Raw genomic sequence first — 288,358 nt, forward strand, 5'->3', positions numbered from 1 at the left:
GCAGCCGTCCACCTTCCACTCTTTGCTAAACTCACACGGGGGACCCAGCGAGGAGGAGGAGGAAAAAAACCCACTGGGCCGGGCATTTCCAAAAACCACTGGGATCAGATGCTTTGCCAGGCGGACAAGTAACCTTCCTTCTAGTTCTTCTTCGTGTCTAGATAAACTTTGAGCTGTCAAGGCGAGACCACCCCGGGTCCTCTCCACTGAACTTCCCGTCCTTTGCCCTCTGGCTGTGGCTGTGTGGACCTCCTGAATCCAGCCAACTGCTTCTCAAGGTCAGTGAGAGAGAACGGCGTGCTATCGGCGGTGTGTGGGTGTGTGGGTGTGAAGGGAGTGAGGAGGAATCAGGTACAAATGCACAGGTACAAGAGTTAAGTTGCCAGCAATTTCTCTCTCCAGCAGCCCTCCCGACGGCTTGGACTACAGTCCCCATCATCCCCAGCCGGCAGGCTGGGGATGATGGGGGGTGTAGTCCAAGCCGTCGGGAGGGCCCCGGTTCGAGGAAGGCTGGGGATAAGCGACTGGTGTAGCCAGCCGCAGAAAGAGCCAATTGGCCTCTGTGCTCAGCCGGCAGGAGAAAATGATTTTCTGCTTTCAGAGAGCGCAAGGGCTGTTCCATGCCTCCGGCACTGGCATCCGTCCTCGCCGCAGACTCATGTACCGGCGGTGCAACTCTGGCGCACCATGTGCAGGTGTGCTGCCGGGGGTGGGGTGGGGGGAAGTTGAGGAGATGCAGGCGAAGAAAGCTTGTGTGAAAGCGCTGGATCCCTTTCACGAGGGCGCTCTCTCTCTCTCTGCGTCTGCTGCATCGCCTCCTGTACGGAGAAGGACACTGTCCCAGGAAACGGGATCCCCTGGCCCCGCGATCGCATTGCAATGCGGGCTGCAGACAGAGCAATTACTAAGCTAAAATTGGAAAGGACGGCTGCTTTGCAGTTGATCTGGCTTCTCCCTCCCCTCCCCTCCCCCCCTCCCCTCCCCTCCCCTCCCCTCCCTCGCACCAGCTACAGCAGCACTGCTGCCCTATGCTATTTAAGTCCATCACTCCATTAACTGTCTCCCTCCCTCCCCGTGATCAATAGCAAACTTACCCTTACAAACACTCAGTACAATAAATGCAGGCTGGTGTGAACTCGAGCTCAAAGCACACCGCCTGATCGTTTCTCCCGGGACCGAAGAAGGCTCCTTTTTTACTGATGCAGAGGCAGAAAGGAACGACAAACCCTAAGACTGATAACCATGTGTAGGCTTTTAGTTTTAACCCCCACACCCTCTGGGTGCCACAATGCAGCTGTGACGGCGTGACGGGGGGACAACGACGAAGACAAAAACTTGGTTGCACTTGATTGCATAAGGTAGGCACGGCAGGGCAGATACCAAGGGCCCATGCACCAGCAGGGGCCCACTGAAAAAAGCTCCCTGGAGTTGCAACCTGCTTCTTCACCGGCCTCTTGCTCTGGCTTAAGCGGGAATGCCGTGGCCCTACTTGCTCCCTGGCTCTCTGCCTGCCAAGCAAGCAAGTGGGAGAAAAAAATGAGAAAGAGGGGGAGGAGCAAGAGTAGGGTGGCCCTATGGAAAGGAGGACTGTGCTCCTGTATCTTTAACAATTGTATTGAAAGGGTAATTTCAGCAGGTGTCCTTTGTCTGCATGCAGCACCTGGTGAAATGCCCTCTTCATCCAAACAGTTAAAGCTGCGCTAGCTATACTAGACTGACCAGATCCAAAAGAGGGCAGGGCTCCTGCAGCTTTAACTGTGGTGTGGAAGAAGGAATTTCACCAGGTGCTGCCTGCATACAAATGACATCTGTTGAAGTTCCCCTTTCTATATGACTCTTAAAGGCTTGGGAGCCCTGTCCTCCTTTTCATATGGTCACCCTGAGCAAAAGTAGCGGGTGATAATGGAAGTGAAAAGGTGGACTCACTGCAAAAGGGAACTATTGAGGATGTCTTGCCCAAGGAGGAGTCCCAGAAGCCTGGAGCCAGCACTGAGTAGGGTGACCCTATGGAAAGGAGGACCAGGCTCCTGTACCTTTAACTGTTGTATTGGAACGGGAATTACAGTAAGTGTCATTTGTATGCATGCCGCTCCTGATGAGGTTCCCTCTTCGTCACCACAGTTAAAGCTGCAGGAGCCCTGCCCTCTTTTGTACCTGGTCACTCTAGTATAGCTGTCCTGGGCCCCAGTTATGTCACTACTGTCATAAACGGTTTTAAAGCAGCATGGTAGATCCTGCCATGGTTCTCCAAGGTTTCAGGCAGGGTTTTTTCTTGCTTTACCTGGAAATGCCAGGAATCGAACCTGGGACCTTCTGCATGTGCCATGCCAAGCATGTACTGTACTGCTGAGCTATGCCCACCCTGCCCCCAAATATGGAGAGAACAGGCAGGAGAAGGCTACCTTTTTCTCCTGCCTCATCAGAAGAATTAGGTATAGGACTATTCTCCAACATTGAATCTGGCAACCTCACTCATGATGAATGTGGGAGACCATATGGAAAAGAGGACTGGGCTCCTGCATCTTTAACAGTTGGGTATTTCAGCAGGCAACATTTGTATGCATGCAGCACCTGGGGAAATGCCCTCTTCATCACAACAGTTAAAGCTGCCCTCTTTTGTATCTGGTCACTCTGGTATAGCTCCTGCAGCTTGAACTGTTGCGATGAAGATGGAATTTCACCAGGTGCTACATACAAATGACACCTGCTGAAATTCCCTTTTCTACACCACTGTTAAAGATACAGGAGCCCCGTCCTCCTTTTCATATGGTCACCCTAACCAAAAGAGCATTCAGAGCAGAAGGAGCATCAGCTCATGGTGACGCCTAGCATATTCCCTGACTTGCTACTTTTCTGCATGCGGGGATTGCTTGTATCATTCAATCATAACCCCTCCCACAGCCTGTGGCACAACCCAGCCCCAGGCTTCCCACTTCTGTGAGAACTAGGCCGAAGCAAAACCGGTTGGTTTTCCTGCACGAGGGAACTCAGAGGTTTAAATGAGAGGCATCCGCTCAGTTGCGTCTCGGTCAGTCCCCAGTCTCCGCAGGACTTTTTGGGCTCCAGAAGTTACTCGCTCTGTAGAAATGTGTCCAAGGGAAAGATAAGAGCCATGTGACCTGCGGGCAGCTGATAGTAAAGAGCCAGTCAAAGAGACCATTGCAAAAAGGCCGTGACTGATAAGAGGAAGGCACAATATCAGAGACTGTTGAGGGAGGATGGGAATTACCCAAAAATGAACCATTCTGAGTGTGCCCAGCTGGGAGTTCATAGAGTACTATGGGTACGAGGCTCACTGTTGTCTGTATTAGGATTCCCAACTCCACCCCTCCTCCCAAACAGAAATCTGGAAGGAAACACATTACAATATTATATAGTTACTAGTGTAAAGCCTGTGGACGCAAGTAATCCTGCTCTTTATCTACTTTTTGCCCCTCAGTCCCCTCAGCACAGAGGGGCTCATGAATAATGTAATTATGGCTCATGCATAGTGAATCCCTACTCCAAAATTCGCAACCCCCTCCCTGCCATGCCCTGATTGGCCGTCTCTGCTGCCTTTCACCTCCTTGCTGGTGGCGACAGCCTAACTGAGTGGCTATGCCTGAGGCCCGGCTTTGTGCCTTGCTGATTGGCTGCCATCCCGTTGGTGGAGGGGCTGCCTGGCCTGCTTGATGTGGGGGACATTCATTGCTACTAAAGCTCGAGCTTTGGACTTTTTCAAATTTTCCAAATTTTCTACATGTCTATACTAGGGCTGTGCTCCGCTTCGCTTTGGTTCTTAGAACTGATAGCGGAGCGGCCTGATTCGCCTCCTACAAAGGCGGAGGCGGATCGGGTCGGGGGAGCTGCGGATCGAGATGAAGCGGATCGAGACCAAGCGGATCCTTCGCCTCGATCCGGAGCTCTGAAAAGAAGGTACGTTCTTTGTGGTGGTGGTGGGGGCTTACCTGGCGGCGGCGCAGTCTGTGCGGCAACGGCGACAGAGCCAGGTAAGGGGGCAGGGGGGAGGGGGGCTTACCTGCTTCCATCGCGGTCCAGCAGCAGCTTCCTGTTTGAGGCCTGGGCCTCAGTTGAAGCCGCCACCGGACCGCGACGGAGGCAGGTAAGTGGTGAGGGGGGCCTTACCTGGCTCCGGATACTCAAATTTGCTTCAAACTGGGCGTGAATGTGGCTACATGGGGGAATCCGCATGTCGTTCTGAGATCGCTACTAAGCGACCCCAGTGCGATGTGAAAGCGATCGTGTAACTGGCCTTTGGAAGAGCCGACGAAGAGACGTCCTTCCCGCCGCCGCCGCCACCACCCGCAGACCTCCTCGCTGGCTGGGACGGAGAGCTCGGGGGAAGAAGGCGGGGTGGAGAGCTTCTTCCGCTCTCAACCCCACCTTCTTCAGCAGAGCTCTCCTCGCTGCTCGGTGAGGAGGTCTGCGGGTGGCGGCGGCGGCGGGAAGGATGTCTCTTCGTCAGCTCTTCCAAAGGCCAGTTACATGATCGCTTTCACACTGCACTGGGGTCACTTAGAAGCGATCTCAGAATGACGTGCAGATTCCCCCCTGGTATAAGCTCTCATGGTGCCGATTTCGAGGTTTCTAACATTAAAAGTAAAAAAGTTATAGGCGTTTGATTTTCAATGCAAGTCTATGGGGGGGAAACATGGAGCTCCGATCTGGATCAGAGCGGAGCATAGGCGGATCAACGCGAGGCGGAGCGGACCTGATCCAGAAGTTGCGGATTGGGGAGTCCGTGCACAGCCCTAGTCTATACTGCTCAAGCTTCAGTTTAACGCAAAAATGAGCAAAATCAGTCTGGTAGATCCCAAGTAATAAGCCTTACACCACTATATTCTTATATAGATTCTAGGACAAACCAAATTGAGTGACACCTCGCTTTTATAATAATTCATGGTCAATTAGCTAAAATGCTGGCCTATTTCTCCTTTCTTCCCCTTCACAGATCTGGATTCCCTTGGAATTAGCTCCAGTGGTGACCTTCCAACATGGGCATCAAAGCGGCCTTGCCTACTTATGAGCTGGGACTCTACGCCTTGGTCGTGTCATGCGCCATCGCTTACAGCGGGCAGGAGATCTTCGAGAACTCTAGAGGTAACTGTTCTAATCCCATGGAGGCAGAATAGAATCATTCTTTGAGCAGATTGGACCAGAAGCAAAGACATCTCTTTCCTAGGGTGGCCATATGGAAAGGAGGACAGGGCTCCTGTATCTTTAACAGTTGCATAGAAAAGGGAATTTCAGCAGGTGTCCTTTGTATGCATGCAGCACCTGGTGAACCTCTTCATCACAACAGTGAAAGCTGCAGGAGTTATACTAGAGTGGCCAGATACAAAAGAGGGCAGGGCTCCTGCAGCTTTAATTGATCTTAACAAATCAGAGATGTGTATCTTTTCCCCTGATAACCAACAAGGGAATCCACTACTCCTTGATGTGGCCATAGTTCTTCTGACGTAATGCATGTTCTTTTTTCAGAGAGCATGAACCGAAAGGCCTTCCGAGGGAACATAAAACCAGGATGGCATTACTTTGGCAGGAAAATGGTAAGCCACACAATTTGCCAGAAACTCTCCTGCCAACCATCGTTTCAAGGAGCGGAGTTAAAGACAGAGCTGAAATTAAGATTCTCACGAGGGCTGCAGAGAAACAGTGAATCGACTCAAAATTCATAAAATGGGCCCAGTAATTTGAGGAGAAACGGTTTCATGAAAGTAGGGGTGTGCACAGACCCCCCCACTCCGCTTCACTTTCAGATCCGCCATTTTCGGATCGGCCCGCTCCGCCCCGCCCCCACTCCGCCTGTGCCCACTCCGCTCCGCTCGGAGCTCCGGATCCGGATCAGAGCTCCGGTCCCCCCCCATAGGGGGGGTTACCGGGCCCTGCCGCCATCACCGCCCATGCGGCGACAGTGGCAGAGCCTGGTAAGGAGGAGGGGGCCTTACCTGCCTCTGTCCGTGGTCCGTCGCCGACTTCAATTGAGCCCGTGGTTCCACCAGGAAGTCTAGGCCGCAAGTGCGGCCCAGACTTCCTGCTGGAACCATGGGCTCAATTGGAGACGCTGACGGACCGCGGACGGAGGCAGGTAAGGGAGAGGAGGGCGGGGGGCGTTACCGGGCCCTGCTGCCGTCGCCGCATGGGTGACAGCGACAGCGGCAGGGCCCGGTAAACCCCACTTACCTTTCCGGCGGAGCTCCGGATCGAGGCGAAGGATCCGCCTTCACCTCGATCCTCTTCGCCACGCTCCGCCGGCCCCCCAATCCTCTTCGCCTCCGCCTTAAGGGCAGGCGAAGCCCCCCGCTCCGCTACTGCTTCTCCGGTCCGATTAGAAGCGGAGCACATCCCTACACGAAAGGGCTGCTTCCTCCCACTTTGATTTGCCAAATTATTGAGGTGAATCGTCTGAACATTTCCTTTGGAGTATGTGCCATTGAACTCAATGGGTGTAAGACATGCACTGTCAATCTCTGATTCTGTGTCCGCTCCACCCCCCACCCTGCAAAGTCAAAAATGAAACATGGGATGGGATGTCTTTTAAATCTTTTGGCCCATCTTTGGGGTTTTGCAAGACATTTAAAGGAATCCCAAGCACAACAAAAGTTTTCTGTAGTATTACAGATTTAAAAATAGGTTTGCTTGCAGTGGCAGGCTGTGACTGTACATTTTTTTAAACAAGCCTGCTTCCATCAATGCCCTTTGTTTGGAGAAGCATTATTTAATTGCATCACACCTCTTTAATAAGGGTATTCAGGGGCAGGGTTTTTTTAAAGCAAATTTTCCAACTGCACAAATGCCCTGTCGGAACTCAGAAACCCCCACCCACCCATCCAAGCCAAACACATTATCACAAAGGGACAGATTATCACCAACACTAGTAGCACGTTAAACTTAAAGACAGATCGACAGGGCCATCTGGAAGGACGAGAGACCAAGAGAAGTATACCACTGGTTAAGCTTCATCCCACATACCTGTTTCCCTCGAATTATCCCCTACAGCGTTAAGCTGGCATCGTTGTTGTTGTAGCTAAATCACACCCCGGGCGGCAGCGCTCCTAAGATCCTTTGCAAAGGGTTTAAGAGGGAAATCATTAAAAAATCAACAGATGACCCAATCTGATTCAAATTTGGTATGCTTAAAGCTCTCCTTAATATGTATTACCATGCCAATTTTGATGTCTTTATCTTTAAAGCTTACTCAGATGTAAGCATTTGTTTAATTTTCTTTAAACATATCAAATCCTGCTCCTGCGCCCCCCAGTGGCCGCTCGGGGAACAACAAATGTTTCGCTCGAAAACTACTAGCAAAATACCTCGATTCTTTTCCCTTTATAGCACACTTAAAGCAGGATGCACGGGAGTACTGCACAGTCAAAGCAGATTATAAACTGGAAAACTTCGGAGTCCTTTGCACGCAGTTTGCAGTGATTGCACAGTATAACGCTGGTGTGATAACGCTCATTGTCACCTACAGCCCCCAATTGAAACCACTGCAACGGATCATCCGTGAACTTCAACCCATCGTCAGCACAGACACTTCTCTCTCACAAGCCTTGGGAGGCAGAGCGGTCCTGGCCTCCAGACCACCTCCCAACCTGAAGCGGATGCTAACCAGAAACAGTACGCAGGACAGAGACACAGACAGAGGGACCAGACCATGCAATAGACCCAAGTGCCAACTCTGCCCCCACATCTATCCAGGCAACACTGTCACAAGACGCAATAACATCAGTCACACCACCAAGGGCTCTTTCCCCTGCATCCTTATATAATTTGTGTAACATGCCATCCCTTTGTCTATTATTAAGTTCTTAATAAACACAGACACATAACACATGTCTTATTTTTTTCACCACTTTTTTCAGCTGCACATTATCAGATTTCCAACTGCACATTTTTCCTCCCTGACTGCACATTTTGTGTTCAACTGCACACTAAAAAAAAAAAAACCCTGTTGTGTGGCAGGATGAGAAATAAACAGGCAACTATGACTTTGGACAAATGTTTGAGTCCAGGAACATGACTGAAGGCTGTGAAAGGTGGACACATAGTCACGCAATGCTCTGCAACTTTGCCTGCCATTTGAACCCTTTTCTGGACGATTTTGCACCATTTTGCACATATGGCCCATGTATTCCCCACAAGAACCAAGGATAGAAGTAATTGCTTCTTTCTCTGTCACTGTGAGAATTTAAAGTTTGATCAACTGCTGTTCAAGCAAGCAGGAGTAAGGGAGGGAGGGTGGAAATTGTGAGCACTTTTAAAGAAGCGATATTATTATTATTATTATTATTATTATTATTATTATTATTATTATTTTATATAGCACCATCAATGTACATGGTGCTGTACAGAGTAAAACTCACAGAAGTTCTCGGGTCATTTTGACAACATCATGAGCGTCCTGCACTTCTCCCACTCCTTTTCTCAGTTAATCTTTTAAAAAAATAAACCTCAGAAAACATGATTCTTCTGAAATACGTTGGGATTTCCTGCCATGTGCAGTCAAAGTTGCACAATAAAACACCCACTAGAGGGCACTGTCCCATTGAACTGAATGGGCTGGGAGGTTTTAAATTACAGCCCACGTAGTCGCTTCTCTCTTCCTGTGTAATTCAACTCATTCCAAATGCAGAAGAGAAACGGGAAGCAGAGCCACGGTAAGGAAACACGATTTCGCCCTGTATGAAAACACTCTTCTTTTCAGTGTACTAAAATTCTCAATGCTTTTGACATTCAGGACAAAAAGAATTTGAGATGATGATGATGATGATGATTTTAAAAAATCAAATGTGGAAGAAACCATAATTGTGAGATTCATCCACCCAGCCCCAGGGCTTTGAGTGTTTTTGCTCTGAAAAGTCATGGTTTGAATACTTGGGTATTCAGCCACATTTGTGCAGAATTAGGGTTGCCACTGATTTTTTTTTTTTAATTATTTATTTATTTATTGCATTTTTATATCGCCCCATTGCTGAAGCTCTCTGGGCGGTTCACAAAAATTAAAACCATTCAAAGTATAAAACAAACAGTATAAAAACATGATATATAAAAGCACAACCAGGATAAAATCAGCAGCAGGGCAGAAATACAAATTTAAAATACAAATTTAAAACAGCCAAGTTAAAATTTAATTTATAGACTGTTAAAATGCTGAGAGAATCAAAAGGTCTTCCCCTGGCGTCTGAAAGAATATAGTGTGGGTGCCAGGTGAACCTCCTTAGGGAGCTCATTCCACAGCCGGGGTGCCACAGCAGAGAAGGCCTTCCTCCTGGTAGCCAGCTCCCTGCCTCACTGACAGTCTCCTCATCTTTAACAGCTATACGCCAGGCAGGTATATCATAGTTCTCTCTATGGTGGGAATAGCTGTGCTTGTTGAATTTTGTTTCAGTTCATTTTCGGTAGGAATTTACCCAAATTCGCAAGTGGAGGCTGGTGGATCCGAGGTCAGTGGGCCAGTGAGTCTGCTCTGAGTTTCAGTGGAAACCAGTCAGAACTCAAAAGGAGTAATGCAAGGTGCTGACCCATTACCCCCCCCCCCCCAAAATGAATTCAGCACCTTGGATCACTCCTTTATTAGAGTTCTGACTGGGCCTGACAGAGCGGCATCACCACCCTATCGAAATAGGAGACACCAGCCTCCTCGATTATTTAGGAGAGAAAGAACTTGAGACTTTAAAAAAAAACAATGAATACGGGAGGAAATGAAACTGGCATGTCTGACCATTTTTAGTGTAGGATCCGTACATGGTGGCTGACTTCTTTTGTGGCAGGCACAGCCGTGAGCAGTAAATCTAATATTGTGCGCTCTTACTGCCATATATTTCTGTCCTTGTAGGACGCAGCTGACTTTGAATGGGCCATGTGGTTCACTTCGTTCAGAAACTTCATCATTTTTGCCCTTTCTGGACATGTTCTCTTTGCCAAGATCTGCTCCATGACAGCTCCTCAGGTAAGCGATTCCTCTGTTCTTCTAACCACCACCTTCCTTTAACCATAAATAAAGCAAATAGTGCCACCTGCTGACGGGTGTGTGTTTTTTATTCTACCAAGAATTCGGAAAAACGAATCCCAAATATTGCACAGAACATGTATCAGAGGCAGCCCAGACAAAGCTGAGCACTATAGCGTTCCATTGCTTTCCATGGGAGAGCTAAGCATGTGCATCAGTCTCTCCTGTTTCAAATCCATGGGGATGAAAAGCATTTATCAGTAGTGGAATTGAGACCAAGTATCTAGCCATAAATTATATAACTGCAAATGTCCACAAAGGAAAAATCATCAAGGAAAATTGTCAGGAGAAGAAGAAGGGCTTGTGGGAAAATATTGTGCAAGCAATGCACAATTACATTAACGTAAATATAATAAATGTGTAATGGGATCAGTCTATATCCGCTGACTGTATATGCACTTGACTGCTCTTGTTATAGCTATCTAGACATAGACACAAGCAAACTTCAAAGCTGCCCAGTGAACGAATTTTGAACAGCCAAAATATATTTGCTTACACGATATCAAACAAACACGACATCAAACAAATAATGAGATCCATTGCAAAATGGAGCTGACAACCGTGCATGAAAAGGTCTGCAGGTTCAAGATACAGCGAACGATAAGGACGAGTGAAAAAATATATACGAAAGAAACAAGCAGTCGCTAATAGAGCAACATTTGGTTGCAATGAACGAGGGCTGTGCACCGCCTCGGTTACGAACCCCGAATCCAAAGCGGATCGGGGTGATTCGGAGCTCCGGATCACGGATCCGAGGCGGTTCAGCCGAAGGCTGAGGTGATCCGAACCCGAACCCAATTGGCTCCAAAGCTTCGGGCTGCCTTGGTGCTTCAGAGCCACCCCACCCCCACCAGTCTCCTTACCTGCTTCCTCTGTCACCGCCGCCATCTTTCTTCTGGCAGCTTCCGGTGCTGCTGCCGGAAATGAAAGGTAGTCGACTGCGCGATTTTAAGATACAGCACAGGCTATTCCCTTTCATTTCCGGTGGCGACACCGGAAGCCGCCAGAAGAAAGATGGCGGCGGTGACAGAGGCAGCAGGTAAGCCCTCTCCCCCCCTTCCCCACTTACCTGGGTCCGCCGCCAGCTTGCGTCCGGCGGCTTCCACTCTGATGACACTGAAGCCCGGAAGTAGGCCGCAGCCTACTTCTGGGCTTCAGCATTGTCGGAGTGGAAGCCACCGGACACAAGCCGGTGGTAGCAGCAGACTCAGGTAAGGGTGGGAGGGGGGCTTACCTGCTGCCTCCGCCGTCCGCAGCGGCGGACAGCAGAGGCACCAGGTAAGTGGGGAGAGTTTTCCGGGTGCCAACTCTGCAGCCCAGAGAACTCCGAGTCACCTCGTAGGGTCTGAATTTCACCTCAGCTTCGGCCCCGAGGCAGCTCCGAGGCAGACCGTGGCTGCTTCTGGGGGTCCAGATTGGCCTCTGAGGCGGATTTGGGGTCCCTGCAGAGCCCTTCAATGAACTATTGCCGATTCTCCTTTAGTACTGTTTTTCATACTGCAAAAGAAAGAAAGAAAAGAAAAGAAAAGGAAAAAGCAATGACTCATAGATACAGTAGTGTGGATTATACTGAGCCAGGATGTTTTAAGGGTAGCTGCAACAGAAGGTGGGCATGGTGGAAGAAAGACAGTTTTGTCTTGTGACTGGCTGTGTCCACCATGGCAGCCATTTTAAGAATGGGCAAGCCCCCCTCCCCGCAAGGCAGACATTTTGTGAGAGCACACACAACACTCCCTCAAAATTCCAAATGTTCACGCTGACCCAAAGAGAGTAGGGACCCCTCGGTTCAGCCAACCTGCCTCCTGTCAAGCGTGCAGGGTTCTGGAAATGTTTAAATCTCTTATTCAGGCTCACAAAAGGGATTTTGTAGCATCCAGCGGTACAGAAAATACCGTCCATTTTGTAGAATCATGCCTATTCTATGTACTTCTTCATGTTAGCTAGCAAGGGTGCACAAAAGCATACAGCAAGGCCGGGGAAGGTGTGGCCCTCCAGTTGTTGTTGAATTCCAACTCCCATTAGCCCTAGCTCACAGTGGGGGAAGATGGGAGTTGTAGTCCAAAACATCAGCAAGACCACACATTCCTCATCCCTGCTACAGAGTCATAGTTTATCCTTGCATTTTAATATACAGGGCTTAAACACTGTGCATTTTCCACCCCTGAAGTATATATATTGCACACATTTCGGTGTGCTCTTTCTTTTTGTTTTGGAACAAAATTCTTGTTTATGCATTGTGTTTTGTTTTGTTTTTCTCCCATGGAAATCTGTTGTAGGTGGGAAAAGTGGAAGGAGGCCGTTAGGCGTTCCCATAGCCAAGGTTGTGAGATTTATTTATTTATTTTATTTTATTTGTAATATTTGTTTACTGCTCTGTATCCAAGGATTTCAGAGCAGCGAACAGCAGAATAAAAACAACCATTTAAAATAATCAATATTTTCAAAAACAAACAGAACAGAGTTTTGATAAAACTGAGTTCTGAAAAACCGCAGCCAGTCCCTTGAGGAAGGCGTCCTGAAATAACAATGTTTTCAGAAGGCACCAGAAGTAGCGCAACGTTGGTGCCTGCCTGACCTCCAAAGTCAGGGAATTCCACAGGAAGGGGGCCACCACACTGAAGGCTCTTCTCCTGGTGAACTCCAGTCGGGCTGTAGGTCCATGTGGAACCACCAGGAGCACGAGGTCTGAAAAGTGAGGCTGTCTGTGGGCTGAGACAAGAGGCTATTCCAGCCACATGGAATTGAGGGAACTGCAAAGGCCTGTTCACAGACAGACAGACGGCTCCTCTGTTTCCTCACAGCACAGGTCCATCGTTTACATGTTGTATGGGATCCTGGCCGTGCTAGGCACCATGGGCGGCACCTACCTGATGGTCATCCTGTCTCACTGTCTGGTGCTCTACACCGTCTCGCTGGCTAAGCAGAAGTGGCTGTGCTTCGTCGCCGGCCTCTGCAGCCTGGCGTCCTTCAAAGTGGAGCCCTTCAGCACTTGGCAGGTATGTGTGGAGGTGTGTGAGAAAATCCCGACAAATCCCGACATATTTCAGAAGAATCGGGTTTTCTGAGGGTTATTTTTTAACGCTAAAACTGGGAAATGGAGCGGGAGACATGCAGAGTGACCCATGAGTGGCCAGTCACGAGCGTGCTATAAATCGCTTGTTTGAAGAAGTCCCTTGTGTAGCATTTTCAGGAAGATGGAGGGGTTGCCATGGGAAGGAAAGGGTGGGGAAGTCCACTTCTGATTCGAATTTGATCCGGCGTAAACCTTCCCAGTAGCTAACCAACACAGTTGTGCCCAGGATAAGAACAGCTGACAAGCAACAGGACTTTGCAAGGTTAACAAGGACTATTGAATCTATACAGACTGCTTTTAAAGCTGATGGTAGATGATAGATAGATAGATTTATTTATTTATTTATTTATTTATTACAATTCTATACCGCTCCCATAGCCAGGGCTCTCTGGGCGATTTACAGAAATTCTAAAATTGAGGTAAAAACAAGTATACAAAATTTAAAACTCTAAAACACAGAACATACACACATAAAGCATTAAAAACCGATTAAAAACTAAACATGTGGGTAATTAGGATGTGCCGCCATATGCCTGGGCAAAGAGGAAAGTCTTAACCTGGCGCCGGAAAGATAGCAGCGTTGGTGCCAGGCGAGCCTCATCAGGGAGATCATTCCACAGTCTGGGGGCCACCACCGAAAAGGCCCTATCCCTTGTTGCCACACTCCGAGCCTCCCTCGGAGTAGGCACCCGGAGGAGGACCCGGAGGAGGACCTTAGATGTTGAACGTAGTGACCAGGTATATTCACGTCGGGAGAGGCGTTCCGTCAGGTATTGTGGTCCCAAGCCATGTATTATTATTATTATTATTATTATTATTATTATTATTATTATTTATATAGCACCATCAATGTACATGGTGCTGTACAGATTATACACAGTAAATAGCAAGACCCTGCCGCATAGGCTTACAATCTAATAAAGTTGTAGTAAACAATAAGGAGGGAAAGAGAATGCAAACAGGCACAGGGAAGTGTAAACAGGCACCGGGTAGGGTGAGGCTAACAGTATAGAGTCAGAACAAACTCAATATTTAAAAGCTATAGGGAAAAGAAAAGTTTTTAGCTGAGTTTTAAAAGCTGTGATTGAGTTGGTAGTTCTCAAGTGTTCTGGAAGAGCGTTCCAGGCGTAAGGGGCAGCAGAAGAAAAAAGACGGAGCCGAGTAAGGGAAGTGGAGGTCCTTGGGCAGGCGAGAAGCATGGCATCAGAGGAGCGGAGAGCACGAGTGGGGCAATAGTGTGAGATGAGAGAGGAGAGATAGGCAGGAGCTAGACCGTGAAAAGCTTTGAAGGTCAGCAGGAGAAGTTTATATTGGATTCTGGAGTGAATTGGAAGCCAATGAAGAGATTTCAGAAGTGGAGTGACATGGTCGGAGCGGCGGGCCAAGAAGATGATCTTAGCGGCAGAGTGGTGGACAGAGACCAGCGGACTGATGTGAGACGAGGGAAGGCCAGAGAGAAGAAGGTTGCAGTAGTCCAACCGAGAGATAACCAGTGCGTGAACGAGAGTCTTGGCAGAAGAGACAGACAAAAATGGTCGAATCCTGGCAATATTATACAGGAAGAAACGACAGGATTTAGCTACTGCCTCGATATGAGGAATAAAGGAGAGCGAGGAATCAAATATAAAGCCAAGACTACGAGCTTCCTTGACCGGAGTAAGCATGACATCGTTGACAGTAAGAGAGAATGAGAGGTGAGGAGAAGGTTTAGGAGGAAAAACAAGCAGTTCAGTTTTTGCCATATTAAGTTTCAAACGACGATGAAGCAGCCAGGCTGAGCTTACCTGTCTCTCTGATTGGATCGAGGCAGGGAACAACAGCAAGCATAAAATAAATACTATTTAAAAACATAGTACAAAATAAAAATCCTTAAAACATCCTCAAAGCATCCTCAAAGCATCCTAAAATTCCACCGGATAGGCCTGCCGGAAGAGATCAGTCTTGATAGCTTTCTTGAATGCTAAAGGACTGTCAAGCTGAGGAGTCTCCTTCTCCTCGGTCCATGTGATAACTGTTCTCTTTTGTCCAGAATGGCTTTGTAACAGGAACTTTTGATCTTCAAGATGTTCTGTTTTACGGAGGCAGCGGCTTCAGCATCATGCGCTGCATGAGCTTCGCCCTGGAGAACTGTGAGAGGAAGGAAGGAAACTACTCCATCTTCGCCCTGTTGAAATACAATTTCTACCTCCCTTTCTTCTTCTTTGGACCTGTCATGACCTTTGACCGATTCCATGACCAGGTGAGTAGCAGCGTACCTGCCCCTTCCTGGACCGCTTCATGTATCACCCTCCTCACCCCCAGCACGGACGTTAATACCCATATCATTTTTTTTTTTAATAAGCCTGTGTAATTGAATGGAAAATATCACATGATCAATGCATCTGGGCATTGTAGTATTATTATTATCATCTCTTTTCTGGCTCATGGCGGTTTTTCTAGACGGACATGACGGGTTTTGCCAAGTCATGCTGTCTTTTACTGATTCAGGAATTTCCTGCCGATTGAGCATGTTTTAAGTATGACTGCTATCTGGATGCTAGTGTGGATGTATTTTGGTAGGCCCGGTTTCTGGAGGTTTTCTGTATAGTTTTTTGATGAGATGCCAGTGACTGATGTGACTAATGGAATAATTGTGAGCTTTTACTGTTGCCATAGTTCTTTAACTTCCATAGCCAGTGGTATATATTTTTCTCTCTTTTCCTCTTCCTTTTCTACAACATTTTTGTCATTAGGTATTGCTATGTCAATGAGGTAAGTGTGTTTTTCTTTTTTGTCTTTAAATGCTATGTCTGATCAGTTGCAAGGTATTGTCTTGTCTGTATGAATTGTTCTGTCCCAGCAGTGGATTGAGACATAGGCAAAACCATAGAGTGCTGAATAACTCACTTTGAAAAACGCCACGTTTGATATTTATTGTTTCTATTTATTTTCTGATTCATTATTATTATTATTATTATTATTATTATTATTATTATTATTCTACTCAATAGCAAAAGCTCTCTGAGTCACCAAATTGGGTTCAATGCCTTGGATAGCTTCTTTAAAGTTCTGGCGGTTTCTGACTAAAACCCAGAATGGAATCACAGCCCCCCACTGAAATCGGAGGCACCAGCCTCCACTACAGTCGCAGATGAAATGCTCTTATCTAGCTAAGAATCACACCTCAACTCAGTGCTTTATTTACTTACTGATTTATTTTCTGAAGTTATTTATTTTTTGTACTCCTCTCAAGTTTATAAATTGCCAGGGCAGATTACATTTCAAATAAATAACTAAACCCATCTGAAAAGTACAAAACAATGCATCCTCAGAGTCAGAAACTTTAAAAGGCCTGGATAATATTTTGTTCAAAAGTACTTTTTCCAAGCACCTCAAAGCCAACAGATTTTGGGGGAAACCTGAGGCTTTCCTGGCAAATGCCAGCTGAATCGGGGTTGCCTTTGATTTCCCAGGGGCTGTCCTAACGTCAGCTTTGCCCCAGGATGGCTCCAAATCTGTGCTGCGTCAGTTATATGACGCAGCTGTCGATTCTGAGCCATCCTGGGGCAAAGAGCTGAACACCAGTAGCAGAAAAGTTGGGCACTTACCCTGACTTTTCCTGGCCCCGCCTGTCCTCGCTCAGGCGCTGTGCTGGGGGGCATTCCTGGGTGGAAGGCAACCTCTCATTGGTTGACAGAAGCTGCAGGAAGGGGCAGGCCTGGTGACCCTAATGGCCGCCAGAAAGCAAATGACGTACCGCCACCCCGCAGCCGCAATACCGTGGCATTTGGTGGCAGAACGGCGCCTACCTGGCCCCATGAAGACAGACCCTGGGTGACATCCTTACTCCCCGTGTGCCTTGCATTGCAGGACAGCAGCACATGCAGAGCGGGGGAAACTGTCACGGGGAAACTGTTATGCAGCCACAATGCTCTTTTGCCACCCATGCGCCCTGGTGTGTCTTCTGGACCCACAACAGGCCCCATTGATCTCCGTGTGTTTCCTTGGCCACAGGTCCACGTGAGTGAGCTACGGCGTAAAGACTACGAGATGTGGCACATCCGTGTCCATGCCCTCGTCCATCTCGTGGCCATTGTGGTCGTGGATGTCTTTTTCCACTACTTCTACATCCTGACCATTCCTTCAGACATAAAGTTTGTGAACCGCCTCTCAGACTGGGCATTGGGTGAGTGAGTGAGTGAGTGAGTGAGTGAGTGGTCCCCTGGGAACGTGGCAAGCCCTTTGGACTCGTTTTACTTAATTTGTTCTCCTAGATGATTTTCACAAGCGATACTGACCCCTTATACCGCGTGGCTTTGTGCACTATCACATAGCTGGACAGGAGGCAGCTGTTAAGTGAGAAGCCCATCTTGCTTTTACTCATCAAGCCTGTGTTTCTAGTCCTTATGGTCAATGTGTGAAACAGACAGGGCATGTTAAACTGATGTGTACATCCTAGAAATGCATACGAATTTTTCTTTTCTCAGTTAGTTGCTTATGACAACAAAAGGTCAAGTTCCCTGTTCTTGTGGTTAACCTGTCTGGGTTATTTCACTGGTCTTAGGTACAACCTCACCTGTCCTTTACCCTAGTTACAGCTAGTACTTGTCACAAGTTCTTATGACTAATGTCTTTTGAGCAATACCAAGTTGCAAGTTCTCATGAGTAACGTCTTTGAGCAATATCAAATCAAATTTCCAAATCATTTTCTATCAGGCCTTATCCAAACTAAGGTAGGGTGACCCTATGAAAAGGAGGATAGGGCTCCTGTGTCTTTAACAGTTGCATAAAAAAGGGAATTTCAGCAGGTGTCATTTGTATGCATACAGCATCTGGTGAAATGCCTTCATAGCAATAGTTAAAGCTGCAGGTGCCCTCCTCTCTTTCGTATCTGGTCAAAAGGGCATGACTCCTGCAGCTTTAACTAGGGTGACCATATGAAAAGGAGGACAGGGCTCCTGTATCTTTAACAGGTGCATAGAAAAGGGGATTTCAGCAGGTGTCATTTGTATATATGGGGAACCTGGTGAAATTTCCTCTTTATCACAACAGTTAAAGCTGCAGGAGCTATACTAGAGTGACCAGATTTAAAAGAGGGCAGGGCACCTGCAGCTTTAACTGCTGTAATGAAGAGGGAATTTCACCAGGTTCTCCATATATACAAATGACACCTGCTGAAATTCCATTTTCAATACAGCTGTTAAAGTTACAGGAGCCCTGTTCTCCTTTTCATAGAGTCACCCTAGCTTTAACTGTTATGATGAAGACAAAATTTCACCACGTACTACATGCATTCAAATGACACCTGCTGAAATTCCCTTTTCTATACAACTTTAAAGATACAGGAGCCCTGTCATATGGTCACCCTACTTCTTATATTCTTATGCCTACTTGCCCATTTAATACTAAAACATACCCTAGCACTTGTACACACATTTCAAGCCATTCTATGCCCCCAAAGCTCTATGCTCTCTATGCTATGCCAACAAACTTTTATAACCCCAACCTTACACATATTTAGTAAAAATTTCAAATGGAAAAATAACCTTACAATGCTACACCCGGACTTCTGAAGCTGTTCCTTTGGACCTCAACATTCTGCTCCTCTTCCTTCCACAGCTGGCCTGGCTTACTCCAACCTGGTGTACGATTGGGTCAAGGCCGCCGTGATGTTTGGAGTCATCAACACCATCGCCCGGCTGGATCACCTGGACCCTCCCCAGCCCCCCAAATGCATCACCATGCTCTACGTCTTTGCGGAAACGTGAGTCCCCGTTGATAGGTTGGTGGGAAAAGGTGGGAGAGTGGACCAGAGGTTTCCTCCCAAAATCCAACTGCTTGAGGATAACGGTCACATGGGTTCTGACACAGCAGTTGATGGGACTGCTTGTGTGTGAACTTCAAAACAGCCCTCTGCAACCTGGGCTCTACCGTAGCCAACGCAGCCAGTAAGCCCTGTAGTCCTAATCTCCCCGACCTGGTGCCCTCCATATATTTTGGACTATGACCCCTGGGATTCCTGACCATTGGTCATCCAGGCTGAGGCTGATGGGAATCGAAGTCCAAAACATCTGGAAGGCACCAAAGTTGGGGAAGGCAGCTGTAGACAATGGAGATTGTAAGCTATGGGGTATTTAGGTTTTATTCTTTTATATGGGTGCAATCCTATGCATGTTTAGATAGAAAACTGTCCTAGAACTCCCAGCGTTGCCCAACCAGCCATGCTGGATGGGGAATGCTGGAGTTCTAGGGCTATGGAACTGTGGAAAAAGCTACCACCAGAGAAACAATTTGGTAAGGCGTCTGAAAGAGCCGTGCAAAGAGTAATGTTGCATGTTTTTGTGGTTTTATTTTTTGTATATTGTTTTTAAATGTTTTATCTTATGTGAACTGCCCAGAGAGCTTCGGCTATGGGGCAGTATATAAATGCAATAAATAAATAAATAAATAAATAAATAAATAAATAAATAAATAAGAGGACTGATGGCTCCAGCCACGGAGGCATGGAAGGTTTCATGCATCTGTCAAGCTCTTTTATGCAGAGATCTACATCCTTTGTGGAGGGCTCTGCAGCAGCCATGTGCAAAGGTGAATGCAGGACTTAATTAAAGGAACAAGGATTGAATTAAAAGCCTATGATTTTTCTAATGATTTTGTTTGTCCCACAGTCACTTCGACAGAGGGATTAATGACTGGCTATGCAAGTAAGTCCCCTTACCGGTGCTACTTAGCTCTCTCAGGGTCTGGGGGGGGGGGGGCTTCCAATACTTGGAATATTAACATCCTATGATAGAGAAATAAGCTAAAATTCAGGATCCGTCTTGGAGGAATGGAAATCCATCCCCACGTTTTGGTTTTGACCCCCAGGTACGTCTACGATTATATCGGGCAGAACCATGACAACATCTTGAAGGAGTTGGTGGCCACCATCTCCACCTTTGCCGTCACCACCCTCTGGCTGGGTCCTTGTGAGCTGGTCTACATCTGGTCCATTTGCAACTGCTTCGGACTCAATTTTGAGCTGTGGGTGCAACAGTTCTTCCAGTTGAAGTCGTTCGCCACGATGGAGGTAAGAGGCTCATGCTGTACACTAGGGGTGGGGAACCCGTGGCCCACGAGCTGGATTCGGCCCACGCGGGCCCCTACCTGAAGCCCAATGTGGGGATGGCTGAAAAGGTCCCCTGCCTGTGCTTTACACAGCCTTGTAAGACCCTCTTAGCCAGCCTTTCCCAAGCTGGTGGCCTAGCCAGCATGACCAATGGTTAAGGATGATGGGAGCTATAGTCCAAAACAGCTGGAGGGCACAAGGTTGAGGGAGGCTGCTGCATAAGAGCTAACTGTGATTTGGGCATATTTCCCCCCAGTCTTTAATCAGCTTCATTACACCACAACTCTGGGGTGATTATTCACATTTTTCATCAGGGTGGGCGAAAGGTAGATCTCCAAATGTTTTGGACTTCAGCTCCCAGGATTCCTTACTATTGGCCATGCTGGTGGGGGCTTATGGGAGTTGAAGTGTCAAACATCTGGACATTGATCTTCCACCCAGCTTTGCTTTACTTTACCTCGTGCATTAAAAAACACCCAGAGATAATCCAGTATTTAAAATAATTGCAGAATTAATTCTGCCACTAGATGGTGATGTTTCATTGTGCTTTGTGGAACATTGCCCAAAGGGGAAGGTTTCAATTACAAATCACATAGTCACGTCTGAAGTAGCCTGTAGTGAATGCATAAAGGCCCAAGGGAGGAAAAAACTGGTAAGGAGGCGGGGGGTTTCTTTCATGTAGAGATGCTCTGTGTCTCACTTTATCAGTGATGCCTGTTTTGCCAAAATACATTTGGTCTAGTGGGGGGATGGTGGCCAAAGGCCATTGGTTGCAGTGAGGCCATTATCTTTTTATTTTGATCCTTGATCCAATCCAATGAGCCTATTCAGAAAATATGCTAAGCCGTGGTTAGGTCACTAACTCTTTTGCAGCACATGGTGAATGTGCATGCTTAAATTGTGGTTATGTAGCCTCCATAGCTAGGAATGGTTCACACAACACGTTAAGCTATAATGTTTAGCTCAAAATGCTTAACCACCATGGCTTAACGTGTCTTCTGAACAGGGTCAGTGCCATTTACTTCTAAGTAGACATGCATACTTTATTTATTTATTTATTTATTTATTTATTTATTTATTGCATTTGTATACCGCCCCATAGCTAAAGCTCTCTGGGCAGTTTACACAAGATAAAAATACTGAAAAACAATATACAACAATTAAAAACCACAAAAACATACAATATATTGTACACATACATTTAAAACCACTATAACAACTTAAAAAAACCTATGAGCCTAAAAAGCAGACCCAGGTTCATTACATGTTGCTAAATGCCTGGTAGAAGAGAAAACTCTTGACCTGGCGCCGAAAAGATAACAATGTCGGCACCAGGCGGGCCTCGTCAGGGAGATTGTTCCACAGTTGGGGGGTCACCACAGAGAAGGCTCTCTCTCTTGTTGCCGTCCTCCAAGCTTCCCTCAGAGTAGGCGCCTGGAGGAGGACCTTAGATGTTGAACGTAGTGTTCGGGTAGGTTTATGTCGGGAGAGCAATTGTGTTCCCAAGCCGTGTAAGGCTTTATAGGTTACAACCAGCACCTTGAATTGGGCTTGGAAACATACAGGCAGCCAAGGCAAGTGGGCCTGAGTGGGTTTTACATGCTCGAACAACGTTGCTGTTGTTAGTAGCTTATAACAGCACTCACTCATTGCATAGACCATGCAGACAAATTTTAGAGAAGGTAGATTTAATAATATACCCAGAGATCAAAGAATTTGCTGTTGTGGAGAACAAGAGGTGGAGGACTCTGTTCACTATATATTATACTGCAGATTATACAATAGCCCTAGGAATAAATATTTAGCTAGGTATTTGGCCCCTATGGTGCATTTAACAGACCAAGCGAAATTAGGCTACCTACTAACGGCAGAGAAATCGACCCTACTGAATTTGGCCTATTTTGCAGTAAGAGCTGCAAAAATTAGGAAGGAACACATTCAGGTGGATGATTGTAAACAATAGATATACTATAGGTATACAGAGTACAATGAGAAATTAGGATGTGTTTACTGTAGAAGATGTGTGCTGATGGGAGTAATTGCTGTACAGAGTTCGGCTCATTTTAATTTTTTATGTAATAATGTGTGATAATATGTGTTCGGCTAAAACCCATTCAGGGTAGCCATGAATAAAATTTGTAATTTGTAATAGAACCAGTTTTGGAACGTCAGTGGGTTGAAACCACGACAAGCCAAGCGCCTTCAGTATAAGTGAGATGAGAGCCATGTCCTCTCCTTCCTCGCTCATTCTCTGATCTTGGGTGCCCTCCCTTTGGCAGGCCAACATGTCGGAGGCAATGTCCCGACGCATCAGAGCCTTCTTTGGGGCAGCCAATTTCTGGGCCATCGTCCTCTACAACATCCTCGCCCTCAACAGCCTGGACTTCGCCCTTCACGTTGCCAAGAGAATTCTCCAAACAGGTAAAAGCTCCTCCAGTTCAGTAGCCCAACCCCCTTTCAATGGTGGGGGAAAATGGTTTTCACGATGGATACGCCCATTCGCCTCCTACAACGTCAATCCCGCTAGAGAGCTGCTGTTAAAGGCGGGACTATTTATTTATTTATTTGCCGTTAAAATCAATGGGATGTAAAGTTTGTTGTTGTTTATTCGTTCAGTCGCTTCCGACTCTTTGTGACTTCATGGAACAGCCCATGCCAGAGCTTTCTGTCGGCCGTTGCCACCCCTAGCTCCCCCAAGGTCAAGTCTGTCACCTCCAGAATCTCATCCATCCATCTTGCCCTTGGTTGGCCCCTCTTCCTTTTGCCTTCCACTTTCCCTAGCATCAGCCTCTTCTCCAGGGTGTCCTGTCTTCTCATTATGTGGCCAAAGTACTTCAGTTTTGCCTTTAATATCATTCCCTCAAGTGAACAGTCTGGCTTTATTTCCTGGAGTATGGACTGGTTTGATCTTCTTGCAGTCCACGGCACTCTCAGAATTTCCCTCCAACACCACAGTTCAAAAGCATCTATCTTCCTTCGCTCAGCCTTCCTTATGGTCCAGCTCTCGCAGCCAGAGGTTACTACGGGGAATACCATTGCTTTAACGATGCGGACCTTTGTTGTCAGTGTGGTGTCTCTGCTCTTAACTATTTTATCGAGATTTGTCATTGCTCTCCTCCCAAGAAGTAAACGTCTTCTGATTTCCTGGCTGCAGTCAGCGTCTGCAATAATCGTTGCGCCCAGAAATACAAAGTCTGCCACTGCCTCCACGTTTTCTCCCTCTATTTGCCAGTTATCAATCAAGCTGGTTGCCATAATCTTGGTTTTTTTGAGGTTTAACTGCAACCCAGCTTTTGCACTTTCTTCTTTCAGTAAAAGTCAATTTCAATGGGTCTCCTCTAAGTATGACCAAATTGGGATCTGAGCTGTGATCTCAGTAGTCACAATGCAACAACCTGTGAGGAAGGACAGTGTTCTGAAGTTCATATTATATGAAGTTCATACGCCACCTAGAGTATTAGGTATAAAGGCGGGATATAAATTGAAATAAGAATAAGATGATAGATAGATAAATAGATGGAGCTTGAAAGATAGTGCCTAAAGCTACCCAGAGGTGAAATTAAAACTGGGAACTCCCAGGATTATATTCTTAGCCACCATACTACATCTACTAAATTAAGATTTGTGGATTTTAAGATGAATGGGTTTAAGAAATTAAGAATTTTCTTTAAGAACCACACCTGTAGTTCAGGTGGGTGTTTTGAATGCATGTCCACATGTTTAAAAGAACAAGAAAAAATGTGTCACGTTTATTCCGGTTTAATTGCCATGGTACCTCCCATAGGACCCTGGGAATTGTAGTCTGATGTGGGTCACTGAGACTTCTTTTTAATAGGAAGCCCGCTGGCCTTTCTCCCAGGACTGGAGCTCCCAGGGTTCCTCAGGGAGAGGGCATGGCTGTCCCACTACTGCTTTAATTCTGTGGATCGGTCTCTCTTGAGGGATGTGATCTGACCAGGGCCAGCGCCGAAATATCTACCCCGAGACCAGGCTGATCGTGTCTCTTTCTCTTTTGTTCTCAGGGTTCCCCCTCAGCACTCTGTCCATCTGGTTCATCACTTACTGCGGGGTGCAGCTGATCAAAGAGAGGGAGCGGTTCCTGGCCGTGCGAGAAGAGGAGAAAGGAGAGAAGGAAAAGGCACAGTAAAATGGGAGGGGAAGGAGGCCGGCCGGCAAAAAGGCAGATGTTGCTCAGCATCCTCCCAAAGGTGCTAAGCCCTGAGGTACCTGAGCTTTCAGCCCCTGTGGAAACTGGCAGCTCCTAGGTCAGTGGGGCGGTGGAATCCGCTCCGGGTTTCAGTCAGAACCGGTCGACTGGTTCTGACTGAAACCCGGAGCGGATTCCACCGCCCCACTGACCTGGGAGCCACCAGCTTCCACTGCTCAGCCCCCAGCAATGTACACAAAGCTGCACTTTCGCCATGTACAAAGTCACCTGTGTAATAAAGCCCTTTTCCTGTTTAAATAAAGAATATTTTCTATAACACAACTGCTGCCAAAGTTCTTACTGGAATAGAGTCCTCACTGTGTGTGTGTGTGTGTGAGAGAGAGAGAGATTAGGATGGCCACATCTGAATCACCCTAACACCAATTTGTGAAGTCTGCATAGGCTAATTTATATGAATACATGCACATTTAGAACTAGTTGCAATAATTTAAATAGCAATACACTACAACCCATGATAGTGTGGTAGACTGTGAACAGGTGAGCTCAATTTGCTGTCCAGGTCTCACGGTGGTTCTTTATTTTAAAAGCAGATGCTGGACTGAATAGCCCTTGAAGTACACTGTGCATTCAAAACTGGGGTGAACAATATGGAAAAGGCAGACAGGGTTCCTGGATCATTAACAGTTGTATAGAGAAGGGAATTTCAGCAGGTGTCATTTGTAGGCATGCAGCACCTGGTGAAATTCCCTCTTCATCCCAACAGCTAAAGCTGCAGGAGCCCTGCCTTCTTTTGTACCTGGTCAGTCCACAAAAGAGGGCAGGGCTACTGCAGCTTTAACTGTGGTGATAAAGAAGGAATTTCACCAGGTGCTTCATGCATAGAAATGACACCTGCTGAAATTCGCTTTTCTGTACAACTGTTAAAGATACAGGAGCCCTGTCTTCCTTTCCATATGGTCACCTTAACCATGTTAAAGAAGGTTGTATTAGTGAAGTAATACTCTGATAATAACATTCCTTGATCTTGCTTTTAGCAATCAGTTGATGCTATTACTAAAGAGCTCTCCTACTAAACTACACAGGACTCGTTATGTCACTAGGGTGACCCTATGAAAAGGAGGACAGGGCTCCTGCATCTTTTATTTATTTATTTATTTATTTATTTATTTATTTATTACATTTCTATACCGCCCAATAGCCGGAGCTCTCTGGGCGGTTCACAATTTAACAGTTGTATCGAGTGACCAGATACAAAAGAGGGCAGGGACCCTGCAACTTTAACTGTTGTGAAGAAGAGGGAATTTCACCAGGTGCTGCATGCATACAAAGGAAGCAAAAGGAAAGGACTGACTCTTGGAGGGACACCAGCTTTCGCAGACGTTTTCTTGGCAGGCCTTATAGCGGGGTGGTTCGCCGTTGCCTTCCCCGGCCGTGATTACCTTTCCCCCAGCTAACTGGGTACTCATTTTACCGACCTCGGGAGGATGGAAGGCTGAGTCGACCCAAGCCGGCTGCCTGAAACCAGCTTCCGCTGGGATCGAACTCAGGCCGTGGGGAGAGTTTCAGCTGCAGAAACTGCTGCTTTACCGCTCTGCGCCACACGAGGCTCTTGCATACATAGGACACCTGCTGAAATTCCCTTTTCTATACAACTGTTAAAGATACAGGAGCCCAGTCCTCCTTTGGATGTGGTCACCATATTCAAAACAGAGGACTGCCCTCTGTAAAAGAGGGCACCTGGCCACCAGTGTGTGAGTAAGTAAGAGAGAGAGAGAGTCCTCAGACAAAAAACTATTATTTCTGGCCACTGCTGGTTCTATATAATGAGTGAGTGTTGTTACAAGCTACAAACAGCAGCATCATATGCAGGTCTGCTTAGAAGTAAGTCCCATTGGCTTGGATCCAGGATCTGCCTTCTGTGAAAGAAAGAGACCTTCCAATTTGGGGGTATCCCCTTCCCCCAACATACACCACAGCTCCTGCCATTCAGCGGAGTGTCCCATTCTCTCTGTGTAGTAGTTTCAGGAGGATGGAGGGGTTGCCCTAAGAAGGAGGGGTTGTGGGGAAGCCGACTTCCATCAGTGTAATTTCTGGATACAACCCAGTCAGGTCAATGGGATTGATTTCCCTGTACTTGGGTATAGGATTGCAAACAAAGGCATAAATCTATGTGCTTTAAAGAGCATCTCTCCATTAAGACGAAATTGCATTGCTTACTGGGGCTTTGTGCCTCCTGCTTCTTTGGTGTTATTGTTATGGGTTGCATTACATAGTGTCGTGTTTCTCAGAAAACTCCTGCTTTCGGTGGGAGGCAAATGACGAGGCTTGCTAAGTAATCCACAAAGCTTTTATTAAGCAACAAACGTGTCTTCTACCTGAAGAGAGTCTAACCTCTTGGAAACGTCCGCCTAGGCAAAACTGTGCAAACTAAGCGAGACAAAAGTCCGTTCAAGAAGAATAGGAAGCTACTTCTCAAACACCCGTAACATCAGAGAGCCTGGTGCGGAGGCAAGTTCTGGCATAATCTAACAGACTTTCTCACGCCTTCCTTCCACCCGGTGTGTTTGAGCTTCCGGCAGACCCTAGCATCAGCTAGCTTGTCGGGACGCTCACCTCCGGAAGAAGGCTCACTTCCCACCGAGTGTGTATGATTTGGCCTTGAGGAGATAAGCTCTGGAGAGGGCTGACTCATAGCTAGGGAATCTCCTGTGAAAGCTTCCTCCCCCACTGGTACAGGTTGGCTGGTGTCTGGCTCTGCGTCTTCTAGTTCTGAATCTGATTCTGATTGCTTACCTGAAACATCTTCTCCCAAAACAGGGGCAGTAGGGTTAGACATGACACATGGTCAGAGAGGGGCAACCACATGGTTTGAATGAATTCAATACTTCCCCTCTTAAGTGTGCTCTGTTCACTTCTATTGATGCAGTGCCATCTAGTGGTAGAAGATCCTGCTTTTTTTCTGGATATTACTACATTAAAAGTGGTTCTTTTAATAGCGGGACTGCTAGGGAAATAGCTCCGGAGACATCCTGGTTGTTACGATGTCATGTAATAGACCTGCAAATGTCTGTGAGTGATGAATCACGACCCTGCAATAAACTGTTCATTTAGAGGAGCCCAGAAAGTAAGTGAACTAATTAAGCACTGTTTGGCCTGTGCGGATAGTGGGGTACCAAATGTATTGGGGTGGGAGGGGTCACGGGCATGCTGCAAACTGCAACAAGGGACCCTTTGCCAATGCAGATGCATGTATGATCATAGAGCAGAACATAGAGCGAATTCTTTCTATGTTGACCTGTCAGCCCCAGAAGCTGTGCCCAGCCCTCCGTTGCAGGATCCTGGAACACATTCCCTGTTGCACACAATTCAAACAATGGTCAGGCCTGCCAGACTCCAACCCTGTCTTGCTTGAGCTGTCAGCATGCTCTAAATTGGCTTTTTAAAATAAATAAATAAATTTGAACTGCCCCAAAATAGGGTGACCATATGAAAAAGAGGACAGGGCTCCTGTATTGAAAAGGGAATTTCAGCAGGTGTCATTTGTATATATGGACAACATGGTAAAATTTCCTCTTCATCACAACAGTTAAAGCTGCAGGTGCCCTGCCCTCTTTTAAATCTGGTCACAGTATAGCTCCTGCAGCTTTAACTGGTGTGACAAAGAGGGAATTTCACCAGGTTCTCCATATCTACAAATGACACCTGCTGAAATTCTGTTTTCAATATAACTGTTAAAGATACAGGAGTCCTGTCCTCCTTTTCATATGGTCACCCTACCCAAAAACCTTTGGCTATGAGCAGGTATAGATAGGGTGACCATATGAAAAGGAGGACAGGGCTCCTGTATCTTTAACAGTTGCATAGAAAAGGGGATTTCAGCAGGTGTCATTTGTATAGATGGAGAACCTGGTGAAATTCACTCTTCATCACAACAGTTAAAGCTGCAGGAGCTATACTAGAGAGACCATTTTACAAGAGGGCAGGGCACCTGCAGCTTTAACCGCTGTGATGAAGAGGGAATTTCACCAGGTTTTCCATATATACAAAGGACACCTACTGAAATTCCCTTTTCTATGCAACTTTTAAAGATACAGGAGGTCTGTCCTCCTTTCCATATGGTCACCCTAGGTATAGAAATGTAATAAATAAAATAATAATAAAACAAGGATGGTAGATCAGGATTTTTTGCCTGACCTCTAGGTTAGGGTGACCATATTTGGGAAACCAAAAAAGAGGACACCTAGTGTGTGTGTGGGGAAGCAGCTTTCTGAGTCCTGCAGAAAGTACGTTATTCCCCCGCCACCTTAAAGAACCCGATTGGAGTGGAGGAGGGGAAAGGATTTCATTCTGCACCACCACCATCCACTCCAACTGGGGCCTTTTCTATAATGTCCACGAATGACCCACTTTCCCCTTCAAGACCTCAATTGGAGCTCGGGGTGGGGGAATGATGTGCCTCAAGAAAGCATGTCATTCCCTCCTACCATGCTAATGGCAGCCTTAAAGGGGAAGGTGTGTCATTCCAGGACATTATTGAAAATTATAGAAAATCCCCCCTGACACCATGGAAAGAACAAAAAACAGGACAAATCCGGGGAAATCCTGACAGTTGGTCACCCTACTCTAGGTCATCTGCAACAGATTGGCAAGAATTCCTGATTCCCACCAGTTTATCAGCATTGAGAAAAAGGACCCCCCCCACACACACACTTCTAAATTAGGCTGCAGAGATAGAAGAGACGGTGGGTGAAAAGAAACCAGGAGGGGAGTTTTGTGCAACTGATCCTGAAAACACATTCCTGAGTTGAGCGTGTGCTCAGAGACGCCTTTGTCCCTTACTGCTAAGAGCAGCCACTATTTTGCACCTGGAACGGATTGGTGGACTTCAGAGTTCTAGTAAAAAAAAAAAAAAGGAGTGATGACACCGAATTTCGTAATTAGTGGGCTCATGGGTCGAAACCAGCGGAGGCTGGTGGCTCTGGTGTCAGTGGGGCAGTGAATCCGCTCCGGTTTTCAGTCAGAAGCAGCCAGAATTCTAAATGAGTTCTTCAAAGAATCAAAAGCAAACTCATCAATCCGTTTCCAGACAATGATGAGGATGATATTGAAGGCTGTTGACAGTTGCCCCTTCTGGTGACTCAGGTGATGGCCCATCCCTGACAGCTAAATCAGCTCACCCAGTCCTGGCTTCGAAAGGTCCATGTCGTCAGCTCCATGACGCATCAAGGACAGCCCAGCAATTTAATTCCATGCCCTGTTCCAGGAGATCTAACAGTCCGTTCACAATGAGCCTAAATTTAAACAGGCAACTGGACCTGCTGGAATGTTACAGAAGGATCTAAAGTTAGATGCCAATGGAGTGATGGACAGTTTGCTGAGGGTACTAAATGGGAGACTGGACAGGCCCAGGTTTCCATTCCAGAAGCTTAATGCTTCTTCCAGAAGGAGGAGATGGAGGGTTGGATCTGCCTTCTGCGAGAGGAAGGGTTTGGGGGGGATCCCCTCCTCCCCACACACACTACAGCTCACCCCATTCAACAGGGTCTCAGGACTCTCTGTGTAGCATTTTCAGGGGTCCGGAGGGACTGCTGTGGGAAGGAGGGGCCAAAGAAGTCCACTACCACACCAGAGCAGTTGGTCCGGTGTAAATCTGGATCCAACCCAAAGGCTTCACTGGGGCTAGTGCAGTCAAATGTTGGAGCAATCTTAGCTAGGGTGACCATATGAAAAGGAGGACCGGGCTCCTGTATCTTTAAAGTTGTATAGAAAAGGGAATTTCAGCAAGTGTCATTTGAATGCATGTAGTACCCGGGGAAATCTCCTCTTCATAACACCAGTTAAAGCTGCAGGAGCCCTGCCTAGCGTGACCAGATACAAAAGAGGGCAGGGCTCCTGCAGCTTTAACTATTGCGAAAAGCCAAAGGTTTTTGGGTACGGTGACCATATGAAAAGGAGGACAGGGCTCCTGTATCTTTAACAGTTGTATTGAAAAGGGAATTTCAGCAGGTGTCATTTGTATATATGGGGGACCTGGTGATTTCCTCTTCATCACAACTGTTGAAGCGGCAGGTGCCTTGCCCTCTTTTAAATCTGGTCACTCTAGTATAGCTCCTGCAGCTTTCACTGTTGTGATGAAGAGGGAATTTCACCAGGTTCTCCATATATACAAATGACACCTGCTGAAATTCCGTTTTCTCTACAACTGTTAAAGATACAGGAGCCCGGTCCTCCTTTTCATATGGTCACCCTATGTTAGCACTAAGTGAAGTCAAACACAGGTTCGATTCAGGATTTGCGGGGGCGGGGGGAAAAGGCATTCAACCTGAGTTATATGCATGTGTGTATCTGCATATGTGTGAATCTTGGTGGCAAGTTAAATCCTAATTTTAAAAGCATTTTATCAATGTAGAAGGTGCCGCTAAGCAGTGCAATCCTGTGCATGTTTTTCTCAGAAATAGGTCCCGTTGCGTTCACTGTCTTCTCAGAACTAAGAGTAATTGAGTTCAGCTTGAATTACTCCCAGGTAAGTGTGCATAGGATTGCAGCCTTAAGATTCCTACAGAGCATGCTTGTGATTCTTTATTCAGAAGTAAGACCCACTGTGCTGTGTTTATTTCCTAGTAAATGTGTTTAGGATAGCAACCTTACTGGGTAACCCTGTATATGTTTCCTCAGAAGTAAGCCCCGTGGCATTCAGTGGCACAGACTTAACTGGGAGAAAGTCCAATTGGACTCAAGTCAGGATGAGCTTTGATTAGATCTGCATAGGATTGTGCTGTTAATTCCAAGTAAATATATGTATTATTGTAGCCTTAAACTACATGATTGTAGTAGCACAGGGAGCTTATTGGAAGATGCCAACAGCCCATCTGTGGCCTGAATGGGATGAGATGTTTTATGTTGAAACTTACAAGCCGAGTTCACCCTTAACAGGGAGTTATGAATTGTGGAGGCGAGCAGGCCGGCCGCAAAGAGAGAAAGGCTGGTAAAGAGCAGCTGTACAGCCTCAGCTGCAGGAAACTCTTCCCAGGAGGGGATTGCTGAGCCAATCGACATGGTGATGGGGTGAGGCCAAAAAAGCAGACCCAGCAGAGTGAGATCTGTCCTTTGTTCCACCTCCAGCTCAACCTGGTGCTCCCAAAGGCAGGCCTTTGGATTTGTTCTCGTCCCTTTGCCAACTGGAGCCAATTAAGCACTGCCCACACAAGTTACATTCAAATAAGAGAAGGAAAACCGTGCCAAATGGGGTGAACTGTAGAGTTGGGGCAGAGCAACCTTCTGGGAGTGGAGCCTTTTTTTGTTCTGGAAGCAAATCCTGGAACCAAAACACTTTAGACTAGCTGGAGTGTGTTCAGAGGAGGGCAACTAGGATGATCAGAGGTCTGGAAACAAAGCCCTATAAAGAGAGACTGAAAGAACTGGGCATGTTTAGCCTGGAGAAGAGAAGATTGAGGGGAGACATGATAGCACTCTTCAAATACTTGAAAAGTTGTCACACAGAGGAGGGCCAGGATCTCTTCTCGATCCTCCCAGAGTGCAGGACACGGAATAACGGGCTCAAGTTAAAGGAAGCCAGATTCCAGCTGGATATCAGGAAAAACTTCCTGACTGTTAGAGCAGTACGACAATGGAACCAGTTACCTAGGGAGGTTGTGGGCTCACCCACACTAGAGTCATTCAAAAGGCATCTGGACAACCATCTGTTAGGGATGCTTTAGTGTGGATTCCTGCATGGAGCAGGGGGTTGGACTCGATGGCCTTGTAGGCCCCTTCCAACTCTGCTATTCTATGATTCTATGAGAGCCACAAATCTCCATTTGCAGCTTTGCCTCTAGGGTCTGATGGCTGTATAAAATCACCCCTAAAAGAGAACAAAGGATGTAATATTTGCTGTGGCGAACTTTGTATAAGGATGCTACAGGAGATGGCCATGTGGAACACAAGCATTATTTCCTAACAATGTACCATTCTTACTGCAGCTCAGCTCAAAATGGCTGCCACCCAAAGTTTCCATTCCATACTGATGGTCCCCTGAACAGCTTCCCTTGATGCACTCAAGTTCCTGAATAGATTGGTTCCATCTCTCAGTCTGCGTTCGAAACTAACAATAAACCGTGGTTTATCCATACAGCATGGATGAGGAAATCTCCCACCTGCAGGCAAAATTTGGCTCACCAGGCCTCCTCATCTGGCCTGTGGTAGTGTGTCCCTATGAAAAGGAGGACAGGGCTCCTGTATCTTTAACAGTTGTATAGCAAAGGAGATTTCAGCAGGTGTCATTTGTATATATAGAGAACCTGATGAAATCCCCTCTTCATCACAACAGTTAAAGGTGCAGGAGCTATACTAGAGTGACCAGATTTAAAAGAGGGCAGGGCACCTGCAGCTATAATTGTTGTGATGGAGAGGAAATTTCACCAGGTTCCCCATATATACAAATGACACCTGCTGAAATTCCCTTGTCTACACAACTGTTAAAGATACAGGAGCCCTGTCCTCCTTTTCATATGGTCACCCTATTCAGTGAAGGCCTTTAAATAGGGTGGCCATATGAAAGGGAGGACAGGGCTCTTGAAACTTTTACAGTTGTATTGAAAAGGGAATTTCAGCAGGTGTCATTTGTATGCATGCAGCACCTAGTGAAATGCCCTCTTCATCACAACAGTTAAAGCTGCAGGAGCCCTGCCCTCTGTTGTATCTGGTCACTATAGTATAGCTAGAACAGCTTTAACTGTTGCAATGAAGGCCCACAAAGCCTGTTCCATCAGCCATCTTGGATTGGTTCAGAATGCCAGCATAGTGCCACAGGTCAAGCTGACTTGATTCAGCAGTTGTGCACGAGTGTCACACATGCTTTTTCCTTTTTAGCAACTCCCAGGATGACTGGGCCTTTTGGGAGATTAAAGAGACAGTCAAATGTTAAGTCCCTTTGGAAAGGGGCAAATTAATACGGATGGGAAAATATAATCCACAGGAGCAGAGAGGATTAAGAACACAGGCTCATTGCCAGGAGAATGCACTGCATTCAAGAGCTATTCTAAACCCTTTGATTGCTGCAAAAGACATGTCAAATCCAGACTGGATAATGAATTGCAGCTGATATCCACCCAAGACTTTACCTTGGGTGGAATATCAGCAGACTGTATCAACAAAACTCAAATCCACCTGGATTCTGCAATCATAGTAGGACTGCGTAATTTGAGAAGAAAAAAGGTGCATACATTTGTTTGCCTTGCCACATTTGTTCTCCCCCAAGAGCCAGGCTCTGTGTGTGTGTGTGCGTCGGCTACAGGGCCGTATACAAATACAATCAATCAATCAATCATTCAATCAATCTTCAGACTTCTTTCACCTGGGTACCCTCCAGATGTGTGGGGCTACAGCCCCTCTGATTCCCAGCCACTGCAGTCTGAGTTTAGATGCTCACTGAAAAAGATTGCTAGGAGGGTTTCAAGGCCTGGCAAAAGTAGGGTGACCCTATGAAAAGGAGGGCAGGGCTCCTGAATCGTTAACAGTTGTATTGAAAGGGAAATTGCAGCAGGTGTCATTTGTAGGCATGCAGCACCTGGTGAAATGCCCTCTTCATCACAACTGTTAAAGCTGCAAGAGCCCTGCCCTCTTTTATATCTGGTTGTGATAGAGGGAATTTTACCGGGTGCTGCGTGCATACAAAGGACACCTGCTGAAATTCCCTTTTCAATACAACTGTTAAAGATACAGGAGCCCTGTCCTCCTTTTCATAGGGTCACCCTAGGCAAAAGTAGCTCTTGGGCTATCGTGGTACATGCTGTGTTGATGTTGCTTAGTGATGGGTTTATTAATGATTGTTTCCTGTCTGCTCATCCAGTACAATTGCAAATGGCAGGTGGGTTACAAAAGGCACCCTAACCCCAACATACCTCACAAGGCCACCGGTCCTATTAACGCCTGCCCCTGCAACATCGTAGCACCTGACAAAGTGGGGAGCGCAAAACCATATACGCCTGGATATATCGAATCAGGTAAACGACCTTTGGGGACAGTGAGGCTCAGGGGGCATCCAGGATTTGGACACGTTTCCTTCCATCACAAACCAACGTCAGATGCATTTCTTTGCTGTTGATCCAACTCTGACTTTGCAGTATATTTTTAGCATGTTAAGCTTTGCTCTGGATTTAGAAGAGGAGAGTGAGGATGTGGCGTGTGTGTGTGTGTGTTTTGCCAGGGGGGTGGGATGGGGGGGGTTCAAAGGAGTCCCCGCAGCTCCTGAGGTTGATTTCAGGGGCTTTATCGGTTTGATTCCCTCCAAAGCGTAATCCGTTTCACACACGCCATTACTAAGGCAGCCGGTCACGAGTCGTTCTGCTGAAAGCCCTTCTAGAAAAGATCCCTCGGTAGTGAATCATAAAAGCTTCTGCCGTAGATCTAGAATTACACTTACAGCTGTTACTTGGACGCCTTGTGTCATTTCCAAGCCCCCCCCCCCGCCCCCTGGCCCACAACAGCCAGCCCTCCCCGACGGGCCGGTTTGTCATATTAAAAGGTGATCGGCTTACACATGCTCCCGAATGGATTCCCTAAGCTTCGTAACGCTGTAGCTATATATAAAAACCCCTCTTGCTGTGGAAACCGAACCACACAGCCAACTGCCCGGGCAGCAAGAGGCTCTTATTCTCAGCGCTTCATCTGGAAGCAAAAGAGGCCTCCGACATTGACCGGTGGAAAAGAGTTGGAAGAGCTGATCAAAGAAGAAGAAGAAGAAGAAGAAGAAGAAGAAGAAGAAGAAGAGAGCCTCCTCAGCCATGGCGTCGCCCTTAGAACAAGCTGAAGAATTGCGCCTCTACCAGCAAACTCTTCTCCAGGATGGGCTCAAGGACTTGTTGGACCACAGCAAGTTCCTCGACTGCGTCTTGAAGGCGAAAGGGAAGGAGTTCCCATGTCACCGCCTGGTCCTCGCGGCCTGCAGCCCTTATTTCAGGGCCATGTTCCTCTCGGACATGGAAGAGAGCAAGAAGAAGGAGATCAGCTTAGAGGAGGTCGACCCGGAAGTCCTGGGTAAGATTCTCCATTACATCTACACCTCGGAGCTGGAGATCACCGAGCAGAACGTCCAGGACATTTTCTCCGTGGCCAACATGTTCCAGATCCCTTCTATTTTCACGGTCTGCGTTTCCTTCCTCCAGAAGAGGCTTTGTCTCAGCAACTGCCTGGCCATTTTCAGGCTGGGTTTGATGTTGGATTGCGCCCGCTTGGCGGTAGCCGCCAGGGACTTCATTTGCGACCGCTTTGCCCTGATCTCCCGTGACGAGGAGTTCTGCCAGCTCTCCCCCGACGAGCTCATTGCCATCATCTCCAGCGACTCCCTGAACGTTGAGAAGGAAGAGTCCGTCTTCGAGGCGGTGATGAAATGGGCTACAGCCAAGGAGCGCGAGAGCCGGGTGCAGGCCCTCCCGGTGGTGTTTGAGAGCATCCGTTTCCGCCTCATGGACAAGGGTTACTTCAGGGACCAGGTGGAGAAGCATGCTGTCATCAAGTCCAGCCCGGAGCTCCTCAAGAAGATCCAGATGGTGAAGGATGCCCACGAGGGGAAATTCACGGTGGTGAAGAAGACGGCGGGGAAGAAAAAGGTGGAGAAGAAAAGCGGGGACAGTGTGATAAACGGAGGGGTAGAGGAAGAAGAGGCTGAGAAAGAGGAAGAAGATGTCCTTCCGGGGATCTTAAATGATACCATGCGCTTTGGGATGTTCCTTCATGACCTCATTTTCATGGTCAGTGACTCAGGGGCGGTGGCCTACGACCCGGGCGCCAACGAGTGCTACTTTGCCTCCCTTTCCGCTCAGATCCCAAAGAATCACGTCAGCCTGGTCACCCGCGAGAATCAGGTCTTCATAGCAGGTGGACTTTACTACAATGAGGACAATAAAGAGGATCCCATGAACTCCTATTTCTTGCAGGTACTGGGCCTCTTTTTCCCTTGGATTGGAAATGATACGCTACGTATTGCTCCTAGGCCGAGAGTCAGGCTAGCCTCTGTTTGGAGAGGGGAGTCAACCCAGTTTTTACTTTGGGGTGGTTTAGGTCTTGGTTCAAACTGGTTTGACTCTCTATAACAAGTGTATGTATCATATGGGGTAGTGACGAGTCCTGAACAGTTATACCACAAGCTGTCCACAACTTACGGTATGGGTGCGTTTGTTTTGTTAAAATCATAACAAATGCATTGCTGAATCAGGCAGAAGGCCTTCCTTGTGGCTAGGCCCCAGCATCCTGTTTCCAACAGGGGACAGCCAAGGCCTCTGGAAGCTGACATGCAGGGGGTAAAGGAGAGGGCCCTGTTCCCATCATTTCTCCTCAGCATCTTGCAGTCAGGGTGATCTAACTTTGTTAGACTCAAGAGATTAAGAAATACGAATTGGGTAGAACTCAGTTGAGATACAAACGTAAGAGGATCTCTGCTGGATCTGACCAAGGCGGCCACCTTGCCTAGCACCCTGATTCCCCTGGCTACCTACTGTGGCTGGCTCTCCTTCCCTGGAGGTACAGGAGCAGAGGCTGGACGGCCACCTAGCTGAGATGCTGTCATTGCATCCTACATCAAAGAGGGGTTTGGACTAGATCAGCGTTCCCCAACCTGATGCCCTCCAGAAGTTTTGGACTACAATACCCATCAGCCCCAGCCAGCCAATAGTCAAGGGACACAGGAATCATAGTCTAAAACTGGAGGGTACCAAGTTGGGGAAGGCTGGACTGTATGATCTCCAAGGTACCTTTCAATTCTACAGCTCTATGTTTCTGGAAAGCTTATAACCAGCCATTTCTATCTTTTTTTACACTGACATCATATGATAATCCTTGAGGCATCTCACTGGCTGCCACCAGACATCAGCTTGATGGACCCATTGGTCTAACCTAGCATAGCAATCCTCCAAGTGCTCTTATCTTTGTTAATTGTTGAAGGATCTGCCCATAGGATTGCACACTTCAACGATAAACAAAAATAGCTTGGAGGATTTCTATGGCAGGTCAGACCATGCTGACCATTCTCACATCTGGTGGCAGCCAGGGACATCCAGGGTTATGATGATGAAGCTGGCAGGGTGGGTGGGGATCTTTGCCTTCCAATCCTCTGATCATTGCATTATTTGCTAGATGGGCTTCTTCTTCTTTTTGCCCATCTAGCGACTGCATTTCAAACATTCCAAAGCAACACTTTAAATATTAATAATCACACTTTAGAACAGAGGCACAGATCTTCTGGCCCAAAGGCTAAATCTGTCCCTCCAGAGGACCCCAGAAAACCATACCTCTTTCCACTGGCCCCACCTCATCTCCCCCAACCACTAATCATTTGGGCGGGGTGGTGGTGGTGTTCCTCGCTTTTGTGTTTGTTTTCCCGTTTTAAAAGGTTGTGAAATGCCTCTTCTGGGGCTTTGGTTACTGGCAGGAAGCTTTAAATTAGAATATGTTGGTATGTTGGCCTCACCCCCTTTGCCCCTGCCTGCCGCTGGAATCCAGCCTCTGAGCACGTCTCCAAAACTGAATCTTGCTCTTGGGCTTCAAAGGACATTTTTGTAACTCTGGTGACATGAATCCTGTAAGATAAGCCTTTATGTTTGACTTGTTTGGGGTGTGGAATGGCGTAGAGGGTGATCTGGAGCATTAGATGGTGATCTAGAGTTGAGATTATTTTGAATGGTGCTTAGCAGCATTAGAAGCAGTCCCATACTGAGTCCAGCCATGGGCCCACCTAGCCTTATATTGTCAACACTGACTGGCAGCCACACTCTAAAGTTCCAGGCAGGAATTTTTCATAGCTTTCCCTGGAGATACTGGGGTTGGAACCTTCTGCGTGCAAGCATACTGGCTGAGGATAATGGGAGTTGCAGTCCAACACATCTGGAGTTCACTGGGTGGGGAAGGCTTCTCTATACCCATGCGCAAAGTGTTTATTGACCCTCAGCATGCTACTCCATCTTTCATGTCCATTCTGGAAATGGCTTGGAAAACATAGAGTTGTAGTCGATGTTAGCCGAACTTCAACCATATTTATTTCAATGGGTCTACTCTAAGTAGGACTAACATTGGCTACAATCCATAGGGCATACCAAGCCATTCCAGTATCTTCTGCTTTTCCTTCTGCAGCTGTTCACCAGGTTCACCTGACTTTGTCACGCATTCTGCTTTTAAGAGCATGCCCTGGAGAAGGAGAACTCCTACGATACTTCATGGGGGGGGCCTTCTCATGGCAGAAGCATGCTCTGCTTATAGCGGGGCTGCCTCCCCACCACCCTTTTCTGAACCACCAGAGATGGTGGTTCCACAATCACCATTCACACAGTGGCCAACCACAAGCAGGACATGAATGCAACAGCACCCTTTTGCTTGTGTTCCCCAGCAACTGGTGTATGTAGGTTTCCTGCCTCTGATACTGGAGTCTTATACAGGCGTCAGGACTAGTAGCCATTGATAGCCTTCTCCTCCAGGAATTTGTCTAGCCCCCTTTAATAGTCACCTTCGGTGGCCATCACTACGGTAGCGAATTCCTTAATTTAACAATGCGCTGCGTGAAGAAGGCCTTCTTCTGCTTGCTCCATTGATGATAGATCTACGCTCATGGAAGACTGATATCTCTCTGTGGCTACTAGTCAAGATGGCTGTGTAGAGCCAGCATATTCAGAGGCCGCACGTCCCTGAATATAATTTGCTAGGGTGGAACACCAGGAGGAGTAAACAGGAGACTAACTAGGTGGAGTTTTGGTCTGAAGCTCTAGTAAAGTTTATGTATGACTGTCCATTAATAACTACAGTGGCCTTCCTCAACATTATTATTATTATTTATTTATTTATATAGTGCCATCAATGTACATGGTGCTGTACAGAGTAAAACAATAAAAAAGCAAGACCCTGCCGCATAGGCTTACATTAGCCCTCCAGGTGGTTTTGGACTCCATTTCCCTCCACCCCGTCATGCTGGCCGGTGCTGACAGGTGTTGTCATCCAAACACATCTGGAGAGCACCATGTTGGAGGCAGACGAACTGGAGTCAGGCTGCCATCTGAGGGGCTACGCCCCACTGAAGTAATCAAGTCTAGGGTTGTGTTGGTAGGACTTCTTTCTTGACCTCCCCTCACGGGGTGGGTTGTGCTTTCTGTTTCTCCATAGTACGATCACTTGGACTCGGACTGGCTGGGAATGCCCCCGCTCCCCTCCCCACGCTGTCTGTTTGGACTCGGCGAGGCAGAAAATTCCATCTTCGTGGTCGGCGGGAAAGAGCTGAAGGAAGGGGAGGAGACCTTGGACTCGGTCATGTGCTACGATCGGCTGTGAGTGTAAAAGGCCCTTGAGTAGAGTGGATCAGTTAAGGGACTTCAGGCAGAAGGCTTCCTAAAGGCCTAAAATGGCATCTTGTGCATGCTCCAAATAGGCAGCAGTTCTCAACCTGTGGGTCGCGATCCCTTTGGGGGTCAAACGATCCTTTCACAGGGGTCGCCTAAGACCATCAGAAAACACATATTTCCGATGGTCTTAGGAACCGAGCTACATAATTTTGCTACATAACAGTAGCAAAATTATAGTTATAAAGTAGCAACGAAAATAATTTTATGGTTGGGGGTCACCACAACATGAGGAACTGTATTAAAGGGTTGTGGCATTAGGAAGGTTGAGAACCACTGAAATAGGGCAACTATGAGGGACGGTTACAATTGTTCAGCTTGGAAAAAAGGAGGCTGAGGGGAGACCTGATAGAAGTGCACAAAACCATGCCTGGTGTGGAGAAGGTGAGCAGGGAGAACTTTTTCTCCCTCTCCTATAATACTAGAACCCAGAAGGGTCATTCCATGAAGGTAGGGTGACCATATGAAAAGGAGGACAGGGCTCCTGTATCTTTAACAGTTGCATAAAAAAGGGAATTTCAGCAGCTGTCATTTGTATATATGGGGAACCTGGTGAAATTCCCTCTTCATCACAACAGTTCAAGCTGCAGGAGCCCTGCCCTCTTTTAAATCTGGTCACAGTATAGCTGTATAGCTCCTGCAGCTTTAACTGTTGTGATGAAGAGGACATTTCACCAGGTGCGACATGCCTACGAATGACACCGGCTGAAATTCCCTTTTCTATGCAACTGTTGAAGATACAGGAGCCCGGTCCTCCTTTTCATTTGGTCACCCTACATGAAGCTGATTGGTGGGAGATTCAGGGCAGGTAAGAGGAAGCCCTCCTTCACATGCCACAGAGTGAAACTACGGAATTTATTCACTACCACATCCTGTGACACTCTTGGGGCGGGGTGCGTTGTAAGGATACAGAATAAGCTACAGGCCTGCTGGATTGCCCCCCCAAAAGGTGGGGGGCTGAATGTGTATGGGATCTACCGAAATCTTATGGCTCTTCTCTTTATCAGGTCCTTTAAATGGGGTGAAGCCGATACCCTCCCTTACGCAGTCTATGGGCACAGTGTGGTCTCCTGCAAAGATCTCATATATGTCATAGGAGGCAAAGGAGAAAATAAGTAAGTGAGACAAAATGTGTGTGTTCGAGATGAATATTAATATCTTAATTTTTAACATCACCCTCCACAGGACACATAACACTAGGGGCCTGTCTACACAGAGTCTTCGGGGCGCCTGGAGTGCACCTGCAGTGCGCCCCGAAATCGATGATGTAGACAGTACCTTAAGCATTCCAAGAAGAGGCGGAGGAGAAGGAGGAGGAGGAGGAGTCCCCGCATCGCCCTTCGCGGGGACGGGGTGAAGAGCTGCCGGGCCCGGCGGCTTAGCCAGGGAATTGGCTGCGTCCTTGGTGCTGCCCACCTGCCCGCCGGCCTGCTGTTGCCGGCGAAAGAGCCACTTCACCGGCAACAGCAGGCTGGCGGGCAGGTGGGCAGCACCAAGGACACAGCAGATTCCCCGGCTAAGCCGCTGGGCCCGGCAGCTCTTCATCCCGTCCCTGCGAGGGGCGATGCAGGGCCTCCTCCTCCTCCACTTCCTCCGCCTCTTCTTGGAACGCTTAAGGTACTGTCTACATCATCGATTTCGGGGCGCACTGCAGACGCACTCCAGGCGCCCCGAAGACACTGTGTAGACAGGCCATATATATCAGTCTAAAATGGCAACCATTAAGAAATAACATGGTTTACTCTTGAGTAAATGCTACGTGCTGTCGAGGAAAAGCAACATTTTAATTTGCCTGGAACAAGCGGGGGAGGTTAGGTCCAGTTCCTAAGGCTCTCCAAGGTTTTCTGGATGGCCACGCCCCTTTCTTTGGCCCTGAGCCCTTCCCCCACCCCAACCACTGATCATTTAGTGGTTTCCTGGCATTTGTGCAGGTCCCCCCCCCATTGTAAAATGTTGAAATGCCCCTCCTAAGTCATAGTTACTGTCAGTAAGAGCTTTAAACCAAAATGAGCTAGGTGGATGTTGTTGTATTTTTGGCGCCACCCTTTTTTTACATTTGGCCCCGCCCACCACTGGCTGCCGAGAACTTCTCTGAAATTGAATTTGGCCCTCAGCATGAAGGAGATTCCTGGCCTAAGGGGGAAGGTAGCACACACATTCTGAATCTGGCCATCAGAAAATAGCGTCTTGGTTTACTCTTGAGAAAATGCTACGCCAAAGCTCAGCATATATGGTAAGACACAGGGTGGTACAGGAAAAGCAAAATTTAATTTGTGTAAAGCAGGGGTGGGCAGTAAGCCTATATACACCAGTTGCTGGGGAACATGGGTGGGAGGGTGCTGTTGCACCATGTCCTGCTTTGTTGGTTGGCCCCTGTGTGAACAGAATGCTGGACTAGATGGACCCTTGGTCTGATCCAGCATGGCTCTTATGTTCTCCAGATGTTTTGGCCTACAACTCCTATCAACCCAAGCCAGCATAGCCAAAGATGAAGGATCATGGAAGTTGTAGGCCAAAACATCTGGGGGGCCAGATGTTGCCAACCCCCTGGCCTAGAGGGAAGCTAGAAGTTTCAGGTGTACAGAACTTAGCATGTCCGTGTTTTCTCCTGCAGAAAGTGCCTGAACAACCTGATTGTCTACAACCCAAAGAAGTTTGAGTGGAAGGAGCTGGCTCCTCTGAAATCGGCCCGTTCGCTCTTCGGGGCAACCATGCACCACGACAAAATTTATGTGGCGGCAGGAGTGACCGACTCCGGTTTGACCAACTCGGTGGAAGTTTACGACATTGCAGCTGATAAGTACGTGGCCGGTCGACTGCGTATTGTGTAAAGGGGCATCGGTGGGCACATAGAAAGACCACCTGCTCCTACTGATGTAATCCATATCCCACACATCCTCCAAGTCACTCGAGGTGGCACACACATGGCTCTCCTCCCCACCCAAACCCCATTTATCCTCACAACAACCTTGCAAGGTAGGTGAGGCTGAAAGAGTGACTGGGCCCAAATCAACCGGAGTGCTTCCTGGCCAAGTGAGGATTTGAACCTGGGTCTCCCCAGTCCTAGTCCAATACTCTAACACAGCCGACCCAAACCTAGAGCCTGCCAGCTGTTGGCTGGGAATGATGGGAATTGTAGTTATGATTGGCAACAAGGGAGAGGGCCTTTTTAGTGGTGGCCCCTCAATTATGGAATGATCTCCCCAACGAGGCTCGCCTGGCGCCAACATTGTTATCTTTTCGGCACCAGGTCAAGATTTTTCTCTTCTCCCAGACATTTAACAGCATATGCTGAATTTCTTAACTGACCCCAGAATAGTTGTTTTAAATGGATCTTGTCTGTCTTTGTTTGTATTTTATACTTTTTATGGTTTTAAATTTTGTATATTTCTTTTAATGTTCACTGTTTTTAACATTTGTAAACCGCCCAGAGCACTTCAGCTGTAGGGTGGTATATAAATGTAAAAAATATAATAATAATAATAATAATAATAATAATAATAATAATAATAATAATAATAATAATAATGATGATGATGATGATGATGTAATATCTGGAGGAGACCCAACCCGTTTGCTGCAAGATATTTTTTGGTTTAACAGTTTTATATACTGCTGAATGCATCTGAAAAATCTCAAAGCGTAAGAGTTTTTCAAAAAAATCTTTTAGACTTTAAAGATGCTTCCACTGGCACCAACAGAGGCTTAATAAGTGCCATAATGCAAGGGACCAGGCTCATCCCTGGCCGGTGATCGCAGAGAAGCCAAGGAATGGGGCCTCCCAGGGTCTAAGTTAGGCCCACAGGTTTGAGGGTCCCCATCTGTACACTACATCATGTTAACTCTCCCTGGGTGAGAAACTAACATGTCTCAATTCCGTTCCTTCCATTATTCCCAGCAAGGCTTGCTAGGCTGGGTACCACTTTGCACAGGGTTGGAAGATACTGTCATTTTCCTCCATGTGGATCATGGCAGGCAGCGTCCCTGGCCACGGATGTGTGTTCTTCCACTAAACTGTGGCCCGTGTCCTCCAAACACTTATCTGTGATGATGCAGACCAGTGTTTCCAAACCATTGACGGTGGAGCATGCATTCGCCTGCCCCCTTGAACTAATTATTTTATACCCACATCCTTAAAGGTTATCTATAAAGTGTAGAAATGGATCAGAATAATGACACATGTGTCCTAGAAGAGGCTCCCTGTCTCATCTCTTTGTGAGTCACTGATCAGCCTGGGCCACCCGAGTGGAGGCCCCAGACCCACTCAAACACACACGCCAGGCAGCCATTCTTTTGAGCAGGGGACTGCTGTGTTTTTCCATCAGGACTGGACTGGATCATTCAATCCTGTCCAGTCCAGAGGGGAACAGAGAATTCCCCACCATCAGCAGAGGCTGACTGGGAGGAGACAAAATCAGAGCACAGCATCACACAGAACGGCAGCAGGAACTCTGTGTCTTTCACCCCGTTTTTGCCCGCACAGGGGCACCACCACAGAATTCATGCCGTCCTGACCGTATCAAGAGCGCCTCTGTGTACCGAGAGATGTCCGCCTTGCGACAAGGTCCAGGGAGCGCCCCGTTTTCTAAAATGTCTGGTCTTCTGTGTCTTGCTAGGTGGGAAGACTTCACCGAATTTCCCCAGGAACGCAGCTCCGTCAGCCTCGTCAGCCTGGGCGGAACCCTTTACCTGATTGGAGGGTTTGCCACCGTAGAGGCGGAGTCAGGAGACCTGGTTCCGACGGAACTCAATGACGTCTGGAGGTAAGGTGTGCGGAGGTAAAACCCCTCCTGTCAACGTTTTCTGGATTGTCAGGTGCCTTTCGTTCTATCGTCCTCTCATTAAATTGTTTTTTTCCCCAATTCCCCAAATGTGCGCAAATTCGCACTTGTGAAAATGTGCGAATTCCACCTCCACTTCCCACAATACACAAATCCCCTTCCAAATCTGCATTTTCATGTGTGTGTTTTTGCCCATGGGAGAAATGCACATTTACAGCCGGTTTTATTTTTTTTTAAGTTTACCTATTTTTCTACGGCTAAATGTGCGAAAAATTCTGGCGAGTAACGGTCCACAAGTCCATGTGACCTGGGAAAAGCCGCTGTGGAATCCATGGGTTGGATTTGCAGAAATCCAAATTCATTTGATTCCAATGAGGATTCCTCTGACGTCGTCTTTCCATCCAGTGTCATCGGTGTTTGTGGGAGGGAAGGAAAAGCAGCCAAGCAGGGGTCGGAGTTTCCCCACCAGACAACACGTTTCTCAACGGTGGTGTGAAAACTGCACCATGGAGTTTTAAAACCACCATTGAGAAATGTGCTGTCCGAACTGAGCCAGTGTCAGCCCAAGTCATCTAGAGGGCACCAGGTTGGGCAAGGCTCTACTAAGATCTCAAGATCTTCAGAGCGATGGATGTAGTAATTGGTAGTCCATTCAGATTTCATCCCGTTATTTTTCGAACTTTTCCAGGTATGACGAGGAAGGGAAGAAATGGGAAGGCGTGCTCCGAGAGATCCAGTATGCGTCAGGTGCCACTTTTCTGCCGGTGCGGCTCAACATCTTACGACTAACCAAGATGTGATCATGAGGAGGCGTCTCTCGTCTTCCTCTCTCCGCTTTCTTTTGTCCGCCTGCGTTGAAAGATTTGACGACGAAGTGCCGTTTTTCTTTTTTGTTAGATAAAACAAAACCAAAAAAAGAGAGGCTACCGTTTGTGGTTCCTGGACTGATTACACAACCCCAAAGAAAATTAATTGATAAATGGGCTGGTATTCGTGAAGTGAACACTATAAAAAAATAAATGGTGGGGGCAGTTACTTTTGACAAGCAAGCTACCAGTCAAATTCGTGGTGAGCTGCACCCACACTGGTGCACTCTTAGCACCCACGAAGCTCTCTGAATCTTAGCCTAGCTTCAACATTTAACCTGAGCTTAGAACACAAGAATATACGAAGAGTTGTGCTGAATAAAACTGAGGTCCATCTAGGCCAGCATTCTGTTCACAGTGGCCAACCAGCTGTCGACCAGGGACCAACAAAGCAGGACGTGGTGTAACAGCACCCACCCATGTTCCCCAGGAACTGGTGCATATGGGCATATATCCAACCCCCTTTTAAGGCCATCCAAATTGGTGGCCACCACTACATCTTGTGGAAGTGAATTCCACAGTTTAACTACGTGCTGAGTGAAGACGTCCTTCCTTTTACCTGTCCTGAATTTGCCAACAATCAGCTTCATGGGGTGACCCCATAGGCTTCTAGTAGTGCAATTCTGGGAGTGCAACTCTCAGCAGTGTAACGTGGCAGAGCCAGTTAGGACTACAGGTATGCCTCTACCAGAGACAGGCACACAGGCTGTCCTGCTCCTGGTATGCAACACACCCACCCCAATACTGCTTGGGACAAATATGGCAACCATGTTTGAAGTTGGCCACCCATGCATAGGGAGATGAGAATTCCACCCAAGGCTGAAATAGGGTTGCCAGATGCACCACGGCTCTGAACCTGTGATTTCGAAGTCAGAGCCTGGGATGTACTGGGCAGGGCCTTAAGGGCAAGAGGTAGGATTTAATTGAGAAGGGTCAGAGTCCTGTAGCAGGGGTGTGGGAATAGGTCTTGGCAGGGCAGAGGGAAGAGCTTGGCTATGGCTGGTGGTGGACCCAACAGAAAAGTTCTCAAGCCAAGCAGAAAAGCAATTGTCCTCTCGAGTCTCTGTCCCCTCTTCCAGACATTTCCTGCTGAAAGCTTGGAACTTTGAATCAAATCCTGTGATCCAGTCAATCCTAGTTGATCATAGATTAGAGCTTTTCCCTGCTTAGTGTTGAGAAAAGGAGCCTTATTCAACTTTCAGCAGGAACTGATTTGGGAGAAGACCAGACTTGGAAAGAAGCTGGAGGGCTGGATGGGGACCTTGCACCCACCACGCAACGCCCGTTGGGCCATATCTGTGGGCTGGAAGTTCCCTGCCCCAGATTCAAATTTGGACATTCCCCTTCCAGATTTTCCTGAACGACTAAGAGCAAGAGATTCCGGGGCTCACGACTAGAGTCGGAAGTCCTTCTGGAAAAGCAAGACATGCCACACGCTCAGTTCAAGAAAGTTCAGTTTTATTTAGGCATATGACTTGAAACAGTTCTCTAATTCCTTAAAAAAAGAATCCCTAACAAAACAGAAGATTTGCGGGACTGTTAAGCAAAGGGGTCCTCCCCCTTCAAAGTGTTTGATATTAATTGGAAGAAGAAGGACTCAAATAATAATGGGTGTTTTTTTTAAGCACTAGGAATGTTCATGGTTGACAGAGATAAGAGATCCTTAATATGGTATTTCAATTTTTCTTTAAAGAAAAAGGAATTCTTTACCAAGGAGCCTTTTATTACAACACCCAAAAGAGGTTTAAGAGGTGCGTAAGATACTGGATCATTTCACATGTCGGAAAGATGGGTCCTGGTGCACAGGGCACAACTCTGGAGCATGTTTTGCACGCTTCTATGCACATCTTTTACGTAACACTGCAGGAGAGATGGAGTTAACCCACCACCGCACACAGATACCCTGTGGAAACAACTTTTCCTGTAGCAAGCAAAACAGTTCTAAGAAACTTCAAATCATCTCTTAATAGGAAGTTTGGATTATTTATCATCACCATCACCACTTCCATCATCATCATCATCATGGGTTCTGTAGTGTGGTGTTCGGATACATACTTATGAGATCTCCAACTCATGGTGCCCTCCAAGCTCCCTGACCTTCCAGGAATTTTATTCCTTAAGAGGTTTAAAATTGATGTTTTTTTAGCTTAGGGGGACGGCATGATGGAAAGCAAGGTGCCGTTTTCCAGCACCTTCTTTATTTCGGTTCAAAAGAGTGGTTTTGGAGCTAAGGTCCCCATCCCCTTCCTCGCAATAAGGTTCTTCGGCAAGTTACTTTGCTTTTAATCCCACCAATTGGCCTTCTGGGAAACGGGTGTTTGTGACCGGCCATGGCAGCCATTTTATGAATGGGCGAGCCTTACCCCCCAGAACAGCCATTTTGTGAGAGCGCCCACAACACACCCTCCAAATTTCAGACCCAAAACTGTTAGGGACTTTTGATGCTTTCATTGACCGGTGTAGCCCAGCCACGAAAGAAACAAGTCATGAACTTGTCGGTTCAAAATTGCACATCAGCTGCTATTTACCTAGCCTTCCTCCCTGCCAACCAGGTGTCCTCCAGATGAATTGGGACTTCAACTCCCAACATTCCATAATGGGCATTGTAGTCCAACACATCTGGAGAATGCAGGGCTAGGGAAATTACTCTCACCCTATCTCTGCCCCCCTCCATCTTTAAAGTGAGACAATACTGGTCTACTGTGCAGGGCAGGCATCACGGTTACAGAGATATTTATTTATATTTATTTATTTATTGCATTTGTATCCCGCCTTTTTTCCTCCAAGGAACCCAAGGAGGCATACATAACCCTCCTCCTCTCCATTTTATCCTCACGACAACAACCCTGTGAGGTTGACTGGGCTGAGAGTCCGTGACTGGCCCAAAGTCACCCAGTGGGTTTCCATGGCTGAGTGGGGACTAGAACCCAGATCTCCCGACTCCCAGTCCGACACTTTAGCCATTACACCACACTGGATTCTCTCTCTCTCTCTCTCTCTCTCTCTCTCTCTCTCTCTCTCTCTCTCTCTCTCTCTCTCTCTCACACACACACACACACACACACACACACACACACTAAGTGATCTCATCCTTTCAGTATAATAGTAATACAAAGATGTTACCTAGAGTTTTCCCTTAGTGCTCAAAATTAGAACAAGCCTCCCTAAATCAGGTGTGCGTATGTGTAGTATGCTAGCTTCCTCTCCATGCAAAAGGATGCAACAAAATCTCTCCTGCCCCCAAGGCAGATTCACACCTGAAATATTGAGGCATGCACGTCACAGGAAATGAGGCCATGTTTTTGGAAACGCACCACACGAAGCCCCACCCCCACCCCGGGCACCTCTTATTCAGCGACGTCTCTGGATTCTGAGATTTCAGCATGCTCCACTGACACCCTTCCAAGCATGAGCTTCTCTACATTAAAAACAAAACAAAAAAACCCTGCTTTCTGCTTCCGCTCCCCCCCCCCCCCCCGGGATTGCAATTGGCTCATTACCCGGGTTTGAAAGAAATATTTCCTATCTCTGCTGTGAGTTTGAACTTCCATTCCAAATCAATAAAACAGCACCATCTAGTGGCGGAATGATAGCGCAACCCCGCCAACACATGGGGTTGTTTGGCGGACTTCTTTTTTTAAAAGCTGATTATCTCAGTGTTTTTAGTCAGCGGGATAAGCGAGGGAAAGCGCAGGAGACGTCCTGCCTGATGATGTCATGAAATCGACCCGCAAACTTCCATGAAGGGCCAGTCATGAGCGTGCTATAAATCGCTCTTTAGAGAAGCCCCATGTCTCCACAAGGGGAAAGGACTTAGGGGAGGGACCCAGTGGAGGCTGGTGGCTCCGATGTCAGTGGAGCTGTAAATCCGTTCTGGGTTTCACACTTTCCAAGGTGCTGAACCTATTATGAGGTACTGAGTTCAGCACTTTCGCTCCTTTAGAGTTCTGAGTGGGAGATTCATAGAGCAAATTCACAGCCCCACCAAAATTGGAGCCACCAGCCTCCACTGGAGGGACAAGAAAGGAAACTGTTCTCTAGCACTGGGAATGGAAACCCCACCTTTCAGCGCCTGGAGGGCTGTCCTTTCTCCCTGCAGGGAGAGGCATGAATGAGCACTGTGTACCTCTCTCTGCACAGGGAAAGGGACTCCTATGAAGTCAAGGGGCGGGGCTTTGGGCAAAAGGCCCCCACCCCTTGACAGCATCTGGGTCCCTGCTCCTACCTTATAGGAACCAAAGCAATTGTTGAAAACCTCCCTCTAAAAAGAGAACGGTAGGAGACCAAAAAATGCGTTCCAAAGGGGAGATCATTGGAAAAGAAGGCGCACGCATTTGGAAATATTAACTGATGCATCCCTTGCTGTTTTGTGCAAGAAGAAAAAGCACGAGCATAGAGAAACATAAATGTATTCAGGTAGAATCTCTCGGATTATAGTTGTATTGGTTCCTAAACACAACCTTCATTTGTGACCAAAGCTGATGCCTCTAATGAATATATTTATGCTTCTCTATTTGGGGGACTCCTTTTTTTTTTTTTTAACTTGGCCCCCTTCTTTCTCCATTCTTCTATCAGCATCTTTGACAAGAGTCAGTCTGCAACTGGACCGTTTGCTTTTAAGGAAGCCCAGCACGTGTGCGCCACTGTTGATGTCACACTCCTGGGAGCTGCCACTTTGGCCTGCCATAAAATGCATTGGGAGTGAGCCGAGGAAGCTGATTCAAATTTAACAAGACGCTTTGCCCTGATAGAACGCCTTTGGGCACGCAAAGCATTCCAGCTTATCGTAATCCTTACGAACAACCCCGTAAGGTAGGTCAGAATTATCATCTCTGTATTGCACACAGGAAGGGGTGTGTGCGTGGCTGAAGCCGAAAGAGCGTGGCTTGAACAAGGACAAACTACTAATTTCATGGCAGAGGCGAGATTTGAACTAGGAACTTTCTGTTTCATAGTTCTGGCTCTTCTCTGCTACGTTACCCCAGCTCCCAAAAATTTAGTTCCAAAATGGCAGGAAGCTGCTCCAGAGATGGCAAAATTTAAAGGCCGGCGACTCACACTAGAGATACTTTTCAAAGCTGGGGAAACCAGCACACCACCTCTATAACATTATTATTAGTGCAAAAGGGTCTGTGTGTACATGTAAAGTCTTCCATTGGGGAAGGGAAGCCATCTACCACGCGGAATGAGCGTAGCCATGACTTTTGTGAAAGGAGGGCCGTACGAATACCCTAAACGTGTCGTCATACATCAATGCAAATGCAACAGAAATAAAGTAGTCTAATGGGTTTGAAGTTATCTAAACCAATTATTATTATTATTATTATTATTATTATTATTTATTTCATCACCACTTTTGAGAAGGGCTGACCTTTTATCAGTGGAGGCTGGTGGCTCCGATGTCAATGGGGCGGTGAATCTGCTCTGGTTTCCGTCAGAACTCTAAAGGAGCTCTCCAAGGTTCTAACTGGTTCTGAATGAAACCCGGAGCGGATTTCCTGCCCCACCGACATTGGAACCGTCAGCCTCTGCTGCCTTTTGCTGCCCAAATGGGCCGCAGGCAGAGGTGGGGTAGGGGAAATGAAGGAAAGGGGTCTGGAATATCTCCGAGGGGGCCCAAACTCTTCCTGGTGGTTACAGCCCTGCCTCTCAATCAATGGGACACAGCAATTTCCAGAAGATTCCGGGAAAGGACTACGCATCACCCCAGTGAACACGTTTTTCTGGTTAATGGCAATATGCAGGTGGGGTTGATTTCAAGGGGGAAATTCAAGGGGGGCTGAAGGGGACAGACTTACTGTTGGGGGAGAAAAAGCAAATCGGGGAAGGGTTAAGCACACCCTCACCCACGGATTCTGATGCCCACCGCTTCTCCTCAGCAAATCCCCCCGTCATAGACAAAGCAGGACATGGCGTAGTCGACGACCTCAGGGGATGCGGTCACTCCCCCTGACGTCATCCAGCTGGCAGAAGGTTGTGTAGGCATGGTGAACCCGCCCCGCCACTCCGGAATCAGTTCCCCACCCCTGCACTAGCATTATGGGGCCAAAAGGGGAGAGAGGAGGCGCCTCCTAGTGGTAGGAAATATAACAGCACATGTGGTGCTAATGCCACCCCACCGCTGGAGAAAAAAACAAAGGTGGCCATGCTAATTTTCGCCGGAGTGCTGGTTCCCTTGCGGGTTAGAAATAAAAAAACATATGCAGATTATACGCGTGATTGTTAAAACAAAAAATCGCGATATATTTTCTAGAACATTTCTTAAGATGCTTCTTTAAAAAAAAAAAAAAAAAAAGGTCTCAGAGCTCAGGCTCTCCCTCCCGCCCCTGTCCCAAACCCTCGAGATCTATACAGAATAAAGTGCTTCGTTGTAAATATTTTTTTCCACACTAAAAGAGAGCCACCGATACACGCTTCCCAACCCCCCTTCTTGGCATATCTGAGCGACAGAGAATAAATGCCGGAAAAGTCACACGCGGCCAGGTATCGGGCATTCGGAAAATTTAGTTTGAGGCATGTGAAGAATTTTGTTTTTGTTTGTCGTCCTCCTTCCGAGCTGTTACATGCTACTGACATTTTGGGGCAGGAAATGTGTTTCCCTCTTCTCAGTATCAGCCACCAGTCTATAATCTCTTGGAGAGGTCTCTCATGGAGGATCATACCGGGCAGCCTGCCTTCCAGCAAGCAAAAGGCTTAAAAAGGTCAATGCTTCTTTCCCAAAGAGTTCAGTCCCGTGCCGTTTTGCCCCCAACAACACCCTGCCGCTCAGCAATTATTGCACCGTCTCGACCTTTCTATTTGAGCCACAACTTCCTCGTCACGTCTTTCCTTGTCCATTCGCGTGTTATGGCTGTCGTTCCAGGGGCCAGCCCTGCATCAGTTCACAGAAACGCAACAAAACATACGTAGAGAGGCAAAGTGGTCTGGACGTCTTAGATGAAGAGGATATGCCGGGTTTCAGGGTAGAGGCAGGAAAGAGGAACACCCACCCCATTCCACCACCCCCACCCCGCCAGCCCAAGCAGATATCTAAATGAAACTCCTACGATGTCCGTAGTGCGCACACCGCTTCCATACGCCGACCTGGCAAATACACCCGCGCGCCGCCGTTGTTCAAGCTCTGCCCATCTCCGTCGGGTGTGGACGGACCCGTGCCTGTGAAATGAATGGAGCAAGCTCAACAGCGGCGCGTTGGGACATGGGCTTGCGCGCAGGCGTTTACATTAGCCTGCAGAAGAGTCTGGAATAACTTACAAGTACCCTACTGAGGAAGAGTTATTATGGTGGATTAATAAAGTGCAAAAAAGGTTAAAGTAATAGTTTCTTAACGTTTGCTTTTTTAAAAAAAAAAAAAATTAAAAGGCGAGATATCTTTCCCCAAGACAGATCAAAAGCATCCAATGGCGGAAAATGTAGGCAAGGCATGAGTCTGGAGGTGCTGGCCGTAGTGCATTTGCCCATGAAGGACAGCGTCTCTTCGCTGGAATTTAAAAAGGGTGTAGACCAAGTGTTGGCATTCCTTGTACGAGTGGATGTGTGTTCCCCAACCCTGTCTGTTTCTGCCCCGTCTAAACTCTTTCCCGATACTGTATTTGCATACTCCACGACTTTTCCATAAAGCCATCATTTCCTGAAACCTTTGCAAAGAGGGTGATTAAGACAAAGCCTCTACTGTTCTGATGTGAGTTCATTGGCCGTCAAAATAATAATAATAATAATAAAAACAACAACAGTTACCCAGAGGACCTTCTCTTCTGCTGCTCCCAGGCTGTGGAACGGCCTGCCGGAGGAGATCCGTCAACTTAACAGTCTACTAGCATTCAAGAAAGCGATCAAGACTGATCTCTTCCGGCAGGCCTATCCGGTGGAATTTTAGGATGCTTTTAGTATGTTTTTAGGATGTTTTTAACAATGTATATTATGTTTTAATTGAGTATTATGTATTTTATCCTTTATTGTTGTTCCCCGCCTCGATCAAAATGGAGAGGCGGGTAAGAAATAAATTTATTATTATTATTATTATTATTATTGATGATGATGATGAAGAAGAAGAAGAAGAAGAAGAAGAAGAAGAAGAAGAAGAAGAAGAAGAAAAGGCTAAACCCCATTTCTCAAGATGCTGAACTTTTAATTTTTTTGTATTAAGTTGAAAAGCCCGATGCGTTTCGGCCTGTATTTTTTTCTAGGCCTTCCTCAGGTTTTTTTAGAAAGTAGTATGCAGAGTTCTTCTTTACAACAAAATGTCTTTCACAGGTTTAGAAAAAATACAGTCCGAAACGCGTTGGGTTTCTCGACCAAAGATAATATAATAAAAAGTTCAGCATCTTGAGAACTCGTTTCTCCCCTTTTTGGCACCTTTCTGGGACGCTTCTATCCTCCCGTTTTTGCTTTATGCTCCGTTTCTACCCAGGGGCAGGAAGGAAGAGGCCACGTGAGGGACAGAAGCTGAGGAAACGCATGGCGATAATGAGGGCGTCACAGCAGCCGTGCTGGATCAGGCTAAAGGCCCATCTTAGGAGCACGCGGCCAATTTGGGGGCTGTGGGCACCACTGGCAATTTGAGAGAGTGTCGTGGGCACGACCACAAAATGGCTGCGATGGGAGGCGGGGCAAAGGACAAGTCACCTGCCCAAAAGACTGCAGAGGGGGAGGCTAGGTCCCAACAAACTAAACCATGCCTTTGAACTCAGCTGCTGGTGAGATGGTCGAGGGGGCCATATAGCTCAGTGGTTGCTCCCAGCTTTGCATGCAGAAGGTCTCGGGTTCGATCCCTGGCTCCTCCAGATGGAGCTAGGAAGATTCTTGTCTGCAGTACTGGGTGGGAGAGACCAATGGTCTCACTCTGCCTGAAGCTGCTTCCTATGCTGCTATCAGTGGAGGCTGGCGGCTGCGATGTCGGTGGAGCGGTGGATCCGCTCCGGGTTTCAGTCAGAACTCTTCTGACTGAAACCCGGAGCGGACTCACCGCCCCACTGACTTCGGAGCCACCAGCCTCCGCTCTTCCTATGGAAAATGTGTTAATTAATAAAAGTAAAAGTGGGAGATATAGACCACTTTGGTGGGAACCAAGGAAGGCATCCAGGTATGCATCGGTGCCCACAGGCTCCACATTCCCTGCTCCTGGCCTATCTCGTCACCCACAGGACATGAGGACAACAGCACACTCCTGCTCTCGTTCCCCAGCGTACTGCCTCTGTTAGTGGAGGGAATATATGGCCACCCGGACTAGTGACCACTTCTAGCTTTATCCGCCATGAATCTGTCTAGTAATGGAGAGATGGAGAAAAGGAAGACGCGAAAGGCTGGTCTTGCAAGGACACGCGAGACGCACATTCGAACATCCAGCCGCCCCACGACTTCCCGTTTCCTCTCTGCTCCGTGGGGAGACGTTTGTGCTGCTCCCTCCCCGCTTCTCCCAAGAGGAAAAGGTGAAGCCACAATGGCCTCTCTGCCTAGAGATGTCGGAGGAATCCATCCGTGTGTGTGAAGTTTGCCCACTTTTCACGTGCAATTTGTGCAAAATTAAGCATATTACAACCGCAATTTGCTCAAATGAAGCAATTTGTGCAAACGGCAATTTAAGAGGGGTGTGTGTGTAAAGGAACAGCCTGAGAAAGTTCCTGGATTTCGGGGGAAATGCCAGACCAGGGGCTGGATTTCCAGGGCTGGATTTCCAGGGCTGGATTTCCCCCACAAGGGCCATCCCTCTCTCTCTCTCTCTGCCAAGCCTTTTGGCTCGGGCAAAAGCTTGCGCCCACAAGCGCCACAAGAAACACACACCCCGCCACCTTCCACACCGCCATGCACAGCCGGTAGGACAAATTCGGAAGAGAACGGTCTGCCAAGCAACATTGGCTCTTCCCCAACAGAACAGTGGCAGCACTTGGTCTACATCCTTACATGCGCGAACGAACGTGGCAGAACGGTCGCCTTCGGAGTCCTATGCAATCTGGGCAGCAAAGATGGCTTGCAGGCTCTCGATCCTCCAGCTCAGGGCCGGGAACCTCGAGCCCTTCAAGCCGGAGACGAACGGTCAAGCCTGTTCATCCGAAGTTAAAAGAAAACGAAAATCACGAACACCCGTGCCAAGCTCTTTCCCCCCGACCGCCAGTGATGCTGGCGGCGGAGACGCCTGGTGGGCACTTACTGAATGAGAGACCAGTTTTATGCGCCGCGGGGCCTAGTTGCTCAAGTTCACCCTGCTGCCGGAGAAGAGAGGAGGCGGAGGCGGCAAGAGAGGAGGAGGGGGGAGGCTCGGGGCGTGCGCGTGCATGAGCGGCAAAGGGAGGGCGTGGGGATGAGGCGCCGTCGAGTGGAGCGGGACCCCGGCCGTCAAGTGAGGCGAGCAGGCACTCTGCGAAGCGGGCAGGCCGAGGGAGTTCGCTTCGCCGATGCCGTGGGGCTCCGAGGCCGCGGGGTTGCTGACCCGGAAGCACTTCTCCTTGTGGGCCTTGAGCATGTTGGAGAAGCGGAAGCGCTGGCCGCAGACGTCGCACGGGTAGGGCTTCTCGCCCGTGTGCGTCCGGCGGTGGCGCTTCATGTTGGGGCGGCTGGTGAAGCTCTTCCCGCAGATCTCGCAGATGTATGGCTTTTCGCCTGGGGAAAGGGGGAGAAAAACAGGGTGTGTGTGTCAGAGATGATCGCCAAAACTGTGCGGCTTCTTTAACTCTGCGCAGTGTGAAGAAGCCCTTCCTTTGATCTCTCCTTTATCTGCCACCAACCGGCTTCATGGGATGACCCCTGGTGCTAGTGTTTTGAGAGAAAAATGTCTCCCTCGCCACATTCTCCGCACCAGGCATCATTTTGTACACCTCTATGATGTCTCCCCTCAGCCTCCTTTTTTCCAAGCTGAACAATCCAAGCTGTTGTAACCTTCCCTCATAAGGGAGATGCTCCAGCCCCTTGATCGTTTGAGTTGCCCTTTTCTGCCGTTTCCTTGAACCCTTTCCCCAGGGTGAGGGTGTGTGTGTTTTTCTCCATTGGGGGAGAGTGTCAAGGTAGCAAGCAGCGGAATGAATCAGGGCCCTTTAAAGGAAGAGAGGATTGAGGGGAGACATGAGAGCACTCTTCAAATACTTCAAAGGTTGTCACACAGAGGAAGGCCAGGATCTCTTCTCGATCCTCCCAGAGTGCAGGACACGGAATAACGGGCTCAAGTTAAAGGAAGCCAGATTCCAGCTGGACATCAGGAAAAACTTCCTGACTGTTAGAGCAGTGCGACAATGGAACCAGTTACCTAGGGAGGTTGTGGGCTCTCCCACACTGGAGGCCTTCAAGAGGCAGCTGGACAACCACCTGTCAGGGATGCTTTAGGGTGGATTCCTGCATTGAGCAGGGGGTTGGACTCGATGGCCTTGTAGGCCCCTTCCAACTCTGCTATTCTATGATTCTAAGTGTTCTTTTCAAACACTCGAAAAGCAAACAAACATTGTTATTTTTTGAGAGTCTGAATACAATGCTCAAAGAGGCCCCGATGGGATGGGGGGGGGTCAGCCCCAGCTTGCTCACCCATCACTAGCAGCTATGCTAGTTTTCTACTTGGGAGAGTTCAGCAAATATTTCACAGCGCAATCCTGCCCCCCACCTGATGTTTGATGTGGTTCTATGACTTCGGGACTCTACTACTTTAGCTTCACTTTATTCTACTGCCTCTTAAAGACTTCTAAAAGAAAAATAATCCAAGTCCATATCATCGTACTACCATTACTGTGACTTTACTAATTTGTTTTATTATCTTATCCCACCTCCCTTCCTCCAAAAGTGGCTTACAATATTAATAAAACAAGGATCAGTAAAACAGCAATAGCATCCTACTAGCCAGTGTGGCACAGCAGTTAGAGTATCAGCCTGGAAGGCAGGAGATCCGGGTTCTAGTCCCCACTTGGCCATGAGGCTCAATGGGTGACTTTGAGCCAGTCACAGACTCTCAGCCTAATCCACCTCACAGGGTTGTTGTTGTGAGGATAAAGTGGAGAGGAGGAAGATTATACGCGCTGCCTTGGTTTCCTTGCAAGAAAAAAGGCGGGATATAAATGCAAAAATAAATAAATAAATAAATAAAAAACCTATCACAATAAGACAACAATAAACCAGCCTGAAAACACCAAAACCAACAAGATAGGATCCAAATGTTTTTGCAGAAAAAGAAAAGAAAAAGGTATTTAACTTACATTTAAAAATAATCAGACCAGCTGATCACACCTCTCCTTGGAGGGAGTTCCAGATGGGGAGGGGGGCACCACTGAGAATGCCCTGCCACACTTCCTCACCTGCTTCATCTTATTTATGTGGTGAGGGCAGATTTCATAGAATCATAGAACAGTAGAGCTGGAAGGGGCCTATAAGGCCATCGAGTCCAACCCCCTGCTCAAGGCAGGAATCCACCCTAAAGCATCCCTGACAAATGGCTGTCCAGCTGCCTCTTGAAGGCCTCTAGTGTGGGAGAGCCCACAACCTCCCTAGGTAACTGGTTCCATTGTCATACTGCTCTAACAGTCAGGAAGTTTTTCCTGATGTCCAGCCAGAATCTGGCTTCCTGGAACTTGAGCCTGTTATTCCGTGTCCTGCACTCTGGGAGGATCGAGAAGAGATCCTGGCCCTCCTCTGTGTGACAACCTTTCAAGTATTTGAAGAGTGCTATCAAACCTCTGACCTCGCCGAATGAAGGTATTACGGTGATATGGATTTTGAATATATATATTTTTCTTTTCTTTTTTGGCCTACGCGGCTACCTTCCCTCTTTGCTTAGACATTGCATCCTTTCATAAGGGGCAAACACTGGGATGCCGAGGTCCCGCCAAACGCAGGATCGGTAGAATGAGCCAATCCCCCAGTGTACAGCCTCTGTGAACAATCCGCAGCGTCCCAGTGAAAGGGCCTGAAAGCAACCAGCGGGAAAGCAAGACGCCCCGGGGAGGCGAGTGGGCAGAGCTCATACCCGTGTGCGTTTTCATGTGCTCGTCAAAGTACTGCTTCATGTTGAAGTCCTTTCCGCACCACTGGCACATGAACTGCTTGTGTCCGATGTGGATGCTCATGTGGGAGCGCAGCTGGTACTTGTACTGGAACCGCTCGTTGCAATTCTGGGAAGAGAGGAGCCGACGGTGCAAAATTAAAAAGGAACGAAAAGAAGGAAGGAGCTTGCGGGAGAGGGAGAGGGAGAAGGAGGTGGTGAGGGAGACAGAGAGGAGGACAGGGGGAGAGAGGGAGGGGGAGACGGGGAGTGTTAGAGAGGGGGAGCGAGAGAGGGGGAGCGGGAGAGGGGGAGTGAGAGGGGAAGAGGGTGGGGAGTGGGAGAGAGGGGGAGCGGGAGAGAGGGGGAACAAGAAAGGGGAGAGGGGGAGAAGGAGAGGGAGGGGAGTGAGGGGGAGAGAGGATGGGGAGAGAGAGAGGGGGAAGGGGAGCAGGAGAAGGAGGGGGAGAGGGAGACAGAGAGGAGAGGGGGAGCGGGAGAGGGGAGAAGGAGACAGAGAGGAGGAGAGGGGGAGCGAGAGAAGGGGAGAGAGGATGGGGGAGTTAGAGAGGGGGAGGGGAGCAGGAGAAGGAGGAGACAGAGAGGAGAGGGGCAGCGGAGAAGGAGGGGGAGAGGGAGACAGAGAGGAGGAGTAGGGGATGCGAGAGAGGATGGGGAGGGGGAGAGGGGGAGCAAGGATGGGGGAGAGGGAGCAGGAGAAGGAGGGAGAGAGGGAGGGAGACAGAGAGGAGGAGAGGGGGAGCGGGAGAGAGGGGAAGCAGGAGAGGGGAGAAGGAGGAGGAGAGGGAGACAGAGGAGAGGGGGAGCGGGAGAGAGAGCGGGAGGGGGGGAGAGAGGAAGAGGAAGAGGGAGAGGGAGGAAGGGAGGGAGAGGGGGAAGAGCGTGCCTTGCTGGAGTACAGAAAATGTATAACTAATACAGCATTTGTATTTATTTCCTGGCTTTCCCCTGTAGCCTGCATGCTTTTCTCCCCACCACAGTTTATCCTCACGACAATCCTGCAAGGTAGGTTAGGTTGAGACATCAGCCAAGTGAACTTCAGAGCCATTCATGGAAGGGAGGCGGGGTGGGGGGAAAGGGTGGGCCATGATGTCAGCAGTGTGTCGACATGAAACCATGCGGTTGCGGAGTGAACAGACTGGAGCAGAGAGCGGTCGGCCAAATCCACCTCTCAGCGTTCAGTGGGAGGCCGGAAATCAGGAGGGGGTCAGGTCCAAACGAGGTGAGACATGCATGCATAGTGAAAATGGCTTTTTAAATGTTAAACAAGGAGAGGAATCATGGCTAGCATGTCAGCAGCCTTCCAGCAGGTTGAACTGAGGGAGAGGAGAGGAGAATGGTGAGCCATTCCATCAGTCCTGCTTGAAAGACTTGATTTCCCCCCTCTTCCCTTTCCTTGTGTGTCGTGTCTTTATAGATTTGCAAGCCTATGGGCAGGGACTGTAGCCAAGGAGCAGGCTAAAACTACTTTAATCAATCAAACAAGTGAATAAATAAATAAATAAATAAATAAATAGCAAAGCTGTTCACTAAAGAATGAGCCAGGCCAGATGTGATCAGATTTAAATTTTAGAAATAAATTGCAGGCGTGGGGCTCTGAACCCAGATCAGGACCACAGAAGGGAGTTAAAGGTTAACCAAACCTCCCCACCCTGATCATTTTGGATCGGGGGGGGGGGGGGGCTGCAATATTTTTATTTTTTTTAAGAAAGCCTCTACTGCAATTCCTAATTGGGTGAATGGTTTCAAGTGGGGTTTGGCCCTGAGCAATGAGTACTTATTCTCACCTCACATTTAAATGGCTTCTCCCCCGAGTGCTGGAGGGAATGCACCTTCAACGACATGCTTCGCTTGAAGGACTTCCCACAAGTTTCGCAGGTGAACGGCATGTCCTTGGTATGAGCTAGAAAAGCAAGAAGAATCAGTTATTCATGCGTCGCTGTTCCCTAAAGAGCAAACCACACCACACGATCAGGAGAATCATACGCTACAGCTCCATTTCTGATGGCAGTTGCAAGAACATGTGCACGCAGAAGACTAGCAGGTCAGGGAGAAGACTGTGCTAGAACTTTTCTCCCTGACACACTAGCTCTCTCGGTGCGGGGAGAGTTTCTTTTAAAAACAACAACGAGCGAGCAGTCATGCATGGGATTTCCCCTGCCTCCTTGCAATCGGAAGTGGTACAATCCAGCAAGGCCATCCCCACACAATTCCAATCACGTTGCTCAGCTCAAAAGGAATACAGTGGGTGGGCGGAGAGATCAGGCATAACCTTCTGAATTGCTGCAGAAACAAAGTTGTGGAAGTGTCTCCCGCGGAGTTGTCTATATGCAGGGAAAGCCCCATGGTGGTTGCGAATCTGTGCTGCATCAGTTATACGACGCAGACGCAGCCACGCAGCTTTTCTGCAAAGCTGTGCTTTGAAGACGTCGGGATCTTAGCCTGCTGCGCCCCTTCCTAGAGTCGCAAGACCTAAAGACAGTTGTGCACGAACTGGTAACTTTGAGGCTTGACTTCTGCAATGCGCTCTACATAGGGCTACCTTTGTGCCTAGTCCGGAAACTTCAACTAGTTCAAAATATGGCAGCCAGGCTGGACACCTAGGGGCGACCGCATTACACCAGTTTTGAAATCTCTTCACTGGCTGCCAATTAGTTTCCGGGCGAAGTATAAAGTGTTGGTTATCACCTTTAAAGCCCTACAGGGTTTGGGTCCAGGCTACCTGCGGGATCACCTTCTCCTGTACAATCCGCCCTGCACACTCAGGACCTCTGGGAAGAATCTACTTCAGCCAGTAAAAACTAGATTAACAACTGTTACCCAGAGGACCTTTTCTTCTGCCGCCCCCAGTTTGTGGAATGGCTTGCCGGGAGAGATTCGTCAACTTAACAGTCTTCCGGGATTTAAGAAAGCCGTAAAGACTGATCTCTTCCGGCAGGCCTACCCACTTGAATTTTAAATTTGCCTTTTAATGATGTGCTGCTTTTAATAATGTATTAGTTTTAAATGTTTTAATAAGTTATATGTAATTTATGGTGTTTGCATTTGCGTTGTGCCCTGCCTCGATCCAGAGGGAGAGGCAGGTAACAAATAAATTATTGTTATTATTATTATTAATTATTATTATATCATGTTTTTATACTGTTTGTTTTATACTTTGAATGGTCTTAGTTTTTGTGAACCGCCCAAAGAGCTTCGGCTGTTGGGCAGTATAAAAATGCAATTAATAATAATAATAATAATAATAATAATAATAATAATAATTCCTGACTTTTTCAGTGGTACCAAGGTCTATATTGCTCTTCTGCCGTCTGATCTCACTCCAGGGCTGATCCGGGGCGTAGTCCTGGTGGAAGGCAACTGGAAATTGGTCGCCTTCCACCGTGACAGGGGCAGCTATGGTACCCGGATGACCGCCAGAAACCCCACGCCCCCTCCTTGGCGTCGGGATTACCTGACGCCACCCTGATAAGTAAAACCACGGGGTTTGGGGGAGGGTGTCGCCAACCTGGTGCCATGAAGACAGCCCCCTAAACCAAGGTGTTCAGAACCCAGGCTGGAGAATTCGTGATCACAAGCTGCTGACATGTAACAACAAGAAAATAGCAACCAGCTAGGGACAGTTTGAGAGAATGGGGAGCAACAGCAGAACTTATTTGTAGACGAAGCTGGAACAAGAACGGTCAAATACACAAGAATCCCTTTGTTTTCATCCTGGCTACCCAAAGCCAACTCAAAGAAAAGGTAGACTGGGCTTCTGAAATGTGTCCAAGGTCCAGGTTTTCACAGCTGTCTAAGGAAAGGACTTACAGAATTGTGGGGGGATCCTTCACAAACACTTCTTTCACAAGGATGTAGTCCTCAAGGTGTCCTACCCCTCTCAATTTATTTATTTTTAAATTAACGTATTTCCGTTCTGGCACCTGGGATTGGTTCAAAGGAAAGTGAGGGCTCCCAGCCGCTGCTTTCTTCATTTCCTATGAATGTTTCAGGGCTACGAGATGGAGATCAGAGACGTTCTTGGCAAATAAAGATGGCAGGCAGCCATGGCAGTGAGATGGGAGAAAGGGGTGGATGTATTGGTGACCGTATCACTGTCAATAATCACATGTAATATGAAGATAACTGAAGTATTTAAAAACCTTTAATATACTAAGACAGCGGTCCCCCACCTTTTTGGCACCAGGGACCGGTTTCTTGGAAGACAATTTTTCCACGGACCCGGGGATGGGGGGTTGAGAGGATGGTTTTGGGAAGTCCCCCCCCAGCATCCTGGCTTCGCTTCGGCCAGCCGAAGCGAAGCCAGGACACTGGGGTGGGCGGGCGGCTTCAGGACGGCACACCCGGAAGTCGCTCTCCCAGAGCGGCTTATGGCCGGGCACGCCGTTCTGAAGCCACCCACCGCCACCCCAGCGTCCTGGCTTCGCTTCAGCTGGGCAGGCAAGATGGCGCCCCGCGCCCAGGTACGATAGGGTGGGGGGATGAAAGCAGCTCACCTGCGCAGCCCAGTTCCTAACAGGCCATGGACCGGTACCGGTCCGTGGCCCGGGGGTTGGGGACCCCTGTACTAAGCAATATAGCTACTCTGTATAGTTCAAGTATATATGGTATTACATAAAAACATCAATAGGAACAACAAAGAACAAAGAAACAATAAAAATCCAAACGCGTTTCGACCATGCAAGGTCTTCTTCAGTGGTCTAATAAAATATACATGTACATAAAGTGTGGAGTCATTTTTGAATTGTCCTAGCCACTTCACACTCTAGTCTGTTTGTCTTTTAAAGGCTCTATATGGCTCTAGTTGTTATAAAACTTATGGCTTCTGGATACGCCCTCTTGTCCCAACTGGTGGGGTAGTTTTTAAACAGCAAGAAGCTGTTTTCTTTACGTAGCGAGTTCAGCACAAAGTATAGCAGTTTTCCAGCGTGTCGTTCCAGCTGCTAACTGCCATGGCAGCCATTTTGTGGTGATGCCCAGGACAGGTTCTCAAATGGCCAAATGGGCCTATGGGTTGAAAAAAAAAGGTGCCCAGCCCTGGATTAGGATAAAGCCCATCCCCCTGACCTGTGCCGACAGAAACGAGGGTAACTGTAGGGGCAGGGGTTGCCCTGGTGCAAAAACGCCCCCGGTGTCCCCACGCGCGCGAAGCAAACCGTCCTCTGCCTGCCCCCTTTCCCCCACTCACCAACCATGTGTTTCCGCACGTGCGCCATGGTGTAGAACTTCTTCTCGCAGATCTCGCAGGAGAACTTCTTCTCTGCGTAGCCGTGCACGATTTTGTTGTGCTCGTGGAGGGACCACAGCTTCTTAAACGCTTTCCCGCAAGTTATGCACTGCAACGAAGCATTATTATTATTATTATTATATTATTATTATTATTATTATTATTATTTATTTATATAACACCATCAATGTACATGGTGCTGTACAGAGTAAAACAGTAAATAGCAAGATCCTGCCGCATAGGCTTACATTCTAATAAAATCATAATAAAACAATAAGGAGGGGAAGAGAATGCACCAAACAGGCACAGGGTAGGGTAAAACTAGCAGAATAAAGTCAGAACAAAATCAAGTTTTAAAAGCTTTAGGAAAAAGAAAAGTTTTTAGCTGAGCTTTAAAAGCTGCGGTTGAACTTGTAGTTCTCAAATGTTCTGGAAGAGCGTTCCAGGCGTAAGGGGCAGCGGAAGAAAATGGACGAAGCCGAGCAAGGGAAGTGGAGACCCTTGGGCAGGCGAGAAACATGGCATCAGAGGAGCGAAGAGCACGAGCGGGGCAATAGTGTGAGATGAGAGAGGAGAGACAGGAAGGAGCTAGACAGTGAAAAGCTTTGTAGGTCAACAGGAGAAGTTTATATTGGATTCTGAGTGTCACGCGGGGCGCCACCTCCCCGTTCCCATAACCCTGGTCCAATGGTCCATGCATGCTACATCATGTGAAAGAAAAGTTGAAATGACATTTTCTACATTTCCGAAGTTACACCCACAGCAGCTTTTCTACCACGTCCCAGACATGCCTCCCCCCTTCCACTCTGCCTTTCTGCTGCTTAGTTGAACACAGAGGGGGAGGGCTGGGGGCTATTTGTCCCCTCCCCCTTGGCTAAGCACCCCTCTAGATTTTTTTTAATGGTGCCCATGGTGCAAATTTAGCTTACAAACAAGCTAAATTTGACCCTTTTGGCACTCCATAGTGCTACGGACACCATTTTTTTTCATTAAAAAAAGTTTCAAAGTCGGTGGTGCAGTGGGGGGGAGGGGCGCTGGGGGCCTGGGACTCACATGTTGCCGACCCCTGGTTTGCCGCCTGAAGAAGGCTTCAACAAAGGTTGTTGACTATTTTTTAACGTTTTGCTTGGTCCTAATAAACCGTGGGTTCTCAACAAGGAGGGAATCCCCCCCGGGGGGGGATTTTAGGGTTCCCGGGGGCGGGGAATTGGGACCACTATTCAGCAAAGTATGATGTCCCGTAGATTATGTCTTCCTACACGTTATTAAAAACGTCCCAGAAAAGTGTCATGTCGTCTGCAAAAGCCAGGCCTTTGCTCTCTTTTCCCTCCCTCCCTCCCTCGCAATCCGGCTGGACATCAGGAAAAACTCCCTGACTGTTAGAGCAGTACGACAATGGAACCAGTTACCTAGGGAGGTTGTGGGCTCTCCCACACTCGAGGCCTTCAAGAGGCAGCTGGACAACCATCTGTCAGGGATGCTTTAGGGTGGATTCCTGCATTGAGCAGGGGGTTGGACTCGATGGCACCTTTTGAGTTAGACTATCAAACCTTTTTATTTAGACTATCTTGGGAAGGGGGGAATTATATTCTGAACAATGCTGAAAGGGGGAAACGGAGCAAAAAAGGTTGAGAACCACTGTAATAAACATATTATCTTGCTGATGTCCTGAGATACGTAGATAGATAATTCTAACACACCCAAGCAGCTACAGATATACACCACTTCACCCCTTATCTTTATTATTCTGGCCTTATTAATTGCAAAATCAATTTCTTCTCGAGAGAGAGGGGGGAAAGGTGGTGTACGGCACAACCCTATGCATGTTTAGACATAGCTGGCTGGGGAACTCTGGAAGTCGTAGGACCTTTTTTTCTGCCTAAACACACATTGGATTGCACCCTTAGCCATCCTTGCCCTGTGCACGCGTGCGTAAGCGCGCACACGAAGTAGACTACGTACATTTGGGGCCTGTAAATCCTACCAGCAGCATCTGCTCCCACTGCCTCTAGGATCAATGTCCCCAATTATTATAGTGCTTTCCTCCTTCCTCCTGCCTCTGCACAAGGAACTCTTGACAGAGCAAGTCACCGAGGGAAGCACAAACCTCTCTCTGTCTTGCAAAATTACCAGTCCTTGTTGAACGGCAAAAGCAAGCACTTTCTCTGAGAAGTTTCTGGGCAGGCATCTCACTGTTCCACCACTGTTTCGGGCAAATCTCTCAAGATCTGGCCAAGAAGTACATCAATGGGGAAATAAGGACACTTCTTATCTTCAGTCCATCGGTCCTTTTAACTCAGTATTGTCTGTCAGGCGGCAGCTCTCCAAAGTAGGAGAAAGGGGAGGGTTCCAGTCCAACCGGGAGATGCAAACCTGGGATCTTCTGGATGCAAAATATGTGCTCGACCACTAAGCAACGAACATGTCCCCTACTGCACGGGTTGCGTTCCCTATGTTTTGGAAGTATATGAGAATAGCACCTAAAATGTTTACAAGATTCATAGCAGGGGTGCAGAACTGGATGGAGGCGGGTCGCGAGTTGCCCCCAGGCCCTCCATAGTCTGGATGATGTCCATGGCCATGGCCATGCCCACTGACGTCATTGCTACACCCACCCATGCATTTGGCCTTTCCCTATAGAAGGAGAATGGCTACTAGCCCTGATGGTTGTGCGCTATCTCCAGTATACGAAGAAGTAAGCCTGTGTGCACCAGTTGCTGGGGAACATGGGTGGGAGGGTGCTGTGGCACCATGTCCTGCTTGTTCATCCCTGGCCGATGGCTGGTTGGCCACTGTGTGAACAGAATGCTGGACTAGATGGACCCTTGGTCTGATCCAGCATCAGGGCACTTCTGATAGCTAGGAGAAGGCTATCCATGGGTACCAGTTCTGATGCCTCTATGCTGCCTCCAGTATCAGAGATCGTTAAGACTATGTACACCAGTTCTTGGGGAACATGGGCAGGAGGGCGCTGTTGCACTCAAGTCCTGCTTGTGGGTGTCCCCGTGGACAGCTGGTTAGCCACTGTGTGAACAGAGTGCTGGATAGATGGAGCCTTGGTCTGGTCTAGCAGGGCTCTTCTTCGGTCCTTATGCACTGCAAACACCCCACAATTCTTCCCTACCCTATCTTGAGGTGGATGGGGAGCTTTGGAAGGGGAGACTTGAAAAATCCTTTGCCTCTTGGAGTGCTGCATCATCATTCTTATTAGGAACGTTCTACAAGATGCCATCTTCATAAAGCGACTTTGAGAGCCAACAGCTGGAAATGCATTCATTCATACAGGTGTTTAGAGTGCAGGCAAGTATTTTATCAGTTTCAGTGGTGGCTTTGTTGTATTTGATTACACATCTGTAAGTTCAGAGTTACGATTTAACAGAATTTAATTGTATTTTTTTTTTCTGTAAGTTGTTAGCCGCTCTGGGCTCCTTGTAAGGAACGGTGGGCTATAAATCAAATCAATCCATATGGCTATACGCTAACGCCAGTATCAGAGGCAGCATGCCCATCTACACCAGTTGCTGGGGAACATGGGTGGGAGGGTGTTGTTGCACTCAGATCCTACTTGTGGATTTCCCACAGGCAGGTGTGAGAGCAGGACGCCGGATGAAACGGACCCTTGTTCTCATTCAGCGGAACTCTGCTTACGTCCTTCACAACATTCAAGGCGACCTCATCTTTTTCTCGCTACTGATTTCAGGCGTCGATCCCCCAGACCCAATACTTCAACCAGTCTCTCCCAGTTGTTTCTCCAACCACACATCTAAACCTGCAATTCTATTTCTTGCCACTAGCCGGCATTGCAGCTGTTGGTCTTCGCCCTCCGCTGGCAGCCAGGGGGAAAAAAATTCCCCTTCCCAGAGAACTCTTAACATTCCGATCAGAGAACCATTTCAGGTTAGTGATTTTTTCCCCATTATAACAGATGATGGCCTCCTTCTCCTAAAGCAGAAACCACAAGGGAGCAGCCTATCAATACCTGCAATTTATTCAAGCAAAGAGTTCCCCGTGACTTCTTTCTACACTGCTCCAGAAATTACTGCAGGCGGTCAAAACCTCAGGCCCATGGGCCCAATTCAGCATGCCTGGTGTCCCAATCTGGCCCTCTTGGCTTCCCCGTGTAACCACATCCCCATCTCCTGGCTCCTCCCCTTTCCCCTAATCGCCAATCATTTGACAGATTCCCTCCCCCTCCCCCAATTCTAAAATGTCAAAATGTCTCTCAGTAACTTAAAGCTTAAGTTACTGAGAGGAAGAGCTTCAAGCTGAAACATGCAGAATATTTTTGGTATTGTGACTTTGCCCTCTTTTGCCTCTTGCTCCGCCCACCACTGGAATGTCCGCCCACCCACCCCCAAGAGCTCCTTGGAAACTAAACTTGCCCCTTCTGGCTGAAAGAGGGTCTGCTCCCCTGGAATAGAGGACGCCTCGTGGGTTGAGCCTAGGACATGTTTGCTCCATGGGGCAGGGGGCAAAGATGCCGTCAGACGCCCCCACAGGGTCAACTGCAGACAGGTCGTGTTACTGACCATTTCACTGGTAAGCTGCAACCAGGTCACCCTGGCAGTGAACGGACGGCTCCCCTCCTCCTGTCTGGTTGGAGAGAGAGAGAGAGAAAGAGAGAGAGAGAGAAAGAGGGATGTTCCCAGGCCCAAGGACTGGTGATGGGCATCCTAGCGGGAAACCAGTGGAGGCTAGTGGCTCCGCTGTCAATGAGGCACCGGGTCTCAGTCTGAACCATCCACACCATGGAGAGCTCCTTTAGAGTTCAGACCGGTTCGGACTGAAACCCGGCCCGGATTTGCCCTCCCTTGCGGGACACCAACCCCTCAGCCCTTGCGGGGAGGCCTCACCTGGATGTTCTTCTCGCAGTCCGTCTGGTGGTGCAGCAGCAGCTCGCTCTCCAGCAGAAACCTCTTGCCGCACTTGTCGCAGATCTGCATGCGGCTGTGGGTGACGTTCATGTGCTTCTCCAGGTACCAGCGGTTGTTGAAAACCCGGGGGCACTTCTTGCAGGGGTAGTGCTGCTTCTCCTCCAGCTTCACCTTCTGGCCCAGGCCGTCCTGCTCCTTCTTCCTCTTCCGGCCTCTTTGGTCCACCCCTTCCGCCTTGGCTTCCCCCTCCCCCTCTCCCACCACCTCCTCCATGGCCTCCACCACCGGGGCCGTCTCCTGGGACCTGGTGGATACAGAAGATTTGGTAGCCTTGGGTAAGCAGCTGGGCCTATGGGGCTGTCCCGCCTTCTCCCTTTTAATCTCAGCCACCACTTCTTCCCCATCCTCCTCCTCTTCTTCTTCCTCTTCCTCCTCCTCCTCCGTGGTCTCCTCAACATCTTCCTCTTCCGTGTGCTCTTCTTCTTCCTCCTCCTCCTCCTCCCCCACTTCAGCGTCATCATCTTCCTCCTCCCGTTCTCCATTTTCCGCCTCCCGGCCCTCCTCGCCAGTGCGGCCTTCCCCGTCCGGCCGGCCGATCACTGTGGCGATGGTGGTCGGTGGGTTGACCCCAGAAGCTTTCCCCTCCATCCCCTTGGAGACGTTGAGGGTCTGGTTGTTGAGGTTGACCTCCACAATGATCTGCTCGCCGCGGTTGTAAGAGCCCCGGTCATCCAGATCCACCTCCGTCTCGTCGCCCTCCAACTTGCAGGCGGGCGGGCCGCCATCTTTCTCCTCCTTGTAAAACTTCTTGCCGGCTATAGCGGGGAGGTTCTCGTTGCCTCCACAGGCCGCACCGTCCTCCACTCGCACAGAATATGGATCGTTCCCTTCCCGGGCGTAGATCTTGGGGTGCGGGGGATCCATCTCTTGCTTGATGTCGCAGTAGTACTGCGACGGGACGCTTTTGCCGCAGTTATCCGCAGGCAGCGCCATATTGCTCGCCATGGCCAAGCTGAGGGATCTGGTGTTGATGAGCTCCTGGCAGGAGGACGCGACGTTGCTCATCTGCAAGACGGCCGCCGCGTTCAGGACGTCCTGCACGGTGCATGCATTGACCAGGAGCTTGGAGGTGTAGATGAAATTCAGGATCTGCTGGAGGCCTCGGGAGGTCAGGGCCTCCAGGGAGAGCTCCACCCGTTGGAGCTGCTTGTTCTGGGTGAAGAGGGAGTGGAAGAACTGGCTGTAGGCCGCAAGCACCCCCTTATGGGCCGGGAAGACGCTCTTCTGTTGCACCAGGACAATGTCGACGTCGCACAGGTCTGGTTGAAACAGGCGCTGCTCGTTCAGTCTGTCCATCAAATGCGTGAAGTGGAGGGCTACATCCTCCACCAGAGAGTACTCAGCGGAAGGGTAGTCAGTTGTTTTTTCAACTATCAGCTGTCAGAAGGAAAGGCAGAAAAAGAAGAATGATTAAGAAATGCTGTAATATAATGTAATATATTTGTTACCTGCTGCCACGCCACAGGCTCTGAACACCAAGCCTGGCCGTGGCTACTCCCTGCTCAAGCCAAGCACCACCGCTTGATACGCCTGAGGCGAGGGATAAAAACCACCTTCCTCCAAACTATGTGGAGAAAGGGGTTAAATGGAGAAGGATTTTAATATATATAAAATAAAACACTGTGAGTTATATGTGCTGAGGTGAATTACTGTCAGAGTGGGTGCTAAATGTGTAAACTTCGGATGATAAACGCCAAACAGACACGTGGGATTTTTGTGGTAGTTAAAAACAAAATAATTAAAATTTATTTTCAAAAGTTCACAAGCTTTGTTTCAAATAAACCATTTAAAAACCTTTTTGAAACCTTTCATCCAATCCTTCCACTCATTCACATACGCGCTTTCCTTTCTCTCACACAAACATTCTTGAGCTTTCTTTATTATCTGTATTGATTAATATACATCAACTACATGCACACCACACTCCAAAGACACCACTCTTTACACTGACCCTCAAATTTCCCAGAACTTAAGTACTCTAAACACAGAGAGCACTAAAGACTCTAAGACAGCCTTCCTCAACCTGGGGCGCTCCAGATGTGTTGGACTACAACTCCCAGAATGCCCCAGCCAGAGCTGGCTGGGGCATTCTGGGAGTTGTAGTCCAACACATCTGGAGTGCCCCAGGTTGAGGAAGGCTGCTCTAAGAGTACCTAACAAATCCCCCACAATCCCCTCAGTCCTTCCCTTATATATCCCTCCTCCCTCTCCCAAGACATTCTAACTCCGCCCACTCAGGCCAACATTCTAAAAACCACAGACTTACGAATTGCAGACATACATTTGGGAACTGACTTGTGGGGTGTAACGCCACACCTGCCTCTCCCTCTGGATCGAGGCGGGGTACAACATAAATGCAAATGCCATAAAATACATATAATTAAAACATTTAAAATTTAATTATTTATTTATTTTATTTATTTATTTTCTATACCGCCCAATCGCCGAAGCTTTCTGGGCAGTTCACAAAACTACTATATTATTAAAAGTAGCACATTATTAAAAGGCGTCTTAAAATTCAACTGGGTAGGCCTGCCGGAAAGGATCAGTCTTTATAGCTTTCTTAAAATCTGGAAGGCTGTTAAACAAGATGCTTTAAATTCAAAATGGCAGCCAGGGATGGCAAAGGACTGGGTAGGAAAGGGGGTGTAGAGCCTCTTTCAGCCCAAAGGCCGAATTCCATTTCGGAGGGAGCTCTCGTGCGGGGGGGGGGGCTGCATTCTGGGGGTGGGCAGAGGAAAGGAAAGGAACCTCTCATGCAAGCACTGAGTCATTACTGACTCTTGGAGGGATGCCAGCTTTCGCTGACTTTTTCTTGGCAGGCCTTATAGTGGGGTGGTTCGCTGTTGCCTTCCCCGGCCATTATTACCTTTCCCCCAGCTAACTGGGTACTCATTTTACCAACCTCGGAAGGATGGAAGGCTGAGTCGACCCGAGCTGGCTGCTTGAAACCAGCTTCCGCTGGGATCGAACTCAGGCCGTGGGGAGAGTTTCGGCTGCAGAAACTGCTGCTTTACCGCTCTGCGCCACACGAGGCTCCTTGGGGGTGGGCAAAGACAAATGCAAAAGGGGTGGGGCCAAACTTACCAGCATATTTTAGCCTAAAGCTCTTCCTGCCAGTAATTAAATATTGGGGGAGGCTTTTCAACCTTTTAGGATTGGGTGGGGGGGGGGACGGACTCCACAAATGCTGGGAAACAATTGGTTCATAGAATCATAGAATAGTAGAGTTGGAAGCGGCCTACAAGGCCATCGAGTCCAACCCCCTGATCAAGGCAGGAATCCACCCTAAAGCATCACTGACAGATGGCTGTCCAGCTGCCTCTTGAAGGCCTCTAGTGTGGAAGAGCCCATGGCCCCCTAGGTAACTGGTTCCATTGTCATACTGCTCTAACAGTCAGGAAGTTTTTCCTGATGTCCAGCCAGAATCTGGCTTCCTGTCACTTGAGCCCATTATTCTGTGTCCTGCACTGCAGGATGATCAAGAAGAGATCCTGGCCCTCCTCTGTGTGACAACCTTTCAAGTATTTGAAGAGTGCTATCATGTCTCCCCTCACTCTCTTCTCCAGGCTAAACATGCCCAGTTCTTTCAGTCTCTCCTCATAGGGCTTTGTTTCCAGCCTCCTGATCATCCTCATGGACCTCTTTTGAACCCACTTCAGCTTGTCTGCATCCTTCTTGAAGTGTGGTGCCCAGAACTGGTTGGGGACAAGGTAATGAATGTGGCCATCTGGACACCTCGGAGGTCTGGACTTGACCCCAATCACAGGTGCAGAAGAGGACGCATACTGTTATCCACACAAAGACCTTGGGATTGGGTGGTGAGCGCATGCTAAAACTTCGATTGAATAAAGAAATCTTTCCGACCCAATTCACAGCTATGACAGATGCTTACAACAACTGGAAAAAGGAGGCTAAGGGGAGACATGATAGAGGTGTACAAAATCATGCCTGGTGTGGAGAATGTGCATAGGGAGACATTTTTTCACCCTCTCTCAAAATACTAGAACCCAGGGTCATCCCATGAAGCTGACTGATGGGAGATTCGGGATAGATAAAAGAACGGACTTCTTCACACAGCGCATAGTTAAATTATGGAATTGGCTACCACAAGATGTAGGGGCGGCCACCAATTTGGATGGCTTTAAAAGGGGGTTGGATAAATTCCTGGAGAAGAAGGCTGTCAATGGCTACTAGTCCTGATGGCTATGTGCTACCTCCAGTATCTGAGGCAGTAAGCCTAAATACACCAGTTGCTGGGGAAAATGGGCAGGAGGGTGCTGTTGCACCTGTGTCCTGCTTTTGGGTCCCTGAGTCAACAGTTTGTTGGCCACTGTGTGAGCAGAGTGCTGGACTTGGTGGATCTGGCACGGCTCCTCCCATATTATTATCCCTTTCTCCTTCTGTGTGATTTATTTTAGATTGTAAGCCTGTGAGCAGGAATGGCCTGGTTTAACTGATCGTACGTAAGCCACTCTGGGCGCCTTTTTCGCTGAAGAGCAGGGTAGAAATGGTTTAAATAAATAAAGATGTAAATAAAAACCTCCATTTACATCACCTGCACACCGGTCACCAACGGCACTATAAACACTATTGCATTCACATGAAATAGCACATGGCTATTTCAACAAACGGGCACATAAAGGTGTGGGTTCACGTAGAACATTTGGGCCTGCTGAATAAAGAGGGGTTACTTTGAACAACCCCAAAAATTTCTCGGAGGGAAGAAAAGGAACGAACGACGTATGCGCGCCCACATGCACGCGCACAGCCATCTGACCTTCACACTGGAATTCCGGTAGCTATCACTCAAAAGTTCCTTGCACATCTTCTGCAAGGTAATTACAACCCATTAAAAAATGGACTAATTTGCTCCGTTAAGAGAACTCATTAGGATGAGTTAAGGCACACACTCGAGCGCTCGCTGCGGCTTCTTTAATTGCCGGGGGCAAAGTATCACCTCCAAAACTTTGAAGTCACACTGAAGAAGCTCTCGAGGAGCAACTGGAAAGAGCGGCCGCCAGTCCTCGCTGGAGAAAGATGAAAAAGTTCTTTGATGAAGAACGGAGAATTGTCTCAAAAAAGAAGGGCGCTCTTTGGGGCTTACAAAGTGCCGTCAGGGGCTGAGGCATCTGAAGGCTTGTTGACCTTGATACTGACATCTGCAAAAGGGGTTTGTGGTGGTAATAAAGCCACTAGATGCCACTGGCTGACCTTCCCTAATGTCATAGAGGAAGGGAGAGGAGACAGATAGTCCCTGGTTGCCATTGGCTGACCTACTGTAATGTCACAGAGGAAGGGGGAGGAGACAGAGAGTCCCTGGTTGCCATTGGTTGACCTGCTGTAATGTCACAGAGGAAGGGGGAGGAGACAGAGAGTCCCTGGTTGCCATTGGTTGACCTGCTGTAATGTTATAGAGGAAGGGGGAGGAGACAGAGAGTCCCTGGCTGCCACTGGCTGACCTTTCCTAATGTTATAGAGGAAGGGGTGGAGATAGAGTCCCTGGCTGCCATTGGCTGACCTGCTGTAATGTCACAGAGGAAGGGGGAGGAGACAGAGTCCCTGGTTGCCATTGGTTGACCTGCTGTAATGTCACAGAGGAAGGGGGAGGAGACAGAGAGTCCCTGGTTGCCATTGGTTGACCTGCTGTAATGCCACAGAGGAAGGGGGAGGAGACAGAGAGTCCCTGGTTGCCATTGGTTGACCTGCTGTAATGTTATAGAGGAAGGGGGAGGAGACAGAGAGTCCCTGGCTGCCACTGGCTGACCTTTCCTAATGTTATAGAGGAAGGGGTGGAGATAGAGTCCCTGGCTGCCATTGGCTGACCTGCTGTAATGTCACAGAGGAAGGGGGAGGAGACAGAGTCCCTGGTTGCCATTGGTTGACCTGCTGTAATGTCACAGAGGAAGGGGAGGAGACAGAGAGTCCCTGGTTGCCATTGGTTGACCTGCTGTAATGCCACAGAGGAAGAGGGAGGAGACAGAGAGTCCCTGGTTGCCATTGGTTGACCTGCTGTAATGTTATAGAGGAAGGGGGAGGAGACAGAGAGTCCCTGGCTGCCACTGGCTGACCTTTCCTAATGTTATAGAGGAAGGGGGTGGAGATAGAGTCCCTGGCTGCCATTGGCTGACCTGCTGTAATGTCACAGAGGAAGGGGGAGGAGACAGAGAGTCCCTGGCTGCCATTGGTTGACCTGCTGTAATGGCACAGAGGAAGGGGGGAGACTCTGTCCCTGGCTGCATTTGGCTGTCTTTCCCTAATGTCACAGAGAAAGGGCAGAGGTCTCCAGCTGGATTAATTGCTCCAGTCCTAGAGAGGGGCAGAGCAGGCAGGAGGCTGAGGGGAAAGAGATGAATCAAAGGCCTAGGAAAGGAAGTAGAAGCGCTCAAAAGTGGCAGCAGGCTAGTGGAAGGAGAGCTGAAACCAGGAGTGGTGCAATGAAACAAGGGCAAGAAGAAGTGTGTTGCACTGACTTCACGGAAAAATTATAGCATGTCGGACTCCAGGTCAGAACGCTGTGGCGCTTGAATCACAATGGGGTCAGACTTCTGCGTTTGAAGAAGGATCTTAGCTCAGTGGTAGAGCACCTGCTTTGCAGGCAGAAGGGTCCCAGGTTCAATACCTGCCAAGGTTTGCACATTCCCAAACTTGCGACTTCGTTGGGAAAATGCTCTTTCTAAAAAAGAAAAGAAAAAGAAAAAAAGTGCTCTTTCTAAAAAAATTAAAAAGTGCACTATTGGGAGGGGAAGTTTGCACCAGTGAAAAATGCTCACAGAAACGTGCATTTTCCTCGTCGAAATGCGTACTTTCCCCATTCGAATCAACAAAAACCAAGTTGCAAACGAAGCCAGGAGCACGCTGAGCTGAGCTGAGCTTCATAGTAAAATTAGGAGAATTTCGTCCAGCTCAAACATTCCTGATTCTCCCATCCTTAGGTGGTAGCGGGGGACAGAAAAGCCCTTTCTCTGCCAGGAACCCAAGAGATCTGCTGCTAGTGTGAGAAGACATTATTGAGCCAGCTGTTCAAATAGCCTGACTCCTGGTGGTATCAGTTATCTACCCTCAGGCCCAACTTTCTGGTAAACCAGCACAGGACACAAACAACAGCACAACTCTTTAGTGCAGCAGAGAAGGTTACACAGACCAGCCTCTTAGGGTTTGTTGCAAGGTTTACCGCACTTATATACACACACACACCCCACACACAGTGAATCAGACGACCTAGCAGAGGCTGCCATCAACTTGCTTTGTTCAAAAGAAAGTCCCAAGGCTAGAATCAAGCAGAGTCAGAGTTTAAGCCCAACAATATATTCGAAGTCAGGGCCTCAACAGTACAGGATTCAATGCAGAGAAGAGTTCAAAGCAAGAAAGTAAGTCTGAGCAATTAAGGCCTTGTTCCAAGGAACGGCTCTTTTGTTTTTGCACTGGCTTAAATACAGGCGAAGGGTTGGTTAGAGCTCCCCTTCTGATGATTTATTTATTTATTTATTGCACTTGCACTTATATATACCGCTCCCATAGCCGGGGCTCTCTGGGCGGTTTACAGAAATTCTAAAATTGAGATAAAAATGAGTATACAAAATTTAAAATTCTAAAACACAGAACATACGCACATAAAGCATTAAAAACCGTTAAAAAAAACTAAACATGTGGGTGATTAAGATGTGCCGCCATATGCCTGGGCAAAGAGGAAAGTCTTAACCTGGCACTGGAAAGATAGCAGCGTTGGTACCAGGTGAGCCTCTTCGGGGAGATCATTCCAAGTCTGGGGGCCACCACTGAAAAGGCCCTGTCCCTCGTTGCCACACTCCAAGCCTCTCTCGGAGTAGGCACCCGGAGGAGGACCTTAGATGTTGAACGTAGTGACCAGGTATATTCACGTCAGGAGAGGCGTTCCATCAGGTATTGTGGTCCCAAGCCGTGTAAGGCTTCATAAGTCAAAACCAGCACCTTGAATTGGGCTCGGAAACATACAGGCAGCCAGTGCAAGCGGACCAGAGCACGTGTTATATGTTCGAACCTTCTGGTTCCCGAAATCAATCTGGCCGCTGCATTTTGCACGAGCTGCAGCTTCCGAACCGTCTTCAAAGGCAGCCCTACGTAGAGGGCATTGCAGTAATCTAACTGCAAGTGATCTATCCTAATGGGGGAATCTGGCCCATATGCAAGCGCTATGTCTAAGAGGTCATCTCTGTTCAGGCCTCTTCAATTGATGCCTTAACCTGGGAGACACCTCCGTCCCCTCTAGAATCTGCTTCTGCTTCGTTTTCACAATTCCAGGCTGCAAACCATCGGCCTTACCCAAGGCTGAATCTTGCAGCTGTGGCTGACAGGGAACACCACCCTTCCGCGGCCTGCGATCAGATGGGAAGCTAGGCAGAGCTAAATTCCCACACCTGGATTGGGTTCTAAAGCATCCCGGTTCGAACTCAGAATCAGACTTTGGCTCTGAAACCTGCTATGAAAAGGCCAGTGGGAAAACTCCAAAGTTCCCAAATCTCCACGGACAGAAGAGTAGCCTGCAGTCACAGGAGAATCAACGTAGACAAGACGGAAGCCCTGTGGGTGAGTGGTTCCCGAGTCTGGGAGACAGGCTCATTGCCTGTTCTGGATGGGGTTGCTCTGCCTCTGAAAGAACAGGTTCGTAGTTTGGGGGTACTCTTAGACCCATTTCTATCGTTGGAGGCTCAAGTAGCCGCCACGGATCTGAGTGCCTTTTACCATCTTCGGTTGGTTCGCCAACTACGGCCTCTCCTGGACAGGGATAGCTTGACCACGGTGGTACAGGCATTGGTAACCTCAAGATTGGATTACTGCAACGCGCTCTATGTGGGGCTGCCCTTGAAGCTGCTCCGGAAGCTGGAGCTAGTGCAGAATGCTGCAGCTCGGCTGTTGTCCAAAGCTGCCCCTTTCCAGCATGGAACTCCTCTGCTGAGGGAGCTGCACTGGCTGCCTATTCGCTACCGGGCCAAGTTGAAGGTTCTTGTACTTGTGTACAAAGCCCTAAACAACTTGGGACCAGGATACCTGAGAGAGCGCCTTCTCCCCTACCAACCTTCCCAGTCACTGAGGTCATCCGAGGGCCTGCTCCTGGTGGTCCCACATAGATCCATCCTCCGATTGGAATCCACCAGGGGAAGAGCCTTCAGTGTGGTGGCCCCCCTCCTGTGGAATTCCCTGCCTCTGGAGGTCAGGCAGGCTCCGACCTTGTACTCCTTTCGGCGCCTCCTGAAAACATCTTTATTCCAAGAAGCCTTTCTTTAACATGCAGCCTTGGATTTCTGTTTTTGCTTCTTTTAAATTTTGTTTTAACTGTTTCATTCTGTTTTATTCCAAGAAGCCTTTCTTTAACATGCAGCCTTGGATTTCTGTTTTTGCTTCTTTTAAATTTTGTTTTAACTGTTTCATTCTGTCTTGTACACCGCTCCGAAATTTTTCAATGGGGAGCGGTATATAAATATTCTAAATAAATAATAATAATAAATAAGACAGGTAATGAGACATGTGGGAAGAGGAGGGACGTACGCCGACACAGTGGCTTCTAAATACACTGGGGGGGGGGGGGAAATGCTGACAAAACTCTACACCAAGATAACACTAACTCCAAGGCTGGTAGAAACCATGCAAACAATTAAGCAAAGCAGGCACAGTTTTGTTACTGTCCATCAACTATGCTGTTTAGTCTAGTAATTGGGATGGGTGTTGAAGCCCGAAGCTTTGGCCCGCTGCACTTTGGAATGCGATTTGTCTTCATCGTCATAAGCATAGGCGTGTGCAGCACATTTCATTAGGGTGTGCACCCTGGGATTTATTTCCTTTTAAAGGTGAGCCTTTATTGAATACTCCGTCATAAAAGACATTCATTCATTCATTCATTCATTTTGTAGACACTGAGGCCTACTCCATGTTCGTCTTGCCTGACTGTGGAAGTGCCATTGCAGGTGGGGATTTATTTATTTATTGCATTTTTATACCACCCAATAGATGAAGCTCGCTGGGCAGTTCACAAAAATTTGTGGTGACACTGGTTGGAGGAGGGGCTTATGAAGTGACATTAGCTTTCGGGAGCCCTCTTCCTGGCCTCTTTGAAGCAGGGCTCCTGGCAGAGAGATTCCTTTTCGCTCCTGCTGCTGGAAGCAATGGCGCACTGTCAGGGGCAGTGACAGCGAAGCAACCGGAGGACTGTTCCTGCTGTGCCTGGATCCTCCTCTGGTTCCCTACTCAATGACCCCCTCAATTCAGTGTTCATTGCTTGAGACATTAGGGTGTGCCTGGGCACACCCAGCACACCCCTTGTGCACACCTATGGTCATAAGGGCTAGAATTTGTTTTAAAAAGAGGGGAAATTCCGCACCCAGATCCACCTTCCATGTTTGTAAAGTACCCCCTTGAGTAACGCCACCACGTGGCCCTGGCAGTAGCCAAGGAAGCCCCCAAAACTCAACCCAGCTTTCCTCCCAGGAATCGACTCAGGAGAACAGTCCTACGATAACACCGCTGGAATGATAACGCCTGAATCTTAATTTGCAAAGTTACACCCTAAACTGCACTCCGAGGCTTCCTCCTCAAAGAGGAAGAGCAAAAGAATAAACAAATTGGAGCGGGTGGGTTCTGGCATCCTTTTTCTGGCAGCAGCTGCCCACAAAAGTCATTGCATAATCCAATCCTGATCCAAGCTCTGTCTCTGTTTCTCTCTCTCCCGGCTCTTTGCAACTCATTCCTCCCTTCCTTTCTCAGTGTCTCTCCCCTCTGACTCGATTCTGCATTTGACGTTTGGTCGCTGGGCTGCGTTGGCACAAGACCCTGGGAATCTTTAACAACAAAATCTAGTGTCGGGGAACTAGATTTACGGTTTAAATGCTTAGTGGATCAGGGTGTGCAGGCAGAAAGAGAGCGCTCTGATAAAACCAGATTTTTTAGAGGGGGAAGGGAGTTTTTAAACCCATCTGTTGAAAGCTCAGATGGCGGCAAGGATGCGTTATGAAATGAGCTGCGTTAGTCGCAAAGACGCTGTAGTGGCCCAGCACCAGTGTGCAAAAGGAGGCTGTAGCCAATCTGAAATAGAAGATCTTTAATAGGGATAAATGCCAAGTTCTACATTTAGGAAATAGAAACCAAAGGCACAGTTACAAGATGAGGGTTACTTGGCTCAGCAATACTACAAACGAGAAGGATCTTGGAATTGTTGTAGATCGCAAGCTGAATATGAGCCAACAGTGCGATATGGCTGCAAGAAAGGCAAATACTATTTGGGGCTGCATTAATAGAAGTATAGCTTCCAAATCACGTGAGGTACTGGTTCCTCTCTATACGGCCCTGGTTCGGCCTCATCTAGAGTATTGCGCCCAGTTCTGGGCTCCACAATTCAAGAAGGACGCAGACAAGCTGGAGTGTGTTCAGAGGAGGGCAACCAGGATGGTCAGGGGTCTGGAAACAAAGCCCTATGAAGAGAAGATTGAGGGGAGACATGATAGCACTCTTCAAATACTTGAAAGGTTGTCACACAGAGGAGGGCCAGGATCTCTTCTCGATCCTCCCAGAGTGCAGGACATGGAATAACGGGCTCAAGTTAAAGGAAGCCAGATTCCAGCTGGACATCAGGAAAAACTTCCTGACTGTTAGAGCGGTACAACAATGGAACCAGTGATGTAGGGAGGTTGTGGGCTCTCCCACACTAGAGGCCTTCAAGAGGCAGCTGGACAACCTTCTGTCAGGTATGCTTTAGGGTGGATTCCTGCATTGAGCAGGGGGTTGGACTCGATGGCCTTGTAGGCCCCTTCCAGCTCTGCTGTTCTATGATTCTATGATCTTGGCCCCCTAGAAGACAAGGCAGGTTGGCAAGTGAGGGTGCTGGTCAGACAGCCGACCTGCCAAGGTTGGATGGCAATCCAAAGGAGACTGACTGAGGTTGAGAACATAAGAACGCAAGAAGAGCCCTGCCGGATCAGAACAAGGGTCCGTCTAGTCCAGCATTCTCTTCACACAGTCATCAACCAACTGCCCACGGGAAATCCACAAATAGGACAGGAGAACATAGCACCTTTCTGTTCTTTGCTCTGTTCTGGATTTCTGTTCTAGATGAATTTGAGATGTAGATGAGAGCCAGTGTGGTATAGTGGCTACAGGGTCAGACTGGGAGTCAAGAGATCCGGGTTCTAGTCCATACTTGGCCATGGGAGCTCACTGGGTGACTATAGGCCAGCCACAGACTCTCAGCCCCACCTACCTCACAGGGTTGTTGTTGTTGTGAGGATAAAATGGAGGGGAGGAGGATTAGGTACACTGCCTTGAGTTCCTTGGAGGAAAAACGGCAGGATATAAATGTAATAAATAAATAAATATTTACTTTATAGACTTTTCGGTCACCCAAACAACCAGTGTTCTCTGGGCAGCCAGGGTAGAGAGGCCAATAAAGAAACATAAAATCACAACAAAACAATAATTTAAAAAGTACAAGAAAAAATAACGCAAAGCAAAATCAGCAGCAGGGGGGTAAAAACAGCACAGACAGGGAATATGGGAGTTGTAGTCCAATACATCGGAGGGAGTAACAGTTTGTGAGGAGGCTAATCTAAGCTATATGAACGGCTCTAAACCAGACATGCTGAGATAGGATAGTAAACCAGTTCCCACTCTGCATCTGTCAGGGATGCTTTAGGGTGGATTCCTGCATTGAGCAGGGGGTTGGACTCGATGGCCTTGTAGGCCCCTTCCAACTCTGCTATTCTATGATTCTATGATGTTCCTACATGCATCGTTTCTGCATGTGCTGCTTCACCACCACCGCCTTTCCTTGCACCCCTTGGGCTGCACAGCAACCAGCGATGAAACTTGTCACCGCAGTGGGAAACCCAGCTCTAGCGGAGTCCTGGTGGTGCCGTCTTGCGCTGTTCTCAGAGGCATTCAAGGTCACGCCAGCCCTTCAGACTTCCCTCCCTCTCCCCCCCTCCCGCCCCGATTCTCAGAGAAGACCAATTGTCACAGCCGAACAGCTGCCCAGAGTGACAGAAGTGCAAACTCCACTAATTGATGGAGCGGTTGCAAGCGCAGAAGCTAAATCGCCTCTCCGCTCTAGGAAACGGTTCCCCCACCCCTCCTGCCCACATTTTCAAACCTCTAAAGCAGTGGAAGGATAGGTGCTTATTGAGAACGGCCACGCTATGGGAAGAAAGCTACAAAACTAGGGTGGCCATATGGAAAGGAGGACAGGGCCCCTGTATCTTTAACAATTGTAGAGAAAAGGGGATTTCAGCAGGTGTCGTTTGTACGCATGCAACACCTGGTGAAATGCCCTCTTCAACATGACAGTTAAAGCTGCAGGAGCTCTACTAGAGTGACCAGATACAAAAGAGGACAGATCTAACTGTTGTGATGAAGAGGGAATTTCACCAGGTGCTGCATGCATACAAATGACAACCTGCTGAAATTCCCTTTTCAATACAACTGTTAAAGATACAGGGGTCCGGCTCTCCTTTCCACATGGTCACCCTATGCAAAACTCTCCCTCAGCGGTTTCCGGTGGATATTTTCCATCTCATCTTTGGGATGTTGCTTCGAAAAAAGCAGATCCGCGATGGGAAGGGCTGTTGAATTCCTAATTTCCCCTGCCCATTCAGATCCTAGCATTACTGCACGTGGTTTCCCCATGATGGTGGCCAGTGCTGAGTCTTAACTGCACTGAGAATTAATTGCACGGAGACCTAATACCTTTTCAGCAAGGGTCCCCCCCCCCATGTGACTGTAATTGCAGGGTGGAAAATGGGGCCCACACCTGTTGGCCATGCTCCCACCTTGGGTCCCCCCAATATTGGGTCTCCCCCCACTTTCCGCACATTGTGGCGGTCGGGATGTCTGTAAAGGGGAAACCTGCTATATGTACATAGGCTCCCGACGTGATTAGGAACACTGTGAAATCAGAGTCCCAAACACCAGGGAGCGCTTTACACATGTGCTGAGGAATTCCCCTCTAATGACAAATACAAAGGAAATTGCCCCCCAAATTGCAAGAACAGCTTATATCCACACATACCCCTGCCCCTCTATAATTGCTTTTATATATTTATTTTATTTTCATGTTTATTGCATGTGTGCCCCAGTCTTCAGCCATAAAGGCTACAGAATGGCTTACATAAGATCAACAGTAAAGAAAGCAGTTCACTGAGCCCCTTTATTTTAAATAAATAAATATTTTTTTTCCTCCAAGGAACCAAGGCAGCATACATAATCTTCCTCCTCTGCTCCTTTTTATCCTCACAACAACAACCCTGTGAGGAAGGTTGGGCTGAGAGTCTGTCTCTCTGGGCTGAGAGTCACCCAGTGGGTTTCCATGGCCAAGCGGGGACTAGAACCCGGATCTCCCGACTCCCAGTCCGACACTCTAGCCACTACACCACACTGGCTCTCTTATTTAGATTTGATGCCATCCACAGCATTAGCAATGGCATGAACGAACAGTGTTTTAAATGTAAATTGTAGTGTGGGTCCCTGATCCAGATTGGGACTGCACAAGAGGGGGGGGAAAGAGTTAAAGACACACAGGCCTGCAATCTATTTTAAAAAATAGAAGAGAGAGAGATGAATGCAATCGCTAAGTGCGTCAATGACATCAAATTTAGTTTGGCCATAAAAGATGTGACACACACACACACCCAAAAAAGGGAAATGATAAGAGATCTTCGGCTATTGGGCGGTATAAAAATGTAATAAATAAATAAATAAGAACATAAGAAGAGCCCTGCTGGATCAGACCGAGAGTCCATCTAGTTCAGCATTCTGTTCACACAGTGGCCAACCAGCTGTCGACCAGGAACCCACAAGCAGGATGTATGTGCAATAGCACCCTCCCGCCCATGTTCCCCGGAGACTGCTTCTGATACTAGATGCATTCTCCTCCAGGAATTTCTCTAATCCCCTTTAAAGCCATGCAGATTGGGGGGGGGGGTTTCCCCAATCAATAGCATAGACCTAGCTATTGTAGATGTGCAATAGCCTAGTCTGCCCATTCACAAGGGCAGACTAGGCTATTGCACATCTTTCCCCATTCAGTAAAATAGGCTTAAAGCGCAACAAATCACCCTCGTTTGGAGGGGGATTGCAGATCCCTGATAATTGTTTGGAAATGGGGCAATAAGGAGCCATGAGGCTCCTTACTGCCCCGCCCCTGCGCCCCCCGCCCCCACAAAGAGGTATTGCTCCAAGTCATTAAAGTCATGGACATCTGCAACATCCCCAAGGAGGAGATTTTGCTACTTACTCACACAGAACAAAGCAACCGCGCCATTTCCCAGCTATGCACAGCGGATTTATACCTGCACCTCAATCAATCAATAAATTAGGATTCGGTGACAAGGTAACCTAAATTCAACAGCAAGAAAAGCCGACAGGCAATGTGTATACATGATATAAATGAGCAAATCTGCTTAAAAATTACCAATTTGCGTACTTCTGCCAGACACAGAGCTATGATGAGCACTGAAATCTCACCTCCGCATCCCTGGAAATCTTCCTTTGTGTCCCGCCAACCCCTTCTACGATTTCTCCAGGCTGTGCCCACATGCATTGAGGACTAGGATATTGACTTTTCCTTAAAGCTGAGATTCTCACGAAGAATCACAGGTCATCACGGACCTTTCCAGCTGGCCCACTCTACTGCTCAAACCCTCCTGCACAGCTCTGCTGCTACGCCTGATGAAAGCTGGCTAACAATTTATTTATTTATTTATTTTATTTATTTATTACAGTTATATACCACCCCCATAGCCAGAGCTCTCTAGGCAGTTTACAGAAATTTTTAAATTGAGATAAAAACAAGTATACAAAATTTAAAACTCTAAAACACAGAACATACACACATAAAGCATTAAAACTATTAAAAAACTAAACATGTGGGTGATTAAGATGTGCTGCCATATGCCTGGGCAAAGAGGAAAGTCTTAACCTGGCGCCGGAAAGATAGCAGCGTTGGCACCAGGCGAGCCTCGTTGGGGAGATCATTCCATAGTCTGGGGGCCACCACCAAAAAGGCCCTGTCCCTCATTGCCACACTCTGAGCCTCTCTCGGAGTAGGCACCCGGTGGAGGACCTTAGATGTTGAACATAGTGACCGGGTATATTCATGTCAGGAGAGGCGTTCCGTCAGGTATTGTGGTCCCAAGCCGTGTAAGGCTTTATAGGTCAAAACCAGCACCTTGAATTGGGCTCGGAAGCATACAGGCAGCCAGTGCAAGCGGACCAGAGCAGGTGTTATACGGTCGAACCTTCTGGTTCCCGAAATCAGTCTGGCCGCTGCATTTTGCACGAGCTGCAGCTTCCGAACCGTCTTCAAAGGCAGCCCTACGTAGAGCGCATTGCAGTAATCTAACTTGGAGGTTACCAGAGCATGGACAACTGATGCTAATGGCCACTTTTCTCCCACCCATGACACACCTTTGAACATATGAGATCATTATGTGCAGGAGCCGTCCCCAACCTGGAGTTCTAAAAATGTGGTGGACGGTGACGCCAATAATTCCCACCCAGCGGTAGCTAGACACTGGGGCACCAACACCAATCAGACCCAGCAGCTTTGTGCAGGATGTTCCAGGGCAGAAATTCGGGGACTGGGCAAAAGGACGAGTTCCTTTCAGAGGAAGGCATTGCCACGTGGCTAAGATTGGACTCATATTACATACAGAGGAGCTAGGGCAATGTGTGGCGCTTCCATCTTGCCTCACCACGGGCTAGGCTGGACATTGCTGATGGGAGTTGTAGTCCAGCAACATCTGGAGGGCTACAAGTTGCCCATCCTGGGGCCAAGGCCTCACAGATGATGGGGGAAGAAGGCTTGCCTAAAGCTACCTGCTTTGCGCAGAGCTAACCCGAGGCTTGGAAGAGGAGTTCTCGCCCCACAGTTCCTCACCAGCACCACGTAACGTAACGTGAGCACTGGCCCCTGAAGAGAGAAGGCTCTTCCTTAGGCCCGTAGCCCTCTGAGGCCCAGAAAGACCCACACACATCCCTGCAGACAAAAAGGCTCTGAAATAAGCAAAGTATCGCACGGCTCTGAGCAAGAATTCTCCTCTTGGCTTTCCACCAAGGCCAGGAGGCCTGTGAGGGGGCTACGAGACACAGACGCAGCCAGCGCTCTTATCCTGGGTCGGCTACAGTCCAGCGTCTCTACTGAGGCCGAGTGAAGGTCAGCGTGAAGAGAATTTTGAGGCTGGCCGGCCGGCCCGTTCCCTGTTCTTTATAGCAAGCAAGCAGGAGTTTTACAAGAGGACTCGGGCCTTAGCTAAACCTACATTTTATCCCGCGACGGAGGAGGGAAGATCTCGCATTGTGTTTAACGCGAGATCCCTCCTCCGGTTACACGCGACGACCTCAGAAGGAGAGGTGTCGCGCCCGCCATTTTTTATTTTTTAAAGGGGAAAACGCGCATGAACGCTTGTGCGCAAATGGTAAGTTTTTTAAAAAATAATAATAATTACTTTCCCCGCTCCCTCCACGCCACCCCTGATGGGCGCGGAGACAGGTCAACCCACAGCACCCGGGACCACGGAAAACCGGGGCCAAAGGGGAGGGCGAGATCCCGGGGCAAGGGAGGAATCCCTCCCTGATCCCAGGATCCCCTGTGCATCAAGTGGACGCACAGGGACGATGCCGAGGTTCGCCCCAGGATAAAGCCCTGTCTAGCTATGGTCTCTGTACATCATGGAAAATAAAATAAAATGGGATTTTTTTAAAAAAAATGAGGAAAGGTAAAGGGGGAAGGAAAGAAAAATAGTCTGAGGGATGAACTAGGTGAGATGAAGCCACCCAAAACAACTATCTTCCCCTCCTCCCCCACATAAGACGTAGCTGTGCACTTCCATGACATCAACACATCTTATGGCGTCCCACCATCCTTCTACAGCAAAAGCCAAAAGATATGGAGCCAGGACAGGTAAGCCCAAGGCGTCAGGTTGCAACAGGATTCCCCACAATTACACATCACTGAGGAGAGGAGAAGACCTTGACGCAGGGTTGCCATTTTGGGCAGCAGCCCCGTGCGTTCGACATATCTAATCCCAGCCCCCAAACCAGCCCCCAGGGTAAGAGCACAAGACAAAATGAAATGTTAATCAGCAAAAGAGGAGACGCAACTAGGGAACAGAAGAAGTCCGACAGAGCCGGACAGAAAAGCCAGCCTGCCATGATTCTGCGGAAGCAGCGCACATGTTTGGGATTCCATACTGTGCATGTGATTCTGCAACATGGGAATCCCAAGTTTCATCTTAAAAGGGCCATGCTTCTAGTCCTCAATGTTGTAAAGGCAAGCCTGAAAGGATGATCTCAAGAAGTCTCCGCCCCCTCATTAGCATCACAAAGAAAATCTTCCATATGTTAGTGCTCCAGGCCTAGTCAGTGTCCCACAGTACGTGCATCCGACACCCATGGTGCAGTTCTATGGCTATCATAGACCCAAGGATCTGAAGCTAGGCTGACACACACACACACACACACACACACACACACACACAGAGAGAGAGAGAGAGAGAGAGAGAAAGAAAGAGAGAGAGAGAACAGCTAAAATGATCAAAGGGTTGGAGCATCTACACTACCAGGGAAGGTTACAACAGCTGGGATTCTTTAGCATGGAGAAAAGGAGGCTATGAGGAGACATGGTAGAAGTGTACAAAGTTATGCATGGTGTGGAGAATGTGGACAGGGAGACATTTTTCTCCCTCTCCCATAATACTAGAAGCCAGAAGAGTCACCCCATGAAGCTGATTGGAGGGTCCTACTACGAGGGAGGCTCAGAAGACGGCAACTAGGGAGAGGGCCTTCTCACTGGTGGCCCCCCCAATTGTGGAATGATCTCCCTGATGAGGCTCGCCTGGCACCAACACGGCTATCCTTTCCACACCAGGTCAAGACTTTTCTCTTTTCCCAGGCATTTAACAACAGGTGATGGATTTTAATCGATCCCAGGTTTATTTTTATGGTTTGGCTGATTGTTCAAAGCTGTTTTTAGATATATTTTGTCTCTGTGAATACTGTCTGTTGTGTGTTTTTAAATTTTGCATATTGTTTTTAATGTTTTAATCTTTGTAACCTGTGGAGAGAGCTTCGGCTATGGGGCGGTATAGAAATGTAATCAACAATAATCAATAATAATAATAATAATAATGACACCTTTACCAGGATGTCTGGTTTGTTCCTAACAGGTAAGGCCTATCCATGCATGATACCAAACCATGGTTTGGTGTTACAAAACTGGGCCAACAAGGAGCCCTGGGCTCATGCATTGTCTCTTCCCCCTCCCCTCACATGCATGACTTTCAATCCTGATTTGGAGGCAAGTGCAAAACACAGCTGGCCACCTGGACAACTGGGAACTTACAACTGGCTGCAAACAAGGATCAGAAGTCTGGAATTGCGTCATGTGAAGGGATGAAGGAAGCATTATGATGATGGTGAGTTAAAGTACAAAGATAAGAAATAAGACAATCCCTGCCTGAAATTTAAGAGACAATTTAAGAGACACAGCACAAAAGGAAAGGGAATTGGGAGAGAGGAGGGAAAAAAAGCCAATTCAGGCACTTCCTTTAAATTTCCCACAAATCAGTCCATATAAAGAAATCTTGGGAACATGCAATAGACAGGTTTCAGATGATAGAAATAAGAGTTTCTTTGGATTCCTTTTATTTATGCGAGCCTGCAGCTGCTCAGGGTCTCATTCATGTAATGCCAAGACAGTGTAATATCTGAACAGGCCCAAGATGGACATGCAAACTCCATGATTGAACAAGAATTTGAGTCCTGCTCTTCCTAGTCCAAGTCCAACACTTCCTTCACCATCCAGTTTAGGGTGACCATATGGAAAAGAGGACAGGGCTCGTGTGTTTTTAACAGTTGTGTTGAAAAGGGAATTTCAGCAGGTGTCATTTATATGTATGCAGCACCTGCTGAAATTCCCTCTTCGTCACAACAGTTAAAGCTGCAGGAGCCCTGCTCTCTTGACCAGTGAACAGGGTCCTGCAGCTTTCACTGTTGTGATGAAGAGGGAATTTCACCAGGTGCTGCATGCATACAAAGGACACCTGCTGAAATTCCCTTTTCTATATAAATGTTAAAGATACAGGAGCCCAGTCCTCGTTTCCATAGGGTCACCGTAGTCCAGTTGTTTCTCCCACTATATTGGGTGAATTGCACTTTATGCATTGTCTAGAAGGAGAAGGAGATATATCTATAACCAATAGGAAAAAGAACAATACACTCTTTTGTTTTCTCATGTAGTTATCCAAGCTGAAGAGTGACAGCGCGCTCATCCTTCAGAGCCGTGAGGAGAAATCGCTGCGACTCATTTCATGCAAAATCGTTTGAAGAACGTCTAGTGTTTTGACACATTGAGTTCACAGACAAAGAGGTTTTACCTTATTTCCCCTGCGCAGATCTACAGTACAACAGGGCCCGAACCTTTCAAACAAAACAGTATCTTATCAGCTCAGTGGCCACATTGCCAAAATTCACACTTGTGTGTGTGTGTGTGAGGTAAATGGTTTGGGCTGCTAAGAGCTGCGTTTCGAGACGCCGAGCTGGGGTGTCAAATGCTCCGTCACCCCGGGGCAGAGTGCCTTTCCTCCGCAAATATTATCAAAATATTCCAGCTTTGATCTATGCAAAGAACTCTTCCCTTGTGATACGGGGTGTGGTGTAGTGGTTAGAACCTCGGAGTGGATTTGGGCGACCCGAGTTCAAATCCCCACTCAGCCATAATGCTCGCTGGGATAACTTGGGCCAGTCACAACCTCTCAGCCTCACCTGTCTCACAGGGTTGTTGTGAGGATAAACAAACAGGGAAAGAGAAAATCAAGGTACACCAGCTTGACCTCCTTGGTAGGAAAGACTGGATATATAGTAAATAAATAAAACTAATTGTGCGTGGGCGCGGGGAGAGAAACAGTTTTGTACCAACAGTTTTCTTAGTTGTTTGCCTCAACCGATTCTATATATAAAGAAGAAAGAGAAAACATGGAAATATTACATGCGCAACTCAACTACATTCACACGTAACACTAAGCCATGGTTTATGTTAACCATGGTTTGTTGTTTTAGCCATGACTTGTGTAAGGGTGAGGTGAGGGTTAATCGGATCTTGGGACTGGCATGTTTTTAATGCATGAATTTTATGGTTTTTTATGGTTCCATAGGAGGGGAGATAAGATCCAGGCAGCTGCGTGAGGGGGAGAAGACCGGAGCCATCCGATTGTAACTGTCCGCTTGTCCTTGAGTAATTAGCCATCCCAGGCTGAAGTGTGAAGTCACTCCACGCATCAAAGCTGAAGGGAGGGGGGATGGAGTAGAAAAGATAGTATAAAGACACCCCTGTGAAAAGAACAGGGGGCTGTCGGCTGAGTCTGGTCTGGGTGACGTATGATTTGTAGTTTTAGTCTTTAGCTTGCTGTTCTGGGTTCTCGTATGCTATGCATGTTTTATTAAGTTTTATCTGCTGAATCCCATGTATTCCTACCCTTATCCTGAGTAAATGGTCTTAAACCTCATTCTGTGTGAGCCTTAAGTGTCTGACCTGGGGATCCGTACTAAATCCAGTCAAAAGCCAGCAGGTTGCTGGGCGCTCTTCCTTTACAACTTGCAGCTAGGTAAATTTTACACCCTGGACTTTGTGGTTTTTATCCCCTCCACCCGTTTAGATGGCCTAGAGCAGCGGTTCTCAACCTGTGGGTCGGGACCCCTTTGGGGGTCGAATGACCCTTTCACAGGGGTCGCCTAAGACCATCGGAAAACACACATTTCCGACGGTCTTAGGAAACTGTACTGACTGAACTATGTCATGTATCATCTTTTGTATTATTAAAGCTATTGTTATGTGTTATTTTCATTAGCAAACCACCCCATGACAATGGATCGCGTAGAGAAGAACGGAAATAATTTTATGGTTGGGGGGTCACCACAACATGAGGAACTGTATTAAAGGGTCGCGGCATTAGGAAGGTTGAGAACCACTGGCCTAGAGCCTTACTTCGGTTGTGAAGCAGAGAACAAACGTTTCTCTCCTCTCCACATGCAGAATCCATGCTTTACAACTGCTTCTACATTCCAGATATGTTAGAGCAACAATAAAACTGTTTCCTAACCCTGACTAAAAAAAACCAACCCTCTGCCAGTAGCGTAGCAGAACCAGGGCTCACAGAGATGCAGTCCAGGCATTTTTTTATTAGCAGGGACGGTGACATCACCTGACACCCCCTCACAATTCCTTGTTCTGTCCTTACCGTAGCTGGTAGTGGGGTGTGGGAAGGGAATAAACTGTTCCCTGCAATTGTGCAAAGGAATTTAGGTTGGCTTGGTCTTGAATGGGCAATTCATAGAATCACAGAATAGTAGAGTTGGAAGGGGCCTACAAGGCCATCGAGTCCAACCCCCTGCTCAGTGCAGGAATCCCCCCCGAAAGCATCCCTGACAGGTGGTTGTCCAGCTGCCTCTTGAAGGCCTCTAGTGTGGGAGAGCCCACAACCTCCCTAGGTAACTGATTCCATTGTCGTACTGCTCTAACAGTCAGGAAGTTTTTCCTGATGTCCAGCCAGAATCTGGTTTCCTGTAACTTGAGCCCATGATTCCGTGTCCTGCACTCTGGGAGGATCGAGAAGAGATCCTGGCCCTCCTCTGCGTGACAACCTTTTAAGTATTTGAAGAGTGCTATCATGTCTCCCCTCCATCTTCTCTTCTCCAGGCTAAACATGCCCAGCTGTTTCTATCTCTCCTCATAGGGCTTTGTTTCCAGACCCCTGATCATCCTGGTTGACCCATTAGCTTTACAAAAGACCTAGAAAAGGCATGCATAATACAGAGGGGGGGGGGGGGGAGAATGGATCAACCCAGCTGCCTGCATATTTGGACTCTCCAAAAATTTACTGTTAATGTGAATGGCCTATGGCCCAAGCAAAAAAATAAAGAGAGAAAAGATAGAAGAATTCACCACTACACCACTGTACTCTGTGCATGTGCTGATTCAAATTTTAAACAATATGAATGTGTATATAATATTTATTTATTTATTTATTTATTTATTTACTAAAGCATTTGTATCCCACTTTATATCATCGGGATCTCCGGGCAGCATACAGATAAAATCATATTCCAACGGTCTACAACAATAAATAATGCGCACAGCTAAAAACGTATTAAACCATTAACAAGCAAAAACCAGTAGAAAATTTAAAAGCAATAGAAACCATTAAAACTGTGTGCAGCTTTAGGCAAATTTAGCACTCAAAGGCTTTGATAAAAAGCCATGTTTTAACTTGGCGCCAAAACGAAGATAGCGCCAGTACCAGTCAGGCCTCCAAGGGGAGGGTCTTCCACAACACCCTGATGGCTATGTGCTACCTCCAGAATTTCAGCCAGTAAGCCTGTGTGCACCAGTTGCTGGGGAACATGGGTGGGAGGGTGCTGTTACACCATGTCCTGCTTTGTTGGTCCCTGGCCGACAGCTGGTTGGCCACTGTGTGATAGCAATCAGTGATAGCAATCATACCAACTACTGCCTTCTCTAATTTTGTGCATGGCCACTGTGTGAACAGAGTGCTGGACTAGATGGACTCTTGGTCTGATCAGTGGAAAGGAGGGCAACCAGGATGATCAGGGCTCTGGAAACAAAGCCCTATGAAGAGAGACTGAAAGAACTGGGCATGTTTAGCCTGGAGAAGAGAAGATTGAGGGGAGACATGAGAGCACTCTTCAAATACTTCAAAGGTTGTCACACAGAGGAGGGCCAGGATCTCTTCTCGATCCTCTCAGAGTGCAGGACACGGAATAACGGGCTCAAGTTAAAGGAAGCCAGATTCCAGCTGGACATCAGGAAAAACTTCCTGACTGTTAGAGCAGTACGACAATGGAATCAGTTGCCTGGTGAGGTTGTGGGCTCTCCCACACTAGAGGCCTTCAAGAGGCAGCTGGACAACCATCTGTCAGGGATGCTTTAGGGTGGATTCCTGCATTGAGCAGGGGGTTGGACTCGATGGCCTTGTAGGCCCCTTCCAACTCTGCTATTCTATGATTCTATGACCTGAGGAAAATCACCACCAAGCACTTGTGTTCACTCTGGCTGTACTACTTTCCTTCTTTTTGCCATAGAAGAGACAGATTGTGTGTCCATTAAGTCCTCTGCTTTTGCAACTCTGTGTGTGTATTGAGCAGGAGGTTGGACTTGATGGCCTTACAGGCCCCTTCCAACTCTACTATTCTATAATTCTATGACTCTATCCAGCATGGCACTTCTTATGATCTTAACAGGGAAAGCCCTGACCCACGTCCCACCATAATGTCTGTCTCGCGTTGGTGGGACACAGAGGAGAGCTCCTCCAACAGATCTCAAACCCCTGGCAGGCATATATAGGGACTATTTTTTAAGCTATATATATGGAGCATCTGTAATCATGGACAAGCCCTGTTGCTGACAGTGAACCTGCATGCTCTGTACCCCATCAGCTGCCACTCTCGGAGGAGGGGGGTGTCATTTGGAGCCCTGGACATCAGCTCCCATATCTAGCTGTGCCAATGCAGCTTTGACCTCCCTAGGCATGCTGTCCCCTTTGGCTCCGCCTTGGCTGCCAGCAGCCCACCGCCACACTGAATCCTGCACGCCCCAAGCTCAGCACCGTGCTCATTCAAGCCAAAGGATGACTGTGCTCCCTCCCTCCAAAACCCTGGCACTTGACTGCCATTTTCCGAAAAGCGCTCAAATTACTAGCTGCGTTAGGAAGGGCACAACGCCATGTCTCCTGCAATCACGTAATGGCACGGTTTTATTAAAAAGGCAGGCGGGGAGGGAAGAGGGCAGGGAGTTGGCATCATTGCTAGATCTATGGATCAGCGTTGCCGTTCAGAGCAGCTTTCCTAGAGAGCCCACAGACGACACTATTCCTACACACACACACATTTGCTTGCCTCCGCTGACACACACACAGAGAACCGACAGACGAAGTCCTACATTCTGCAAGTGCCATTAAGCCCACAGCCTGCCCTGAAAAGTATGTTAGCCTCACGGCCTTAAACTCCCGGCAAACCCCAAAACTCCCACCGGCTCCATTCGAGAACCAGCGTTCTGCTTGGAATGCAGGCTGGGGTTGGAGGTTGGAAGGGAACCGTTGCAAAAGCGGCCAGCACGGAGAGACATTTCCACCCTTTAAAAAATAATAATCTGAAAAGAAGCTCTTCAAAGGGCCAGTTACTCTGGAACAAGCGAGTAGCTGCTACTTCGCCGTCAGCAGCTGGGAATCCAGACGCAGGTATGCGCTCAGCTTCCAGGTTGGCAACACTGGTGGCCTAGATCACGCAAACAGCAGATAAATCCGCTTTAGAACCATCATGTCAGATTGGGGGTGGCTCACATGATCGAACGCTTCTCCGTATATGTATACAAAGTTCCTGCACATAGGAAACTAGCAGATTAGGGAGAGGAGGCCTAACTTAGGCTTTTCCCTGGCGTGCTAGTTTTCTGCTTGCAGGGATTCCCACCCCGCCTTCACTCAACAATACGATTCCCCACTTGTAACCTGAAGTGGTACAGTTCAGAAACAGGCTTACTACCTCATCTGCTGTTTGTGTAAAGTCAGCCTGCATGGCAGGGGACAAAAGCTTATGTGCATGGGTTTTGGGTGGGGTGGGGTGGGTGGCTCAGAGGACGATCACCTTGTTATAAGAAATCCAGACACTTTGTGGGCAGGTAGTAGATCTTCAGATGTGTTGGCCTTCCAAAATTCCCAGCATTCCTGACTGTTGGCTATGCTGGCAGGGGATTCTGGGAGTTGAAGTCCAAAATACCTGGAGATCTACCTTCTGCCCAACCCTGTATTAGACCATGTTCTTCATGCATTGAGAGTCAGGGCGGTATAGTGGTTAGAGTGTTACATTAGAACTGGGGCCACCCAGGTTCAAATCCCCACTTGGCTATAAAGCTCAGTGACGCTTCGCCTAACCTACCTCACAGGGTTGTTGTGAGGATAAAATGGAGAAAGAAAATCATCCACTTGGGCTCCCTGGAGGAAAAGGTGTAATATAAATGTAATAACTAACTAAGACAGCCACTGCGGTGTAGTGGCTAAGGTGTTGGACTGGGAGTCGGGAGATCTGGGTTCTAGTCCCCACTCGGCCATGGAAACCCACTGGGCGACTTTGGGCCAGTCACAGACTCTCAGCCCAACCATACCTCACTGGGTTGTTGTTATGAGGATAAAATGGGGAGCCCTCTTGGCTCCAACTGACACAAGTCAGAACATTCTTAAACAAAAGATTCAGTAGCGAGACGGATTTTCGCCCTCTCTCTCCCTTTGAGCATCTATGTGTGAGATCCAAAGGGAAAGATAAAGGCGTGACCTCAGCAATTTATTGCTTGAGAAGGGTGGTGGCTTCTCCCTGGCTCTGAGGAGCATATGGGAAACTGATCTACATATACAGATTGAAGATATAAAATGGAAACAAATTTGGATAAATCCCCCCCTCCGAACAATATCGTCCCGCATACAGGAGTCAGCCCTCAAGGTTATATTAAGATGGTATATAACTCCAATTCAACTCTCGCATGCAACGACTTCAATCTCCCCACTGTGTTGGAGAGGATGCGATGAAAAGGGCTTTTACTTACATATGTGGTGGGAGTGTAAGGCCCTGAAGCAGTTCTGGGAAACTATCTTCACTATAATTTCTAAGGCCACTGATCAGATAACCTTTCCAGAACCAAGCCTGGCCCTGCTGTCCCTGCCCAACGCTCTAAACCCCTCCCTTACCCATAAAGAATTGGTATTTATCCTCCTTACGGCAGCTCGTTTAGAAATCGCCGAACACTGGAAGGATCCGAAGGGCCCTACACTCACTGGATGGAAAGGGAAAGTGTGGGATATAGCCTGCTCTGAAAAATTAACCTACCACCGCAGAGTCTCATTGGGTCAACTTAGCTATGACCCATTCAATGAAATATGGTCTCCTTTTCTCGATTACATCAATGGTACAGATGTGGCATCCAACTCTGGTTTAACAAATCTTCCTCTGACCACAGTAAATTGAAGGAAACAAGCTCGGTTCGGCATCTACAGAAATCGTGTTTGTGTACGCTGTCTGACTTGTATGTTTTTATATATATTTTTAACTTTTTTAAAACTGCTTTGTTAAATAGAGTTTAATAAATAAATATTAAAAAAAAGAGGATCAAATGGGGAGGAGGAAGATTATGTACGCTGCCTTGGGTTCCTTGGAGGAACAAAGGCAGGATATAAATGTAATAATAATAATAATAATAATAAATGTTCAGAGTTCCTCCCAAGTTTTTGGGAAGGACCTCTGATCCAAGCAGTCCTCAGCCTATACATAGGAGCTTCCTTTTTTGAACGGGATGCTCCTTTATCAGTGTGCAGACTATCAGGGTACGCTCTAGATTCTAGGGCCTAGAATCCAGAATCCCATGCATCAATGCGCCTGCCAAGGAAAGAGCTAGACCCACAGGTGCTTTGATGGCTGCAAAATAACGGGACAGGAAAGAGCGGAGTGAAGAGACTCACCCACACTCTTGCCAAATGCACGCTGCAAAATGGAACCAGGTCTTCATGTGACAGGACATTCACAGGCGAGGGTCACTTTCCAAATGCACGTGCTAGCGCACCGTGACAGCTCATGCATGCGACACAGGCGGCAAAAAATAAAAATAGCTCCGCCACATTTTATTTTATTTGTTTGGATATGCTTCCATTCTGCAAGAGGCTGAGCGGGTAAAAACCTCTGATCAAGCTTCAGAGAATTCTGGCCAGGCGGGATGAATTCGTACAGCCGTCCATTCATGCCTCCAGTAGCAGCCTTGGTGTGACCATGCACCACTATCAAAGCAACAGCACAGCCCAAAACGGGGGCCTTCTTCAAAGGAATTGCTCAGTGGCAGGTGAAAAAGAAAAGGCTTTTCCTCAGCTGAAGTACAAGTTCCCACCCCCCTGAACATAGGCTAAGGTCACTTCCTGACCTGAAACAGTTGGACCACATGCCCTCTTCAAATAGCAGCAGCGCCCACATCCCTTTGCAGGGGATTATGGGTTAGCCAGTATGATTTTTTTAAGGGCTGGTGTAATGTATTTATTTATTTATTTTATTTTATTACACGTATATACTGCCCCCGTAGCCAGAGCTCTCTGGGCGGTTTACAGAAATTCTAAAATTGAGATAAAAACAAGTATACAAAATTAAAAAATTTAAAACATAGAACATACACACATAAAGCATTAAAAACCGTTAAAAAACTAAACATGTGGGTGATTAAGATGAGCTGCCATATGCCGGGGTAAAGAGGAAAGTCTTAACCTGGCGCCGGAAAGATAGCAGTGTTGGTGCCAGGTGAGCCTCGTCAGGGAGATCATTCCACAGTCTGGGGGCCACCACCGAAAAGGCCCTGTCCCTCATTGCCTCACTCCGAGCCTCTCTCGGAGTAGGCACCCGGAGGAGGGCCTTAGATGTTGAACATAGTGACCGGGTATATTCACGTCGGGAGAGGCGTTCTGTCAGGTATTGTGGTCTCAAGCCGTGTAAGGCTTTATAGGTCAAAACCAGCACCTTGAATTGGGCTCGGAAACATACCGGCAGCCAGTACAAGCAGACCAGAGCAGGTGTTACATGGTCGAAACTTCTGGTTCCCGAAATCAATCTGGCTGCTGCATTTTGCATGAGCTGCAGCTTCCAAACCGTCTTCAAAGGTAAAGGCTAAGGAAGAGCTATGATACAACCAAGTCCCCATCTGCAATACAGAGATCATACTGACCTACCTTACAGGGCTGTTGTAAAGATAACAAGGGAATCCATGCACAGCAACCTGAACACTTGGAATAATTGTATGATAACTGTTTCTTCAGCTATAGGGGTTCGGAGAAGAGGAACAGCTAGAGTTTAATGCCCTGCTTGCATAAGCAGTACAGAAGAGAAATACATTTTTTGCTTAACATTAACGTGGGAGTAAGTATAAATGCACTGTTCATCGTGGCTGGCCTCTGTTATGGGGAAAACAATTGTTTGACGCCCATGAAATGTGGCTTGTTGGCATTTCTGGTGGGTTGTGTCAATGTTTATCCATTTTGCAATTCTTTCGGAATTGAAGATTGGGGGAAGGGAATGTTTCCCCAAATCCCTCATTTGCTGCCTGTTCTTTCTTTGATGGGCTGATGCTTAAGTGCCATTTTGTTTTTTTTAAGGGGAGCCATCTTCTTCCTAAAGACAGTGCTCCTAGCCTATCAGGGATCACTTCTTGGACAGATAGGCATCATGACACTATGTGTGATGGGGGAGGACTGAAGGCATACAAAACCAATTATTTCCTGCACTGTGTTATTCTCACCCTGAAAGAGTCAACACTTTTGTGACCTTTTTGGCGTGAAAGTGCCCCAAAAGTCACCAAAGGGGGGAGCCTTCCCCACTTCAACTCAGCCCAAATGTCTAGCCAAAAGGAAAGGAAAGGAATCTCTCGTGCAAGCACTGAGTTATTACTGACTCTTGGAGGGACGCCTGCTTTCGCTGACGTTTTCTTGGCAGGCCTTATAGCGGGGTGGTTTGCCATTGCCTTCCCCGGCCGTTATTACCTTTCCCCCAGCTAGCTGGGTACTCATTTTACCGACCTCGGAAGGATGGAAGGCTGAGTCGACCTGAGCCGGCTGCCTGAGAACCAGCTTCCGCTGGGATCGAACTCAGGCCATGGGGAGAGTTTCAGCTGCAGTGACTGCCGCTTTACCGCTCTGCGCCGCACGAGCCAGAAAGCAACCCCTAAAAGAACAACCTGATAAAACCAGACAAAGAAAAGACCACATTCCAAAAGTATGAAGTTCAGTTTTTGAATAGTCTTTTACATAGATGCAACCAAACATTACACTATTCTGCTATGACAAACACACTTCTGAATCATAGTATCATAGAGTTGGAAAGGAGCTTGAAGGTCATGTAATCCAACCCCTTGTTCAATGCAGGACCTACAATGCAGGGAGCAACTACAGCTTAATAAAACCTACGAGTCAGGACTAAAACATACTATGAAAAAAGCATATCCGAAATGCCACTTCACACATGACAGCAAACCCATGTTTGCCATTGGGTGTACATTCCCTGATTGATAAGACCTGTATGCTGCGTTGACATGTACCTTTAGGTATCTATCTGTAGGTAGCTGCCCCATGTGGTGAAGCAGTGAACTGCAGGCAGCAGCTTCTCAGGGAAGTACCTTTCAGGCCCTAGACTGACTCCGCCCACCCAAGCTGGGCATTGGGTCCTCGGTATAAAAGGACTTCCTGTTCCAGTCACGCACTGCTTGAGCAATAAAGACTTCCTGAGCTCTGTTGTGTTCTTGAGTCTTGATTTTTGGCTTGCTTCTTGACTCTGGTTCCAACTCCCTCTTTAGTTCTGACTAGCGGCTGGTCCCATAATTCCTGCCTCACCTCAGACTAAATGTCCACAGCCCAGCCACGATAATACTCAAGGTCATGTGGGAAGACAGGTGCCTCAAGAACAAGGGTGTGCAAGAACTAGATTTCCAGATGTTTTGGCCTTCATAGAATAGTAAAGTTGGAAGGGGTCTATAAGGCCATTGAGTCCAACCCCCTGCTCATTGCAGGAATCCACCTTAAAACATCCCTGACAGATGGCTGTGCAGATAACTTCAGCTCCCAGCATTCCTGACCGTTGGTCATACTGGCAGGGGGCTTCTGGGAGTTGACACCCCAATCATCTGGAGACTTCCTGCCCACCCATGCACTCGAGTATGTGAGCAGCCTCATACTCAGCAGCCGAAGTAGGCAGGCTGTACGGAGATAAGGAGGGAGAAAGTGGGACAAGGAGGAATTTATGGAGCCTTCCCAAAGCTCCTGCTTTGGATGGGAATGAAGAAGTGAAGTGACGCCTTCTTCAGAGCTCCTTCTTGAGGTCTCTTACCAATCTCATACCATGTAGTGCACAAGACTGACGGGCCTAGAGATTTGAAGACCTTAGGGGGAAAATATTTCCCTCCAGATTTCATCAAAATCCTTGGGAGGAAATATTGTGGTGTGTCCCTCACAAACTTTTCAGTCCCCCACATTTTTCCTACGGTTGTTTTCCCCCAGGCCTTCAAATCTCTACACAGGCCTCCTCTAAGAAGTTCTGAAGGACAGAGGGCTACCATCAAGAAAGGTCTGCTCCTTCTATCGACCAGCCTAACATCTGATGGCCAAGACATTTTGGAGAAAGGACACAGGGGATTCCTCAAGGCATCCTGGTCCCAGGCCACATAAGGCCTTAAACCTTCTTTGTTTAGGCTACATAAATGAGAGATGCAGAAGACTGAATTTGGGGCCTTCCATATCGAAAGCATATGTTCTACTTCTACTACTGCTGAGCTCGGCTCCCTTCCCAATTGACAGGAAAGGAACCTCTCATGCAAGCACTGAGTCATTACTGACTCTTGGAGGGACGCCAGCTTTCGTTGACGTTTTCTTGGCAGGCCTTATAGCGGGGTGGTTTGCCGTTGCCTTCCCCGGCCGTTATTACCTTTCCCCCAGCTAACTGGGTACTCATTTTACCGACCTCATGAGGATGGAAGGCTGAGTCGACCCGAGCCGGCTGCCTGAAACCAGCTTCCGCTGGGATCGAACTCAGGCCGTGGGGAGAGTTTCAGCTGCAGAAACTGCTGCTTTACTGCTCTGCGCCACACGAGGCTCCTTCCCAATTGAGAACCTAAGCCCTAATACCAGAATCACCAAAATTACTTGCAAAGTTGCAACAATTCGCCACAGGGCAACCCGTCTCCGCCAGTATTTTCTTTTATTTAACTGTAACAAATCATCTGTTTCACTACCCTTTGTATCCTGAGCAAATGTCTGCCCAGTGTCTACCCACAGGGAAGGAGATGTCCTTTTCTCCCTAAATTTTTTTTCTCTTTATCTGTTTATCAACAGAATAAAGCTAAGGCTTTGTGGGAAAATGTATGGATAGCTTTGCTTTTTTCCTTGGTCTTAGCAAATAAGATTGGATAACTGTTCTCCCAACCCTCTTTGGACCCTGGTACCCAGAGGCGAACAAAATACTTCGAAAGGCTTAAGTGCATCCCACATTTAGATTTCTCATGTGAACACAACCGTCGCTTTAGCCTCTTTTTTTGCTGCATAATCACAGCTGTTCAGATTATTGTCCACTATAACTCCTAAATCCTTCTAATCTAAGCAATCATGTGTAGACAGTTGCTTTCAGCTGATGCCTTTTTCTTTTCTATGTTATTCACATAGGGCCTCGCTGTTTCCCGTATCAGTGTGGACACCCGGATGCCATTCTTTTTGCCAGCTTGCAATGAGACCCTGGGACACTGTTTAATTCAGGGGTGTTAAACCTCAAATCTGCAAGCCAAATCGAGGCTTCATGGGGTTCAAGAGTCCCCCAAGTGGCCACCCCTTCTCTTGGCCTCACTTCTTTTCCCCCACCTGCTGATGGTTTCTCAAGTTTTACGTGTCTTTCCTCCCGTTCTAAAAGGTTGAAAATGCCGCCCATAAGGCTTCATTACCGGCAATCATAGAATCATAGAATAGCAGAGTTGGAAGGGGCCTACAAGGCCATCGAGTCCAACCCCCTGCTCCATGCAGGAATCCACCCTAAAGCATCCCTGACAGATGGTTGTCCAGCTGCCTCTTGAATGCCTCTAGTGTGGGAGAGCCACACTTAAAGCTCAATAAGAGCTTTAAGCTCTTATTGAGCAGAGTTAAGCTATGGAACTCACTACCACAGGATGTAGTGAAGACCACCAATTGGGGTGGCTTTAAAAGGTGGTTAGATAAATCCCTGGAGAAGGCTATCAAGGGCTACTAGGCCTGACGGCTATGTGCTACCTCCAGTATCCGAGGCAGAAGGCCTATATGCACCAGTTGCTGGGGAACATAGGTGAGAGAGTGCTGTTCACCGCGTCCTGCTTGTGAGTTCCTGGTCAACAGTTGGTTGTTCGCTGCATGACCAGAGTGCTGGACTAGATGGACCCTTGATCTAATCCTGAATGGCTCTTCTGATGTTCTTAAGTCGTAATACGGTGGTATTTTGTCCTTGCCCCATTTTGCCTTTGATGCCAAGGGAAAAGACTTGAATGGAAAAACCCACAAGAGAACCTGAACCGCTTCCTCTGATGGGGCCAGGTGTGTCTCCCAAAACCCAAGCTCTTTCTTCTGGTACGGGCAATGTCAGGAGCACTGCTAGAAGTTCCACAGCTAAAGGTACAGCGTTCACTTGCCGTGTCTATTTTCCTGAAAGGATTTCTCTTCACTGCTGCACAACAGGCAGAAATTTAACAGGTGATGCATTCCTTCCCCCTCCCCGGCCATTACTAAACCTCCAAACCAGAAAATAATTCGCCTGCAAGATTATATCACATAGGAGTTAAACAGCATGAGAACTCCTGACCCAGATCACCTTTGGATACTGGTAAATAACAACTCCTGAAGTCAGGCATGGGGCCCAGAGGTTCCAAGGTGGACAGTTGAGTGGGTGGGTGGGTGGGTGCCACTACTGCTAGCTGGGAATTATGGGAGTTGCAATCCAACACTAGTGCAAGGCACCAGGTCAGGGGAGGCTGCATTAATGGTATTTGCAAATATGTCTGGTCTGTGTCCCTGTGTGTCAAAAGAGGAGCTGATATACAGAGATAAGAATAAGAGGTTCATCCAGCCCAGCATTCTTTTCCAGCATTGACTAACCAAAAGACTTCGAGAGGACTGTTGCTGGCAGGGGCTGTAGCTCAGTGATAGAGTATCTGCCATGAATACAGAAGGTCCCAGATTCAATCTAAAGCATCTTCAAGTAATTATGCCTGGTATGGAGAATGTGGGTAGGGAGATATTTTTCTCCTTCTCTCAAAATACTAGAACCCAAAGAGGTCATCCCATGAATCTGATTGGTGGGAGATCCAGGACAAATAAAAGGAAGGAGTTCTTCACACAACGCATAGTTAAATGATGGAACTCACTACCACAAGATGTAGTAATGGCCACCAATCTGGATGGCTTTAAAAGAGGGTTGGAGGCGAAGGCTATCCATGGCTACTAGCCCTGATGGTTGTGTGCTATCTCCAGTATTTGAGGCAGTAAGCCTGTGTGCACCAGTTGCTGGGGAACATGGGCGGGAGGGTGCTGTTGCACCATGTCCTGCTTGTTCATCCCTGGTCGATGGCTGGTTGGCCACTGTGTGTGAACACTGTGCTGGACTAGATGGACCCTTGGTCTGATCCAGCATCAGGGCACTTCTAATGTTCTTAAGAGCCATGGCTGCCAGTCAGTGCTGACAATGCTGGGCTGGATGAACTCAGAGTAAGGCAAATTCCTATCTTCCCCAACACCTAGTATTGAGATATAGTACCTCTGAACATGCAGGCTCTATGTAACAGCCATCGATAGTCCCATCAAGGACAGATCTTCTGGTCTCTTTGAGCTCCATCAACCTATGGCAGGAGTGAGGAACCCTGCGTCCCCTCCAGATTGTTGTCCACTTATCATCCCAGTCCGTTGCTGCTGAAAGCCAGAGCCCAAAAACATCTGGAGGACCACATATTCCCTGCCCTGCATGCTGGTTCACTGGCCTTCTTAACATTGGGAAAACTGCCGCTAAATCCACAAAGAGCCCCCCATGGGCCTGGAGAGACACCAGGCGACAGAAAGACCCTACTCTTTCTGTCCTGGGACAGTCCATTCACACACGCAAGTCAGACACGGCTGCAGCCATGGTTCAAACAAGAACGCAAACAAGAAAGAGCCCTATGATACAGGCCAAACTGGGTGCAGACTTAAGATCTTGGAGTTTGAGGTTACAAGCCCCCCCCCCAAAAAAAAACCATATTTGCACCTGCCAACTAGATGTGGAACTTACCCCCTCCCTCTGCAGCCACCAATTCCTTCCAGTCTGGGCCATTCTTTTTGCTCTACATTAGGGTGGCCTCCATAGACTTTCAGATCCAACTGCTTCCCCACCACTTTCACAAGACCCCTTCCTTGTGGGGAGACAGGGGTGGGGTGAATACCACTGAACTTCTGCAGAAGCAAGGTAGGCCTAGAGCCCACGGGAAGGCAAAGTGGGGGCAGCGGGTCTCTTGGTCAAGTAACCCGTTCCTGCCAAAGCATCCGAAAGCATTGCAGGTTTCGCTACCAAAATAATATCTATGTATTTCTGGTGTCGTTTGTGTACTTGAGCCTTTTGTGTGCGGGGGGGGGGGGGGGGGAAGGGGAGCCTCGAGGCCTCCCTCCGTGAAGCGTCCAGGTTCTGACATCTGCATCGCAAGGTGTCCCACCTTGCAAACACACCCACACACCTTATTCATTTCTGCAGGATTAGAAAAGGGAGAGGCGGTATCCCCCTCCCCCCCCCACAAAAAACACCAAAGCAAACTTTAGCAGACTTCGTTGCTCCATGAAGGATAAATAACCAGGGAGGAAATAAAGAAGACACTGTCACAGATCGCATCCCAACCCTGTTCTGTTCCAAGATCTCCAGATAGGGTTTACACACACGCACACCCTAACCAACGCCAATGCCTATTTCAAATCGGGATTTACTAGACGATCCGAAATGCGTTTAGATACGACTGTCATCCCAAGCACTCCAGAAAGCAAAATAAACCCCAAAGCTACAAATGGGATAAAAGAGAGAGAGAGAGAGAGAGAGAGAAGACAACAAGCCCAGTCAACTTGTAATAATTGAATCGGGTGAGCTAATCCATCCCATCGGTATCAAGCCAAGCTATGAAGGAATTTTAACTCTTTGCATGCAACAAGAGAGCTATTGTTGGGTCTGACACCTCTGCACATCCCAGGTGCCTTTGCTTCCCCTTCAAAAGGAAGAAAGCCCATAATGATGATGATGATGATGATGATAATAATAATGCAAATTTATAAGAACCCTCCCCCTTCTAATCTACCGTATCCCCCACCCACCCCACCCCACCCCGCTTTCCCCCTAGACAAGACACATCTGGATTTCGCAGTGTGCCCACCAGAGAGACCTGAGCTCGCTGCACCGATTGGGGGAAGTTTCTGACGCCTCCTCCGCAAAGGAGGGCGAGGGATCGTGGCAGTTTTAAGAAAAGGGAAGGCCAAGAGGGGTGGCGGGGAGGGGGGGGGGGAGAGAGAGAAGTGAACACAAGCAAAAGAAAGGGGCGAGGAGGAGGGGAGAGGAAACCCAAGTATCTGGAGTATCTACCATTTTGATGCAAAGGTCTCCGGTCAAGCGAGCCGCGGTGCTGCTCTCCTTGCAGGGGGGTTGTGATCTCCATGAAAATGTTAGGATGAGGTCGATTTTTTCCTCCTCTTTTTTTCCCCCTCCAATCTGGATTTTTTGTGGTTCCCCCCCCCCCAAAAAAAATCCTCTTCGCCCTCTGCAGGGGCTCCTTCTGCTCTGCTCGCTCGTCCTTTCCAGCGCTGCTACCGCGGCTCCTCCGGCTGCTTCGCTTCACCCCCCTCCCCAATCGCCATGTTCGCCCCGGAGGAAGAGGGAGAGGGAGGGAGAGAGAGGGAGGGAGGAACCGCTGGCAAGACGGCCGATATGCCCAGCTGATTGGAGCCGTGGCCGCTGCTGCGCCTGCGCGCCGGCCTTTAAAGAGACACGCAGCCCTCCCCGGGCGCCTTGCGCGCGCCTGCTTTGCAAGGCAACAGCCCTGCCTTGCCTTCGGTTTATCTGGCCACATTGCGGGGTTGGGGGGAGCGGGGAAGGGGGACCCCCACACACGTCTTGCGCCTGGTCTGGAAGCCGCCCTCCTTCAAGGGAGGCACTTCTAAGGCAGACACTGCAGCCTGCACTGGGCAGCGCTGGGACGCCTCTCCGTCAGTTTGATTCTGTGTCTTCAGGCCTGAATCCACGCCGAGGTTTCCTCTCCCACTGGACCGGTGCAGTTTGGGGTGCGATCTTAGGCGAGTTTGGGCTGATAGCACTCTTCAAAGACTTAAAAGGTTGTCACACAGAGGAGGGCCAGGATCTCTTCTCGGTCCTCCCAGAGTGCAGGACACGGAATAACGGGCTCAAGTTACAGGAAGCCAGATTCCAGCTGGACATCAGGAAAAACTTCCTGACTGTTAGAACAGTACGACAATGGAATCAGTTTCCTGGTGAGGTTGTGGCCTCTCCCACCCTAGAGGCCTTCAAGAGGCAGCTGGACAACCCTCTGTCAGGGATGCTTTAGGGTGGATTCCTTTAGGGTGTTTTAGGGTGCATTGAGCAGGGGGTTGGACTCAATGGCCTTGTAGGCCCCTTCCAACTCTACTATTCTATGAAATCAGCCCTACAGCTCCCAGCATGCCCCAGCCCAGCCCACCTCACCTCATTTCTGCCTTGGGTTGCATCCTGGGTAATTTTAGACCCTAGAAAATCAACTTTCAGAACTTGATTTTGATCTTACTTTTATACGGTTAGTTTTACTCTACCCTGTGCCTGTTTGGTGCATTCTCTTCCCCTTCTTATGGTTTTATTATGATTCTATTGGAATGTAAGCCTTGCTGTTTTATTGTTTTACTCTGTACAGCACCATGTACACTGATGGTGCTATATAAATAAATAATAATAATAAAGTCTAGCTGGAGGATGCTGGGAGTTGTAGGACAGATGTCTGCGGAAACATGCCTAGGGCTGCATCCTGGTATTTAGACCCTGGAAATACACACACACCCTTGCTTATTTACTTATTTCATTTCAACCTGTCCAGTCCCTCAGTTGTCACTTGGCATGTACAAAATTATGCATGGTGTGGAGAATGTGGGGAGGGAGACATTTTTCTACCTCTCTCAAAATACTAGAACCCAATGGGGTCATCCCATGAAGCTGATGGGTGGGAGATCCAGGACGAATAAGAGGAAGGGCTTCTTCACACAGTGCATAGTTAAGTAATGGAACTCACTACCACAGGATGTAGTGATGGCCACCAATCTGGATGGCTTTAAAAGGGTGTTGGATAAGTTCCTGGAGGCGAAGGCTATCAATGGCTACCAGCCCTGATGGTTGTGTGCTATCTCCAGTATTTGAGGCAATAAGCCTGTGTGCACCAGTTGCTGGGGAACATGGGCGGGAGGGTGCTGTTGGACCATGCATTGAGCAGGGGGTTGGACTCAATGGCCTTTTAGGCCCCTTCCAACTCTACTATTCTGTTCTATGAATCTATGTCCTGCTTGCTCATCTCTGGCCGATGGCTGGTCGGCCCCTGTGAATGAATGAAACTTTATTGAATAAGTCTTCCGACCATTTCAAAAGATCTCTGTGTGAACCAAGTGCTGGACTAGATGGACCCTCGGTCTGACCCAGCCTGGCATTTCTTATGTTCCTGGTGTTTCCACATAAACCTATGGCTCGATTGGAGACATCATGGTTTTAAACTAACCATGTTGGCTTAGCGTGTTGTGTGAACAACTTTTTCTCCTAACCATGGTGGTTACATAACCATGGTTTAACCATGCTCACTAACCACTTGTTGCAAAGCGGTTAGCAGCTCTAACCATGGTTTACCGTGTTGTCTGAACAGCTCCAATATAAAATCTCTAATGTACACAATTTAAAATAAACAAGTAAAAAATTTACAATCAAATATTGGACCTGATAGAATCCACTGGCATAAACTTCTTGACTGTAAGAGCAGTACAACAATGGAACCAGTTACCTAGGGAGGTTGTGGGCTCTCCCACACTAGAGGCCTTCAAGAGGCAGCTGGACAACCATCTGTCAGGGATGCTTTAGGGTGGATTCCTGCCTTGAGCAGGGGGTTGGACTCGATGGCCTTGTAGGCCCCTTCCAACTCTGCTATTCTATGATTCTATGAAATGCTCCATATGTGACAAAAAATGCCTTGGTGCGCCTGGAGCTGAAAAGATGACACCAGACAGACCACAGCGAGGAGAACATTCCTTGAGATGGCCACATAATCATTGATGTGAAGCAGGTCATTGACATTTTCCTTCCCCAGCCACCATTAAAATTGCGCCTATGTATCTGATGTATTAGAACAACAAAACAGTTTGCCACCCCTGATCAAAAACAAAACAAAAGCCCAAACCCTGAGCATATGCAGAGTGGATTTTGAATTCACATAAATCCAAAGCAAAATCATGACAGGTGTAAAATGGAGTTTGCCTCTTAAAACTCCATAGAGAGGATGGGACCCTGAGCATGGCCTCCCCAAGGGATGTCAACTCATGAGAAGCCTGAAGAAGCGGACTTCAGGGGCAAAGATGCAATGGGAGACGGTGAGGTCATCACACCTCTTGCACGTCCGCCCATCCTCTGTCCGAGAAGGGAGTGATGGAAGAATCAGGAAAGAGATGAATGCAGTCTTTTGGAACGCTCTTTAATATTTGGCTCTCTGGATCCTGGTCCAGCAACCTGCTAGTCTTAACTGCCATGCGGGTGGTGAATAATAATAATAGAAGGTAACATCCACCTGCTTTAGGGTGGATTCCTGCACTGAGCAGGGGGTTGGACTTGATGGCCTTGTAGACCCCTTCCAGCTCTGCTATTCTATGATTCTATGGTAATTGGAGTTAAGTGTGTGTGTGTGTATGATTTAATAATCCTAAATCCCCCCTCACACACACACACACACATACACTTTAGATTACATGTGTTTTGTTCTAGTTGTAAATCACACAACAAACATGGCCTTGAGTGCCTTTTTTTTTTTTTTTTTTGGTAGAAAGGTGAGGCACAAATCAAATCAACAAGATTTCTCTTCGCTGCCCCAACCACCATTCTGTACATTACAACAACTGCTTCTACAATTCTGACACATTAGACAACAACAAAATGACTTACCAGCCCTGATTTTAATAATAATAACAATAAATAATAATAATAAAAAACATATAATAATACTTTGGAATGTGCTCTTTTGCGTTTTCAACTCACTCGAATAATAATAATAATAATAATAATAATAATAATAATAATAATAATAATAAATTATTTGTATTTTTATACCGCCCAATAGCCGAAGCTTCCTAGGCGGTTCACAAAATCTAAAACAATTCAAAGTGTAAAACAAACAGTATAAAAACATGATATAAAATACACATTAAAACGAATTAAAACATACCATACATGATTAAAACATCCTGAAAACATTCTAAAATTTCACTGGATAGGCCTGCCGGAATAGATCAGTCTTTATTGCTTTTTTAAATTCTAAAAGACTGTCAAGTTGACGAATCTCCTCCGGCAGGCCATTCCACAGTCTGGGAGCAGTGGAAGAAAAGGTCCTCTGGGTAACAGTTACTAATCTAGTTTTTGCTAGCTGAAGTGGATTCTTCCCAGAGGACCTGAGTGTGCGGGGTGGATCATATGGGAGAAGGCGATCCCGCAGGTAGCCTGGACCCAAACCATGTAGGGCTTTAAAGGTAATAACCAACACTTTGTACTTTGCCTGGAAACTAATCGGCAGCCAGTGAAGAGATTTTAAAACTGGTGTAATGTGGTCACCCCTAGGTGTACCAGTGACCAGCCTGGCTGCGATATTTTGGGCTAATTGAAGTTTCCGGACTAGGCACAGAGGTAGCCCCATGTAGAGCGCATTACAGAAGTTAAGCCTTGAAGTTACCAGTGCGTGCACTACTGTCTTTAGGTCTTCCAACTCCAGGAAGGGGCGCAGGTGGCGTATCAGCCGAAGCTGATCCTGGTCGTCGCATCTATCTGGGCTGTCATTTGGAGTGACGGATCCAGAAGCACCCCCAAGCTGTGAACACAGTCTTTCAGGGGGAGTGTAACCCCATCCAGAACCGGTTGACACACCTCCAAACCCTGGTTGCGGCCTTTGACAGCGAGCACCTCCGTCTTGTCTGGATTCGGCTTCAGTTTGTTTTTCCTCATCCAGCCCATTACCACCTCCAAGTATTCATTCAGAGGAGACACACTATCCTTAGCTGACGCTGTTGTCGAAGGCATAGAGAAATATATTTGGGTGTCATCAGCATACTGATAGCACCCTGCCCCATGCCTCCGGATGATCTCTCCGATTGGATCAAGGCAGGGAACAACAGCAAACATAAAATACATAAAATACTGATTAAAAACGTAGTATAAACTGTTAAAAACACCCTAAAAGCATACTAATAGCATTGTTATGACTACAGGAATTAAATGGAGTTTGCTTCTGCCGCCCTGCTGCTCTTTGGCTGGTTATTTGTGGGCGCACAAGTTTGGGTTTCAAGGCCCAGCCCCAGCTGCAGTCAGCGGAGGCTGGTGGCTCCGATGTCAGTGGGGTGGTGCATTATTTGTTATCATTTAAAACATTTTTATAGCGCCACCTCACCATTTCCAGCATCATGGAGCTTTACGATAGCACATAAAAGAATGTCCATTAAAAAAACCTCAACCCATATTAAAATTCAAACCACCACTCCTCCAAACTCTTGTATACACAGAAACACCTTACACAGAATCATAGAATCATAGAATAGCAGAATTGGAAGGGGCCTACAAGGCCATCGAGTCCAACCCCCTGCTCAATGCAGGAATCCACCCTAAAGCATCCCTGACAGAGGGTTGTCCAGCTGCCTCTTGAAGGCCTCTAGTGTGGGAGAGCCCACAACCTCCCTAGCTAACTGGTTCCATTGTCGTACTGCTCTAACAGTCAGGGAGTTTTTCCTGATGTCCAGCTGGAATCTGGCTTCCTTTAACTTGAGCCTGTTATTCCGTGTCCTGCACTCTGGGAGGATCGAGAAGAGATCCTGGCCCTCCTCTGTGTGACAACCTTTGAAGTATTTGAAGAGTGCTATCATGTCTCCCCTCAATCTTCTCTTCTCCAGGCTAAACGTGCCCAGTTCTTTCATTCTCTTTTCATAGGGCTTTGTTTCCAGACCCCTGATCATCCTGGTTGCCCTCCTCTGAACACGCTCCAGCTTGTCTGCATCCTTCTTGAATTGTGGTGCCCAGAACTGGACGCAATACTCTAGATGAGGCCTCACCAGGGCCAAATAGAGAGGAACCAGTACCTCACGTGATTTGGAAGCTATACTTCTATTAATGCAGCCCAAAATAGCATTTGCCTTTCTTGCCACCATATCGCACTGTTGGCTCATATTCAGCTTGTGATCTACAACAATTCCAAGATCCTTCTCGTTTGTAGTATTGCTGAGCCAAGTATCCCCCATCTTGTAACTGTGCATTTGGTTTCTATTTCCTAGATGGAGAACTTGACATTTAACCCTATTAAATTTCATTCTGTTGTTTTCAGCCCGGCACTCCAGCCTATAAAGATCACGTTGAAGTTTGCTTCTGTCTTCCAGGGTATTAGCTATCCCACCCAATTTTGTGTCATCTGCAGATTTGATCAGCGTTCCCTGCACCTCCTCGTCCAAATTTGAAACAATTGCCTGTTGAATCACCAGTGGCAAATTGTTCCATAACCGGGGGCCAGCCACCGAGAAAGCCCTGCCCCCCGCACATTCCAAATTATAGCAGGGGGGCATCAAAGCGCCCTGCTCCTGAGAGGAGTCTCCCGGCAGTGGGACATAGGATCAAAGCAGGCACTCAAGTAACCAGAGCCTAAGCGGTGCAGGGCTTTATAGGCAGTTAATAAAACCTTGTAGCGCCCCCTAGCAGCCCCTTGCAGCCAGTGGAATTCTCAAAGCACCGAACTGATAGAAGACCCCTTTGGAAGCCCCTTGGCCAACCTGGCTGCTGCATTTTGCACACCCTGCAGGCACTGGATTTGCTTCAAGGGAAGCCCTGCATACAGCAGGTTGCAATAATCCAGCCTGGAAGTGACCAGGGCATGGACTGCGGTGGTAAGATCTGCCGCTAAGCAGATGTGGTTGGTAAAAGCAGCTCCGGACCACAGCCCCCACCTGTGATGACATGAGGAGGGACTGGGCAAGGATGACACCCAAGTCTCGCAGCCCTGGGCGGATCCGCACGTCGGCCCCAGAGCGCATTTATGCGACCCCAGGGCACCCCGAAAACGATAGTCTGTACTTGCCTGTAAAAAGAAACGAGGAAGAGACACCGACGATGACGCCGACGCCGACGCCGCCACCCAGCTTCCTGCTCCCCGGCCGGCTCGGAGAGCTCTTTTTGAAGAAGGCGGGGTAGAGAGCTTTTTCCGCTCTCCACCCAGCTCTCCGTCCCGGCCGGGGAGCAGGAAGCTGGTTGGCGTCGGCGTCGGCGGCGTCATCGTCGTCTCTTCCTCGTTTCTTTTTACAGGGGCTTGGAGACGTCGCTTTTCCCTGCCAGGACCTGATGCAATCCATTCAAGCCAACAGCAAGTGTCCCATCACAGCACACACACCCAACAAAGGAAAACACACTTAGGGAAAATAATCCGGATTTTACGCGTTCTAGGAAAAGACGGGAAAGGCTGGGGGAGAGGCAGGGTGTCAGCAGGGCAGGCATGGCGTCATGTGACTACTGTGCTGCAAATCTACACACCAGGCATGGCGAGAGCACACTAAATCGCTGTTGTAATGGAGCTCCCATTACAGATCTCAATCAGGCACCGAGACAGAACACCAACTGCCCCACCAAGGTCTGAACCCACCAAGATGTAAACCTGGGTATCACCAGCGTATGTATGATACCTCAACCCGTGGGCTCTAATTAACTTTGCCAATGGCCTCACATACATGTTGAACATGAAAGGTGAGAGGATGGAGCCCTGTGGAATTCCACAGTGGAGGGCTGGGGGGGGGGGGCAGATGCACAAGTGTCCATGGTAACCAGCTGAGCCTTTCCATCCAAGTAGGACTGGAACCAGGCAAGAGCCCCTGGCCCTCCAGGCCCACCTGGGTCCTCAACTGTCCAATCAACAATTCAAGATCCACTGTGTCAAACGCCGCTGAGAGATCCAATAAGGGCAAGATGGACGGACAGCCTTTGTCCGTCGCTAAAAGAAGATCACAGACCGTGGCAAGGACAGTCTCTGTGCTGTGTCCAGGCCTGAAGCCAGATTGAAAAGGATCTAAAAAATCTGAGTCATGGAGAAACTGTTGAACCCGCTCCAGGACCACTTTCTCCACCACCTTACCAAGAAAAGGAAGGTTGGAGGCTGGTCGGTAGTTTGCCCGCAGCGATGAATCTAGAGTTGGTTTCTGGAGGAGTGGCTGAACACTAGCCAATTTTAGGCAGGTGGCCACCCTAGCCTCCATCACAGATGCATTCACCACTGCTGTCATAAGAACCTTGGGTAGCTCTTTTAGAGTTCTGACTGAAACCCGGAGTGGATTCACCGCCCCACTGACATCAGAGCCACCAGCCTCCACTGGAATGCACCCAGTGTGAGTGTGTATGCACATATATAGACACACACGTACAGAGGCAAGGCACTGGGAACGTGACTTTCATTGGCTCTCCTTGGTTTTCCATTCCTACGTTTCCAACACTTCCTCCCCCATTCCTTCCACAATCGGGACAACGATGCATCTGGTCCTCATCGCAATTCAAGTTTAGCTGTCTTGCACCGTAACCTATTCCAGATGTCCGTTACCCTCTGCAAAGCCGCTCTACGCAATAAGCCTGGTATTTATTCAGCCTCCCGTCCCCCCTCCCCTTTTCGCCCCATAAAAATCTACCCTTATGGTCTTACGCCTTCCTCCAGCCCTGAAAAGCACTGCCTGCTTTTCAGAGGGTTGTCTCAAATCAAAATAATGAAATTGATCAACAAAAACGTACCTACCACACACAGACACACACAGACACCCACCGCCGACATCCATTAAATCCTTGGCAGGCAAGCAAGCAGGCATGCATCATGACCTGCTCCGGTCTAAACTTCCATAGGCGTTAGAAACAAAATGCAAAAAAAGTGCCTACGAGGAAAATGTATTGTGAGCTGAGAATATCGAGGAGTTTCTATTCTGGTGCCTTTGTGGGGAAACATGGTTTTCTGATTTAGAAAAAATATATATTCCAGAAATACAGGACATTTCCTGGCATTTTTAGATTACTTTACTATATCCTTCACCAACCTGCTGTCCTCCAGATGCATTGGAGTAGAATTCCCACAATTCCCCACTACTCTGTTTGAGGGATTCTGGGAGTTGCATCAGGTTGAGGAAGGCTGCCTTATAGGATCCCACTGGTCTTGAAACACTTCTGGGTGCCTTGAGGTCTTGACTGGCCCACCCAGAGGTCTGCAGTTCCTGACACATATCAATAATGTCATGAGTCTTGCAAGGAAGGGATCACGTCCCCCTCCAATTACTCCCTTGGAGTCATCCGGAGGGACTATTTTCTTCCAAGTGCATTAAGCGTGGTTGGGGAATCATCATTCTGCATTGCACGGCGTTTGGTTGTGGCACTGAATGAAGCCTTCAGCAACGGACTGGCAGAACTGGTTGTGTAGAAAAGAATGTTCACTAACACTCCAGCTGCTCAGGGAGCACAGGCAGAATATGTACAAAATTCAGCCTTGGTGAGGTGAGGATATCAGTTTGGCTGTGATTAAAACTAGAGCTGTGAGCAATTGGCCTCTCAAAATTCTGCACCTTGGCCAGATCTACGCTATTGCTTTAAAGCGCTTTATAACAGTTTTATAGCGCTTTAAGGCAGTTATAAAACTGTTATAAAACGCTTTAAAGCAGTAGTGTAGATCCGGCCCTTATTTGTGGGTAGAGAAGACAATATCACCAAATTTCTCCAGGGGGAGGAGAAATTCTCCAAGAATTCCTCACAGGCAGGTATCACTGTTGTAGAACAGTGTATTGCTCCCCCCTCCCAAGGGTTTTTGGCGTTGTTGTTTTTGCACTGCCACTGCAAGTAGCAATAGCATCGTGTTCGCAGCCTAGCTCCCAGTTTGCATCCTCTGTAATGCCCCATCTACCTAGCATCAATCCAGGACATTAAGGGGAGGGAATGTAACCACCCCAAAAAAGTGGTGAAGAAAATGTGGAGAAAACTCTGAAAAGTGTCCTTTAATTTCTAGACATTAAGGGAAAAAAATATCTCAGGAATTTCCTGAAAGTTTTCTTTCCCCATGAAAGGGGCTTCCATTTTTCTGCCTCATTCTCAGGCTGATTTATTTTGAATGTGTGTTGGTGGTGTTTCTGACCTTACATAATCACCGTAAGATGGCTGAGTGGACTGTCTATATTAAATAGGGTGATCCTATGGAAAAGAGGACAGGGCTCCTGTATCTTTAACAGTTGCATAGAAAAGGGAATTTCAGCAGGTGTCCTTTGTGTGCATGCAGCACCTGGTGACGTTTCCTCTTCATTGCAACAGTTAAAGCTGCAGGAGCCCTGTCCTCTTAACCAGATTCTTTGGCTGCAGCCTTCTAACAAGAAAATGTCGGAGGTGGAATACTGGGGAAATTCCATTTCCCAACGGCGGACACACCAGGGAGAGGAGAGGGGGAAATTCCCCCTCTCACATTAACAATTGAGCACTCGCAGCACAATAAAAACTATTACATAAAAGTCCTTCTTGAGGCAGGCAGAATGATTATGGGAGATTAGAAAGAGTTTCGTTTCCCCTCCTGCCTTCAGCAACAGCAGTTGCTTCCTTATTATTCTTGGTTGGTTTTGGCTTGTTTAGAAAAGTACCAAGCAATCGCTGAAGTGGGAAGTTCTAGGAACGCTTCCAGACAAGGCTTTTATCACGCTTGTCCTGCTTCATTCATGGAACTTAAGGGGCATCCAGATGGGAATTTTACTGTGTGTGTGTGTGTGTGTGTGTGGCTGCCTTTCATTTGCAACCCACCCATGTCCCCCCCCCCCATCTCACTTCTTCCATAAGAAGTACCATGCTGGATCAGACCAAGGGTCCATCTAGTTCACACAGTGACCAACCAGCCATCGGCCAGGGATGAACAAGCAGGACATGGTGCAACAGCACACTCCCAGCGATGTTCCCCAGCAACTGGTGCACACAGGTTTATTGCCTCAAATATTGGAGATAGCATACAACCATCAGGGCTACTAGCCATTGATAGCCCTTGCCTCCCGGAATTTATCCAACCCCCTTTTAAAGCCATCCAAATTGGTGCCAATCACTGCATCTTGTGGTAGTGAGTTCCATAATTCCATCTTTTCGCTTACCGGGGTGGGTGGGAATCCTATTAAGGAGTGAAAGACATAATAGCTGCACAATGTCGTATGACTGCAGTGCTAGGAACTGGCCTCCAGGGAAGGGGTGTGCAATTTGTCGCCCTTGTGTTCTGGCCTACAACTCCCACCAGCCCTAGCAAGTGTGACCAATGGCAAGGGATCATGGGAGCCCATAGAATAGTAGAGTTGGAAGGGGCCTCTAAGGCCATCAAATCCAACCCCCTGTTCAATGCAGGAATCCACCTTAAAGCATTCCTGACAGAGGGCTGTCCAGCTGCCTCTTGAAGGCCTCTAGGGTGGGAGAGCCCACGACCTCCCTAGGACATTGGTTCCATTGTCGTACTGCTCTAACCGTCAGGATGTTTTTCCTGATGTCCAGCTGGAATCTGGCTTCCTGTGACTTGGGTCCATTATTCCATGTCCTGCAGTCTGGGATGATGGAGAAGAGATCCTGGCCCTCCTCTGTGTGACCACCTTTCAAGTCCTTGAATAGTGCTATCATGTCTCCCCTCAGTCTTCTCTTCTCAAGGCGCAGTTCCTCATGGAGTTTTGTTTCCAGACCCCTGATCATCCTGGTTGCCCTCCTCTAAACACACTCCAGCTTGTCTGCATCCTTCTTGAAGTGTGGTCCCTAGAACTGAACACAATACTCAAGATGAGGCCTAACCAGTGCCGAATTAACGGGAACTGGTACCTCGGGTGATTTGGAAGCTATACTTCTATTTATGCATCCCAAAATAGCATTTGCTTTTTTTGCAGCTGCATCACACTGGTCCTGAGTACGAGCCAAACACATTCCTCCAAGGATAAATTGTTTGACTGCATTATCTGCACTGGGGCCAACTGAATGGCTTGATCAATGTAAAAGACCCAGTATGATTAGCCATTTCAAGGACCAGATGTTTGGAAAGTAGTGTGATCTGTGGGCAAGGAAGGTACTTTTGGTTTCACAGGAGACTGATTTACTTCTAAAGGACCAACACCATGGCGAAACATTCAGGCGTGCTTCAGAATTACTGTCTCTCATCCGTGGAAACAGGACCATTCTGTTCTCTGACCAGTTCAATATTTGATATCGATCCCAAAAACATTTTCTGCAAGAACACGGTGCATATTTTTTTAAATGAAAGTTTATTAAGATGAATAACATGGTTTTCCTTGGCCGGCCTGCTGCTGTCCAGTGTCATAGCTATGGGCAAGTTAAGCTCATGGAACATTCTTTGAACGACTTTCCTGAGCAGGAATATAGAAAGGGGCCTCAGCCAGACCATTGGTTTATCTAGCTCACTATTTTCTACATTGGTAAAAGTCAAGTGTTTTGAGATAGGAGTCCCCAGCTTACCTGGAGATGCCAGGAATTTTAACTTGGGACCTTTTAAGAGTTAAACTCCCGTTGACCGCTAGAGCAGTACAATGGAGCCAATGACCTAGGGCTCTCCCACCCTAGAGGCCTTCAAGAGGCAGCTGGACAGCCATCTGTCAGGGATGCTTTAATCTGGATTCCTGCATTGAGCAGGGGGTTGAACTCAATGGCCTTATAGGCCCCTTCCAACTCTACTGTTCTATGGTTCTATGAACTAGGCAAGGCTGAAATATGGTGATGAACCCTAGGTCACCCAGCAAGCTTTCTAGGTGAGGGTCTTTCTGGTCCTAGTCCAGGTACTCTAATCACTACACCACCCTGCCACTCCAAATAACTACTTTGGGAAAGAGAACACACATTAAATAATTGCAGCTTTATTATGGCCTACCTCCAAACCTCTACAAGCAGATACAGTTGGCTACAGAATCGGACTCAGAGTACTTATCTATGGAACCTTCTCAAACTGGGGAGAGGCAACGAGTCGGGTACCGCAGGGCTCAGTCCTGGGCCCAGTGCTCTTCAACATTTTTATTAATGTTTTGGACGAGGAGGTGCAGGGAATGCTTATCAAATTTGCAGATGACACAAAATTGGGAGGGATAGCTAATACCCTGGAAGACAGAAACAAACTTCAAAGTGATCTTGATAGGCTGGAGTGCTGGGCTGAAAACAACAGAATGAAATAGAAACTAAATGCACAGTTACAAGATGGGGGATACTTGGCTCAGCAATAGTACAAACGAGAAGGATCTTGGAATTGTTGTAGATCGCAAGCTGAATATGAGCCTACAGTGTGATATGGCTGCAAGTAAGGCAAATGCTATTTTGGCCTGCATTAATAGAAGTATAGCTTCCAAATCACGTGAGGTACTGGTTCCTCTCTATTCGGCCCTGGTTAGGCCTCATCTAGAGTATTGCGCCCAGTTCTCGGCTCCACAATTCAAGAAGGACGCAGACAAGCTGGAGCGTGTTCAGAGGAGGGCAACCAGGATGATCAGGGGTCTGGAAACAAAGCCCTATGAAGAGAGACTGAAAGAACTGGGCATGTTTAGCCTGGAGAAGATTGAGGGGAGACATGATAGCACTCTTCAAATACTTCAAAGGTTGTCACACAGAGGAGGGCCAGGATCTCTTCTTGATCCTCCCAGAGCGCAGGACACGGAATAACGGGTTCAAGTTAAAGGAAGCCAGATTCCAGCTGGACATCAGGAAAAACTTCCTGACTGTTAGAGCGGTACGACAATGGAATCAGTTGCCTGGTGAGGTTGTGGGCTCTCTCACACTAGAGGCCTTCAAGAGGCAGCTGGACAAGCATCTGTCAGGGATACTTTAGGGTGGATTCCTGCATTGAGCAGGGGGTTGGACTCAATGGCCTTGTAGGCCCCTTCCAACTCTGCTATTCTATTCTATGATCTCTAGTTCATGCTTTGAAAATTTCATGTGTGTGTGTGTGGACACTTTCAACAGATTCTGGAACAGTTTCAAGAATAAACTGTGGAGACTGAGGAACATGCCTTATGTAGAAAGTATATCCCACCATGATCAGATCCACCAGATTTTGTTCAGATCGGGGGGAAATAATTTTTAGGCGGAAATCATACTGCCGTTGAGTTTAAGCCACTTCAGCCTTTCCCACATGGTGCCTTCCTTGTGCTGGTTTCACAACTCTCACCATCCCCACCAGCATGACTTTGGCTAGGAATTATGGGAGTTGTAGTCCAACCTCCCCCAACGAGGCACCTCCCAGAAGTGTTGAAGTAGGGATTGGAATATGTGGCCCATTAGATGTGGTTGGACTGCAACTGCCATTCCCCCCCCCCATGGTAGGGCTGATGGGAATTGTAGTCCATCATCTGGAGGGTCACACATTCCTGGAACCTGATCCTGCCAGTATTGCCAACTCTTGACTGTCAGCAGATTTCCAAGGTCATGCACAAAAGGTCATTTCCAGCCCTCTTACGTTTTTAACTAGAACTGCGAAAAACTGAACTGAGGCCTTCCGCGCACAATTGCTCTAGCCTGGAGCTGTATGGGAAGGTGAAGGATTCATTACTCTGAAAAGGCTGGCTTTGAACGGAGAGGGCTGGGCAAACCCTCTTGTCATTAGGACGAAACAGTGAACCCTATCGAGAGTCACAATATGTAGACCGATGTAGGTCTTAAATCAGGTTCAAGGCCATTCGAGACAAAGAGTGATCAGTAACCATTGTTCTAATCAATTTAGGGGTGTCGTTAGACCACTTTAATTTGTAATTTCCAATAGTATTCATATTTTTGTAATGGTTTTCTTTAGGCGAGCCTCGTGTGGCGCAGAGTGGTAAGCGGCAGTGACTGCAGCTGAAACTCTCCCCACGGCCTGAGTTCGATCCCAGCGGAAGCTGGTTCTCAGGCAGCTGGCTCAGGTCGACTCAGCCTTCCATTCTTCCGAGGTCGGTAAAATGAGTACTCAGCTAGCTTGGGGAAAGGTAACCGCGACTGGGGAAGGCAATGGCAAACCACCCCACTACAAAGTCTGCCAAGAAAACGTCAGCGAAAGCAGGCGTCCCTCTAGGAGTCAGCAATGACTCAAGTGCTTGCACGAGAGGTTCCTTTCCTTTCCCTTTCTTTAGGCATTCCCCCCACCCCCCAAAAAATCAGTTGTGATCTTCACACCTTTTTCTTGCACTTACAGGCAAATGTACTTAAGGCTCACTTCTGGTGCACACAAGCACTCCCGCACCCACGCTGGGATTTCCCCATTTCTCTGCCAAACTTTCTCCCTCGGGCTGCTTCTACATCCTCCTGCCTTTCGGAGTGCCTCAATGGATGAGGCAAGTCTCTGCCCCTAGGAGCAGTGGTTCAAGAAGGCCCACCACATGGACAGAGTTCCCCACACTGCCTTTAGCAACCCCACCGCTGCTCTGAAAAGGGTCACTGTGGCATTGAGAAACCTTGTGCAAATAGATCAGCTTTACAGAAAACTATTTGGGTGGCTGGAAATCTACTACCGAAAGTAAGCAATTTCCATTCTTTTATTGTGGAATAACTGGCTGCCCTTGCTGGAATGACATCTCTCAAATGAATCAACAGTGCTTATTCGAGAACTACCTTCTGGGCAGGAGCAGGAACCACTTTTTCCAGAACACATCTAGTGATAGATACATAAACAAAAGCGTTTTTTAAAAATCTAAACACCTACTATTAAGCAGGCCTCCTCAAAGGAACAGTGCATTTTAGAAAACGCAGTACCATATCTCTAAGAGTACTATGCTGCTGTGAACTGTTGCTGTCTGAAAACTCACAACTCCATCCGGATTTTCTAGCTTTAAACAGTTCCTCTGCAATGCAACGCAGCAGCATCAAAGCCCTTGAAACAATTACGTTTTGGGTAGCGTAGGATGCTGAGAGTTTTGTGACATGCTGCTTTATTTTCAAGTCAAATCAGTCACGCATTAACACACAGCTTTCCCAACGTTCCACATTCCTGCTCTAGTTTAGATTGCAGCTGCTGTCTCCTATCAGAGCTTCACATTTTGCATATATGGAGTAGGAGCTAGGCCTAGCCATACTTCGATCCCATTGATTTCAGTGGACCAACTCTTAAGTATGACCACCTCCAAGTCCAACTCACAGATTAACGTGTTCACGTTTACCAGAGTGTGTTATCCCAGAGTATTCAATGATTACTCAACATTTGCAGAGGCTAACTGTAATTCCTATTGGATAAAACCTCTTTTAGCTAAATGAATGCCAGTAACTGTAATATGTACTGAACTAAATGCAAAAGTTGAAGGCTATTAAACACATGCACAGCTTACAGAATAATAAAATAAAAGGGCTTTCTCCGCTGTGGCACCCCAGTTGTGGAATGAGCTCCCCAGAGAGGTCCGCCTGGCGCCTACACTGTACTCCTTTCGTCGCCAGTTGAAGACCTTTTTATTTTCTCAGTATTTTAACACTTAATTCTAACTTAAATTTTACTGTTTTAACTCTGTATTTTAATTTTATATCAATTTTGCTGCATGGTTTTTATTCTGGTTGTGCTTTTTATATTGTATTTTATATTTGTGCTTTTAACCTGTTGGTTGTCTTACTATGGTTTTAATTTTTGTGAACCGCCCAGAGAGCTTCGGCTATTGGGCGGTATAGAAATGTAATAAATAAATAAACAAACAAATAAATAAATAAATAAAATGGCTTTTCGCAGAATTGCTATTGACATAAAACTCCAGTAGACAATTAGGGTTTAATGCATTCCTATTCCACATTTTATGGAAAATCCAGAAGGTGGGCTGAGTACATGATGTGGTCCTCTCTAGGAGTTTGTTACGCAGCTTTGAAAACCTCCACTTCTACAACTCCAGGTTTGTTTTTGAGTAAATAGAGGATGTGATTCATTTGCTGAACAACTAGTGACAAACATCTAATACTTAAATGATTCATTTTTAATTGCAAAGGAAAAAAATGCATTTTATAATGTACAGCTTTTGTCTCCTGACAAATAACATACCTATTTTTTTAAAAAAACATTTACGAAATGTACAGCATCTCAAAATTATAGAAAGTTAACAAATTCAATATCACCACTACAGATACAGTCAGCAATTCCCCCCTACTTTCATATCCAGTTATCAGAGGGCTTTTTCTGCTGTAAAAAAAAGGGGGCATTATTCAATATGAAAATTACGTATATATTGAAATTTTGATTTACAAATGCATTTTTATCTGCTGAATCAAAGCACTAGAACAAAATTCGGTACTTTGGAGTCGAAAATGAGTTTTTGTTTACCAAGAGAGTTTGCTGTCATTGTCAAGACTCTACTGAAAGTGAATTCCTATGTCTCTCTTTGTTTGATAGCGACAGTATAAAATTTTAACAATATTAGCACATCAACACGTGACAGAATTCGAAGCCAGAAGACGGTGGGAAAATTCAACAACAACCTCTCTAGTACAAGTCTCAGTCACTGCAGTGTGGTTGGGCAAAAGGCCCCCAAGTGAACTTATGTCCAGTGCTTAAGGGTGAGCAAGCACACAGACTAAACATGTCAAACGTTTTCTTTAGATCTGCTCTTCCAAATACAGGAAGTAGCAAGGACATTATTCCTGCATCCTTAGCATGGATACAGAATTGAAATGGAACAGTTTGGTATTATTTTTATAGTCTTGACATACATGGTGATGCATGTTTTAACATGTTCAAGAAAAAGCTACAAGCCTAGCACCTCCATCTAAGTATTATATATTGTATTGTATGAAAAACTCACCTTGTATGGACTCTGCAGTGGCAAAGTACAATGTGAAACGGATCAGCACAAGCCGAGACAGAAGGCCTACCTTAATTCTCTTTATCCAGCTGGGTATGTGCATAGGCTTATACCATGAATGTACAAGATACCACTGAACTGATATATCAGTGTTTAAGGTAAACTTTTTAAGTTAACTACACAGAAGGTAGACTTTTAATAGTCCTATTCTTCACAGTTTCATGGTTGCCAGCATATTGGTTGAGAACAGGCTAGAAGCCATCTGTCATCCAAGAGATTATCCTGATACAGCAGTTCTCTCTCAAGCCACAAGGATACCTGCAAATCCAAGTCCGCACAAATGCGATCTCATAGTTTGGAAATCTAACTCCAGGAAACAGAAGATGGCTGCCATTGTAGAGCATAAGAAAAAAGTTGTGCTCAAAGTTGTAAGTAAGGCCTCACTTCACTAGGCATCTGCAGTTTACTTGGAGCATTGAGAACAAAGAAGTTTCACACACAGTATTGATGTAAAATAATAATAATAATAATAACAACAACAACAATAATAATAGTCTCCTGTTAAATACAATCAATATTTTCAAGAGTACGCTTTCAGCTGTATCTGCTGCTTTCACTGGGGCTTCGGTTATTAGAATAACTGCGGTCACTTTCACTGTCAGAACCGTATGATCTATAAGAAAAGCCAAGATACACATAAAGATGTACACTGCTCAACGGTCACAGTTTTACTTTAAGCACAGGCTTTTGCAAGAATCCTAATTTCAAACAGAACATCACAGCTAAGAAAAAGGTCTCTTTTAAATATGATATATCCTCTGGTGTGTGTTTTAATTAATTTATTTATTTATTAAAGAAAACGATTGCTACTCCAAGAGCTGAATTTTTGGAGCTCAACAGAATCTAATGCAGGGGACTAGTTTGGGAACTCCGTCCCTACTGCTTCATTATGTCTTTTGCAATTTGAGACTCCGACACAACTTATGAGGCAGCAAACAGCTACTTTAAAGCAGATGGCTCCATGTGTCTTAAAGTGTTTCACAATAAAATCAGAACAGATAAATAAGCCTGAGAGAATAGGGAATAACAAATATAAAATAATGATTTTATTTAAATACATACACACACACCCCCCCTGACAATTAGACCTTTTCACGCAACACAGAGATCTAACCCCTATGAAGGCTGCTAATAGCAAAAATACCCCTCCGAATTTACTACTGAGAATACACAGCAGTGAGCTTGCGTTCTCAGACCGCCTCATTTTAACAGAATGGGCACAGACATTTGTGACATTTCTCAAGCAGAGTTTTTCAATAGAGGTGTGATCAAACGTACACAGACTTCGCTGTTGCAAGGCTACACTAACAAATGGAAATCAAATTTAATATCCAGTCTCTCATTTTACTACCTCTTTCCAGGAAGGCACTGGAAGTTCTGAATCGGTATATAAAACTGGTGACGGATTGGATGTGGGTTAACAATCTGATTCCAGAATGTATTTATTTACAGTATTTTTACCTAATATTTGATTAGCTGCTTTGCCTGATCTTGATGAGACTGCATTTCCTCTCAAGGATCAGGTTCATTATCAGGCCACTGATTACATGGAGCACATATTCCCATTGTTAATTAATCCACATTGGCTCCCAATTCAATTTCAGGCACAATTTAAGATGCTGGTTATTACTTTTATAACCCGAAATGATTTGGGTCCAAAGAATGACTTCCTCTAATTTGAGTCTGTTTTACCTATTGAGGTTATCAGTAGGGGACTTCCTTCATGTTATGCTGCCATCACAGCTGTGGTTGACGTTCACATGGGACAGGGCCTTTTCAGTGCTGGCACCCAGGTTGTGGAACACCCTCTCCCTGGAGGTTAATATCGTTCCCACACTGAAGGCTTTTAAGGCCATTTTATTTTGTCAGGTTTATAGTCTACAATGATGGTGTTTCCAAGAATTTTACTTCTGCTCTGCAACTTATTACATTGGACACTGAACGTTTTATTGTACATTGACTTATGACATTTTATAATTCTTTTGGATTTTGTTTGTAAACCGCTTTGCAGGCTTTGGGTTAAAAAGCTTAGAAATATCAATCACCCCCCCCCCCTATTTCCCCCGAATTTTGGCAACAATATAGTACCCATCAATAAGTGGTGATATCAGTGACACACAAGTACTATAAACAGAAAAGGCTGACAAGGATCATTTGCATGTGCCTACAGCAGCTATCCTTCAACCTGGTGCCGTCCAGAGGTTTTGGACTTCAACTCCTACCACTCCTGACCATTAGAAGTGCTTGTTGGATGTGATGGGAATTCTCAACATCCGAAGGGCACTGGGGGTTGGGAAAAGTTGGGACTCCTAAAACGATCCAGCTAATGAAAGTCACGTACCTGGACCGTCTGTCATAACTGCGCGATCTGTGGTAACTGTCACTCCTTTTACTTCTGCTTCGACTACGACTCCTGCTGTAGTAACTGTCATAGGTGTAGGACCTGCTTTTAGGGGAGAAAAAAATGTGACTGACTATTTGGTTTATCAATTAATTTCATCTCCCTGAATCAGAAGTGGGGAACTGTTTGGGGCCAGGTTACAGCATTCAACCCTCTGTTATATGGATTTCCACTGTTTACCTGTATTGTAGGTTGCCAAGCAACGCCTAACAGGAAATCAAAGCTACTAACCAAAGATGCCGCCCGGAAAGTGCCTCCTAGAGTGGTCCCACATACGGGGACTCAGCTTCAGCGTTTATGTAAAAGTTACATGCCACACACACGCGAGGCAGAGATACAGATCACTACATGGTCTAATGTTTGAGAGGGTTCCAGAAACTTGAAGAGCGCAAGCTCAGTGACGCAAATCATCAGGTGAACCAATAGGGTTTGAGTGCTAACCAAAACAAAGAAGCTGCATTTGCACATGCGTGTTTACAGATCTCAATGAATGTTTGATTGCACTAACAAGCACACATCAACACTACTAATCACATGATGAATCACATGGACCAACGAATATAGGCTGATGGTGCTGATAACATGAATGTATAAAACATCCTCTCAACTAGTGAGGGGTGTGAAATTGTATTTGCATGAGCGACAGTGTTACCTTTACCTTGAGTTCAGTAAACTGAGAAAAACCCAAGAGGCCTCCAAGTCATCTTTCTACCCATTGTACACGTATCTGGACACTCTGTTGCACTTGGTCCCAAACATAAATGTATATAACATCTCTATGGGCTGAAAGCTCCTTCAGCCAGTACTTCAGCTGGGGACCTCAGTTCGGATGTCAGGCTAAACAAACCACAGCCAGATAGTCCATGGCTTTAGTCCCTCCTGCCGGCAGGGAGAGCCAACCAGGAGCAATCAAGAGGCATGCGCCAGTATGTCCAAACAAAGGCACTATCAAAGAACGCTGTTAAATTCCAGGTTGCCTGGAAACCACAAAAACTACAGCCACAAAGACATCATCAGTGTATTACTTAAAACGGTGGTTTTCAACTGGTGTGTCCTGACCCAAAGTGAGATCAGTTCAGATGGGCTGCGCAAAACTGTCGCCACCATGTTGGGCAAGGAGAAAGGTTGAGAGTCCGAGATGGGTCTTGGGTCTGGACCAGTAGAAGACCATTGACTTAAAACGATGTTACAAGTACCTAACATAAACTACATTTGTTTTTAAAAACGATGTTCTTAGCATACCTTGATCGACTCCGGTGGTCGTAAGAACTGCTTCTGGACCGACTTCTACTGTAGGTGCGACTATTAAAGAAAAGAATGACATGATCATTCCTACACTCATGCTGCATGAGAGGTTTTTTAATCTGCAAACCCCACCATTCCTAGTATTATTATTTGCATTAAATAGTTTCAGTTATTCCCTGAAGTGACAAATTTCTTTGGATAGCAAATGGTCATTAAGCTTACAGAGCTTTTCAGAGCTAACCTAAGATTTCAGCAGATTTCAAATACACATTCTCATGGTTCGCAGTTAATTGTTTGCCTCATTGGTATTACCCTTCTCGATTGCCCTTCTTGAGCGTGTTCAGAAGAGGGCAACCAGGATGATCAGAGGTCTAGAAACAAAGCCCTATGAAGAGAGACTGAAAGAGCTGGGCATGTTTAGCCTGGAGAAGAGAAGATGGAGGGGAGACATGATAGCACTCTTCAAATACTTACAAGGTTGTCACACAGAGGAAGGCCAGGATCTCTTCTCGATCCTCCCAGAGTGCAGGACACGGAATAATGGGCTCAAGTTAAAGGAAGCCAGATTCCAGCTGGACATCAGGAAAAACTTCCTGACTGTTAGAGCAGTACGACAATGGAATCAGTTACCTAGGGAGGTTGTGGGCTGTTCCACACTAGAGGCCTTCAAGAGGCAGCTGGACAACCATCTGTCAGGGATGCTTTAGGGTGGATTCCTGCATTGAGCAGGGGGTTGGACTCGATGGCCTTGTAGGCCCCTTCCAACTCTGCTATTCTATGATTCTATGATTCTCTAGCCAGTGTGGTGTAGTGGCTAGAGTGTCGGACTGGGAGTCGGGAGATCCGGGTTCTAGTCCCCACTCAGCCATGGAAACCCACTGGGTGACTTTGGGCCAGTCACAGACTCTCAGCCCAACCCACCTCACAGGGTTGTTGTTGTGAGGATAAAATGGAGAGGAGGAGGAGGATTATGTAAACCACCTTGGGTTCCTTGCGGGATATAAATGCAATAATAAATAGAAAATAAAAATAATGGGTACTTACCTATGGCTCCTGCCACTATGATAGGAACTACTTCGACTTCTTGAGCGACCTCTGCTGTACCATCCCCTGCTCCGGCTTCGCGTGTAGCTCCGTGACCTATAAATTTAAAATGCATGAGCGATGCAAAATCAGGGACATTCACACATTTTTTGTTTTAAGACTTTTAGAGCCAGCTGGCGACGGAAGTAGCTAGCAAGCATTAAAAGACAATCAAAGGAGAGGGAGGCAGGTAGAAATGACCACGTCAGGCAGCTGCTCCAGCAATTTTCTTTTAAAAACGTACTTTTAATGTGTTTTTATTCTACTTCGTTCACCGCTCCAAAATTCTGAATGGGGTGGGGTATATAAATATTGTAAATAAATACACAAACTACCCTGTGGAAAGGATTGCCCCTTCTCTCAGCACATGGCTATTACCACCAGGTGCCCTGTGGGAAGGGTGAATTGCTATATTTTAATATTGTTCATGGCATTTTATTAATATATCTCGGTGTTATTTGTAAGATGAGTTAGAAGGATTTATATCCAGGAAGGCAGAATATAAGTAATCATAATAAATAAGAGGAACATTGCCAGTGCAATGCCTTTCAGGAATAAAAATGTCCTATTTGTAAAATGTGCACAATTTTACCCACCTGTACGAAGACGTGGAGCTTCTTGATCGACTTCTCGAGTGACTATAGGAAAGGGATCTTGTCCTGTGCCTGGATTTAGGGTCTGACTTGCTTCGCGACCGGCTGCGGGTCCTCGACTGGCTGTTCTCCCGTGTGGGAGAATCCTCCTCACTAGAGCTCTCACGGTTCCTTGGTCTTCGATTAAGCCGGGCAGTTTTTCTTACTTCATCAAACAGAGAACCTGGTCTAATTTTGTTTTTGCTTTTAATTTCTATCCTCAAAACTTGTGGTTTTGATTCCGATGACGAGGCCACGTTTTTGGCTTCTAAGGAATTGCTAGCCGCAACTGCAGATGCAACCTGTAAATTCCCTACACCCTGTAATGGTTTCCATTTATTGTCCATTATGATACTTTGGGCATTTTCAGCTATTTCAGTTTTCGGCACGCTTTCCACGGCAGCAACTGTTGTGGTGGGTTTATGTCTTTGTTTGTCCCTTTCTCTGCTGCCTTCTTTGATACCTGTCAATTCTCTAGTATCGATTCCTTGTTTTACAGTCTCTGCTTCAGGATTACTTGTGTCATCTGTGTTTTTACTAACTTTAATGTCCTGGAAGTTCACCTTCAGACCTAATGGAGAAAGTTCCACATCAACCTTTACAGGCGAACTGTGATCTGGAGTACAGATCTCCATATCATCTATCTGGGGAACATCTACCTCGTTTCCAGTATTCACTTTGGCAGAAACAGCACTTTCTGAAACATCCACATTTTCATCTACATTTAAAGCATGGGCTGAAGTATTTGGTTCCTCATTAACTTTACCAAGTTGGTTAGCGGGTGATTCACGGCCTGCAGTTTCATCTGATAGCATATTGTCTTCATGGAGCTTTTCATCATCCCTTGTTTGATCTTTGACCACTTTATTTTCAGAATCCTGCTTTTTATCTTTAACAGCAGTGGTGACTTGCTTGTCTCTCTCGTCATTGGTTCCTGGCTTTACAGCAATTTCTTCTTCCTCTTCTTCTTCCTCACCAAATTCCAGCGGAGGCTGCCAATGAAACATTTCCTTTTGCTTTTGAGCCTTATGCTTCTTCTCTTTTTTACCCTTGGATTTCTCTTTAGCCTTTTTGGAATGTGATTTTTTCAGGTTCTTTTTGGAACCATGCTTTTGTTTTCTTGATTTCCCCCTAGCGCCTGAATTGGAACGGGAGCTCTCTGTCTCAGAAAGGGAGGACGGCTTGTTTGCCTTTAGTACACCTGAGGAATCTAATCTTGTCTTACATTTGGCAAGGCTGAGATCCGTGTCTGAGTCCGACGTGGCTTCACCTTCCTCCTTACTAGAAGATAACCTTGAATCTCCTTTACTGTTTCTGTCTCTACCTTTTTCTGAATTTGACTCAGAGTCACACGTGCTCCCAGCGCGCATTTTTCTTTTTGCTTTCCGGCTGCTCTTTGGAGACTCAGATTTCTCCTTCAAAGCTCTTTTTTTTGAGCGGTCGCTATTCCACTCAGACCTAGGCTTCTCTTCATACCCATCACAAGCTGAGCTGTTTTTATTTTGCTTCCGGTTAGCTTTTTCAGGCAGTAACTGCCCTTTTTCTTGGACTGGCTGGGGTTTAGCCAATTGCTCACTATCTGTGGAGAAGTCCAAAGAGGATCTACTTGCACTCTCTCTGCGTTTCTGAGAAGTTGCATCTTTTACGTAAGGCAGTGTGCTGTCAGAACTACTTTGCCTTTTCTTTGACAACTGTAAATTTCTCTCTCTGGATTCAGATTTCATTTTGCTTTTCTGTCGGTCATCCTCACTTAGAGAAAAATAAGACGATGACCCACTGTAGCATGACTGGTCACTGAGGAATTTATTTGCTGAACGGGATCTGACTGTTGATTGAGATCGAGATCTTGAACTGGATGGACTTCTTGACCTTGAGTAAGACTTTGAGTAGGATCTACTTCTAGATGTCCTGCTCCTAGACCTTCGCCAACTGCCTGAACTTCTGTCACTCCGATTTTTGGAATAACCGCTCTGGTCGCTATCGGAACTCTTTCGTCGCTTATGGTATGAAGAGGATGAGCCAGGGTCCTTGACACTTACTATATTGTAAGTAGTTTGAGTAGGTATTAAGTGAGTGGTCTTTGCTTTCATTTCCTGAATTCGCTCATAGGATGGTTTCCATGGCTTTTGCCCAGGTTTCCATCTAGAAGGCGGTGGACTGTCACTTAGGGGTATGACTGGAATGCTTTCAGCAACAACAGGTTGTATCACGACTTGATCGTTCTGCGTTATCGCTGTTCTTACAGGTTCAACCTTAACTGGTTTGCGCTCATTTAAATGAGATGCAGCATTTTTGGGTGGACTGGATACCATCTTCAGATGCTTGGAGGTGGAACTAGATCTTGATCTGCTCCTAGACCGAGAGGACTTATAAGCAATTCTTGATCTAGAACTTCGTCTGGAATAAGATCTGGATCTGGATCTAGATCTGGACCTGTAGTATGACCGAGAGTCTCTGCTTGACAGAGATAATGAGCTCTGCTTATCTCTCTCAGATTTAGACCAGCCTCTCCTAGATGAGTCATCCCTAGAAGTCAGTGAGGAAGAGCGAGACACCCTATCATGATCAGAAGGTGACTTTGTCCTTCTAGTTGAAGAATGAGGAGATTCTATCTCTGTTGAAGACGATAATCTCCTTTTTTTAATTTGCTTGTGCTTCTTGATGTGTTTTTGCTTTTTGGTCTTCTTTTTGTGCTTTGCCTTTTTATCTTTATGGTGTTTTTTGTGGTGGCCAACATATTTTGCGCTACTTATATCCGAATAGCCATTATGAGACCAAGATCTTGACCTCTGGGACAGACTTCTTTCATCCCATTTTCCTGGATCACTCAACCTAAGAAACAACAGATAAAATGAGTGGGCATCCCCTTACATTTGCTTGCTTGAATTCTGTAGCTCTCCAGCGAGGGAGTGTGGGTTTCAGGAGCCATACAGGCAGGGCCCTGAAGAACTTAACAATGGAATGACATCGAAGTACTGGGTTTACACAGGTATTTTCCTAAAAAATAAACATCGCTGGTTTCTTTGCCTCAGATAAAGAGAATCTAAAGGACAGACCTACATCTGAGTGTATCAACAGAAGCCATACAGACGATTCACATTCCTCAAAGGGACTTAGACCCAGGTTCAGTACAACGTTATGTCCACAGGATGGACAATGGTTAAACACAGCCAAAACCTTCTGAATCGGTTAGCCAAATAAATAGCTCAAAGATGATCCAATAATTTGATCTCAATACTCAGGATCTTATCCTCAGATATGGATGACCATACAGATAACAGTTTTTGCGTGGATGTGCAAATTTGGAAAGCCACCCACAGTTGCAAAACTCTATTTAAACTAACCTTAGCGAAAATATGTTAAAAAGATCTCTGGGCTGACATCAGCTGAGGAGGGGAATTAAAGAATTCTGAGCCCAGGAATTTGATTTTTGAGTATCAGTATGTGAATGGAACTCACAATCTTTCCACCCAAAAATCCACTGCTAGTTACCTAAAGCTTTCTTCATTCCAACAGCATTAATTTAGAGTGGGGTTCATTTTATAGCTTCTATTGTTAAATTCAGAACCCCTTGCAGATCTACTGTACATCACCCAGAGATCTACCAGCAGATCCCGATCTGCCTTCTGCCCACCTCTGATATAAGGCATCTATGGCAATAGCAATTTAGATGTGTTTTGCTGTATTTAGTAAGTTTTGCTGTATTTAATTTTAGAATGGTTCAAGAGGGCGATTGCAGCTTCATGGATAGGGAAAACTTACTTGGCTGCTTTGCATAAAGTTTCGTCTTGTTGGTCTGGTCTTAGCAGGCACCTGGCACACAGTGTAATATGTTTATCTTACCTTAATAAACTGTTTTGGTAAATTCTGATGCAGAAAATCCCTGTGCATTAAAGCACTTTGAGGACTTCATTGTAAAGTAATATTTGCACAACTTAGAAACCATTCTAAAATGGAACAGAAATTTTGTTTCTGAAACATCCATTGCATTTTTTCCTCCAAAATTAGTTTCATGGAGTCTTGTTTACTTGCATTTTGTGAAGTGTCTATTTAAGTATATATGTCTTTTGCACCAGGCTCCAGTTGATGGATCACAGGGTGCTGGTAAAAACCAAAGTACATCCTGCAAGCCTGAAGTTTTTCCACTCTTATGTGATCTGTAGTTACCAGCACTATTATTTCTTCTTGCACGCTCTAACATACTTGCACGTATCTAAGATACTTGCCATTTTACAGTTCAGGCATAATTTAAGAGTTTCATATTCTCAACGAAGTCTTACTTGTCCCCTTTACTCCATTTTTCTCCACTTGGTGGCCTGTAGGCTCTTAATCTCTGCATTTCCTCTTTCCAATGTGGGGGAGTTTCACTGCTCCCATCATTATCAGATTCTGAACATGAGCGAGAATGAGGCGGCGTATGGTATCGCTGGGGAAAAAAATACAATGGCACAATATTATGCAAAATCCATAACACGAGTGCATGCACACCACCTAAGAAACCTCATCTATGATAAAAATATATATTCAGGGGCAGCTGCATGCTGGACATATATTACACCTAGACTGGGAGATCACTTTCAGATATGCTCCTCTGAAGAGATAAACCAGGTGGAGCCCTTGCACAACTCAGGGGAATATATAGCCCACCAAAGGTAAGTCACTGCACCAAATTTCAATCGACACTCTGCCTCATAGGCTGCTCAAATTCATCCCCACGTTGTGCTTATATAATAATTTCGTGTGTCTTCCTGTTCTTTGCCATACAAACGTTCTTTAAGTTGCAAGCAAACAATGCTGTACATTTAATGATGCATTTCAGTTGCTGCCTGTTCCTCACTCTTACTCTGCCTCTTCGGGGCAGCTATTTTATAAACAACCCTCCATTAAGACGAGGCTGTTTTGCCAGAAAGCATGATCTAGACATATAACATCTATTTTTATTCTGCCTTTTCTCTCAGAGAACTTCGGCTATTGGGCGGTATAAAAATGTAATAAATAAATAAAAATAAATAAATAAATAAATACTCAGGCCTTATAAGAAGTGTTCAGTTGAAAAACTTGCTTGTGGTATTATACTAGTCCAATTGAAGGGTTCACTTCTCTCTCTTTCTTTACATTACTAATGTTCATGCCAAGACTTGTGTACATCAACTTACATTGTGCTTTGTTGGCTCAGATCCAATATGAAAGACCAAAAAGCCTTCCACATGTATAGCTCCTTTCCAGTCACAAATGTCTTTTTCTCATTAATTTCTTCTGCATTCTTTCCACCTATCTAATAAGCTGTCAAGATTAATAGGCAAGGAGCATCTTCTTTCTTGTAAGTATGCACAAACTACCTCAAACCTATCGCAAGCACATGCGTTCTTGCCATCGTTTTTTTTAAAAAAAATACTACTCTGCCACCCTCTCCCTGAGCCAAGTCTAAAGAGAAGCAGGAACTCTACTAATTGAGGTTCTTTTGATAAGATAGGCCAAGCAAGCAAGACCCAGCATTTCAGTGTCGGTTAAAATACAATCATTTCATTTTCAAATTTCGAACGAAAAAACGTATGAAAAACATACTATTGTGCCTCTCCCTCTGATTTTTCTTCCAGATTTAGATACCGAGGGCTTCTGGTCTGTCAAAACTGGTGCTACATCGAGAGGCTTCCTTGAACATTAAGAATGATACAGGTATAAGGAAAACAGCACTGAAAAAATATAAATCTTGTTTCTAGCAGTCAAAATTTAAATATATCTAGACTAAGCAAATGACAAATGTGCATTTATCTCTGTTATCCAAGGGATGTGCTGTGCAGCCTCATATATGGGAAGGCACACGCCACACTTTAGAACAGTGGCTGCCAAACTTTTTCAGGTAACCACCCCCTTGGTTCCACAAACTCATGCCCAGTGCCCCCTGCGAGCGGCCCCTTTAAATGGGAAGCACCCACCGCAGGCTTGCCGAGGGAGCGAGGGAAAAGAGAGCGAACGCCTCTGTTTTGCAGCCAGCGTGGCGGGGCACACCAACCAGGGTATGTCTCTTCATTAGCGTTTTGGTGCTTTTGAAACATTTTAATTTCAAGTTAAAAGGACTCTTCTTAAACGGTATTAATACATGCGTAGAATCCCTATATGGCTTGGGACCAAACTACCTTCTCCCATAAAAATGTCCCTGGGTTTTAAGACCTTCTGGAGAGGCACTTCTCAGGAAAGACAACCTCGAGCGCCCCAGTGCAGCCTCTTTGCCTCTTGGCGCCCCCCTGCTGCCCCCTTGCCTCTTAATGCCCCCTATGCAATCCCTCTGCCCCCAAGAGGGTGGTACCGCCCACTTTGGGAACCACTGTTTTAGAACCTTGAAGCTTTCCTTCCACGAGATTGAATTTTCACCTAAGATAAAAGAAGCCTGTATAGCTCCTGGTTGGGGTGTGGTACTGCACACTGTAGACCCCTTCCCTCCATCTGCCCTCTAAAATGGACTCCATCAAAAGGACATTGAAGGTTTGGCTTTTATGCTCCAAAGGAAAAAGCCTCTTTAGGGGAACTAAGTGCTAGGTTCTTTCTGAAATAATTCCAAAAAGGTGATGAAAAGGGAGCAAGCTTCTTCTGAGATGGCAGCTAATCTTATGGTGGGTAGCGTTCCCTGAGGGCCAAGGTAGAGATTTCTGTTGTCTACAATAGTCGTATGTTCACCCTTACTTTGCATCAAAGAATTCACAGAGGTGAAAAACCATTTCTGTGTACTGAGTGTGGAAAAAGCTTGTCAAAAGCCTAACCTTTATCAACATAAATATATTCACAGAACGCAGAAACCACAGCAATGAATTTTAATACTGTTGCTTTTATGCTTTTCATGTTTTTAAAATTTGTATATTTGCTTTTAATGTTTACTGTTTTTAACTTTTGTAAACCGCCCAGAGAGCTTCAGCTATGGGGCGGTATACATGCAACAAATAAATAAATAAATATAAATACAACAGGACTTCCTATCAGCTGTCTCTAGATCAGCCTTCCTCAACCTGGGGCGCTCCAGATGTGTTGGACTACAACTCCCAGAATGCCCCAGCCAGCTGGCTGGGGCATTCTGGGAGATGCAGTCCAACACATCTGGAGCGCCCCAGGTTGAGGAAGGCTGCTCTAGATGAATGTGCTCTGAACCCCACTCTATCAGTTTTCCACGATCTTTTGTTATGTATAACAACAGACATGGAGAACCATAAATAAAGTTAGAAAAGTTTTGAAGGTTTCATCCCTGTATCATACTTTCAGTGCAAGAAAACTAATGATCAAGTTATGTCTTGGGCCTCTGCAGAATTATCTCCAAATTAAAAGTTTAGATGAATTGGGGAGGGGTTGTGAGTTCACTTCACATGCCCTGAGAATCACAGTAGTTACAATGGATATGAAACTATCATGACTGGAGATCTGAAGGCCTAGAAAAAACACGGACAATTTGGGGGGGGGGGGAGAACTGTGCGTGCGTGTGTTTTCACTTCCCCCACCCCAAGAACCAGTTTTGGGATTGTTGTGCTTTTTTAAAAAAAATGTAAAATACAAGGTTTTTTTTACTATACCATAGGATAGTATCAGCATCCCTGAGAAAAATAATTCTGTACACTGCGTCCTTGTCATTTAGGTATTGGAAATCATGAGGATTCACAACTGACCCCACAATTGGAAGTATACAATTGCTCAAAGATTACCATAAAGGGCTATTCACACAAAGGAGGAATACAGACAAAGAGAGAGAGAATAAATGTTTGCTGCATACGGCTCAGGCTCTGTATTTATAACTGGTGCGTCTCTTCTAAGCAAGAATCTGTTTTCAGGCACTGGAGGAATTTCTTCAGGACGGACAACAGGTTTGTCTCTTTTTGCATTCAAGTCCACTGATTTTTCATTTGCTTCGCTTCTGTCAGAGTGGCTGGATGGAAAGAAAGCAATTTTTAGACACCTTAACAACGCGACTTCGCACTTTGAGAACCTAAAAGAAAACATCCGCACAGCAAAAGCATCCAGTAATTCGTCAGCCTTACAGATTAAGCCTTCTTAGCATCATAAGGCTTTCCTACTAAATTTAATAACCTATTGATAAATCACTCGGCAGATATTTTGGTAATGAATGTTCACTCCCTAAACTTTTTTTTTTTTATAATATTTTTAATTTTTTTCTACAATACTTAAACATACAGCATTACAATTAAAGAAAACAACATACTACATAAATGTTGAATATTGAATAAATGTTGAATAAATGATGCATAATATATCAACATAACATAATCAAACTTAACATATAAGTGCACCCCCCACCTCGGGATCCCTAAACTTCTTAAAGCTGACGCAATTGATTTTTCCACATATTCATATAATTACTGCTGGTCTGCAAGGTATCTGTTCCTATTCCTCAGTGTGTAGAGATATGTCACATCAATTTTCAAAGGAAAGGAGAGCAGAATTTCAAGAGTTCTTGAAACGGGGGCCTGTTTGACATTTTGACAATCCTCAGCAATGCACATTCCACAGATTCAATGGGTCACTGTCACGAGCTTGGGCTTAATTGGGCTTAATTGGCACTTTAAAAAGGCTTGTCCCTCTATGCAACAGTCGTCCTCATTTCTTTTTATGATATTTCATTAGGATACCTTCTTTGGCCTGATGTCCGTTTGGTCTTCGGCTCCTCTTTCTTCCTTTCTTCCCTCCTTCGCTTCCTTGACTGTTTAGCTTTAGTTCTCCTTTTGCGTTTTCTCTTTCTGCTTCTCTCATTTTCAGATTCACTGTCAGAAGAGGATTCTGATGAAGTAGATGAGCTGCTGGTCGAGGTATCTGAAGCGTCTGAGTGAGTCGACACCTTTCTTTTCTTCTCCAACGCTTAGGACAATAAAGTTACACATTTTTATTATCTCTAGAATAAACAGAGTAGCCTTCAGAATGGTTACAATCACAAACATAGCGGAGAACATGATTCTACAGGGCTTGAAAGGGTTCAACCCATAAAGATAGCCTAATAATAACAATAACAACAACTCAAACACATTTTTGTAAATATTTCAGATAGCGGGTCAATTTACTTTGAATATTTGACAACCATAGGGCAAATGTAAGAAGCTGTACAAATAATTTGGCATTAAATCACTGTAGGACAATACAGCCATAGTCTACTGTTATTCGACCTAGGAAACACCCAGAGCCATTTATAGAAATTGACCCAGCTGGTTCTCTGGCCTGGTTCATACATGACACTAAACCATGTTTTATTTAACCCATGGTCTGCCACCCTATGCAGGTTTGTCTGGCTGGCAACTGACCAAATCATGGTTTGTTTTCTCAGCCTCTGGTTGTTGTGTTTCCCTTTTCCTTCACCTGCTCCCTCCCTGTATCCCAAATGCCTTTGCAGTGCTGTAGCACTGGTATATATAGTAGCTTCATTTGCCCATCACCTCTATAAGCTGGCGAAACAACCCACAGTTCTGCAGTTGTAATGACAGCCCATGGGTTAAACAACCCAGAGTTCACAAGCCAACAACAAACACCATACATTCCCTTCCTGGGTTGTTTGTGATTAATGGTTTGTTAAAGCAGCAGCCACATTCACACATCATGACAACTCAGAATTTAACAGCCCATACTACGGGTTAGTTTTATATGCGAACCAGGCCTGTCAGCAACTGATTGGGCCTTTGTTGTATCAGCATCTCAGTGTTATCACTGCTCCTGTCAGGTAACTATCAATTATTATTATTTTTTGTAATGTTTAATAGCCCTGAAGACTTCTTTCATCTAGGGGCTTCTCGAAGATCCGCTGTTGATTCCCTAAGTTAGCTTCTCTTTTTCTGTAGTCTTTCATTTTCTTTAGTCTTTCTTAAAGATGGCCTCTGAACAGATATTCATACAACTTATTATTTTTATGTAAGGTTCCAGGTGCCAACTGTTGAGGGGATGTGTGTGTGTAATATGTAAGACAGGGGTCACAGTCTATCCCCAGCTGCAACAACGCCTATGGGAAAGTATTTGCATAGGACTCAATGAAGTCCTCTCACTTCCTGAGCTCTCCATGGGTGGAGGAAGAGGGGGAAGGAAAAGAACTTCACTAAAGCTGCAACCACATGGGGATGGATCATGCCTTTATAACGAGGAAAACTAACAAACCATTTTATCTTCAAAGAATGTAATGAAGAGTATGGTACCAACAGGTGCACTATTCTTCTTGAGCAGACGAATTCTTTGTAGATTGTAATGTCATAAAATGGCTTATTTTTACAGCAAACGAAGCTTAGGAAATGGACAGTAATCCAATGATCCCGCTTGTAATTTATACATGGTCATTAAATAGAGAATAGATATTTAATCATAGAATCATAGAATCATAGAGTTGGAAGGGGCCTACAAGGCCATCGAGTCCAACCCCCTGCTCAATGCAGGAATCCACCTTAAAGCATCCCCGACAGATGCTTGTCCAGCTGCCTCTTGAAGGCCTCTAGGGTGGGAGATCTCACCACCTCCCTAGGTAACTGGTTCCACTGTCATACTGCTCTAACAGTCAGGAAGTTTTTCCTGATGTCCAGGTGGAATCTGGCTTCCTTTAACTTGAGCCCGTCATTCTGTGTCCTGCACTCTGGGAGGATCGAGAAGAGATCCTTGCTTGGTGGTCATTTTCCTCAGGTCATAGAATCATAGAATACTAGAGTTGGAAGGGGCCTACAAGGCCATCGAGTCCAACCCCCTGGCTCAGTGCAGGAATCCACCCAATATTTTAGATAATCCTATGATTAATTACAAACAACCATCCTGCAACAAATTTATTTGTTAAATATTCAGCATGAGACTCTCAAATATAGTGACAGATTGTGGCCAAACTTAGTGTAATGTTACAAAATCGAAGCACAGCCAAAGCTCGTTAAAAAGCAATTTCCAGAATTCTAATGCAAATTAAATCCTACACAATTTTCTAGAACTTGCACAAATTATTAGGTTTCACCCAACTCAAGCAAGAATGTAATGGCTTACCATCCTTTGCTGATTTTGTAACCAGCACCCCACAGTCAATAACTCGCACATCTGCATAAGGCCTACTGGCAGTATCAGTTTTCAGATTTTCTATTTGTTCTATTACTTCAAAACCAGAAATAACCAGTCCAAAGACAACATGTACACTGCAGAAATATAAGATGCAAAAAGTACACCGGTTTATATAGGAGCAGAAGCTGCCTGGAGTGACTTCTTGCAAAAAAGATGTAATTCTTACACAAAAGGTTGGATTAAGAATGTTTCATACTTTTACATAAATTCAGGTTTAAAACTTCAAGATAACATCAGAGTTCGTTTTATCTAAGATGCATATAATGTAATTTTAATTACACATACCTGTTTTCATTAGAGTGAAAAAGAAACTAGGCCCTTTTGAAAGGAAGTTATTTTTATTTGGTCTATTGGTGTAATTTATTTTAGAAACTCTGAAAAAAGCTTGATATTTAAGGTGTTTCAGAGTTTAAGCATTTCTACTTTCACTGTTAAAAAGTAGGCCTACTATACTCACTGCAGGCAAAAAGCACTGGGAATCTCTTACACATAGTACTCTTAAAATAAATGGGACAAAAACGCCTCTTTTATTCTTCATGCCCATCCTACAGGGGTCTCAAGGCAGGATGCGTTCTCTCTCTCTCTCTCTCTCTCTCACACACACACACACGCATCCTTACGATCACCCTGTGACATAATTTATGGAGTGTGATTGGTCCAAAGTCAACCCCCGAGATTCATGCCTAGCAGAGATTTGCACCTAGGTCTTCACGGTTTTAAGTTCTAATTCTCAGCAATATCTGCTCTTAAGAAGGCATGCCCAGGAGAAGTTCTTGCTCCTGGAATCTTCCTAATGTGTAAGAACGTAAATAAAAACATGTGTCTTACCCATCAAGATGAGGAGCAGGCTTTGTAGTTCTGTTTAACACCAACATACATGAGATGATTTTTTTTTTGAAAAAAAATCAGGTGTTCAGATGAGGAGGTAAAAAGGCATAATGGCACATATAACAAAAAGGGGAAGAAGAAAAACAGAACAGTTAGTTTTGTATACAAACCTTACATTCATACTAAATGCAGGACTATTTTGTATTTTTAGTAGTAATCAACACAACATAATGCCACATTTCAGTTTTTCCTGTGATTCAGATAAAAGCATGCAGTGCTTTTAAATAGATCACCTTAATTTCACTGTGGCCAAAATTGGAAAATTATTGTGAATGAGCTCTTTTCATCTACTGTAACAAGATTTGCACTGGTCCACTATGCAGAAATGCAATCTGGTTCTTGGCAGTAACACTTAAGTATCACAAGAATAAATTGGCTGCTGCTAATATCATGACTGTATGCTACACAACTCTTAATAGTCAAATATTAAGACACAAAAAGGCAAAAAAAACCACCACAGTTTCAGCAAACCAGCTGGACCTGCACAACTCTTCTATGTCTGCAAATCAACTCCAAGCCATTTTATCAGAGCCACTGCTACAGAAAAGCAGCAGTTTCAACTTCTGGACTATCAACTCAGAAGTCCCATCACATTCAATGGGGCTTTCTTATAGTAAGTGTGTATATGATTTCAGCCTTAGTCATTCATTTGTATTACCGTATTTCTTCAATTGTAAGACGCCATCGATTGTAAGACCCACACTAATTTCAGTACCAACAAAAGCTTTGATTCTAAGAATAATAATCGCACCCGCGATTCTAAGACGCACCCCATTTTTAGAGATGTTTATATGGGGGGGGGGAGTGCGTCTTTGAATCAAAGAAATACGGTATCTGGCTCTACACTGTAATATAATAGCAATATGTACGGCCTATATTTAAACCTCTGAAGTTTGGGACTATCTCTCAGAATCTATTTGTGAACCGCCCAGAGAGCTTTGGCTATTGGGCAGTATAAAAATGTAATAAATAAATAAAATACAGTGTTGTTGTTGTTGTTTTAAAAAATGAATTCACCATCTGGAAGAACTGTAGCTTCTTGAAAATATTCCAAGTGTGTGTGTGTGTGTGTGTGTGCATGTAGGGGGCACTTCAGAAATATCAAAACTACTTCCAAACTAATTTGTAAGAAGACTATGCTGACATCGCAACAGGAACTGTGTGAGAATCCAGTCAATTAATCATATTCTAAGCTTTAAAAAAAGTATGAATTTCAGTTCTACAATTTCAACGTACTCCTCCAAATGTCTGTCTAATGAAGTTCTCTCTCTTTTAATTCATGGCAACCAGAAGTAAATACAACTGGAATTGTATTCATCCAAACATGATACTAATCACTATTGAGCCATTTTCAGTCATGCAATCCAACAGCTATATAGGCAGCTATGCTCCCTCAGTTCCCATCTGTCAATAGGGTAGTGTAATGATAGAATTCTAGGAGAGAGTGGAACCACAGGCTTTGGGGGGGGAAGGGGAAATTACAACCCAACACACCTCTTCCTCCTACCACACAAAGAATACTTCTATAGCAAAAAAAAAATACCCCAAACCCACCAAGAACTGCTGCAGAGTTTATCATTGTGATTAAGGCTCCTCCAGATTTCTATACATCAGCACCTTTTAATATTGGGGGTTTCACAGTTTTTGGCTGGCCTTGGTAGCCAAGCCAAAAACCACTGCCAATTTGAATGCCTCGGCTAAGTGGCGGCCACGGAAGCGCTTGCGCAACTGGCCACAACATGTGGTCAAGCAGCAGACAATGAAGCCCTCCCCACCTTTTGCTCTGTAGTATAAGGATGGGTAGTGGAAGACTTTGCTGGTTTGGGCCTGCATGTCCTCGGCGACTGAAATACCACGGCAATGTGTTGACCAACCCATTCCCAGCCTTGGAGCTGGAAAGCGGGCAGGGATTGATGTGCAATTGCCAAGACATTGCCACCCATCCCTGAGTTCCCAAGGCCGGGAAGAACAGTGGGCTCATCTGCTTGCCAGTGGCCCACTTGATGCAGAGAGCAGAAAATGTGGAAGCCTGTTGGGTTATGCCCCCAGTGAAATTATTATTATTATTATTATTATTATTATTATTATTATTATTATTATTATATATAATATATATAATATATATATATATATTAATAATCATTATTATCATTATTAATTTATATAGCACCATCAATGTACATGGTGCTGTACAGAGTAAAACAATAAAATAGCCAAACCCTGCCGGTTTGCGCTGCACAAAGTTAACACTGGGAAGCAAACGTGTTGCGCCTCATTACACGTTTTGAAAGACTAGGCAGCATCACACTGCATGGTAGATGCTTAATGTTCACAGAAATAAACACATAGCACAGTGAACATTAAGAACATGCTTAAGTGTTTCAGACAACTAATAACGTTTATAAACAAGGAGAAGGATGTGTAATTAAGTATTACCTTGCTGGCAGTTGGCTCTTGGGGCCAGTTAATGTACTATCCTGTTCTGTTTACTGGTGGGCGTAACTACATATAGCCAACTTCCCACCAAGATAATGTGCGAATTGGCCTTTAGTAAAATAGGTAAGTATTTCACTAGTGTTTCCATTGTTGGAAGTACTGGGACTCGGACCCTCATGTTCAATTTAGCCTTGGATGCACTGGGTGGGGACTGGCATATCCCTCAGCCTCAGAGTTCCCTTATCTATAAAATGGGAGCAATGCAGCAGAGATGCTGTGAGGATGAATAAGATACATATTGTAAAGCAATTTGCACACCTTGTCCCTACAACGGAAGGTACTAAAACAAAACCCTGATTAAGATTCCAAAAATTTTTTTTACCCCAAAAATAAAGTCAAGAGCAAACTCAACTACTGCCCATTAATTTGTCCATTATGGCTTTGAAATCTCTCCATAAAAGAATATTTTCCACTTACAATTTTTAATACTTAAGACACTTCTCAGTCATACAAGTCTAAAAACATTTTCAAAAAAATCATTGTACCTTTGAACAACTGGAGCAAACATGTGTTGTTGTTGTTTTAAAAAATGGTGTTTTGGCCCACCCCTCACCCCATGTTTTAGATATTCCAATAAACTTTAAACTTTGTGTTTGAATAATGTTTAATGAAGTGGTAGGTATATAGACAACCAATATATCTTCCATAGGAAGTCTGTTGCATAATTGCAGCAAGAACATAAGCTGGTGATCTACTGAGCTCTTACTTTTTCACAGTTGTAAGTATAATTTCTTCCTAATGAAGAGAAGAGTAGGTTACAAAATATTGTTTCTAGAGCCCTTGAGAGCATCTTTTCCCCAGGAAACTAGTCTTCTACAAGCGATTGATAAATCGTCAATGCTGTATTATGAAATAGCACCTTACATTTCCAAGTTGAGAGGATGAAGCTATACTATATTTATGGGTTTAAAATAGTATTGCCATAAAGACAAGCCGTCTCTCTCTCTTGGAGCTAGTAGTAACCCAAGAAGAACTTTAACAGCACAAGATTTAATGCACATATGATCAGAAAAGGACAAGAAAGACAGAAAGAAAGGAAGGAAGGAAGAAAGGAAGAGAAGAGAAAGAACACAGCCTTATAGGAATGAGACATTACCTTTGGAGCGCACGGTGTAACACTGTTTCTGTAAATTTTACACAAAAATGGCAAGAAATAAATTGTAGTACAATTTCAAACAAAACTGAGTCTAAGTTTAATACAAAATTAAAATATTTTTCAAGTGAATGCAGTTTTCAAAGTGTATGCAAAACCAAGACACTTTAAAAAACAGGGCTCTAAATTTTCTTTATGTTCATATTTGGAAAGTGATAGCAAGTTCAGGGTTATACCAGTAAAGAGATATCCTGCTTATGCACTGAAGTGCCACTACAAAGAATATACTCTGTTAAAACCACTCTAGCGTAGCTATTCTTTCCTTTAATTTTTCAAGAGGATGCAACTGTACACATGTGTTAAGTTCAGTTTAGATGACTGGGCATTTAAAAGTGAATTTGTACTGTCCAGAACAACAGATTGAAAAGTTCATATTCTAATAATGATAAAAACACAGAGCCCCACACGTCACAAGTTGCTAAGGTCACTCATTTTAAAGTCCTTTTCACCCCCTTCCCAGAGAAAAATCCAATAGTACACACAACATTAAAGGCAGTAAGCTTTCATTTCCAGAGATTTAGATAAAACCCGAAAGTTAGTCATACAAAAACAGGCAGGATTACTCTCCCTAATTTTAACATACTGGATTGCAAAGGGCTAGGAAATCTGATGGCTCAATCCTAAAATTTTGTGCCAGTATATAAATACCTATGCAACATCATAAACTATGTGGTTATGCTGCTGCTGCAGTTTCAATACTTCTGACACCTCCCTGTAAAGATTTAGTACTGGGTGTGCCACTATTATTCTTTTCATTTACCAAAGCTAATCAGTAAGCATTTTTAAAGACCTTCCCATTTACTGTAGGACTTCTATTATGTTAAATCACTCCCATACTGGGCCAGCTTAATTTGCATTTAATTATCAGGATAATTCAAAGGAGCTATTTATGTTTAAGTTAAGCCTATATAGAGACTTTGGGCTGCTTTTAGGTACTAAGAAACAATATATAGCATAAGTACTAACCTATAATGTGCATAGAAAATTATGAAAAGAAACCATTGCACAAAATGGACTACGCATGAGATATCACCAGATACACAAACCACCTGGTTCACATGACTGAACAGCTCATCTTGACTTATTTAAGCTATGGTGGGCTGCAGTGCATGTCAGCAGCAATTCTGAATATTCAATGCCTGGTCACAGCTTGTATCATGCAAACCTGAGGACCGTGAGTTAAACAACCAGCTGACCATGCTTAACCCTCGTATAACCCATGCTCCCTGGGTTTGAAAATGGCCAGCGCACCATGGCTTGAATAAGTCTCAGGGGGCTGTTGATTGTGCAAACCAGCTTAATCTCTGAATTTTTTTTGGAAGGCTAGCTTGAAGTAGAAAAGTGAAATGAAAGAACCCCACCTCCAGCAAAGGCTCCTTGCTTTAACTTTGGAAGTAGTTAACTTTTTCCACAGAAAAAAAAGGTTTCCAATTATTTACAATGGTTCAGAAACAGAACTTCAACAGGTTTATCTACGTGCCAGTTACATATTTGAACAAACCCAGACTCTTAGTACAGTATTAAATATCTGTGTGTATGCATGGGGGAAATAATTACACAGCCAAAAATTCAATGCCTAACAGTACAACCAAGATCAGAGGGTCGACTTTTTTGGGGTAGTCTACTTTGTATGCTACCTGGTTTGCACCTCAAAATCTCGTGTAGGCATTTCAAGGGCTTGCATGCACCCAGTTGCATTTTCTCATTCCCACTCCTCTTCAACAGTAGACCTTCCTTCAAGCCATATCACAAAACTATTTTTCAGATTCCCTGAGTTCTCCCCCCCTTGGCACAAAGAACTGCTTGTATGACAATTAGGAGCCCAATAAGTATGCTTCAAAGCTGGACTTTCTGGCATGTTCAAAAATATTGCAGCTCAACCTAGGATATTAAAACATATGCAAATATTTAATAGACATTGGCCAGCATCTTGACAGTCCAATGTTCATTTATGGGGATAGGCTGCTGATTTCTTAGTCCAGCTGCACTTTGTGCCAAACTCCAATATTGAGGGCTCTCGCCTGCAAGAGCTCTCGCCTGCAAGAGCTCTTTGTGAGGAGTATGCGAGAAGCAACTATGAAAATTCCCTTGAGGACATGGAAGTCCACATATATCCCTTTGAACCAGCCAATATTTGTTTATTTTTAGTCTTTCAGAACAAGAACAAAAAGACACATGATCTTTTAAACTTGGAATAGAGAATTTGGAATGTACTATTTTGCCTAATCAATGGATTGTTGCCCTAGCCTCTGTATCGGAAGCTTCTATGGATCTTAGGCTACGTCTTATTCAGCAAAAAAATCTTGTTTCAGGTTTATTAGACTCCGCAACGCCTTTTCAATAAGGGTCTGTCTAACTTGCATAACTGTTGGAGATGTATCACACCTAATGCTTATTTAATTCCTATGTTTTGGCAATGCCCAGAAGTTGCCCCCTTTGGGGAGGAGGTCGTAGTAAGGATAAACTTTGTACTGAAACATTCTTTAATATACAACAGCATGTCCTCCTAAACTACCTATCGGCTTCTGAGTCGTTAACACGTGGTTTGCACCATTTCCAATTGCTCTTGGCTTGGCTCCTCTTGCCAGCTGGAACAGCTAAATGAACAAAGAAACCTCCATCCACGATTTGTTTAGCAGCAAGTCCTATCTAGGATCTCTGGTTTGCTGCTCTCCTAAAAGACCTGATTCAAAGCTTATGATACTAGCTAGTTAGGAAAGCAACAAGCCAAAGATTCTGGTTCAGATTCTGGCTAATCAAACCAGAGATGGCAGTTCCCTGGCACTTCAGGCAGCACACGCACTGGCATTTTTGCTTGTTTCCAATACCTTTATGTTAAAATTGGCACAAAAAGTGGTTAATCTTAACTACGGTCAGCGGAAGTGGAAGTTTATGAAGCTGCCTTGTTTTCATGAGTCATAGTTAACGGAGGGTTCAAAGTCAGCAACCTGCCGTTAATCTAAAACAGATGTTGCTGATCCCTACACGGCTGCACCAGAGGAAGTGGTAGAGGGGGAAATGTGTGAGCCTAAGGCCCTCCTAGGCTTGTTCTCTTAAGCTAAATGAATGTTTAGCATTTCATCACATACCGCCATCCCTTTGTATTCAGCCTTGCAAACTAGAACTGAATACGCTCAGGCGTTCTATACCACATTAATCCTGATCAAAAAGAAAAGAATTTTGAAGCAGTATTTCACTGCACATTTACCACGTGCTTACTATTCAACCCAAGGTGTCAGTGTACAGAATCAACTACTCATGCATTAAAAGTTGGGTCTGATCATGGAAAATGTACTGTGAGCTGGCAGGCCATAGCTAACTTTCATATTTGTAGATTTGTATGAGCATTACAGATTACAGCATGAATATCTTCAAATTATATTTATTGGAGGTATGGCATGTAATAAATATGAAATTGTTGTCTTCCAACATTAGACAATACCCCTGCCCGCCTATATGGATACGTGGGTGTTTTTCTCACATTCTTATTTCAGATTATTTTAGCATTTTTGCCATTATGGTTTTAATTCTAGAGACATGGACTAGAGGTGTGAACACATGGAGGTGTTCTTTCAGAGTGTTTCCAGAGAGCTTTTTCTTTTTTTAAAAAATCCCAAGGTTAAAAAAAAAATTAGTGGGCTGGGATGTGAACACACAATACTGTTTGGACATTTACTATAGGAAGCTACTCAAGAGGGAAACATAAAAATAATTCTGGCAGGCTGTGCTCATATACTTTTGAATTATAACCAATGCCTACATCCATGGGGACTAGAAACTTTGGCTACCATCCTCTACACATGGAACACAAAGCAGCTGATGCAGCTGCAGCGTAGCCCTACCCTCACCCACCATGTTGTATTCGTGGTATACATGGTACCAATGTTGCTCCAGATACCGTGTGACTTTGTCAGGCACTGGCTTTATGGCGAATGCCCCATCTGCCCCATAGGCACTACCTGATTTTCCACAGCTCCCCCTGGGCTTCAGCATGCTCAGTTCCAGAGCACTCCACTCCAGTTTTTGAAGTCAACAGCCTACCAGATTTGCAGCACTCCCAAAAGAAGGAGGCGACTGAAGAGTTATATATGGCAGCCACCCTGCAACCTAGCTTTTCTACATAGAATCATAGAATAGCAGAGTTGGAAGGGGCCTACAAGGCCAACGAGTCCAACCCCCTGCTCAATGCAGGAATCTACCCTAAAGCATCCCTGGCAGAGGGTTGTCCAGCTGCCTCTTGAAGGCCTCTAGGGTGGGAGAGGCCACAACCTCACCAGGCAACTGATTCCATTGTCGTACTACTCTAACAGTCAGGAAGTTTTTCCTGATGTCCAGCTGGAATCTGGCTTCAACTTGAGCCTGTTATTCCGTGTCCTGCACTCTGGGAGGATCGAGAAGAGATCCTGGCCTTCCTCTGTGTGACAACCTTTTAAGTATTTGAAGAGTGCTATCATGTCTCCCCTCCATCTTCTCTTCTCCAGGCTAAACATGCCCAGTTCTTTCAGTCTCTCTTCATAGGGCTTTGTTTCCAGACCCCTGATCATCCTGGTTGCCCTCCTCTGAATACGCTCCAGCTTGTCTGCATCTTTCTTGAATTGTGGAGCCCAGAACTGGACGCAAGACTCTAGATGAGGCCTAACCAGGGCCGGATAGAGAGGAACCAGTACCTCACGCGATTTGGAAGCTATACTTCTATTAATGCAGCCCAAAATAGCATTTGCCTTTCTTGCAGCCCTATCGCACTGTTGGCTCATATTCAGCTTGAGATCTACAACAATTCCAAGATCCTTCTCGTTTGTAGTATTGCTAAGCCAAGTATCCCCCATCTTGTAACTGTGCCTTTGGTTTCTATTTCCTAAATGTAGAAACCAAAGGCACAGTTACAAGATGGGGGATACTTGGCTCAGCATACTACAAACAAGAAGGATCTTGGAATTGTTGTAGATTGAAGCTGAATATCAGCCAACAGTGTGATATGGCTGCAAGAGTTGCATCCCTTGTCTGTAAACCTATGGCGCCTATGCCACTCAACTCTTTCCAGTAAAAATGCAAATGGTAAGTATGCAGCCCCCAAACAAGGCTCAATCTGCTGTCATTTTACTACAAGTTAAATAGTTCCATCAAGCAGAACCAGCTCATATTAAAATCAACTGCAGAACATTTCACTGTTTGTTTTGGACCTGTTACCACTCCAAGAAGATGAAAAATGGTTATAATTTCAGAAATACGATAGTTACAAATAAAATTGATGATCATAACAGCATATGCTGAGTTTTTAATTGACCCCAGATCTATATTTTGGCCTGGCTGAGAGTTCGCAGTTGTTTTAAATGTATATTGTCTTTGCTTGGTATTTATTTTTTAATGCTTTTATGGTTTTAAATTTTGCATACCAATTTTTAATGTTTAACATTTTAATCTTTGTAAACTGCCCAAAGAGCTTCGGCTATGGGGCAGTATATATTTGCAGTTAATAATAATTCTGAAATTATAACCACTTTCATCTTTTCATCTATATACTGTAGAATCATAGAATCATAGAATAGCAGAGTTGGAAGGGGCCTACAAGGCCATCGAGTCCAACCCCCTGCTCAATGCAGGAATCCATCCTAAAGCTTTGGATCTCTGTGCACAAAAAATTACCTCCCAGTGAGCTCTTGGAGTAGGTTGAAGTATAAACCTATTTATAAACAGCATTTTTACAGAAAAGCCAACTATGGCCCTTCCTACACCTAAGGGTTATCCCAGGAAAATGGAGGGATCATGCCTGCCTGCTCCCGGGATCCTCTGTGTGGCATTTGGATGCACAGGAACTATCCCGGGATGATCCTGGGATATAGGGCTGGTGCAGACGTGCCCTGTGTTAACCCTTTGACATTAGCTTTTATTGCTGTAAATTGGCCTGAAAGGTACAAGCTACTAATGGTATTACTGATCAAATGCTGATCCACATAATGCATATGAAAGAAACCTGAGAGCCCATCAGTTCTTCAGTGATCAGCAGTTGTAATTTCTCTAGTACAGATAAGCCTAAAAATGGAAACACTGAGCAAGAAGAAGGTAGCAAGGATAGTGAGCAAACTATTCACTACCAAGCATATGATTTATTCCAGTCTGGTTTCAAGAGACGCCACCTGTACGCCAAATTAGACAACAATTCACTACAAACATGCATCTCTTTTCACAATGATGTATGAGGCAAAACAGAGCCCCAATTCTTCTTCTTGTGTTTATATTTACTTTCCATTTGGGGGGCATTCTTTAGAGGGCAACCTAAATGTGCCTCTTATCTGAACCTTATTAGATCACAGCAGATGTCTCTCCTCTGAAAAAAAGAACCGAGTCCTTCTGGGCAACTTCTTTAACAAGGCAGTGAAGTGCCACTCATAGCTGTGCATTTATATAAACTATTTTATACTTGCATATCCCTTCTGCCTCGCTTTATATTGTAATGCTGGTTTTCTATGACGTTAACTGTGATTTTTGGCTAAAACCTACTTCAGGTTGCCTTAACAATAAACAAACAAAAGGACTTATTCTTATCCATCAAGGAAGATGGCAAAGTTTACAAAAAATTGAAGAGCACAATCTGGATTGCAATTTTATTAAACACTTATGAAAGTACAGCAGCGGAATGATATAACCCCCCCCCCAATTCCCTTCTCCCAAACACAAGTTCACAGTGAATAAAGCTTGTGTTTTTATACATGCTAATCGTGGAAGAAGTTTGGAAGATAAGAAAGAGGGAACATAGAGAAACACACACTAATAAAATCAAGTAGAATGACCGAGAAGACAATCTGTCAGCTTCAGCATAACAGATATCAAGTATTCATCATGCAATTAAAGAACTAGAATAGGTTTTGTAACAAAACAAAACAAAACGTGAAGTGCACTACTTTTCCATTCACTGTATTAGTTCAAAACTAATTCAAGAATTCAAAATCTCTGCAGAAACCCCTTTTAGAATGTGTACACTATATTGTAATATGGGAACCTTTATGATAAACCCAATGGAAGCCCTCTCAAAAGAAAAACTCACTCTGGAAATAGATTTTACCTGTTTGTAAATTAACTTTGGTCAAGGTGATAAAGGAAGCAGAAAAAAAGTCCATTTATTTTGCACTGACTTGTCCTTTTCTGACATTTCCTTCCATGTATTCAGTGAAGGTATGGCTCAACCCCCAATAGCCCTGCCCGCTCCATCCTGACACCCACCCATTTGGAAAAGCCTATGTGGGTACCTTCACCAAATGCATGATGGGAAAATGAGTAAAGCCAGCAGGCATGTCGATGATGGGGAAGCATTACTGGAAACTAATACACTGAATTCATGGAGGAAAACCTCTGAAAATGGCTTTTTCATTGCCGTAAGCCAAATTGGGACACAATTTTTGTCTGAGATGTGGGATTTTTATAAAATGAAATTGAATTACTTGCTCTTTTCCCCAAAATTCCTTTTATACTCTGAAGATGTAAAGAAATGCCAGTTATTCTACAATAAGCATTATCGTACAAAATCCAAGATTTTTCTCTAATTTGTGAGAAGGGGGGGGGGAGTCCATCACTCTTTGTTTTTTATTTCCCTCAAATACTTTTACAGTTGATTTTAGCAATACCATCTTTCTCACGAAGAGCGCTTTCCCATTTAAGAAAAATTAACTCTCAAATGACATCTACTTACATGAAAAACTGGGAACCATTGGTATGTTTCCCTCTGTTTGCCATTGACAAAAGGAATGCTCTATCATGTTTCAGAACAAAGTTTTCATCTGTTTCAAAAAAGAAAAGAAATTCAAGGTTAGACAGGTTTTTTTGAACTTACTTCAAAAAGCTCAATAACTAACAACGAAGAATTATCCAGCTGTTCAATTGGGAAACTTGAAAACTTAAGATAGCAAACTACAATAAGGATGGAGGCAGGTTTTATGCAATCAACGAATCAGTAACATCCATTAAAGAATACTTGACAGTTTTGATGTTAAGCGTTATAACAGCTTCACAATTTTTTTTAAAAAAACACCCAAATGATTTGTTATGAAGTTGCCTTTACTGCAGCTTTCCTCAGCTTAGTGCCTACCAGTTGTTTTGGACTTCAACTTCCATCAGCCCCAATCATCATGGCTAATAGGAATGCTGGAAGTTTTAGTCCAAAATATCTGGAGGGCATCAGGTTGGCACAGTCTGCTTTACTAAGTCACATCACTTCTTCATCTGGCCTATTTCTGTCCGCTCTGATAGGCAACTGCTCAAGATTTATCAGCCTTGCTCCTCAAAATCCTTTTCTCCAACCGGTGCTTGTATATGCAAATTATGTGCACTACCACTGAACTATGAAAAAAACACCATTTGTTCAACCCAATCCTACTAACTATGAAAAAGGGTGGGGGGAGGAGAACAAGGTGGTGTCTCACAGGATACTGTGTATAAAGTCAATAGGAAAAGACTACTTTGTGTGTCTGAAGATTAAGCCTCCTGCATTCTAGCAGTTAAATGAAGGCTCCCCTGTAGTAGTAATCAATTGACAATGGAGGAACGATAATCCCAGGCAGTAGTTTCCTCAGTAATCCAAAAATCACTGATTACCAGCATGCTAAAAAGCTAAATAGATACTGCAGAACTGGGGTCCTTTTCTTTAGAACCTATTTCAAGAACTTTATTTCAGGCAGAGAAAAAACATTTTGACACTAATTCTCTCACACACACATAATCCCCAAAGCCAGTAATCAACGTGCTTAGGCCCTATAGCACTATTTTTTCCACCGACTGCAAACAATATCGGTAAACAAAGGAGAAAGCCACACGTCCCCCTTTCAGCTTCAGTCTGAGTAGGTTAAAACATTTAAAGTAAAACGTTAGTTTGACGATAAGTATAGAGGTATTGAGCAAAACTAATTTTAGTCAAGGAAATAGTGTTCACATGTAAACAAAGTCATGACAATTATGGCTGAACTGTTTGACAGCAAAACTACAAATACACAGTACCAGAATATTTGTACTTACCCATCATAAAATCTTAGAGAAAAAGAACCAAAAAAACCTTTAGAATAAGGATTTGTCAACAGACTACTATTAAAAGCCGGTATCTGCTGACACCTGAGTGTCCTTAAAATATATATATATATATATTTAATCATGCACCCAACTAAAAAATAAATAATGAATACCAAACATACTCCATTCAACCACTTTCAGTACAAGGCTTGCAACCAATACTGCAACAAGAACTGTTCAGTATCTGTTCTAAAAGCAATCAATGGCTGATAATATGAAACTCTTGAAAGAGTTCATTCACAAGAATAAGCAAATAAAATACATAAATGTATTGCTCCATGAAAAGTACATGCTGAAATGTAGTTTGAGAATTCAATAGACATACAAACCTTGGAAGGGCAGGGATGGGGGAAGGGAAGAATGAAACTTTTCAGAAATAAGTATTTGGAATCTCAATTATTTTCTTGTTCAAAGAGAAGACCACCTTAGACCTTTCAAACTACCTTTAGGCTTCTCTCCAAGCTATATTTACCCAGCCACAAATTCATTATCAGTGGTCCATATATTTATTAGGAAGGGTGCAGGGGAACAGTTCGAATTTGTGTTGAGCTTTTGTCTCTTACCTTTTCATTTTGCAAAAGACCACATTCTCTATAAACAAAAGAATATGTTGACAGTTTTAGGCAGGAAGATAGGAGTTGTCATGAATCAAGTTGCCTAGCCTCCATGCTGAAGTCATGTTTAACCACTACATTAGCCGCAATAAATTTTGTCCATTAACACTAATATTACAATATATGTATTTAAAACTCATGCACATAAATATCCATGCAACGTTACTTTCATGCAAAGGTGATCTAAGTAGCCCTTCGTATTAAATGAATCAGGAATCAAAACTCTCAAAACTGAAGCAACAGATCAAGAACTATTAGATCTTACCTTTAAAATATCCTCCATAAATAGATTCACCTCCTTTTCCATTACCTAGTATTAAAAAACACATATATTAAACCTTGGCAGATGTATTTAAAAAACTAGAATTGTTCACATGATCTGTAGCTAGTGATAGATAAGTCACCGGGCATAGTAAGATTAAAAGGATACAGCCCTAATTCTGAATTGATTTATACAAGATACTTCATATCCAAGTGAAAAGTTTATTTAAATTTAAACAGCATAGTTTATCATTCACCCCCATGGTACAGTTCCACACAGCTTACAACTCTAAATGGATCACCCACTAAAGATGCTATTATTATTAAGTGTGCAAGGAACAAACCAGAAGGTTACTTTTCTCTTTTATTTCCTATTGCTCATCCTTTCTTCTTCCTGTTCTCTAAGGGGCTGAGGAAGTGGGGGAGGGAGGCATAGCAAAAGAAGAGAGTACACGTGTGAAGGTGACAGGTTTGTGTCAGCAGAAAATTTACAAGCGATTCTGAAACAGAACAGAGAAAGAAAGAAAAATGCCCGTCTTCAACATCACTTTCTCCTTCACAGCCTGCAGTTGCTCCCTATATGAATTCTGACTCCTTTTCTGGTCTATTGACTGTAAATAAAGGTTTGATTGAATTCTGACTTCAAGCAAACTCTCAACAGTTGTGGACGCTCAACTTACATTCCAAGTAAGCCTTCAGTGCAGGATAAAGGTAGGCATTTTGTAGCAGGTATGAAGAAAGCAAGAGTAACCAAGGTGCACATTAAATGAATAGAGGAGCAGTGGACATTCACACCCAAAGTCTGAACATATACTTTTCGAAGTGCCACTTAAGGGGACTTCACCTAACAAAAATCCTACACATCTCATCTGTGGGACCCTTCTGGCAGATTGTCACATGTAATGACCCTGTGTGTGCAATTTACTGGATGCATATGCAGCAGGTTACACGTATGTAGCATTGCTACATATGATAAGCTACACAAAGCAATTCAGTCAAATTATTATACGGAAGCAAGTTCCATGCAGGAATTTTACCACGTGTGAAGAAACCCTGGCTAAAATTCGCATGCATACAGATGCTGCGAAGGACATAACAGTTCCTTTAATTTCCAAGATAATTTCCAAATCTATTCATATGGTTGCCATATTTCTAATGTACCATTCATTAGAGAAGAAAAGTGGATAATTGAGTCACATTTCAAAACTACATAGTACTTCTCTAAAAAAATGTGGGAGAGGGCATTAAGAACAGATGGTGAGTAGGTTCAAGCATTTAATAAGGCAATGCATCAAAAAGCAGTTTTTAGTGGTTGCTCATATACAAGTGGGGAGCTATATGGGCGATTTGGGAATGCTTTTTTTAATGCAAAGCCCTTAATGACCCTGAACCTCTGGCAAAGGATGGGCTAAAATTTAAATGTTAAGAATAAGAATTAGAAGGTCTTCTAAATATTTGCTTTTAATATGAAGCTGTTAATTTAAAAAAAAAAAATCTTTTAATTACAACATAATTTCCTTGTTTAGTAGGAGAAAAATCCAATCTCTCTTAAACTGTACCTTCACTGAAGTCTCCACCTTGAATCATGAAGTTTTTAACCACACGGTGAAATGTTGAGCCTTTATAGCACAGCTTTTTTCCAGTTGTTTTCCCAATTCCCTTTTCACCTGCAGGAAGGAAACAAACCTCCAGGTTCAAAACCCCAAAGCCGTAATCTTGCTTCCAAGCTGAACAGAAATGCAGGGCGAGGCGTTTCCTCTCTTCCCAAAAGCTTGAACACTGCTGATGACGGGTGGCCAATTTGTTTAGTATTGATCACAAGATCATGTTTTGCTATCCCTCGGCAGATGTCATTTCTCTGCAGGGCACCCCCACCCCCTTGGAAAGAGCTTAGGAGAGTTCAAATAGGAATTAATCGCCTGCACTCAAGAGAGAGCTTATGTTCAAATGACTATAGGAGCTTCTATTTGGCTGTCCGCTTTGATTTTCAGCTAAGGATGTAGGCAGCGAAAGATAACACAAGAGTCCAAGCCTGCTCCTGATCTCCCTTTGGGGATTATCGGGGGGGGGGGAGCACAGCATCCCAAAAAAGCCCAGTGTCAAATGGAACCCTGCATAAACAATGTTTAGAGATTATCTTTACACGTTCTCCTCCAGCAAACTACAACAACAAACTACCTACTTCCACAGCCAATAGTCAATACGACCTGTGGCACATTCCTAAACTTAACAAAGATGCAAAAACTGAAAGCCATAGTAGTCTGCTTCCCCACACCCACATCCACAGAAAACCAAAGACTGTAATACCTCCAAGAGAGATTTACATGCTACCATCTCATAGATACAATTTATACTTTTGAAGGCAGGTCTGTGGACATTATATAACTCAAAATAAATTATGACCAAAGACACTTGCCAGTGGCAGGCATACTTTTTTTCTGATTAGCATACTAGTGGCATCCAATGGAAATCATAGTCAGGGACTTGTCTCTGATCTTCTAAGTGCATCCAAAGTTCAACTAAAATGTGTGAATGACTTGGGACTTATGAGGCCACACTAGAGATGTGAAGGCCTGGGACCTCCCCCCCCCCCACCCGGGGGTTCCCTCCCATTTCCCCCCACAAACAATTTTTGGATATCCCCTCCCCCCAAAAAAAACCATTGAAGAGCTTTGGATTATGAAGTATTTTTTTTTAGGAAACCCCCCCCCCGGTTCCCTCCCCCATTTCCCCCCACAAACGATTTTTTGATTCCACCCCCCCCCAAAAAAAAACACATTGAAGAGCTTAGGACTATGAAGTATTTTCTTTTATAATTTAAGAGAAAGTGTTTATAGATTGTCACCAAGCCTTTAGTACCCCCCAAAATGATTTCTAAAAACTGCAATAAGAACATTTTTATGGAAAGACTAGATGTAAAATGTCTGGAAAAAATGAAGCCATAGGGAGAATTTTTTTTAAAAAAAAAATCCTCTCTGTAAGATTCTCAGCAGAGTTATTTCTTTCATTCCTTATTAAAATGATTGATCTAAAGTATATTTTACTGATGGACATTTATGCTTAGGTTCCCAACACGTGAGTGGAATCATCATTGTGCATTCTTGACAGTAAATATTTGGTACATTAAATGTAAAAGTATAGTTTATTCCGACAGTAATTTCGAATTTACTGAGTTTACTTAATTTTTTTTTAATATATAATGTTAATTTTATGAGCAAACGAAGTTAGACATAGAATAGCTTTAGGGACAGAAAGGCTGTTTTATGTTCCCAAAGAAGCTCTACCCAACCTGGTGCCTGGACTACAATGTGCAGCATTCCTAATCATTGGCCATTCTGCCTAAGGGTGAGGGGAGATAAAGTCCAAAATATCTGGAGGACATCGGTTCTGGGAAGGCTGTCCTAAAGCAACAAAGTAAAAAGTGCTTAAAAAAAGTATTGCTTCATTTTCAATTTCCCTCCAAATTACTGTTTTTTTCCTTCATAAATGCCCAGATCTCTCTTCTACAACCCCCCACCCCCACCATGGCCTCAAAATATCTGGAAATTTTACATCTCTAGGCCACACATTACAAGAAAATAGTTAATTATTTTCAGCTATGACAAAACAAGTTACCTGTACATAGGCAGAGAAAGTTTTTGCAAGTCCTTGGACACACATCAGAGAAAAGTTGAAATATGATACGACCAACTGGAATAAGAATTAAAATATGGTTACTTTCCAGTTTAATAATATCTGGGCCAAACCAGTTATATTTTCTTAAGGATTATACTTCCATATATGTTCTCGTAGATAAACAAAAAGTATATATACACACACACACAGAGCTGCAAAAGCAGAGGACTTAATAGACATACAATCTGTCTCTTCTATAGCAAAAAGAAGGAAAATAGTACAGCCAGAGCAAACACAAGTGCTTGGTGGTCATTTCCCTCAGGTCATAGAATCATAGAATAGTAGAGTTGGAAGGGTCCTATAAGGCCATAGAGTCCAACCCCCTGCTCAATGCAGGAATCCACCCTAAAGCATCCCTGACAGAGGGTTGTCCAGCTGCCTCTTGAAGGCCTCCAGTGTGGGAGAGCCCACAACCTCCCTAGGTAACTGGTTCCATTGTAGTACTGCTCTAACAGTAAGGAAGTTTTTCCTGATGTCCAGCCGGAATCTGGCTTCCTTTAACTTGAGCCTGTTATTCCGTGTCCTGCACTATGGGAGGATCGAGAAGAGATCCTGGCCCTCCTCTGTGTGACAACCTTTTAAGTATTTGAAGAGTGCTCTCATGTCTCCCCTCAACCTTCTCTTCTCCAGGCTAAACATGCCCAGTTCTTTCAGTCTCTCTTCATAGGGCTTTGTTTCCAGACCCCTGATCATCCTGGTTGCCCGTCAGCTTGTCTGCATCCTTCTTGAAGTGTGGTGACCAGAACTGGACGCAATACTCTAGATGAGGCCTAACCAGGGCCGAATAGAGAGGAACAAGTTCCTCACACGATTTGGAAGCTATATTTCTATTAATGCAGCCCAAAATAGCATTTGCTTTTTTTGCAGCCACATCATACTGTTGGCTCATATTCAGCTTGTGATCTACAACAATTCCAAGAACCTTCTCGTTTGTAGTATTGCTGAGCCAAGTATCCCCCATCTTGTAACTGTGCATTTGGTTTCTATTTCCTAGATGTAGAACTTGGCATTTATCCCTATTAAATTTCATTCTGTTGCTTTCAGCCCAGTGCTCCAGCCTATCAAGATCACTTTGAAGTTTGTTTCTGTCTTCCAGGGTATTAGCTATCCCACCCAATTTTGTGTCATCTGCAAATTTGATAAGCGTTCCCTACACCTCCTTGTCCAAATCATTAATAAAAATGTTGAAGAGCACTGGGCCCAGCACTGAGCCCTGTGGTACCCCACTCATTACCTCCCCACAGTTTGAAAAGGTACCATGACTACTGTGTAAAAAAAGACTAGGCAAGTCCGTTATGCACAGCCTACCACATCCTTTGAGTGAAGCCAAGCTAAGAAACAGGAGGATTAGAGGCTCCACATCTGCTGTTGCCCTTCTTTGCTGCACCCTCTATAAATTCTTTTGTCCCTGTCAATAAGCAGCTCGGCATTAAAAAGGAAGATGAGGAGTCCAAACCTCTTATCATGACCCTATAATCAAACTTTAGGTAGAACAGTGAGGGGTGAGTAAGATTACTGCTGCTGTACTCAACAGCAGTCAATAGCTAACACTCATTCTATATTTTTGTCTGTTCCCAGCTCTGCAAATTCCTGGCAGCTGAGAGAGAAGATTGTAAAAGCATTTTCATGAGTGACAGCAAGGAAGATTTATAATCTGAAACGTTTACCATTTAAAGCCCTAAACGGCTTGGGGCCAGGTTATCTGAAGGAACGCCTCCTCCCATATGTACCTGCCCGGACCCTAAGGTCATCCTCAGGGGTCCTCCTCCATGAGCCCCTGCCAAAGGAAGTGAGGCAGGTGGCTACCAGGAGGAGGGCCTTCTCCGCTGTGGCACCCCGGCTGTGGAATGAGCTCCCTAAGGAGGTTCGCCTGGCACCTACGCTACCGTATTTCTTCGATTGTAAGACACCATCGATTGTAAGATGCACACTAATTTCAGTACCACCAACAGAAAAAAAAAACCCTAAGACACACCCACGATTCTAAGATGCACCCCATTTTTAGAGATGTTTATACGGGGAAAAAAAATATGTCTTAGAATCGAAGAAATAGGGTATATTCTTTTAGACACCAGGTGAAGACCTTTTTATTCTCCCAGTATTTTAACAGTCTATAAATTAATTTTAACCTTGCTGTTTTAAATTTGTATTTTAAATTTGTATTTTTGCATTGCTGCTGTTTTTATCTTGGCCGTGCTTTTATATTGTATTTTATATTACGGTTTTATACTGTTGTTTGTTTTGAGTTGTCTTAATTTTGTGAACAGCCCAGAGAGCTTCGGCTATTGGGCGGTATAGAAATGCAATAAATAAATAAAATAAATAAAATAAATACTGTGATGCCACATGACTGATTTCAGAGAGGACCTTTATAACTTATTTGAAACAGTTCTTATAACCTTTTTATTTTATTTTTTTAAAAAGGAATATAAAACACCTAAATCTCGGTACGTTCCACACTTTTAGGACAGTCTCAGAACTGTAATCTGTAGAATGACTGTTAAGCACTTATGGTTTTCCAAGAAAACCTCTAACGTCACTTCAACAATTCTGAAATCCAAATCCTTGTGCACTGTGCCACAACCCTCAGCCACTTTATTAAAGCCATAACAGCCACTTGCCAGAAGTCTGAGAACACACCGGTTTAGATGTAATCTAAACTTGCATTTTCTTACAACAATACACAGGTGTCTCAAGATACTTTTACGAAGGCCGCAATTCTATGCACACTTACCTTATTGAATTTAATAGGCCTTGCTTCCTGAATGAGAAACTACTCTAAAAACACCTCTAATTTGGGGGTATTTTACATGCAAACAAAATCCACTTTTCTATTGTAGGGAATTCCAGAGGGAGGGGAGATAGATAATCTTATTTCAAAACTGCTCCTTTCCCTTCTGACTTGACAATGCACTTCATTAAAGCTCTCTTCACCTCTAAATGCTTTTTGCTCTTCAGCCAAGATACTTCCTTTTTTATTAGTCTTACAAAAACAGACACTGTACTATTAATAACCTACTGAAATGCAAAGCACAGTGCAAATTTCTTTTCCCTGTCAGCTCTTTATTAAACAACCGAACGTGAAGAACTGTATACCTGAAAGCATTTTTAAAAGGGGGGCTCTAAAAGAAACATTAAAGTGCCAGGAAGTTCATGCCAAAGAAGAACTTCTAGGAAAAGGTTCAAGGCAATCCTACCCATGGCTTAAGATTTTCAGAGGAAGCTCTTCTGCCAGAAACATTATGCATTTACAAGAGAGAGAAACTTCCCTGTGGTGGTCTCCTGACTTTGGAATGTCTTTCCAAGGAAGATGTAACTGGTGTCTGCTTTGATTTTAGCACCAAATCAAAACATTCCTATTCGCTCAGGACATTTTAAATAGTTTGGTGGTGCAGGTATGATTTGTTTGTCGGTTTGCTGAATAATTTTTAAACCTGCTATCTTGTAATTTCGTTACTGTTACCATTCTGTATTTGTTTTCATAATTTCATGTACACCACCCTGGGGTTCCTTTTGGATGAAGAGCAGCTTATAAATCTAAATACATAAATAAATAAGGATCCCCTTAGCCGTATTTCTGTGTTGTCTCAATCAGGCCAGGGGACAATATGTAACTGCAGAGGAAAACGACTATTTAAACACAAAAAAGCTTGAATACTTCTAGATGCTCAAAACAATCAAGTCTGATATTTCCATAAGGCATTAAGTATGCTTTACTCAAATTGGAGTGTCTTGGGTTAGACCTATGAGCTAGACTGAAACACACTGAGACCCAAATTTTAGACTTCCACACCAGCTGATTATTTTATCCCACCAAAGCAGCCCATCCAGGCTCTTGGGTCAATTTAAAATTATAAACAGTCTGTAATGCTCACTAAAATTATCACAATAAAACATACAAAATAAAAACATGTCTGTTTTAACAGAAAGTTCTTGATACAAGAATAAGGTCTGGATCACACATCACAACAATCCATGGTTTGTCAAAGTATGGGTGAATGAAAAGGAAGCGAGAGTGTTGACTCCTGGCTACTCCTTTTTTTTTTTAGATTTTTTATTTTCTACAATACTTAAACATACACAATAACAATTAAAAAACAACAACACACTACATAAATGTTGAATAAATGTTGAATACATAATATCTTATCTGAGTAACATAATCAAACTTAACATAGAAGTGCACCCCCCACCTCGGGATCTCATTCCTGATTCCAAAATCTCATACTTTCTTCTGCTGGTTTCCCACTTCCCTTAGAAAACACAAATATTAGGAACTGTTTCCAAATTCCTTCAAAATCATTTGTTTTAGCTATACCTCTTCTCCATTTAATATTACATGTCAATTTATCATTAATGGCTATATCCCATACTTCTTTGTACCATTCTTCAATAGAATATTCCCCTTGAATCTTCCAGTTCCTAGCTACCATCAATCTTGCTGCGGTCAGCAAAATCGTTATCAGTTCCTTAATTTCTTTTTTACATTTTAAATCTTCAAATAGTGACAGTAATGCAACTTTTGGTGTTTGTTCTATCTTCATTCCCACAATTTCTTCAATCTCCAAAAACACCATCTTCCAAAATTTTTGTACATAGTTGCATTCCCACCACATATGTAAATACGTTCCTTTTCCCCCACATCCTCTCCAACAGTTTGCTGATTGCTGATTATTTATCTTGTTTAATCTAACCGGAGTTAGGTACCACCTCCATATATTTTTAAAATAATTCTCTTTTATTCTCACTGACATACTTCTCAACACTCTTTGTTTCCACAGTCCCTCCCAGCTCTGTCACCCTATTTGTACTTTCAAATCTGTCTCCCATACCATTTTTCCTGAGCTATCCATTAGCCCCTTTTCTAACAATATTTTATATATTTCGCTCATTAACCCTTTTAAGACTATACTTCCTCCTTTACCTTTTTCCTTATTTACTATTAACTCTTCAAACTTCGTCATTTCTCTACAAACTCTATTTTCTTTAATCCACTTTTTATTCCACTGTTCTAATTGCCTAAACTCTAACCAAGATAATTTTTTCTCCTTTAACAACTCTTCCATATCTTCTCTTGTATTTATATCTCTTAACCAATCCTTTAATTTCATTTTATTTTTCTCTTTTAATATTTTACTTAATCTACCCTTCAGTTCCTCTGGGAAATTCTTTAACATTATTACCGGTGACAAGGGAGAGTTGCTCGGAAGCAGCTTCCCTTTAAATTTACTCCAAATTTCCCATTGAAATCTCAGGAGTGGATTATCTATACTTTCAACCCACTTTCTCCCTCCTTCCTTAAAAAAAACAAACTCATCTCTACATTACATGTAGTTTTATCCTCCATCCAATCTAAATCTCCTACTCCTATAATTGCTTCTACAATATGTCTTAACCTATTTGCTGCATAGTATAATTTTATATTTGGGAGACCCAATCCTCCCTTTTTTTGGCTTAAATACCATTTATTCTTATTTACCCTCACTTTCTTATCTCCGTTACAATATTTGTTAATAATATTTTGCCAACTTTTTATCTCAGCTTCTGAAATTTTTATTGGTAACATCCTAAACACAAAATTTATCTTAGCTAAAATCTTCATTTTTATTAATGCTATTCTTCCAAACCAAGATAGATTTAATCTTTTATATTTTCCCAATTTTTCTAATACCTCTTTTTTTAACCTCATTAAATTCTCCTTTTCTAAATTATAAGTTTTTTGTAATTTTAATTCCCAAATATCTAATCTGTTCCTTAACTCTCATTTCTATTCCCTTACGTTCCCATTCCTTTTCTTCCTTCTTAGTATAATTAAACAAAATCATCTCTGATTTGGACCAATTTATTCTTAATCCTGTAACTTCTTCAAATTCTCTCAATTGTTGTTTAATTCTATCTATTTTTCTTATTGGATTCTTAATAGTCAGTAGGGTATCATCCGCAAACATGTTCAATTTTATTTCCCTTACATCTCCAATTCCTTCTATCTCTCCATCATCTCTTATTGCATTCGCCAATACTTCCATAACCATTACAAACAGGACCGGCGAGAGCGGACATCCTTGTCTTGTACCTCTGGCTAGTCGTATTTTTTCAGTGAGTCCATCGTTTACCACCACTACAGCTGTATTTTGGGAATATAACTGTTCTATTATAGTTTTAAATTTATTTCCAAATCCCATTTTATCTAAAATAATCTTTAATGTCTGCCAGCTCACACAATCAAAAGCCTTAAAACTATCCAATGCCAAAATTCCTGCCTTAATCTTTGATTTTTTTTATCGCATGTATTACATTTAAAACTCTTCCCACTAAACTATGCATCTGCCTGCCCGCCACAAATCCACATTGATCTTCTCCTATATATTCTGATATAAATTTATTTAACCGTTTAGCCAAAATAGATGAAAAATTTTTAGCATCCTGATTTATTAATGAAATAGGTCTATATGAATCGGGGATTGTGAAATCTTTATCTGGTTTTGGAATTAATATTATCAATGAATGTTCCCATGATTCTGGTATCTTCTCTCCTAATAATATAGTGTTATAAAGTTTCAATAATTTCAGAATTAATAACTCCTTAAAAACTTTATAATATTCTGGTCCTAAGCCATCTGCTCCTGGTGATTTACCCACTTTCAAATTATCAATTACATCTTCAACTTCTCTTTGAGTTATTACCTTCGCTCCTGGCCACTCCTGCTGAGCCAAACAAACCAGAGAAACTCTGTCCACAGATTGTCTGTGATGTCTGAACCCAGAATTACGGGTTACAAAAATGCATCGACCCTCCCCCAACAACCCACAATTCTGGGTTTGGATATCAAAGACAACAACCCAGGGACTGAGTGTGCAGAACTCAACCTGGTAAATCATTGATTAACCCACAATAAGCTGCCATTACATGTGAAATGGGTCATACTCTTTGCGGCAGGGTCTTGCTATTTACTGTTTTACTCTGTACAGCACCATGTACACTGATGGTGCTATATAAATAAATAATAATAATAATAATGATTAGCATGCCTCATGTCAACTTGTATTATTTGCTTATCCTATCACACAGGTGAGTGGTATTCAGTAAAACTCCCAATTATACACACACATACCCTCCATTACAGTAAGAATCCCTAACATATACATGCTAGAATCTATCCCATCCAGCCTTCTCTAAACCGAATCATTCCTTGCCTGGAAATATGTTTATTTTTCCTGCACAAAGCTCTCATCTCGCAGAGATAACATACACGCTTTTATTACACCACCAATTCTCAGTTTATTTGTTGATACTACAAAGACGTAAGACACCACATATGCACATTGCAACGATTTCGAACATAAACACGCTGTACCGCAGAGAAGAGATAATCCCACAATAGCATAAAATATAGCAGCTATATACTTAACATCTATTCTAAGGGAACATGCTGGCTGCAAGTACTTCTGCTTCAAGGCTTGACTTAATGCAAGCAGTGGATCAACACCTTTTCAATAAACCAACAGTAGTCTCATAAAGCCCCCATGTCTTACCTGGCTCTCGATTGATTTCTATATCAAAGAAGCACTGTGGACGATCCTGTGCCCCCATGACAGCAGGAAGCCCTTAGCGCCTCTCCTCACCACCTTGAGAAAAAGAGAAGCACTTCAGCGTTCAACTCTAGATTCAACACAGGATTCAATACAGCAGTTCCACACTAGATGCAGCTTACAGAAACAGAAGGCAATTTATTGTGGCATAGATGCCAGCCTAACCAAGTGATCCCTGCCAACAAAAAGAGTAGCGTGTCATAGCTGGAAACAACCCTCCACCCACACAAGAAAGTAGCCAATGACAATCGGTAGCATGTTTCCCGTGAGTCTAGCAGAAATTAAAACATCTATTTAGACTTAGGATCTCGTGCCAGAAAATTGTGGAGAAAGAACACAGGGGCAGGATATACTAAAACTGAAGCCATTCTGAACTTAATTTTCTAGGCAATGAAGAATTGAACATGGGATAGATAGTCCCTACTCATTGGATGTATGGGATATGGATTCCACCCCGCTCTTTAGAAGAAGTGGGGGAAAAAGGGACCTGCCAATATTAGCACTATAGCACAGCAGGCTTCAGAACAACGGGCTTCATTCAGCTCACATCTTTTCACAACTGTGAAGGAACATCATGCACCCAAACCCCTTCAAGAATTTTAGGAGGCGAGTTGCAGATCCTAGTCTTATGACTTCTATCATTTGCTAGCAGGAAAGTGTGAACACTGCACCCTCAACTTGGTACTTGCGTGTGTAGAGGAGTTCATGAGACAAAGCTAAAATCTTTCCTGATCAATCTAAACTTAGAGAGAACAACAGGAGCTATAAACCTCAATTTATTGGAAATCCTAAAGAGAAATCCTCTCTAGCTCATCAAGATACTGCCACTATTTTACAGCTGAAGCCCAATTTCAAGAGAAATTATTTATTTATTTATTACGTTTCTATACCGCCCAATAGCCGGAGCTTCACTGGGATTCAAGAGACCCTGGTTCTAGACCCCACTCAGCCATGAAATTTAAGCATTATTTTTGAAAGACACCTTGAGAGCCTTCTATGGCTAAAAGTTGGGATAAAAGTGCAGCAACAACAACAACAATAATAATAATAATATAAAAAAATGAAACTCATTGGGTAACTTTGGATCAGTTACTGACCTACAGCCTAACCTAATTTACAGGGTTGTGAGAATAAAATAGATTATGTAATCCACCTTAAGTTCCTGGTAGGAAAAATGGTGGGATAGAAGTATAATAAATAGTAATAAATTTACCAAAACAAGCATGTTATTTATAGGGGTGGAACTGGGAAGGATTCACTATTGGGTATATTGTAAACTATTAGGTATGTCATAATCCCTTTAAAGGACTGAATTGTTTTCTGCACGTAACAAGCCAAGACGTCTCAATTCCAACTCCACACCCATAAGGAAGAAACAGGGTTTGAGATATAATCAAGACACAACACTTTCCCCATAGGAAACAGTTATAATAAAGCTAATCTCTGTACAAAGCCGAAGCCCAAATCCCAGACAAGCCTGTGCAGCTAGGCAAGAAGTGTCTTTTCTCTTTCGCTCCCTTTTTAAAAAATAAATAAATGAAATAAATCTGAAAGCAAGGGAATAACAATCACAGCTCCCCGCCCACCAAAACGAAAAGTTTTACACCTAGGTTGATAACCCTATGCTGTTGTTTATCTTGAAACTCCAGTCTTCAGTTCCGGCTCTGATGAAACTGATTGAACACTTTGGGTTTATTTATATTTGGACTATTCAATTAATGGGTCAGAGTCAGAAATAACGCCGATTGGAGACAGGGGTACATTCAGGGTACATTTGGGTTGGATCCAAAGGGAGAGGCGGGTAAGAAATAAATATATTGTTGTTGTTATTATTATTATTATTATAACAGTCGATATTATTATAACAGTCTATCTTAACAGTCTATAAATAAATTTTAACTTGGTGTTTTAAATTTGTAATTTTGCATTGCTGCTGTTTTTATCTGGTTGAGCTTTTTATATTGTATTTTGTATTGTGGTTTTATACTGTTGTTTTGTACTTCGGATGTTTTTAATTTTTGTGAACCGCCCAGAGAGCCCCAGCTATTGGGCGGCATAGAAATGTAATAAATAAATAAATAAATAAATATCCTCCGGGGTTATGAGCCGAGTGGCAGCTTCGTCGGCGCCCTGATGCCGTGACTTATTTGGGAATGAATTACTCCTAGCGACGTATCTCAAGTAATTAAGTTAAATCAAGGCGACTGGAGGTTTTTTCGCGGCGGGGGGGGGGGGGGCGGGACGGAGGGCCCGAGGCCAAAGCGCGGCGGTGTCCGGAGGGGTCTTGGGCAGCCCAGGGGGAACCGGGGCCCGGCAGCACAAGGGTCTCCGCCGCCCCCTTTCCCGCCCCCAACCTTTGCCCCCTCACGGCTCCGGCCAACAGGAGCCACGACGGCCCAGGGCAGCACGACCCCCTCCGGCCCTACGCGAGTGGCGGCGGCAGCCGGAGGAGGAAGAGGAAGAGGAAGAGGAGGAGGAGGAGGAGGAGGAGGAAGAAGAAGCGCAGCCGGCGCCCGGGCACCCACCCGCCCCTCACCGTGCGCTCTGGGCGGGTTCCTTACCTGGCGGTGGCGGCGCCTGCGCTTTGCGTCCCGCTCCCTCAGGCCCCGGCGCCTCCGCCTCACCACCCTCGCCTCAGCCCGCGGGGGGGAAACGAGCGGGCCCCTGAGGAGCGGAAGCCGCCGCTACTGCTGGTGGTGCTACTGCAGCGCCCGGGCGCCATTAACGGACTGGCGTGAGGGAAGACGCGCGGCCCCGCCCACTCGGCGCGCGCGCTCCCTCCCTCGGGCGCTCGCGGCCCCGCCCACTTGGCGCGCGCATATCACACACACACACAGACACACACACGAGCGCCTTCGCCGGGTGTTTTCAAGGCCTTCTTTTTCTCACCTCGTTCCCATTGGCCCCGCCGGCCGCACGCACGCGCGCTGCTGGACCCCTCCCTTTCCCTCCCTCCTCCCTCCCTCCAAGAATGCGTGCGCGCGCGCGCCGGCCTCTCTTTCTCTCCAGCAGCTCTGCCGAGCTTTCCGAGCAGGAGCCGGTGACGTTGACGAACCACGAACCACGCCCCCCCCTTCTCCCTTCACGGCTTCCCTCAGGATCGGCTTCTCTTCCGAGGCGAAAACGCCTTCAGAGAGTCCCCGCCCCTCATTGGCGGAGGGGGAGGGGCGCGGTGCGGTACGGTGCGCGCGCACGGGTACTTTCGCGGGGGAGGGAGGAGAAAATAAAGACGCGTTTCGGGGCGTGATATCGCGAGAACATATCGCTGCTTCCGCCCGCCGCCCTGTGTCTGCCTTGTCCCCTCCCGTCTTTTCTGTGGATGTGGCAGTTGGCTCAGGGGTTTGGAGGGCGAGAGGCGTGGCTGTGTGTGCATACGTGTGTGTGTATATATATATATATATATAGTCGGAAGCGACTGAACGAATAAACAACAAACAAAAATATATACACTCTCTCTCTCTCTATATATATATATATGCACACAAACTATATATAAACATACACACACAAATATGCACACACACATGCACACACATATATGTATATACATGCATATATATGCACACACTATATATGCACACAGAGATATATGTACACATATATGCACACATATGCAGACGCTATATATACACACACACAGATATATGCACACACTATATGCACACATATATGCACACACTATATATACACACACACAGATATATGCACACGCTATATGCACACAGATATATGCACACACTATATATACACACACACAGATATATGCACACGCTATATATACACACACACAGATATATGCACACACTATATGCACACAGATATATGCACACGCTATATATACACACACACAGATCGGCAATCCTTGACTTGTTATTGACCAATAGGGATGACTTAGTGGATAAAGTGGCAGTTACGGGAACTCTGGGGGAAAGTGACCACGTCATACTTGAATTCTTGATTATGAAGGAGACAAAAGTCGAGCGTAGCCATACACGTACTCTGGATTTTAGGAAAGCTGATTTCAATAAACTCAGAACTATGATAAGTAAGGTCCCATGGCAAATGAGCCTAATGAGAAAAGGAGTGCAGGATGGGTGGGAGTATCTAAAAAATGAAATTTTAAAGGCACAGTTACAAACAATTCCAACAAGGAGAAAAGATAGAAGACAACAGAGGAAACCAATGTGGCTCCACAAAAAGCTTATTGATGAACTGAAAACAAAAAGGGATACATATAGGAAGTGGAAGGAAGGCCAGGCTACAAAAGAAGAGTACAGACAAGTGGCGCAGAAGTGCCGAAATGGCGTCAGGAAGGCTAAAGCTGTGAATGAGCTGAGATTAGCGAGGGATGCTAAAAGCAATAAAAAGGCTTTCTTCAGATACGTGAGTAGTAAAAGACAGAGGAAAGAAATGGTGGTTCAACTGCTTAATGAGGATGGCAAATTGATAACAGATGACAAAGAAAAGGCTGAAGTGCTCAATTCCTACTTTGCCTCGGTCTTCTCCCAAAAGCGGGTCTATGACCCCCCTGGAAAAAGTGAAGCAGAAGTTGAGGGGGCAGGATTGCAGTTTGAGATTGATAAACAAATGGTCAAAGAACACCTAATTTCCTTGAATGAGTTCAAATCTCCAGGGCCCGATGAACTGCATCCAAGAGTAATGAAGGAGCTAGCGGAAGAACTCTCAGAACCTTTGTCTACTATCTTTGCAAAATCATGGAAGACGGGTGAGGTGCCGGATGACTGGAGGAGGGCTAACGTTGTCCCTATCTTCAAAAAGGGCAAAAAGGAGGAACCTGGGAACTACAGACCAGTCAGTCTGACATCCATCCCTGGGAAAATTCTGGAGCAGATTATAAAGAAGTCAATCTGTAAACACCTTGAAATCAATGCAGTGATTACTAGAAGCCAACATGGATTTGTCAGGAACAAATCCTGTCAGACTAATTTGATCTCATTTTTTGATAGGATAACCTCCCTTGTGGACTGTGGGAATGCTGTGGACGTCATATATCTTGACTTCAGCAAAGCTTTTGACAAAGTACCACATGACATTCTGATTAACAAACTAGCTAAAAGTGGGCTAGATGGAACAACTATTAGGTGGATCCACAGTTGGCTACAGAATCGGACTCAAAGAGTACTTATCAATGGAACCTTCTCAAACTGGGGAGAGGCAATGAGTGGGGTGCCGCAGGGCTCAGTCCTGGGCCCAGTGCTCTTCAACATTTTTATTAATGATTTGGACGAGGAGGTGCAGGGAACGCTGATCAAATTTGCAGATGACACAAAATTGGGTGGGATAGCTAATACCCTGGAAGACAGAAACAAACTTCAAAGTGATCTTGATAGGCTGGAGTGCTGGGCTGAAAACAACAGAATGAAATTTAATAGGGATAAATGCCAAGTTCTACATTTAGGGAATAGAAACCAAATGCACAGTTACAAGATGGGGGACACTTGGCTCAGCAATACTACAAACGAGAAAGATCTTGGAATTGTTGTAGATCACAAGCTGAATATGAGCCAACAGTGCGATATGGCTGCAAGAAAGGCAAATGCTATTTTGGGCTGCATTAATAGAAGTATAGCTTCCAAATCACGTGAGGTACTGGTTCCTCTCTATTCGGCCCTGGTTAGGCCTCATCTAGAGTATTGCGTCCAGTTCTGGGCTCCACAATTCAAGAAGGACGCAGACAAGCTGGAGCGTGTTCAGAAGAGGGCAACCAGGATGATCAGAGGTCTAGAAACAAAGCCCTATGAAGAGAGACTGAAAGGACTGGGCATGTTTAGCCTGGAGAAGAGAAGATTGAGGGGAGACATGATAGCAGTCTTCAAATACTTAAAAGGTTGTCACACAGAGGAGGGCCAGGATCTCTTCTCGATCCTCCCAGAGTGCAGGACACGGAATAACGGGCTCAAGTTAAAGGAAGCCAGATTCCGGCTGGACATCAGGAAAAACTTCCTGACTGTTAGAGCAGTGCGACAATGGAATCAGCTACCTAGGGAGGTTGTGGGCTCTCCCACACTAGAGGCATTCAAGAGGCAGCTGGACAACCATCTGTCAGGGATGCTTTAGGGTGGATTCCTGCATTGAGCAGGGGGTTGGACTCGATGGCCTTGTAGGCCCCTTCCAACTCTGCTATTCTATGATTCTATGATATATGCACACACACTATATATGCACACAGAGATATATGCACACACACACTATATATATATATATATATATATATATATATATATTTGTTGTTGTTTATTCGTTCAGTCGTTTCCAACTCTTCGTGACTTCATGGACCAGCCCACGCCAGAGCTTTCTGTCGGCCGTTGCCATCCCTAGCTCCCCCAAGGTCATGTCTGTCACCTCCAGAATATCATCCATCCATCTTGCCCTTGGTCAGCCCCTCTTCCTTTTGCCTTCCACTTTCCCTAGCATCAGCCTCTTCTCCAGGGTATCCTGTCTTCTCATTATGTGGCCAAAGTACTTCAGTTTTGCCTTTAACACCATTCCCTCAAGTGAGCAGTCTGGCTTTATTTCCTGGAGTATGGACTGGTTTGATCTTCTTGCAGTCCAAGGCACTCTCAGAATTTTCCTCCAACACCACAGTTCAAAAGCATCTATCTTCCTTCGCTCAGTCTTCCGGGACCCTATCTACTAAATCTAGTCCCTTAAATCTATTCTTCACTTCCACTGCATATTCATTAGGAATATTAGTGAGCTCATATCTAACTGATCTGTGGGTCTTCCCTATTCTCTTTACCGTATTTCTTCAATTCTAAGACGCCATCTATTCTAAGACGCAGTCCATTTTTAGAGCTGTTAATTTAGGGGGAAAAGTGCGGCTTAGAATCGAAGAAATACGGTAGCTTGATTCTAAATTGTGCAATAAGAAGTTCATGATCTGAACTACAGTCAGCTCCAGGTCTTGTTTTTACTGTCTGTATAGATGTCCGCCACCTTTGGCTGCAAAGGATGTAATCAATCTGATTTCGGTGTCGGCCATCTGGTGAAGTCCATGTATAAAACCGTCTTTTCGGTTGTTGGAAGAGAGTGTTTGTTATGCACAGTGAGTTGTCCTGGCAGAATTCTATCAGCCTATGTCCCGCTTCATTTTGTTCTCCTAGACCATGCTTACCTGTAATTCCAGATGTCATTTGACTGCCCACCTTAGCGTTCCAGTCTCCTGTAATGAAAATAACATCTCTTTTTGGTGTATTATCCAGTAGGTGCTGCAGATCCTCATAGAACTGATCTACTTCTGCTTCTTCAGCATCTGTGGTTGGGGCATATATTTGGATCGCTGTGATGTTAAATGGCTTACCCTGAATTCGAATTGAAATCATTCTATCGTTTTTTGGATTGTATCTGAGCACCGCTTTAGCCACTTTATTATTAATTATGAAGGCTACTCCATTTCTTCTGTGATCCTCTTGTCCACAGTAGTAGATCTGGTGGTGATCTGATGTGAAGTGGCCCATTCCAGTCCATTTCAGTTCACTGACACCCAATATATCTATATTTAATCTTGACATCTCACCAATAACCACATCCAATTTGCCCTGGCTCATAGATCTTACATTCCAGGTTCCTATGGTGTGTTGATCTTTAGAACATCGGATTCGTCGTTCACCACCAGCACCGTCGGCCGCTAGCCGTCCTTTCGGCTTTGAGCTAGCTGCGTCATCACATCTGGGGCTAGTTGAACTTAATCCTCTGTTCCTCCTCAGTAGCATTTTGACCATCTTCCGACCTGGGGGTCCCATCTTCCGATGGTATATCGACATATCTCTGATTGTACTGATCCATTTAGTTTTCATGGCAAGAATACTGGGGTGGGTTGCCATTACCTTCCCCAGGGATCGTATTTAGTCTGACCTCTCTATCATGACCATATATACACACACACACACACACACACACACACAGAGAGAGAGAGAGACATGCACACACACTATATGCGCACACACACACACACCACATATATATTTCCCTAAGACCAGGGTGGGTGTTGTGGGCTGTGGTCACTGCTTCACCCATTTACACTTCTCACTTATATACATTAGCTCCTTAAGGCTTGTGCGGCGGCACCACTTTGCACATCCAGACTTTGAACTCCTGTCTACTTCCTGCACAAACATGTAACTCTGAGACCCTCTTTCTAATGCTCTGCATTGCATACCAGCACCATGGGGCTAAGTTACAACAGGTGTCTCTGGGTTGTCTGTGCAGCCTCTGTTGCTCTCTCTCTAAGTCATTGTAGCCAAAGCAAAGCTGCCAGCCTCAAACTTGGCATGGCTAAAGCCCTACCTAAGAGCTATCATGGTGCCAAATTTCATCTCTTTAGCTTTAAAAATGATGGTGTTCTTTTAAAAAGATTTTTTTAAAAACCTCTAACTTAAAAAAACACACATAAAAATCAATGGATGAACAGATCTGTTTCAAATTTGGCATGGCTAAAGGCCTCCCTAAGAGCTAAAGTTTCTTTATCTTTAAAAATTGTGAAACTGTAAGCATTTTTTCTTAATTCCTATTAAAGTAGAGCTGCCCTTTGGGTGGGGAGGATGGGAAAAATCTGGATTTCTCTTCAAATTTCATAATCCCCCCCCCCCCCCGGATTTGTTACCCAAAATCCTGACAAATCTGGTTTTTTCCTGTCATATGGTCACCCTCCCAGCCATGCCCGCCCTCGACCTGGCCCTGTGAAAATTAGAAAAAGACCTCTCCCATGCTATACCACTCAAGCAGAGAGCATTCCTCTAGCCATTTAAAGAAGAAAGTGGACCATAGCAGCCAAAATGCGGCAAGCTTTTTGAGGGTTCCCTCTTAACATACCAGCATGTTTCTCTCCAGTTCTTGGCATGTGCGCAGGTTGTATGTTGAAAAGCAGCAAAGGAATTACTTATGAGGAAGCGGCTGAGTTCAGATGACACGCTAATCAGTGAGGGAGGTAATAGGAACAAAATGGAAGTCAACTGTTGATTCGCGTGTTGTCCGAACTGAGCCAGCATCTCAGTGTAGACTACCCTTGCAATCTTGCCTCCTGCTAGCACTTCTACTGCTGTGTAGACAACGTTTTCATGGGTGTGGCAGGCCCCGACTGGATAGTGACTGTCCTCTGAGGAAAAGCACTGGCTTGCTGGTTTGCAAAGTGAGCTCTAGTGCTTAACTGCACTTAGAACTGTTAGAACAGGGGTGCATAATCTGCAGGCTGCATTTGGGCCCCCAAGTAGTTTTGTTCAGACCCCAATGACCCCCTGCCCAATGCCATGGCTCCTGAACTTATAGTTGATTTACTGCCAGGATCGCTGCTCACTCCAGTAACCCTGAAGCAGCCAGGATCGCTGTTTTACCACTCCTAATGGCAGCGATAAAGCAAGAATTGGAGTCACTACGGCAGGGAGAAGGCTAAAACCTATTTCAGCAACCCCAAAGCTTTGTGTGTGTGCATGCATGGGGGCAAACGTGTGCAGCTGCTAGGCTCCAGCCAACACTAGATGGGACCAAAAAGACTGTGCAGCCCTGCGTTTGAGAGAACAGATGAGAAGTGCTTTGAACATTTTAGATAAGCTACATAAATGCTATGTATTATTATTACTGATCTGAAAACAGATGGAGAAGGATTAATGTCGTATCAAGTGAAAACTTGGTGGGAGCCAAGAGAAACGATCTTGGAATCCAGGAACAGAGATAAACAAGGACTGTTCCCAATGAAGGCTTTCATATATGTTATCTAATAGTGCCACAGGAGGCTTTGAGAACCAAGGTTGTTGACTTGCCCTTTTAATGACTCCATTGTCTTATAAAGATAGGAAAGTAAGAGGTCGGCTTAAGTCTACGTGGCCTTCCTGCATCTGCCTTATAGAATCATAGAATAGCAGAGTTGGAAGGGGCCTACAAGGCCATCGAGTCCAACACCCTGCTCAATACAGGAATCTACACTAAAGCATCCCTGACAGATGGTTGTCCAGCTGCCTCTTGAAGGCCCTCTAGTGTGGGAGAGCCCACAACCTCACCAGGCAACTGATTCCATTGTTGTACTGTTCTAACAGTCAGGAAGTTTTTCCTGATGTCCAGCTGGAATCTGGCTTCCTTTAACTTGAGCCCGTTATTCTGTGTCCTGCACTCTGGGAGGATCGAGAAGAGATCCTGGCCCTCCTCTGTGTGACAACCTTTTAAGTATTTGAAGAGTGCTATCATGTAGGGTGACCATATTTTGGAAACCAAAAAAGGAGGACAACATGGTCGCCCCCAAGTGGGCGTGTCCAGTACCAAGGGGGCGTGCCCACCCGAACATATCCTTGGTCACATGTCTGATTTTACAGCACACATTTAAGACAAATCTGTTCTACATAACATCTTAATGTTAAAATCACTGAAATAAAGAACAAGTGAGAGATTCAATGTATCTGAAATTAACTTCACTCACTCCTACTTTTGTAGGTTTTGCTGTACTTTGAAGCTTTTGCTATACTCTGTGTGTTACATTCTCCCCTTCCCTCAAATATCTTTTCTGACTGTTTCTTCACTCATTGCAAGCTGCTGTTGTTGTTAACAGGGTTTGCTACTAGCCCCAGATCTGTTTCAAATTTGGTATGGCTAAAGCTCTACCTAAAAACTATCATGGTGCCAACTTTCATCTCTTTATCTTTAAAAATGACGATTTTAAAAATAATAATTTTAAAACCTCAATTTTAAAAAAATTCCTAAAAAATCAATGGATGAACGGATTTGTTTCAAATTTGGTATGACTAAAGCCCTTCCTAAGAGCTACCATTGTGCCAAGTTTCATGTCTTTATCTTAAAAAATGATGGAGTTATAAGCATTTTTGTTAATTCCCATTAGAGCTGCTCTTTGAAAAAAAAATCTGGATTTCCCCTCCCCGTCCCGGATTTGCCATCAAAAAACCCGGACAAATCTGGGCAAATGCAGTCATATGGTCACCCTACTATCATGTCTCCCCTCAATCTTCTCTTCTCCAGGCTAAACATGCCCAGTTCTTTCAGTCTCTTCATAGGGCTTTGTTTCCAGACCCCTGACCATCCTGGTTGCCCTCCTCTGAACATGCTCCAGCTTGTCTGCATCCTTCTTGAATTGTGGAGCCCAGAACTGGACACAATACTCTAGATGAGGCCTAACCAGGGCTGAATAGAGAGGAACCAGTACCTTACTTAGGGTGACCCTATGAAAAGGAGGACAGGACTCCTGTATCTTTAACAGTTGCATAGAAAAGGGAATTTCAGCAGGTGTCATTTGTATATATGGGAACCTGGAGAAATTCCCTCTTCATCACAGCAGTTAAAGGTGTAGGAGCTATACTAGGTTGACCAGATTTAAAAGAGGGCAGGTCACCTGCAGCTTTAACTGTTGTGATGAAGAGGAAATTTCAGCAGGTTCTCCATATATACAAATGACACCTGCTGAAATTCCCTTTTCAATACCACTGTTAAAGATACAGGAGCCCTGTCCTCCTTTTCATAGGGTCACCCTACCTTACTACTTTGCAGCTGCTCAATATAGGGGAGTGGGGTGGGTGGGTGGGATAAACAATGGCACCAGTTGTGGAAGGGTGGCCTACATCATTTGAAGCCCTGTTTTATAGTGCTATATGATGATATTTAAGAAGCTGGTTTTCTGTTGTTGTTCCTCTCTCTATCCCATGGGTTTAAAGTATCTTATAGTGGTATTTCTAATTGTTACTAGTTCAGTATCCTAAGGACTCTCAGGCTGAGTTCGGACGACACGCTAATCCACTGGTGGTGGTGGTGGTGGTGGTGGTAATAGGAACAGAATGGGAAACAGCGATTGCTTAGTGCGTCGTCCGAATTCAGCCTCAGTCTAAAACAACAGAGCGGCTGGGGGATAAAATGTACCTTTGATATATTGCCCATGATCTCTGAACTGAAAAGAGAGTAAAGTTCTGGTGTTCAATGAAGTCAATGAATGGTTTTAATGGTTTCCTTTCAAAAATAATGCAAAGATTAAAACAATAGTAAAAATCGTGTATTGGGAGCTGAACGTTTCGGACCCGAAGTGGTCCTTTCTCAGGTGCTAGAAGTCAACACATAGAAGTATTAGAAAGCTGCACATATTCAATATTTTCACAATACATTAAAAATATACATCAGCGTATCTTGACAAAACTGGAACGACACCTGTTGTTTGATGATTTATGCAGCAATATAGACCTGCCCTCATAGGTTTCACACTGAAATGGACTTTCAACATTACGCACATTGTGTATATGGAGTTGTATACCATTCAAACATTATGCATTTATATAACATGATTGAAAGCTATCAATTTTATTTATTTATTTATTTATTTATTTATTGCATCTCTATACCGTCCAATAGCCGAAGCCCTCTGGGCGGTTTACAAATTTAAGACAATTCAAAACAATAGTATAAAACCATAATATAAAACACAATATAAAAGCACAACCAAGATAAAAACAGCAGCAATGCAAAAATACAAATTTAAAATTCAAGTCCTTCTTTCCCTCTTTCTACTCCATGATCGCTGAAGCCAACAGTGGGGTTGCAGGACGTGCCAGGGGCCATTTCGAAAGGCTTGCCGTGTCATCCAAACCTGGGCGGCAGGGGTTGACAGAGGGGGAAGCAACCCTCCAATATCCCATGGCCTGTGACAGAAAGGAAGAGAGGCTTCTCTGTTATCCTGTCCTGAGTCTAGAGGTGCAATTGGCACCAACTTCATATTGTTTTGGGCACAAGGACAAATCCTGTTTGTTTGCTCAGGCGTTTCAAACTGGTTTCCTAAGCCAGCTGACAAGAGCTGTCAATTTCAGTTATTTCCTGCCTTTTATTGCTCTAGTTGAAGCTAGTGCAGTACGCTGCAGCTCGGCTGTTATCTCGAGCTGCCCCTTTCCAGCATGTAACTCCTCTGCTGAGGGAACTGTACTGGCTACTTATTCGCTACCGAGCCAGGTTTAAGGTTCTTGTACTCGTGTACAAAGCCCTAAACAACTTGGAACCAGGGCCCGATCTACACCAAGCAGGATATAACACTTTAAAAACGTTATGAAAACAGTATGTGTAATGTGTCCTGGGCCTGAACAGTTGTCATAACCATTATAAACTGTTATAAGCAGTAGTGTATAGGACGACCCTATGAAAAGGAGGACAGGGCTCCTGTATCTTTAACAGTTGCATAGAAAAGGGAATTTCAGCAGGTGTCATTTGTATATATGGAGAACCTGGAGAAATTCCCTCTTCATCACAACAGTTAAAGGTGCATTAGCTATACTAGAGTGACCAGATTTAAAAGAGGGCAGGGCACCTCAGTCCACATCTCCGGATAACCTCCCCCAGCAGCTTCATGTATATGTTAAACAGCATAGGGGATAAAATAGAGCCCTGCGGAACCCCATGGCTTAGGAGCCAAGGCACAGAGCAATAATCCCCCAGCACCACCTTCTGGAATCGGCCATCCAAGTAGGAGCGGAACCACTGCAACGCAGTACCTCCAACTCCCAGCTCAGACAACCTATCCAGAAGGATACCATGGTCGATGGTATCGAAGGCCGCTGAGAGGTCCAGGAGAATCAACAGGGTCACACTCCTCCTGTCTCTCTCCTGACAGAGGTCATCCCACAGGGCGACCAAGGCAGTTTCCATTCCAAAACCAGGCCTGAAACCCTGGATCCAAGAGCATTTTATTTAAAAAGAAAACGAGCTTTCTCCCTGTTTTCAATTAGGCAACACCACCAGGGGAGGGGAAAAAAAATTATACCAGCTACTGGTGACCACATGGAAAGGAGGACAGGGCTCCTGTATCTTTAACAGTTGCATAGAAAAGGGAACCTGGTAAAATTCCCTCTTCATCACAACAGTTAAAGCTGCAGGAGCTATACTAGAGTGGCCAGATTTAAATGAGGGCAGGGCACCTGCACCTTTAACTGTTGTGATGAAGAGGGAATTTCACCAGGTTCTCCATATATACAAATGACACCTGCTGAAATTCTCTTTTCTATGCAACTGTTAAAGATACAGGAGCCCTGTCCTCCTTTTCATATGGTCACCCTAGCCCAGACCAGAGAGGAGCTCCTGCACAGTGGCATAACAGCTTAGCGGAGCCTCTCCCGTGCCTCGGCCCCTTTAAGAATCCCTTTTTTCCTTCCCTCCAGGCATTGCAGAGAATTGCATTTTCCATTCCTTTGGACCTGAGCCAAGGGGCCCAGTCCCGCTGGAACCCTCATCGAACACTTCCGGCATTAGATTGACATCGCTTCGTCCACTCTACCGCCTTTCACTCTAGAGAGATGCCCTGCCGGCGAGGATGAGAGCGACACCCCACCCCACCCCTCTTTGCCCTTTTCACTAAATCTGGGACCAATAGCGGCTTTCGATGCGGAGCCGGAAGTTTGGCGTGTGAATCTGACTCCCATCTCTAGGGGGAAGGGGGGGAACGCTCTTTCGGCATCTCCATGGCTGCTGCCTGCTCCGCTCCATCCGGCTCCGTCTCTGTGGCCGGAAGTGGGCGGGGCAGTCGCGTTTGTTGTGGTGGAGGAGGCCGCTGTGACGGCGAGGCCCGGAGGGGAGAAGGCCAGGTGAGGCCTGGGTGGGAGTAGGGCTGGGGGGGCTGAAAGGGGGCGGAGGGAGTCGGCTGGCTGCGCAGTGGAGGTGAGGCCCTGAGGGGGCGGGGCCGCTGGGCCCTGAGGGGAGGGGGCGTGGCGGCCTTTTGGGGTGGGGGGATGCTGGGGGGGGGCAGGAGTATATGAGGGCGGGAGGGGGGGTCTTCATCGTCGTCTCTCTAGTTCTAGCCTACGGTTCACCCGCTAGGCCAGGATCCGGGTTCAAATCCCCCCCTCAACCCGCTCGCTCTCCCTCAACCAATCCCCCCCTTCAACCTGCCACTCTCCAGATGTCTTGGACTGCAACTCCCAGCATCCCCAGCCACATAAGCGGGGGTTGTAGCCCAACGCAAGTGGAAAGGGCGCCTGGTTGGGGAAAGGGCGGCCGAGCCCACCTCGCAGGGCTGTTGTGAGCATGCCCGGTGCAAGACTATTTTGCGCCCTAGGCAAGGCGAGCTACTTGCACACACACGGGCGCACACACACACCAAAATTGCCAGCTTCAATTTTTAAGAACAGATGTTTTGTCGAAAAAATAAATTTATTCCAAGAAGCCTTTCTTTCCTTGGATTACTGTTATTGCTTCTTTTAAATTTTGTTTTAACTGCTTTTATTCTGGTTGTTTTTTCTTTCCATTTCACCTTGTACACCGCTCCGAAATTTTTCAATGGGGAGCGGTATATAAATATTCTAAATAAATAAATAATAAGTAAATAAAATAAAAAGCACAAAACTTGAACTTACGGTTTTTGCTTAAAACAGCTACCCTATTTCTTCGATTCTAAGATGCACTTTCTCCCCCATAAAAACGTCTCTAAAAACAGGGTGCGTCTTAGAATCGCGGGTGTGTCTTAGGGTGTGTTTGTTTTCTGTTGGTGGTACTGAAATTAGGGTGCGTCTTACAATCGATGGCGTCTTACAATCGAAGAAATACGGTAATTTGTATAAAACTGTGACCCTTAAAGGGCAGCACTGCGCCCCTCTGAGGTCTGCCCCCTGGGCGGCTGCTTAGTTGGCCTAATGGTAGCGCCGACCCTGGTTGTAAGGGAAAGCACAGGTGCAAAGGCAGGGTGTGTGTGTCACTTTTATGCTTCTGGGCTCATAATAATAATAATAGATTTATTTCCCACCTCTCTCTCTGGATTGAGGCAGGGAACATTATTATTATTATTATTATTATTATTATTATTTATTTATATAGCACCATCAATGTACATGGTGCTGTACAGATAACACAGAACAACACTAAATACAATATCATACATAAAATTAGTTAAAATAAGCATACAAAACCAATAAATTATTAAAGTAACAATCACAACGTCTTAAATTTCTTAGGTTTTAGGGTGACCCTATGAAAAGGAGGACAGGGCTCCTGCATCTTTAACAGTTGCATAGAAAAGGGGATTTCAGCAGGTGTCATTTGTATATATGGAGAACCTGGGGAAATTCCCTCTTCATCACCACAGTTCAAACTGCAGGAGCTATACTAGAGTGACCAGATTTAAAAGAGGGCAGGGCACCTGCAGCTTTAACTGGTGTGATGAAGAGGGAATTTCACCAGGTGCTGCATGCATACAAATGACACCTGCTGAAATTCCCTTTTCAACACCACTGTTAAAGATACAGGAGCCCCATCCTCCTTTTCATATGGTCACCCTAGTTTAAAATTCATCTGGGTAGGCCTGCCGGAAGAGACTCATCTTTACAGCTGTCTTAAACTCAGAGAGAACTTTAAGCTGATGAATCTCCTCCGGCAGGGCCTTCCACAGTCTGGGAGCAGCAGAAGAAAAGGTCCTCTGGGTAACAGTTGTCAGCCTAGTTTTTGCTGACTGAAGTAAATTCTTCGCAGAGGACCTGAGTGTGCAGGGCGGATGGTACTGGAGAAGGCGATCCCACAGGTAACCTGGACCCAAACCATGTAGTGCTTTAAAGGTAATAACCAACACTTTATACTTCGCCCAGAAACTATTTAGTAGCCAGTGGAATGATTTTAAAGTTGGTGTAATGTGGTCTCCCCTAGGTGTACTGCCACGTTGTACAGTGCTGAGCACACCTGTCATAAAGGTCAGTGAGGAGAGGCCAGGGAAGGCATCCCCAGTGAGACTGAGCCCCGCCTCATCAAGTGGGGAAGGTTTACATGGGCCTTTTGGCAGAAGGACTTTTTCCTCCCACAAGGGTCATAGTCAAGTCTAAACAAGGTCTTGCGTAGCCAGGATCAGGGAAGAAATGTTTGGGTAGCTGAATAGTTACGGATAGAGCAAGGGAGAGAGATTATCAGGCTGTAGCCCATGGAGCTAAATATTTTTAAAGGGCTGATGGATGAGGAATCGTGGATTTTGGGGAGTGGGAACTGTATTTAAGTTGGGGAGGCTGCTGAAAGTGAGGCTTCAAGAACAATCTTATGCATGATTAGATAGAAAAAAGTCCTGGCTAGCTGGGGAATGCTGCAAATTGTATCATCCCGACAATTCTGTTGTGCAAGTGGGATGTACTCTTCTGCAAGAGAGGTCTAGCACTTCCTAGAGGAAGCCCCCACATGCTTGTTTCTGGAAGAAGGCAGATAGGCAAAACTCCCTTATTTGATTTCTGCCGACCTGCCATCTTGCAGAAATGAGCATTTCTGCTCGCTTCACTAAATTGACATTGCGCAAGTGGTGGGGGCCCCTTGTGCAATGGAATCGGTGGGGGCGTTAGCCCTCTGTTGGATACCGCCCAGTGTGTTTGACCCCCATTTATAACAGGCTGTACACATGAATCTGTGGGGTTTAGGTGCATTTCGAAGTCTTAAGAAGGCTTGATAGTGAAATTGGTAGGAAAGGCTTGTTCATCTTAGGTACAAGGCTGCAAAGAACTGAGGTTAATTGAGGAAAGTTCGTGGTTGGAATGATACTTTGGAACGTGGCTGAAGTCTTCTGCAACGTGGTGCTTTTTTTTAATCTTACGGGCTTAGATAGGGTTGCAGCTATGCGCCTGCTTCATAGACTTTACAATGTAGGCATTGTAAGGGACAACGATGGGGTTATGTGTGCTGCCTTTCATGATATCATGTGCTTAAAGGCTGTGGTTTTCTTTTTCCCATCTACTCACTCATGCTGCTTGTATTCTTAAGCCTTAGGGTAATTGGCGAATGGAGTAAGTAGTTTTCATTTGGAGACCTTAATTGGACACTAAAAACACACACCCATGCCTAAAGTCAGTATAATTTAGGAGACGGTAGTCCTTTGTGAACTTGTCAAGTTATTAAGATCAGAGGCCCTTTTTTGGGTCCTTCTGCTTCCTCAAGAGAGGGTGGTGGTGGTGATCGATGGTAGGGTCTTCTCAGTTGGGACACCCCAACTCTGGAGAACTTTCTCCAAAGAGCCTTTCCCGGGTCTGATGAAGACTTGATGATGAAGACTTTCTTACTTGTCTGGGCTCTTTAAAATGTGAAACTCTTGGGTTTTAATCTGGCGTTCTCTTCTTAACTCAATTGCTTTTGCCGGCTTACATTTTGTTTGTATATTTCCCTTTTATTTTTTAATTTTGTTATGCTTTTATCCAAAGGGTGGTATAGAAATATGTTAAACGAATGATGTATTTATTTCCAGGCTGTCCCCATGAGTTCTTCTGTGGAGGATGTCCATGATCCTCTTTGCCTGTGTGGTGCGGGTGAGGGATGGACTTCCACTCTCTGCCTCCACGGACTTCCACCTAGACCAGGACTTCTTGGAATGCAGAAAGAGACTAAAGGCTTTGTCATCCATTCTGACACGTTATCCAAATCGTGGTACAGCCAAAGAACGTGACCTCAGCATACAGTAAGCTCTGTTTCAGCTTGAGACAAATGTTGGATCTACCTGATATTAGCTTAAGGGGTGTGTTTATGAGCATTCCTTTGATAGTAACATATCCTTGGTTTAATTCACATGCGGGGTTCTGAGACAGGTGCCAGCCACAATTTTGAATATGAAAGTCGTGGTGGGGACGTGCCATGGCTTGTTGTGTTGTGTGAATTCAGGTGGGTTATTTGAGATTTAAATAACCCATGATGCCTGCTTTAGCTTGACACAACAAGCCTTGGCCACGGCTTGCATATTCAAAATGGATACCATTGTTTTTATACTGTTGTTTTTATGTTTTTGATGGTTTTAAATTTTGTAGACTTTTTAATGCTCACTGGCTTTTTTGTAAACCATCCAGAGAGCTTCGGCTATGGGGCGGTATATAAATGTAATAAATAAATAAATAAATAAATCCTTGTCCTAGTGTTGACAAGAGTCAACGACTAGAAATTTTGCTTTTAAAAAATTGAATTTTTTTGAATATGGTTATTTTGGTTTAGAAATTGAAAGTCAAAGGAAAAAGAAACCACAGCACAATTTTATGTACGGCTACTCAGACGTAAGCCCTATTAAGTTCAGTGGAACGTGCTCCAGGGTAATTGTGTGAAGAATTGCAGGCTTCGTCATCATAAGGTCAGCCCAGTGACTGGGTTCAACAACACGCAAACCCATAATGGTTTATATTCTGGAACAACCTATGGTGGGTTAGTGTGTTGTCTGTGGGATGTTCTCCCCCCCCCCCCCCATGGCTTGTTTCCCCCAAACAACCCACTATGAGAACCTACGGTCTACAGTAGTGGTTATTCAAACCTATGGGTAAATTAGTGTTTTGTGTCAGTGGGTTGTGGAGATTGCCTACAGTGCTGCTTGGCGAGAGAGCCAAAAATGCTGCCGCCGCTCTGCTCCTCTCAGCTGACCACTATTGCCACCACAAAGTAAGCTGAGATACCTGCCCAGTTGGGCGGGAAGATTAAGGAGAAGGAGGGATGAGGATGTATGCGAAATAAACTAGCTTGTTTGCCTGATCGTCTGGCAGGAGCACAGTAGGATGTTTGCCTAACCACCTCACCTGTGCAGCGTAGCTTGCCACCAACCATGGGTTAGTGTGACGTGTGGACTCAGCCAATGTCCCTTCCACCAAACAGCACTCCTAGTCATTTGAACTCAGACCTAGGTTAACATGTATTTACAGGCAATTCAATTCTTGTCCAGTCTATACTATAGAGGGAAGGTAGGGGAACCACGTAGGTCCTAAAGGTGAGGGTATTTCTTCGTGTTCTATCCCTTGAATGCGCCCTATGAATTCCATCCAGAAGCGGTGAATTCTGGTGCTTGCTTCTCTTGCTGAAAATTAGCTCCTTAATTGCAAAAGTCAACGAGGTTGTCGCTCCAAGTCTTTTGGCAACACCTCTCCGCTTATAACATTGTCCCTGGTTACTCCCTGGTTTCTGAGAGCAGCAATAATGGTAAAGATGATTTGCATCCAGTTCTGGGCTCCACAATTCAAGAAGGACGCAGACAAGCTGGAGCGTGTTCAGAGGAGGGCAACCAGGATGATCAGGGGTCTGAAAACAAAGCCCTATGAAGAGGGACTGAAAGAACTGGGCATGTTTAGCCTGGAGAAGAGAAGATTGAGGGGAGACAGGATAGCACTCTTCAAATCTTGATTTCAGCAGTTGGACTTCTTTCATCAGTGTGCTTTGCTCCGTTGCATTTCGTTCAGTCTCTGTATGTGTGTGCAGCTTCTGATAAACCCGGGATATTTTTCTTCTCAGCTTCCATTCTTCCGGAGACATTGCCTGCATGGGCATCTGCAGCAGCAGTTACCCAGCTGTCATGGCGTTTTGCTTTCTGGACGAGCTCCAGTGGGAATTTGCCACTTCCTGTGATGCTACCAGTGTGGGCCTGGTGTCCAGACCGTATGCTTTCCTTGAATTTGGTGCGTAGCATGCTTGCTCTGTGTGTCTCTCCCACCTCCTTAGGATTTCTTAGCAAGTATCACTGTTCAGATAAATTAAGTAGCATGATAAAATTGCCCCTTATAGTGTATCCTAATGCCTCTATGCTTCTAGATGTGATCTGTCAGAAAGAAAGTACACAGGGACTGTAGCTCAGTGGAAGAGTGCATGATTTGCACCAAAAGGTCCTAGATTCAATCCCTGGCATGTCCAGGTAGAGCTGGGAAAGACCCCACCTGAAACCCTTGAGAGACCCTACTGAAATAGACCTGCCTGTTGTCTGACTTGGTGCAAGGCAACTTCCTATGTTTCTAAACATAGGACTAACAATCCTGCCCAGAGAGTGAAATAGCTTCTCATTGGTGTCAGTTTATTTGATTACTCTGCTAAGGATGGAGTCTGGAGAAGAGAAGATTGAGAGGACACATGATAGCACTCTTCAAATACTTGAAAGGTTGTCACACAGAGGAGGGCAGGATCTCTTCTCGATCCTCCCAGAGTGCAGGACACGGAATAACGGGCTCCAGCTGGACATCAGGAAAAAAATCCTGACTGTTAGAGCAGTGCGACAATGGAACCAGTTACCTAGGGAGGTTGTGGGCTCTCCCACACTAGAGGCCTTCAAGAGGCAGCTGGACAACCATCTGTCAGGGATGCTTTAGGGTGGATTCCTGCATTGAGCAGGAGGTTGGACTCGAGGGCATTAGAGACCCTTCCAACTCTACTATTCAATGATTCTATGCCTGTTTAGACAAAAAAATTCTACAGCTTCCAGCATTCCCCAGCTAGTCCTGCTGGCTGGGGAATGCTGGGAGTTGGAAGACTTTACAAATAAAAATATCTATGGATCTGTCTTTTAATGGGCCCAAACTGAACCAACACTTAAGTTCAATGAGACAGAACCAAAATCTCACGCTACAAATGGCAGATAATGTTGTTTTAATTGTAGGTAGAAAGACACCTTGAAGTTTCCCAGCACCTTGGTGGGTTAACATTAGTGCCATATACAAATCCTATTTATTTTCAAGCTGTTGGTTCAGAAACACACTAGAGGCCTTCAAGAGGCAGCTGGACAGCCATCTGTCAGGGATGCTTTAAGGTGGATTCCTGCATTGAGCAGGGGGTTGGACTCGGCGGCCTTATGGGCCCCTTCCAACTCCACTATTCTATGACTTTTCTCTCTCTCTTAACATGCATAGGATTGCACTTTTAAATGTAAAAAGTAGGAAGGATTGAAAATTTCGCTGAGACCTGAGCTGTTGCAATCCTGAACCGGGTCACATAGAACTTAAGCCAGCTGCTGCCCAAACCAAATGAGGCTGCTTCAACCTGCAGATGGCTGTTTGCATAAGGCAAGTTGCTTTGTCAGTGAAGCAATTCTTAGCACTCTGCGTGTCCCTCCGCACAGCAAATACAATTCTTCCCCAGGTGCTTTCTGGGAGCATATTTTGTAGCTCAAGTAGCCGACCTGAGCTCTGTATCAGCAATTCTTTGATTTTTCAGCTACTGAGAAAGCACCTTCATTGCTTTATCTGTGTGAAAATGACAAGTTCCGTGTTAGAATCATAGAATAGTAGAGTTGGAAGGGGCCTATAAGGCCATCGAGTCCAACCCCCTGCTTAATGCAGGAATCCACCCTAAAGCATCCCTGATAGATGGTTGTCCAGCTGCCTCTTGAATGCTTCTAGGGTGAGAGAGCCCACAACTTCCCTAGGTAACTGGTTCCATTGTCATACTGCACTAACAGTCAGGAAGTTTTTCCTGATGTCCAGCTGGAATCTGGCTTACTGTCACTTGAGCCCGTTATTCCATGTCCTGCACACTGGGAGGATCAAGAAGAGATCCTGGCCCTCCTCTGTGTGACAACCTTTTAAGTATTTGAAGAGTGCTCTCATGTCTCCCCTCAACCTTCTCTTCTCCAGGCTAAACAGGCCCAGTTCTTTCAGTCTCTTGGGAAAGGGTTCATCAATGAAGCTGCCAATATTGTCATGCCTGTATACAAATCAGTGGTGCGACCATACTTGGAATACCGTGTACAATTCTGCTGCCGTTTCTCCAAAAAGTTATTGTAAAGCTGGAGAAGATGCAGAACAGGGTGACTAAAATGATTAGAGGGTCGGTCAGTAACTCGACTGTGAAGAAAAGTTGCAACATTTGGGACTATTTCATTTAGAAAAAAGGCAGGGGGGGCACATGATAGATGCGTTTAAAAATTATGCATGGTGCAGAAAAAACAAAGACATAATTTTCTTCCTCTCCCCTGATGCTAGAACCTAAGGCCATCCCATAAAGCTGAATGGTGAGAAATTCAGGGCAGACAATAGGAGGTATTTCTTCCTTCGATACATAGTTAACTAATAGAATTTGCCTTCTCAAGATGTGACGGCCCTGGCTTAGGTGGCTTTAAAGGGATTGGACAAATTCACAGTGGATAAAGCTAGAAGTCATGAAGGCTATAGAGTGCTTCCAGCATGCCTCTGAAAACCAGCTTTTGGGGAACAACTGTGGGAGGCAGTTATTTGCCCTCACTGCCTGGCTATGGGCTTCCTATAGTCGCCTGGTTGGCTACACTGGATGCTGGACTAGATAGGCCTGTGGTAGGAACCAGCAGGGTTCTTCTTACGTTCTTAGTTCTCCCTTTGAAGCTTCAGGTCACTTGCCTGGGCTGTGCCTGTTCCGTGCTTAAAAAGAATTCTGTACAAATTCTGCATGAAGAGAAGCTGAATCCCACAACTTGGCGATGCTACATATTTCAGTGACCGCTTTTCTTCCTTCTCCGCTGCAGACAATGTCATTCAGAAAGTCAAAAGCCGTTTCAATTACACAAACTGCACTCAGACAAAGTTCAACTTGGAGAGAATCCAAGAAGAGCTTCGCTTGCAGCCTCCGGCGCTTGTGAAGTTGGAAGATGCGGAGGTGATGAATGGGATGGTGAACGGCCATGCAGAGCACCATGTCGAGACGGGTAAGTTGTGCCGCTCAAAGGGGATTTCTTTGTTCCCGGTACCCAGGGTCCGGTTAGATGCCGCTAATTCTGGTTACTTTCAGTGCCATTTACGAATAGCTTTAAGCAAAGGTTGTAGCAGTAGCCAAATGCAAGCACAAAAGATTGTATTCATGTGGATCCAGAACAGTTCTCAAACCAGCTTCCCCCTCAATGTGGCGGAACCTGCTGAAAATACAAGAGCAGGTAAGATTTCCAAAAGGCATCCTGCTAACGCCTACAAACTCAAGGCCACATGAATTACATGCTGTAATGTGGAGCATTTTGTGTCATACTTAGAACACACGGTGCTTCACAGAGGCCACCAGTGAGGGAGGAAGCAGCAGCCAGGCACCTCTCCACCGTGCCTGGGTCCAGCTCCAGCTCAGAGCCCTCCTGCTGTCACCTGTAACTGCTGAACTTTGCAACTAAGATTGTAGTGCCTGAATTTGCTTTCCTTTTCCCCCTCCTCCCCCTCCCTCCCAATCCCCTTTCCTTTTGTGTCATGTCTTTGAGATTGTAAGCCTGTGGGCAGGGACTGTCAAGAAATACTTTTGTAAGCCGCCGTGAGAGCCTTTTTTGGCTGAATGGCGGCATAAAAATCCTTAAATAAATAAATAAATAAATAAGAATGCAGCCTGTACAGCTGTCCTTTAAGGTAAATCAATATTATCCTAAGCATCCCTTTGCCCTGTCCTCTGGGCTCCAAGACCTGCTGTAAGAATAAGTGTCCTGCAAAAGATGTTGCACAGAAGCAGTCTGCGCTGGAAACTAGTTCAGAGAGCAGAGCGTGCGCAATAATAATAATAATAATAATAATAATAATAATAATAATAATAATAAATCTATTTCCTACCCGCCTCTCCACCCTGATTGAGGCAGGGAACAACAGCAAGCACAAATACACAAAATACTGATCAGAAACATAGTATACTGGTTTTTTTTTTATTTCCCCTTGTCAGCTTGGTGCAATTATGTGTTTAATTAACCTATATGATGCTTAGTGCTTCATTTGCTCTTTGTCAAAAAATCATGCCTCAGCCTTACTGGCCTTTGAGTTCTGTGTGTCCTCACACCATTGGATCTCTTCGAGTTACCTTTGGCTCTCATCTTCAATATTACAAAAATAATTAAAGAGCAGGAAGAAGCAGCTGGGTGGCAGGGCAGTAGCTGTTGCATAGGACTCTCCTTTGGTTTGTTGTTTTTATGCTTTTTATGTTTTTAAACTTTGTGTATTTGTTTTTAATGTTTACTGTTTGTTTATTTATTTATTACATTTCTATACCGCCCAACAGCCGGAGCTCTCTGGGCGGTTCACAAAAATTAAAAACATTCAAAGTATAAAACAACAGTATAAAACCATACTATAAAATACCATATAAAAGCTCAACCAGATAGAAGCAGCAGCAATGCAAAATTACAGATTTAAAACACCAAGTTAAAATTTATTTATAGACTGTTAAAATGCTTTGGAGAATAAAAAGGTCTTCACCTGGCGTCTAAAAGAATATAGTGTAGGTGCCAGGCGAACCTCCTTAGGGAGCTCATTCCAGAGCCGGGCTGCCACAGCAGAGAAGGCCCTCCTCCTGGTAGCCACCTGCCTCACTTCCTTTGGCAGGGGCTCGCGGAGAAGGACCCCTGAGGATGACCTTAGGGTCCGGGCAGGTACATACGGGAGGAGGCGTTCCTTCGGATAGCCTGGCCCCAAGCTGTTTAGGGCTTTAAATGTTAATACCAGCACTTTGAAACGGGCCCGGACCTGGACTGGCAGCCAATGAAGCTGGAATAGGACTGGCGTGATGTGGTCTCGGCGGCCAGTCCCTGTTAGTAACCATGCTGCCCTGTTTTGTACCAGTTGAAGTTTCTGGACCGTTTTCAAAGGCAGCCCCACGTATAATGCATTGCAGTAATCCAAACGAGAGGTTATCAGAGCATGGATAACTGTAGCTAAGCTATCTCTGTCCAGATAAGGGCGCAGTTGGTATATCAGCCTAAGCTGATAAAAGGTGCTCTTTGCCACTGAGTTCACCTGTGCCTCAAGTGACAGTTCTGGATCCAAGAGCTCCCCCAAACTACGGACCTGATCCTTTAGGGAGAGTGCAACCCCATCCAGGACAGGGCAAACATCACCTCGCCGGACAGATGAACTACCCGCTAACAGTACCTCCGTCTTGTCTGGATTGAGTCCCAGTTTATTAGCCCTCATCCAGTCCATTACTGTGCCCAGGCACTGGTTCAGAACAGTCACTGCCTCACCTGGGTTTGATGAAAAGGAAAGGTAGAGCTGGGTATCATCCGCATATTGATGACATCTCAGTCCACATCTCCGGATAACCTCCCCCAGCAGCTTCATGTATATGTTAAACAGCATAGGGGATAAGATAGAGCCCTGTGGAACCCCATGGCTTAGGAGCCACGGCACAGAGCAATAATCCCCCAGCGCCACCTTCTGGAATTGGCCATCTAAGTAGGAGCGGAACCACTGCAATGCAGTACCTCCAACTCCCAGCCCAGACAACCTATCCGGAAGGATACCATGATCGATGGTTTCGAAAGCCGCTGAGAGGTCCAGGAGAACCAACAGGGTCGCACTCCCCCTGTCTCTCTCCCGACAGAGGTCATCCCACAGGGTGACCAAGGCAGTTTCCGTTCCAAAACCAGGCCTGAAACCCGATTGAAATGGAGCTAGATACTGTTTTTTTTAACTTTTGTAAACGGCCCAGAGAGCTTTGGCTATGGGGCTGTATATAAATGCAATAAATAAATAAATATACACTGTCAAAACATCCCCCCAAAAGCATCCTAAAATTCCACTGGATAGGCCTGCCGGAAGAGATCAGTCTTCATCGCTTTCTTAAATTCTAAAAGACTGTTAAGTTGACGACTCTCCTCCGGCAGGCCATTCCGCAGTCTGGGAGCAGCAGAAGAGAAGGCCCTGAATAAAGGCTGAAAAACTCCTAGCCGTGCTCACCAATCTCTCCCTTGTTTCTTTTCCTTTCCTTCTTGAATTGGCCTGAAGCCCCCGCGTACAGAATGCAACCTGTGTCTGCTGTGGGAATCTTATCTCTTGTCCTCAACATCATGTGTGGGGCGTTGAATCTCATTCGCGGCGTTCACCTTGCGGAGTATTCGTTTCAGGTAACTGGAGAGGCAAAATGGGCCAAGGATACTGGGGATGGGGACTCCTTTGGTACCGATGGTTAACGCGCGACTTCCACAGCCACGTTTGACATGGTACGGTCATAGCAAGAAAACGTTACCTTGCTAGGTCTGCACGGCGAATTTTGTTAGGGAAGCGGGAGCCACGTACGATGTAATTGTGTGATCCTGGCAAGAGAAAGTTGGTGCTTTTAGTTACAATGACCAAGTATAGCAAATTAACATCTGTGAATTGGTCACTAATTTTGATTTGAAGTCTGGAGAAGATTCCTAACTTCCAGAAGCATAGCATTCTGGAATCAATTGTAAAATAATGAAACTAGTAAATTTTTCTTGTGTCCAAGGCAGAGTTAGATAAATCTATAAGCTTATTTTACAGGGTCTTCCACCTCACTCCCCTGTCCCCCACCCTCATGGTCAGAATCTCTTAGATAGTGCAAGAGTAACTTAAATATAGCAAACTGTTCTGTGTAACTTGAAAGCTTGCGGGCTTGTGTATAAAAAATAGTCCAGTAAGTCACAAAGAGGTGAAGTGTTCTATCCTGAAATAGCTCTTGACATCTTGGAAGGATTTTACAAGCAGTTTTTCTTTTTTCTTTTTCAAAAGCAGCTGTAAACTCAAGAGCTTTTTAAAAAAATGGATTGTTCTACAAACATGTTCTAGAATAAAATTATATTAATGCCTTAATGTTACACACTACTTTGGTTTGTATTTGGTTCTTCTGTGATATGCGTCACTGTAAACAATCACACCCAATCTATCTCTTTCTGGTAATTTAAATATTTGTTCAGCGCCTTCTGATTCTGTTTTTGGTGACAACGTGCGGGTGTTTTTTTTAAAAAAAGACCTTTTTAAAACAAAATCATTCAGGCTACAATCCTATATTTGCATGTCTTCTGAGTATACAAATATAGGATTGCGGACAGGGAAGATTTTTTAATATGATTCTTTGTTTAGGCAAGACAGCATTTTTCCCTTAGAGTGTAATAACTTTGTGGACTTATTTGCACAGGCTGAGTTAATTTGACCTTCAAATATCATCTTCCAACAGGAAGATCGCAAAGGAATTGGAAATGTAATAGCATTTCTTCTCCCTTTTGTAGCCTGCTTTTTATTGGTAAGTAACTTAACTACTTTTCCTCTCTTTCGGTGGAACTTGTGTCTCCTTTCCCTAGTTTGTTTTAAAAAGAGCCTGAACACATATGTAAGACATATTTCAATCTCAATGGCTTCCAAGACACATTTGCATGTTATTGTTGTAAATATAGTCATCAATGCATGCCTGTTTGATGCCTAAAGCCCACCATGTTCTTTTTCTGATGTTATATTGTATCCATTTACACCTTTAGATCTTTGGGGTTAGGAAACCTGTACATAGCTGCTAGCTCATTAAATACAGGTTCATGTCAGTTTCATTCTTGGGCACTGGTTGATTCCAGCAACCTTAGGTATCTCTGGAGTGACTGTGAGGTGAAATTGACATTTAGTAGCCTGTTCTAAAGTGCAGTAATGCCCTCAACTCCATTTTAAATAACTGACATCCCTGCCTGTGCGCTGTATTCATAGCCTGCTTGTTAAACCGCTCTTTTATGTTCTCCTTCATGCAGTGCTACCTTTACCTGTTCTACAGCTCAGCCAGGAAGATAAAGGTCTTTGTACTTTTTGTCACGGTCTCTCTATGCAACATCTACCTGTATGGATTAAGGAACATCTGGCAGATACTTTTCCACATAGCAGTGGCTTCTCTTTCTTCCCATCAGATACTATCGCGACAAGTTGTGGAGAAGCAGCCAGACTTTGGAGGAGTATGAAAAAAAAAAACACCCACACACATGGAATTCCATATGGGGTATTTTAAAACTTCTGATTTGACAGGGTGTTGGGTGCTGGTGAAAACCAGCTTGCGTAACGTGGCGGGTTTTTAACTCTGGCTCTCCCAGGAGAATGGGTTTTTAGCATATATCGGTCATAGATTTGTAGGACCGGACAAACAGGCAGAATCCTCTACGCGTCAGTTCTTAACGCACATCATCCAGAGGAGGATCTGAATGTCATGTCTGAAGTGAAGTATGTCTGGAGACTTTATCATGGGTACGGTCTGTATGTGTGCCTGCCTTTCAGAAGAAGGGCAGGGTGCAGCTGTAAACAATCAGGAACAAACCAGCTTAACCAGCAACCAAACCGGAACACACAATCTGGCCCGTAGTATTTCGCAAGCAGAGAGCAGAAGACACGGTGCAGTTGGCTCTGGGCGACACCAGAGAATCAGCCCCTGTCCCACCACGGGAGAAGATGCAACTAAGCCCTGCCTACAGTGATGGTCGTGGCTGCATGCCCGCTTGGAAACCTCTGAGGCAAGGCCCCTGAAACCATGTTCCATTTGGTCAGACATCCATCCACTCATAGGGCACCGCTGAGTGGTCAGCCTTTGGACTCCTGCTAGTTGAAGACCCTGGTTTTCTTAATTGAACGGTTTGTGTCTTGTCTGCAAGTCCTTGAATGGTAAGGCATGGTTTGCATGCATTAGATGAATAGTCACGACCGAGTTGAGGACAAATCCTAATGTATGTACTAGAAGTAGTGGGTGGGAAAGGCGTTGTTAACAGTGCCTTTAAGCACCATATAGGGTGGAGGCATACCTTGACCCATCCTGCTTGGACATATCCTATTCAGCATTTCAGCTCTGGCCTGGATGTGGCTAAAGAAGGCCTTGAGGGTGCAGTGGAGCAATGGAGCGGTCCATGCTGGCTGTGACCATCAAGTAATGCTTTCTGCGCTTGATGTGCTTAGCCTTGTGCCTCCTTTCCACACACCCTTGCCCACAGCCATTGGTTTTATAGGACAAACGGGTGGGCGAACATCCTGGGAAGAATGAATGCCAGGCAATTGTCTTGCAGATGGGGATCAGGTACCCCAAATGAGCACCTTGACTCCCTGTGCAGGTACACCTTTCAGTTTAACTGGAGAGCTTTAAATAAGGGCTGGGATGTGTGTCCGCTGCAAACAGCAGGTCTCGGTGGTGGTGGCGTGCCATGCCCAGTGCATCCATCGAGATTAAAGACTCCCAGCTGCCCCTTAACAAAAACGTATTTTCAGTCTTCATGCTAAGGAGGCAAGCCTATACCAGTGAAAACTTTGTCTGGCAGGGTTTGGGGAGCAGAGATAAATCTTCATTCCAGCTCTTACTGCCTGCCAATGTCAGTGCCTCCCCCTGACTTCTTGTTTTGCACTGTTTTGCAACCAAACCTAAAGTTTCTATTCTTGGGATTACCTTTTATGTAGGTTGTTCCCATCCAAAGTGGTATTTTTGTTGTTGTTTAACAAAAATAATAAATTGGATTGGATTTCTTAGAGCAAAATCAGATTTGGCCATCAGCACGAGGTGGGCAGCAGCCTGCTTGGGTCTGATTCACTCAGGAGCCGTGATGCAAGCCGTGGTGCAAGTTTCCTTTCTTTGGCCCGCTGAGTGAAAGGAAACTCCACACACACACACACACACCATCCTGCCCTACGTAGGCCTGTTTCTTTGATTCATGCTTGCTTTTTGTGTGGAAAGCGAGTGCAGTTCTCTTTCCTCGGAAGTGGCCGGCTTTCCAAGGGCTTTCTTTCGTTTCTTTCCTGGTTACCTGGGAGTGCTGAAATAGGAATGCGTCTCTCGCACTCTGCACTTCCTGAGGCACGTGCAAAGGGGAAAAAAAACTGCACAGCTCCTTGGCAGCGGGGAATTCAGTGTAATGTGTAAAGCTGCCTTTAAATTGATCAGCTTTCCCCATATTTTGATCCCTGGGTCTTTTGTCTTCCAAACCACCCTCTGCATTAAAAACTGGAGGTACACTTTTCTCTTGGGCTTCAAAAGCATCTCCCAGAACAGTGGCCAAGACCTTTGCCCCTTATGGGGCCGTTACCATTGCCTCCGAGTGCCCCACACTCCCCTTTCTTTGGTCATTCAGGGTTCATGGATGGAGTGGTGTTTCTCGGATTCTCCCATGCCTGTCCACGGCAGCAGAGGCTACATCTCAGGAACCCAACACATCTTTACCCCCTCCTCTATGCGATGATGTTCACATATAGCAGCCTTCCTCAACCTGGGGCGCTCCAGATGTGTTGGACTGCACCTCCCAGAATGCCCCAGCCGCTGGCTGGGGCATTCTGGGAGGTGTAGTCCAACACATCTGGAGCGCCCCAGGTTGAGGAAGGCTGACATAGAGGTAGGAAGATGGGAAACCAGTCCTTGCCGCTCTAAGTATAGAGCAGTGGCTTCATCCAAGGCTGTGGCTTAATTTTTTCAAGGCACCCTTTAGCCTTTCTCGGGGCACAGGGTTGGGAACCACGGCTGTGACTCTGGGGGGGGGGGGGGAAGCATGGTGCCCCAGCAAATTTAAAATGTCACCCAAAGAAGGGCAAGGGTAGAAGGTACATATTTAAAAGAGCTCTGGATCCCCACCAAGGTAATTGCATGCTAATTGTGTAAAGCACAGGCGTCTGATCGGTGGTGTAGGTGCCATGCCACCGTTGAGAGTTTGTGGTACATTGGAACGGTTTCAGAGGGCCTGTGAAGACTGGCTGTATGGCATAGAGCTCTACTCCCTGGTTCAGCAGGCTGGAGGCAAGAATTCACGGAGGTACAAAGAGGCTGCGTTGTCCACTGGACCAGCTCTGGCCAAATTCTCACTGAGGCAATAAAGCCGTGGTCCAGGCTGTACCATTTCAGACTTTTTTTGGGTGTGTGGGTGTCACATGACTGAATGCTCAATACAAAACAAATCACCATGTACATTTAATTGCCAATTTCCTTGGGGTGTTTTTTTAATTAAGAAGTTGCTATTGCCTTGAACTCCTAGGAGAAAAGACAGGGTATAAATGTTTTAAAATAAAATTCACTAAAAAGTGAATCCCTGCACATAGGAAAGTAACATGGCTAGGAGGATTTCTTGTCTAGCCTCTTTGACATGCTAGTTTTTAGGGGTGTGCACAGACCCCCCCCCAATCCGCTTCGTGGCCCGATCCGGAAAATCAGGATCGGGCCCGATCCTCTTCGCGCCGCTCCGCCCATCTCCTGCTCCGCGGAGCGAGATCCAGCTTTGCCGCCGTCGCAACATGGATGGTGGCGGCGGCGCAAGGTAAGCCCCCCCCCGCCCCCTTACCTATGTCCATCACGGCCTTCAATTGAGGCCTCGGCCTTCACTTCTGCCTTCAACCGGGGCCTCAATTAAAGCCCGTGACGGACGCAGGTAAGCGTCCCTGCTCCCTTACCTGGCGCCACCGCCGTATGGATGGTGGCGCCGGCAGCGCCAGATGAGTCCCCCCCCCCCCCACTTACCTGCAGGCGAAGCTCCGGATTGAGGCGATCCTCTTCGCCTCGATCCGCAGCCCCCTTGACTCTCTTCACCTCCGCCTTTTCTGGAGGCGAATTAGGCCGCCTCGCTCCTGCTTCTCTGAACCGAAGGGAAGCGGAGCACATCCCTACTAGTTTTCTACACGTGGAGAGTTTTTCTGTACGGCGCATCACATGACCTCTCACCCGCAGTCCAAAGTGGTACAGTCCAGGCAGAGATTTATCTCCTCACTGAGTTCTAGACCTGCATCTTACACGTTAGACTCGACGTGCGGCATTTTTGCCCAAAAGCTTGCTCTCCTTTGTTACGTAACTTTTTTTTTTTTTTGGATGCATAAGAGAATATGTGCTTTGGTAATAGTAATGAAAGCCTTTGCCCTGTAACAGAGAAGAGAGCAGGCTCTCTCCCTCCGATATCCTAGCTTGTTGGGGTGTGTTTAAAATCTGTGATCAGAGTTTAATTTAAGAGCATGCACTTTTTGAAAATAGTCACTAGAACCCGTGCTTCTCTCAAACTCTGCCGCGTTGTAGATCCTGATATTTAATGTGTAAAAATATATGCCAGCGTTTACCGTTTGTGAACCTTTTTGATAACTTTTGGAACAAGTTTATTGTGTGAAGTTTTATGCAGTTTTCTCGGCGATCATGTCAGACTGAAATACCGTCTTATACATGTGATAGTTTGGTGGTAATGTGCACCCTCACCACCATAACAACAAACCAAACCCCAGACCCATTGCATGTTACACAGGATTTTATAGCCCTTACTCAGGATTTCTATTTTCTCTCTTGGCTGCGGGAGAGAAATGAGGATGGAGAATTAACGTCCTTCATCTGCAGGCAGTCTGAACCAAGAACTGAAGGAATGAATAATTCTTTAAAGTCTACTGGTAGCTCATACATGGCTTATTTAATAGCTAGCACCCACCTCGTTCACAAAAACAGCTCATGCCATTTTCCCACCCTTTAGTGCCCAAATCACTGCCTCTTCTCTGACCATTTTCTACCACATCTTCTCCCCTTCTAGTTTCAGCATAACATTGGTTATATGCCCATTCTGTGACTCTAGCTTTTAAAATGTAGCCTCTAGCTCTCAACACGTGCAGAGATTATTCAGACGAAGCCGTTGGTACGGTCCTCCTTGGGGTGCACATTGAAAATTAGCAGGCCAGCGGAACCTCTCTCGCTGCTGTGCTAACTTTTCAGGAGCAGGCACTTTTTCATTGGTGGAGCTTTTAAATGTCCAGCGTCGTCTTAAACTTTAAAAATAGCTTGTAACTTGAAAGTGAAGGGTCAATGAAATCTATACACAAAATTAAAGAAGGCAGTAGTTGATATGAATAATAGCAACCAGCGAGTGCCAAAGGCACACTACTACTATATTCTAAATACTAAACAATATTAATAAAGGGGGTGATAGAAAATCTCAATAATTTTTTTTAATTTAACATAGACTTCTTTCAATAAAATCTCACAATATTTTTCTCAGTTTTTTAAACAACAAATTTCTTTCAATAGGCTTTTTAGGCTTTTAACATAAATGTCTTTCAATAGGCTACCGGTGTAAATCCTTTTTTCGCTGATTTGCTTCTTCAGAATTTCACTAACCATAGGGATAATGCCGTGGCCAAAAAGGCAGGGATTCCAGACATAATTCTATATATCCACTTGAATGCTTAAAGCCTGGCAGAAAAACCTCAAACAGATTTTTTCAAGTGGATGTATAGAATGATGTCTGGAATCCCTGCCTTTTTGGCCACGGCATTATCCCTATGGTTGGTGTAATTCTGAAGAAGCAAATCAGCGAAAACAGGATTAATTTACACCGGTAGCCTGTTTAAGCCTATTGAAAGAAATTAATGTTATTTAAAAAAATTGTGAGAAAAATATGGTGAGATTTTATTGAAAGAAGTCTATGTCAAATTAAAAGCATTATTGGATCAATGAAATCAACAGTAGGTCTTTTCAAAGCTATGTGTTCAGGGCTCAGGTTTTTGCAGCCGCTTGGCAGCTGTGCCAATCCTTCAACTGATTGCTGCAAGCCCTCATGCCGGAAGAGGGAACAATCAAGTGCAGGACCAAACTCTGGGCAGAGGGGAACCGCTTTCCCCTCTGGTTTAGTGTCGAAGCACAGAAGTATCAGCACGCAACGCTCCTACTTGGGTACCCCCTCGCCTCGGCTTTGCTTAGTCAGTCAAGGCCTAGCAGTTGCTAATCTTCATTCGGGTGGTCCCTAGCCTACAGAGAAGGTGGGCGCCCAGTGCGAAGTGACTCGCTGCCTCGTTTCGGCCTTGCAACTTCCCTTCTTCCCACTTTACAATTGGGGAACAGAGGCTGAGAAAATGGCTTGCCTGAAGAGGACCATTCTCATGGCCAGAATTGTGGAACCTCAGTCCTGGGGGCCAAATTAGGCCCTCCGGGATTCCTCACATGGCTGCGTCCCCTTCCCTTGACTCCACCCCTTTCCTCCGTTGGGTGTTTCCCTAGTTTTTGTTCCATTTCCTCCTATTCTGAAAGGTTGAAACGCCTCTCCTAATGCTTAGTTCCTGCCAGTCAGACCTTAACGCTAAAACATGCTGTCATTTCCCCCCTTTTCCCTTCAGCCCTGCCCCCTACTGAAATGCAGCCCCCGAGAGCTTGTCTGAAATGGAATCCGGCTTTTGGGCTGAAAGAGGTTCCCCACCCCTGCTCTTGGCCATACAGACTATTCTTTAGTTTGCTATTATGTGGTTTTGCAAAGGAGAACCTGATGCTTGAAGCATTGATTTCAAATACTTTGCAGGTTTGTTTTTTTTAAAAAAGGGGAGATGAATGAGACACCAGTTGCTGGGGAACATGGGTAGGAGGGTGCTGTTGCACCAAGTCCTGCTTGTTCATCCCTGGCCGATGGCTGGTTGGCCACTGTGTGAACAGAGCGCTGGACGAGATAGACCCTTGGTCTGATCCAGCAGGGCTCTGATGTTCTTATGACACAAACAGAATGGAAATGTGGGTCTGGGCGATCTGTGTCTGTAATGCACCTCCTCTGCTATAGGTGGGGCTTTCATGAGGGAATCTTCCTCCAGACATAATTCCCTGATTTATTTATTTATTAAAAAACCCAGCATGTCAGGGAGAAGGCTAAGCCAGAACCCTCCTTCCTGGCAACTTTCTACGTGAAGGTTTTTTAGTGTGGCAAAACATGCATCATGCAAGGTCCCCACATGAAGCCTGAAGTGGTTTCTCATAGACGTTGATTCCTCCCCCCTGTTGTGATGAGGAACATGTGGCCTGCCAGATGTTGGATTGCAATTCCCATCAGCCTCACCATTGGTTTGGCCGGTTCGGGCTAATTGGAGTTGCAGTCCAGCGACATCAGCAGGACTCCATGTTCCCCATCCCAGGTTTTACCATTTTGGTGAAGACCAGGTCTTAGAGCAGGGTTTGCAGTTCTGTCCCAGTTGGCGCTGTGTCAACCCCTCACCCTGCATTCGATCTACCTACTTACAATCGATAGTCTTTATATAATTGTTAGGACACCTTTCTCCACTTCGGTGAAAATGGGCAGAGTTACGGGTATATTGTGAAGGCGGCACACTGCGGGATGGTGTGTGCTTTGAATGCCACTTTAATTTAAAAGAAAGGAATCTCCACTCTTCCAAATTCTGTACGCCAATAAGGTTTTCTGAATAAAAGCCAACAAATGTTAAATTCTTACATGTTTGTTCTTTAGCATTACCCGATCTTCTAAAATTCCCATTGTTTTTATTTTTAAACCAAAGATCTTTTTATTTTTTTATTATTATTTTGCGTGAGAAAAGAGGGTTTGTTTTTTTGGAAGACATTTTTTGCACTGTACTAAAACAACTGAACTTATGTTAATGTCTGGGATTTTTTGTTTTGTATTTTGGCATGGCTGTATATATGTGTATAAAACTACTAGACAGCTAGAGTAAAAGAATAAATGACATTTTTATATTTACTTTTCAACTGTGTTTTGTACCGTGATGGAGCTGCAGGCCTGGTGGTCTTCCTCTTCCCCTGTAGCCCCTTGCAACTCCCCAGAACCCAGATGAATTTAGCCTAACAGGTCGATGGATCCAGCCCTAGCACTGCATCTCGTGGACCTGGACCAGAGGCTTTCTGCGGATGATCAAAACAGATGAAAGGCATTACGGAAACATAGTATCTCTTTCCCCTAACCTCTTTCTGAAGTACTTCAAAGGGAGCTGCCTCATAGTAAGCCAGACTATCTGTTCACATAGCCACTATCCCCTACTCTGAGTGTCTCTACATTAAGGGGAAATTGTGTTACTTACCTGGGGCTTTGTGCTTTCTGGTTCTTTGGTGTGATTGTTATGGGCTGCATTACATGGGAGGAGAGGGGCAATCACATGCTTTGGATTGAATATTTCCCCTCTCTTCACTTCTATTGAGACAGCACCATCTAGTGGTGGATGATCCCACTTTTCCTCCGATATTACTGCATTAAAAGTGGCTCGTTTCACACCAGGATTTCCAGGGGATACCACAGAAGACGTCCTGGTTGTTGACGACATCATGTAATGTCCCCGAAAACTTCTGTGAGTGGCCAATCACAAGCATGCAATAAATTGCTCATTTAGAGGAGCCCTCTGACTAGCGGTGGCTTTTCAGGGTCTCTAGCAGAGAGGTCTTTTCTCATTATCTGCTACCTCATATTTTCATTGGAAATGCCAGGACTTGAATCTGGCTCCTTCTGCATACAAAGCACACATTTGCCCACCAGGGCTGAATTTTGTTTCAGTTCAGTTCAATTTTAATAGGAATTTCCCAACATTTGTGAAGCTGGCCATGTTCAGGACAAAAAGAGCTTGCAATTAAAAGGGTTCGGATGTCAGCGAAACCATCCATCCATTTGGGTCCTGGGGTATGAGTGCTTTGCTCTTAGAAGTCTGCGTTGGAATCCTTGGGTAGTCAACTATGTTAGTGCTGAATCAGTGTCGCCTCTTTTTTCCTGAACAGCTCCTCATCTTTAACAGCTATATGGCAGGCGGATGTAACACGGATGTAACTCCGTGCTGGGTGTAGCTGTACTTACATAATTTGGTTGGTGTAGATGGATAAGAAACCTGTTTCAGTTAATTTTTGGTAGGCATCTACCAGAATTCCCAAAGTTCTTCATATTCTGGAGAGAAAGAATGTGAGATTTATTTATTTTATTGTATTTCTGTACCGCCCAATAGCCAAAGCACTCTGGGCAGTTCACAAAAATTAAAACCATCGGATACAATACTTTTTAAGAAGGACTGGCAAAAACACATATACTATATGAAAAAAGAATCGAACAGAATAACTTTGGCAGAAGCTTATAGAAATTTGTGGGACTCATGAAAAGACTATATATAAATAAATGAATTAGAAAAAAAATACTATACCACCCTGGGATAGAAAAAGAAAAAGAAAGTTTTTTTTATATATATATAAAAATTGACCAAGTTTGGGGAAGGGTTCTGAATTAGTATTTATGTGTTTTGCTTTTGCTTTCAGTGTATGGTGGTTTGTTTGTTTTTTGGAAAACTCAATAAAAAATATTTTTTAAAAATTCACAGTATAAAACCACAATATAAAAACACCACCTGGATAAAACCAAGCAGCAATGCAGGTTATACAGATTTAAAATACAAATTTAAAACAGCGAAGTTAAAAGACTTAAGACGAACTGTTAAAATACTGGGGAAATAAGGGTTTCACCTGGCGTCAAAAAGTGTACAACATAGGTGCCAGGTGTGAAAGAGGGTTAGGGTCAACCTAACCACCCTGCAGGGTAGGCCTCTGGACTAAACATCCAATTCCTCATTTAATCCCCACCCCAATCCTGCCCAAGCCAGCCCTTTGGGAAATAAAGCACACACATTTAAGGACTGAAGCAGTTTATTAAAAAGTCTAGACTAACACGTAAGGCTTCAGTCGGACACAGAAAGACACTGACAATAAAATATTAAAAAGGGGGAAAGGGGAGGGGTACGGGAAGTTGGAACAATGCTTTAAAACAGACTTTACACAGGAAATGGATTAACAGGTTAAAAACACACTTCACAACAGACAGTTCCCAAACAGTTCCACAGAACCATCCACTAAGGCTCTAACCCAACCCAGAACGATGCCCTACAGCAAATAGATTCCCCTGGAATCTCATAGAATAGCAGAATTGGAAGGGGCCTACAACGCCATCGAGTCCAACCCCCTGCTCAATGCAGGAATCCACCCTAAAGCATCCCTGACAGATGGTTGTCCAGCTGCCTCTTGAAGGCCCCTAGGGTGGGAGAGCCCACAACCTCCCTAGGTAACTGATTCCATTGTCGTACTGCTCTAACAGTCAGGAAGTTTTTCCTGACATCCAGCTGGAATCTGGCTTCCTTTAACTTGAACCCGTTATTCCGTGTCCTGCACTCTGGGAGGATCGAGAAGAGATCCTGGCCCTCCTCTGTGTGACAACCTTTTAAGTATTTGAAAAGTTCTATCATGTCTCCCCTCCATCTTCTCTTCTCCAGGCTAAACATGCCCAGTCCTTTCCATCTCTCTTCATAGGGCTTTGTTTCCAGACCCCTGATCATCCTAGTTGCCCTCCTCTGAACACACTCCAGCTTGTCTGCATCCTTCTTGAATTGTTGTGCCCAGAACTGGACGCAGTACTCTAGATGAGGCCTAACCAGGGCCGAATAGAGAGGAACCAGTACCTCACGTGATTTGGAAGCTATACTTCTATTAATGCAGCCCAAAATAGTATTTGCCTTTCTTGCAGCCCTATCGCACTGTTGGCTCATATTCAGCTTGCGATCTACAACAATTCCAAGATCCTTCTCGTTTGTAGCATTGCTGAGCCAAGTATCCCCCATCTTGTAACTGTGCCTTTGGTTTCGATTTCCTAGGTGTAGAACTTGGCATTTATCCCTGTGAAATTTCATCCTGTTGTTTTCAGCCCAGCCCTCCAGCCTATCAAGATCACTTTGAAGTTTGTTTCTGTCCTCCAGCTATCCCACCTCCAGACACTTGAACATAAGAAACCTAGATAGAGACCAAGCATTCACCCAGCTCATCAGGGACCTCCCACATTAAGCACGTACAAGTCCAGGGAAGATGGCTGGCCCCTGGTTGCCCACTCCTTTATCTCTTCTCAGGCTTACAGGTCTCATGACCCGCGCTAGCCAATCCCAGGCTCCTCTCGGAACCTCGGCCCTCCCTCCCTTGTGAGGCTGTTTCCCAGCTGGCACCGATCACCACTCCAATTAGTGCAGCCTTGGCTACTCGAGCTAAACTGATAACTCATGCAGGTGTTACTCCCACAAGATAAGGAGGGCTTGGCCCCACCAGTTATGTTCTAAACCGTGAGACCAACTCTAAAGAATGTTCTCTGAACTCCCTTCTCCTGGCCCAGAGGCCGAAGCCAAACTAATAGGGCAAGACTACCTCTACGTTGGCCGTCCTTCACACCAGGCGAACTTCTCCAGGGAGCTCATTCCACAGACGGGGTGCCACAGCAGAGAAGGCCCTCCTGATAGCCACCTTTAAAAACGTGAAAGTGGGAAAAAGTGAAATTCACAGATTTGTCCATCTCTGAACTCCCGCTGAGCCATACAGTCCCTTCTCTAAATTAAATCCTACAAAAGCTGCCTTTCTTTTTCTCCATCTTTTCTTTCTTTGACCCCCCCCCCCCCTCCCCTGGTTCCCTTAAACAGCGAGTAGCTGCTCAGTGGACACCACTGGATTACCCAACTAATCGCTCCTCTTTCTTTCCCTACGTGCAGCCCTGCAATTGCTTCTCTTTTGAGATGGCTTAAAACCTGCCGATACGTCCTTTGATGTGAGCGGAGGAAGCAATCGGGGGCATCTTTTTCTTTTGAAGATGGCGATAAAAGTGCCTTGGGAGGATCTGTGCTGTGCCCCAACCATCCAATAAAGTGTGCTTCCCCCTCCCTTCTTACAACGATGAAAGCAGGAAGATTAAAACGGCACAGGTAGTGCTGCCTTGCGTTTATGAGAACGTCGAGAAACCCGGACTAGCCGGCCAAGTCTTTGACCTACTTTGAAACGGAATAGCATGTGGAATGATCTTGACTACTAAAGAAAAGAGGTTGTGAGGCCGTTAAAGATTAATTCCAGCAGAACACAATGCTTCTAGAGGAAGGCCAGACGACGAGGAACAAAAAGATGTGTGCAACTTAAATCAGCAAGGGATCTGTTTTTATAGAGTGGGGGCTAGGAGCATATAAATAGCTAGCCAGCTGACTTTCCAACGAGTGACTTTTGTTATAGGCAGCGGGAGAGCGGGATGCCAGCAGCTGTCATAGTCTTCTCCCAACCCCTGAATGCACAGGATCGATGCAAACTCCGGGAAATTCAGGGGAAGCGAAAGAAAAAAAGGAAAACAAAAGTAAAAATAAATAAATGTCAGGGGTGGGGGGGAGACAATGAAAACGAATGTGGATTAAATAATTTTATTACGTTTATATACCGCCCCATAGCCGAAGCTCTCTGGGCGGTTTACAAAGGCTAAAAGCAGTGAACATTAAAAACAAATATACTAAAATTTAAAACCATCAAAAGCATAAAAAAATAATATCCGTTTAAAACAACTATTCTGGGGTCAGTTAAAAACTCAGCATATGTTGCTAAATGCCTGGGAGAAGAGGGAAGTCTTGACCTGGTGCTGAAAAGATAACAATGTTGGTGCCAGGCGAGTCTCATTGGGGAGATCATTCTATGATTGGGGGGCCACCACTGAAAAGGCCATCTCCCTTGTTATCATCCTCCGAGCTTCCCTTGGAGTAGGCACCCAGAAGAGGACCTTAGATGTTGAGCGTAGTGTACGGGTAGGTTCATGATGGGAGAGGTGTTCCGTCAGGTACTGTGGTCCCAAGCCGTGTAATAAAACAAATGTTAGTGCTGCCGCTTCTTGCTTGGTCCTTGGAGTTGCCAAAGTGGGTAGTCCGGCTCCATCATGAGATTGGAGACCAAGATTACTGACATCCTGGTGCCCTCTAGATGTGTCAGACTACATTTCCCACCATCCCCAGCCAGTGGGGCCATTGGGATGGGCAAACCTGTGGAACCTCAGGCAATGTCAGACTGTGATCCCATCACTCTGAACCAGAGCTTTCCAAACTGTGTGTCACGACATGTTAGCGTGTCAGCTGCAGTGTGTAGGTGTGTCACGCGAACGTAACGAGAAACCTCTGAGTCTATGTGAAATAAGCAATACCAACTTGCATGCATTTTTACGCAGCAAAGGTGCCGATTAGTATGGTGCACTAGTATATTCCCTTTCCATTGTATCTGTGTGTGCACACCACGGTCGAGGGATCATACAGGTACTGCGCATGTGCAGTATGCATATTCGGGTCGAAACAGCTGATTCCGCTCAATCGCAGCTCGACAAAATTGGTTCATTGTGAAAAGTCTTGGAAACGTATGTTATTATCTTGCAAATCATATATTTTAAAAAATATAAATGAGAGGTTTTCATGAGATATGTTGTGTCCCCATACATTTCGTTATTACAATTTACGTATGTGTCCGTATCTCTTAGAAGGGATTAGTTTAACCTCCGGTTTGTTAGTAAAACTGAATTACTGTGTCGCGAAATGATGCATGTCTAAAAAGTGTGTCGCCAACGTGAAAAGTTTGGAAAGCTCTACTCTGAACGTTTGCCAGGCTGGCTGCGGATGCCATGTTGGACTACGCCTTCCGCCCCTCCCCTAGTCAGCCGTGATTGGCAACAGTGTCTGGGGATGATGGGGGCTGTCGCTGTAACAGAGCTGGAGGGCACCAGGTTGGGGAAAGTTCAGCTTTTTGACTTAGTGCAGAATAATATGGGAAAGTTCTTTCTATGCACATCTTACTCTTGGCCACCAGAGGGCGCCAACACACCAAACAACAGAGCATGGGCAAAATACGGCCAAAAATGGTCAATGGACTCCAGAGTCCACCGGTTGATCTGTTTTGTCCTTTGGCTATTAATAAGTTCCACGTCCTGCCCTTTTCGAATGTTCCCCAGACAGCTGTAGTACTCAGGACCGTTAAACTGTGCATCACAGTAGTCACTATGTGAACAGGTTAGAAATATCGAAGCTCCTGATATTGATACATATATGGAATCTAAAAGACTGTGATCAGGGCTAACTGCCCATGTGGGCCCTGGCCTCTAGGATGCTGGCAAAGGCACTGGAGCAGGGCCCAGTAAAATATCGGCAATCCATGCTGTTTTTAATCATGTTTCTAGGGTTATTGGCGGAGCCTGTTGGGGGTAGAACTCAATGAGCTTCCTTTGGTTCAGTCCCAGACTTCTGTCCGTTTCCCCCAAACTGGCACACTTCAAACTACATTGAGTTGGGTCCGTTTGCAGATTTTCTGTATTTTTTTTATTTGCGCAAATAGAGGTTTGCGCAAATTGCGGCCGTGATTTGCGCAAATTGCACCTGCGATTTGCACAAATCTATTTGCGCAAATAAAAAAATATATAGAAAAAGTTCCTGGAGTTTGGCAAAAATGTGCAGCTCGTCCCGTAAATGCGAACCGAGTTGAGCACGCTGGGGAATACTGTTAAGCCAAAGGTGCAACGGATTTCCCAGTGACTGACATCCCTAGTTTCAAGCAAGCTTAATTCATCTCGGAGAGTTCTAAAGCGCTAGAAGTCTCTTAAATAAAAAGAAAAAAAGGGAAAAACAGTAGAAGGAGCAGGCTGTGATTAAAACAAGAATATATATTTACCCCACAGGCCTCTGAAGCAATATTGCTTTATTCTGGGGCTCTTGTGAATTTCTGCTTGTATTTGCTTTAAAAGGAAGGTGCTTCATTCTCCTAGCTGCGGAGAGAATATTTTTTAAAGAAGTACTCTAAAAGCTAATAAAACAAGTCACCCCGGTACACCATTTTACTGTTAAACTCTTTTGTTAAGTTCCAGCACAGTCCTATGTGTGTCTACTCAGAAGTCAGCCCCACTGAGTTCAATGGGCCTTCCTCCCAGGTATGTGGGTATAGCAGGGATAGACAGACGTCAGCTTGTGGGATCTACTTTATTCTTTACCAAAACACCCAGGTCACACTATCGGGCTTCTAGTACAAAAGACAAAAGGAATAAAGAATTCTGAGTCCAAGAATACCAGAACTGAATGGAGCTCAGTTATTCCAGACAACATTCTATGTCAGCGGTATAATTTTGGGAGGGGGGGTCATTTTGTTGCTGCTATTATTAAAAACGTGGGAGTCAGAAAACCTTGCCCACTTGCAAATCACCCAGAGGCGTACCAGTAGATCAAGGCCAGCCTTCTGCCTACCCCTGGTGTATAGGATTACAGCTTTACGGTCTATCTATTTTTATAATCATAATTATACCGCATTTTTTTGATTCTAAGACACACTTTCCCCCCCATATAAACGTCTCTAAAATCAGGGTGCGTCTTAGAACCGCGGGTGCATTTATTATTTCTTAGAATCAAAGCTTTTTTTTTCTTTTGGTGGTACTGAAATTAGTGTGCGTCTTACAACCGATGGCGTCTTAGAATCGAAGAAATACGGTAATATTTTAATTCATATTTTTATACTGTTATTTATTGAAAAATTAGTAGGGTTCTGCTTCTTGGTTCTGTGCAAGGATGAGGTCTAAAGCGTGGTTGGGAGGCAACAGAGGCGGCCTGGGACCTCAGGGACCTCCAGATGTTGAACGGCAATTCCCATCAACCCCCCCACTAATGGATTGGCTGCTTAGGGCTGCGGTCCAGCAACATCTGCAGGGCTACAGGTATCCCCACCCCACCCCAGCTACAGAGGAAGGAGCAAAGATGCCCACTCTCTACTCTTTACCACCAAAGGTGTCATTTACTACAAACAGGAGCTTTGGGCGGAAAGAGCAATGAGGGACGAGTGGTTTTCAGCTGAATTGAGGCCCCACATGTGCAGAGGAGGCTGGTGCCTCCAGGATCAGCGGGGCGGCGAATCTGCTCCCGTTTTCAGACTGAACCAGTCAGAATTCTTAAGGAGCTCTCCAAAGCAGAGTTTAGAGTTTTGACTGGTTCTGACTGAAACCCCGAGCAGATTCACCGCCCTGCAGACATCAGAGGCACCAGCGTCCACTGCTCTCATGGTTGCTTTTTCTTGAAAAAGAAAGTGGTCAGCGTTAAGCCTGTCTGCTTCTGCTTCTTTTAATTTTTTGAAAGCGTGCTTAGCATAACGGGCTATTCATCCCATACGAAATCTGCTTGTGAGTGAAACGTTCCTCCGGCCCCTGTGAGGACGGAAAGACGGTCCTTCTGTTTTCTGTCTGAGAGAAATAAGCCCGGTGCTTTTAAAGGGAGGTTCTTACATTAAGGAGAAGTGCCTGCCAGGCAAATATATACGGCTAGAAAAAAATGACAAATGGGTTGGCTACTTTCTCGCTCTTGGCAGGCCGGCTCTCCTTCTGCCCGTTGCTGTTGTTATCACCCAGTGGAAGAAGCAGCCTTCTTGTTTTGCTGTAAGAAATATAAAGATTAGGTTTTGAGAGACAGCGCTATCGATCTTTCTCACCTCATGTTCATGGGAATCAATCTTTTTCACTGTCGCGTTTTCATTTTACTTCTGTTTTATTTCCCCCCATCCCCTTTCTCTCTCTTTTCTTACAGTATGGAACTACCATTTTAAGTTTCCTTGAAAATTTGCCTGAGGTCTTGCGTGATGGGATTGTTGGGTATCGCTGCCTCCTGCTAGAAAGGCAGTTAGCGGAGAAAACCAAAAAAGGCACAACAGACCGAGCGTTTGCCATTCCCACATGCACGCAGGCTAGCTTAGGATAACAACAACAGAAAAAGGAGACCAAGCCTGTCTTAAGTGAAGAAAGAAAATCAGTTTATTCACAAATATTCTTGCATATAATATGCAGGCACAACGTAGAATTACGTTCAGTCCGTTTTGTGTTGCATTGCAGAGGCAGGAGTGAGAGAGCCAGCCATGTGCTCCCAGTAGTGGAGAAGGTCAGAGAGAGAGAGAGAGAGAGAGAGAGAAAGGAAGGAAGGAAGGAAGGAAGGGGAAGAGTACAGGAAACCACATTGTTGGCCATAGAGATCCTAAGGCTAGCTATGCCCAAAATTCCTGCAACACTGCCCCCTTCCTGTTACTTGCAGGCGAGATTGCAATATTCCAAACATTGCGACATGATTCTTTCTCTACCCCTGCCCCTCCCCCGCTTTCCAAACCCGCTGCTTCTGTGTTAAATGCGCCTTTAGCTGAAACAGCTGAAGAATTCCGTGATGGAAAAAGGCTTTTGGAAAGACCTTCACCCCTGTGGGATCATTCCTGGTTCAAGGTCCTCATCTGGGAAAGCACCTGAGCTCCCCACCAGGTGATCTCTTTGGATTAAACCACAGAGCCACGGCAATACAACCTGCACTTTGATCCTGTTTCCTTTTTAAAGGTGTGTCTTGCTTGAACTGTTTCCATCCTGTTCTTCACTCCTGCCAATTTTTTGGGGGTGGGCCTCTCCCAGCAGGCTCAGGGCCACTGACCTGCCTCCTGTTAATCATGGGAAGTCCAACATAAAAATATTAGAAGAGCCCTGCTGGATCAGACAGAGGGTCCATCTAGTCCAGGACTCTGTTCACACAGGGGAGCCCACCAGCCATCGGCCAGGGATGAACAAGCAGGACATGGTGCAACAGCACCCTCCCACCCATGTTCCCCAGCAACTGCTGCACACAGGCTTACTGCCTCAAATACTGGAGGTAGCACACAACCATCAGGGCTAGTAGCCACTGATAGCCTTTGCCTCCAGGAATTTATCCAACCCCTCGGAGAGAGATAGAGAGAATGCTTCTGAAAGGGGTGGATTGGATTGGGTTTCCGAGGTCGCCACTCTCTTTCTGCCCTCGGAGGGGAAATCTGCTCTCTCCTCCGACCCCCGGGATGCTGTCCTTGGGACCATAGGACTGCACCATAAATGCTTCTTCGCATTTGCCCTAAAAGGACAACCCCAGCCTCGCTTGCCGCTTGAGTGCACAGGGAGATCGATCCGTCCACTTCTCACTGAGATGGCTTGGAAGTCCCAGGAGTAATGAGCTGCCCGGATTGGGGAGGAAAGCCAAAGGTGGCAGTTTCACAGGACCAGGTTGAACCCAACTTGGTCCCTTGTCTCATGTGATCCCGGCTGAGTTGGCAGCCGCAATACCACATTTTGGCCACCCGTGGTGGCGGCGCTGAAGAGCAGCAGGGAGAAGAAGGCAGCTCCCTCTTTCAGCAAGCAAGCAACCAACCACAGAGGGGTGCAGAGAGTGAGGAGCTAGAGGCCTGTGCTCCAGGGATTCCTCAGAAGGCCATAATGCACAGGGTTGATGGATGGCAAGTTTTTAATCATGTAGCTTTCATGGTTATATGCCACTTTCAGGGCCACTCGTCTAGGGGGAAGGTGGCATATAAATGCAACAGGCCCAGCAGCTGCATGTCAGGGACACGGCTAAGCTAGAACCCTTCTCCCTGACCTGCTAGTTTTCAGTGTTCGGGGAATTCTGTTGCATGGAGGAGCAACCACCCGTCGCTGCTTCCTTCTTTGCAGTAGACATTCCTGACAAGGTGTTCACTGATACGGGTCCCCACCTGGCCCAGGAAAGGTGCTTTCAGTCTGATCCAGAGCTAAGCCTGCCGAACGGAGCTCAGCTGCCCACTTGACGGGTCTCTGCCACTTTTGCCTTTGAAGGGATTACCTTTGTGTCTCTTGCGAAACCTGCAAGCCCTTTTCTCTCTCTCTCTCTCTCACACACACACACAAATTCAAACTGTCAACCCAGGCAGACAAATGCAAAATTACATCGGGGCACGCAGCAGATGGCTTATAAGCAGTGATGGATGGCAGTCTGCAAAGGATTCAACCCCCCCCCCCCCTCCAACCCCCTGCAGTCCTTCAGCAATTCCTGTGAAGAGATTTCCTTCCTGGCCTTGGCTTTTCGGTCGTCCGCTTGCAGAGTGATCCAAAAAGAGCATCAGCAGGGATTTGCTTCGTGTGTTCTGGATTTCGTCTCACAATCGCAGGCATTGTCAGAAAAGCCACGGTCCTGGAGTAAAAGTCCCCCTTCGCAAACAGCAAAATGAAGCCCAAGTCAAGGGTAAAATCCCAGGAAGTTCCCCTTGCTGGCTGAATGCGTAGAATCACGTTGCGTTCTCTGTGCTGGTCCTGAAATGTGTTCTATTGCATTTATTAAGCTGCATCCCGGCGGCTGCAGAGGTGAGAGGCGAGCAAACCCTGGCCCAAGCGCTGTCTAGAGCAAGAGTGCACAGCCATTAGCAGCGTGAAAGCAGCGATGGAGATCAGCAGTGAAAGGGGGATTGCAGGGATGCACAACCGGCACGTGGGGGGACGCATGTGGTCCATAGGTAGCAATGTATGGATTTTGTTAAATCCATTCCATTTGCAGTTCACAGATTGTCCAACACCCTTTGTACCGTTGTGCTCTCACTGTCGGAATCAGATTTTTTTTAATTTCCCGAGCTTGCGTTCATACGCACTTGCGCAAATGTGTAATTCTAATGGGGGAAAGACAGATGAGTTTAGGGTGACCCTATGGAAAGGCGGACCGGGCTCCTGTATCTTTAACAGTTGTACAGGAAAGGGCATTTCAGCAGGTGTCCTTTATATGCATGCAGCAGCTGGGGAAAGTCCCTCTTCAACACAACAGTTAAAGCTGCAGGAGCCCTGCCCACTTGACCAGATACAAAAGAAGGCAGGGCTCCTGCAGCTTTAAGTCTGGTGATGAAGAGGGAATCTCACCAGGTGCTGCATGCATACAAAGGAGACCTGCTGAAATTCCCTTTTCTATACAACAAAGATACAGGAGCCCGGTCCTCCTTTCCATAGGGTCACCCCTGTCATGTCTAGCCCTGCTCCCCTTGGGTTGGAAGAAGGTGTTTCAGGTGATCAATCAGAATCAGACTCTGAAGTAGAGGAGTTGGCACCAGAAATAGACCAGCCTGTACCAGTGGGGGAGAAAGCTCTCATGGGCTCTTCACCAGCTGGGAGTAAACCTTCTCCAGAGGTTATCTCCTCAAGGACAAACAACACACAGTCATTGGGAAGCCAGTATTCTTCCGAGGGGTGAGCACAGAGAGGTTAGCCGATCCTAGAGTATGCCGCAGACTAAAATGGGCGGAGCTAAAGGAAGGTGAGAGAAAGTCAGCCCGGCTGGCGTTCTGTCAGAAGCTTCATCAGAACTATTCTCGCTGAAGTTAATGTGTCTTGGGGAAAGGGCTTTCCATTCTTCTTGAAAGGACAATTGTCTCATTTAGTTTGCATAGTTTTGCATAGAGGAAAGTTCCTAGAGATTAGACCCCCTTCAGGTGGGAAGAGATGTTTATTGCTTGAATAAAGCTTTGTGGATTACTTAGCAGGTCGCGTTATTGTCTCCCAAGAAGGCAGGAGGTTTTGAGAAACAGACAAACCCCAGGTGAGTCACTTCTGCCCATCATTTGTGTAGGGTGACCATACGAAAAGGAAGACAAGGCTCCTGTATCTTTAACAGTTGCATAGAAAAGGGAATTTCTGCAGGTGTCATTTGTATATATGGGGAACCTGGTGAAATTTCCTCTTCATCACAACAGTTAAAGCTGCAGGAGCTATACTAGAGTAACCAGATTTAAAAGAGGGCAGGGTACCTGCAGCTTTAACTGGTGTGATGAAGAGGGAATTTCACCAGGTTCCCCATCTATACAAATGACATCTGCTGAAATTCTCTTTTCAATACAACTGTTAAAGATGCAGGAGCCCTGCCCTCCTTTTCATAGAGTCCTGGCTATCAACCGCAAAGTCTTAAGAAGTGCTGCCTCCAGGCATCTACATTGAGAGTTCTACTTACAGAAACCTTAGTCAAGAATTTCCGTGCTGGAAGGAATCCTAAATCTCTTTCCAAACACAGGAAGTGGGCTGTAAGGGACCCCAAACTTACAACAGTCCCGTTAATGGCATTGCTGCAACCATCAGCTGGTCTGAGACTGCAGAGACCAGGGAGACGCACGACTTATTTATTATCTCTTTCTTCTAAGTGGTTTCACCCTGCTCCTGAGCAAAACAACAACAAAAGAAGCTCCATGCTTACACAAGATCAGGAACAAACAAGGTAGTCCCTGCCCACAGGCTTACAAGCAAAAAGACATGACACAAAAGGAAAATGGGAGTGGGAGGGAAGAGGAAAACAAGCAAATTCTGGGGCCAGTTCTTAAAGTTACAGAGTTCTTATAATGACCGGCTGGTACGGAAATAGTTCATAGAGAGGAGGAGCCAAATGGAGCCGGTGTCTCAGCAGAGCCAACAGAGTGAGCCCTGCTTCCAATCTCTCCCATTGCAATTTGGTCCTCCATCGCTAGACAGAGGAACAAGCCCTGCTCAAAACTGCACCCCCTGGCTGCAACAAAGGGCATAACAATCATAGGCTCCTCCCATCATTTGGGGAGGTGTTTGTAGAAGTCGCAGGTACATTCAGTTTCTTTGGAGTGTCTCACCTCCAACCCTAGTCTCGGTGTAGTTTTTTAAAATTTGGGCTGGAGCAAGCTATATATCCAATAAATCAATAAAGGTAGAGATGACTCCCAGGGAAATGTGCATAGGATTGAAGCCTAGCAGTGCAATCTTAGGCATGCTTGCTCCTACCTAACTCACGCCTGCGTTCAATGGGATCTACTCCCAGAGAAGTCTATGTAGGACTGCTGCCCAAGTCCGGATCCAACTCACTGGGGCTGTTCACACAACGTGCTAACCCACACTAAGTGGTTGAGTGTGGGTTGTTATGTAGCTTGTTGAACTTCGGGTTAGCGTATTGTCTGAATGCAACCAGTTTGGCTTATTTCCTTGAACAAGCCACCTTGAGAACCCCTAGTTTCTTGTGGGGTTGTTCAAGGTGGTTAACAACCCACATTGCATGGTTAACAAGCCACCCTGCCTGCGTTCAGACAACCCGATAACCCACCCTGTGGAAAACATGCTCCATCCAGACAACACACTAACCCAGGGTTCACCAAACAATGCACGGTTAAAAAAAAAACCAAACTCAGTGTGGGTTAGGGTGTTGTGTAAACAGCCCCACCGACTCGTAGTTTTCATTGGAAATTAGCAGCCCTCAATTGGAAATCAACTCACAGTTCCTTCAATATCTCAAAACAGGAACAACAAAAAACAACTACGCTGATATGCAAATAATACGCAAGCCTATTTCAATATCATTAATTATCTGTCATTTCAGCCTGGGAGTCAATCAACTAAAAATTCTTTGGCTGGTTGAGAGCGCTAATAGAAATACAGAACCATCCGCCAAATCATCTCCAGATGTACAACCAGCCCCCAATGTGAAGCCGGGGTGGGGTGGGGGTGAGAAAAGCAAGAGATGAGCATGTCTGGACAACTTGATCTAGCGTTTTTGGGATGTGCAACAGTGCCATGGTGGCTGGTGGAGCTGGGAACAGGACAGAGACTCAATATTCAATCCTTAATATTCTACTGAGATTGTGGGAGGGGGACAGGAGAAGATCATGGATGACCATCAGATGCCGCAGGGGGATTGATCTACCACAAGTGGATGGGGGTGAAGCAGAGGATCACTGGTAAATTCACCCCAAATATAAAGCCGCCTCTGTATCCATCCTCCTGCAAAACCACTGGGGCTGGTGAAAGGCATGGGGCGGAAGACTCCCAATGACGGCTGGGTTGCCCACGGTCTGAGCCAAGGAGGCATTTATGACCTGCTGGGAATGAATGGTAGCAGCTCTTGCAGGGCTCCTACAGAGATGTCTTCCATGTTTCTTGCTAGAAGATCCCTTCAACGGGAAAGACTGGAGGTTGAACGTGGACCTTTTGCATCCACAGTATGTGTTCTATCACTGAGCTGTGGTCCATCCTCAGTGGGGTGACTCTGATGTTAGTGGGGTGGTGGATCTACTCCAAGTTTCAGTCAGAACTCTCAAGGAGCTCTCCAAGGTGTGGAGCTCTCCAAGGTGTGGAGCTCCTTTAGAGTTGTGCCTGGTTCTGACTGAAACCCAGAGAGGTGTTGAGATGAAATTTTACCCACGGAGGGTGAAATGATTTTAAGGGGTTAAAAGCTTTGTAATCATGTTTCTGGACTTGACAAGATTGCAACCGGAGCGTGGAAGACGTGGTCTACGTGTCAGACATGGACAGAGGAGAATGGGTTAATTGGACAGTTTAGTATGGTGCAATAGCAGTGGTGATATGTATTTAAGATGCACAGTATTTAATGGCATCTTTAGGTGTTTGGAGATTCGTGCTGATGTATCGTGATGATTATGATGACCATGTGTGTATGTGAAAGTTTATACTAAACCTGATGAGAAAACCTGATGAGCGTGTTCAGAGGAGGGCAACCAGGATGATCAGGGGTCTGGAAACAAAGCCCTATGAAGAGAGGCTGAAAGAACTGGGCATGTTTAGCCTGGAGAAGAGAAGATTGCGGGGAGACATGATAGCACTCTTCAAATACTTAAAAGGTTGTCACACAGAGGAGGGCCAGGATCTCTTCTCGATCCTCCCAGAGTGCAGGACACGGAATAATGGGCTCAAGTTAAAGGAAGCAAGATTCCAGCTGGACATCAGGAAAAACTTCCTGACTGTTAGAGCAGTACGACAATGGAATCAATTGCCTAGTGAGGTTGTGGGCTCTCCCCACTTGAGAGGCCTTCATGAGGCAGCTGGACAACCATCTGTCAGGGATGCTTTAGGGTGGATCCCTGCATTGAGCAGGGGGTTGGACTCGATGGCCTTGTTGGTCCCTTCCAACTCTGCTATTCTATGATTCTATGAACCTCAGTAAAAGAACTTTACTGATTAATAAGGACTGTGAGTATTATTTATCCCCTCAACGAGCCTCTCAGAGAAAAGTGCTAGGACTTTGCAGGCCCAACTTTCGTTGCGTTCTACGCATTCTGCTCTTATTATTCAGAGAAGAGGATCCACCGCCCCACTGACATCAGAGCCTTCCTCGTGTTTGAAGACATTGCTAGGCTGTTTGGTGCGTTCCTCCTCCATGTCCTTCAGAGTCAGAAATTCATTCTCCCGACAGTCTGGCAAACCTCCAGGTTGGACCGGCTGAGACAGGCTCAGCTGGGACATCGTAGCCATTTGTCAATCAGCCGCGGCAGAGGAAGGCTTTTATCTGCTCAGAAATGCACACTTCCAATAAAGGTAAAGGCCGTGACATTTCCTCGACTGCATTTGCTCCTCTCCCGTGTGCAGCGCTGCAGATTGGGAAAAGGCAGATGGTATCCAACCCCAAGTAATTTACAACTGATTTGAATGCTGCAATTTGCCATCGTCCTGGCATCCTGATTCCGCCGGGAGAGAAACTGCTTCACCTCTGATGCGAAGTGAGATGCAGGGCTGGCCCAAGACATTTTGCTGCTTGAGGCGAAGGACAAGATGGTGCCCCTCCAATTCCATGTACAACAGCTGACTGGTTTGGCCATTGAAGCTTTCTTCAGCGACTGGCCATGGCCCAGCGTCCTGCACCATACCTAAAGCCAGCAGGCCAGTTGAGGGGAAATATCTCGTGGCCCTCAACTCTCTCCTCCAACACCTTGCTGTTGCCTCCTCCTAAGATCTGCTGCCTGAGGTGACTGCCTCACTCTGCTTAATGGTAGGGCCGGCCCTAATAAAATGGCAGACTTTTGGATGTACAACTTGAGATTACATCAGAAGAGCCCTGATGCTGGATCAGACCAAGGGTCCGTCTAGTCCAGCACTCTGTTCGCATAGTGGCCAAACTGCTGTCTACCAGGCACCTACAACCAGGACACAGTACAACAGCACCCTCCTACAGACCACAAATGGGAGGAGTCATGGGGTAGGGGTCATGTATTGAATGTCCCCCCTGTAAAATTATCTAATTCTCTATAGTAGGAGTGTTGAAGCTCTTTCCACTTGTGGGATGAATTCCACTTCACAGAAGCGCTCACATTCCAGGGGTGGGTGGAGCTGAAGGCAAAAGGGGTGTGGTCAAAGGTAAAGTGGGCAGGGCCAAATGCCAACCTATTTTAGCGGAAAGCTCTTACTGCAAGTAACTCAGTGTTAGGAGAGGGATTTCAACCTTTCTGAGTGGAGCGAAAAGCTCCACAAAGTCCAGGAAGCTACCAAACAATTGGGTTGGAGAGAACTGAGTGGGGCTTGTGAAAGGGGGCGTGGCCATTTGAAGAACCCCAGAGGGCTGGAATTGGCCCCTGGACCTGAAGTTTTACAACCAGCCTCTGTAGATGCAGCAAGGCAACCTTCCCCAAACTGGTACTTTCCAGATGTGTTGGGAATACAAGCAGCCCTGCTGGCTGGGAATGATAGGAGTTGTAGTCCAACTCATTGAGGGGGGGCACGAGGTTGGGAAAGGCAGCTCCAGATCTACAGGTGGCCAACCTGGCAGGGATGAGAAATCCGGCAAACCACACAGACCCTGCCAATAGCAAAGTTCTCCCATGGTGACGTGCCCCAAACACTGCTCTACCCATCAAGGGCAAGGAAGACAGTTGTGCAGACGGATGTGGTCCCTGAGGTGTTTCGAGGAAACTTGTTATCAAAGGGAAATTTTCTGTAAAAAAAAAAAGGAAGAAGCAAAAATATACAACCTGGATTGGATCCAAACCTGAATCGCTTCAGATCCTGATCCAGGCCTTCCGGATAGGGCCCGACTGGATCCAGACTAATGTTGGATCAACGATGCGGAAGGAAGTGGACTTTCCCTGCCAGCTCCTTCCCACGGCAGCTCCTCCATCCCCCCAAAACGCTCATGAATAATACCAATGTAGCTCACACATAGTGCATCCCCCCCTCCAAAATTTGCATGCGGTGTGGCCCCTCCCCTCCTTTGCACCCCCCCATAGGCCCCCTTCCTCCCTTCCTCCCTCACTGGCGGCAATACCCTAACCATACAGCTTCACCCAAAGCCCGCCTTCATGCTACCCTGATTGGCCAAGCAGGGCTGTCCGTCATCCTGTTGGCAGAGATTTATCCTGCCTGTTTGGCATGGAGGAAATGAATGCCTATTAAAGCCTGAACTTGGAACTTTTTTGAACTTTCCATATTTTCTGCATGTCCGCAGTACTCAAGCTTCAGTTTAAAATGAAAATGAGCAAAATTGGTCCAATAGATCTCGAGAAATAAGCCTTACACTACTGTATTCTTATATAAAATTATTATTATTATTATTATTATTATTATTATTATTATTATTATTCCCAGGATCCATCAATAACTGTCTCTCATTCAATGCCACAAGAACTGATATTCAGAGCCATGCTGTCTTTGATCCCGAATGTGGTTTATTAGCCCTCACAGCTACTGCCAGGGGCCAGGTCTACACCAAGCAGGATATAACACTCTTAAAGAGGTTTTTAAGCCCTAATGCAATCCAGACTACAGGTGTGTTGCAAATTCAAAGCAAGAACTAAAAGTGGAGACACAGTGGTTAACTTGGGCAGGGGAGTCCTAGAGCGAACTGCCCATCAAGTCATATGGATATTAGGGCTGTGCACCCCCTACCTGAACTGCTTCAGATCCCAATCTGGGCCTTCTGGATAGGGCCCAAACCGCTTCGGGTCGATCTGGACCTCCCCTGATCCGCTCCAGAACCGGATCCGGATTGAGATCCAGATGTCCGGATTGATATTTGGCCCCCATTTTGCCCCCTTCCCCACTTACTTGCCTTTGTGGCAAATGGTGGAGGCAGGTAAGTGGGGACAAAATGGGGGCTGAATAGGTCCTCCTCCCCCTTACCTGGCTCTGCCGCCCGCTGCCCGCCACTGCATGAACCATGGTGGGCGGCGGAGCCAGGTAACCCCCCCTACTTACCTGGCTCCGTCACTGCTGTGGTCCAGGCTTCAACTTCAACTGCGGCCCAGACCTAAGGCCGGAAACAGGCCTGTTTCCAGCCCTAGGCCTGAGCCACAGTTGAAGCCGCTGCCTGAACCGCAGCCACCACCCGGACCGCAGCAGAGCCAGGTAAGCCCCCTCCCCCCATACCTGGCTCCACCGCCATCACTGCACAGACCGCAGTGGCGGTGGACAGGGGAGCCAGGTAAGCTCCCCTCCCCACTTACCTGGCTCCAAAGCTTTGGACCAGTCTGAATCGCTTCGGACCATTCCGAACCGCTTTGAGCCGATTCAGACCTCCCCCGATCTGCTCCGAAACCAGGCTTCAGAGGTCTGGATCAGCCCGCTCCGCTTCGGATCCGTGGATCCGTAACGGAGCGGAGCACACCCCTAATGGATAACACACTGCTACAAGGCATCTTACTGAGAAGACATGCTAGAAAAGATGGACCCATTTCACAGATGGGAATCACTGAGGGTGAGTCTAATCCGGAGAACGGACAGGGACACGATAGCAGAAAACTCAGAGCATGCACAGAGCCCGTGTATATTGGCCCTGTGATTGCAAGCCAGGTTTTGTCATGTTCCCCCAGGCTGCTTTTTATTTCTAGCTTTCAAACGCCACCACAGCAATGAGCACTTGGACACGTACGCGATGGTTATTCTGTCTGAATCAATAGTTTCACTTTCTATCGGTGGAGTCTGTGAATGAACCAAATAGAATTAATTTGGCAGTGGAATAAGTATCTTCCCTCGATATGCACGATAGCACTGCAGGCAGTCTTGTCTTGAATCGGAGGTGGAAGCAGTCATAATCACGAGCTACGCTGGGGGAATGAGATGATGGATTCCATTTCACAAACCTGCACTGATATCTGGGAGCTGTTCTTCGAGAATTTCGATACCTGGACTCCAGATTATTATTATTTTCCATGTCTTTTGCATCAGGCAAGAACGGAGCAGGAAGAACGCACATGCAAACATTGATATTTAACACGAGTTCAATATTTCTCTGCATTGACAACAAGCAGCAAACCTGTAGTTGGAATCCTGCAGAAACATGCAAAAATGTTGGGCATTTGGCAGTCTTTGATAGCTGATACGCAATAGCATTTTTAGCATCTGACACTAAATCTGTAACTTTGACAGCATTTGATAGTTGGTGGCTTATGGGGTATGTCATTGATAACAGACATTTCATATCTAACACAATTTGATTTGAAACATTTTATTCCATGGCCATGAAACTAAAAACCTTTTGGATTCCTAATGCTGCCCACATTACACCTGCCTCAGCCCATGAATACATATTATTAAATCATCTGCAGTGATAGTAGGGATTTGGGAAGGACTACACACTTACTTATTAAATCCTTATTTACTAAACCATTTCTTGTCCTTAGTAAGGCAAATGGGTTATAGCTTTTACTACAAATTCCGACACCATTCTGTTTAACTTAGCAGACAATTTCTCAAGGAGTGCAGGATGCAATTTGCCAGCATTTACAACTGACTGAAATGAGGGATGACAACAGCTGGTAAACAACTGAGATAAAGACCTTGGAGAACAAGATTTTTAGGCTGCGTACCATTTCAGAACATGCATTCTGTATTGATGTCCTGTGCTGTAGGGTTCTGCTATGGAGCAAGTCTTAAGCAGGGTTCAGATGAGGTCAGGTTTCTCAGTTAAGCAAGACAGGAAGAGGTCAGCACCATGGAAAGCTCAAAGTGAAGCTGGACAGGGTTGTCTCTATGTTGCTCCAACCAGGAGCAGGGTGAGACTGCAGCTTTAAGTAGAAGTCTACTGACTTTAGGCTGCTTGGCCCCACCTCCATACTGACTGGTGCTTGGTCTCTTAAAAGGGCCTGGTCTGTTTTAGAAATTTCAGGCTGCAAGGACATGGTGGTAGTTGGGGTATGCTGGTGTCCTCATGGCCCAAGTTCTCAGAAGTAGAGGATGGTGATGCTATCTCTTCTGGATGCAGGGGGTCTTTCTGGAGGTCTGGGTCATGGGGAGGTGGAAACCTTGTCACAACCTTTTGGATCTGAGTCATCTCTCTGAACCGTTAAATCTGGATCCTCTTCTTCTGAGGCCAAGGAGTTGTGATCCTCTGAGGATGAGGATCCTGCTCCATAACTGGCTGTTGGGAACGTGGTAATGGAAGGTGTCTTTTTAGGACTGGGTGATTTCGGAGGGCAAGTGAGTGGCATATGAGAAAAGAACTCAGATAGTGGAGGAGTCAGGAATTGCAGAGTTCTCAGACCCAGCTGGCTTGGAGCTAGTGATTACGGCAATGGTGGTACTCATGAAGGAGCTTTGGTAGGGTGAAATATAGGGACTTCAAGGGGTGTTTTTAATTGCTTCTCTCCATGAGCAATTTATTGCACACTTATGACTGGCCACTTGTGGAAGTTTGCAGGTCCTTTGCATGATGCTGTTAACCTCCAGAACATCTCCTATACCTCACCCTTAGTGATCTTGCTTTAAAAAACCCTGGAGATAATGGAGTATTTAAAATAATCACGGGATTAATGTCACTGTTGGTTGCCATCTAAAAAAGCCCATAGTGAGTGTGGAAAGACCAAAGGGGGGGGGAAAGCCTGGTAAGGATGTGGGTTTTCCCCTTAATGTAGAGATGCCCTAAGAGTTAGCCACTGGCCCTCCATCAAAACCAGTGCTTGTCCTTCAACCCCCATGTAGCCACTGGAAATCAGCTGATGGGGGGGAGTTTGGCCCTCCCCAGCTCATTTCAGTTGGATGCCTGTCCCCCAAAACAATCCATTGGCAATTATCATTCAAAATATCAAGATCAAATATTATATTCAAACTCCAGGTTCTGAAATATTGATACTTGTAGATTTTCCCCTTCCCTTGACTCCACAAAATTGATCACATTGACAATGGCTCCAAACTGTAAATAAATGAGGAATAAATTCCAGAAGGGTAGCCCTGCCAGTCAATTGCACCCCAGAGATCTCCTTTAGGGTTCGGACTGGTTCTGATTGAAACCTGGAGCAGATTCACCGCCCCACTGACCTCGGAGCCACCAGCCTCCACTGGACGGTTGGTATGGAAGACATAGCTCTATATTTCTCCACCATGAACTAGATGAGTGCTTTGATTGTGTTTTGATGGATGCTGTTTGTTTCCACATCACCATGAGTGTGTATTTGTGGAAGCTGAACGAGGTCGCAATGTTAATCCCAGCCGCCGGTGACTAACTGTGCCTCTGATTTTCCTGACAGCACTGGGCTTGTGTCCTAATTGCAAACTGCCAATATAATTGGGCAGAGCTGTTTTTGAAATGAAGCTGTGCTGTGAGGTGGTTGTTGTTGTTTTAATGTGGAGTCTAAGAAGAATCATAGAATCGTAGAGTTGGAAGAACCATATAAGAGCCATTGAGTCCAAGTCCCTGCTCAGTGCATGATTCCACCTTAAAGCATCCCTGACAGATGGCTGTCCAGATGCCTCTTGAAGGCCTCTGGTGTGGGAGAGCCCACAACCTCCCTAGGTCACTGGTTCCATTATCGTACTTCTCTAACAGTCAGGGAGTTTTTCCTGATGTCCAGCTGGAATATGGCTTCCTGTCACTAGAGCCCGTTATTCCGTGTCCTGCACTCTGGGAGGATCGAGAAGATGATCTGGGATGATCCTGACTGTTAGAGCAGTACGACAGTGGAACCAGTTATGTAGGGAGGTGGTGGGCTCTCCCACGCTAGAGGCCTTCAAGAGGCAGCTGGACAACCATCTGTCAGGGATGCTTTAGGGTGGATTCCTGCATTGAGCAGGGGGTTGGACTCGATGGCCTTGTAGGCCCCTTCCAACTCTGCTATTCTATGATTCTATGATAATCTGTTCTAAATACATATGAACTAGAATGATTTATAAAAAAGGTAATGGCAAGCACTTTTATTCAAGATGTATAAAATGCATCTTTGCCTCTACCAGGGGGACTCGGAGTAGGGCCCCTCAAAATCGTAGGCCCATGCCGACTGGTCCCACTGGCCCCCGCTCTGCCCAGCCCTGTTCATAGACTTGACTGATGAAATCCAAAAGAGAGCTGCATTGAATGAGGAGCATTCCAACCTGCACACCCATCCCTCGCAATTTGACGGGAGCATTTTACACGCTCAAATAAACCATCTGTGCTATTCACCCACCGGTGGAACATTGTGCAGCGTTCATTTCAATGGGTGGTGATCCTAGAGTCTCAACTGGAACATTCCTTTCGACAGAATAGAACTATTGTTGGTGCTGGAGGAAAACGGAGTGTTTCTCTTCAAAATGGGGGCTGGTGTCAAGGGTAGGTGTGTTTGGGCACCTGCAAGGGCCCACACCCCAACAGGGGCCAGCTGACAAGTGTCCCGTGGAGTTGCTCCTCCTCTTCCACCCTTGCAACTCGCTTGGTCACCTGCCTCTCTCTGGCCCAGACAACGGTGGTGGGATGAAGGAGGAGCAGAAGATGTGACGGCCTGCTCGCTCACTGGCTTTCTTCTCATCAAGCATGGAAGTGGTGGCAATAATGAGGAAGAGGAGGAGGAGGAAGAGCAGCTGGTGACCATGGCAGTGAGAGGGCAGAGTCACTGATGGGTGGTGGTGGTCATGGAGGGGGTGTTGCTTAGCAGCCCCCAGTAACCTGGAGCTGGCACTGTCCTGAAACCAGTGCCCTTGTTGTAGGGCAGCCTTCCACATCTTGGTATTCTCTAGTTGTTTTAGATTTCAACCACCTTCAGCCCCAGCCGGCACGGACAATGCCCAGGAATGCTAGGAGTTGTGCTCCGAAACATCTGGAGGGCGCCAGACTGGGTCAGGCTGGTGTAGGAAGCAGGAAGTCGATCCCCCTGTAGGGCTTGCAAAGAGCTTCAGGCAGCCAACGTGGCCATCTCCCCTCCGCTATCCCACTAGCACCCCTTCCCAGCAGCCTCAGCAAAAGGAAGCAGGAAGAGCCTGTTGCAGAGAGCCCAACTGCACCATGTCATGAAAACTTCTCCCCTCAGCTGGCTGTCAGGTCCAAGCCCCGCCTGTCAGCTTGTATGGAGTCTTCTGGCATGGCAGAGGTAGGGTGACCCTATGAAAAGGAGGACAGGGCTCCTGTATCTTTAACAGTTGCATAGAAAAGGGAATTTCAGCAGGTGTCATTTGTATATATGGAGAACCTGGTGAAATTCCTTCTTCATCACAACAGTTAAAGGTGCAGGAGCTATACTATAGTGACCAGATTTAAAAGAAGGCAGGGCACCTGCAGCTTTAACTGTGGTGATGAAGAGGGAATTTCACCAGGTTCCCCATCTATACAAATGACATCTGCTGAAATTCCCTTTTCAATACAACTGTTAAAGATACAGGAGCCTTGTCCTCCTTTTCGTAGGGTCACCCTAGGCAAAGGGTACTGCAAATTCTGAACCGACAAACCCATCAAACCTCACCTGCACATGAGAGAAACTTTGCTCTTTCTTCAGGATTTTCACAGTGGCTCACAGAATTTTTATTCTTGGGTGTGTGATAAGGATGTATTTGGAATTGTCAGTACGGCTGGACTGGGGGTTGGGAGATCCGGGTTCTAGTCCCCACTCGGCCATGAAAGCTCACTGGTTGACTTTGGGACAGTCACAGAGCCTCAGCCCAAACTACTCCACAGGGTTGTTGTGATGGTAAAATGGAGGGGAGGAGGATTAGGAGGATTATAGAATCATAGAATCATAGAATAGCAGAGTTGGAAGGGGCCCACAAGGCCATTGAGTCCAACCCCTTGCTAAATGCAGGAATCCACCCTAAAGCATCCCCGACAGATGCTTGTCCAGCTGCCTCTTGAAGGTATGCTGCCCTGGGTTCCTTGGGGGAAAAAAGGGTAGGATATAAATGTAATACTAAACTATGCTAGTATTTTAGGCCTCTCCCCTTTTGTCAAATAGTAATAAAGGTCATGTCTTAAACCAAAGTCAATACGCAGAACAAAATGGGTTTAAGAAAACTACTCCAATGCAAAGTTCAAATGGAGCCCGCCACTATACAAACCAAGGTAAAATTTAATGAAATAACTAAATCCATACTGCTAAGCATACAAAGTGATAGTAAAAACGTAATAATCTAATAATAATAATAATAATGATTTAACAAATAATGTAAAATTATACCAGAATAAGAACTTAAACAGTCCACAGGTGCTAAATGGGAACGATCCATTTCGCTTTGTTTCTTCTGGTCAGATGGAAGGATAAACACATCCCCCTGTCCCATACGTGTTTTGACCATGAGGGTTTTTGTCGGTGGGTAAGAAATTAGTCAAAATCACAGCCCAAAATACTGATTTTTTTTGTTTGTTTGCTTAATTGTTCCATTCAGACCAAACATTGACTCTTGTACAGCTTATCTGGGTCGGTCAGTTTATGGCTGCATGAGGAGAGGAACGCTTGGCGTTCCCTCCTGCCTCGTAGCTGCTAAGATACAGCTGAAGCATCCGTAAACCACGTCTTCACTCAAAACAGGCTTTCGGTAAAGCTCTGCATGCAGGGAACCCTTTGGCCCTCCCCCTTCTGTCTTCAGCCCCGCCCACCACTAGAATGGGCTCCCCCTCCCCCCAAAAATCTTCTCTGAAATTGGATTCAGCTCTCGGGCTGAAACGATAGGGTGCGATAGGGTGCGACCAAGAATGCCAGACATTGGCTTATAGGCTTGGCCTGAAAAGGCCTCCCAAGATTTATGGCCCAATTTGCAGGTGGCTAAATGTAGGGGATGTTTTTCGGGATCGGGGATGGGGGATATTTATACTGGGCCCCAAACGCACCATCTCCTGATGTGGTGCTCTCCCTAGTGGCTGTTGGGCACCATCCCTCCCCCCTCTCAAAAGCCCCCAAGAATTATCCTGTGTGATGATGTGGTATTTCTCTGGCAGAGGTTTCTGGATAACAATAGGCTGCCATATTTTTTTTTACCCAGAAGCCTATGCCAAAAGGACGCTTCATAATCACACGGCACCCTTCTTGCAGGTGTTCCAGGAAGGAAATGGTGCCCATCAGTGGGTGGAGTACACTTAGGGGTAGCAAATTTCTCCTCAGCCAGATTTCACACTTTGCCCCTGAAAATTGATGGTGGGTTCACTTCCTGCCTGGTTTCATTCCAACCTTCCTCCCAAGTTTAGCCAAATATTTTCCTTTAAGTCTTCCCACTAGGGCTGTGCTCCACTCTGATTCGGATCCCCGAATCAGGAGCGGAGCGACCCGATCCATATCTGCTAAGGGTGGATCTGAATCGGGTCAGGGGAGCTGCAGATCGAGGCGAAGTGGATCACTCTGCTGCGGATCGCTTCGCTTCGATCCGGAGCTCCAAACACAGGTAAGTGGGGGAGGAGGGCTTACCTGGTGCTGCTGTCAAGTAAGTGGGGAGGGGGGGGCTTACCTACTTCCATCACGGTCTGCTGGCGGCTTCAACTGAGGCCCAGGCCTCAAAGCAGCACCAGGCCTGCTTCTGGCTTGAGGCGTAGGCCTCGGTTGAAGCTGCCACCAGACTGTGACGGATGCAGGTAAGTGGGGAGGAGGGGGGCTTACCTGGCTCCGCTGTCTGCCACCTCTGTGGTCTGTGCAGCGGCAGATGGCAGAGTCAGGTAAGGGAGGAGGGGGGATTATTCGGCACCCACTTTGTCCCCCCTTCCCCACTTACCTGCCTCCGCCGCCCGCTGCGGAGGCAAGTAAGTGGGGAAGCAGGGGTGAATCTTGATCCAACACTTTGGATCTTGCTCTGGATCTGGTTCTGGGCTGGGTCGATGGAGGGTCGGATCGACCTGAAGCAGTTTGGGCCTGATCTGAAAGTTTCAGATTGAGACATGAAGCGGTTCGGGGGGGCTGGTGCACAGCCCTACTTCCCACACCATCCAGGAGCTTTGAGTCACGGTAACTTTGATGTCTGTCATAATAACGGGGTGGGGGAGAATACTAGTATCTCAACAGGCCCCCTGTCTGCCCCATTAGCAGCAGCTCTCTCCCTGGATGAGAAAGGATCTTGTCAGACGCAACCTAATGAAGGGCTGATGTCAAAACAAACTCAGATTTCTTCCTCGGCACACCATGGCCTAGAATGCTGATGAAAGGGTTTGGGCCGCTTGCCAGTGGGTACAATCTGCTCTGCACCCAAAAGGAAACTTTGCCGGAGGCTCTTAACAAGACACCCAGGTGGCGGAGAAATATAGAGCTCATCTCATCCATGGCAACAGCCCAGTGAAGGCTGCTGGCTCCGATGTTGGTGGGGCCGTGAAAACGGACCGGGTTTCAGCCAGAACTTGGAAGCGATTTTTGCATCTTGGAGAGCTCTTTCAGCATTCTGACTGGTTCTGATTGAAACTGTTGTGATGAAGAGGAATTTCACCAGGTGCTGCATGCATACAAACGACACTTGCTGAAATTCCCTTTGCTATTCCTCCTCCTTTTCATAGGGTCAACCCTAGGAATGAAGGTTCACAACAGATTCCCATTCTGGGTGCTTGCGGCTTCAGCTGTGATGGTCATTTTTTTTCCTGATGGGACTGGATGTCTGAGAGACTGGGGCAGCGGCCTGGGAGGAGAGGACAAAGGGAGAGGTGATCTAGGGTGACCATATGGAAAGGAGGACAGGACTCTTGTAGCTTTAACTGTTGGGATGAAGAAGGAATTTCACCAGGTGCTGCATGCATACAAATGACACCTGCTGAAACTCCCTTTTCTATGCAACTGTTAAAGATACAAGAGCCCGGTCCTCCTTTCCATGTGGTCACCCTAGGTGATCTGACTTAGTGATATGCGACTAAATGGAAATAACTGAGATAAAAACGAGCAGAGAGATGGAAAATGGTTACGCTTTTGACCTAATTGTCAGGCAGATGGGAAACGGTGGAAAATAAGTGGAGCTGGTGAGTGCATGCCTATGAATATTTAAAAATAGCTGTATTAAGAAGAGAGAGAGGGAGAGGGAGGGAAAGAATTCCTCATTTGCTTGAGACTTTCAGTGCTCAAGGTTTGGGGCCAGTTTCCAATAAGAAGCCAAGGAAAAATATTTATTTATTTATTTATTTATTTATTACATTTTTATACCGCCCAATAGCCGAAGCTCTCTGGGCGGTTCACAAAAATTAAAACCACAATAAAGCAACCAACCAGGTTAAAATACTGGTTTGGGCAGGAGGAGAAGAACAAATTCAAGAAAACTTGGTCAAGAAGAGGCAACTATATAAAGTATTCATGAATTTGAATTGTGACAAGTGAAAGGTGAGATCATACAATAGAAGTGCTGAGGACAAGTTTATGGATTTCTTGATTTCTTTTTTTTTAAAAAGCCATTTAAGGTAGCTTTTCGTAAGACCATCATTGGGCATTGGACCTTATCCCCCACCCCACCAGGGAGTACCATCACCTCTGATCCCTGGAGCTTGTCTACACTGTAAGACTGCCTCCACTTCAGAGTAAGACTCTGATATATTGAGGTTACATCACCAGAGAGAACAGGCACAGAGGGTTTTTCTACCTCAGGGATTTTTGGTGCACTCATCATTCTCTACTCATGGTTGGTTACAGGTTTTTTTAAGACAATGTTGTGACCCTCCAGTTTCGCTTCTGTGTCTAACCAGGACTTTTGACAAATATTTTTAGAGCAGAGAAAATGCGGCATTAAATTGCGAAAGCGAAAAGAAAGCACACTTTCCTTTTGTGTTTTTGAGCAATTCTGCTACACCACAGTGCCACCTAGAGGTTATGTAGTGGAAAAGCAGGAAAGGAAATGCTTGGATCTCAAATCTGTGAGCAAACCAGAAGTAGATATAGTGGATTGACAGCTGATGAATGCCTCGTATAGAAAAGCTCTCTGGAATGAAAGAAGGCATGAAAGAAGCAATTGTACCATGTCACATCTATCTCCTTGATATTATAATAGTCTTCCAGTAGATTTCCTCTACAGAATGTAGACTGAGATGTTCTAGTAGATTTCTTGTTGATCTGCAGTAGATCAGCAGAAAGGATCTCCAACTGCCAATGGTTTATCAATAGCAAGTTCTAGGTCTAAATTAGATGGTTAGAATCTGTTAGCTTTTAGTAGGATATAGAATTGTATTCATGTAAGCAGGTCATCCCAGCTTATGATTCATAAGGTTGAATAGATACTTGGCTTTTCCACGTGACACCCCATTTTGCATTTGGCTCCAGTTGGTGGACTTGTTGTGTTTCTCAGAAAATTCCTGCCTTCGATGGGAGGCAAATGACGAGGCTTGCTAAGTAATCCACAAAGCTTTTATTAAGCAACAAATGTCTCTTCTACCTGAAGAGAATCTAACTTCTTGGAAACGTCCCCTTAGGCAAAACTATGCAAACTAAGCAAGACAGTTGTCTGCTCAAGAAGAATAGGAAGCCACTTCCCAAACGCCTGTAACTTCAGAGAGCCTGGTGCGGAGGCAGGTTCTGGCATAATCGAACTGACTTTCTCACACCTTCCTTCCGCCCCGTGCGTTTGAGTTCCGGCGGACCCTAGTATTAGCTAGCTTGTCGGGATGCTCACCTCCGGAAGAAAGCTCACTTCCCACTGTGTGTGTAGGATTTGGCCTTGAGGAGATAAGCTCTGGAGAGGGCTGCCTCTCAGTTGGGGAATCGCCCGTGAAAGCTTCCTCCCCCACTGGTACAGGCTGGCTGGTGTCTGGCACTGCGTCTTCTGATTCTGATTGATTACCTGAAACATCTTCTCCCAAAACAGGGCAAGTAGGGTTAGACATGACAGGACCTTGGGGTTCTAATAAAAAACCAAAGAAGATCCTACAAACCTGAAATCAGTTCTCTTCTGCAATACTGTACATAGTAACAGCTCTCTTCCTCCTCCTCCTCCTCTTCCTCCCCCTTCTTGCTATTTTAAGGTTGGATTTAAAACTACTGCATTCTTTCCCAACCTGGTGATGTGTTGCACTGCAGCTTCCATGATCCCCAATCACTATGGCCAATACATGGGAGTTGCAGTCCAAGACATCTGGAGGGCATCAGGTTGGGGAAGGCTGCTCTAGTGGAGCAAATAGACACCCACCTAATTAAGCTTACCTACTAAGGAGAAGACCACCCAGAAGACTCCAGGGATGGATGTCACAAGTGATATTTACACTACATTGCTATCAGACTGGTAGGAGTTCGTAGGGCAGTTATGTCTTCAGGGTGTCCGCCTTACCTTCAATCGTCAGGCTGTTTTGGATGCAGCAAAAATAAACCTTTGGGAGTGGGCCATATGCCTAAAATATATAGGGAGCATACCATGTAAATATTAGGGCTGTGCTCCGCTTCTCCTCAGACTGGAGAAGCAGAAGCGGATCGGGGTGCTTCACCTCCCCTTAAGGCGGAGGTGAAGAGGATTGGGGGAGCAGCGGAGCATTGCGGAGCGGATCGAGGTGAAGGCGGATCCTTCACCTCAATCTGGAGCTTCTCAAAAAAGGTAAGGGCTGCTGTCGCTGCTGCCGCCCGTGCAGCGACGGGGGCAGAGCCAGGTAAGAGGGCAGGGGGGAGGGGGGGTCTTATCTGCATCCGTCCGCAGACCCGCGGCTGCTTCAATTGAGCCCGAGGCCTCAAATAGGAAGACTAGGCCACAATTGGGGCCTGTTTTTCCTGTTTGAGTCCTTGGGCTCAGTTGAAGCAGCTGAGGGACCGCGGACAGACGCAGATAAGGGGAGGAGAGAGGGGGGGTTTACCTGGCCTTGCCACCACCACCACCTGTGCAGCGACGGTGGCAGAGCCAGGTAAGGGGGCAAGGGGGAGGGGGGTCTTACCTGCGTCTGTCGCGGCCTGTCGCCGGCTTCACTAGAGCCCGCAGCTCAACCCGGAAGTGAAGGCCGCAAGCAGGGTCTACAGTTCTTGGTTGAGCTGCGGGCTCTAGTGAAGCTGGCGACAGGCCGGGACAGATGCAGGTAAGGGGGGGAAGGAGGGGGGCCTTACCTGGCACTGCCCCCGCCACTACGGAGCTCCGATTCGGAGCTAGAGCTCCGCAGCGGAGCGGAGCAGACCCTAGGCAGATCGAGGTGGGGTGGGGGGTCCATGCACAGCCCTAGTAAATATATCTCCAAATAAGAGAAGACATCTAGTTTTCTTTCCTGCAGCCTATGGATAAAGCATTTCCAGTCTGCCAGGCAGGAGAGATACGTATTTCCCCAAACAGCTACAGACTGTGTTGAAAAGCAGCTGAGCATTTGGGTAACGTGGACAGAACAGACTGGAAACCTATTACACGAGGAACAGGGAGACCAATTTGAGCAGCTGTTCTTGTTAACAATGTTCTTTATTCCTCCACGGTATTCCCCGTAGTAACCTATGGCTGCGAGAGCTGGACCATAAGGAAGGCTGAGCGAAGGAAGACAGATGCTTTTGAACTGTGGTGTTGGAGGGAAATTCTGAGAGTGCCTTGGACTGCAAGAAGATCAAACCAGTCCATACTCCAGGAAATAAAGCCAGACTGCTCACTTGAGGGAATGGTATTAAAGGCAAAACTGAAGTACTTTGGCCACATAATGAGAAGACAGGAGACCCTGGAGAAGAGGCTGATGCTAGGGAAAGTGGAAGGCAAAAGGAAGAGGGGCCGACCAAGGGCAAGATGGATGGATGATATTCCGGAGGTGACGGACGCGACCTTGGGGGAGCTAGGGGTGGCAACGGCCGACAGAAAGCTCTGGCGTGGGCTGGTCCATGAAGTCACGAAGAGTCGGAAGCGACTGAACGAATAAACAACAACACAACCTCCAGAGTTTGGTTTAGATGTTCCCTTATAGGGATTATTTCTCCGTGGCCTCAATCGCTTGGTCATTTACGAGAGAGTAAAACAGCAAAGAACAAAGGCAATTCCGAACCGGGAGACCATTTACGTCAACGGAGTCTGCCAAAGAAACAGAGAGATTGATCTGGCAGGGAGATAAATGTCTCCCTCTCTCTCTGATGTAGCCCTGTGGGCAGTTTGGTCTTAAATCAGAGAAAGAACCAGCCCCGTTTGTGCATAGCAGCTCTGCGGGATGAGGAGGTGGATCCAGTTTTGCAAGACTGTGGCCATGGCTAGACCAGGCCTACATCCCGGGATCATCCCTGTGCATCCAAATGACACACAGGGCATCCCGGGAGCAGGCAGGGACGACCCCTCCATTTGCCTGGGATAATCCTTAGGTCTAGCTAAGGCCTGTGTTTGCAAACTGGGAAGCAATTCCTAGGGACGGTCCTGCGTCAACGGTAGGTATGGTTGGGCAATTGCTGAGGCCCCACACCTCAGCAGGGGGCCATTGACAAGAGGTCCCTGGACCTGCTCCTTCCCTCTTCACCATGAGAAGCTGCTTGCTGACCTCCTTTTCTCTTTGGCCTAGACAACGGTGGGGTGTGTGTGTGTGAAGGAGTTGCAGGAGAAGCCATGGCCGGCTTGCTCACTGGCTCTTTGTCTGTCAAGCAAGCAATTGGGAGCAATGATGAGGAAGGGCAAGACCAGCTGGTGACAGTGACAGCGAGAAGGTAGACTCACTGAGGGAGGGCCCCCTGTTGAGCGTGACTTGCCCAAGGACTCTCGAAAACCTGGAGTTGGTTTGCTTCAGCCAAGTTCGCCAGTGTTGGTCCCACAGATTGAAGTTGGATGGAGCAGAAATTCTAGAGCAGAAATGGAGTCAGCTGCAAGCCAAGCAGGGCCCAAGCATTGGGGGAGGTAGGGAGAAAGGGTTCGCTTCACCTATAGCTCCCAGAAGCCTTTGAGGGACAAATGGAGGCTATGTTGGAGGGGGTTTATACGCACACTTAGTTGCCTATGTTTGTATGAAATGTCCAGATCAAGGAAGAACTTCTGAGACCGAGGGTCAACTTATACGTTACGTTAATTGCATAGCATGGAGCTGGGGGGCTCCGTCCCACCTTACTTTTTCCTCTGGAGTGGCCACACATGGCCCTGATTTGGATTGGGACCACCATGCGCCAGGAGGGGAGGATTAGACCACTGAGCTACTAAGCCTCCCCCTGCAACTGGATTGTACCAAGATCTGCCATAGGTCTACATCGTTAAACACATGAAGGTAGTATTCTCAACACAGGCCTTAGGAGGTCTACTGCAGAAAGCAGCTGGAAAAATGCCCTCTCCGTGCCTCCAGCCTCTTCTCTGATGTAACACACAAGACCACAGAAATTATGCATCAGGGCTGCAACACTTAATAGACATGCATAGGATTGTGGTCCTATGGACAGAGAGAGAGGGGGAGAAACCAAGACTAAGGAACTGCAGGGTGGAACATGGATGGGACTAGTTTTTTCTCACCTTTTATGGGAGTCGTCGTCCTTCTTCTTCTTCTTCTTCTTCTTCTTCTTCTTCTTCTTCTTCTTCTTCTTCTTCCTCCTCCTCCTCCACCTCCTCCTCCTCCTCCTCCTCCTCCTCCTCCTCCTTTCAAACACTGTTTCCTTCCATTGCTATCAGTGGGAGAGAAATAAATTACACCAGCCCCAGGGTTGTGATTCAGGAATGGGAGGGATTTGGATCTTTTGAGTCCAAAGTCTCTATTGGCATGCCCCCAGAACACCTCCTTTTTGCCATATCCTGCCAGGGACGAGGACTCTTAACCTTTGTCTTCAGAGAATCCTAACTCCGTTGTCTTCAGTAGAAAAGGTTTCCACCAACCCAAGACTCAGTTCCCCAGAAAAAACCCAGGGGTCAGCTCTCCTGCACTGAGAGTAGATCATATTATCATCCTCATATTCTAAGGACTCAAGTCATGAGGAAAATACCAGTCCACAGCCACTGCCATGTTGTAGTAGCCTGAGATTGCTGAAACAGGCCAGGACCCCATAAGAGACAAACCTCAGTAAGTATGGAGGCAGAGTCAATCAGCCTACATTTCAAAAATACTCTTATTTAATGCTCAGTCTTGCTCTGCTCCTTGTTGGAGCAACATACAGACAACCCTGTCTGGCTTCTAGCTTCAGTATCACTTGGAGCTTTCCTTGGTACTGATTAATTCCCATCTGGCTTCTTTGTGAAAGCTGACTCACTGAGATCCCTGCTTAAGACCTGACCCTTAGTAGAACCTGGCAACCCAAACTTCAGCAATGCCCAGCGACATTAAGGTGCCATCACCACTGAGGTAGCACAGGGCCTTGACAGGAGCCTCGTCCTGAAATGTTACACCTGCAAAGTCAGCCTTCCAATGTTGCAGGAGTACTGGTTGTGGACTTTACTACAACCCTATGGAGGAGACTAACGATGTTGGATTACCTTTTCTGAAAGTGGACTTCTTTTGCTCCTGGAGAGGAAGATCCCAAAATGTATCTCTCACAAGATTCTTTGCCTGACATGTGAGTGTTACATCTAAAAAAAAAAAAAGTTCTTCATCAGAAATAGTTGATATGCATATGCAAATCTCAGCAGTTTTCATCAGTTAATTGGGTCATCAATTATATCTCATACAATTTCCTGTTCTCTTTAAATTGGGCAACAGGCAGCCTTGATAAATATGACGGGCCATACTGTGCACTAAGCAGTGTTTAAAACGTGATGCATGGTGTGGTGAGAATGGGGAGATTTTTTTTTTTAAAGGCAGTTTAAGAGATGCTCAGTTCTGAGATACTAGTAGAATTACAATGGAATTAAGCGCAACCACAAACGAACAGATGTGCATTCATCCAGGGAATGAAACTGAACTAGAGCAGCCAGGCAGGAGGAATAAAGTTATTTTCTTTAATGAATTCTGCTTGAAGTATCTTGGGGTGGAATCCTATGCATGTTTAGAAAGAAAGATGTTATACAACTTCCAACATTCCCCACACAGCATTTGGGCTGTGGTGGCCCAATCTAGTACCAAAGCAGATTCAGGCCAAGGTGGGCCGAAGCAGCCTGCTTCGACTTGGGTTCGGGCTTCAGGACCGAGGAAAAGCACAGCCCTAGTTTAGTCAGAAAAAAAAGGCTGGCTGGGGAATGCTGGTAGTTTTAGGGCTCCCCCCCCCCGCTTATACATGCATAGGATAGAGCCCTTAGTAACCAATACCAAAGGGTTGAATCTAGGGGTGTGCACGGACCCCCCGATCAGCTTCTCTTCCAGATCCGCAATTTGTGGATTGGGCCGCTTCGCTCCGCCCTGCTCCGCCTATAGTCTGCTCTGCTCCGCTGCGGAGCTCCGGATCCGGATTGGAGCTCCGCTTCTCCCCACCCCCCATAGGCTTGCATTGAAATCCAAAAAAGTATACAACTTTTTTCTGTTAAAGTTAGAAACCTCAAGTTCAGCACCATGACACCTCATGGACGTATACACACGCATGCCAAGTCTCAAGCCAATCCAAGCCTACCCTGATTTTTGGGGAATTTTTGAAAATCAGACACCCCATTTTCAGACATGGACTGTTCTCCGACATTTTGACAGATAAAAAAAATTGAAGTGGGCATCCTCACAGATGCCATCTAGATCCACATTCATGCCAAGTTTCAAGCAAATCCCATCATCCCCTGATTTTTGGTGGGGCTTAAACCTTTAAACTCACCCCAAATCAAGTCCCATGCTAGAACTATGTCAATTTGCATGTCAGAAACTTCACATTCGGTCCCATGACAGCTTATCCATGTGTCCACATGGACGCCAAGTTTCAAGCCAATCCCATCATCCCCTGATGTTAGGGGAATTTATGAAAATCGGACATCCCATTTTCAGACATGGACTGTTCTCCGACATTTTGACAGATAAAAAAGCTTGGAAGCAGGCACCCTCACAGATGCCATCTAGATCCATATTCATGCCAAGACTCAAGCAAATCCCATCATCCCCTGATTTTTGGCGGGGCTTTAACCTCTAACACACCACCCATAACCCCAATTCACACCCCTTTTGATACCTCTGTCAATTTGCACGTCAGAAACCTCATGTTTGGTCCCATGACAGCTTATCCATGTGTCCACATGGACGCCAAGTTTCAAGCAAATCCCATCATCCCCTGATTTTTGGGGAATTTATGAAAATCGGACACCCCGGTATCTCAGGGATTTTAAAGCTGCAGACAGGGGCCATTTCAAAAGAAATCCCAACATGCCATGAATTGGCGAGTAGATAAGCCTATATGAATCTTCTTCCACACTTGAAAATTTGATTTGGAACTTAGTCTAAGTGAGCGCAGGAAGGACTTATCCCCTGAGTCAAAGCAAGACACACACAAACCATCCCTGTGAGGTGGGCAGGGGAGGTGGGAGGGAAGGCAGGCAGGCAGCAGACATTTGTGGGGGCACAAGGAAGTGAGCCAAGGATAGTTTCAAAGCCAGTAATGCAAACCATCCCTGTGAGGTGGGAACAGCACAGAGAGATGCCTTTTCTTTTGCATCCCATAACTACTAGGAGGCTAGGAAGATAAGAGTAAAGCTTTGTGATCCTTGTTTCAGAGTTGATTGACTGCACTGTGATCACAGTCATTACTAAACAACAAAATAATAATGTTAATAATAGCAGTACTAATTAATATTAATAGCAATAATAATTACAACAACAATAAGGAGTTGAACCACAATGAAAGCCTGCCTGACTTCACTGAAGAGAAAAAGCCAGGAGAGCTTGGGCTATGGGGTGTAAATATAAAATGGAATAAATAAATAAATAAATAAACAAAGGAGGGGTAGAATTAAAAGCAGCAGTGTTGCTGAATAAACAACAGGAAGAAGTTTTTTTAAAAGGCTTTATCTGTCTTTTACCAGTAAGAGGGAAGTGGACGTGCCCAGGGGGAGGGAGAATTGTGCCAATTTGACTGTCCGTGTCTAGGGACCACTCTTTAAGAAGCAAACTTTCACTTCAACTCATGATAGGCATTGGCAATAGCTTGCTTCTCCACTGGTTTACCTTTGGAGGGCTCTGATGACCCTCCAAGGGTGGGAGAGTGTGTGCACTGGGCACGTCCACATGCCCTAGGGGAGCTCATCCCCTTGCACCACATCTATTCAGTTGTTCACCAAGGTTATGGTGGGTAGCAGTGCTGTGTTTCCTATTTGTTATTTATTTGCTTAGTATATGATTTCAGGCTGTGTTTGTGCATTTGGTGGGGCTACTGTTTTAAAAAACACTGGGAAAAGTCCGTTCAGAGTAGAAAGAGAAGTTTCCCAGAATCCCAAGTTACCCATTTTGCCTATCTCCTCCTCCAACTTTGGGATCATGTGATCATGACCGGGAGTTGACTCTGCCCCTCAGCACTTCGAAAAGGTACCTTTTCCCGGGTTTTTTACATATTTTTTCAAAAAATTCTAGCAAGCGAACCGCACCATGCAGAGAGCTGAGAGTAGGCTCAAAATGACCCCCAGCCACGACTCTCTAAGCACAAGAAGTTTCAGAAAGATAACTTAAAAAACAACACAGTTATCCCCTTTTCTTTTCCGCAATGCAATCCTATGGGCGAAATTTTTCAAAATGGCGATCGGAGCACTCCGCAGAAAGAGAAGTGCTTCACCTATGGGCGCGTCTTTTTGCTGTGCTTCTAAGGGTCCGTGGTCCGCTTTTACTCCGCCTCTGGGCAAGGCGGAGCAGGCCAATTTGCTTCTGATTCTCCGATTCTAATTGGAGCGGAGCACATCCCTAGTTGAATCCTGTTTCGAAGAGGCTCTTGGGGGGCCACATTCCAGTGGTGGGCGGGGCTGGAGGCAAAATGGGTGGAGCCAAAGGCAAAAGCAGTTGGGATCAAAATACCAAAAAATAAAATAAAATACTAGTATCATTTAGCTTAACTCTCTGATTACCAGTAACTAGGCCTTAGGAGAGGCATTGCAGCTTTTTAGAATGGGGGAAACCTGCATTAAAGTGGCGAGATCACCAAACACTCAGTGATCAAGGAAAAGGGGGTGGAGCCAAAGGAAAGGGGTTTGGAAACTTGGAGGACCGCTGGCCTAGAGTAAGGTCTCCATTGTCCTTCTAATCCAGGACCCCTACATTCCAACAGGCATCACCAAGTTGGGCTGGGTGACTCCCATCTCATATAGTAATACTAGTGCTATGCTGAAATTTTCAGTTATTCAATTTTTGGCATTTCATGGGGGTGGGTGGGTAAAAAACTAAAAAACTCTGCCAAGAGAGGCTGAAAGAAGTGAGAATTTCAGAGAATATTCTCCTTGGGGAGGGGGACAGGGTTTCCACATAGCTTTTTAAGTATGCACGTGCTGGTAACTTTGAGGCTCGACTTCTGCAATGCGCTCTACATAGGGCTACCTTTGTGCCTAGTCCGGAAACTTCAACTAGTTCAAAATATGGCAGCCAGGTTGGTCACCAGTACACCTGGAGGGGTACACACCAACTCTAAAATCACTTCACTGGCTGCCAATTAGTTTCCAGGCGAAATATGAAGTGTTGGTTATTATCTTTAAAGCGCTACATGGTTTGGGTCCAGGCTACCTGCGGGATCGCCTTCTCCCGTACAATCAGCCCCACACACTCAGGTCCTCTGGGAAGAATTTACTCCACCCAGCCAAAACTAGGCTGACAACTGTTACCCAGAGGACCTTCTCTTCTGCCGCTCCCAGACTGTGGAATGGCCTCCTGGAGAGATCCACCAATTTAATAGTCTTTCTGAATTTAAAAAAGCTATAACGATGGACCTCTTCCGGCAGGCCTACCCAGTCGAATTTTTAGATGTCTGGCTGTTATTTTAATAATGTATTCGTTTTATAGGTTTTTAATCAGTTTTATGTATTTTATAGTATTTTTGTATTTGATGTTGTTCCCTGCCTCGATCCAGAAAGAGAGGTGGGTAATAAATAAATAAATAAATATATTATTCTTATTATTATCATTTTTCTTTCTCTCTTTCTCTCTCTCTCTTTCTTTCTTTCCTTTAAAACAACAACAAAACATTCCCAGCACTTGCAAGAACCCAAGAGTTCTTCCTGAATACCTATTGGAGAGGGAGAGGTCACATGGTCTCCAATATGCATCCAGGAAGAACTACCGAGCTCCTCCAAGCGCCGGGTGTGTTGTGTGCATGTGCGTGTGTGTGTGTGTGTGTGTGTGTGTGTGTACGTGTGTTTTAAAAAATAGAAAATAGAAGGATCCTAAACAACCAGCTACATGTTTAAAAGGTATGTGGAAATGCTGTCCCTCTCCCCAAGGAGACAATTCTCTGAAATTCAGAAAAAACAATGTCTCTTTCGCAGGGAGAGAAAAGGTTCCTGAAAATTGGTGCCAGTATTCTGCACAGCACTACGTAATACACCAAACTGAGTTATGTCAGCGGTGTAAATGTTTCGATACTGCATCTGTCTCCCAAGACCTGCAAGGTAGCGGATGAGGCTGGCGTTTCCTCAAGGAGAGCTTCAAGTTTGAAAGCTCCAGGCTTCTGCTGCGCTTTAATAATTCACGGTGATATATATCATTGATGTAGCCCTTTTCATCTGTTAGGATTTTACGAGCCGTGATATAAAATAATGGCAAAGTGGTATGGTAATAGGAACATTACATCAGCCAAGTTGGGAGGCAATGCCAACGGTGGGAGTTTTCCATCAAAGTCATCCTTTAAACTGTATTTTTTGGTTCTGATAGGGTGATCCTATGGAAAGGAGGACCGGGCTCCTGTATCTTTAACAGTTGTATAGAAAAGGGAATTTCAGCCGGTGTCATTTGTATGCATGCAGCACCTGGTGAAATTCCCTCTTCATCACAACAGTTCAAGCTGTAGGAGCCCTGCCCTCTTGACCAGATACAAAATGTCCCCAGAGTGCAAAGCTGGTATAGTGCTATGATTCTGTCACTAGATGGTGCTGTTTCATTGAAGTTAATATCATTGCTGAGAGGGGAAGTTTTCAATTCGAACTCACACGTTTACTGTTCAAAGGAACCTATCGTAAACCCGGAAAACCCTTATGAATGGGAGATGGATCACATGATCCCTCATGAGATTTCTCTCTTGCTGGGCTGTACCACTTCAGACTGAGGATATGTGTGCACATACTGGACATACTTTCCCCGACATTTTATTTTAAAATCTCCTTGAACGCACAAAACAAAACTGCAGAACAGCAGAATTCCAGACTAGTTTCTCCCTTAGTGGGAAGCAGGGGTGGTATTAAAGGCAGGCAGGGTTGGGCACCTGCTGAGGTCACATATGCCTTGATAAAGTTGAAAAGGAAGGAATTACATCAATCCTTCCTCTGTCCAAGGAAAGCTGCTAGCCTGGGATGACCTAACTTATTTCTTGGCCACCTTTCATGGCAGAAACTCTCCCAAGGTGGTGTACAGCAATAGGCTCCTCTCCATAAGATCCTGCCCATGCACTAAAACCTTTAGGGGGTCACCCTTCTCCGAATGCCACTAGCATTTACAAAGGAACAGGCCTTCTCCGTGGTGGCACCTTGACTTTGGAATGCCCTCCCAAAGGAGATATGATTGGTGCAGACTTTCTTTTTTTTTTTGCACCAAATTAAAATACTTCCCCCCACCCCCTTAAGCATTGAAACATATTAGGATTTTATCACGTATCATTTCATTTTTTAACCCACCCCCACCCCGGAGTGGATGTGTTTTGGGTTGGCTTGCTGAAGTGCTGGATTTGTTTGTTTTCATATCTTGTACTCCTCCACCCTTGTATCCCTTGAGGATGAAGGCTGGTTTATAATTTTTTAGAAATGAATTAATCAAATAAACAGATAGGCTGGAAATATCCCATAAATTGATTGTGAAACAGGGCATGAAAGTGCCGTCTTGCAAATCTGAGCTCGTCTTGAGTCTTTAAGGCCATTGCATCAAAACAGTTTACACAGAACACAGCTGACTCCTCGAATGAATTTTGCCACGGTGGGGCAGATGCAGGTCAGTGGTGTGTTTCTTGGAATCAAAGGACATAAAAGGAAGGACTTCTTCACACAGCACATGGTTAAATGATGGAACTCACTACCACAAGATGTTGTGATGGCCACCAATTTGGATGGCTTTAAAAGGGCTGTTGGATAAATTCCTGGAGGAGAAGGCTATCCATGGCTACTAGCCCTGATGGTTGTGTGCTACCTCCATTATTCGAGGCAGTAAGCCTGTGTGCACCAGTTGCTGGGGAACATGGGTGGGAGGGTGCTGTTGCACTGATGTCCTGCTTGTGGGTCCCTGGCCGATGGCTGGTTGGCCACCTTGTGAACAGAGTGCTGGACTAGATGGACCCTTGCTCTGATCCTGCATCAGGGGTCTTCTGATGTTCGATTGGTTCCTGCATATGTATTTAGAGAGCTGCTTCTCTCTCTCCCCCTCCCTCCCTCCCCACCCCCATGGCCTACTGCACATCAGCTTAAACAGGGAGGAGTTTGCGGTTTCTTGCAACGAGGATGACTTTGCATGGAAGGCAGAAAAGGCAAGTGAGGAACTGCTGGTGATGTCCAAAGACCCAGTTTGCATGGCAGTTGCGATACACAGCATCTGTATCTCGGTTTTCCATAGTGAAGGTCTCCCGTTCGATTCACAGCAATTCCAGTCAAAAGGGTCTCAGGTAAAAGATGTTTTGGAGGCCCTAAATGACTTCCGAACATGGTGCACCCCATATGTATTGGACTACAACCCCCAGCAGCCCCAGCAAGCTCTATGTTTTGTATAGCTATGCTAGCATGACCAGATACAAAAGAGGGCAGGGCTCCTGTTGCTTTAACTGTTGCCATGAAGAGGGAATTTCACCAGGTGCTGCATGCATACAAGTGACACCTGCTGAAATTCCTATTATTATTATTATTATTATTATTATTATTATTATTATTATCCTGCCTTTTCCCCAGTACTGGACTCAAGGCAGTTTACAAGATTAAAACATGTACAATTAAAAGATATAAATATAAATTACAAAGCTTAAAATATAATTAAACCTACAGTAAAATTAAAAACATGTTAATTTTTTTTAAAAACTGTAACAGATTAAAGGGGGGGGGAATCCAATACATTAACACAGGTCCAGTATAGTTCCAAAAGCCTGCTGAAACAAAGAAGTTTTTGCCTGCCTCTGAAACTGTAGCACAGAGGGAGCCAGCCTAGCCTCCTTGGGAAGGGAGTTCCAGATCCTTGGAGCAGCCACTGAGAAGGCCCTGTCCCGCGTACCCACCAGGCGTGCCTGGGAAGTTGGTGGGACTGAGAGAAAGGCCTCCCCAGAAGATCTCAGAGCATGGGCAGGCTCATCAGAGAGAATACGGTCTTTCAGATAACCTGGACCCGAGCCGTAGAGGGCTTTATAGGTGATAACCAGCACTTTGAATTGTGCCTGGAAACAGACTGGAAACCAGTGGAGCTGTTTTAACAGGGGAGTTGTATGCTCCCTGTAACCAGCCCCGGTCAATAATCTGGCTGCACTCTTTGAACCAGCTGAAGTTTCCAAACAGTCTGTTCTGCGCAACTGTTAAAGATACAGGAGCCCTGTCCTCCTTTCCATAGGGTCACCCTACATCAAGGGAAATCCTCCCTTATCTTTCATCTCTCCCGAGATCTCCCAAAACAAAGCCTTTGTTCTAAACGGCCCCTTTTCTTGTGTACCTTCTACATTTGATTGGGGTGCACATTCCCCCTTCCCATGTGACTGGCAGCATGTTCAGGGGAGATAAAAGGAGATACGCTTTACCTCCGGCACAACAAGATTTGAAGCAGAGACTTTGGTCTCTTAGCCATCGCATCACACTAGCTCTCATTAAGCGCTTCTCCGGCGCAAATGCTTTGATGTGTTTTGCTGCCGCCTCCCGGAGTTTCTGATACCCAGTGGGAGGCTGAGTGGCGGGGATGAGAGACTTCTCAGTTGGGTAGTACCTTGGAGCAAGGAAAGCAGCAGAGAGAAGGAAACACTTTCTCCTCCTCCTCCACCTCCCTCGCTTTGAATCGTGTTGGGCTGTGATGCTCAAAATCCCAAGGCAAGCAGAGAACTGAAGGGACATTGATGGAATGAATTATTCTGACACAGCAAGAACGCAAAACAGGCTGGAGATTCCGCGCCGGAGCGGTGGGTTTCCTTTCGTTGCGATGCTTCTTGTGAGAACTGCGACACCCCCCTTGAAACTAGGATGACAAGTCTGCCGGAGGGAGGAAGCAGCTTCCATCTGTTCCGTGGGCCCGATCCCCCCAGCTGCTGCTCTGGCGAAGGTGCATGGATGTATTACTCCTAGGAAGGAGATTTCAACCTCTCGGCTGCTGCGATGCGCTCGCTCTCGTTAACGAAGCGAAGGACTGTGATCAGGAAGTTATCCCCCAATCTGACCCCCCCTTCGGATGCGATGGATTGCAAGTCCTATGATCCCCCACACCCTGGCTCTGCCGATAATTTAGGGTGACCATATGAAAAGGAGGACAGGGCTCCTGCATCTTTAACAGTTGTATAGAAAAGGGAATTTCAGCAGGTGTCATTTGTAAGCATACAGCACCTGGTGAAATTCCCTCTTCATGGCAACAGTTTAAATCTGGTCACTTTAGTATAGCTCCTGCAGCTTTACTGTTGTGATGAAGAGGGAATTTCACCAGGTTCTCCATATATACAAAGGACACCTGCTGAAATTCTCTTTTCTATGCAACTGTTAAAGATACAGGAGCCCTGTCCTCCTTTTCATAGGGTCACCCTAACCAACACAACTGGAGGGCACCAGGTTGGGGAGGAAGGAAGTGAGGCAGTTGTCTTCCTTGTAATATCGAGTGAGCAGTTCAAAAAGTAACCAAAATGCTCCTTGTTCAAAGGCCCCTGGAGAACCATCCGATACCCAGAAAACAAAGAGGCAAGTCCACCACAGAGAATTCCCAACCAGTACAACGGTAAACCAAGAAGTATCAGGGAACCCTTGACTGCAGGAGTGTAGAAGTTCAGGCCCAGGCACTAAATCCAACCCACCTGGGGATCCAATCAGTCTTCCTTTCCCTGACCCCGCCTAATTTCCCTGGCCCCACCCCTTCACCTGACCATCAATTTTTTTTAGTGGTTTTTCAGCTTTTGTACATCTCCTTACTGGCAGAAAGAGCTTTAAGCTAATATGTGCTGGTATTTTCCCCCTTATTTTGGGGGGGGGTATTTTGGCCCCGTCCCTTTACCTTTAGCTCCACCCACCCCTGAATGCACCCCCCCCCCCAGAGCTTTTCTGAAATGGAGTCCGGTCCTCGGGCTGAAAGAGGTTCAACATCCCTGCTTTGTTGCCTTGTTTGTGGGGGGAATCACTGTCCTGTAGGCCCGGGGCTCATTTATTTATATTTATTTATTATTGCAATTATATCCTGCCTTTTTTCCTCCAAGGAACCCAAGGCGGCGTACATAATCCCCCTCCTCTCCATGTTATCCGGTTCGGTTGAGAGTCTGTGACTGGCCCAAAGTCACCCAGTGGGCTTCCCTGGCCGAGTGGGGCCTAGAACCGGGATCTCCCAACTCCCAGTCCGACACTCTATCCAGCCTTTCTCAACCTGGGGCGCTCCAGATGTGTTGGACTGCATCTCCCGGCTGGGGCATTCTGGGAGTTGTAGTCCAACACATCTGGAGCGCCTCAGGTTGAGAAAGGCTGCTCTAGCCGCTGCACCACACTGGCTCATCACGTGGGGCAGCTGTACGTAGAACGGAGATGACCTGATCCTAGCTCCAGCAGCTCCTGTACTGGCCTACACAATCTTGCAAGGTTTAGGAGCTGTAGTAGCGCTGCTTCCTTTTTTCCTCCGGGATGGCCAGAGGCAAAGGAGAATGATGTATATCAGAAGAAGCTTAATTTATTTCCTTTAATTGCTTTTCATAGTATCTTATATTGCAACGACTCATTACGAAACTCAATAAATTAATTGAAACTGGGTTCCTAAACTGCTGCAGCCTGGGATTACTGGTAGCTCCTCGGGAGCCTGTAACGCTGAGGATTACCACCTTTGAGCACTTATTAAATGATTAATATTCTTGTTAAATGCACTTCTTTTTTTTGCAGGACAATATGAGATAGGTCATCTTTCACCAACCTGGTGCCTCCAGGTGGGTTTGACTATAGCACCCATCACCCCAGCCAGCAGGTCCATAGACATACTGGCCAGGGTTGATGGGATTGTAGTCCAACGCACCTGGAAGGCACCAGTTAGGGAAAGCCGAGGTAGGTTATTTGTTTTGAGTGCTCCACTCCCTGCATCAAACTTGCTACCATCTTAGCCGGGCTGTGTCTCCCAGCCTACCTTTCTGGGTTGATTTGAGTCCAGTATAAGACAGCTTCTTCTATCCTCATGCTGCTTTCCGCAGCAACCACCAGCAGGTGCAGGGGTCAATTTCGAAGTGCAGGCACTCATCATAACATTCCTCATAGCCACATCCCCAAGCAGGGCCGGCACCAGACTATATTGCGCTCTAGGCAGGTGCGTTCTGAAGCCTTCGCCCCGCCCCCCGTGTGCGCCTGCGTGCCCGCTCCCGGGTTTGAAGCCAGGATGCTGGGGTTGGGGGGCGGGGCAGAATCTTCAAAGCGGCGTGCCCGGAAGTGGCTTCCAGGCGCGCCATGCTGAAGCCTCTGTCCCGCGCCCACTCCTGGCTTTGAAGCCAGGATGCTGGGGTTGGGGGTTGGGGGCTTTGAAGCAGCGCACCCGGAAGTGGCTTCCTGGCACGCCGTACTGAAGCCTCTGCCCCACGCCCACTCCTGGCTTTGAAGCCAGGATGCTGGGGTTGGGGGGTGGGGGCTTTGAAGCAGCGCACCCGGAAGTGGCTTCTGGGTGCGCCGTTCTGAAGCCACTGCCCCCCAACCCCAGCGTCCTGGCTTTGAAGCCAGGAGTGGCTTCCGGCTGGGTGCTGGCTTCAAAGCCAGGACGCTGGGGTTGGGGGGCTGCCGGGGCAGCAGCTTTGGAACAGCGCACCCGGAAGCCGCTCTCGGAGAGCAGCTTCCGGGTGCGCCATTCGGCGCCATTGTTTGCTTGGCACTCTAGGCTGCTGCCTGAGTTGCGTCTATGGCAGCGCCAGCCCTGTCCTCAAAGGGAGTCCAAGCATGCAGACAGTTGTGTTGATGCATCTCAACAAATCACCTCTAGTAGTTTTCAACTCCAGCAGGGAGCAGACCTTGGGTGACACGAATGGGTTTTTCATTGCCCATTCCAGATCAAGTCATTCCAAAATACTTGCCATTAGAGCAGAGAACAATATACCACTGCTGGGAAATTTTATTTAAGCTCAGCTCAGCTTAGCTTGGAAGGAACAAGTAATTGTAGGGTGGGTGGCAGATGATGTCAGTGTCCTGCTAATCAAAGTGTCCTGGCATGGTGTCCCTGCAAGCCGTTGTTCCACTACATCCCTGGCCATCATTGAGAGCTTCTCTGCATGAGTGATTTATTGCATGCTCATGACTGGCCACTCATGGAAGTTTGTGGGTCCTTTGCATGATGCCATCAACCTCCAGGATGTCTCCCACTCTTTCCCCCAGTGATCTTGCTTTGAACACCCCCTAGAGATAATGCACTATTTAAAATAATTGCAGGAGTCCCCAACGCCGAAAGCTGGCACAGTGCTATAATTCTGCCACTAGATGGCAGTTTCATTGTACTTACTCCCCTTGCCAAGAGAGGAAGTTTTCAATTCAAAATCATGTGGCCACTGTCTAAAGGAGCCTATTGTAAACACGAAAAGACGGCAGAAGAAGAAACCCTGGTAAAGTTGCGGGTCTCCCCCCCCCCGCCCTTAATGTAGAGATTCCCACAGCTTCCATAACACCTTCTAATTCAGGGTGTGTGTGGGGGGGTGTCTCCCCATCTGAAAGAGTTTTTCTTTCACAGATGTATCCATTTTATTTACGCTTTAACCTGGCCACTTCAACTAAAATAAAGGAGGGAAGGAAGAAAGGAACATGTTATTTTTAAATGTTACCGAGGAGAGAGCAAGAGAGAGAAAAATCCCCTGACAATGTCCCCTTAATCTAAACACCTTCCAAGAACCGCTGGAAAACCAATTGCATCATGAGGAGGAGACATTTGTATAAACCACCTTGCCTTTGACGAAGGGCAGCAATGAAAGTTTTCCAAATCTCGTTATAAATCTAAAAGACAAAATGAAACTTGCCGCACACGGGAATTCACCAACACTGCAGCTTAACACCTCAAAAGACTCATTGTTGGCATCGGAGGTGGCAATATTTTGTTCAGTTTTGATTTATTTAGGTTACACTTCCTGTTTTTACAGCCATCATTAAAAACGCCATCAGCTTTCCTCCTCCTAAAATGACCCAAGATTCTCACTTGCAAATGTTGTTTCTCATGCTTAGTATTCCGGTTCTGTCCCGATGCCCTTCTCAAGGGAAATCCGTGGACATTAAATCAGCAATAACCATTAAGAACGGGGAATCACCAGGAAATGGAGGATTTACTTATAAGCTGCTGCAAGCTGGAGTCCCAGCCAGAACCTATTAACAGAACCATTTGGCGGCTACCGTAATTTTCTTTGCTGCTATATTTATGGACTTGGGGAGCAGAAACAGAAAAATGAAACGATGGCTTCGTCAGATGGGATTTCTCACCTCTGGGTATAAGGCAGTGACATCGTACTCGACTCCAGGGGTTGGATCCAGATGTAGGCGCATGCGAAGTGGGGCGGTGGAAGCGGACTTCTCCTCCCTTTCCCCACAGAGGCCCCCTCCAGCACTCTGGAATTGCTACGTGGAAGGTTGGGGGACCCTACGGAATGCAGTGAGCTGTGTTGTGCAAGGGAAAAGGGATCCTTGAAAATAAGGCAGAGACACACCTTCCATGAGCAGAACCCTTCCGTCAAGGAGAGGGGGATCCTGGATTCAACCCAGGCATTCCTGGGCTACACCCTGATCTTCTAACCCTCTCTTCCAGTGCTAAGATTCAGCCTTCACCCTTCCTGTTCTGACACTTGGGGGCTGTCTAAACGCTCAGAAAGTCCCGGGGTGGGCGCACGGTGGCGCCACATCGATTCTACGACGATGCTGCAATCACGCACCCACCCCAGGGCTTTCAGCCAAAGCTGCGGAGAAAAAAAGTCGGGGATTTACCCCGACTTCTTTCTCCGGAGCAAGGTGAGGGTGTGGAAGATGGCATCAAGACAGTCCATCACCTCACTCCAGAGCTGCAGCAGAGGCATGGCCGGGCAGTGCCTGGTGGAAGGCGGCGTGTGATTGGTCGCCTTCCACCAGGAAGAGGGTGGAGGTGGCTCTGGTCCCCAGATGGCCAGCCAGAATCCCCGCGCTCCCTTCTTAGGATTAGCCGATGCCCCCCTGGAGAAGGAAGCGCGGAGTTTGAGAGGGAGGCGGCGCCAACCCAGCACCATGAAGCCACCCCCTAGGTCTCCTCATTTTGTCTTTGCTTTCACTTCGGTTGATTTCCAACAAATATCCTGGCTTATTACATCCTTACTGCATAAGCTACTTGTGGGGCGTCCTGTGAAGGCGCCATCTTATTGACTCTGATCATTGATGGCTTGTTGCTTTCCAGATATTTTGGATTACAAGTCCCATCAGTTCCAGTCAGGGATTGTGGGAGTTGGCATCTAAAACATCTGGAGGGCACCAGCCAACCCTCTCCTTTCTACCTCTTGGCTTATCCTTTATGGCAGAGTTGTTGACCTTTTACAGCCCGAGGGCCAAATTCCATTTCGGACCCAGACGACTCATCAAGGGTTATTTAACCCATGATGAGCTGCAATGCATGTAGCCACCATTCTGAATATCCAACCCGCGATCGGGGTGTTTGAGAGGTTGCAGCCGTCATGGGTTATTCAAAGGTTAAACAGCCCTCGCATAACCCAACTGCTGATCGAGAGCTATGCAAGGGTTGTTTAACCCTTGAATAACCCGGAACGGCTGAGTTTATAGGACAAGGACATGCCACAACCTCCGATTGGGGAATGCATGTTCAAAATGGCGGCTGCACGCACCCGGTTGTTTCGTGCGAACCAGGTCAACAGCATGGGGAAAGTCACACACACCTGACAGGTAAGAGTAGACAGCAAGTGTGTGTGTGTGTGGCGTGCGTGCGTGCATGGGAGAAAGTGCTACATTAAGAGCACCTACTGCTTTCCTCACCCGCAGTTATGTAACCCTTTGGTTCTCTCCTCGGCAAGGCTGCTGGCAGAATCGCGCGGGTTTTCGCTCTGCTGCCAGTCTGCGGGGCCTGCTGTGACCCACTTAATTGCACCTCCTGCATAAGCAACTCTCCGCACCTATTACTGGGAGATGCCCAGCTCTGAAAGCTAATTGCATCTCTCTCTCTTAATGGACTCCAGATGAAGAGGATTTATGGGGAAACGCTGCTTGTTTGCATTGCCTGTGTTTATCCGTTCCGGTCTGCCACCATGAAATCAATTTGGCCTCCAATTAAATGCTGACTTCAAACCCGCTTTTTTAATTTAAAGAGGAAACTCTGGCAGGTTTGCCCTGGCAAATGGCCACAGCCTCCCCCAATTAACCCCCACCATCAGCTGTGGATTGATGGATGCAGCATCGCTACGCAGCAATTGAGAAGGCAAAGGATAATTATTTCCCCTTTGGGCATTGGACACGTTCATTCAGGAAACCTTTAGATAGCCGCGTTGAACCGCTTTCAACTAGGGCTGTGCACAGACTCCCCGATCCGCTTTGGATCCCGAACCGCAACTTCTGGATCGGGTCCGCTCCACGCCGATCCACCAGTGGTCTGCTTCGCTTCGCTGTGGAACTCTGGATATGAATCGGAGCTCTGCAGTGGCGGCGCCAGGTAAGGTTCCCTCCCTCCTCCCCCCTTACCTGCGTCTGTCTGAGGTCCAGCGGTGGCTTCAACTGAGCCCGAGGACTCAAACCGGAAGACCAGGCCGCGCCTGGTCTTCTGGTTTGACTCCTCGGGCGCAGTTGAAACTGCTGCCGGACCGCAGACGGACGCAGGTAAGACCCTTCCCCCCTGCCCCCTTACCTGGCTCCGCCGCCTTCACCACACGGGCAGCAGTGGCAGGGCCAGGTAACCCCCCCTCGTGCACACGACTTACCTGGTCCATTGCGGCTTCACTAGAGCCCACGGCTCAACCCGGAACTGTAGGCCCCTACACTTCCGGGTTGAGCCGCGGGCTCTAGTGAAGCTGACGATGGGCCGCGACAGACCAGGTAAGTCCCCCTCCCCCTTCCCCCTTCCCTGGCTCTGCCACCGTCACTGCACAGGCGGTGGCAGCGCCAGGTAAGGCCCCCTTACCTTTTTTTCCGGAGCTCCGGATCGAGCACAGCCCTACTTTCAACTCGAGGGCCAAATTCAGTTTTAGAGAGGCTGTTGGGCCACGGTCTAATGGTGTACGCAACCAAAGACAAAAGACATGGGTCCAAGTACAAAACAAAACCCCAGCATATGTTAGCTTAACGTTCTTACTGCCAGCCAGCCACTAAGCCGTATCAGAGGCATTTCAACCTTTTGAATGGGGAAAAAAAGCAAAAAGTGGGAAGCCAAGAAAGGGAAAAGAGTGGGGCCTTAGGAAGGGGGTGTGGCTTTCTGGGAAACCCCAAAGGGTGAGATTGGGACCCTACGGAAACTGGATTTGACCCCAAACCTGACGTTTTGCCCCCCTGCCTGACAAGTTACCTAGGGAGGTGGTGGGCTCTCCCACACTAGAGGCCTTCAAGAGGCAGCTGGACAACCCTCTGTCAGGGATGCTTTAGGGTGGATTCCTGCATTGAGCAGGGGGTTGGACGCGATGGCCTTGTAGGCCCCTTCCAACTCTGCTATTCTATGATTCTAAGTTAGGACAGTACTATAATTGTTCCAATATTGCAGATGGTGGTGTTGTGCGTGGTTGTAGTTGCTAAGGCTAGAAGAAAAGTAGACTGCGAAGGCCACTTTGCAGAGGCGTGCGGAGGGGAAAACAATATCCCTGGAGCGCGTATTTTCCCTGCCACGCTAATGATTGTTTGAGTTTACCCTCCCCCCCATTTTAGAAGTAGCTGTTCCCCATTTTCTTAAGAGCAGAGTACCTAAATCTGCCTTGTGGACACCAGACCCGTGGTTAAGGTCCCCTTTAGGCCCATGTTGGTTGTTAGGTGTGAGTTGCGTTTCTGGGTGAATGACGGCACAGAGTTTGGCACCATGCAAAGCCATTTCTCTTCTCCCAGCACATCGCCTCTTATGATGCTGTAGCTTTTAGGGCTTTTATATTGGCAGGTTGTATTTTATTCAGTTATTTTTGTAAGCTTGTCCTGTAAGCACTGTTGTAGTGGGTTATATAAAATACATAAACAAATAATCAAAAAAACATGAGCTAGCCTTGTGGTCCCCAGCCCACCCGCCCCTCCAACAGAACCGTGAAACGATGCCCCTTATTTGACAGAAATTCATCTCATGATAGATGTCAGCAGATTGGTTTGGGTTAATACCTCCCCTCCCCTGCTCCACTCTGCTCTCATTTCTCTCTTGGAAAATGTTGGCCAAGCGCCTTCGTCTCATTACATTATTTCCCCCAAGAAATCCTTTCTCCTTGTTCGGCCTTTTTCCTTTTATGTCTTCAAAAGATGTAAGAAACGGATTGTTCAAAGACTCGTCTAAATGCTGAACTAAAGGCAAGGTCTACAAAGCAAAATGTCTCTGTTTTCCCCGCAGAGACCTCTAAGAACTCCTTTTGTGGGTGGAGGGGGGATCTATAATCCAGGGAAACTTATGCCAGAATTAATTTGTTAGTCTGTAAGGTGCTACAAGATCCTTTGTAGCTAAAGTAGATTAACACGGCTACCCTCTGGAAACCAAAGAATGGTTATATTCGTGGTCTGAATTGTTGAAGCACAAGATTTGGGCAAAAACTAGAAACTCAGCAAACAACTGAGTTAGTCTTGCCCTCTAAACCGAATATTTTGGATTCTAAGGCATAAACTACACACTACATTAAATATGTAACAGAAAGTGTTCTAATTTTCTTTTTCCCCTTTTCCCTTCAAATAGGTGTGCAGGGTCCCAGTCCAGATCAAGCCCAAAAAATGTTGGTATGGGATATTTAAATCTTCCCACCTAGCTTCTCTTACCTCTAAATTTGTCCCCACCACCCTGCCCACACTGCATGGGGGCTAAAAACGGGGGGGGGGGGACTTCATTGGTGGCAATTGAGGTTTTTTGAGGGGCAGATGTCAGGCGAGGAATTAAGAAGGTGGGAAGGTTTAAATCTCCTCTAATCATGGACTGTAGTCCCAGTCTGGATTGTGACCCTGTGGGTTTACTTCAATTTTAAAATGTCTTGAGGATCAGCTGTATGCTACATCTTTGACATAGCATGTAATTTAGCCCTAAGTATGATTTCAGTTCAACATCTAGAGATCAGTTTGAGTTGCCTAGGAAACAATGGAAGATTGGAAATGGTAATTAAAATAAGGCCTCTAAGGACGTGCAGAGTGCCTTTTTCTCTCTAACAATTTTTAGCTGGTGAGGGTGGGGGGATTGCTGCTCCATTCATCTGTTGTAACAAAACAAAAACGAGGAGAGAGAGAAAAGGAAAAGGAGAAAAAGAAAAATATAGAAAGAGAAAAAGAATCTTGCGGCACCTTAAGAGACGGACACATTTTATTATGGCTTAAGCTTTTGCGGGCTATCGTCCACTTCGTTACATCCACAGAATTTAATCTTGAGTTGACAGGGTTATATGCACGTGTGTCTGTGTTGGAATCCATGAGATCAGAGCAAAAATGAAATGCAGCAAACACAGGCAGTGGTAATTACGTTGAAGCATAGATGTTTGTAAAATAATGACAGTGACTATTTACAAAGTCACCTTGTCCACAATAAACATCCTGGCATTACTAAGTTAATTAAGTAACTGCTGAGGAAACAGTCTCCATAGAAGTGGAAAGCGCATCTTCATTGCCAGCTGCAGCAAAGACAAAATATATCTAACTGCATTTGCTTGCTTTCGCTTTTTAAACTCTTCTTTCCTTTTTCCCTCTCTCTGTTTACTCCTCCGCACAAAATTTTAGACTGTAACTGTGTATGGGCAGAGAACATCTCCTTTCCGGGATCTGATGTTGTTGTTGTTGTGGTTATTATTATTATTATTATTATTATTATTATTATTATTATTATTATTATTTGTATCCCGCCTTTTGCCCAATGCTGGGCCTCAAGGCAGCCTTACAAAGTTTTAAAAATATATTGGGGGGGGGAGGGGGAAAACAAAACCATAAACGTTTAAAATACACAACAAAATTATAAGACATTAACATAGATGGAGGGCCAGATTATTCTCCAAAGGCCTGCTGGAACAAAAAAGTTTTAGCCTGCTTCCGAAAACCCATCAAGGAGGGAGCCAGCCTGGCTTCCCCGGGAAGAGAGTTCCTGAGCACTGGAGCAGCCACCGAGAAGGCCCTCTCCCATGTTCCCACCAAGCGCGCCTGTGAAGAAGGTGGGATTGAAAGAAGGGCTTCTCCAGAAGATCTCAAAGCACGGGCAGGCTCATAAGCGAGAATACATTCTTTCAAATAACCTGGACCCAAGCCATATAGGGCTATATAGGTCATAACCAGCACTTTGAATTGTGCCCGGAAACAGACTGGAAGCCAGTGGAGCTGTTTTAACAGGGGAGTTGTGTGCTCCCTGTAACCAGCCCTGGTCAACAATCTGGCTGCAGCTCTTTGAACCAGCTGGAGTTTCCGAACACTCTTCAAAGGCAGCCCCACGTAGAGCGCGTTACAGTAATCCAATCGGGATGTAACTAAGGCATGTGTCACCGTGGCCAGGTCCGACATCTCTAGGAGCGGGCGCAGCTGGCGCACTAGCTTTAACTGTGCAAATGCACTCCTGGCCACCGCCGAAACCTGGGCATCCAGGCTCAGGGCTGAATCCAGAAGTACACCCAAGCTGCGGACCTGTGTCTTCAGGGGGAGTGTAACCCCATCCAACACAAGCTGAATCCCTATTCCCTGATCTGCCTTTTGACTGACCAGGAGCACCTCTGTCTTATCTGGATTAAGCTTCAGTTTGTTCGCCCTCATCCAATCCATTACTGCCAACAGACACCAGTTTAGCACAGAAACCGCTTCCTTGGAATTGGGTGGAAAGGAGTAGTAGAGTTGGGTGTCATCAGCGTACTGGTGTACTCTATAAAGTGCTGTCTTTATGGCAGTTTTGTACAAATATTGTAATCATCGGTCCAGACTAGCTAGTTCCTGAAGTTCTCCTGCTTTAAAAAGACCAAAATTCCACCAATCTCAGACATCAAACCAAGAAACAGAAACCAAGGATAGGAGGGTGGGATATTCAAATAAGAACAGAGCCAAAAGAGCACTCGACTGCATACACTGAACACAGTTAAACACTTAACAAAAGAACATGAGATGTCTGTGTACGCTCCTACACATATAAATTATTATGTAGGGTGACCATATGAAAAGGAGGACCGGGCTCCTGCATCTTTAACAGTTGTGATCAAGAGGGAATTTCAGACAGTGTCATTTGTATATATGGAGAACCTGGTGAAATGCCCTCTTCATCACAACAATTAAAGGTGCAGGAGCTATACTAGAGTGACCAGATTTAAAAGAGGGCAGGGCTCCTGCAGCTTTAACTGTTGTGATCAAGAGGGAATTTCAGACAGTGTCATTTCTATATATATAGAACCCAGTGAAATTCCCTCTTCATCGCAACAGTTAAAGCTGCAGGAGCTATACTAGAGTGACCAGATTTAAAAGAGGGCAGGGCACCTGCAGCTTTAACTGTTGTGATGAAGAGGGAATTTCACCAGGTTCCCCATGTATACAAATGACACCTGCTGAAATTTCCTTTTCTATGCAACTGTTAAATATATAGGAGCCCTGTCCTCCTTTTCATATGGTCACCCTACTGTAGTATTTCACTTCTATTTATACTTCACCTTCAGTGCCCATGGTGCCTTATAGAGTTACATGACTGGGAAGGTCTCTGCCCCAAGAAGCATACAACTGAAGACAATAGCAGAATCAGCAGGAGGAGGATCAGACCAAGGGAGGGGTGAAGAGGCATCTGGATGGCTATTGCAGCCCCTGGGGTAGGGTGACCATATGAAAAAGAGGACAGGGCTCCTGTATCTTTAACAGTTGTATTGAAAAGGGAATTTCAGCAGGTGTCATTTGTATGCAGGCAGTACCTGGTGAACCTCCCCCTTCATCGCAACAGTTAAAGCTGCAGGTTCCCTGCCCTCTTTTAAATCTGGTCACTCTAGTATAGCTCCTGCAGCTTTAACTGTTGTGATAAAGAGGAAATTTCCCCAGGTTCCCCATATATACAAATGACACCTGCTGAAATCCCCTTTTCTATGCACCTGTTAAAGATACAGGAGCCCTGTCCTCCTTTTCATATGGTCACCCTATATTATACCCAATACGAATTAAAGTTGCAAAAGTATTTGAAGCAGAAAGTATTTAAACCAAAGTAGCCACTTATATTAACACTCAAAGTAATATATCATTAAACATACCAAATTGCATTTACACGTCACAGAATTCCTATACATTAAATGGAATAAACTCCTTGTTGGGTTCATGTGTTTTTGATATACAAAAAAGTAACATTCTTGTTACGACAGGAATCCGGTAAATTAATCCTGTTTCATCTTCTACGATTTCTTCAGCTAAACATTTTTATTCTTCAGATAAGTACTCTTATCATCTGTAGAGCGAACAAACAAGCATTTCATATAATAGCGGAAAAGGTGACATGAAATTTCCAAACGACACATAGAGTTTGCACGTCTATTGTATAAAGGAATCAAGAATTCACCACCGTGTGCTATCATGCCATGCGGGAGTAGAATCAAGCTAGTAGTTTCCAAAACTATTTTCTATTTCATTTAGAGATACCCTCCACAGAGAATGTTGTCTGTATGATAAAAAGAACACTTTAGCCTCCTAATTAGAAACAGTGCTAAACAAAATAGCAGCAAAGTCAATGCCAGAAGGTTCCCACCTTAATCACCGGCTTACAATTCCATGAGCCTCGAGCAGAGAAAATAATGTTGAACAGGTGTGATCCCCTGATTTGTTAGATAGATTTATATGTAATACTTAAAGCTGTAGCATTTAATTATACATATCTTATTGGTTTTGGGAGAGTTGATAATTGCCAATCCAGTCAAACGGCCTTACTATGAAGTCACTTAGCTAGAAAGGGAGCTAACTCCAGACAGGCATTCAACCCATGTGGATGTATAGTAGCCACCGATAGCCTTCTCTGAATATCTCTAACCCTCATTCAAAGCCATCCACATTAGTGGCCGGCTATCATTGCATCTTGTAGTGGCATAATTTGGGCATACACCAAAATTGTGCATGGTCAGGAGAACGTGGGTTAGGAGACATTTTTCTCCCTCTCTCATAATATTAGAACCCAAAGGGGTCAGCCCATGAAACTAAGTGGTGGAAGATGGAGGACAGATAAAAGGAAGGACTTCTTCACACAGCACATAGTTAAACTATGGAACTCACTACCACAAGAAGTAGTGACGGCCACCAATTTGGATGGCTCTAAAAGAGGATTGGGCAAATTCCTGGAAGATAAGGCTATCAATGGCTACTAGCCCTGATGGCTAAATGCTATCTGCAGTATCTGAGGCAGTAAGCCTGTGTGCCCCAGTGGCTGAGGAACATGGTGTCATGTCTAACCCTACTGCCCCTGTATTGGGAGAAGATGTTTCAGGTAGTCAATCAGAATCAGATTCAGAACTAGAAGATGCAGCGCCAGACACCAGCCAGCCTGTACCACCAGTGGGGGAGGAAGCTCTCACGGGCGATTCCCCAGCTGGGAGTCAGCCCTCTCCGGAGCTTATCTCCTCAAGGCCAAATCCTACACACAGGCCCGGTGCTGCTATAGAGGCAAATCAGGCGGCCGCCTAGAGTGCCAAGCAAACGAGGGCGCCGAACAGCGTACCCGGAAGCTGCTCTCCTAGAGCGGCTTCCGGGTGTGCTGTTCCAAAGCCACCGCCCCAGCCTCCACCCAACCCCAGTGTCCCGGCTCCTTCGAAGCCAGGATGCTGGGGTTGGAGGCGGAGGCTTCAGTACTTCCAGGCGTGCCGCTTCATTTTTTTTCTTTTTTTAAGCAGCTGACCGACCCACGGGGGGGAGCAGCAGCAGCAGGGGCAGCCAGGCGGGGGGGTGCCTCGGCGGCCCCTCAGCAGCGGTGTCGGCTGCTCCTCACGTCCCAGAGGTGTCGGCGGCTGTGAGGGGGTCGGTGGGCCGGCCTGCGGCGTCGGCGTCCCCACCCTGCGTTGTCACCGATGCCGCGCCTCGCCTCGCCTCGCCCCGGCCCAGCTCTCGCCCGTGATGCACTCCCGCTCCGCGACCCACGCGCACCGCTTCAAAGCCTCTGCCTCGCCCCCCAACCCCAGCATCCTGGCTTCAAAGCCAGGAGCGGGAGGGAATGGGCGGGCGAGCGGGTGGAGGGGAGCAGTGAGTGAGCGAGCGAGCAAGTGGGCAGGCGAGTGAGGGGGTGGTAAGTGAGCGAGCGAGCGAGTGAGCGAGTGAGGGGGCGGCGGCGGCTTCAGGACGCACCTGCCTAGGGCGCAATATAGTCTGGCGCCGGCCCTACCTACACACTCAGTGAGAAGTGAGCTTTCTTCTGGAGGTGAGCGTCCCGACAAGCTAGCTGATGCTAGGGTCTGCCGGAAGCTCAAACGCACGGTACGGAAGGAAGGCGTAAGAAACTCAGTTCGATTATGCCAGAACCTGCCTCCACACCAGGCTCTCTGAAGTTACGGGCGTTTACGAAGTGGCTTCCTATTCTTCTTCAGCGGACAATTGTCTTGCTTAGTTTGCATAGTTTTGCCTAGGGGGACGTTTCCAAGAGGTTAGACTCTCTTTAGGTAGCAGAGACCTTTGTTACTTAATAAAAGCTTTGTGGATTACTTAGCAAGCCCCGTCATTTGCCTCCCATCGAAAGCAGGAGTTTTCTGAGAAACACGACACATGGGTAGGTGGGTCCGGTTGCACTCACGTCCTGCTTGTGCATTTCCCATGGGCAGCTGGTTGGCCACTGTGTGAACAGAATACTGGTCTAGATGGACCCTGGGTCTGATCCTGCAGGGCTCTTCTGATGTTCGTTTTGCAATCCTACCTTTGTTGTTCACCGCCCCCTTCCCCCCTCCAACAACTGTATTCAGAGGAATATCGCTGCCAGAGCTGAGGTTGGATGTCGCCATCATGATGAATATATGCACTGCAAAATCTATCCTCTGTATATGTAGCCACAGAGCACACATATGCTACAACTTCCCCCATCTACCCTTCCCTTGTCAGAATGACGGACACCTTGTTAGCAATTAATAATCAGGCTCTGGTCTCTTAGATCAGACAATGCATCGCCTTCCAGACAAGCTGAAGTGCTTTTGTCTTTTCAAAAAAAAAATTAATTGCGGCAATCCAGTCTTTCAAAGCAACAATGGTTTTTCTTGCGAACTTCAGAGAAAATCGCTCACAGCAATGATCAGTCGTTGAAGATTGGTAGATAAGGGGGTTCTGGCCAAGCACCTGATATGGAGCAGTATGAACGTTATGAGGCCTTATTCTAACACGGTCAGCGCATGTTCAGGCAACACACTAAGCCATGGTGGTTAAGCATTATGGCTTAGCGTGTCATGTGAACCATTCCTAACTATGGTAGCTAGATAACCCTATGGAAAGGAGGACAGGGCTCCTGTATCTTTAACAGTTGTATTGAAAAGGAAATTTCAGCAGGTGTCACTTGTATGCATGCAGCACCTGGTGAAATTCCCTCTTCATCACAACCGTTAAAGCTGCAGGAGCCCTGCCCTCTATTGTATCTGGTCAAGAGAGCAAGGCTCCTGCAGCTTGAACTGCTGTGATGAAGAGGGAATTTCACCAGGTGCTGCATGCACACAAATGACCTCTGCTGAAATTCCCTTTTCTATACAACTGTTAAAGATACTGGAGCCCAGTCCTCCTTTCCACAGGGTCACCCTAGCTTCACCCCTTTTGCTCTTGGCCCTGATCACCAAGAGTCTCTCCAAAATGGAATTTGGCTTTTGGGCTGCAAGAAGTTCCCCCACCCCTGCCTCAAAGGGTCTCAGTCCCCACACACTCCCTAGAAGGCTCTTAATTCGATTTCCTGATGGCTGTGATATGAACATTCTTCTCGACCATCTTACAGCATCTTGTTCTCTTTCAGGTCTATCTTGCAAAGGTTAACATTTAGCAGGGATCTGCTTAGGATCGATCATCTGGAGAAGCTTTGGGGCACTCTGTGAATTGTCCGTGCAACTGGGTCAAGCCTTTCTCCCGTGCTTAAACCGCCACCACAGCTTTGAGGCTTTGCCATGGCAGGAGCCCCTGCGGACGGCCCTTTGGATCGTTAATAAAGCAGAACATTGCTGAATGATCCCGGGAGCAGGCATGAATTTTTTAAAAAGCCAACCCGCTGGCTTAGCGTTGCTGTACTCTCCTTTTTTGATGAAAAATGTTCAAGCTGAGTGCTTCAAAGCAGCTGGTGATTGTAGAGAAATGTCGGCTAATCTAGGAGAGAAATTAAGTGGAAAATCCAGGGGGCTCCTTAAAGAGCTTAATTAGTCAAAGCACCACCCGAGTGTGACCCAATCTGTGATCTGTGAAGACGGCATAGATCATTATAAGCTAGGGTGACCATATGGAAAGGAGGACAGGGCTCCTGAATCTTGAACAGTTGTATAGAAAAGAGAATTTCAGTCGGTATCATTAGTATGCATGCAGCACCTGCTGAATTTCCCTCTCCATCCCAACAGTTAAAGCTGCAGGAGCCCTGCCTTCTTTTGTATCTGCTCACACTAGTATTGCTAGAGCAGCTTTAACTGCCGTGATGAAGAGGGAATTTCACCAGGTGCTGCAGGCATACAAATGACGCCTACTGAAATTCCTTCTTCATCACAACTGTTAAAGATATTGGAGCCCTGTCCTCCTTTCCATAGGGTCACGCTATGTAAGCCTGCAATGGGCATAACTGCCCAGTTTCCCGAAAAGGAGAAATGCATTATTCCCCCAAAGAGACACAGAGATCTTGGTTGGAAGGGAGGATTTCAAAATCCCAAGCTGAAAAACCTGGCACACAATGGTTTACTGCATTGCTATGATGGCTGTGTTATTGAACCCTTTGCATAACACGGTCTCGCTTCAGTATGCACTGCAAAGCACATGCATACAAAAGTCAACTGGTGTAGAACGTGTGGAACATATTGCTCCAGTATTAAAAAGATAAAGAGGTCCTCCCCTCCCCAGTGTACATAAATGCATGTAAACAATTGGAAAAGAAATGAGACTCCTTGCATTAAACTTTCCAAAATTGTACAAAATTGCTTGCAGTGTATATTTGAGGCAAGGGAAATTGAATGTTAATACGTTTGAAGAGGAAACTGGGATATTTTAGAAGTTTTAGATTTAAATTCTAACAAGTATTATAACTGCTAATCCTTCCCCCCTTTTATGATTTCTACTTTTATGCGTGTGTTCTGTCTGTTCAATTGTTTAAAATTTAAAATAAAATTGGTTGATAAAAACTTCCCCTTCTCTTTGCCTTCCATAATATTATACACGTTTTAAATGGGGATGTGCGATTATCTTATATAATCTATAATCATAAAAGAAGATATGTCTGTCTTTCAGCGCAATAGAACCAGGACCATGGAACCTAGACACCTGCAACTTGGTATGCATATTAAAGGGGTCCTAGGGATATGCACCTCAAGGTTATTTGGTTTTTCGAATGCATCGATAAATTTTAATTAATTTTAATGTGTCTCTGTGTTTGAAACCTGCAGAACCATCTTCAGTCACTATGTGGCAGCCTCCCAAACCAGCACACAGCTTTGCAGTTGGCACAGTTTGAAGCCAAGGTCTGGGGGTCTCCCACCCCCCACCCCCATGCAAAGAGCTAGTCTTAGGGACAAGATTGCCCCCCAGACCTGCTGCAGTTGCCCACCCCTGCCTGAAATGGCCCAGGATATCCAAGAACAGAAGAAGGGCCATGGACTGTTAGTTTTACCCTACCCTGTGCCTGCTTACCCTACCCTGTGCCTGTTTGCATTCTCTTCCCCTCCTTATTGTTTCATTATGATTTTATTAGAATGTAAGCCTATGCGGCAGAGTCTTGCTATTTACTGTTTTACTCTGTACAGCACCATGTACATTGATGGTGCTATATAAATAAATAAATAAATAAATAAATAAATAATAATAATAATAATAATAATAATAATAATAATAATAATAATAATAATAATAATAATAATAATAGTCCAGCATTCTGTTCACACAGAGGCCAACCAGCTACCCAAGGGAAACCCACAACAGGACATGACTGCAACAGCACCCTCCTACCCATGTTCCCCAGCATCTGGGGGTACATAGGTAGGGTGATCATATGACCGGATTTGCCCGGGTTTTTGATGACAAATCCGGGAGGGGAAATCCGGATTTTTTCCCCAAAGGGCAGCTCTAATGGGAATTAACAAAAATGCTTATAACTCTGTCATTTTTAAAGATAAAGTCATGAAACTTGGCATGATGGTAGCTCTTAGGAAGGGCTTTAGTCATACCAAATTTGAAACAGGTCCGGTCATCCATTGATTTTTTAGGAATTTTTTAAAAATTGAGTTTTTAAAATTATTATTTTTAAAATCGTCATTTTTAAAGATAAAGAGATGAAAGTTGGCACCATGATAGCTTTTAGGTCGAGGTTTAGCCAAACCAAATTTGAAACAGATCTGTTCATCCATTGATTTTTAGGATTTTTTTTAAATTTGAGGATTTAATTTATTTTTTTTAAAATGTTATTTTTAAAGATAAAGAGATGAAACTTGGCACCATGATTGCTCTTAACAAGGACTTTAGCTATGCCAAGTTTGAAACAGATCTGTCCAACCACTGAGTTTTAGGATTTTTTAAAAAAAGTTTGAGGTTTTAAAATTATTTTTTTAAAATAATTTTAACATGGCGACCATGTTGTCCTCCTTTTTGGTTTCCAAAATATGGTCACCCTAACATAGGCATACTGCCTGTGATAGTAGAGGTACCCTAAAGCCATAAGGACTAGTAGCCACTGTGGCCTTCCCCTCCGTGAATGATCTAATCCCCTTGTAAAGCCCTCCAAATTGGTGGTTTTGTGGTAGCGAATTTCATAGTTTAGCTGTGTGAAGAAGTCCTTCCTTTTATCTGTGCTGAATTTCCCACCAATCCCATCGGGTTCTAGTATTGTGAGAGAGGCAGAAAATAAATAAATGTCTCCCTCCCCACTTTCTGCACACCAGCCGTCATTTTATACACCTCAATCATGTCTCCCCTCACTCGCTTCTTTTCTGAGCTAAACAATCTATGGCGCTACTTCCTCACCCTATGAAATGCCCTTTTAACGGAGACCAGGCATACACATGCATTACTTTGGCAAGCATTTCCTGCCTGATGAATAAATTTAGCCACTGTTTCATTGATCTAATTGTTTCTATCGTAAAATGTGTTTGTTATGTTTTAATTTATCATACGCCACTGTGAAATCTCTCAACGTGCTTTCTAAATCCCGTAACAAATAGTACACAGTATGACCCTCAGTTCCAAATAGTCTGGGGTTAGCAACACGATGTCGGTGTTCCTGCCTCACTTCATCCCTCTTCCAATGACATTTTAAACACTAAAACTTTAAAGGTTTTCAAAGCGACTAGAAGCCTTTTTGGGGGCCTAGAATGATGCATTCCATATTCTTCTGCCCTATTTGTCAAAGGTTGCTGGACATCTTTAGGAACAGCTGAGACGTCTCAACTCCACCCAGGCATGATTTAATAGCAGGAGACATATTTCCTGCTTGACTCTTTTCAAGGATTTTTTTTTTTAAAAAAAATAAAATCGTCTGTAACCATCTCCGTAAAAAATCCGAACCTGAGGCCTACACGGCCTGGCTTCTGCCAACCTCCGCCTCCAACTGCGTTGGAAACTAGCGAGAAAAATTGCTGCCAGCTCTTGGCCATAAACAAAGGTGCCTGGGAGTGTAAATGTACTTGTGGCTCTTTTTAAAGAGAACGGGGTGAACTAGGCGAGCGAAAGTTGTGGTCAGGAGTTTACACAAGCTGCACAACATCCTTGAGTGACTCAGCCGGGGCTGTTTAGAAAGTAAACGAAAATTGAATAAATAAGAGTCAGAGTATAGAAAGCCCAGGACCATTTGTCTCATTAATCACAAGGGCGTTAAAGCATGGTATGTTGTCCATTTGGGGTTCTCGGGTGGAGGGGGGGATGGATTTTAAACTGGTGACTGCTTCCTCCAATTCCTTTGTTGTTTTCTGTGTTAAGTTAGTCAAATGTACAAATCCCTGAATTGGCTTCTAGACCTGATTTAATATGATGGAAGAAGAAATTTGAAAAATGGGTGTGCAAGAAGAGTGAGAGACGTTCCCCACCCCACACTCAGTTTCCTGCCCAGTCAGGGAGGTCATCCGAGGGCACGCTCCTGGTGGTTCCACAAAGACCCATCCTCCGATTGGAGTCCACCAAAGGAAGAGCCTTCAATGTGGTGGCCCCCTTCCTACGGAATTCCCTGCCTCTGGAGGTCAGGCAGGGGCCAACTTTGTATTCCTTCTGGCGCCTTCTGAAAATGTCACTGTTCCAGGAAGCCTTCCCTTAGCGACAAGCCCCATGATTCATTTTGCACTTTGTTTCTTTTAAAAAGGTACTTTTAATGTGTTTCGATTCTGTTTGTGTTCTATTTTATTTGGTCCACCACTCCAAAAAACTGAATGGGGAGAGGTATATAAATATTGTAAATAAATAAACTCCTGATCCGCCCCCAGCCTGGCTCTGAAATCAAATGTGGACAGCGGTGTTATGGAACCAGGGCTAGTCTTAGGGGTGGGTGAGCTGGGTGGTCATCCACGGTGCCAAGCTGAGGCAGGATGCCAATATCACCTGCACCAGGTCCCATAAACCCTCTGGGTGGGCCTGCAAAGGTGACCATGGGACAGGAGGGAATCAAATACACTCCTCACCTGGGGTGCTATTTATCCTTAGGTTGGCCCTGCTCGTAAGGATGCAACGCTGGTGCTTTTACTGTTTCCTCTCAGCGTAGCTGCAATCCTCACCATATTAATTTAATTTATTAATTTAAAACATTTCTTAGCCACCTTTCAGGACAGAGGCCTGAACCGCCCAGAGAGCTCTGGCTATTGGGCGGTATAGAAATGTACTATATAAATAAAGAAATGTAATAAATAAATAAGGCGGCTTACAACAATAAAATTCATAAAATATGAACAGCAATAAAATATTAAAAATATTAAAAGCAATAAAAACATGATTACAATAAAAAACAGCAATGAAAACAATAAAGCCAACAATGAAACCATGTTTTATTTATTTATTTTCCTAGCAACACTATATAGGTCCCTGCTGTAATGCAAACTATGTTGGAGTGGCTTGGTTTTGAATTGGTAAATTAAGACCTGTTTACAAAAGGCATGCTCCTAAGCGGATGAAAACTCCTGGAACTGGTCTGTTGCCATGGTTTAACGTGGAGTCTGCCTACACAAGGTATTTGTTGTGTGCTTGAGATTGCTCATTCACAGTAATTTGCAGATCCTTTACACAATGTTGTCATTCTCCAGGGCTGCTCCCATGCTTTGCAACCATTAGCGCCTTTCCCCACCCCAACAAGGAAAATCTAGTACTTTTTCTGAATGGCGTCATAAAAACCTAGTGTGATTGTGCAATTCCATTATACCATAGTGCCACCTAGTGTTTATGCAATGGAACATATAGAAAGGAAAAGAAACACCCCCTACCCCCAAAAGACACAAGTAAAGGAGCCAATCTCAATCCCACAAAGAATCTGGAAGCAGAAGGCTGGGTAAAGTTGTGGGATAAAAGACCCATATAGAATAATAATTATAATTATTTATTGCATTTGTATACTGCCCCAAAGCCGAAGCCCTCTGGGTGGTTCACATAAGATAAAAACACTTAAAAACAATATACAAAGATTAAAAACCACAAAAACAAGCAAAATGCACATACATTTAAAACCACTATAACCACTTTAAAAACAATGAGCCAAAAAACAGACCCACGGTCATTACATATTGCTAAATGCCTGGGAGAAGAGAAAAGTCTTGACCTGGTGCCAAAAAGATGACAATGTCGGCACCAAGCGGGCCTTGTCAGGGAGATTGTTCCACAGTTGGGGGGGGGGGGGGTCACCACAGAGAAGGCCCTCTCTCTTGTCGCCATCCTCTGAGCTTCCATCGGAGTAGACACCCGGAGGAGGACCTTAGATAATCTACAGTTGCCTGCAATTTCCGATTTTCTTTGGGGATGTGCCTATAGGTACTGACATGAGGAACCTACATGCCAAAATGTACTTCTCCCAGTTTGACTCAGGGCGCCTCTGTACCAGCCTGGTCCACTTCAGATTTGGTTCCAAATCCAAAGTGGACCGGCTGTTGTGGTTTCTCAGGTGCCCACAGGTGCCTGGGAAAGCTGGGTGTGAGGCCAACCAGGAGTCCGTAGGACTTCCCCCTGCTTGCCTCCTCCCCTCCTGCTCACCCCCAAACCTACCAAGCTGCCGCCCCCTGCCTGCAGGACTTACCTGAAGCCCCCATGCATGCCAGCAAGCCACCTGTCCTCCAGGAGAGCCACTCTGGCCTGCCATAGTTCTACTGTTGTAAATGATGGTGGCTGGAAATGGCCTTTTTCGGCAGGCCAGAGCAGCTGTCCTGGAGGACGGGAGGATCACAGCATGTGCAGGGTCTTCAGCTGGCCATTGGGCTGAATAGGCCCGAAGCACTTTGGCTCCTTCGGGCTGAGGCAGCCCAATCTGGTGGAGGCTTGCAAAATCAGCCTGCTTCTACTCGGATTCGTCGTTCAGGACTGAGGCAAAGCACACCTCTAAATTATTATTATTATTATTTATTTATATAGCACCATCAATGTACATGGTGCTGTACAGAGTAAAACAGTAAATAGCAAGACCCTGCCGCATAGGCTTACAATCTAATAAATTTACCACTACACTCTTGGAATGTAAATGGATAACACAGGGGAGAGAGTGCACCACTTTTGATGTTAAGAGTAGGGTGACCATAGTTTGGAAACCAAAAAGGAGGACAACATGGTCGGCCCCCAAGGGGGCGTGTCCAGCACCAAGGGGGCGTGCCCACCCGAACATAGCCTTGGTCACATGTCTGATTTTACAGCACACATTTAAGACAAATCTGTTCTACATAACATCTTAATGTTAAAATCACTGAAATAAAGAACAAGTGAGAGATTTAATGTATCTGAAATTAACTTCACTCACTCCTACTTTTGTAGGTTTTGCTGTACTTTGCTCTGCTCTGTGTGATACATTTTCTCCTTCCCTCAAATATCTTTTCTGACTGTATCTTCACTCATTGCAAGCTGCTGTTGTTGTTAACAGGGTTTGCTACTGGCCAGCCGGATGGCTGGCTTTTTTTAATTTCAATTTTTTAAAAAAGCTTGTGTATAATTGTCACAGGTTTCTCTACTCTAACATTAGGGTGGGTGTTGTGGCAGTTTACCTAAAGTAGGGTGACCATATGACCGGATTTGCCCAGATTTGTCTGGGTTTTTGATGACAAATCCGGGAGGGGGAGGGGAAATCCGGATTTTTCCAAAGAGCAGCTCTAATGGGAATTAACAGAAATGCTTATAACTCCGTCTTTTTTTAAGATAAAGACATGAAACTTGGCATGATGGTAGCTCTTAGGAAGGGCTTTAGTCATATCAAATTTGAAACAGATCTGTTCATCCATTGATTTTTTAGGATTTTTTTAAAAATTGAGGTTTTAAAATTATTATTATAAATTGTCATTTTTAAAGATAAAGAGATGAAACTTTGCACCATGATAGGATTTAGGTAGAGCTTTAGCCACACCAAATTTGAAACAGATCTGTTAATCCATTGACTTTTTAGGAATTTTTTAAAATTTGAGGATTTAATTTTTTTTAAAAAAATATTTTTAAAGATAAAGAGATGAAACTTGGCACCATGATTGCTCTTAACAAGGACTTTAGCTATGCCAAGTTTGAAACAGATCTGTCCATCCATTGTTTTAGGATTTTTTTTTAAAGTTTGAGGTTTTAAAATTATTTTTTTTAAATGACATTGTTAAAAGATAAGAGGCTGAAAGTTGGCACCACGATAGCTCTTAAGGAGAGATTTAGCCATGCCAGGTTTGAATCAGATCTGTTCATCCATTGTTTTTTTAGGATATTTTTAAAAGTTCAAAGTTTTAAAATTATTGTGTTTTAAAACTGCTGGAGCCATATCCTTCAAACTCAGGTTGTCAAACCTCCTCTTTGGGGTTTTGCATATTGAGCAGTTTCAGCCCTTGGCATTAAGGGGATCTCCAGTCTTTAGGTAAACCTTATCTTTTAAAAATGTCATTTAAAAATAATAATTTTAAAACCCCAAACTTTAAAAAATGACGGAGTTATAAGCATTTTTGTTAATTCCCTTTAGAGTTGCTCTTTGGAAAAATCCGGATTTCCCCTCCCCCGCCCGGATTTGTCATCATAAACCCCGACAAATCCGGGCAAATCCGGTCATATGGTCACCCTAAAGTTAAGAGAAGACTCTAATTCTACTTCAAAAAAAGAAAGAAAGAAAAAGAATTCTCCCAGGTATGTTAAGAACACTTTGTAGATCTTTACAATGTTTTATTTTGCTGCTGGTTTCACATTGGGTGTATGTGCTGCTGTGTTGTTTTACCCTTAGTTGCTGTTTTTGTCTTGCTTTTACTATGTGCTGCTTTTAATCATTGTTTATTGCGCAGCGGCCAGAGAACTCTCATGATTGGGTGGTCTAAAAGCACAAATCAATCCATCAATCTATGAGTAGGTCAGAGACATGATTAATGAACTTTACTTGCTATCATCACAACTCAGGCTGTCTTGCATTTAAATGACCACTACTATAATCCCTAACGGGGGAGGCAAAAAATCGCCACCAGTTGTTCTGTTTGCATGAGTCTTGGCTTGCAGAACTCCCCGCGGACAAGAAGAATCTAAAATGATGGAAGTAAAATGCCAAATTACCCCAATCAGCACTGTGGCTTTTAGTCCTCTCTCTTAGGCAACTGACTGGAGACAAATGAAAAGTGGCAGGGGAGGGTGGCCAGGGGGAAACGTAGAAGCCAGTGATTTTGTAACCCCATTCCATCTGAAAACTCCTAGAGGGTCATTCAGGATAGATCGTGGGGCTAGGAGGAGGAGGAGGTTTGGAGGGACAGCAAGTTGAGGGACACAGAGATCATATAATAGCAGAGTTGGAAGGGGCCTACAAGGCCGAGTCCAACCCCCTGCTAAGTGCAGGAATCCACCTTAAAGCACACCTGACAGATGGTTGTCCAGCTGCCTCTTGAAGGCCTCTAGTGTGGGAGAGCCCACAACCTCCCTAGGTAACTGATTCCATTGTCGTACTGCTCTAACAGTCAGGAAGTTTTTCCTGATGTCCAGCTGGAATCTGGCTTCCTTTAACTTGAGCCCGTTATTCCGTGTCCTGCACTCTGGGAGAATCGAGAAGAGATCCTGGCCCTCCTCTGTGTGACAACCTTTTAAGTATTTGAAGAGTGCTCTCATGTCTCCCCTCAATCTACTCTTCTCCAGGCTACATTGATGGTGCTATATAAATAAATAATAATAATAATAATAAACATGCCCAGTTGTTTCAGTCTCTCTTCATAGGGCTTTGTTTCCAGACCCCTGACCATCCTGGTTGCCCTCCTCTGAACATTCTCCAGCCATTCTGTCCTGCCCCAAAGGTGGGAAGCGTTTCCACCATCCCCGTAGCCAATGTTTTCTAGAACTTCAGGGATGGGGGGTGGGGGTGGGCAAAGGCGACTCCAGAGCCTGCTTCATTGTCCTTATTTGAAGGCACGATAAAATTGCACTCTGCGTGAATCTGGCTTGCAGCCACCGGGAGCAAAAGTAATGGACTTTCTAATTAGTGAGGTGTTGGTTTCTACAGATGATATGATCTTTCCTCATTCAGACTTGGGGGCATTCTACATGTGGGGAAAGCCCCACTGTGGATCTGTGCCCCGTCAGTTAGACGACGCAGTCGCAGCTTCGCAACCACTGTCGGGCTTCCCCATGATACTGCGTTTTGAAAAAGTGGGGGATTTAAGACCATAAGAACATCAGAAGACCCCTGATGCTGGATCAGACCAAGGGTCCATCTAGTCCAGCACTCTGTTCACACAGTGGCCAACCAGCCATTGGCCAGGGATGAACAAGCAGGACATGGTGCAACAGCACCCTCCCGCCCATGTTCCCCAGCATCTGGTGCACACAGGCTTAGTGCCTCGAATACTGGAGATAGCACACAACCATCAGGGCTAGTAGCCATCAATAGCCTTCGCCTCCAGGAACTTATCCAACCCCCTTTTAAAGCCATCCAAATTGGTGGCCCTCACTACATCTTGTGGTAGTGAGTTCCATAATTTTAACTCTGCGCTGTGTGAAGAAGTCCTTCCTTTTATTTGTCCCGGATCTCCCACCAATCAGCTTCATGACCCCGGGTTCTAGTACTTTGAGAGAGGGAGAAAAATGTCTTCCTCTCCACATTCTCCACACCAGGCATCATTTTGTACACCTCTATCAGGTCTCCCTTTACCCCATCTTTTTCCAAGGAAGCGACATCAACCTGGCGCATCTGCTGTGTAATATTGCTCCGTGGCCAATCTGGGGGGCAGGTTGGTTGCCTTCCACTAAGAAGAGGGCAGAGGGTGGCTCTGGTCCCCAGATGGCTGCCCAGAAAACTACCGCACCTTGGATAGTTCCTTTAGAGCTATGACTGGTTCTGACTGAAACCCGGAGCGTATTCACTGCCCCACTGACGTCGAGGGCACCAGCCTCCACTGGGAAAGTCTTTCTTTTTTTCTTTCTTTATAACGTTTTTATACCGCCCAATAACCGAAGCTCTCTGGGCGGTTCACAAAAATGAAAACCATTAAGAACGTAATAAAACATCCAACCATCTAAAAACCCAAATACTTGCTCTGGAAGTCCCTGACAATGCTTTTCAAGGGGAGCGGGCCGGTTCCCTCCTCCAGCTGCTACTCATCATAGTCGCATGTGTGAACCAGCCGGGAGGCACAATGACTTTGCAGAGCATTGAAATCCGGCGCTGGTCCTGAGCCAGGCCGCCTGCATTTCACGCCGCTCGCTGCGCCAACTCGGACGGATGATGGATCTCTCTGTTTAGATGGCTGCTTCTGCAATCTCTTGTTTTATTTATGTTAGATGCCTCTCGTTAGCAACCTGGCCTACATTCCTCGGAAGGTTTACATCTGGCTGCCGGGAGGCAGGTGAGGAGGCACAGATAAGGGTTTGCATTTGGTATCCCTGACTTTGTCCCCTTTTGTTACCAGAAGGCATGGAAGAGTTTGAATGAATGGAAGCCTTCACAAGTGGAACTGCAACAAAATGCGGCAGCATGTGGTGCTGCTGTTCAGGGTTCTAACCAGCCTGCCATGCCCTCTTCCACAATACTCCATTACATGCTCTTGGTTTTTCACACACACACCCTTCCTGATATGAACATAAGAAGAGCCCTGATGCTGGATCAGACCAAGGGTCCATCTAGTCCAGCACTCTGTTCACACCGTGGCCAACCAGCCACTGCCCTGGGACCAACAAAGCAGGACATGGTGCAACAGCACCCTCCCACCCATGTTCCCTGGCAACTGGTGTATATAGACTTACTACCTCGGATACTTGAGGTAGCACATAGCCATCAGGGCTAGTAGCCATTGATAGCCTTCTCCTCCAGGGATTTATCCAGCCCCCTTTTAAAGCCAACTTGGTAGCTATTATCACATCTTGTGGTAGCGAATTCCATAGTTTAACTCTGCACTGCATGAAGAAGTCCTTCCTTTTCTCTGTCCTGAATCTCCCACCAATCACCTTCATGGGATATGACCCCATTGGGTTCTAGTATCCACATTCTCTACACCAGGCATAATTTTGTACACCTCTATCATGTCTCCTTTCAGCCTCCTTTTTTCCAAACTAAACAATCCCAGCTGTTGTAACCTTCCCTCATAGGGGAGACGTCGCCCTCTTAGTTGCGCCCCCAACAACAACCAGGTGAAGATACTTTTCTGCTTGCTGTTTCATTCCCGCTGTGACCAGCTGTCCGTTTCTGGCTTCTGAAGTAACGGTGTTAGTAAATTGACTCATAATAGCACCCATTTCTTAAAACGTAAGAATGTTTAATTGGATCCTTAATCTCGCAATGGATCTGGCTGCAATATAGAACATGTGGATTGGCTCAGGACAGCTCAAGGACTTGAGGGGCCCTTTAGCAAAATGCTGGCTGGTGGCCTCCTCCTATATTATTTTTGGCTAGCTGTACAGCCAAGTATTTTTTTCCTGATAATGGCGAAGACCAAGGATCTCGGGGAAATGACGCCCCCAACCTCTGACCACCAGATGTGATGTTGTCAGCCCCAGATTTCACCAACGACAACTTACCACTCATTTCTAAAGGCCCTGGGGACGGCACTCGTTCTGGAATTGTCCACTTCTGCATCTTATCGTAAACACTTGTGTAAGGCATCCCCGAAGGGCTGAAAAAAGGGGGCAGGGAACAGAAAAGGGGAATTATCCTGGGTGAATGAGGGTGATTGGCTCACATGAGATTCACAAAGATGGCACCCGTCTGGTTCTCTGGTTCTGGCCTTGCCAATTGCCTTTGGCTGTGATGAACCACGAAACGTGGAGCCAGGCCCCCAGGGTCAGTGTCAAAGGTAGGCATGTTTTGGCAAAGGAAGAGCAGGAGTTGTCCTGGCCTGCTTGCTTATTGGCCCTCTGCCTGTCAAAGCAAGCAAGTGGGACCAATGGTGAGAGAGGAGGAAGGAGGAGGAGGAGCAAAAGCAGCGGGTGACCATGCCGTTGGGACTCGCTGAGGGTGGAGGTTCATGAAGGGTGTCTTGCCCAAAGGTCCTCCAGAACCTGGAGCCAGCACTGTGGGCCTCTCTTTCTCTTTACGTGCGTTCTACAAACACCTAGCCCCAGTGCGTGTAAATGTTAGCTCTTCAGGCTGTATCTAAACAAGCTGCCGTGATTAAAACAAATGTTCCCCACTCCTCACTTGGTATCAATTTGTTTGCACAGGATTTTTTTAATGGCCTTTTTGCTGCCAAAGGCTCCCTTGAAATGCTTGCAAATTTTCAGGCTTGCATGACAACACGGCCCATCCCTTCTTATTTTGGAAACAAAGGACAGTACTGGAAAAATGAAGGACCTGGGCAAGGTTGAATTTATAAGAGTTTCGACAGCTTCTCGCTTTGATTGTGAAGGCTCCGGGGGTAGGAGTATCGCTTGGAGCTTTGACGCTTCTTATCACACCTTGCTAGGATTGCAGGATTCTGGCCGCTGCGCTCAGGTAGCATTGCAAGTTCTGGCACCTCAGGCTGTATATCTCTGAGCATGTGCAGAGTATTCTCTTCCCTTTTCCCAAAAGGAAATGGATTCCCTCCTCCCTGCAGGAGAACATATGCCTCTGAACGTGTAACAGATCAGTCCTCTCACCCACACTTAAATCATGAACGGAATTGAGGCGGTGACTACTAAGAAAAGGGCCTTTTCTGCTGTGGCACCCTGGTTGTGGAATGAGCTTCCCAGGAAGGCTCGCCTGGTGCCTACATTGTAGTCTTTTCAACACCAGGTGAAGGCCTTCTGATTTCCTCAGGCATTTTAGTTTATCAGTTTGTCTTAAATCTGGTACCACATTTTATATGGGATATGAAGAGCTACAGTTGGTTAATAAAAATAACGAACGTGTCAATTTTCAACACTTCTTAACTTGCTGTGCCTGTGGTCATTTGTACTGGAGTGCTTTGAAATTTTGCACAATTATAGACCACACCAGACAGATCAAGAATGCCAAGATTCAAGTTATTAGTTCAACAGGTGTCCTTTTTATAAGCAGTAAAATATTGAGGCTGATAATGGCAGAACCATTTTATGCGTGACTTACCCTAACTAAAGGGGCACCAATTTATTTATTTTATTTACGTCATTTGTATACTGCTCCACATCTAAACAGATTCCGGAGCAGAGAGCGATATAAGATGAAATGATCAAAAGATTAAAGCACCATTTTCAAAATTATTCTATTTAAAAGCAGAGTACCAATTAAGACCCTGGCTGGTCAGTCAAGGAAGGAAAGGAAAGGAACCTCTCGTGCAAGCACTGAGTCATTGCTGACTCTTGGAGGAACGCCAGCTTTCGCTGACGTTTTCTTGGCAGGCCTTATAATGGGGTGGTTTGCCGTTGCCTTCCCCGGCCATTATTACCTTTCCCCCAGCTAGCTGGGTACTCATTTTACCAACTCATTTTATCAGTCAAGGAAGTCTTCCTGAAATAGAGCTGTTTTCAGGAGATGCTGGGAACAACGTGTTGTCACCTGCCTAACCTCCACAGGCAGGGAGTTCCATAGAGAAGGGGCCACCACACCGAAGGCTCTTCTCCAGGTGGACTCCAATCAGGCCCATAGGTCCATGCGGAATCACCAGGCACCTGGTTCTTTAATAGAATGGACTCTACAGCTGTGCCGGCAGCTTTTATGGCCCTTTCGACACCATCGGTTTTTGGAGGGATCATCCCTGTGTGTCCAAATAATGCACAGGGGATCCTGGGATCAGGGAGGGACGATCCCTCCATTTCCCTGGGATAACTGAGACCTCAGTTTTACATGCGGTCCCGGGATGATCCCGAGGACCGTGGGTGGTGTGGGTGCCCATCCCTAGGGTGACCATATGAAAAGGAGGACAGGGCTCCTGTATCTTTAACAGTTGCATAGAAAAGGGAATTTCAGCAGGTGTCATTTGGATATATGGAGAACCTGGTGAAATTCCCTCTTCATCACAACAGTTAAAGCTGCAGGAGCTATACCAGAGTGACTAGATTTAAAAAAGGGCAGGGCACCTGCACCTTTAACTGCTGTGATGAAGAACAAATTTCCCCAGATTCCCCATAGATACAAATGACACCTGCTGAAATTCCCTTTTCAATACAACTGTTAAAGATACAGGAGCCCTGTCCTCCTTTTCATATGGTCACCCTACCCATCCCTGTTTCTTCCCTCTTCCCTGTGAGTAGTGGAGGTCATCAGAAGGAAGGAGCCAAGATGAGGGGAAGTCCAGGGTCCTCAGGGGTGGGGTGGGGAGCAGGGTCGGGGCTTTCCCCCCTTATCTTTTAATTTTCACTGGAGCGCAAGTGTGCTCCAACACTGGCCCTTTAAAAAAAATGGTGGCCACAACAGGAGCGATGCCTGTGATGTCGCACGGCCCGTTTAGACTGAGGGCGACGATCCTGGAAGCAGGTAAGTCCGGGATCACTCCCTCTCCCTCTCCCTCCACCTGTAGGTGTAGAAAGGGCCATTATCTACTGCCATAGCCCAGCCCACCACCAAAGTAGCAGAAAATATCTCTGACTTTCCTGGGTTCCATCTTCCACCCTTTCCAAATCATGGACCCAATTGGCTATGGCGCAACCCTAATTCCCTATTCTCATTTTCATCTGCTGCTTTTTCATGGATAAAGCTCCTCCCTGAAACAACTTCTGTTCTTTATCCCAAAACGCACGAGGGCAAACAAAAAGCAGAGATCTCTTGAAAAAGCTTGACATTTGCAACTGCCAATAGCGATTTGCTTTGAAGAGGTCCCCGTCGGGAGGACGAAGCGTTTCGTTCACGCTAAATAGGTCGGCAGAAGCGGCGAGACGGATAACGCATGGCAGATGAAAAGCAAAACCATTCTTAATCGCTAAGATGCAATTGAGTGAACAGAATTAGACGCTGCAAATTTCAGGGATTGAAAACAGAAAGACGTGTTCCAAACCCATTAAGAGGTAATAGCCGATAGGAACGTAGAAAAATGCAATCCAATGTTCAGGTAGCTTTTGGAACAGACACTATTTTAATTCAGAGATGGCTGAAGAAGGGGGTATCAGTCAAATTCTAATGAAGTCCTAGGTTGATATATGCACGTTTCATGTATGTGTGGTTTCTGCCCCCCCCAGAGAGCGTTCCCATTCATTTTCCAAGCAACTTACTAGTGGAAACCTGCTTTCTGAGGGTGTTGGTGTTTTCTCATGGAATTTCTCATGTGATGCTTTTGATCAGGGCTGTTTGCTGCAGGTAGGAAAGTGTATAGAGCATGTAGATTTGTAGGGCTCTGTGGCAAGACCTATGCTATAGGAACTAGAGTAATGAAGGAGCTAAGCGGAAGAACTCTCAGAACCTTTGTCTGTTAGCTTTGCAAAATCATGGAAGACGGGTGAGGTGCCGGACGACTGGGGGAGGGCTAACGTTGTCCCTATCTTCAAAAAGGGCAAAAAGGAGGAACCTGGGAACTACAGACCAGTCAGTCTGACATCCACCCCTGGGAAAATTCTGGAGCAGATTATAAAGAAGTCACTCTGTAAACACCTTGAAATCAATGCGGTGATCACTAGAAGCCAACATGCATTTGTCAAGAACAAGTCCTGTCAAACTAATTTGATCTCATTTTTTGATAGGGTAACCTCCCTTGTGGACTGTGGGAATGCTGTGGACGTCATATATCTTGACTTTGTACCACATGACATTCTGATTAACAAACTAGCAAAAAGTGGGCTAGATGAAACAACTATTAGGTGGATTCACAGTTGGCTACAGAATCGGACTCAAAGAGTACTTATCAATGGAACCTTCTCAAACTGGGGAGAGGCCATCGAGTCCAATCCCCTGCTCAATGTAGGAATCCACCCTAAAGCATCCCTGACAGATGGTTGTCCAGCTGCCTCTTGAAGGCCTCCAGTGTGGGAGAGCCCACAACCTCACCAGGTAACTGATTCCATTGTCGTACTGCTCTAACAGTCAGGAAGTTTTTCCTGATGTTCAGCTGGAATCTGGCTTCCTTTAACTTGAGCCCGTTATTCCGTGTCCTGCACTCTGGGTGGATCGAGAAGAGATCCTGGCCCTCCTCTGTGTGACAACCTTTTAAGTATTTAAAGACTGCTATCATGTCTCCCCTCAATCTTCTCTTCTCCAGGCTAAACATGCCCAGTTCTTTCAGTCTCTCTTCATAGGGCTTTGTTTCCAGACCCCTGATCATCCTGGTTGCCCTCCTCTGAACACGCTCCAGCTTGTCTGCGTCCTTCTTGAATTGTGGAGCCCAGAACTGGATGCAATACGCAATGATAGACGCAATACGCAATGATGGCAGGGTCTCTGGTATTTAAAATGGCCTGGAGCTTTGACCCTCTCAGGCTCTGGCTCCACGACCCTACTGTTTATGGGTGAAATATGAGGTGCACAACTAATAGATTGAAAATTGTAAGAGGGAGCTATGACAGAGTTTACTTACATGCGGTAGATGCTGGTGGCTCCGATGTCAGTGAAGCGGTGAATTCCGCTCCAGGTTTCAGCCAGAACCAGTCAGTAATCTAAAGGAGCTATCCAGGGATAGTTCTTTTAGAGGTCTGGATGGTTCTGACTGAAACCCGGAGTGGATTCACTGCCTCACTGACATCGGAGCCACCAGCCTCCACTGTTCACACACCCTCTTGGGACGCTGGTGTAGTATAGTGGTTAAGAGCCTGAACTATGAGCCAGGGAGGGGCCATTTCAAACCTCAGCTCAGCCACAAATTTACCCAGCTGGTGGTAGACAAGGGCCTCAGTTTCCCATCTGTAGAAGAGCAATGCTGGTCTACATTGCAGGGCTGTTCCCGGGATTAAGGTATGTTAAATGCTTTGAATGGCTCAAAAAGTTTTTTTTTAAAAGTGCTAAAATAAACATTCAACTAGATCTCGGTGTCTGGAGATGCCACATAAGTTTTCTGGTGTAAAACCAGCTGCTGGGCCACGGATTTGGAGTGGATCTGTGGTGCGGGGTGTGTGTGTGAAAGAGATTTAACCCTTTCCCCCATGCTGTGGTCTGATCCTGATCACCCATCCCCTAATAACTGTGATTAGTCATAGAAAAGAAAATACAGGAGTTTCAATTTTAAGCCTACAAATTTTGCTTCCAGGCCTAATAGCTACTCCAGGGAGGCAGTCTGGATCAGGGCCATGGTGCACATGGGAAAAGTTAGATCCTTCCCCATCGCCTCACAGCCCAGATCCAAATGCCCCCCAACCCATGGCTGCCTTTACAAAAAATGTTTCAGTGCCATTTCCCCCCTCACTCAGAACTCCAATGTGAAGTTTGTTCCTTGCATGTTCACATACATTATCTCGGTCTTCCTAGGAAGGCCATATTTCACATACATTATCTCCGTCTTCCTAGGAAGGCTGAGCAAACTATGGCTCATCTGTGACTACTTTTGCAGTACTATATAAAGACTAATATTCATATAAAAGTAGCACTCCCAACTTAACAGACATTAGGATGTAGATCCTGATAGCTTCAGACGTTCTGCCTTGGTGTCAATCCTGCCCCCCTCTCTTTTTAAATGCTATTTGGTGGTTGCACTCTGGTAACTTTGTCCTCCTCCACTTTTGCTATTCACCGTCAATATGCAACTTTCCCCCATTTCGATGCATAATGAAAACAGGAAGTACTTTAGGAAGAGACCTTGCGACTAAGTTGTGTATGGTGGCCATCACATACTTTGGGTTGGATCCAGATTTACACTGGATCAACTGCACTGACAGAAGGGGAGTTAGGAGAATTTGCTGAATGAGGGGACATGTGGTGCGGAGGATCAGGGAACCTGACAAATCAGACAGAGTTCCTCTGCAAATGGAGGCCTTCCTTTTGAAAAAGGCAGATCTTGAATTCAACCTTTGGTATATAAAGGCTACACAATATGAACAGCCCAGTTCAGGGGAGACTCTGGTCTAGGGTTACCCTATGGAAAGGAGGACAGGGCTCCTGTATCTTTAACAGTTATATTGAACAGGGAATTTTAGCAGATGTCATTTGTATGCATGCAGCACCTGGTGAAGTTCCCTCTTCATCGCAACAGTTAAAGCTGCAGGAACCCTGCCCTCTTTTGTATCTGGTCACTCTAGTATAGCTCCTGCAGCTTTAACTGTTGTGATGAAGAGGATTTCACCAGATGCTGCATGCATACCTGCTAAATTTCCCTTTTCTTTGCAACTGTTAAAGATACAGGAGCCCTGTCCTCCTTTCCATATGGTCACCCTACTCTGGTCTCCATTTTATGAAAAGTTAAGAGTTTATGCACAGCAGCTTTCCATACTGGTTTATTATTTGCTTTTCAGCAATGGTAGCCACAAAAGAAAGATTCCTTCAACCCCCCGAACCTCACCCCACCATTTTGAAATGAAAAAAGAAATCGAATTAAGAGCCTTCTAGGAAGTGTGTGGGGACTGAGACCCTTTGAGGCAGCGGTGGGGGAACTTCTTGCAGCCCAAAAGCCAAATTCCATTTTGGAGAGACTCTTGGTGATCAGGGCCAAGAGCAAAAGGGGTGAAGCTAGGGTGACCCTGTGGAAAGGAGGACTGGGCTCTAGTATCTTTAACAGTTGTATAGAAAAGGGAATTTCAGCAGGTGTCATTTGTGTGCATGCAGCACCTGGTGAATTTCCCTCTTCATCACAGCAGTTCAAGCTGCGGGAGCCTTGCTCTCTTGACCAGATACAAAAGAGGGCAGGGCTCCTGCAGCTTTAACGGTTGTGATGAAGAGGGAATTTCACCAGGTGCTGCCTGCATACAAAGGACACCTGCTGAAATTCCCTTTCCTAGGCCCGATCTACACCAAGTAGGATATAACACTTTAAAAATGTTATGAAAATGGTATATGTAATGTGTCCTGGGCCTGAACAGTTGTCATAACCATTATAAGCAGTAGTGCAGATCCTGCCCTAGACAACTGTTAAAGATACAGGAGCCCTGTCCTCTTTTCCATAGGGTCACCCTACTCTGGTCCCCATTTTATGAAAAGTTAAGAATTTGTGCACAGCACTTTTCCATACTGGTTTATTATTTGCTTTTCAGCAATGGTAGCCACAAAAGAAAGATTCCTTCAACCCCCCGAACCTCACCCCACCATTTTGAAATGAAAAAAGAAATCCTTCTGAGATGAAACAACGAAAAGGTAAGGAGATAATATTTACAGTTCTGGCTGAATAAATAATACAGAGCCTAAGGTCATTAGTCAAGGTAGGTTCCACGTCCACCGAGAGGGCCCACGAAATGGAGGTGGCAAGAATCTTCACACTGAAAAATGGTTGTCCAGGGCACCTCATGGAATATTCCATCAGCGCTGCTTTCAAAATGACAGTCCGGGAAGTTTCCTGTAAATTTACAAAGAGGGTGGCGTGGAGGATGCTGCACTTCAAGAGAAGGCAGTCAAGGGCAGGATGAACTTCAGAATAAGTAGAGGAGACTCTTTTCTCTCCATTTGGACCATGTGGAAAACAGGCTCTGGAAAGGGCAGTGTTTGTGTCTCATCAGAAACGGACAAGTCTCCTTGGTTCGCCGCATCAAAAACGACGTATTTCCAGGGTTGGAGATATCAACAACTGGGATGCGTGGAAAACAACAGCGAACCCGCCAGACAGAGCTGGTAGCATCTGGGTTTGTGTCAGTGAAGCCTTGGCACACAACAATGTGTCTGAAAGTTTCCCAGCTGATCTTTCCAGCCTGGGGGCAGGCCGGGGAAACTCCCCAGCTCAACCTGCTCAGAGGCCAGGGGTCTACTGAGAATGCCGTCAGCCAGGCCTCACCGCTTGAGCAGGAAAATCAAACCCACCCACCCCAGTTAAGAATGCCTTGCTCTTCCAAATCCCTGCACCAGATACCCCCCCATGCCAGGAAGTGGGAGAAATCTCATTCCTCGATGGTTGCGTGTGTGCCAGCTGGCTTAGCGGTGTGCGATGGAGCCCGTTCTAAAGCAGCATGCAAACCGCTGCTTTCCACTTGTGGGGGGCGCGGGGCAGCTGCAGTTCAGTGGCAGCACGCCCACTTTGCATGCATCCCAGAGGTCTCAGGGCTTAAAAAGGCCTCAGGCAGCCGAGCCGTGAGAGTCTTTAGCGGAGTCCCTGGAGAGCGGTCAGAGCAGATGACGCTAACCTTGATGGACCAACGGGTTTCTTGTTCCAATGGTTTAGAAGACAGACGTTGGGAAACGCCTCTTGGGGGGCACTAAAAACTTCAGATGTCAACAGAGAGATCCCACATTGGTTGAGATGACTTTCTGCGTCCCGAAGTTCACCCAGAGACAAAAGTAGACTACCGGCACAGGGGACATACTCTACCGATGATCCCTTCGGCAGATGAGGTCACAGTGACTCCTCCTTTTTCTACTGGCTCGTTTTGTGTTTATTGAAAGAAGAGCTGTCTCTGCCAAAGTCTACAGCCGACCCTGGCAAACAACATCTCCATCTCATTCATCACGGGCAGCGATGGGGTTATGTTCACGAGTGTCTCCCACACCTATAGTTCAAGAGCTGGGAAGAGCAAAACAAAACAAATAAATCCGTCCAGACGTACCTCTCCTCATCCAGATTTGGAAGAACATCTGGGTTCCAGTATTCCAGTATTATGCCCTAGTTTGGCTGATAAAAGAGTGGTCGGTTCCTCCCCACTTAAAACAAACAAACACTTTTCATCTTTAATCCAAAGCCATGGTTGGTCCTATCTTCCATGAGTTCCCTGCCAGCTGTTTGTCCTTGGGTCGTCTGCTTCTGGGTCTCAAACCAGAGACAAGTCGGCCTGGAAGCTGGAGCATCGGCGGGTTTTGGGGCTGCACTTGGTCAACATGGAGATTTGGGTGCTAAAGTTGGTGCCGTTGCTGCCCAAGGATGGGTGGTGATACTTCATGTCGGAGCCCAGGAACCTCTCCATGTGCCACCTGCGCCACTTGCGCTTCAGCTCACCTTGAACCTGGGAAACGGGAAAAAATGGAGGGGTTCATTTGAGCAGAAAAGGAAGCATTTATTTCTTTATTTATGTGTTCTTCATTTATGTATTTTCATCCTGCTCCTCACCCAAAAAGGTTCTTGGAGCGGCTTACATGCAACCAGTTAAATAAGATGGTCGCTTCCCCAAAGGCTTTCAATCTAAGAAGATGCCACACAAAAGGAAAAAGGGATGGGGAGGGAAGAGAAAAAAAATTAAGCATTACAGCAGGGCTCTCTCCCCCTCATCTCCTTCAGTACAGCCTGCTGGAATGGCTGCTGGTGGTGACTGTTGAGGGAGGCGGAGACGGCATGCGAGAGTTCTTTCCACAGGGCTGGTGAAATGGCCCTACTTCCCCTCTTTTTATTTATGAGAGTGCTTCATAGAATCATAGAATCATAGAATAGTAGAGTTGGAAGGGGCTTACAAGGCCATCGAGTCCAACCCCCTGCTCAAGGCAGGAATCCACCCTAAAGAATCCCTGACAGATGGTTGTCCAGTTGCCTCTTGAAGGCCTCTAGTGTGGGTGTAAGTGTCCTGTAAGTGTCTTGATGTCAGGATCAGGGCCATTCTCCTTAGTGTGGGGAACTGGGCTTCAGGGGCTGTATCGGACTCAGAGACTGAAGAAAAAGAAGAAGCAGAAGTACACTAGCCAAGACAGGAAGTGGGGAAGGCGATTCTCCAAGGCTTTTCAGGAGTCAAGGATGAATCTTCCCAGGAGCTTATCGGACAGGATGCCGAAGGCTCAGAGACCATCTTCTCCCCACCCCTGGGAACTCAGCCTGTGCTGGAGAGGGAGGGGACATTGGAGTTGACAGATCGAAGAGTCCACTGCAGGGTCAAGCGGGCGGAGTTGAGAGGAGGTAGGAGCTGACCCTTTAAGTCAAAGAACCCCACTGAAGTAAAACAAAAGCCTGTTGGAACTGTGGGTGAAACTGTCCGTTTTAGCTGATTAGCCTTGCTTTGTTAGGCTAATTAAGCTTAGAGAACAGTTCCTAGCATTCACACTCCCTTCAGGTGTGAAGAGGTGTCTATTTACTGAATAATGCTTTGTGGTTTGCAGGTTGGACCTCTTTATTGACAGATCTCACCATGTGAATCTCATTGATCACGTAGTGAATTTTCCTGCCCCCACCCCAGGTAAGAGCCACTGGTGCCATGGGGCGAGGGGGGGGGCAGAGAAATGATGGACTGTTCTCTAGCAAGATGTGAAGTTAATGTGTAGAACTGCCCACACCAGAGTGAGGGATGGCAAAAGCAGGATCCACTTGACCAGAGACCCATGGCCATTGGCCTCTTCTGCTCCTCTCATTATTCCCATTCAAGCTGGTCATTATAAGTACTACTGAAATCCTATTTGGCAATTCAGCCACGCAACTAGGGATGGGAGAACAAGCTATGCTGGAGCTCTTTGAGGTCCTCTGTTTCTGACCTTGATGCTCATTGCACCTTGTTCTAGCTCCTAAATATGAGCGTTCTCCCTCCCAAAGTGGGAAATTGCACTTTTTTGAACATGAAAAATGCACACTTTCCCAAGCACCCCACCCCAAGTGTGCACTCATCCCCATAAGCCAGCCTTCCTCAACCTGGGGCGCTCCAAATGTGTTGGACTACAACTCCCAGAATGCCCCAGCCAGCTGGCTGGGGCATTCTGGGAGATGCAGTCCAACACATCTGGAGCGCCCCAGGTTGAGGAAGGCTGCCATAGGCGAAAGTGTGAAAACATGTTGGGTTCTTGCGGAGGGTGGGGGGAAATGAACACTTTTGCAAATGTGCACTTGCGCAACTGCGCATTTTCAAAATTGAATGCAAGCTCAGGAAATTGTGAACATTTCCTGAGAATTACGTTCCTGCTCATGTTCAGGGGTATGAATGGCACTTGTTTGTATGATCTGCAATCAGGAAGGAAATTCTTGTATATCCCTACATGTAACTCAGAATTGCATGAAAGGTGGGAATCGGGCAATGTGGTCTTGCTAACCCCCTCCCACCACATCCGGGATTTAGGGGGATGTCTGTAGCAGGCAGCCTGCTTTATGAAGGTAGGCTCCCCTATGATGTGAAAGCCCATGTAATCCTGAGATTCTACATTGCAACCCTGCAGGCAGGAACCTTTCCTTTAACCAGTGCTTAGCAAATTTTAAGAACTTTATAAATGAATAACGGGAGTCGGCGTCATCTCGTTTGGACGGTGTTCCTTGTTTTTTGGAACACAGAAACAAAAACGTCTTTAAATGAATCACATATCAAAACATAGCAATAATTCTAAAAAGCCCTTGCAAATTTGGAGACCAGTTGTAACTTACATCAATGGCTCATTTGGGGCATCACCTCGAAGTTATAACTCGTTGACCTTAGTCTGATTTTGGATGCTTAGATTGATATCTGAGAAGTCTTTATTTTGTTATTGTTACACAATTGGTGTGCTGTGTTTTATATTACAACATTAAAAAGCAAAGTTAACTAAATTTCACCAACCAATTCATTAATGAAGGGGGTAAAAGGCAGATGTTTAATCAATTAAATGCTGTTTAACTGGCTGGCCCCCAGATACATGCCCAAAGGATATTCTTGGTCTTACCTCTCCATTGAGGAAGCAATACAAGATGGCCACTACAAAGCCCTAGAAGACATAAACAGACAAAAAGATTTTTATTTCATTGCCTTTGTTTAAGGGGAAACCCATTTAAATGTGTAGCCCTCCACCCCACTCCAACATCCAAAAGGCAAGGGAAAAGTAAAACTAAGGGAAAGGTGTGTCAAATCCCAGTGGGATATTCCAGGTGAGCAAATTCTTCCCAGAATAGGAAAAAAAAAAAAAAGCCAAATTATCTAGGGTGACCATATGACCAGATTTGCCTGGATTTGCCTGGGTTTTTGGTGGCAAATCCGGCAGGGGGAGGGGAAATCCGATTTCCCCCCCAAAGAGCAGCTCTAATGGGAATTAACAAAAATGCTTATAACTCTGTCATTTTTTAAGATAAAGACATGAAACTTGGCACAATGGTAGCGCTTAGGAAGGGCTTTAGTCATACCAAATTTGAAACAGATCTGTTCATCCATTGATTTTTTAGGATTTTTTTAAAAATTGAGGTTTTAAAATTATTATTTTTAAAATCGTCATTTTTAAAGATAAAGAACTGAAAGTTGGCACCATGATAGCTTTTAGGTAGAGGTTTAGCCATACCAAATTTGAAACAGATCTGGGGCCAGTAGCAAACCCTGTTAACAACAACAGCAGCTTGCAATGAGTGAAGATACAGTCAGAAAAGATATTTGAGGGAAGGGGAGAATGTAACACACAGAGTATAGCAAAAGCTTCAAAGTACAGCGAAACCTACAAAAGTAGGAGTGATTGAAGTTAATTTCAGATACATTGAATCTCTCACTTGTTCTTTATTTCAGTGATTTGAACATTAAGATGTTACTTAGAACAGATTTGTCTTAAATGTGTGCTGTAAAATCAGACATGTGACCAAGGCTATGTTCAGGTGGGCACGCCCCCTTGGTGCTGGACATGCCCCCTTGGGGGGCGACCATGTTGTTCTCCTTTTTGGTTTCCAAAATATGGTCACCCTAAATTATCCCATCACAAATGAAGCAAAAACAGCCATTTGAGATAGGCAGGGAACAGCCCTCCCCAACATCTGGGACCCTCCAGATGTTTTGACTTCATCTCCATCTAGTGTAGCTGAAATATGCTGGTATTTTAGTTCCACCCCTTTGCCTTTGGCCCGCCCACCGCTGGAACATGGTCGCTGAGAGTTTCTCCAAAATGGAATTCAACCTTCAGCTTGAAAATGGGTCAAGATCCGTGATTAAAGCCAGAGCCCTGCCTAATGCAGGCTGTGCAGTGGAGGATGCAGCTATGGTATCCCTCAGACAGAGCCGTTCAGCCTCTGCTTAAATACTAGGGCTGTCCGCAGCCCCCCTGACTCACTTCAGAAGCCTCAGAAACCTCAGAAGCCTCAGAAACAGCCCCGATTCAACTCACGGTGCTTCGGGGCTTGGCTGCCTCACTTCGGAACTGAAGAGAGGTTCAGCCCCTGCAAAGCAGGTTCCTGGGATTCTTTGTGGGATTAAAAACCGATCCTTTATGCGTATCTTTTACTTCAGCCAGCAAAAACTAGATCATAGAATCATAGAATAGTAGAGTTGGAAGGGCCCTATAAGGCCACTGAGTCCAACCCCCTGCTCAAGGCAGGAATCCACTCTAAAGCATCCCTGACAGATGGTTGTCCAGCTGCTTCTTGAAGGCCTCTAGTGTGGGAGAGCCCACAACCTCCCTAGGTAACTGATTCCATTGTTGTACTGCTCGAGCAGTCAGGAAGTTTTTCCTGATGTCCAGCTGGAACCTGGCTTCCTGTCACTTGAGCCCGTTATTCCATGTCCTGCACTCTGGGAGGATCGAGAAGAGATCCTGGCCCTCCTCTGTGTGACAACCTTTTAAGTATTCGAAGAGTGCTCTCATGTCTCCCCTCAATCTTCTCTTCTTCAGGTTAAACGTGCCCAGTTCTTTCAGTCTCTCTTCATAGGGCTTTGTTTCCAGAGCCCTGATCATCCTGGTTTCCCTCCTTTGAACACAGATTAACAACTGTTACCCAGAGGACCTTCTCTGATGCCGCTCCCAGACTGTGGAATGGCCTGTCGGGAGAGATCCGCCAACTCAAGAGTCTTTCTGAATATGAAAAAGCAGTAAAGACTGATCTTTTCCGGCAGGCCTACCCAGTCAAATTTTAAGATGTCTGGCTGTTATTTTAATAATGTATTAGTTTTATGTTTTAATAAGTTTTATGTATTTTATAACATTTCTGTATTCTATGTTGTTCCCCACCTCGATCCAGAGGGAGAGGTGGGTAAGAAATAAATAAATTATGTATTTATTTATTTATTACCGTATTTCTTCGATTCTAAGACACACTTTTTTCCCTAAATAAACAGCTCTAAAAATGGAGTGCGTCTTAGAATCGATGGCGTCTTAGAATCGAAGAAATACATTATTATTATTATTATTATTATTATTATTATTCATTTTTTCTTTTCTTTCTCTGACTTCCTATGTTTTCTGACGCAACTACTAGGTGGCGCTGCAGTACAGCTGAATTGTGCAAATACACTCAGGTTTGGTGCTGCCATTCACAGAGATACCAGACCTTCCTTATTAGGAAAGAAACAAATGCTATAATGGTTGCAAAGCATGGGAGAGGCCCTGGAAGATGACAAGGTCATGTAGTGCGCCCACAAACTAACACGAGTGAGGAATCGCAAGCGCACAATAAATGCGCTCCTAATGTTAGCAAGGCTCCTAATGTTTTGCCAAAATCTGTTTCCCTGCCAGTTTCCACCCACTGGTTCTGGTCGTGCCCTCCGGAGCCACAGAGAACAAGTGTGCTCCATCTTTCACCATGACAGTGTTTCAGATACCGGAAGACCACTATCCCGTCTCTCCTTAATCTTCTCTTCTGCACGCTAAGTATATCCAGCTCTTTCAACTGTTCCTCAGACGTCTTAGTTTCCAGGTCTTCCCACCATCCTGGTTGCTCCTCTCTGGATGGATTGTACAGTCTGGATGGAGAACCTCCAACACCCCCGTCCTCCCACTTACTAGCAGTGTGGTATTTGAACCGCGCGGGAACGGCTTACCTGAAATGATCCCAACACCAATTCAAAGACGAGCTTCACTTCCCTCACCTCTTTCTTTGCCATGTCAGGGAAGAAGGCAAACATGGCGTAGTGGATTCCAAAGAGAGGGATCAGCAGCAGGGTGGATTTTGCGAGTCTCCTGAGCGGGACAAGGACAAAAAACGGGGTGGTGGATGTCGAGTGTGGGGAGACCTTGCAAGAGCAAAGACGGAGACGGAACTGCAAGTCCTAGCGCTGACCTTCACCTACAGCATCTCAAGGACCACCTGTCTCGCTATCAACCTGCCAGAGTATTAAGATATGCAGGAGAGGCACTTTTGAGGGCACCACGGCCTGTAGTGGTCCATCTGTGGCACCCCGCTTGTGGAATGCCCTCCCCTTGGAGGCCTGACTGGTACCGACACTGGCGTCATTTCAAGCTAAAACGTGGCTTTTTATCAAAGCCTTCAAGGGCTAAATTCTCCATGGTTGCACGTAGTTTTACTTGATTTTAATTGTTTCATTGCTTTGGAATTGGCAAAGAGAGGGCATTTGGGGGGTGGGTTTTTTCAAGATTTCTTCTCATGATTTCTTCGATAAACAATGCGAGGCAGAGAAGGTACAAGAAAGAGAAGCCAAGATAGGATGAGATAAGGGGTTGAAATGACTGCCAAACGTAACCCACTGAATAGAATCATAGAATAGTAGAGTTGGAAGGGGCCTACAAGGCCATCGAGTCTAACCCCCTGCTCAATGCAGGAATCCACCTTAAAGCCTCTTTGACAGATGGTTGTCCAGCTGCCTCTTGAAGGCCTCTAGTGTGGGAGAGCCCACAACCTCCCTAGGTAACTGGTTCCAACGTAATACTGCTCTAACAGTCAGGAAGTTTTTCCTGATGTCCAGCTGGAATCTGGCTTCCTGTAACTTGAGCCCGTTATTCCGTATCCTGCACTCTGGGAGGATCAAGAAGAGATCCTGGCCCTCCTCTGTGTGACAACCTTTCAAGTACTTGAAGAGTGATATCACATTTACCCTCAATCTTCTCTTTTCCAGGCTAAACATGCCCAGTTCTTTCAGTCTCTCTTCATAGGGATTTGTTTCCAGACCTCTGATCATCCTCATTGCCTCCTTTGAACACACTCCAGCTTGTCTGCATCCTTCTTGAAGTGTAGTGCCCAGAACTGGACACAATACTCAAGATGAGGCCTAACCAATGCCAAGTAGAGGGGAACCTGTACCTCATACTTCTATTAATGCAGCCCAAAATAGCTTTTGCCTTTCTTGCAGCCACATCACACTGTTGGCTCATATTCAGCTTGTGATCTACAACAATTCCAAGATCCTTTTCGTTTGTAGTATTGCTGAGCCAAGTATCCCCCATCTTGTAACTGTGCCTTTGGTTTCTATTTCCTAGATGTAGAACTTGGCATTTATCCCTATTAAATTTCATTGTGTTGTTTTTAGCCCAGCGTTCCAGCCTATCAAGATCACTTTGAAGTTCATAAACCAGCAGGGGCAGGAAGAATAATAAAAAAAAGCATATTAAATAAGTTCTGGACTTATTTGGTTCAAATCTGGACTTATTGGTTCAAACACTACTAATCTTTATTATTTATTTATTTATTTATTTATTTATTTATTTATATATATATATAGCACCATCAATGTACATGGTGTTGTACAGAGGATGAACTTGGAAGGAAGTTTCAATGATGGAAGTCAGCCATCAGCAAAGGAACCATAGCTGGCACTACTGTGTTCACCATTTCTTCGGTACCAGGTGACTGTTACGTGGAACCATCTCATGGTACTTGACCAGCTAACCGGAGAGTGTCCCAGAGGGCTGAACTGTTGAGTACTCTCTACAGCTGCCAACACAATTGTATGTACCAAGGGTCAAGATGAAGATGTATTGGATGTGATGGAGAGGGAATTTCACCCGGGGCTGCATGCATACAAATGACACCTGCTGAAATTTCCCATTTTCTAGGCAACTGTTAAAGATACAGGAGACATATGGTCACCCCTAGGGTCAAGCATCT

The 288,358-nt window shown here is 45.9% G+C and overlaps 6 protein-coding genes across 11 annotated transcripts in view; 3 read left to right on the top strand and 3 right to left on the bottom strand.

Moving 5' to 3' along the window:
- The first annotated feature begins 245 nt into the window (after positions 1 to 245).
- HHATL (hedgehog acyltransferase like) lies at positions 246 to 203,802 on the top strand. Of its 2 annotated transcripts, none has more exons than XM_063123006.1 (12): positions 246 to 278; positions 4,952 to 5,100; positions 5,482 to 5,549; positions 9,839 to 9,952; positions 12,814 to 13,008; positions 15,115 to 15,324; positions 17,079 to 17,250; positions 18,684 to 18,828; positions 19,733 to 19,768; positions 19,932 to 20,133; positions 22,452 to 22,608; positions 203,735 to 203,802. In XM_063123006.1, the coding sequence occupies exons 2-12, from the start codon at positions 4,995 to 4,997 to the stop codon at positions 203,785 to 203,787; spliced, it is 1,458 nt and encodes a 485-aa protein (XP_062979076.1). In that variant the 5' UTR covers positions 246 to 278; positions 4,952 to 4,994; the 3' UTR covers positions 203,788 to 203,802. The 2 variants fall into 2 exon arrangements, with proteins under 2 accessions (XP_062979076.1, XP_062979071.1); XM_063123001.1 differs by lacking the exon at positions 203,735 to 203,802 and adding an exon at positions 24,195 to 24,321 and having other exon boundaries at positions 22,452 to 22,593.
- Positions 35,086 to 45,316, top strand: KLHL40 (kelch like family member 40). Its single transcript, XM_063116442.1, has 6 exons — positions 35,086 to 36,273; positions 39,482 to 39,642; positions 40,722 to 40,829; positions 42,329 to 42,514; positions 44,331 to 44,477; positions 45,184 to 45,316. The coding sequence occupies exons 1-6, from the start codon at positions 35,122 to 35,124 to the stop codon at positions 45,293 to 45,295; spliced, it is 1,866 nt and encodes a 621-aa protein (XP_062972512.1). The 5' UTR covers positions 35,086 to 35,121; the 3' UTR covers positions 45,296 to 45,316.
- Positions 55,405 to 104,779, bottom strand: ZBTB47 (zinc finger and BTB domain containing 47). The gene is made up of 6 exons (XM_063122990.1): positions 104,688 to 104,779; positions 68,415 to 69,872; positions 63,523 to 63,670; positions 60,122 to 60,237; positions 58,299 to 58,443; positions 55,405 to 55,957 (listed from the first exon to the last, which is right to left on the bottom strand). Exons 1-6 carry the CDS (start codon positions 104,688 to 104,690, stop codon positions 55,542 to 55,544), a joined length of 2,286 nt encoding a protein of 761 aa, XP_062979060.1. The 5' UTR covers positions 104,691 to 104,779; the 3' UTR covers positions 55,405 to 55,541.
- Positions 121,268 to 164,356, bottom strand: NKTR (natural killer cell triggering receptor). Of its 4 annotated transcripts, none has more exons than XM_063122958.1 (16): positions 164,264 to 164,356; positions 156,671 to 156,745; positions 154,615 to 154,722; positions 153,060 to 153,104; positions 150,811 to 150,898; positions 139,418 to 139,447; positions 138,518 to 138,663; positions 136,156 to 136,381; positions 135,282 to 135,434; positions 133,094 to 133,181; positions 131,809 to 131,954; positions 127,493 to 130,360; positions 126,858 to 126,953; positions 125,811 to 125,870; positions 124,509 to 124,610; positions 121,268 to 122,780 (listed from the first exon to the last, which is right to left on the bottom strand). In XM_063122958.1, exons 1-16 carry the CDS (start codon positions 164,319 to 164,321, stop codon positions 122,702 to 122,704), a joined length of 4,368 nt encoding a protein of 1,455 aa, XP_062979028.1. In that variant the 5' UTR covers positions 164,322 to 164,356; the 3' UTR covers positions 121,268 to 122,701. The 4 variants fall into 4 exon arrangements, with proteins under 4 accessions (XP_062979028.1, XP_062979020.1, XP_062979038.1 ...); XM_063122950.1 differs by having other exon boundaries at positions 124,509 to 124,613; XM_063122968.1 differs by lacking the exons at positions 154,615 to 154,722; positions 156,671 to 156,745; positions 164,264 to 164,356 and adding an exon at positions 152,744 to 152,771 and having other exon boundaries at positions 124,509 to 124,613.
- On the top strand, positions 178,831 to 194,869 carry SEC22C (SEC22 homolog C, vesicle trafficking protein). 2 transcript variants are annotated; one of them, XM_063123016.1, is made up of 7 exons: positions 178,831 to 178,887; positions 182,502 to 182,711; positions 184,511 to 184,674; positions 187,479 to 187,658; positions 190,696 to 190,814; positions 191,888 to 191,953; positions 192,444 to 194,869. In XM_063123016.1, the coding sequence occupies exons 2-7, from the start codon at positions 182,530 to 182,532 to the stop codon at positions 192,645 to 192,647; spliced, it is 915 nt and encodes a 304-aa protein (XP_062979086.1). In that variant the 5' UTR covers positions 178,831 to 178,887; positions 182,502 to 182,529; the 3' UTR covers positions 192,648 to 194,869. The 2 variants fall into 2 exon arrangements, with proteins under 2 accessions (XP_062979086.1, XP_062979083.1); XM_063123013.1 differs by lacking the exon at positions 178,831 to 178,887 and adding an exon at positions 180,816 to 180,846.
- Positions 203,803 to 280,394: 76,592 nt separating the features above from the next.
- VIPR1 (vasoactive intestinal peptide receptor 1) overlaps positions 280,395 to 288,358 on the bottom strand; it is a 49,796-nt gene continuing 41,832 nt past the window's right edge. Inside the window, exons 7-9 of the mRNA XM_063116578.1 lie at positions 286,338 to 286,476; positions 283,276 to 283,317; positions 280,395 to 280,679 (exon numbers count right to left, since the gene is read on the bottom strand). Of these exons, the coding sequence (XP_062972648.1) occupies positions 280,488 to 280,679; positions 283,276 to 283,317; positions 286,338 to 286,476 (373 nt within the window). The 3' untranslated portion in view covers positions 280,395 to 280,487. The remainder of the gene's footprint in view (positions 280,680 to 283,275; positions 283,318 to 286,337; positions 286,477 to 288,358) is intronic.

The sequence above is a fragment of the Elgaria multicarinata genome, chromosome 1 (assembly GCF_023053635.1).
Source record: "Elgaria multicarinata webbii isolate HBS135686 ecotype San Diego chromosome 1, rElgMul1.1.pri, whole genome shotgun sequence".
Taxonomy (NCBI): Eukaryota; Metazoa; Chordata; class Lepidosauria; order Squamata; family Anguidae; genus Elgaria; species Elgaria multicarinata.

Coding starts and splice junctions, on each gene's coding strand:
- NKTR (XM_063122950.1), bottom strand. CDS start 164,321: ATGGGGGCACAGGATCGTCCACAGTGCTTCTTTGATATAGAAATCAAT. Junction 133,182..135,281: donor ATAAATACAGAGCCTGAGCC/GTATGCAGCAAA, acceptor TTAATGTTCAAG/GAAGCCTCTCGATGTAGCAC. Junction 130,361..131,808: donor AAATGGAGTAAAGGGGACAA/GTAAGACTTCGT, acceptor GTTGTTTCTTAG/GTTGAGTGATCCAGGAAAAT.
- ZBTB47 (XM_063122990.1), bottom strand. Junction 58,444..60,121: donor AGAAGCCATTTAAATGTGAG/GTGAGAATAAGT, acceptor CTCTCTTCCCAG/AATTGCAACGAGCGGTTCCA. Junction 55,958..58,298: donor GCACATGAAAACGCACACGG/GTATGAGCTCTG, acceptor CCCTTTCCCCAG/GCGAAAAGCCATACATCTGC.
- SEC22C (XM_063123016.1), top strand. CDS start 182,530: ATGTCCATGATCCTCTTTGCCTGTGTGGTGCGGGTGAGGGATGGACTT. Junction 182,712..184,510: donor GAACGTGACCTCAGCATACA/GTAAGCTCTGTT, acceptor TTTTCTTCTCAG/CTTCCATTCTTCCGGAGACA. Junction 184,675..187,478: donor GTATGCTTTCCTTGAATTTG/GTGCGTAGCATG, acceptor TCTCCGCTGCAG/ACAATGTCATTCAGAAAGTC.
- KLHL40 (XM_063116442.1), top strand. CDS start 35,122: ATGGCGTCGCCCTTAGAACAAGCTGAAGAATTGCGCCTCTACCAGCAA. Junction 40,830..42,328: donor GGAGGCAAAGGAGAAAATAA/GTAAGTGAGACA, acceptor TTTCTCCTGCAG/AAAGTGCCTGAACAACCTGA. Junction 44,478..45,183: donor GAACTCAATGACGTCTGGAG/GTAAGGTGTGCG, acceptor GAACTTTTCCAG/GTATGACGAGGAAGGGAAGA.
- HHATL (XM_063123001.1), top strand. CDS start 4,995: ATGGGCATCAAAGCGGCCTTGCCTACTTATGAGCTGGGACTCTACGCC. Junction 15,325..17,078: donor TTGACCGATTCCATGACCAG/GTGAGTAGCAGC, acceptor CCTTGGCCACAG/GTCCACGTGAGTGAGCTACG. Junction 18,829..19,732: donor CTCTACGTCTTTGCGGAAAC/GTGAGTCCCCGT, acceptor TTTGTCCCACAG/TCACTTCGACAGAGGGATTA.